Below are 256,615 nucleotides of genomic sequence, written 5' to 3'. Positions count from 1 at the left end.
ACCCCGTGTGTCACACACACATTCATAGACATACACCCGCAGTGTCACACTCACCCCGTGTGTCACACACACATTCATAGACATACACCCGCAGTGTCACACTCACCCCGTGTGTCACACACACAGTCATAGACATACACCCGCAGTGTCACACTCACCCCGTGTGTCACACACACATTCATAGACATACACCCGCAGTGTCACACTCACCCCGTGTGTCACACACACATTCATAGACATACACCCGCAGTGTCACACTCACCCCGTGTGCTACATACACATTCATAGACATACACCCGCAGTGTCACACTCACCCCGTGTGTCACACACACATTCATAGACATACACCCGCAGTGTCACACTCACCCCGTGTGTCACACACACATTCATAGACATACACCCGCAGTGTCACACTCACCCCGTGTGTCACACACACATTCATAGACATACACCCCGCAGTGTCACACTCACCCCGTGTGTCACACACACAGTCATAGACATACACCCGCAGTGTCACACTCACCCCGTGTGTCACACACACAGTCATAGACATACACCCGCAGTGTCACACTCACCCCGTGTGTCACACACACATTCATAGACATACACCCCGCAGTGTCACACTCACCCCGTGTGCTACATACACATTCATAGACATACACCCCGCAGTGTCACACTCACCCCGTGTGTCACACACACAGTCATAGACATACACCCGCAGTGTCACACTCACCCCGTGTGCTACATACACCCAGAGTGTGTGTCACATTCATAGACATACACCCACCGTGTTACACGCACCCACCCCGTGTGTTACACACACACACAATGTTACTCACACACACAGTGTCACATTCATAGACATAAACCCACAGTGTCACACACACACCACGTGTTACATACACACAGAGTGTGTGTCACATTCATAGACATACACCCACAGTGTTATACACACACATACATACACACACCATGTGTTACATACACACACAATGTTACACACACACACAGTGTCACATTCATAGACATAAACCCACAGTGTTACACACACACATACACACACCATGTGTTACATACACACACAATGTTACACACACACAGTGTCACATTCATAGACATAAACCCACAGTGTTACACACACACACACACAGCATATGTTACATACATACACAGAGTGCTTGTCACATTCATAGACATACACCCACAGTGTTACACATACACACACACAATGTTACACACAGTGTGTTACATTCATAGACATACACCTACAGTGTTACACAGTGTGTTACACAACAGACACAGTGTGTTACATTCATAGATATACACCCACATTACACATACACAGTGTGTGTTACATACCCAGACACATGTGATGTATGTCACATACATAGATATACACCCACAGAGCGTTTTGCACACAGATACACACAGAGTGTGATATATAGACATACACCCATATGGTGTGTTACACAATTTTACATGCACACAGTCCTACGCCGTGTTACATACAGTATTACAGACATGCTACAGACACAATATTATGTACATAGACATACACAGAGTATGTTGCATACACAGACAGTGTTACATTGACATACACACACATACACAGTGTTACGTACACAGACGTATACACAGTGTGTTACATATGCACATACGCATCTGGAGTGTGTTACATATGCACACAGAGTGTTAGATACATACACATATATACAGCGTGTTATGCACATGCACACACAATAATTACCCATGCATTCACACAGTGATATGCATGTGAACACCCAGCATTACATACACACAGGCACACATAGTGCATTATATACATACACACACAATACATTATTTATATACTATTACCCCCATTTTGACCTGAATGGCTAGTCAGGACTTTGTAGGTTATTCCAGTTGGGAGCAGAAATTGACAATGGAGTTTGGTATTTTCTTTGATGCAATCTTGTTTATTTACAAGGTATGTACAAGGTTCTACTTCTTACCAGGAGGAACCAAAACCAGGGGATAGCTTTTTTGCGTACAAGCCCAAACTTCATTCATCCATCATGCGTGACCCAAAGCCTCTTTCTGGACTTCTTCCAGGGCCACATCATGCTTGACGCTGCTCCGTGGCTTTCTTGCTCTGCCTTTAAGTCTCTCTCAGTTTCATGTCTGCACTCCATCTTCAGCTTGTTTTTTACACACACACACGCTGGCCCAGTGGCGCCCTCTGCCCAGGTGGTGTTAATTTCTGAGCAGACTCCATTATAGATTGTTTTAGGTAGGGCCCCTTAACTGTCTCTGACAGGTATTTTACATGAAGGGCATGTTCACACCCATCAGTTTCAACAAGGATTTAACCCAGCTCATTACAACAGCACACTCTCTCACACACAGAGCGTGTTACACACATACACATCCCCTCAGTATGTTACAGAAGGGGGCAGCAGCCTTCCTAAGCCCAGGCCTGCGAAGATCCCTATTGCACATGCAGAACCTTTCATCCCCAAAGGCCCCAGGATATCTGGCAAACTGCAGATGCTGCTTCTGCCATGAGGATGCTGCATCCGCCACGACGAGGGGATCTTTTGAATGAGGAAGCCAGGACCTTGTCTACACTAGGTCTAATCTTTTTTTCTTAAATTTCCCACTGTTGCTACTGCTCTTTTGGGCCGGCAACTGGGAGCGCGAGCACAAACAAAGCTCCAAGTGTCCACTAGAGTTTCACGCAGTGTGGGTTTCTCTACACTAGAAACTTGCATCGGCGCAGCTACACCTTATATACGTAGTTACACCGAAGTAATCCTGTAGTGTAGACCAGAGCTGTGTTGCATAGACCTGTGCTGAGTATGTTGGGTGGGGCATTATGAACAGATTTGTTTTTCAAGGGGGCTGTCTTGGAGGCCATTCATTGGTAGCACAGAGTTCAGGGAGTACTTGAGAGGCAGGGGTCTTTGGGCCCAAACCAATGGGGATATGGGAGAAAGTAATCTGTTAAGGAAGTGGAGTTGCAGCGGCATAGTTTCCTTTCTGGATCTGGCCCTCTGTTCATAAAGTACCTCTGAAGCACAGCTGAGGTTTCCCACTTCATCAATGTGGAGAAGGCGGGTAGTCCGGAGAGAGAAAAATGGTACATTGTAAAGTTAGGGCATTTACTTCCCGTTGTTGCCTCGGCACATCATGATGCAGCGTGATAATGGGATGTCTGTACGTCAGCATGTCCTTCGCATCGTCAGAACATCACTGCTACTTTGCTTTGCCTGGTTTCCATTCACCCAGTAAAGCTACCCAGGTTCGCTGGAATGAATCTCAGCACTACTTCATAAAAATGTCCTTGGCAGAACTTTCAACATATTCTGGAGTGAGTGACAGATTTATAGCAAGTATCAGAGGGGTAGCCGTGTTAGTCTGGATCTGTAAAAGCAGCAAAGAGCCCTGTGGCACCTTATAGACTAACAGACGTATTGGAATATAAGCTTTCATGGGTGAATACCCACTTCGTCGGATGCATGACGAAGCAAAACAGGCAGATTTGCTTTAAAGCTGCATTAGAAATATTACAGAGCTCTACAAAACTCCACTGCATTGACTCAGCTCTCAAGTGGCTACTCTTCCACTGTGAGAGACTTTTAAGAATTTGTTGAGGAGTAAAGACTTTTCTCTGTGAAATCTTGATGGTTCCTGATGGCCTTTGCTTTTTTGTTTACCACCAGATGGAGCACTTTACACATGAATTTGTCCATCAGAAATAATCATCTTACAGATGCATAGTTGAAGAGGAAAAGAAAGAAGCTAAAGGTTCTTTCTACATGTCCACACTTAACATTCAAACCCACCTTTCTGAATGAAAGCACATAAAATCTTCACACTGTACTTCTTTCCAGAATTCATTCAAAACTCAAGGGAAAAAAGGTCTTCATAGCTTTAGTAAATTTCTATCTACTCTTCATCCTAATGATTACAGCCTAGTTTTGTACATCAAGTGAACTGGTGTCTCATGTAACAGATCTTTATGAGAAAATTAATGCCATATCTTAGCTCTCCCTATGAAGTTAAGTTTAATCTGTGTGGGTGTATTTTGCTATATTGCTTATTTAAGGGATAATATGCATGGCACTGATATATGCAAAGCAAATAATTGAGCTTGTTGTTGATTAAATGCTGAAGTGGAGCAATGGCATTTAATCAACGGCAAGTGCCATTTATTGCAAACATCGTTCAGTACCATGACAATTACTGCCATTGTACTATTAGAGAGCACTTTTAGCAATCTATTCTTATCTCAAAAGGGTTTTCAACTGGTGTGTTGCTATCACCATCTTTGTAGGACTTTACAGTGATGTTTATATCTGGGATAGGTGGGTGGAATTAACTATTGCTGCTGGCTTTTAGGACCCTCAAAATAAGTTTAGCCCTCTGTCCCACTCCATTCCTAGTAAGCCTTAAATTGCAAAACAGTAGGATATTTTACATGGGGTGTGTTGCTGTGTCACTGCATTGATTACAGGGGGAGGGGGAAAGGAGATTGAGAGGGGTGCAAAGAAAGATGGATTGAGGGGATTTATGGGGCATGTGGAGGGAAGACATTATGAAGGCCCTGATCCTCCTAAAAAGTCATGCTGATGTCCCCCAGAATCATAAAACTGGTTCCATTAACTACTGATGAAGTGCAGGACAGAAAGTGCATAGCTGATCAAGGGTGGGTCTTTAATGTGAATAATTGATCCAGGGTGGAAGGCATGTGTGGAGAAAGGAGTGAAACCACTGGAGATAGGGTCTGAATGTCAGTAGTGGTTTCACTGTTGTGAATAATGATCGTGCTCTCTCTTTAGGACTCCATTTGGCTGAGAGTGTTCTTTTCTTCTAGACTGTGCTCAGTGTCATTGTTATGAGTTATTATTTGCTTGGCACTGGCAGCGTGCTCAGTCTTTTATCCCATGTGCATGCAGCAACCTGGGGCAGCAGGAAACAACAGCAGTGGAAAGAGAAATCGGATACATATATACTTTAGCCCAGAGCCACAAAATTACTTTGATGCCTAAACCCCTGACTTAGACACATGAGTCCCAGTTTTAGGCACCACTACAATTCACAAAACCACTGCTTCAGCGTTGCCTAACCCTGGAGGTGCCTAAACTTCCACAGGTGCCTATGTTCCTGCCTCTGCGCATGCTCACAGCTGCCTTCCTCGCCACATCTAGATACCTATATCCTACCGAATCCCTAGCCTGAGCCACAAACCAGGGGGAAGCTAGGTGGAGGAGCACCTCTCACCCATGGGGCACGATCTGATAGGTGTGCTCATAGCCTGCCCACTAGATTGGGTCCCATTCAAAATCTGACAGGTGGTGGTTTTATAATTTATAAACCCAGTGGTTAAGGCACTCACCTGGGATGTGGAGACCCAGGTTCAATTCCGATTTCAGGCAGAGGGGGGAGAAAGGATTTGAATAGGGGAGTCCAACACCTCTTGGGAGAGGGGGGTGCTAACCACTGAGCTATTCTGTTGTAGGTCTCCCTCACTCTTTCCTATGGAAGATGTTGCATTGTGGATTAATAATTAAAGAATCACTGGAGCAATGGGACAGGAACATGGGTCTTTCACCTCCTAGGTGGGTGCTCTAACTAGCAAGCTATAGAATCATTCTTCTGCTGGCTTGCCCAACAACTATGATTATTGCAACACATAACGCCCTTTGCATCTGATGAAGTGAGCTGTAGCTCACGAAAGCTTATGCTCAGGTAAATTGGTTAGTCTCTAAGGTGCCACAAGTACTCCTTTTCTTTTTGCGAATACAGACTAACACGGCTGTTACTCTGAAACCTGTCATAACGCCCTTTGTAACTCTGGACCCTTCTAAAATGTTTCCAAAGCTGTTTGACCAGACTCCATGGTACGTTTTGCTATTACTGGATGTTCTGTGAACTGGATGTCCTGTACTTAATGCATCCTTGCATATACTTACTTGATGTTTTGCTTCTTTGCCAAAATTAGGACAAGTACCCAGAGACAGGACAAGGCTTTATGGTTTTTCTATTTCTTCCCCTTGGCACAGAGCAACATTTTCAGTTTTGGCTCAGGGCAGAAGAAAGAGCTTATCCTCTGGCAATTGTAATTCATTTTGTACATGCCTCTTAAAATATTTTTATTGTGCAGTTATTTCATTTTTACAACGTGTGTGTATGATACTGTAAAAACGAAAAGTGAAGTATTGCACAGGACTAGCGTAGCTGAACTTAATCAAAAGCAACCCAAATAAGTCCTTTGACAAGGGCTTTAATATCTCTTCAGCACTATTGCTTTGCGGCACCGCAGTTCTGCTTAGAAGATAGAAGGAGATCATAATCCTGGTCACAGTGTTGCATGGACAATCCCTAATGGTATAAGTCCACCCTCCCCATCAATATTGGCCCAAGGTCAATCATGGATGGTACAAACTGCCCAACTACTTCACAAATTATTCCTGTTGAGGCAAGCCCTGCAATAGAGACTGAAGCAAGATCAGTGGCATAAGACACCCCGTGGAAACTGTCCCTGGACAATAGCTGGAGCATTTCCAGACGGTTCCAGAGAGTGCTTACGAAGGACAAATTTTAGCATCCCCAGCCATGCAATGAAGATGGCTTGATGGATCGACCTCTTTATATGTGGTAACTATGAGTTAGGCCATCCAGGTCTAAATAATAGCTCTTGTCCTCCATTTCATCCCCAAACATTCATCCCTTTGGTATATTCCAAATTTTAAGCTTTTTCAGGAGCTTTCGTAAATATAAAGAAGGAGAGTCTGCGTTGCCTAAATCTGATTTAAAAAAACCCCTCTCAGTGCCGCTCGCTTTGCTACATAAAAGGCACAATAACTGAAAATAAGTATATAAGACTAGATCCTTACCAGGTGTAAATCGGGATATTTTCAGTGAAAAAAAATGGAGCTGTACCAATTTACAACAGCTGAGGATCTGGCCCATAAGAAAGAGCAAAGCAATTTTCCTCCCAATTTGTGTCTAATAATGAGAAAATCCTAACAGATTCATGCCATACTGAACAAAAGACGTGCACATGCATTTAAATAACTTGGATCTTTTTGCTGATTAATTACAAATTGGGTTCTTCTTCTTTTGATTTCCAATTAAGAGTTGGAACAGATGGTGAAAGCTTAATTTAAACTTATATATCCCTTGAAATAATCAGAATCTCTGTGTGCTGGGGTTTCTGCTACATCAAGAGGCTTTGAAAAGAATCAGGACTATAGGAGAAGTCATCTTTTATTAGAAATTTATGATTGGGTAAACTAGATGAGCCAGAGGTATGCTAATGCTTTGTGTTGTCTTTTGCCTGTGTGTCACCAGTTCAGATCCACTCCAGGGTCGTAGACTGAAAGTTGTTGACATCAGATGGATGGTTGTGTGGTAATGACTTCATCTAGTTTCTAAGGGACAAAACCCATATGATAAAAATCATCATCAAGCTTATGCTCAAATAAATTGGTTAGTCTCTAAGGTGCCACAATTACTCCTTTTCTTTTTGCGAATACAGACTAACATGGCTGCTACTCTGAAACCTATCATCAAGATTGGCACCCTTGCAACTAGTTTTCATCTTAGCATATGCACAATGTGCCTCAGGTGGCATGTGACCAGGATTCATCACCGCATTTGGTCCACTGGTTGGATGCTTAGCTTCCCTGGTCCGGGCCAGGTACTGACAAGAAGCACAACAGGAACATTGATCCGTGCCCTGCCTTGCAATCAGTGTTGGGCCATAGTTACTGAGTTACCCTCTCACTGCCACTAGGGCCTGAGCAGGCAAGTTGCTGAGCTTCCTGACCTCAGAGATATCAAAAATAATGGAAGAAGAAACTGCTTTTAAAAGAGTAAGGTCCAGAATTTCAAAAATATTAGGCTTGCAAAATGGTTGTGCAACTGCATGTCATATTCATGCATGCAGATACCACAGATGAGTGTGCAAATGGGGTAATTGCAAATGTAAATATGCTTAATTACTGTTTGCATGTGCAATTTCCCCAATTTGCAGAAGCTGTTGTAATAACTACTGTATTTGCACAAAGTGGGGGTGCAATTGCACCTATTGTGCTTTAATAAATCTGCCTGTGAGAGTGCACTAGCTGTAGCTCGCTGGTCACAGGTAATTGTGTAACAGAAAAGATCACAAGTTTAACTGGAAGCAATTAAACTTTTATGGTGGAGATTGTTGACACTTGGGGGCAATGGTTGGGTAGTGAGATAATTAGCCCAATAAGGGGACGGCATACAATTGTCAGGAATAGGAAGTAAGGGGGGAGCCATGTTCTGCCGTGCTTGGAATCTAGTGATTAAAGGTACATACGGGGAAAAGAAATGGAGTGTATGTTGTGGGCTTTGCAATTAAAAACCAAAATCATACTTCTCCATTTCACTGAAGGGAGTAGAGCTACTGGCAAGAAGTCAGTAGTGAAGTGCAGTGGGAGGAACAGAAGGCTTCACCCTGAGGAAACTATTGGGATGTGTTACAGTCCTTCCACACAGGAAACTAAAAGAAGGCTGTGGAATTCTGAGCTAGAATAGTCTCTCTCGGGTCAACAACTTGGTAAATCTTATCAGAGACCAGTAGCCAGAGAAGAGCTTTAAATACATAAATAGATAGAAAATTGCAGGTTAATGCTAAGTCTGCATTTTTTTTTATTAAACTACAGTTTCCCAGTGTTTTAAATAAACGGTTTTAATGAGGTCTCTGAGAGAGGATTACTTTTTTTCTCAACTATTACCAAACTCCTCAGCATCCTTCTTCACTGTCCTTTAATCATCCCGTTATAGTCCAAAGTATATTAGATATATTATATAATATAGTATATTAGACACTTCCTTTATGCGACATTATAGCTGGCATAATGCCATTATTGCTGAATTCCTCTGTGCAAATGTGTTTATGTTTAGGGGATATTTGAAAGATTTAAAAACAATATTCTCCTGGGAGCCATATTAATCATAGTCGGCCCCTTGGGCTTGATCTCCTTTCTTAACCATGAACTTTAATACAGGAACATTTTCTAGCACAGCACTTTCTGAACAGACTAATTAAGCCCCAAAGTAATTTTCTGTCCAGCACGAGAAGCAGCAGCAGGTTGTCATCAGGTGCAAGTGGCTTTAATTTTCAGCTTTGTCTTCCCAGAGATGCAGAGGTGTCTGTAGAACGGATGGCCTGTTGAATGTGAACAGAAATGGAAAATCAGCTTGTTGCAGATAGAGCTCTGCTCCTGCTTTCCAGCCCCACAGAAACAGTTCAGCCTCCACCACTTAGATGTCCACATTGTGCAGTTTATTTCAGATCCCTCCACCAACACCTTTACAGATCCATGGGGCAATACTATTTAGAGCAGCGATTCTCAGACTGTGGGTCGGAACTCCAAAGTGGGTCACGACCCCATTTTAATGGGGTCACCAGGGCTGGCTCAGACCTGCTGGGGCCCAGGGCCAAAGCCTGCGGGTTTCAGACCTGCATGTTGGGACTCAGGTTACAAGTCCCCCGCCTGGGGCTGAAGCCCTTGGGCTTCAACTCCCCCCAGGTCAGTGGGGCTCGGGGCTTCATTCCCCTGTCCTGGGGTCGTGTAGTAATTTTTATTGTCAGAAGGGGTCGCGGTGCAATGAAGTTTTTAGAACCTCTGATTTAGAGCATCTCCAGGACCCAAGAGGTCTACCGCCCTTCCTTGAGAACTCTCTGAGGCTATGTCTTCACTAGCGCAACTTTTGTCAGTAACACTTTTATCAGTCAGGGATGTGACTGATTGGGAGCGGGCCCAGATTGGATAACCAAAAATTCAGATAATCAGGAGAATTGAAAAAGAGCTTTCTATCCCATACTTTAAGATGGGCAGAGGAGGGCTTGGGCACTCAGCCCTGCATGGCTGGTGATTTGGTTAAAACAGCTGGTGATTTGGTTAAAACAGAGAGCCGGAGAACGGAGGCTTGGATAAACAGGGTTCTACTGTATATCAGTAAAACATCGAGTTCAACGGATACCTATATATAGTGTGGCTAGGGAAACTAAAGTTCAGCATTTCATTTTAATTATGGAAAAACATGGATTTTTATGTTTTTTTATCAGAGAAGTTTGGGGTTTTTATCACAGAAAACGAGGATCCCTGCCCATTAGATAATTACACTCTATTCCTCAATGAAACCTCCCTGTGGGAGCCAGTGAACACAGTTCTGGATCCCTTGCTAGCTCCCAGCACTCTGTCACACTGTCTCTGAAAACAGACACAGTTCAAATGTATTATTCTCAGGGTGACCAAATAGCAAGTGTGAAAAATCAGGACACTTTGTTTTTTCAGAGGTGGGGGGGAGAGATAGTTGCCTATATAAGACAGGTTTCAGAGTGACAGCCGTGTTAGTCTGTATTCGCAAAAAGAAAAGGAGGACTTGTGGCACCTTAGAGACTAACCAATTTATTTGTTTATCATGCTCAAATAAATTGGTTAGTCTCTAAGGTGCCACAAGTACTCCTTTTCTATATAAGACAAAGCCCCTAATATCAGGACATCTGGTCACCCTATTCTCAGCTGAGTAGACAATATCAAATGTGGCTGCATTCTCTTTGATTTACTTAGACATTTCATGATACTTTTGCAGTGGCAAAACTTTTCTCAGGTTTGCTGCCCCTTCTTTTCACTGTTGCAAAAGGCCTTTTGCTTACAGTGACAATCTTGTGAAACTACACCAGCGAAAAGTGATTTGTGTTTTGCCATTTTGCAAAATTGACAAGAAGCCAAAATAAATCATTTTTTAAAATGACTTGAAGTGGGTCATTTCTCATCTGAAATAGGGGCTTGTGCCACCCAGAAGTGTGTGTTTTGTAATGTATATATTGGTTGAAGAAAAGGGCTCACCTTACCCACTTTGTGTTTCTGTTCTTTTGGGGACCTGTACAGCTCTTGCTATTTGTTGTAGCTATGATTGGCTGATTTCAAAAATTGCAGAGCACCAATGGTGAAACTCACCCAGTTCACAGGGTCCATGTTAGACCTGCTTCAATCCCATTTAAGATTAATAGGTTTTAAATGGCACATTAGCCTTATGCTGGCCTTCTGCATAGGGGTGAATTTCAACCCTAATGATCAAGACAGTTCGGAAGGCCAGTCTCTGATGTTGAGGACCAGTCTCTTGATCTGAAGGTCCGTATTTCCTGTTGAAAAACAGTCTCCAGTGCTGAAGACCTTTCCCTGATGATTGGTGGACCTGCACAGGGGTGGAAACAGCTTATACATTTTCCCAGTATTGCTGCACCTCTGCTGTCTCTTGGCCTGACTCAAAGCCCATTGAGATCAATGGAAGCCCTTTCCATTGGCTTCAGTGGACTTGGGATCAGGCCCTCTGGGAAAGGGAAAAGGAAACAAATTGACCAGACTAAAGTTCTTTGGAATTTAAATTTTATGGGGATTTGGCATTCTACCGAGATCACTGAAAGCTTTCGCACAAGCAATTATAGAGTTCATTTCTAATCATGCTGGAGAGAGAAAGATCTACTGTGCCCTTGTCTTTTTGATAGATGGGTTTCCTCTCCTGAGCTATCCGTCTTTTCTAAGAGGATTTTGTCCATAAATGTAAGCTCGTTGGGTAGAGAAAGCGAACTTTGCTTCTGCTGTGCAGATGGAGTGACTGTAGGGAGTAGCCTGATTCTTTCTTCCAAAGCATTGGACAATGCTTCAGAATAATATCTGGAAACATAATGAATTGGGAATGGGCTGCTGGGCTGCCAAAGCACATGGCAATAATCTGGGGAGCACTCAGTGATCTAAAGATCCAAGTTAAATATTTTGCATTCATCTTCCAACCAGCAGCCTTGAGATTTGTTCAGCTGGAGTTCACGTCTCCTGGATAAGCCGTTAAAATTGTCAATAAAGGACTGAAAATAGAGAAGGTTTTCAGTGCGCTGAAGGGCAGTACATAATCTTGCACAGTGAGGACGAAAAGGGACATTGATACAGGAGCGATTTACATTAACTAGCGAGAAAGGGCTCTGCAAGGCTCCTAGGTATATTAGAAGCTTCATCTCCTTTCATAGCCTCTTGCTGCAGCAGGAATGAGTGTGGTGTCACAAAACCTGAAACGATTACTTTGCTTTAGCATCAAAAACGTAGCTGAAGAAGAATTTGGGGAGAGGGAGGAGCTCTATTTACAAGCAAAGTGCAAAGTAAATAGTAACACCCTCTTCCCTGGGACAAGTGAAATGAGCTAGGCAGTCTCAATCCAGTGACCAGAAGATGGCTGTACACATCACAAAATTTAACCAGCCCTCTGCTGGCTGTCTCATTAGAGCTCCAGGACTGAATGGACATGAAGACTTTTACTCCAAGACTGAGGCAAATTGGTGGGTCCAGGTATGGACGTTTACCGTCATACATGGTTTACCTGCTTTCTAAGTGTCCAAAGCTGTCAGGCCAGCATCTTTCACCAGCACAAAATTCACACGAAAAAGGTCTTTAAGAATTTGTTTTAAATTACTGGATTTAAAGGAAGGGAAAGCTACTAGAAGAGAAGTGATTAATACACATGTGGTAGGTCAATGTAAGATTGCCTAAACCCCAGTGAGGTCAATTCTATTAACATGGAATTTAGACCACTTAGGGCCTGACCTAGCTTGCATGACTCATACCTAGGGTGACCAGATGTCCCGTTTTTAAAGGGACAGTCCCATATTTAAGCCCTCCTGCAGGTATCCTGAATTTTTCTTAAAAATGGGCAAATTGTCCCATATTTTCTGTCTCTGCACCATCAGTGCTGGCGGTCCTGCTGCTGCCAGATCCCTGCTCGCCAGCCACCCGCCCGCTAGCAGAGGGGAAGGGCTCCAGTGGCCAACAATGGGGGTGGGTGTGCAAGGCTGGTGCGGGGCGAAGATGCAGCGTGCGGGGCCGGCCTCTCCCCCTGCTGGTCCGTCAGCGCAGTCCCCACTGCCTGCCGGCTTTCGGCCGGCGGGGCCCCACCCCCCATCCCGTTTCCAGCCAGCGCTGGCTGTGAGCTGCGGTGGCTGGTGAGTGCAGGCAGGTGCCAGGCAGCAGCCGGTTACATGTCGCCTCTGCTGCCCACCCATCAGCCTTTTACGTGCTCCCCCTCTCGCTGTCCTCTCCCTGCTTTGCCCCCCCCATCCCCACTGCTCCTCCATATCCCCCCCAGTGGGGCGCGTCCTACTCCCAGCACTGGCCAGCAGGCTCCTTCCTTCTCCCACTGCCTCTGGCTGGGCCGGTGCCCTGGGAAAGCCCAAGACCCTCCGGCCAGGGGTGCTGGCCAGGGTGCTGAGCCCTGCATGTGCCAACCCTCTCCCCCCACCCCCCCACCCCACACACACACACAGCGCTGGCTTTGGTGGTGAAATCTTTCCACCCCTCTGCTAAGCTCTGGAGTTGTTGGGGGAGGGAGGAAGTGATTTCCAGCCTGTTCACACTCCGAACCTGCAGGCTCCACAGCAGCCCCCTGGGCAGGGGCTTAGCACCCTCTTCAGCCACACCCACTACCCCGCCCTGGATCCTGCCCCCAGGGAGCATGGGCTACTCTGTCCCCTAAGCACCCTCCCCTACTGAGCCACCTCTCTGGCCCAGTTCGCTGAAGCCCCTGCATCCTTAGGGCTTGACCCCTTCCAGCCCATGCTGAAGCCAGAGGTGGATGGGTTATGTCGCAAAAAGAAAAGGGGTACTTGTGGCACCTTAGAGACTAACCAATTTATCTGAGCATAAGCTTTCGTGAGCTACAGCTCACTTCATTGGATGCATAAAGTGGAAAATGCAGTGAGGATTTTTTATACACACAGACCATGAAAAAATGGGTGTTTATCACTTCAAAAGGTTTTCTCTCCCCCCACCCCACTCTCCTGCTGGTAATATCTAAGGTGATCACTCTCCTTACAATGTGTATGATAATCAAGGTGGGCCATTTCCAGCACAAATCCAGGGTCTAACAAGAACATTATGCCGGTGGCCAGCAGCAGCCTGGAGGTGTTATGCCTTTCGACACTGTGGGGGCAGGAAGGGACAAGCTGTTTCTAGCCACACAGGGGTGGGGGTGAAGAGATGAGCTCTGCAAAGACATGGGCCAGGTCACCCCCCCACAGCTGGAAGCAGCTCCCATCCCTTCCCTCCCGGGCCACATTCTGGTGCAAACCCTGGCAGAAATCTAGGGGTGGGGGCATGTGGCCCTGCGTGCTCCCCCCAACATGTTGCCTCAGGGATATGTGGTGCCAGGTACCAGCAGAGGCAGGTCCGTCCTGGGGGCCCAGCCAGGCATGGAGGGCGAGAGCATGGGCTGGGAGGGTCAGGTTGGTCAGTCATACACATCTGTGTGAGAGAGGTGTAGTGAGTATGTGTCACTTCTCCACAGGTGTGTATGTGGGAGGTAGGGGTGCGTGTCACCCCACCCCGTGTGAAACCTAAGGCCTTAAAGATAAGAAGGTAAATAAAAAGACTCCAACTAAGCAGTATTTCTTTTTAACAGGGGCTCAGTCACCTTGATGTTAATCTGAACGTTTGTCCTGCCTCGTTCTGATCGATTGCTATTGAACTCGCTTGAATACGAGTAATTTCACCAGGTGTCCCATATTCAGCACAGGGAAATGTCATTTTCCTACTCATGCCATTACTCCTATAGGACTCAGTGAGATTACACAAGCCACTAAAATAAGCAGGATTTAGATCTTAGTTTTCAGCATTCACTTTGAAACATCCAGAGGAAGTAAGTGAAATGACAGCTGATGCCAGATTGTATATTTGAAATAATGTTAGGTCTTGTTTCATATTTTATATAAAAATGCAGTAAATTATTCCAGACATAATGAATCTATAGCTACTCTGTGTCTCTGGGAATATGGCGTAGTGGTTAGCTCAGGGCACTGTGAGTTGGGTCTTCTGAGTTCTAGGCCTGTCTCTGCCAGTGGCCTGCTGTGTGACCTTTGCTGAGTCCCTTAACTGCTCTCCATTTCCCAATCTGTAAAAAGAGAGCAATAATACTTATCTACCTCATGGGCAGTTGTGAATCTTAATCAATGTCTCTGAAGTGCTTTGCGATCCCTACATGTATGGTGGCCAAGTTGATCAAAGTGACTGGTGGTTTTGGGTGCCACTTTGAGACACCTCAAGGGGCCCTGATTCTCAGAGAGCTCAGAGCAGGTGCTCAGTGCTTTCTGAAAATCAATCTCTTTTAAGTGTCTCAAGTTGGGCCCTCAAAAGCAGAGGCACCCAGAATCACTAGTCACTTTTGAAAATCTTGGCCATTAGTATTATTACTATTATTAATTACATATAAGAGGCAGCCTGGCACTAAAACCCTCGATCCGAACATTCCCGCTGTCAGCTAGGGTGTTGTTCAGAATCCAGAGGTAATTCTGGATTTTGCAAACATTCCCTATATTTCTAAGGTGATGAACCAAAACGCAACGAAAATCTGGAGTTTTTCAAATCTAGATCTAAAGCTTGCAGATCAGGCGGAATTTCTGTTTTTTATTTTTCTGCATATTGGCATCAGAAACTCCCTGGATTTTAGAGGATGGGGAAAAGAGCATATGGTGCATTCAGCTGTAGTCCAAGTCAGTTTGCAGACAGTCCATGGCTAGTGCTGGCTGGCCTGGATCCTACATCTGACAGTCTCGGAGGACAGAGAGAGACTTATGTGCTGATGTACAGCTCTGGGAAGTACCTGGGTCTCTCATCTTCCATGTGAGAGCACTCATTTATCTCTAGGGGAAAAGGAAATGACTCCACGGAGGCTCAGAGGCAAGATTTTATTACAGAATTCGACCACTACCATGTCCTGTGACCTTTACATCACATCACATCTGTTAAAACAGCTGTGTCATCAAAGGGTGGAAGAAGTGGCCAGGCCTCCAGGGGAGAAAAACAAAGGCCTATCGAAGACTAAAGGCAAACAGAAAAAAAAAAACTATTCTGACTCTTTTGTCTCTTTCAGTGGCTTTCTCCTGCTGTTCACCTTAGCCTGTCCCAGGGCAGCTCACCTCCTGGAGGCTTCCGCCCAGCTCCACTAATCTGCCCAGTCCTCTAATTACACATTTCATGGTTTAATGAGTTAACACATATAACTCAGGGCCTCTGAAGGAGACTGCAGCAGAGGGTGCCTAAAGCAGGATTAGTGTTTGTGTAAATCTCTTTAAACCACCGTCCTTCATTCGGCTCAATATTTGATTATAAAGTTATTCCCTCAATGCAATTGGAAAGATCCCAGGTCCTAAATAAATGAGGGCATTGGTGAATTCTCAATGGCACACAGCAATCTTGCACACGGAATAATTTCTATTGTTTCTTTTAAAAATTGTTTTTTTAAAAAAATGTATATTTAGGGCATCGCGTCCATTTCCCTCTAGATGTCGCAAAGGTAACACAAATGGAGCGCAGCTATGGCCCAGCTCCTCAAAGGTATTTAGGCACCTAACTCCCATAGAAATCAATGAGAGTTAGGTGGTTCAATCCCTTTGAGGATCTGGGCCAGTGTGACAGTGGCTAATAAAGACACAACACAGATTTAGGCCCCAATCCTGCCGGCAGCAAACTGCAATGACACAGAGCCCTGGAGAAGTCACTCATGTTCCATGGGCAGAATCGGGGCCCGAGTCCTTAGAATACACTGGCAATCCTTCTATAAAATAAAAGGCACGCCCGTCTGTGGGTGTATAAAGCGTGCGGTTTTGTGCATCCTAGAGGAGTTGGAAGCACTGAGCTTTGTTGCAGTTCTCACACCATAAATTCTCTCACTCATCTCTGGTGAGCCTGGAAATGCATGAGCTGGTGTCAGGCACATTCTTAACAATATTTTTCCCTTCTGCTGTGCTTTTCATCCCTACACCTTAACGTGCTTTGCAAATGCTAATGAATTTAACTTCTGACGCCCCCAGTAAGATAGCTCTGTATTATCCCACTTTGCAGAGGAAGAAACTGGCACACAGCGGTGAAGTGACATGCCCAAGTCTTAATAGCAAGTCAGTGGCAGTGCAGCGAATAGAACTCCCAAGCCCCGACTATCCATGCAAACTCCTGCATCACTAGATCACACTCCCTCCTTTCCGTATCCCTTTAGCTTTTGTTTTCTACTTGCTTTCCTTTCCAAAGCCCATCTCAGAAGCTGGAAATAGACAGTTTTTAACCCCCTACCAATTGGTTCTTTTTCATTTGGCAGGCATTGATTTCCTCCCCTCGCCCCACATTGTTTCTAACGGCGCTTGAAATGAACTTGCTTCTATTTTGCTTCCTGTTTGTGCCACAGTGAGGAGGACAAAAAGCAAGGCCTGCCGCCAGGTGGCTAATTGTTTTTAATTTTGGGGGGGTGGGAGGTTGTTCGGGAGAGGTTTTCCATTTGAGGATTGATTTTTTTTTGTTCGTGTGCTGGATATTCCTTTTTCCCTGTGGCAGGAATGTGCTAGCAAATGTGAGTGTGAATGGTGGCAAGTTCTAAATTGCTGTAGACTTTCCATCTCTAGTCTGTTTCATTCTGTTCTGTTCTAGTCTCTGTAGATTCCGTGTTCATCACCACAGTATCTGTGTCCTCCAGTAGCATATTAACATGACTAACACATCTGTCATGGATTGTTTGTTTTCTCGTCCGTTTCTCCAGGGGCACAAGCATGTGCAGTCGAGTCTTTGTTTTTGTTGGGATTTAAGGATTTGGTCTGGGTTTAAATATGCGTATTGCTCTATATTTATGTTAGAGAAGGCAAGGCCAAAGAAATGCACCTTGGAGTAGCAGGGTAGTGAGGTTTTAGTGCTGGTCCTTAAGTTTCTCTGTTTCAGATCCTCAAAGATAGTTAGGTTCCTAACTGCCACTGAAATCAACCCGAGTTAGGTGCCTAAATACCTTTGAGGATCTGAGCCTAGTTTCCAATCCTGCAACTGCATCCATGGATAGGCCTTTAGATGGGCTTGTGCCCACCAGTGCCGTGGGAACTCAATAGGTACATCCATGGATACAGGCCTGCATGCCCTTTGAAGTCAACAGGACTCTATGCAAGAGGTCCCTTGAGCTTATGGAGAGCCCATTGACTTCGGTGGGGCTCCACACGGGTCCAAGGGTCCACCCACATGGATGCCATTGCAGGATCAGGGCCCTGATGTATAAATCTTACCTTGCTGCATAAGGAACTGCCATGGGGATGACCTGGCTGTTGCTGTCTCATACAGTCAGATTAGCCTTGTTTAGGTCTCAGGTGCAGTGAATTGGAAAACTCTTGGAACCTGAGTTTCAGGAAGTGCAGGAATATAAAGAGAAAACTTAGCAGCAGGGTAGATAAGGAAGCTATGAAGAGAGAGTCTAATGCTGGAGCTGGCTAGAAAACCTCATTCTACTTTTGGTCTAAAGATTTTACTTATGGTAATTTTGTTGATATTCTTGTGCCTTTGGCTCCTTTCTCTCCACTAAAGGAGGTTAATAAATTTTATTTTACCTTGCTTGCTTGGTCTGGTGCACCCTTTCCTTCTGTGTCAAGCCCACCTTCCACTCCCCAAGCTATCATTATTGGTACAAGGGCTGCTTGTTCTCCTATTTATCAGGAACTGAGCTAACTTCTGTTTTCTGAAACCAATTTAGATATTTAGGAGCAGTCTTGGGTTACTTGAATTATCACCTTGGGTCAGGAACTCTGCTCTGTTTTTACAATGTCTAGCATGCTGGGGTCCTGTGTCCGTAACTGGTGTTTGTATTAACTCCATATAGTTCATCATTCTGGTTGACTACCTAGTTTTGCTAACACTAAGGATTCAAAAAATCATGCCACGCCTCCCAAAATTGAGAACTTATTTAAAACTGAGGGTTTTTTTTTAAACTTGCCTGCTTGTTTATTAATTTTTTAGGGTTCATATTTTCAAACTCTTCAGGGCTGGAACCTGGCTTTAAAATAACCAAAAGCAGAGCTTGAGGTGTACTAGGATTTAAGAAAAACACCAGATTGTGTAAGACTTAGGAGAGTTGGCAACACAGGATGGAAAAATGCCTGCAATTCTACCTAAGTGATGTGTAATTATCTAGTTGAATTTAAAAAATAATAAAGAAGCCTCTCTGAGGCTTTAGGCACCTTAATGTAATTAATTGCCCAATAAATGCAATTACATTAAAACTCAGCAGCAATGAAATCGATTCCACAGGAAGTTGGCTGGTTGGCCACCTAGCCTTCCATCATCCAGGAAGCATATCCTCAGCCTTCTCCAAAGACCCTATCAAACAGGTGACTTTCAGGGTATGCTGCCAGACACCAGATTTAGGGTATTTTGGACCCCAGGGCGGGGATGGGAGGATCAAACTCTAAAGTCTTGGAACCCTCACAGAGAACGTCCTGCCGGCCACCTCCTTGCTTTGACAACTACAGCTTACGTCGGCTTTATGTGCCAGTAGTCATGGCACGGAACTGGCCTGTGCATGCTGGATTATGTAGAGGATTCAATTCACCTTGGATTTTTTTTTCCTGGTATAAAATATACTAATCATTTCAAAGGCAAATTATCCTTGTGACTATGAAGAGGTTTTTGTGCTGATTGCTTTTGGTGTATTGAATAATTTCATCAGCCCCTTGTCCGTGGCTGCTGGTCTGCCTGGATTTCTTGCACTTTTAGGCTGTGGTGGATTCTAGATCCAATTCTACAGCAGGTTTAGGGGCTAAAATTCCATAGCGTGTAGAGTCCAGCTAAACAAAGTAAGGGGTGGAGTGAAATCTTTCCAAGGCTTGGATTATACAACCACCAAGTCAACCATTGAAAACACCGACTTCTCACCTCTCTTTAGAACAAACCTGAGTCCTTTACTTAACCGAGATGGAGTCAGAGTCTGCCTCCCTTACTCTGCAAATTGGAAAGACCCACTCAACATAAGTGAGTGTGGTGGAACTTTGCCCTTATGACCTGCCCATCGATGGGGTTTCTGCCCACACTGCTTACTATAAAAAAACTACTACTCCCACTACTATACAAAACAGGCAGCCATAACCATGCCTTCCTTTCCCCACCCATGTTCTAGTCAACTAGGCCAACCCACCAATTAGAAAAGTCTCCAGAGTCTAAGCCCAAGGACAAGCAAACACACGGTGTCTCATTTCTAGTACAGCTTATTGCTCATGCAACTGGTTTTTGAACTGTCTTCATGCTTCCTCACTGCTCAGCTCTCAGCAGCTGCCAGGGAGATAGCCCTGCCAATCAGCCTTTGCCAGTGAGTGAACCCACAAAGAAATGCAAGAGCTTATAAAAGGATTCCACACAGGGGGCTCTCTAAATAGATCAAAAGAGGCCACATGCAATGGTGTCACTTTATACGGTAGGGATAAACAGTGGGGGGGGTGGGGGGTTGCACTCTCTTTGTGACCTTGTCTGCACTGATGATTTTCCCCAATTTCACCCATCAGTTGCCCAGCCATTGGCACGACCCTTATTGTGGACACGTTACATTTGCACTAAAGCAATTTGTGGTCAATAGCATCTTCACCTTCCTACGTTAGGTTGAAGTAGGGGCAATTCATCAGCGTAGACCAGCTCTGTCAGTCTCTCTCTTTCTTTTGTGCAGAAAAGCAAAATTCCAGACTTTGTGAAAATGATTCATTTGGTGCAGCCTGCAAAAGCGATCCGGGAGTGATCAATGCATGTTACACCTAGATACAAGGGGAGAAGCCACAGTTTAGACCATTTATCTTCCTTCAAGCTGGAGCCTGCAGTGCTAGCATGGACACTTGGAACCATTTCTGGGTTATGGGGAGGTGGATGAGCGGACATTTGGCACAGCATCCCCCAGAGTCAAAATGATCCCCATGCTGACTCCATCTCTGCCACACTGGCAATCCATGTACTGGGGAGCTGTCTAATGGGGCTGGAGTTTGAAACAATCTCTACCACTTAGCAGCCCATTCAGAGTAGAGGAAGTTCACCCCCTCTTGCTTTGCTAAGTCCATCTGTCTGAAGACAGACTCAGAGAGGTCCTGTTACCCTGAAGATTTGCTGCAGCTGGGATGGGTAAATGGGGCCTAAAACAGCAAATTGTAGATTCACATGAAGGCTCTTCACAGTCACAAAGAGAAAAGGGTTCTTTATTTTAATGAAAGCTCAGACTCTAAAGAATTGTGTGTGTGTGTGTGTGTGTGTACACAAGGGAAGACGTTAGTTACACAACTCTAGCATAAGCAAAGGGCTGGGATTCGGGGACCTCTCCATTCTAATTCTGTTTCTGACACTAATTCCCTTTGTGGTCTTGAGTAAGTCACCTAACCTATCTGCCTCAGTTTCCCCAGCTGTAAACATGAGGCTATTATTAATTTGCCTTTCCCATACAGCTGGTATCAGGATTAATTCGTTAAGATGTGCAAACTGGTTTTGAAGATGACAAGCGCTAAGTATTAATATCTCTTTAGGATGTGGAGCTGAACGGCCGTCATCCTAGAACACACTGCGCTCAGCTGCTGTCTGCAGCTCTTCACGAAAGGTTAGGGCCTTGGCTGGGGCCACGTCAGCAGGGCTCATTAGGGCTCTGCAGAATTTGAGGCTGGCATCTGTTTGCAGTAGAGAGACAGTAGTAGCACGTACAATTGAATCTGAGCAGGGGAAGGGGGAGAAATAAAAGACTGTCTGAAAGAGAGAGCCCAGGGAGATTTTTCTTCCAACTGGCAAGCCAAGGACCTTGTACTGACTCCCTACTCGGTGAGGGCAGGGAAAAGAGAGAGCCCTGTGGCTCTGGAGGAAAAGATGTCTGCATGTGAACCCAGCAAGCACAGAAAACCTCACTGCTCCTCTGGCCAATGGCTCCGCCTCTCTTTTGAAGTCCCTGCCAGGTTGCTGAGCTCTGGATTTTGAAGTGTAAAGCAGCTGTAGCTAGGACACACAGCTAGGTTTCACATACGCGTTTCATATTGAGCTCTCTGGTTTTAGTTTTGAAATCGTTCACCTTAGGCGAAAGGTTGGGGTTGCATGAGGATCATGAATGCTGGGCATGGAACGGCAGGCTTCTGTCCGAGAGGCTGGATCTCAGAGTTCAGATGCAGCATAGGGAACAAATTGACCCAGTATCAGAGGGGTAGCCATGTTAGTCTGGATCTGTAAAAGCGGCATAGAGTCCTGTGGCACCTTATAGACTAACAGACGTATTGGAGCATAAGCTTTTGTGGGTGAATACCCACTTCGTCAGATGCATGTAGTGGAAATTTCCAAAGGCAGGTATAAATATGGAAGCAAGAATCAGACTGGGGATAACAAGGTTAGTTCAATCAGGGAGGATGAGGCCCTCTTCTAGCAGTTCTGGTGTGAACACCAAGGAAGGAGAAACTGCTTTTGTCACTGGCGAGCCAGTCACAGTCTGTATTTAATCCGAGCTGATGGTGTCAAATTTGCAAATGAACTGAAGCTCAGCAATTTCTGTTTGAAGTCTGGTCCTGAAGGTTTTTTGCTGCAGAATGGCTACTCTTAAATCTGCTAGTGTGTGTCCAGGGAGGCTGACGTGTTCTCCTACAGGTTTTTGTATATTGCCATTCCTAATATCTGATTTGTGTCCATTTATCCTTTTACGTAGGGACTGTCCAGTTTGGCTGATGTACATAGCAGAGGGGCATTGCTGGCACATGATGGTGTATATTACATTGGTGGACGTGCAGGTGAATGAGCCGCTGATGGTGTGGCTGATCTGGTTAGGTCCTGTGATGGTGTCGCTGGTGTAGATATTTGGGCAGAGCTGGCATCGAGGTTTGTTGCATGGATTGGTTCCTGAGTTAGAGTTACTATGGTGCGGTGTGTAGTTGCTGGTGAGAATATGCTTCAGGTTGGCAGTTTGTCTGTGGGTGAGGACTGGCCTGCCTCCCAAGGCCTGTGAAAGTGAGGGATCGTTGTCCAGGATGGGTTGTAGATCACTGATGATGTGTTGGAGAGGTTTGAGCTGAGGACTGTATGTGATGGCCAGTGGAGTTCTGTTGGTTTCTTTCTTGGGCTTGTCTTGCAGCAGGAGGCTTCTGGGTACATGTTCATTCACCTGTACGTCCACCAGTGTAATATACGCCATCATGTGCCAGCAATGCCCCTCTGCTATGTACATCAGCCAAACTGGACAGTCCCTACGTAAAAGGATAAATGGATACAAATCAGATATTAGGAACGGCAATATACAAAAACCTGTAGGAAAACACTTCAACCTCCCTGGACACACACTAGCAGACTTAAAGGTAGCCATCCTGCAGCAAAAAACCTTCAGGACCAGACTTCAAAGAGAAACTGCTGAGCTTCAGTTCATTTGCAAATTTGACACCATCAGCTCAGGATTAAACACAGACTGTGATTGGCTCGCCAACGACAAAAGCAATTTCTCCTCCCTTGGTGTTCCCAGGGTTCCAGGTTGAAGGTTCCTAAGCAAGAGCAACAGGGCTCCACACTGCTGTAGGGAGCCAAGTGCCATGCGTTAGCTGCTGCTCCAGGCTGGTGGGGAGGAGATCAAGTCATGAGTTGCCCGTGTTCTGATTCCATCAGCGAGCCCAGAGCTGGCATCAGTTGCCTCCCATCCATTCCTGCTGCTGGAAGGAGAGAGGGCACCAAGAATTGCTAAGTGGTTGCAGGATCTTCCAAAGTTCTAGCTCCCCGGGAGGTCACTTGCTTGTGCTCTCAAGACCAGCCCTGGAAATGCCCATAGAGATCTGAGGCTGTTCCTCAGAAGATGACTTATTTGGCAGCTTCTCCCGAGGAAATCCCCAAGACCGGAGCAGTCAGGAGAAAGTCGTGCATGGGGCAGTCTTCCCTGTGTGCACCAGGCCTGGCTCCAGCCAAGGCAATTAGCCAGTTGCTTTTAGGAATACAAACTTCACCTAGTTTAGGAAGAAACAAAGCAACTCTGGTTCCCAGAGGCAAATTGCCCCGGCTCTGTGGTTCTTCCTGCCATTAGCATAGTTGCAATAACTGTGCAGTGGATTGGATGCTGCTAATATTTCTTTATCCTATACCATCTTGTGCACTCGCCAATTTGCTAAAATTAGATCTTCAGAGAACAACACTGTCAATGCAAGCAGCAGAGAAGAAAGCAGCCCAGCTGCCCCACCCTAGCTTTGAAGTGTCAGTCTGCTTAGCTTAATGTTTTCTAGCTGCTCAGCTGCCATTTTCTAGGCAAATATGGCAGGCCAGGCTGTAACCCCTTCGCTGCTGCCGGAATTCACAGTGTTGTAATAAATGGGAGAGCATGGCAAACCAGAACTATGCACATAAAAGGCCGGGGCTTGCTTTCACCATGGTTCTAGAGGGAAATCTGGTGTTGGGCTAGGCAGACAGACATGTAAGTTCCGAAACAGCCATTTTCATGCTCCATTACTTGCTCTGTGCACACAAATGTAAGTGTGCAGTTGTAGGCTTGGGCCTGCAATTTTAATGTTTGACCCAAAGAAGGGAGGTTGGCCATGCGTGAGACGGAAAAGGATTGTCTTGAGGTTAACTCACAGCAGTGGGAGACATTTGTGGCTTTGCCACAGACTACCCTTCGTGACCTTGGACAAGTCACCTAACTTCTCCTTGCCTCTGTTTCTCCCTCCATAAAAGAGGGCTAATGACACCGAGCTGCCTCCCAGATGGAGCGTGAGACTTGGTTTGCTAATCGTTGAATTCTGAGAACCTGGGAGGGGAGGGGCCAGCCAAGGGCAAAGTGTCATTTCTACAGCTGGGCTTTTGTAAGGGTGCTCTGGCTGGATTGTTGGGGTGCGAGACGAACGATCTCTTCTCCATACGGCGTGAGCTGGGGGGCATTAGAAAGTTCACTCTGCGTGTTTTGCAATCATTGCCTCAACAGCTGGGAGCCAGCGTTTAGGTCTGGCTTGTCCCACTGGGAGCAGACGAGGGTAAGGGATGGGGGGAAGGGGGACGACTTTGTCAATTGTGCTCTCTGTGACCGTACTCATACTGTGTCAGGCGGGTAGACTTATCCTGTTGGGACCCCAAGCAAGGACTTGGGGCCAAGAGGAGGAGGGCTCAGTAGTGAAGTGCCGCCCCTCCAGCCTTGCTGCTGTTGCAGAAGATCAGGTGGTGGGTTGCCTCCCTCCTGGGAAATCTGGCTGGCCCTGGCCTGTGAGCTAGGATGGTGTCTCCAGAGGTACAGTGATCACTTGCAGTGCTTGTGCAAGGCTGAGGAGGCACCGCAGTGCTGCCACCTGTCTACCTTTTACCTACACGAGGGACAGGTCACTCTCTGATTGGTTTCTGGGTTTTAACCTGGGCAGGGAACGCCTGGCTTTCTTGGGAAGGTTGGTTGGTTCCTGGTTTTGCAGACCAAGGGCGTCATTCCTCACAGGCCTCCAGCTGAGCTGAATTACAGCGGGTGGGAGCTGTTACTTGCTGTTGGTCACAGAGCCAGGGCAACAGGATGATGGACCATTGGGTACCTGGACTGGTTAAAAATCAAGTCAGGAAAAGCAAATGGGTCAGCGAAGAGGGTGCAGAGAAAGAAGAGAGGAGAGGATGGATGGGCTCAGAGGAAGGGAAGAAACGGAGGGGGAAGTGGAGAGGCAAAAAGAAGGGGGAGAAGACAGCAGAGAAAGTGGGGAGGGGAGAGAACAGAGGTAAGAGATTCAGGGAGGAAAAAGAATGAAAGGAAGGGGGTGAGAAGAGAAGGTAAGGAACAAATTCATGTCTCCTCTGTCTTCCTTCCCCACAGCCAGCGTTCCTTCCCCACTCTCTGGCGCTGGAGGAGGAGAGCTTGCTGCAGCACAGCTGAAGGAGTAATGGCCTAAGGGGCCTTTCAGGCCAGGGCCTGGCACTCACTAGAGAGGAAAGGCCAGGCCAAGAGTTGCATTTGTCGAGGCAGCAGAGGCCTTGAAGGAGCTGGCTTTGCAGCTTCCCTGGTTAGTAACGTCACAGAGGAGGAAGGGAAGCTGAGAAAGATTGATGGGAGGAATAAGACAGTGTCCTACCCTTGTACCAGTTCCTTTCCGAAAAAGGGTTGAGCAGCAGGTTGAGGGCAGCGTAAATCTGTTTTCACAGGCAGCCTGGGTGCCAGGTTGATACTGTCAGCCAATGTCCCTTCAGAAAGTACATCAAACAGTGAGTCATCAGAGGAACCCTTTGCATAAGGCAGACAGGTACAGGCTGTGATGGGAATTGCAAAGGTGACCTTACCTGTCTTTCAGCTGGCTGTGAAGGTTGGAGGCACATTAAATCAACAGAAGGAAGAGGTACCACTGCACATAAGTCTCTGGGTGAAATCTTAAAAGCCTTATTAAATTTCACTGATAAAATTACCTAGCCAGACCCCTCTCTCTCTCTCTCTCTCTCTCTCTCTCTCTCAGCTTCTTCCCTCTGCCTCCTGGCTGGCTACAAACACAAAGTGTTGGACCATAGATTCAGCTGGGAGATGAGAAGATTGATCTGTTTCTCCAGACAAATGTAACAATATCTTCTTCATCACTGGGTGCAGCAAGTGAACTGTGGACCCTTCCCAGTCACTGCATCTGTCTGCAAGCAGATCGTGTGTGTGTGTGTGTGTGTGTGTGCGTGTGTGTGTGTGCATCTGTGGTGTTGCTTTTGTTTTTTTAATTTAGAGACATGGCTCTGAAAAGACCCTGTTGTTCTAAAATACAAAAGGTGGATTCATGTGCTAGGGGAACTAGGCTAGAATCACCCAGGGCTCGCCTCTGCACCCATGAGGAGAAGGGGGCAAATCGTTTCCTGATCGCTCGGTAGGCCCAGACATTCCACAGTAGACTGAGAAGAGTTTAAACACTTCACAAAACGACTTGATTTCCATGATGTCTAATACCTGGTGTGGCAACGTTGCATGTCCTTTTCAAAGGCAAGTAAAAGGGAAGAGCCTGCAAAAAATACACATCTCTTGCACTCATAAAATTCACATTGGTACACACAGCCATCCACTGGTGTTAGAGTCACAGGTGGAGGAAAAACAGGCTGACAGAAGTGTTTTGCGGCTAAGGCACACAGATGGGAGATTGGGAGTCTATCCCCTGCTGTGCCAGCAACCGCCTGTGTGACACTGAACAAGTCACATTACCTCTTTGTGGCTCAGTGTCCCCATCTGTAAAATGGGGATGATAGTACCTACCACACAGCGTGACTGAGGATACATTGCACCTTGAAGGGTTTAACCCTTTGTTACTTGCCAGCTGGCCTCTTAATATTATTTTCAGGCACCCTTTTACTGCCATTATGGAACCGCTCGCTTTTGATTCTGACTTACAATCAGAGTGACAAGGTGGCTGAGCTAATATCTTTCATTATACCTCACCCACCTTGTCTCTCTAATATCCTGGGACCAACACGGCTACAACAACACTGCCTGTTACCATCCCAGTGGCAGGCAGATGTATTCCATGCCCTTTAATATCTTTTTCCTTACAAATCTGCCCAAGCACTAATTCTGTCTTAGGCCTCAACGTTTTGGCCCCTTGTCGTGACAGTGTAATTCATCTGGCTTTGCTTTCACTGGGTTGATACTTAAGTTCTGGGGCTTTGGAACGTAGACAAAATGATTTCTTTATTTGTATTGTACTGGTGCTTTGGGGGCCCAGTCGCGGATCAGAACTTGCTGTGCTGGGCATTGTACAAATACGGAACAAAAAGATGGTCTCTGCCTCAAAGAGCTTACAGAGCATAAAGACTTCCTAAGAATAGAGTGGTCCGGATTCTGATCTCAGTCACCGTTATGTAAATCCAAAGTGACATGAGAATCTGACTCAAGCCACTGAGGGGTTTTTTCCCCCTTGTTTCACTTGATCCAGGAACCGCCCCCATAGATGATCAGCTTCCCACCCCCGTTTTAGGAGTGACTCCTCCCTCTCAGCATCAAAGCAGATGGATGGCGCAGGGAGGGGGAAGGCTGCACTACCCTGCCCAGGCTCCTGGGTCCTAGGCTTCGGAGCTGGGAGTATTTTGGCTGAAGCCTCTCTATTGTTGCTTCATGCAGTGGCTGGCAGAGCATTCATGAACACAGCTGGGTGTGGCCCCTGCCTGTGGATGTTCGTGTGAGTGCAAACTTGGAGGGCTTTGCAGCTCATCACAACATCACAGTGTGATAGGGAATCCAGATTGGTGAGACAGAGGGCTCAGCTGAATCCCAGTTCCTGGTGGCCCCCAGGAGGGAATTGTCACACATGTGTTTTTCAATTCCCAGCTTCCCAAGAGTTTCCTCCATTCCCCTATAGAGTCTGTTTGTATGTACCTTGAGTCTTCTCATTTTGCCAGTCCCTCACGTGTACAGCCCTGCAGTCCTAACGCCGAGGATGCCGTCCTGAAAAACTCGTAGGAGGACAAATCCGGAGAAATATCGTGTGAATTTCACCAGCAGAAGAGTGGGGTTTGTGTCTCTGTAGTGCAGGAGCCAAACCCTGCAGATCTACATGGCTCTCAAGGGGCCCGCCTGAGGCACAGAGCCTTCTGCACCCGAGGCTGTATGCCTCTCCTCTGGCTTTCAGGGCACGCTCCATCTCCCCCATCCCACTGCTGCCTCTGGAACATCGTTCTCTGTCCCCTACCGTGTCAGGTGCACATCAGAACCATGCTTCCAGGACTGTCACAGTAACTCCCTTACAGACGTACAACGGGTGTGTACAGCACAAATGCAGCCAACAGCTGAACCCACCAGTGGCATAGGGAACTCCCAGACAGTCAGGGTGTCCAAACTTGGCCTTACCAAGGATCCACGCTGGTTTCTTGCCAGGAGCACAAGGGACAGTTGAAAATGGGACAGACTGTAAACTCTTTGCTACAGAGGGCACCGTCCACGGAGATTGAAGGCCCTACTTTACAATACTCCCCTCTTGAAAAAAGCATCTGTCCTCTTTAACAAAGAGGCCATAGGGAGAGCAGATCCCACTATCCAAAGCAGCCGCCTGCTTGGCCGGAGATGGGGCACCGCTTGTGTGTTGGGATCCCCAGTCTCCATGGGCCGCTGTTAACACTGAAAGCAGCTGGGAGCCAAGCTGTCGAACTTCAGGCATGTGACCGTGAGTCACGCTCTGGCTGCTCCCACCAGACTGAAATTAACATGATGACATTTCCAATGCCCCCTTTATCACACAAGCCCTCCTCTGAGCCTCTGAAAAATCAAATGCCACAGAGGACAGGACCAGACTGGCACAGGCCTTTCCTTTTCCATTGAGCTGGGCTATTTTCAGCATTAACAACAGGGAAGGGACCACCAAGTTGCCCTCTTCTCCTGGGACAAAAGAAATACAAGACGAGGGAGCTGGGGTGGGCTTAGCGGGTTGCATTCATCTGGCCTCTGCCCACGCTATTCTGTTCCAGTGAGTTGGGAGCCAGGGCCGGTCGACTATTCCGTCACTCCTCTGGACAAGGCATGGTCTGTTTCCATCTCCGATTGAGTTCTTGTTTTTTACAAATCCTCCAGTGTTGCAGGCTTGTCAGCGGGGCGAGCAGCCTGATGAGTAGCCCAGTGTCTCCGTGGAGACGGCTAGTGAGGACACCTTTCCAGGCAAAGCCAGGCTGTCCCCTAGGACCTCTGTTGCCCTCGGAGCTGCATATGGTATTTTCTTAACATCTTTGGCAAGATCTGTTGTAAACAGTGGAGGGGTTATAACCAGGTTCTGGGAACCCCTGGTCCTTTCCTCCAGGATTCCAAAGCCGTCTAGCGCTTTATCTGACAGAGAAACTCAGAATTCTACATGTGTATAGAAAGTAATGTAACTAGAGTACCATGCCCTGCAAAGCAAATGGATAATGAGTGATTATCTCTCTCCCCCAAATCTGGGGTTGGTCCCAGGGTGGTTAGTTTAGGATCTCCTGAGTATAGTTCCAAGGGTATGTCTGCACATGAGCTAGCCTAGAGAGGGTAACTATAGCAGTGAGGACAGCGAAGGTAGAACAAGTCCCATGTGGACCCTGGGTATGAACTCAGAGCAGAGCGCACTGGCGAGCCATCTTCACTGCTGTTGTTACTCCTGCTAACTGAATCAAGCTAGCTCGGGTCAGCTAGCCCCTACCCAGCTTTTGGTGTGTAGACATACAGACTCCTGGAGCTTGGGGGTAATTACTAAGGACTAAATCCTGCTGTTTTCTTTACATGGGCAAACCTCCAATGGCCAAGCCTTGCAGATGCTGAGCACCTCCCCATTGATTTCAGTGGGAGTATAGAAGTCAGTGGCAAGTAGCCATGGGCTCCAAGGAGAAGGTTCTCAAAGAGTGTGGCAATTACATGCTTAATTTATATGTGTTGTTACCAAGGTTGTTCATGCAAATAACCAACCTTGGTCAATTGCGAGTGCAATTAACTAATGTGTCTACACAAAGTGATTTTATGGAGTAATTAGGCCCATAAATATATGGGGAAAGGTCTTAAACCCAGGCTGGGCTGGTCAACACTACAGCCCTATACAAGTATAACTATGTTGCTCAGGGGTGTGAAGAATCCACACCCTGAGGTCACGTCTACACTATGAAAGGACTCCGATTTTACAGAAGTCGATTTTTGGGAACAGACTGTATAAAGTCGAGTGCATGCGTCCACACTAAGCACATTAATTCGGCGATGTGCATCCACAGTACCATGGCAAGGGTCGACATTCCGAGCGGTGCACTGGGGGTAGCTATCCCACAGTTCCCGCACTCCCCGCTGCCCATTGGACTTCTGGGCTGAGCTCCCAATGCCTGATGGGGCCAAAAATTTGTCACGGGTGGTTATGGGTAAATGTCGTCAGGCAACCCTCCCTCCCTCCCTCCCTCCGTGAAAGCAACAGCAGACAATCATTTCATGCTCTTTTCCCTGGATTGCCCAAGCAGACGCCATAGCACAGCAATCGTGGAGCCCGTTCAGCTCACTGCAGCAGTTATGACCATTGTAAACACCTCGCGCATTATCGTGCAGTTTATGCAGAACCAGCACCTGAAAAACCAGGCGAGGAGGCAACAGCAGCGCGGTGATGAGGACATGAACACAGATTTCTCTAAAACCACAGTCCCCAGCAATTTGGAGATCATGGTATTACTGGGGCAGGCTCATGCCGTGGAACGCCGATTCTGGGCACAGGAAACAAGCACAGAGTGGTGGGACCGCATAGTGTTGCAGGTTTGGGATGATTCCCAGTGGCTCCGAAACTTTCACATGCGTAAGGGCACTTTCATGGAACTTTGTGACTTGCTTTCCCCTGCCCTGAAGCGCAAGAATACCAAGATGAGAGCAGCCCTCGCAGTTCACAAGCGATTGGCAATAGCCCTCTGGAAGCTTGCAATGCCAGACAGCTACCGGTCAGTTGGTAATCAATTTGAAGTGGGAAAATTTACTGTGGGGGTTGCTGTGATGCAAGTAGCCAATGCAATCACTGAGCTGCTGCTATCAAAGGTAGTGACTCTGGGAAATGTGCAGGTCATCCTAGATGGCTTTGCTGCAATGGGATTTACTAACTGTGGTGGGGCCATAGACGGAACCCATATCCCTATCTTGGCACCAGAGCACCAAGCCGCCGAGTACATAAACCACAAGGGGTACTTTTCAACGGTGCTGCAAGCTCTGGTGGATCACAAGGGACATTTCACCAACACCAACATGGGATGGCCGGAAATGGTTCATGACGCTCGCGTCTTCAGGAACTCTGGTCTGTTTAAATGGCTGCAGGAAGGGATTTCCTTCGCAGACCAGAAAATAACTGTTGGGGATGTTGAAATGCCTGTAGTTATCCTTGGGGACCCAGCCTACCCCTTAATGCCCTGGCTCATGAAGCCGTACACAGGCAGCCTGGACAGTGGTCAGGAGCTGTTCAACTATAGGCTGAGCAAGTGCAGAATGGTGGTAGACTGTGCATTTGGACGTTTAAAGGGTCACTGGCGCAGTTTACTGACTCACTCAGACCTCAGCGAATCCAATATTCCCATTGTTATTGCTGCTTGCTGTGTGCTCCATAATCTCTGTGAGAGTAAGGGGGAGATATTTATGGCGGGGTGGGAGGTTGAGGCAAATTGCCTGACCGCTGAATACGTGCAACCAGATACCAGGGAGGTTAGAAGAGCACAGCAGGAAGCGCTGCGCATCAGAGAAGCTTTGAAAACCAGTTTCATGACTGGCCAGGGTACTGTGTGACACTTCTGTTTGTTTCTCCTTGATGAAAACCCGCCCCCTTGGTTGCCTTTAAATTCCCTGTAAGCCACCTGCCCTCCCCCCTTCGATCACAGCTTGCTTGCAAAGGAAATAACATCACTATCCTTTAAAAAACATGTATTCTTTATTAATTAATTATAAAAATAGGGAGATAACTCACAATGTAGCCCAGATGGGGTGTGGGAGGAGGGTAGGAGGGAAGGAAAAGGCCACTTTAAAACTTCTTGTGGAGTGGTTGGGTGCCCGGAGCCTCCCCTCCACCCGCGTTCTTGGGCACCTGGGTGAGGAGGCTATGGAACTTGGGGAGGAGGGAGGGCGGTTAAACGGGCTGCAGAGGCAGTCTGTGATCCTGCTGCCATTCATGAACCTCCACCAGATGCTGGAGCATGTCCCTTTGATCCTGCAGTTGCCCCGGCATTGCCTCATGCCTCCCCTGATCTTCCTGCCACCACTTCTCCTCACGTTCATCAGCCACTTTCCTATACCCTGCTATTGTGTCCCTCCACACATTCTGCTAAGCTGCGTCAGTGCCAGGCGACTGCATGAGCTCAGAGAACATTTCATTGCTTGTGCGTTTTTTTCGCCGCCTTATCTGAGATAGCCTTTGGGACGGAGGAGGGAGGCTTGAAACATTTGAAGCTGCTGGAGGAAAAAAAAGGGAGTGAAAGTATTTAAAAAGATACATTTTACAGAACAATGGCTATACTCTTTCACGGGGAACAACACTATTCACATTACGTGGCACATGTGATTTTGGTACAAGGTTGCATTTTGCATCTTATATTGAGGGCCTGCGGCTTTGGTGTTAGAGATCACACACGCAGTGCTGGGCAACAGAATTCGGCTTGCAGGCGCCATGGTAAGCCATAGTCTTTTGGCTTCTGCAACCTTCATAACAGCAGCGCCCTCCTCTCCCATACCAAGCAAAGCATGTTAAGTTGGCCATTTAGTGCTGCGGTTTTCCTGTTAACGTGCAGCAGCAGAAACCAAACTAACCCCTCCCCCCCATCCAATTCTCTGGGATGATTGCTTTACCCCTCACCCCACCGCGTGGCTGGTATCAGGGAAGATCCCTGCTCGCCAAACGCGAACAGCTCAGCGCCAATATCCCCCACACACAACCGCGTGGCTAACTGCGGGGAGGATTTCTTTTCAGCCACAGGCAAACAGCCCAGTAGGAACAGCCATCTCTGAATGTCCCCTTAATTAAATTCCTGTATTTCAACCAGGTTACCATGAACGATATCACTCTCCTGAGGATAACAGAGAGATAAAGAACGGATGTTGCTTGAATGTCAGCAAACACTGGGACCATACACTGCCAGGCTTTGTCATGCAATGATATCAGATTACTTGCTACTAGCATGGCGTGGTAAAGTGTCCTACCATGGAGGACGGAATAAGGCTGCTCTCCCCATAAACCTTCTACAAAGGCTTTTAGAGTACTTCCAGGAGAGCTTCATGGAGATGTCCCTGGAGGATTTCCACTCCATCCCCAGACACGTTAACAGACTTTTCCAGTAGCTGTACTGGCCACAAATGCATCCCAAGTCCTCAGGGCTACTTAATCATTAAAAAATGCTTGCTTTTATAACACGTATTATATTTAAAAAGGTACACTCACCAGAGGTCCCTTCTCCGGCTTCATTGGGTTGGGAGGGTATTTCAGTCAGGGTGATAAAAAGATCCTGGCTGTCAGGGAGGACGGTGTGCTGTGTGCTCTCCTCAAGCTCATCCTCCTCCTCCTCATATTCCCCATCTGCAAAATCCTCAGGCATGGTGGAGAGTACCCCATCATCGGACAGGGATGGGGTAGTAGTGGCGGCCCCCCCCTAGAATTGCATGCAGCTCAGCATAGAAGCGGCATGTCTGGGGCTTTGTCCCGGAGGGTCCATTTGATTCTTTTTGTTTTCTGGTACACTTGTCTGAGCTCCTCAAATTTCACGTGGCACTGTGTTGTGTCCCTGATGTAGCCTCTGTCCCTTGTGGCCTCGGAGATTTTTTGAAATGTTTTGGCGTTTTCTCTTTTGGAACGGAGTTCTGATAGCACGGATTCCTCTCCCCATACAGCGATCAGATCCAGTACCTACCGTTCGGTCCATGCTGGAGCTCTTTTTCGATTCTGGGACTGCATGGTCACCTGTGCTGATGAGCTCACCTGACCAAACAGGAAATGAGATTCAAAAATTCCCAGGGCTTTTCCTTTACACCTGGCCAGTGCATCCAAGTTCAGAGTGTTGTCCAGAGCGGTCACAATGGTGCACTGTGGGATAGCTCCCAAAGGCCAATACCTTCGAATTGTGTCCACACTAACCCTAATTTGAAACAGCGATGTCGATTTCTGTGCTAATCCCCTCATTGGGGAGGAGTACAGAAATTGGTTTTAAGAGCCCTTTATGTCGAAAAAAATAGCTTCATTGTGTGGATGGGTGCAGGGTTAATTCAGTTTAATGCTGCTAAATCCGACATAAACTCGTAGTGTAGACAAAGTGACAGTTACACCAACCTAACCCCCTGTGTAGACAGTGCTGTCAGTGGGAGAGCTTCTCCTGCCAACATAGCTACCATCTCTCACCTGGCGGCATAGAGCGGTTTCACTAAAGCGCTCCAGCCGCACAGCTCCGAGGCAGTGTTTCAAGTGTAGACCAGCCCTCTGTTTCTCTTGCACACACACTATGACTTGTGCACAACATTAAAGCCGCATCTATGCTATTCGCTGCGGGGGAGTGACTCCCAGCTCGTGTACTAATTCTCCCGGCGAGAACTAGCGTATTTAGAAATAGCAGTCTAGCTACAAACCCACCCATTTGGCCCAGCTCAGCCAAGCCACCACTTCCCATGCTACCATGGCTTTGCTATGTATACTCATGCTAGCTCTCCTCGAGCTACCAGAGTCTGTGCACACAAGCAGGGAATCACACCCCTAGTTCAGAGCACAGATGTAGCCTGCAGGTGGCTCCTTGGAGGTGTAAGGTAGGGCTGCAACTCAGGAGGGGGAAAAATTACAGTGAGGTGTCTCATGCTAACAGAGATGTCAAGCCCAGAGCCCGGAATGTAATGCAAAGCCACATCCAGGGAAATTGGCCCCTGCACTTTGCAAATAACTAGCTCTGTTTAGGTGTTGCTGCGTTATAAGCCTCAGTGTGATGATGACTTAGATTTCAGCTATGAAAGTGAGAGAAAGGGCTATAAAAAAGGACTTGTTTTTAATCCTGTGTCTGCCTCGTCAACTATTAAATTAACACGTTTGGAAACTATTCTCACTTGATCAGTGCTGCCGAATCCTCAGAAGACAGGATGTCCTACTTAGCAAAATCAACTCTGCATTAGGTAAATATACTTCCTGAAATATTAAGTAGTCCCATGCAGCAATCCTGAGGGGCTCCCTCAGGGTACAACTACCACATCTGCTTGCTTCAGGATGGGAAACAGATGCTCAAAACTTGCCAATCATAGGGGAGACTTTCAAAGGCACAAATGGTAACTGGCTGCCTAATTCCTATCAATGTTCAGGGAGAATTTGGAGCCTTTGAAAATCTCCCCCTCCGCCCAGTGGCAGAGCTAATAAGAGAGCCATGGATGATGTCCGCCACCCGCAGTGGCCTTCACATGTACGTACTTGTATGTATGTACTTCACATGCATCCGATGAAATGAGCTGTAGCTCACGAAAGCTTATGCTCAAATAAATTGGTTAGTCTCTAAAGTGCCACAAGTCCTCCTTTTCTTTTTGCGAATACAGACTAACACGGCTGTTACTCTGAAACTTCACGTACGTGTGGCACCTTTTCAAGCCTATTTTGCAATTGACAAAAGGAATTGTCCGACGCAAAGACTGGAACGTGAACCTGCCCCATGCTCACCTGGCCTGAGCATTGCAAGATAGTGAAGAGGGTCATGTGGCGCTGGGACCCCATGTGCCAGGTCCCAAAGCCACTCACTCATAGTTGGCCCAGCCATCCCTCCCCTCCGTCATAGCCGGGCCAAACCTCAATGGCATTACAACCCCGTGCACCAGGTCACAATGCCTAGAGTGAGGCACTGACAGAAGCCACTGCTGCTGGGTGCACACGGGGAAACTCGCTCTCCAGCCCACCACCAGTGACCCATCACTACCCCTGGCTGCAAAACCTGATTCTGCCTAAGCCTGCCTATATCAGAGACAATTAGCAGGGTCTGTCTCATAAATCCTGTCTAAGCTGCGCGGCCACACAGCGGGCTATAAAGGCCTGCTCCGGTGGGGAGAGGTGCCTCTCCCCTGGCCCCAGCCCCGGAGCTGCCCCGGCTGGGAGAGGCGCTCTCCCCCGGCCCTGGACTGCTGCAGCAAGAGAGGGCTCTGGGGAATCCTTTCTCCCTGCTGCAGCCCCGGGGCAGCCTGCACCCCAAACCCCTCATCCCAGCCCCACCCCAGAGCCCGCACCCGCAGCTGGAACCCTCACCCGCCCTGCACCCCAACCCTCTGCCCCAGCCCTGAGCCCCCTTCCATACTCTGAACCCCTCATCCATGGCCCCACCCCAGACGCTGCACCGCCAGCCAGAGCCCTCACCCCCCCATACACACACCCCAACCCTCTGCCCTAGCCCTGAGCCCCTTCCCACACCCCAAACCCTTCAGCCCCACCCCTGCTACAAATCACCTCCATATTGGTGCACGTAACAAAATTCATTCCGCACATGGATGTAAAAAATTAGAGGGAACATTGCCTGTCTCTAAAGCTTCCTCTGTGAAGAATTTGCACCCTTTGAAATGGTGCAAACTGGGTGAATGTCAGCTAACAGCTTCCTGGGAATAATCCCCATTTTAGGGACAGCCCAGAGAAAGCTAAAGGGCAGTAGTTTCTTGCCAGCAGCCAGCTAATGATAATACTTAGCATGGCTACAGCACCATTCCTCCAGAGATCTCCAAGGACTTTACCAAATAAAGCCAAGATTTATCACAAAAGAGACCCATGATTTTGGAACTTGAGATACCTTAAAGATTTTCAGAAAGCACTGAGTTCCTTCCCTCTGGAAGACCCTTTAAGGTGTCTCTAGTTGGATACCCAATATCACTAATCACTTCTGAAATTCTTGGCTTACCCCTCATAGATTCCCTGTGAAAGAGGAGACTTCCTAAAGCCATTTTAGAGAAGGGATAACTGAGGCACAGAGCAGTTAGGTGATTTCTCAAATCTTCCCAGCCGGGGGTAATAATACTTAGCTCCTTCACATTAATTATTTGTAAAGCACATGGAGCTGACAGTTGGTGTGGAATATTATTAATAGACTCAAAACAATCACTGATTGGGAATATAGAATGTATAAGAGACTGCTGGTTGTTGCATATAGAATTATATGTGGGTCTGCAACAACTGAGCAAGCTCTCCAGACAATGCTCTCCTTTACTCTGCAGCCCTGATTCATCCCCAGAGCAAGTCCAACCTGTGCACTGAATGAAGCAGGGGTCCTGTGGTTAAAAATAGATGTGACCACATAATAAAAGACTGCATCATAATGCATATGCCCAAGGGGGCTGAATTAAGGTTGCACAGGCAACCTTAATTCTGGCATTTCTTAAATTTTGAGGGCTGGACTTTGCAGCCTCACTAATGTTCTTTCAGTGTGAGTTTTTTTGGGGTGTAATATAACTGTATCGCAGGCTGATGGTTTGCGGTTCACAAGTACGTACCTATCACTTATCAGATCACATAACACCATGCAGTTATAATCAGAGCACAGCAAATCAATTCAAGCTGTCCTCTACCTTTTATAATCAAGCAGTGTAAATAATAAATCAAATGCCATACGCAATTAAAGGTAGCAAGCACTCAAATCACAGTCCTGCAAGGGAGTGAAAACTTCAGGTCACACGTACGTATATAACTACTATACTTCTCATGCAGGTTAGCAGCTAGGGGCTTAGAAACCCTTCTTGGGTAACTTTGTAGGGCCTTATCTTAATAGGCACATAGCCACATTGATCTCAGTGGGGCAGCTTGCAGAGTAAAGAACTAGTCATTGAGAGTAAGGCTGTCGGCTTCTGGCCTCCTGTGTGTCATAGGGTTACATACTGCCATTTCAAGGGCAAACTGTGGCCATGTACTCACGTGAGTAGACCCACTGCCTCCAGTGGGACTCACTTGCGTAAGTGCTCACTAAAGTGAGCGAGTTCACCAGTACTTTCAATGGACCAGCTGGCCCTTAGCTCACCCTTCCACTGAGGTTTCCATTGTTGGACTCGTTACTGGGCTTATGGAGTTCGCGCGCGTCCTGGTGCCGATTCTCAGGGTCTCATCCATGATGTGCGGTGGTTTGCGGCAAGACTCTATAATACCCCTGGGGGAGTAGGAGGTAGTATAAGTGGCGAGGCAGGAGGTTCAAGGCCAGATTCTTCTGCCATCCAAGAGGGTTGGGTTTTCCGGTACTGCTTCCCTTCTTGGCTGACAAACCCCTGCAGAGTGCTGAGCATCCTCTACAAGCTGATAAGCTCTCTCCACTCACAATGAAGACAACAGGAGTTGAGGGCACTTAAACTGAGAGCTCTTTTGGGCAGGGACTGTCTTTGTGGTGTGTGTGTGTGTGTGTGTGTACAACGCCTAGCACAAGAGGGTCCTGACTAGGCCTCCTAGGTACTACAATAATAGAAATAATAACACAAGCCCTCCCGCGAATGGGATCAGAACCTCCAGGAGCAGGCAGGACACTCAGTAATGAATGAAGACATGGATAGATGCATTTGGAGCTCCCAAAGGAACAGGCAGCATGGATATATTATCAAGGGAGCGCACATTACAAAGTCCTTCCATTAAGCCACTAGGATTGTGTCACCTCTGTCTTTGCATTGCAGCTGACAATGGTGCTTGAGGATGATGAAAGCGAGGAGAACAAAGCCAACAGTATAATTTAACGGGACTGAGATAGGAGGCTGGGGAGGAGAAGGAAGAAGCACGAATATTGCAAGACTATAGCCCCAATAAAACTAGCCTCTCTGCACATTTGTATTTGACAAAAATACCTTTTCCCCCTTTGCTAAAGCCATGGCTGATGGGGGTCACCCTTCTGTAGCCTGCAGTGACAGCTGAAAACGGATAAAATCCCTATACTGAGACCAGTAGTCATTTATATTCAATTGGATTTTTATTAGTGTTTGTTTCTGCTGCCTTGACATAATCCTGATTAGCTTTTCCTAGCCCTGTAGACTGCTACCACTACAGTTATAAGCTGGAGTTAAAGGTGAACTTTCCTCCTCCTTTAAGCGTGCTGAGTATAGATTACTGTTTTTAAATACAATTTTCTGACTTTTTCCATGCAACATTCTCACTGTTGAGAATATTTGTAAAGCTAAGAGAATATTTTGGCAAGGACTAAAATCTCCAGTGAATTTAACTCCCTTTTATGCTCATAAAATATCCATACCTACCTACCCACCTCCCTGGTCATCCAGCCTTGGAATCATTCCCAATTCTATGTCCTCTACACCTCTGGCACCAGCAGCTGAAATCACCAGTTGCCCGCCTGGAAAATAGCTCTCCAACACCACCTTCTGACTTTCTGGCCCCTATAGGACAATCACCAGAGGCTGTGCAACCTTCCACAGAGGTGAGGGAGGGGATCACAGGTTAGGCAGGAGGGCACCCCAAGGGAGATATGGGACCTGATCATAAGCTGAGACGGAGGACGATTTGTTGCTTTTCAGGGGACCCTTCCCCAACCAAAATTCAGGGCCTACCCTGTTTAAGTACAACGGAATAAAAAGGAGAGACATCAAATGCGGCTGATTCGTTAGCACTGATGGGCCTTGACATAGTATTGAATTGAATGCTGATGGCAAAGGTTAATAATGTCCTCTAGATTCTAGATATACTTAATGGCCTCTTTGATTTATTCCCATCATGTGCTATGATTTTTCCGGCTGATGAGAGGTTTCCATTAATGAATGTGTGAGTGAAGTAACGGTGAAATTATCCACTTCTGTTCCTGCATTTTTCTCCTTATACAAATAACTTCCGGCAGAAATCTTTTTATCTCATCTTCCTCCTTTAAGATTGCATCCGAGGGTTTAGGCTGGAGGGAGAAAAGCTTGTGCTTAATTACTGTCACTTAGCACTGGTCTGGCAGGTTTCCCCAGAAAATGCAGGTTTGTTGAAACTGAAACATTTTGTGGGAACATGTCAATTTCAACAGAATGTTTGATGGAAAAGGTTTGAAATAAAAATGGAGTCTTTCCTTTCAATGCATATGCTGTTCTATTAACATACATGTCAATGGTCTCTGTTGTAATGGTTTGCCATTACTGAAACAAAATGTTTCCGAATCGAAATAGTCCAAGATTTCATCCCAGTTCTGGACAAAACAAATTGCAAAGGGGGATTGACAGCAGAATGGAAATTCCATTTTCTGACCAGCTCCACTCACCCCATTCACTTCCCACTCCTGTCCTGGGAGCCACTGCTATCATCTGATAGCTCAGCTGGGGTGGCACCTGTCTGGGACATCAGGGGAGACACCCGTGCTGTGCCTGGAGAGGGAATTAGCAGTACTAGGCTCAAGTATGAAGATGCATAGGTACCATACTGACCCCATCACTGCTAGTCTCTGGATGGCTCCTTCCCCCAGGGCTGTTCTTAATTACACTATAATGTCAACTCTGTGTAGCTGATTTTGGGGGGCTCTCAATAAAACACAGGAATTCTGCTTGTGCCACCTGCCATTTCTCCTGCTAGAAGCCACTGCGCTGCCTTGCAGTACCAAGGCAGAGCTTCAGAAATGGCCCCTCTCTCCAAGCTTGGTAGCACTCACTCTCCACTGCAGGCTGGGAAGGGACAGCTCACGGGAGTAAGGGTCCAGAGGAAGTCCCCTCCCTTGCAGACTGGAGACAGGGGCAGCTGCTGGAGCCCACCCGGGAAGTGGGGAGACTGGGATCATGGGGGGGCTCTTGGAACCTGCCAGGGGATTTGGGCTCTGGGTGACTGGGTGCAGGAATGGGGATCTCTGGGAGCCTGACAGAGGGAGTGGGGAACCTAGTGGGGTCAGACCCAAACCCAGGATTTATTCTTTGGCCTAAATATCAGGAGTGTTTTTTTTTTTTCTTCTTAATTTCATGATCTTGGAGGTTCTGACTCATGACTGTGGAAATGCTGGGATTGGCAGTGCTGATTACCTTGCCCCAATAGAAGTGGCTTGGAGCTGAGACTCCGGAGGAGGAAGAAGAAAATATGAAAGCAATCATCCAAAATATCTTGATCAGCTCACTGCTTCCTTTTTAAGATGGAGGAGGGGATTTACCTAGAGACTGAGCCCTGACTGCCTGCGACATTTCACTAGAGCAAACAGAGCCATTTGCTTTACTGGAGTGCGAGAATGGACTGAAAATAGCAAACTTCCATTGAAAAAAATCATCTAACTTTACAATGTCCAGAATTATTATTATTATTATTATTGTTGTTGTTGTTATTATTATTATTATTATTTTATTTATTTGTTATTATCTGATTCTGAATTGGCACCTGTGAGAAATGTATTTTTAGGGTCAGACTCCCTCTGATCGCTCTCCTCTCAGAGCAAATGCTTACAGTTGAGTTACTCGGTTTTATATAGGAAGTGTATAAGAGACACTTCACCGCTGGCAGGCACCTGGTTACCCCTGGGTTATAAACCCCAGGGTTAAAATGGGGTTAGGTTTATTATACAAGAGCCCAGAGCGTGTGCACGCAGAGCTCTTGTTCCAACAACTGTTTGCTTCTTTGCACTGCACACTGGCCCTTCATTTCAGCAGCTTCCTTGATAAGGAATGTTGCGGAGAAATAAAATGAAATTACAGGTTAGTGAAATGCTGCTCTACAGAGACACAGTCCTGGACTGCAGCTGAACCTCCCACTGACGTCAAGGAATTCAAGAAAGGACCCTAGATTTGCATTGCATAGACTGGAGTTCCAAGCCCTGTGCCCACAAACTTGTTAGAACTTCCCCCGAGACCCCTGATTGCTGCTAGAACAGTATGAATTCAGAACAGGGAAGCACTTATTTCGTAATAAACACGGTTGGGCTTGGTCTGCAAACATTTTTCCAATGGCGTTAGCTTCTTTCTCCCCAGATCCATTTTTTAAGCACAGTTTTCTTGGAAGACTGTGGACATGGTGTACAGACAGAGCCTTAAACTACTGGGATTTAAAAAGTAATAGATAACAGGGTCTCTAAACAGAGGGAGAGATGTTTACAGAAAGCTTTCTTTACCTATATTCCCCAACAGCATTACTCGCAGTGGGAAAGGAATGCTGGTAGCAACCGTGCTAGTGTAGATGGGATGTCAAGCAGCTATTAGGACCTCATCTAACCTGGCAGGTGGTTAGAATGGCCTTTGCTACTGCTCCCAACATTGCAATCTCCAGTTCAGCTCTGTGTGTAGGAATGATGTTTGGAAACTCGGGGCAACCCCTCCCCGCCCAAATCCTAGGCCCTGATCGTGCAAAGACTTACACTCATGTTTAACTTGACATTCGCAAATAGCCCCACTGACTTCAGTGACATCACACATGAAGCTAAGCACGTGCATCGGTGGTTGTAGGCTCAGAGCCCGCATGTAGATAACAGTTTCATGGTTTCTGAAAAACAAAAAAAGTTCCGTTTCTGAAAACCAGAACATTTCCGCTTGGCAAAACTGCCGCGGTGGCTCATGGAAATTGCCTTGTGCCTCCATTTTTCTCTGTAAGATGGGCTCCCTGGTTGGACAATGTCCGAGGTGAAGGGTGGGGCCAGTAGAGGTCCCCAAGCCAAAGTCAGGGTTGGTGCTGGTTGAGGTTCTTTGGGTAGGGTTGGGTCCCCCAGGGCTCACTGGACAAGGGTTAAAACTGGGGCCGGTACGGGTCCTTGGGATGGGGCCAGTAGGGGGCCCTAGGTTATGGACCGGACTGGAGGGTTAGGGACGGGTCTAGTAGGGCTCTCTGGGTTAGGGACAGTGGTTGGCTGGCAGGGGGCCTGTACTCAGACTAGGCTGAGTGTGGAGTATGGTTAGGGTTGGGCTCTGTTGTGGTCCCTGGCTATGTTTAGGGTAGGGGCCACTGGGGCTATTTGGCCAAGGTAGTGGTGGAGGTGCCAGTAGGGCTCCCCAGTTGAGAGTTACATTTGAGGTCAGTCGGTGGCTCCAAGCTAAGGTTATGGTATGGCTGAATACGTGGCTCCAGGCAAGGGTTTGAGATGGCTGGTGGTTCCAGGCTACTGACAGGGCTGAGGTCTGATTGTTGCCCTGGTCATGTGGCATCAGTCACTGGCCTCAGTCTGGGGTTGTAGTTTGGAACAGTTGGTCAACCTTTGTCAGGGTTTTGGTTGGGTCCCCTTGGTAGCCTCAGCCTAGTATCATGGTTGGGGTCAGCAGGTTTCCTCACACTACACTTAGCGTAGGGGCTGGTTGGTGGCCCCTTCGGGTGCGATTTGGAGCTGGTGGATGATCCTGGTCTAGCATTACTGTTGGGAGTGGTGCGGTTAGGGGTTGGGGTTGGGCAGGTTTGACATCTCTGGCTCATGTTAATAGGATGTCATATTTATTAATCTCCGTGTAAAAATTTGGAAAGTGCTGAGGGGGTCTAATCGCGTTTTAAAAAGTGCCTTAAACACTTATGGGCATAAGTCCCATTGATCTGGGTGGATCTTATGCCATCATGAGATTGGTTTATAACCAATATTAATAAAAGCAGTGGGATGCAGGTTTTCGCAGTATCCCGGTGCTTTCCCAGGGCCAGTATCACTGATTCACAGCTGAATTCAGAGTACCCAGGAAAAAACACAGTAAAAGCTAGAAACCTACATGCCAGAAATACTCAGTTCTTGTTTTTATTACAGAGGCATTTGTGAAATATTTCCCCCCTTCCAGCCGCTTGCAGGATTCCTTTGTTGCATAGATCAGAAGGAACTATTCACTCCTCATTTCACTTCATAGCACCTTGTCAAGGAACTGCGGAAACTTCCAAGTCTTTAAATCCTGTACATCTTTCTAGATCTGGAGGGAGAGAATAGAGGCTTTGTGCCGTGAAGAGAATGGGCTTTCTGATAGGGAAGGGGGTTTAGTTTCCAGCACATCTGAGGATTAACTGCCAGTGTTTTGCACGGCCATGCTATTTTGTACCAGGCGGCTGGATGATTGGTTTTCACACACACACACACACACCCCCAGGCTCGATGGGGAAGAAATATTTTGTTTCGATCTTCCTATCTGCCTCCCTCGCGGTGCACCGCCCCGCTTGCCGAGCACTCATCGATGGTGAACCGACCGGGCTTCCCTAATCATAGGCAAATTAGCTGATGACCTGTCCGAGCGTCCCCTCGCAGGACGCTACCACAAAGGTCCTGTCCTTCCAACCGGCGCCTCCCCGCCCAGGTGGAACCGTGGGCGGAAGGGGAGTGGGTGTATCTCTTCCCTGCTGCAGGGGACTAATGCCTGGGAGCCCGGAGAATACCTGGGGCTCGGTTTTGCAGCTGTTGCCCTGAGGGGGTCAGTCGGGGGCAGCGGCGCACGAGAGAGGCGAGAGGGGGCTGCTCAGCTGGAAACGGAGCAGCTTTCCCTTGTCCGCCCGGATCAAGCTCAGAGCCAGGATTAAACCAGCCGCGGCGGCGGCACGTGTGGCCGAGTGAAACCCACCAGCGCCCTGCAGAGCGCGCCAGGGAAGGGAGCGCACAGCCGCAAAGGAGACCCGCCAGACGCAGCGGGCCTGGGGGTGACCATTGCACCGCTCCCCCGATCCCCTCCAGCCCGGGGGGACCCCGGAGCAGAGAACCCAGGCGCCCGAGGGGAAGAGACCCGGCCGGGCGGCCCCCTGACCTCTCCGGATCCTGCGACCAGCTGTTGACGGACTTGCAAGCGCAGGGGGAGGGCGGCTGCCTGCGGACCCGGCGCCGCCGGCCGAAAGGGGCGAGCGGGCGCTGAAGGACGGACCGGCTCCCTTCGCCCAGGCTCCTCCCTGAGCCGGATCGGCCGAGGAGCCGGGGCCAGGAGGCGGCTGGGACATCGCCCCGGCGGGGCTGGGCTGGTGACCTTGCTGGGATGCCGGCGCCGGTGCCCCCTCCCTCCAGCCAGCCGCGTAGCGGGGCTCTCACGCCGGGGACACAAAGGCGAGGCGGCCAGGCAGCGACCGGGGCCGGGCAGGCGGATTCTTAGTGCCCGAAGTGGGATCCCCCTGGGGCGGGCGGGAGAGAGAGAAGCCGGCGCCCGGCTGGATGCCCACACGCCCAGCGGGAGGCGGCCGCGGCTGGACTCGGGGCAGCGGGCTAGGTCCTCCTCCTTCCCCAGCACGGTTCTCCTTCTCCCGCTGGGAGCCGGGCGCCTGATGTTCACCGACCTTCGAGCCAAGCTCAGCCCCCCGAGAGGCCGAGACGGGGCTCTGAAAAGGAGCTGCGGCGACCCGAACGAGATGGACGGTAAAGAGCGACGGGGCGGGCGCTGGCTGGCGGCACGCTGGGTCGAGCTGGGGATGCTCTTCCCAAGCCACAGGCGCCGCTTGCGAGGGGCAGGGGGTCGGCGGGGGGCAGAGCCCGGCCTGGCGCTGGCGTTGGCTCTGGCCCTCCGCGGGATGCACCAGGTGGGGGGCGGTTCGCAAGCTTTCGACCCGGGGGGTGTTTTTCCCCCTCCCCTCCTTTATCTGGGCCTCCAGACCTTGCAGGGGTCGGTCCCCTGTGCAGCAGGAGCCCCAGCAGAGCAGGCTTGTGGGGCGTGGGGGGGGGGCGAGGTGTCTTGAGCTTCTTCCGGGCGCTCCTGGGTTTGCAAGACTGAACGAGGAGGAGTAAAGGCAGGATGAGACGGGGCGGGAGCTGGAAGCGCGGGCTGCGGCGGGCAGGGGCGTGAGTGCCAGGGAGGGAGGGGCCGGCGCTTAGCTCAGGCGTTAGGGTGCTTTGGTTGTGGGTGGGACCCCTCGGGGCGAGGGGGGCGGGTCAGATAGAGAAGAGCGTGTCCGCTGGAGCGATACGGACCCGGGGGGAGAAAGACTTCAATCGCCTTGCGGTAGAAGGACAATGAGCGAAGCAATTGTCTAGGCTCGGTGCGCTGGGCTGGAAGGGCTCGCAGAGGACATCCCCGGGGACCGGTTTCCATGCACAGTGGTCTCTGGCTCCCCCCGGCTGTGCTTTCACCAGACTCAGGCATCCATCACATCCAGGCGGTGCAATTTCCAGGAGCTGCCCTACGCCCTAGGTGCTAAAAGTTCGCCTCCCCTTTACAGCCCCGAGGGGGATGTGGCAGCTTTATCTAACCATCCGCGCTCCTTTGTCTGGGCCCGTCTTGCTGCTCGGAGTCAGGCTTGTCCAGGGCATCTTCCACCTGCTGTCCCCATCTCTGCATCTCACCCTGGCTGACCATCTTTAAGACAAGTCACCCCTCTGTAACAATACTTCCCTCCCTCTCAGCGTGTTGAGAAGCTAAAGGAATGTTTGTAAAGTGCTTTGAAATCCTCAGATGAAAGGTCCCTGTAAGTGCCGATGAAGTGAGCTGTAGCTCAGGAAAGCTCATGCTCAAATAAATTGGTTAGTCTCTAAGGTGCCACAAGTCCTCCTGTTCTTTTTGAGCATTATTTAGGACTCCACACAAGCCCAGGGGGCAAACACTGTTCTTTCAAAAGACTTTGATCCAGAGTCTAGATCAGACCTCCCTAATGCAGCAGCCTAATCATTGACTTCAGGCAAGGAAGGAACAAGACCTCTGGGCTAAATCCTGACACATACTGAGCACTAGCAAATCCCATGGTCCTGAGCGCCTGCCCGCATGTGACCCTCCATGCCTAGATTTTCTGTGGTCTTGCTCTGGGTGGAATGAAACACCAATTTTCCTGTCTGATTGTCAGGGCCTTTGAAATATTATACATACAGATACATTAAACAAAGGGCCTGTCACTCAAACCTAGCACAGGCAACTCATCCTGGTAGTGCCTGTCTCCACTTGGTGTGCCCGCGTACTCGCTGGGTGCCTTCTAGTTCTGGCCTGGTGGGAAATCTTCCAAAATTTGCAGCTAAATCAACCTTTGGGCCGGATTGCGCTCATTTCAGCGAGCACTCACTTACAGGCACAGTCCTGTTCTCTTTTGTCGTCATTCCTTGCATTTCACCTGGCTTCTAGCTTTAATTTTCAAACCAAAACCGGGAATTCAGTGCAGGAAACAGAATAAAGCAGGTGCAGTTTGTTTTCTTTCCTCTCTTCTTTCTTCCCTCTCAGATGAAATAGCAGGAAAAGACATCGACCTGATGCCTCTTAATGTAAATTAATTTTAAAAGAACAAAATAATATTTACAATGTAAATATTCAATGAGAGAGCTTTAAAGGAATGGAAGCTTTAATGGAATATTGAGATTAGCATAAACCAAGGCTCTGATATACACTTAATGGGCCAAATGTGTCCATGGTGTAACTTCATTGACAATAGAAATGAATTGGTTCATTGGTGTCAAGCCTTCCCTTTAACGGCGTGTAATTTCACTGAAGCCAATGGGGATCTCTGGATACAGCGGAGGGTAGAATATGGCCCATATGTTGCACTGAAGCTTGGACTGGGGGTGGGAAGGCCATGTCATAATTTGGAGGCTTAGTGATCCAATGTGCTATGAACCACTCTTCTCAGGGGAACCACGTCACTCATGCCCTAGTGCCCAGGAATTTTTCCCAGAAAGTCGAGTAGAATTCTCCATCCTTTACAGCATTTTAAGATCAGCTGAAGGGGAAAAGTAAAATAACATGAAGGCCAATTTATTTTGTGGTTCACATGGTGAAGGTGTCGAAGGCCAGGCACGACCTCTGGGACCCATTCCATGAGTGAATAATGTGATTTATTCACCCAGTCCTCAGAAGCCCCAGAAGAACCTTGATTGTTTTTTCTTTCCCCGCTGCAAGCAATGAAGGAAATGCAATGGGCCTCTAGTTAATCAGAACCACAAATCCATCTTCTTGATTGCAGGCCAGTTTCTTGCACCATTAGGTGCTAAATGTCTCTTTCCCATGGGGAAGTTGGAAATGCAGCAAAATGACAAACCGTTTTTATTCGTCATAAAGCACACTTCTCTAAGGCATTGTATGAAGCTTAGCATTTCTGTTACTGGGCATAATCTATTGTAGGTACTTATGTGACCCCCATCTCCATAGTATCTGTGCACATCACAATCTTTACTCCTCACAGCACCCAATGAGATGAAAGTGCTATTATCGCCATCTTACAGATGGGGAACTGAGACCCCAAGAGACTAAGTGATTTGCTCAGAGTCCTAGAGGATGTTGTGGCTAAGTAGGAACTGATCCCAGGTTTCCCACAGCCTAGCCTAGCACGCTGACCACTGGACCATCCTTCTTCTCTGAGGAAGTTCAAGATTTTGGGGCCAAGATTTCCCAGAATGGTGTGTGAAAGAGACATTTGTGCACTCCTAACTTGCACACGCACGTATCACTTCACACAGCTGCAGTAACGGAGCACACAAAGTAGGATGCAAAAGCTGTGCCCTTGTGTTTTGTATGAGTTTGAATTATTTGCTTTGGGCTTTTTTTTTTTAAATAAGAGACTCTGAAATAAATTTATGGCCCCATATTTAGGCCTCCTATTGACATTTGTCCCAGGCTGTAAACCCCCGTGAAGTCTGGCATGGTTCAGAAGGACTGGCAATTGAGAGGGAGAAAAGGTGCATCAAAGGGCCTATCTCTGGAGGTGAAGGGAAGATTGGAATAGCAGGAGTGTCACAGGTCAAGACTGAGGTGCACTGGGTATGGAATAGCAGGGCTGCAGTACATGTAAGACTTATATGCCTTTCCCAAGGTATTAGCTCTTCCTTTTCACGAACAGCAAAATCACTCACAAATTTTAAATGGAGCTTATTTCCCTGAGGCAAAATTCACCTCTCTGACTTGTGTGCTGATGTTCTGCTTTTCTAGATCTGCATAGGGAGAGCTGATCCCTACAGAGATCTGCCATTTTTATTTTGCACTTAACAGGCCCCTATTCCCATAGTATCTGAGTGCCTCTAATCTTTCAAGTATTTATCCTCACAACAGACCTGTGAGGTCAGGCAGATAAGGCCACTTTATAGCTGGGGACCTGAGGCTAAATGATTTGACCGAGGTCACATAGGAAATCTGTGGCATAGCAGGGAACTGAACCTGGGACTCTCCGAATATGTCTACACTGCAATAAAACACCTGTAGCTGGCCTGTGTCAGCTGACTGGGCGTCAGCTGTGGGGCTATAAAATTGCTGTGCAGACATCGAGGCCCCGGCTGGATCTTGGGCTCTGGGACCCGATCCCTCCGCAGGGCTCCAGAGGCCGGGGGCTAGTCCACACCTGGATGTCTACATGCAACTTTATAGCCGAGCTCTGCAAGCCTGAGTCCCCTGACATGGGCCAGCCACAGGTGTTTTATTGCACTGTGGACATATCCTTAGGTCCTAGGCTAGTCGTCTTACCACTGGGCAATCTTCCTCTTTGCCAGGTGATGGGAATCTTGCTCCTAATTTGTATGCTTTTGATATGAATTTGGCTGCTTGAAATTTCTCTCGCAAGGGGTGGTTGGTAACATCTGCAAGTGGGTTGGCAAAACTGTCATATCAAGTCTGTTCCAAGCAAATTTACAGCAGCAGGTAGCGATCAAACTGCATCGACTCAAAACACGAGGCACTCCCTTCCCTGAGACACTGCCACTGTCTGTCTGTCTCATTCAGTGCTTTCAGGTCCTGGACTGAACAGTGGGATCTATTGTGGAGGACTCAGAAATCATACATTTCCCTCTCCTTTCCTACCCAGTAGTAACTGGTGTTGCATGAGCTCAGGTAACATCCATTTTTCATCAACACGTAGCTAGTGTTAAAAGTGACTTGGGGGGCGGCGAGGGAATTGAAGCTGCTGTATATTTTGAATGAGTCGAGTGAACTCCATCTTCCTGTACTGTTCCAAATGGCAGCTCCCAACCTTCTCCTAGCCAGACTCTCGCCCATTCTGAACCCAACCCAGATGCATGCACGGTGAAGAAGCTCCCTAGGCTGTGAATGTATATGCAATGCCTATGTTCCTATCACCCGTTACAGAAAGCAACAGTTGCTATAGGTTTCCATGCAGCAGGTTAGCCTTGTTCAGTCTCTCTGGCCTTTCCAGCATTAGGGAAGAGGCACTGAAATAAATCAAAGGGCAACGAGAGAAAACTAGGAAGCAGGCTAATGTAGTGCCAATCTTTAAAAAAAGGGAAGAAGGAGGATCCTGGGAACTACAGGCCAGTCAGCCTCACCTCAGTCCCTGGAAAAATCATGGAGCAGGTCCTCAAAGAATCAATCCTGAAGCACTTGCATGAGAGGAAAGTGATCAGGAACAGCCAGCATGGATTCACCAAGGGAAGGTCATGCCTGACTAATCTAATCGCCTTTTATGATGAGATTACTGGTTCTGTGGATGAAGGGAAAGCAGTGGATGTATTGTTTCTTGACTTTAGCAAAGCTTTTGACACGGTCTCCCACAGTATTCTTGTCAGCAAGTTAAGGAAGTATGGGCTGGATGAATGCACTATAAGGTGGGTAGAAAGCTGGCTAGATTGTCGGGCTCAACGGGTAGTGATCAATGGCTCCATGTCTAGTTGGCAGCCGGTATCAAGTGGAGTGCCCCAAGGGTCGGTCCTGGGGCCGGTTTTGTTCAATATCTTCATAAATGATCTGGAGGATGGTGTGGATTGCACTCTCAGCAAATTTGCGGATGATACTAAACTGGGAGGAGTGGTAGATACGCTGGAGGGGAGGGATAGGTTACAGAAGGACCTAGACAAATTGGAGGATTGGGCCAAAAGAAATCTGATGAGGTTCAATAAGGATAAGTGCAGAGTCCTGCACTTAGGACGGAAGAACCCAATGCACAGCTACAGACTAGGGACCGAATGGCTAGGCAGCAGTTCTGCGGAAAAGGACCTAGGGGTGACAGTGGACGAGAAGCTGGATATGAGTCAGCAGTGTGCCCTTGTTGCCAAGAAGGCCAATGGCATTTTGGGATGTATAAGTAGGGGCATAGCGAGCAGATCGAGGGACGTGATCGTTCCCCTCTATTCGACATTGGTGAGGCCTCATCTGGAGTACTGTGTCCAGTTTTGGGCCCCACACTACAAGAAGGATGTGGATAAATTGGAGAGAGTCCAGCGAAGGGCAACAAAAATGATTAGGGGTCTGGAACACATGACTTATGAGGAGAGGCTGAGGGAGCTGGGATTGTTTAGCCTGCAGAAGAGAAGAATGAGGGGGGATTTGATAGCTGCTTTCAACTACCTGAAAGGGGGTTCCAAAGAGGATGGCTCTAGACTGTTCTCAATGGTAGCAGATGACAGAACGAGGAGTAATGGTCTCAAGTTGTAGTGGGGGAGGTTTAGATTGGATATTAGGAAAAACTTTTTCACTAAGAGGGTGGTGAAACACTGGAATGCGTTACCTAGGGAGGTGGTGGAATCTCCTTCCTTAGAAGTTTTTAAGGTCAGGCTTGACAAAGCCCTGGCTGGGATGATTTAACTGGGAATTGGTCCTGCTTCGAGCAGGGGGTTGGACTAGATGACCTTCTGGGGTCCCTTCCAACCCTGATATTCTATGATTCTATGAGTGGGAGATCAGCCAGTGTTTTTCTGTTCAGAGCACACATGCTAACCTGTTAGTTCTTTGTCCCCAGACTTCACCTATCTTCTAGGAAGATTTAGAACAGGCTCATCTCCAGTCACTGCTGGTGGAGGCTGAAATGCTAGAGGGATGGAATGAACCAGGTTAATAAAAAAATAACCCTTTTTCTTCCTGGTTCAACGCTGCTATTAATCACATCAGCTTGGCCTGGTAAGGAAAACGCAGCAAGAGGGTACAAGAACCAGTGCTATCTAGAAATTCAGTGAAACCTACTCTAAAGGAGGGAGTGTTGTCTAGTGATTAGATTGGGGGGGCCAGGTCAGTACTGGAATTCAGGACTCCTGGATAGAGCTGGATGAATTTTTTTTGGAGAATAGTAAATTTGCTGAAAAAGGCATTTTTCAGGTCACCAAAACTATTCATGAATTTGGATCAAATTTGACAAATAGTTTCATGCAGGGAAAAAAATGTGAAGTGTTTTGGTTTTTTTTAATTTGTCAAAAGTTCATTTTGAAATGAAACCTTTTGACTTTTCTTTTCAAAACGTTTCATTTTGACGTTTTTGTTTCAAAACAGCATCTTGATTCAAAACATAGCGAAAGAAAGAAAGAAAGAAAGAAAGAAAGAAAGAAAGAAAGAAAGAAAGAAAGAAAGAAAGAAAGAAAGAAAGAAAGAAAGAAAGAAAGAAAGAAAGAAAGACTCAGAAATGATCTGAAACCAAAACTTCACTTTGGGTTAAACGAAACATTTTGTTCAATCTGAAACGAATTTTTTCAGATTTTTTGGTTCAGCCCCAAACCGAGACATCAGTTATTTGCTCACTGCTGCTGCTGCGTTTTGCTCCTAGCGGGTTAAGAGGGGTGAGTTCTATCCCCTAGAGCAGAAGACTGAAAGTCAGGAGTCCAGGGTTCTAGTCCCACCTCTGCTCCTGAAGTGCTGTGAGGCCTGAGGAAAATTACATAATCTTCCTGCTTCAGCTTCCCTCTTTGTATTTAGCTCCCAAAGGTGTTGCAATATTTAATTAATGTGAGTCAAGTGTTTTGCAGTCTTGGGCTGGAAGTCGCTCTAGAAGTGCTAAGTATTATTATGATTACAAAAAGACAATAAATCAAAGAGAATAATTTACAAGGTTTTTTACTGCCGCGTTTCATTGTAGGCAAATAATTGGTTGACGGACCCCAGCAGAGATGTTTTGAAATGGCAAGACCCCCATAAAGCGAGGAGAGATCCCCTGCTCCAAGGCGAGTGGCAGCAAAGGAACAGATCAGGAGTATGATTTTTTTAGGAAAGGAAGCATGGTGGGAAACAGGTAGGCTTGGAAGAAGCATCGACTTTCCATAGCTGAAGCCCAATAGCATTTTAAGATGAGGAAGGCAGGATAGTGAGATTGTATGGGAAGAATAGACCAGGTGAGGTAAGTGTAAACTACGTGTGGGTAAGTGGAGATGCATAGGAGGCAGGAACTCCTGAGCTGTCACTCCATCTCTGACATGACCTCCTTCTGTCTATGGCCTTGGACACCATTTTATCTGTGAAGTGAAGCTAATGATATTTGCCTGCCTTACCAGGGTGAGGGGTCTGGGGGAGGATCCTGAGTATGTAGGAGGCCCCCAAAGCAGGGAGTGTGGCCAGGCTGCAGGAGGTCATACAGGGCAGCCGCCCCCATATGTGAGTGAAGAACTTGGGCTCTCTGACTGCTGTGGAGTTGGCTGCGGGCAGAGGGATTTGGGGTAAGAATGGGAGCAGCACAGGTGTAGCAAGTGATCTGGCCTGGATGTGCAGGAGCACAGGGGACATGGGTGTCCCATGGCACTGGGTTGGTGGAGGAGAAAGGTTACATCCCTCTGAACCCAGCTGAAGTCCCCTGGCTGAGGCTCCCTGGCTGTGTCTACACTACCGACTTCTGCTGGCATAGCTGTGTCGCTCAGGGAAGTGAAGAGACATGACACGTTTCCCACCCCCCCCCCCCCCGCAGACCGGCAGAAACCCCTCATGTAGACGCAGTTATACTGGCAAAGCTCTGCTTCCAAGCTTGTTTCACTTGGGGATAGGAGGATGGAATTAGCTATACCAGTAAAAGCATAGCTTGGCCAGTACCACTGGGTCCACACTAGGAGCACTTTGCCGGTGCAGTATGCCAGTCACCCCATCCTGGCAAAGCGCACCGAGTGTAGACACAGCCACAGGCTCTGCCCACGGGTCCAAGAGTTGACCTGGTGCTTTGGGGATGAGAAAGAGATGTGCTGGGTCATCAGGGAGACGGGATAAGCTCTGTTAATACAGGCGAGGGAGGCAGAAAGCTGAGAAGATTAAAGTCTCCTACCTTTTTCTCTCTCTGTGTTTCATACATGCCTGCTAAGTAAAGAAGCCAAAGTCTTGCAAGCAGTGAGTAAAAATGATGACTAATACTTCCCATTTCTGTAGCACCTTCCATCCCAGCATCTCACACTGCCCAATTCGGACGAGCCCCTGCTCAGAGCTAGGAGGGGGAAATGCCCTTTTGCTCTTTGCACACCTGGACACTCCTAGTATTCCCCTGAGTGCAAGGACTGCTCCAGTTTAGTGGCGGGACCGAGGGTGCATTGCCACAGTGCTCGGCTCCTGGAGGCATTGTGTTGCACTGAGAAGGTCTCCCTCTGGGATGGTGAAGCTCTACGCTGATCCCCACCATAGATGCTGGAACTAAGGGTGCTGGGGGGGGGCTGCTGCACTCCCTGGTTTGAAGTGGTTTCTGTCATATACAGGGTTTACAGTTTGGTTCAGTGGCTCCAAGCACCCCCACTGTACAAACTGTTCCAACCTCCCTGCTTTCCACCCACCCCGGGCTCCATGGTGTCAGCACGCGGCAGCCCAAACCAGTGAGGCCGCACCACTAGAGCTGGGCAGAGCACAGAGATTCCGTCTCCAGGAGGATTTTGCAATTTCAGAATTCGATTTCATTCTGATTTGGAACGAAACCTACACATGTTTAAATTCTCCATGGAAGCCAAATTGCCCAAAGAGCTGTTTGTGTGTGGATCTCTTTAGAAACTGGAAATTAAGAGGCATTTTGAAAGGAAAAATTGAAATGTGGATTATGTCAAAATGGGACATAATCAAACTCACCTCCTCCCCTTTTGTTTTCCTCTGAATTAAATGTTGGTGAAATCCACATGATTTAGCAAAGCCTTCGATTCGGGGGGGCTGCGTTTTTCTCATGGAAAACTGTTCCAGCCCAGCGTTCCTGATTCAGCTCTACACAACACCCCAGGGGAGTCAAATGAAGAGCGGAACATGGGGAAACGGAGGCCCGGAGATGCTAAGTGACTTCCCCAGGAGCATTCAGCAAGTCTGGGATTGAGCCAGGAACAGAACTTGGGTCTCCTGTAGATTAGCTGAGGCTTTCCTAATTCTCAGATGAGTTCCGCTTTGCACGGGCAGTTGATGACCACTGAACTGTGACATGCAGGATTGCCACAGGCCCTTACCCTTAATTTTATTTGTTGATTTGGGTTTCCACTGGCAGCTTTGTCTCCAGTGGGGAGCTGCTGAATAGTGCACCGAACAAGGCTCCTTCCCCTCTTGGAGAACACTTTCACCTCCAGGTATTCAAGCCCGTTGAAATCTCCACTTGACACAGGATTAGAAGGGGCAAGCGGAGGAAATGACAGGCAGATACTTAGGTCTAGTGCTAGTGGGTTAAGCCCTTTTCAAAGTAGTTTACATTCTGCTCTTCTGTGTCACTCCTGGCCATGTAAATGAAGGAGCTTAGCGAGGGGGCTGGGGGTTGTGGGATAGAAGACGGGATAATCTAAGGACAATGACATGGGGGGAGGGGAGCTTTGGCTGGGCTGTCAGCAGGAGAGTGCTGGGTATAAAGAATGCCAGGGTCTTAATCCTCCTCTCTGCATTGCTGATTGGCTGGGTCGCTGCCCAGCACGCAGAACAAGCAGAGGGTACCGAGTGCTGCATATTGGCAGGAGGACTGAAGCGCTGATCAGCAGGAGTCGGTCAGGTATGGCAGAGGGCTGAGGGCAGAAGGGACGCAGCTGCGCTCAGGACAGCTCGTCCTGAGCACTTGCCCAGCGCTGGCTCGCTCCCATTCATCCAGCCTCTTCTGAGGCTGCAGCCAGGGTGACCATCCCTCTCCCACGGCGCCGACATACAGAGCCGTTGCGGTGCACCCCGGGAAGGCTGGGTCTGGTGAACCTGAGGTGCAAGGGCCCAGTTCCCTGTTGGTGTAAACGGCTGGTGCTCCATTGAAGTCAGCGGAGCACTGCTGACTTGCACCGGCAGGGATATGTGTCTGAGAACAGGAAGGGATGGGGTCATGCCTCTTTGTGTTTGCAAAGATGCCTCTGCCCACCTCCGTACAAACACTGGCTCTGGAGAGGGGGGCCCAGGGGCAGCCAAAGCAAAGGGAGTTATAGTCAGTGCAGAAGGAGACAAAGGCCTGGCTGATTTTTGAATTCCTTCCTTTAGGGTCATCGTAGGAGGAAACCAGCTGATGCTTTTGGTTTTGTGGCTCTGCTAGCGAGCATTCATCTGTGCGTAATTATTACTGTATTTACTGTAGTGTATGAGAGGCATGGATCAGGGCGACACTGGGCTTGGCCTCAGTACTTGACTATGCAAAGACAGGAAATCTCTTCCATCGCCACCACTGTGTCCCGGTACAGTCAGGGGCTCAAAGGAAAAGCTAGGGATGGCTTAGCTGCTGGACCCTTCTATGGCTTGCTGATCTGCTTGTACCTTGAACCCTCTTGCTCTAGAAAGAATGGACTCCGGCCCTTGCTAAGCGATACCTTGACTTCTGCTTCTGTGCTGCAGAACTAAGTGCTGTTGAGTAACCAGAGAGTTGAAACCTGAGGGCTGGTTGGGAGAAGGGAGCAGAAGGTTTCTAAAGAACTGCCTCCGAGCTCTGGGATAATATAACTGGAGCATAAACCCATCGGAGCGCTCGGTATGCTGCCTTTATTTGGAGCTCTTTCATTTTTTGCCTTTCTCGCATCTGTTCCCTGCTCTCTGACACCGTTGACTCGTCTCAGACCAAGTTTGAATACAGCTACCTGAGCTCCTGTGAGAGCCTCAGATACTGGGGGGACGGATGCAGAATAATGACCTTTGGAAACAGGCCCCTGTCTTTCAGCTTCTGGCCAGGACCAGGAGTTCTTTAACATAGCAGGACCCCTGCTCCCCTGTGTACCCCTTCTGTACTACATGCCGCATAAATGCAAGTATTTGGGAAGGGATGCTAGTCCTTCTGCGGTGAATCTGAAGCCAGCTTCTCCCTACACACCCAATTTTATATATGTAAATAACACACACATTGCGGGTATGTATGTGAATGGCATTACACGGTACATGAACTAAACTGGAGGGTTCCTGCAGTAGAGCTGTCTATCTTCAACAGCCGCAGGGTAACAGCAGGACCAGCTGCTAGCTAATAATGGGCTCTTCAATTTAGCAGGGAAAGGTCTAACACAATCCAATGCCTGGAAGTTGAAGCTAGACAAATTCAGACTGGAAATGAGGCGTACATTTTTAATGGTGAGAGTAATTAACTACGGGAGCAATATACCGAGGGTCCTGGTGGATTCTCCATCACTGACGGTTTTTAAATCGAGATTGGATGTTTATCTAGGAATTATTTGGGGGAAGTTCTCTGGCCTGTGTTATACAGGAGGTCAGACCTGATGGTCAGCATGATCCCTTCTGCCCTTGGAATCTATGAATTATGGGCCCATCAGCAAAGGAAGTAAACAGCCAAACATGGCATGGTGTGGAAATAGAATCTACTATCCCCCTAATGAGGGCGCGTAAAGACAAATGATACTAGACCGAGCATTCCATCTGTGGGTGCATCACGTCTATTATATAATTCTTTCGCTTTTAAAAGGGGAAAACCCCCAAACTCTTGTCAATTGGCTCTTGGGTTTCTGAGTGCAGCTGGTAACCTCTATCACCCTGGCTTGGAATGTTCAGCCACCAGCGGGGCTTTAACTTCTGTGACAGCCATCTTATAATGCTTAATAACCTGTGGATGAGGTCAGCAGTTACCTTTCAGCTCTTCTTTAAGAAAAAGTCCCCTCCTGTCTGTGATGTCAAAGTCACATTACATGGCACTGGCATCAGAATGGTGAAATAGCCCTTTACTTCTGAACCTCTGCAGTTCTTCAGAACAGCCCTGTGAGCTTCTCATTGTTCCCAGTTACTGATTCCTTTTGGTATTTACCTGTGACTGGCTTCTCCAGCAGACCCCTCTTTGCAGTGGAGTGGCCTCTGTTGCTAGGCCCTTGCACGGATCTGACTTAGCTCTCTCTAAGTACCGGCATGGCCTCCGAGCACCAGGTTTCGCTATGCAGTTGCATTTCCATGGAAGACTCAGCTCCATTTGTTATATTCAAAGAAGAAGTAATCACAAGAGAATTGCTGCAGTGGTTTACCAAGCAATAATCTCATATCAAGGGTTCTGGTGCCAGGTGCTCTCATGACCCTGGGCGTCATCAGAACCTTCATGGCATATAGAGAGCAGATATATTTAGCAAGCCCATTCTTAGATCAGGCCAGTTTCCCATTCCGTTTTCCCTTATTCCCTTAGCTGGTTTATGTCGTAATTAATTGACGAGGGCTTTTCTCTATTTCTGAAAATTAATGAAGGGAGGACATTCCCTTTCAGAGACCCATGGTCCTTTTGAGCTGTTGGGTCATTTAGTTCCTCCCTTGGGGACCAGTGTAAGATTGCTTTCCACAGTGTGTTCCCTAAAGGTTCCTTAAGTCAGATTAAAATGTCTCAGGCGATGGCATTTCCACCTCATCCCTTGGGAGACCGTTCCACAGCCTAATTGCTCTCACTCTTAGGAAATGTTTGATATTTCGCTCTCAAATTTCCATTGCTGAATGTGATCCCATTGCTCCCAGTACTACTCCTTGGATAGGTTTAGTTCTGTACAACGTATCATTTGAGTGAGGGGCATTTTCTTAGATTTCAGTTTCCTGTTGCACAAGGGTTGATTTTTCTTTTCAAGTGAGGGCTCTCCCCTAGAGATCCCAACTATAGACATTAGAATCATAGAATCATAGAATATCAGGGTTGGAAGGGACCCCAGAAGGTCATCTAGTCCAACCCCCTGCTCAAAGCAGGACCAATTCCCAGTTAAATCATCCCAGCCAGGGCTTTGTCAAGCCTGACCTTAAAAACCTCTAAGGAAGGAGATTCTACCACCTCCCTAGGTAACGCATTCCAGTGTTTCACCACCCTCTTAGTGAAAAAGTTTTTCCTAATATCCAATCTAAACCTCCCCCACTGCAACTTGAGACCATTACTCCTCGTTCTGTCATCTGCTACCATTGAGAACAGTCTAGAGCCATCCTCTTTGGAACCCCCTTTCAGATAGTTGAAAGCAGCTATCAAATCCCCTCTCATTCTTCTCTTCTGCAGGCTAAACAATCCCAGCTCCCTCAGCCTCTCCTCATAACTCATGTGTTCCAGTCCCCTAATCATTTTTGTTGCCCTTCGCTGGACTCTCTCCAATTTATCCACATCCTTCTTGAAGTGTGGGGCCCAAAACTGGACACAGTACTCCAGATGAGGCCTCACCAATGTCGAATAGAGGGGAACGATCACGTCCCTCGATCTGCTCGCTATGCCCCTACTTATACATCCCAAAATGCCATTGGCCTTCTTGGCAACAAGGGCACACTGCTGACTCATATCCAGCTTCTCGTCCACTGTCACCCCTAGGTCCTTTTCTGCAGAACTGCTGCCTAGCCATTCGGTCCCTAGTCTGTAGCTGTGCATTGGGTTCTTCCGTCCTAAGTGCAGGACCCTGCACTTATCCTTATTGAACCTCATCAGATTCCTTTTGGCCCAATCTTCCAATTGGTCTAGGTCCTTCTGTATCCTATCCCTCCCCTCCAGCGTATCTACCACTCCTCCCAGTTTAGTATCATCCGCAAATTTGCTGAGAGTGCAATCCACACATTAGCGCCCAATAGTGATGGTTTTTCTTTAAACCTTTAATTCCTACAGTGCATCAGGTATCCTTAGAAAGAGGCTTCTCTGTGTGTGGCTTCAGATTGTTCGTTGTAGTCTAAACAGCGAGATCTTAGTCCCTGCTTTGTGGGATCCACGTGGCTTATGCCAAGCCTCCCACCTTTCATCTAGAATAGATGAGCGTGTGTCTCTTGTACTGATACTTTATTCTTACAGAAGGATTCATTTTCTTTCCCCCCAAAGGAAAATATTACATTTTAATTGGAACAAACGGAATAGCCCAAGCTTCTGAGCAACCAAACGGTCAATATCGAATGAGCACAATTACTTTTCTTTCTCACCATGGTCGTGCATGTGCAGATGTGGGCAAGCTCGCGCACCTACATGTGGTTATTCACCCACACATGCAAATACACCCTTGTATGCATGTACTCGTGTTCCCAGTGCATGCACACACACGCACACACATATGCTGGATGTGAATTCACATTTGCGTGTATCTGTTCAAAGTTCACATGTGTGCAAAGTTCCGATGGCGCTAGAGAAGTGACAAACATTACTCTTCTTCTTGGCTCAGCCCCTAACCCGTGCTCTTGTTAACAACACCAGGAGACTTTGGGGATAGCAATGACCCATTCCCAGGCTGGGTCATACCCTGAATGCTGTTTAAATGTCTTCCTGCCCTCACCATTCTCCTGTTTTCTCAGAGCTGTGTAAGTGATCACACATTCACAGACACGCGGGCATTTCTGTAAACGCTCTGATTGGTGTCTCATAAGGATTTGGAAGAGGAAATGGGCAGGATCTGCTGGGCTTCATTATAATCTCAAGAAATCTCCTTTACCCCTGAATTGTCTGGGGATAGGAGGGCGTGGATGGAATTTTATCAAAGATCTCCAGGGGATGGATTGACCACTCCATAACACCAGTCTCACTCTATGGAGGCAATTGGCCAGATACTCAGCTCTCATAAACTGGCAAACTGTAGCATTGTTGAAGTCAGTGGAACGACCCCAATTTACAGCATTTGAGGACCCGGCCCAGTGGATTCACACTGGCATAAAACTGGTGTAGCAAATTGGTGAATCAGATCCTGTGTGTCTCGCTGGCTGGAATATTGGTGTCAAAGCGAGATTCGCGGGTGCTAGCACTGTGTGGGCAAATGTCTCGGGCAGCTCTGTTCATTTCATCAGAGCAAGCTGGCCTAAGAAATTGTCGTTGCGGGCTGTTCACGTCTCTTTGAAAAGAAAACAGGAGAATGGTGAGGGCAGGAAGACATTTAAACAGCATTCAGGGTATGACCCAGCCTGGGAATGGGTCATTGCTATCCCCAGAGTCTCCTGGTGTTGTTAACAAGAGCACGGGTTAGGGGCTGAGCCAAGAAGAAGAGTAATGTTTGTCACTTCTCTAGCGCCATCGGCCAAGAATTTCAAAGTGCCTCAGTTGAGGAATCACCTCACTGACTGCTGAAATGCAGCCACCTCAGAGGTCGCATGGACGCTGAAATGTTGCACAACAGCTTAGGGCAGGGAGCACAAAAGGATCCTGTAGTCACTTGAAATTGCAGTCGGGGGAGGTGTTTCAGGGAAGTAGAATATAAAAATCCGTGTTGGCATTTGGCCAAAGGATCGTGCTTTATGTCCCTACTCCTAACAACCAGTGCCAAGGGATCACGAGAGGCCATGCGGCGTCACTCAGGCCCATGGCTTTAACCTCATCCTGAAGGCTGTGCCTTTGCAGTTTGTATCGCGACCTTCGGCTATGATAATCTCTATGCTTCAGGCAAATCCACCATGCACCCAGAGTCGGGGTACGTACAGCCCCATGCATGAGCACCCTCAGACGATACATCCCTAAAGCCTGTGCCCAGGTACCCAGAGCCAGCGCACTCTCAGACCGCACCTGCCATTCCTTCAGGTCAAGGGGCTTCAGCCTGCTGCTCACAGCCTTTCGCTGGCTCACCAGTGATGAGAAGCTTGAGGCCTCCCATCATAGCCAAAATCTCTGCACAGGTTCCTCCATCAGGTGTTTTCCTTTGAAGGAAAACTGGGCTGGGTTGTGGGAAGGGAGGGGCTGTGGGGACTGGCATCAAGTGGTTGGGGTCCGGGGGGGGACGGGGGGTTCGCAGCAGGACTGGGGTAGTGCCGGGAATGCCCACAGCGCAGACCCATTGTTACTCAGGTCGCAGAATCTGTTGCCATGGTAACAGCAGCCATCTGAGCAGACAGGATGGTTTCACAGGCACGAGGTGGCAAGAGGCAGCTCCCCCGTCACTCGCGAGCCTCCATCGAGCCAGACAACACAGGCTCGTCCTGCTCTACCCACCAGGCCCCCAGCCCTCCTCAAGTCCGGCTCTGGGAACGGTCATAGCACTGAGCATTGGATCCTGGGTTACACAGACCCTGTCTGGCAGTTTCGGGAGCAGAGGTGTACGGCTGTTGGACACCTCCCCCGACACCTCCCTCTTTCCGTCCTCCTATTTTTACTTTCTGCCCCTCTGAACTGGAGCGTGGTTTCCACGGCTCACGAGCCCAGCACGCAGCCCCTGGGATGTTGCCTCCTCAGCATTTTTGGTGCTGAAATGCCCCTGGAAAAGGCGCCAGGATTGCCCAGCAACGGTCCGAGACACTGAGCCTGCCCCACTCCGAGCCCTGGCATGTGGGCTTCTCACTGCAGAGCTCTCGGGCATTTCTTCATGGTAGGGTACGTCTTTGCTGGCAGTGCCCAGACTGGAGAAGTGTTCGGGGAGCCATACGGCAAAAAGGCACTCGGTCCCCTCCCCCCACACAGGAGAGGGGCAGGCCTGGCCAGCCTAAAGCTCAAGCCACAGCCAGAGGGTCCTGTGCACACTCAGAGCTCCCCACTGCACCTCCCCCAGGACTGGCAAGGGAAGCAGCTCTTTGTTCAACCTCCTCTTTGCACCTCCCATCACAGTATGGAGCCCCACGGACCAGAAGGCCAGTGCCAGGAGTTTAAGGCCCTGTCGCCTCTAAAGGGTTAACGGGTCCTAGCGGGTCACATGGCTGCTTGAGGCAAACTCCCCTCCAATAAGCCTTCATTTGCTGGGACACTAAATGTAATTGTATTGCCTGTGTGTGGCAGTTTCAGGCCCAGGGGACCCAGTTAGCCAGCCCTAGGCTGCGGGGGGGGGGGAGGGGCTCTATGTCAAAGCCTCCAGAATCAGCGCCAATGCAGCACCTGTGTCCACACCAAGCGCAGCTGAGTGAGGGGCTTAGCATCCCACATGCCAGTGGGAGACGGGCTCCAGAGCCAGCCCATTTCCGAACAGAACTGGGATTTGCGGTCGGAGCTCCTGCAGCCCGGGTGCGTGGGTCCTCGTCAGCGGCTGTGGCCCCATAGGGTGTCACTGTGCATTTAAGTGCCTGCGACCAGCCAAAGCTGGTCACTGAGAACTGGGGCTGATTTTCTGCTCCTTCAGAAGACATGGGATTGCTGACATGCTGCAGCTGCTCCCTGGGCAGCCCACAGACAAGCTTCCTTCCTTTATAATGGCCTCACCTGCTTCTTATTGGAAAATACCCCCTGTCCTCCCAGCAAGCCCTTCTCCTGGCCGCAAGCGCTGCCATAGCAACAGCCCTCTCCTGCATGGTTGCTCAATGGAGTTTTGCCTCTGTGATGTGTAGAACAGACTTCTGCCACGTCAGCTAAGAGCAGGTAGCAGTAGTAGGCTGTTGTCCTCTAGTGGACCAGCCACCAGAGGGGAAAGCAACACAGGCTTTGCCAATGTGGTGCACTTCCCCATCCTTCCCAGATCCTTCGGCCTCAGGGGCAAAGAAGAAGACTGGAGGACGTGGACTCAGTCCTGTCTCTTGAGCAGCAGCGCATAGTGCAATCTGGGCAGCTGTGGGAGGACGCTGGCGCATGGGGTATGTTTGTTGTCTTTCTGATATAATCATTCTCCTCCCCAGCCGCAGCCGCGCACTTCAGTTTCTGCCGGAACCTCCTGGAGCACACGGTGTCAGCCGAAAACCTCAACTACCGTCTGCAGCGGAACACGGGCAGCAGCCTCACCTGGCACGACGGGCGGAGTCAGAGGTCAGCAGGAGGCAGGACCGTCAAGCTCCTACAGCAGCCGGGAACCGAAGGCTCACAGGTACCCACCTGTCAGGAGTGTACGTTCCTCGCCTCTTATGGGACGCTAGCCATGTCTATGTGCACTGCTGAATGGCCCTTTGTGTTAGAGGGAGCCATTCCAGCATATTTCCAGCATGCTGTCCCCCTAACCCCCACCCTCTGGCAGTGCATGAGGTGTCAGAGTCATAGGCTCTGACTTGCTCTGATCTCCAACCTCACGCTCCTTTTGCCTGCCTAGCAGGGAAAGAGAAGGCCTGTTCTCCCAGACTGGTCCTGTAATGTGGTGAGCACCCTCCAAACTGACTGATTTTAAGGGGAGTGTCTCTCCCGCAGAGCTCAGAACCTCGCAAGAGCAGGCTCTTGGTTTTGCTTTACGTTCTCATGATGACTTCATAACCTGCAGAATTTAAGAGATGATTATTGAAAGGAGATTTTAAAAAAACCCACCTTGTGGAAGGAGTAGGAGTGGGGAGTGGAACTTGTCTCCCCTTTCCCCCGCAAGCATTGTTAATTCTCTTTTTTTGCAGGGCTTTGAAGCTGAAAAGAGAAGAGGTACTTTGATTAGTCAGGCTGCACCTGCCACTGGAGTTCAGTGGCACGTGGGTGCATCAGCAGAGTGCATGCTGGTGTCCTGCACTGAGCAGACGTGGTGACCTGGAGTGAGCATGGGCTCTCTGTTGTACAGACCGTGCCGCAGCGTCCCCTTTGGGTATGTCGATAGTGCAATTGGAGGTGTGATTGCCGCTCAGGTAGACATACCCGCCCTAGCTTCAGTCTAAGTGGGATGGATACAATAGCTGTGAAGACACAGCCACCCAAGCTAGGAATGCAAGTATGTCCCCAGGGTTCCAGGCCGGCTTGGACGGCCTGAGCTGCCATGTCTTCGCTGCTATTAGTACCCGTGCTAACTAGATTAAAAGTAGTGCAGGAGAGAGCTGCAATCACACACCTCCAACTGCAGTCTAGACTGGCCCTAAAGCCTGCTTTGTGCACGGCATTCAGTACCTGCCACTGAAGCCGAGGGGGTGTAATGCTAGATCTCTGCAGCAGAGATGAGCCTGAGCTACAGAGTCTGGACCGAACTCCCACAAAGTCCGGGGGTTTGGTTCTGGCCCCATCTCTGCAGTGACTGCCCCGGCGTTCTTTCTCCACAAAGCTGCCATGGGACAGCTCACTGCATTTTGCTCCAGCCAGGACTGGGGCACCTGCTGTTCTTTCATCGTCAAAGGTCTCACTACAGTCCTGATTGGCCTGTTGTGGCAGGAAGTCGGCAGGTGAACCCACAGGGACATTGTATTTGTTATTACAAGCTATTAACGATAAGGCACTAGTCAGTGCTGCCTCGTCACTGGAGTATTTCCAGGGAGGGAGGCAAAAGGTGCTGACATCAGCAATTCTGCATCATCGGTTCTTTCATTTCCAGTGCAAACTCCTGTTCATCAGAGGCTGAGTTAAGGGTGCCAGAAGCATTTCGCTTTGTGTCTCCAGCTCAGCGTCTCTCTGTGCAGAGACGAGGACCGTGTCTCTCTCTGGGCTGAATGTCTCGGCCTCTGATTTAATTCTGCAGCATTAGAAACCAACCCCACCAACTACAACCGGGCTTCAGAGTAATAGCCGTGTTAGTCTGTATTCGCAAAAAGAAAAGGAGTACTTGTGGCACCTTAGAGACTAACATTTATTTGAGCATAAGCTTTCGTGAGCTACAGCTCACTTCATCGGATGCATACTGTGGAAAGTACAGAAGATCTTTTTATACACACAAACCATGAAAAAATGGGTGGTTACCACTACAAAAGGTTGGTGCTTGAGGACCATTGAAGAGCTGGGGAGCCTTGCCATTGACTTTGAATCAGACCCTAAGAGAATATGCAGTGCGCGCATCTGGCTTTAAACTTGCAATATCTCATTCCAGCTGCGTGTTCATCCTGCCTTCTCCTGGCCAGGGTGCCGCTGAAGTTTAATTTCCTTTCCCCGGTGTTCAGTACGCACTGTGAGTGCAGGGGGGACAGTTCAGTGGCTCCCTCCCCTTTGTGACATGAGTTTGATGGGTTTCAGTCAAGTGCCCACAATCCAGTTTGTACTAACAGGGCCCACTTCCACTTGGCAGTGTTGGCAGAGAAGTCAAGGGCTAAAGACTTGTCCATAAGGCGGCTTAGTGCCTGGGAAGCAGGGGTGTGGATCTCCAGCACGCTAACTGGCTGCGCGGACCCTACTGCCATGCACTGAAAGGTCCCTAGGGCACTTTGACCCGCTGCTGCTTGACGTGGGAGTTGGTGAATGTGTGCTAGGGGACTTTTAGTGCCCAAGAGCAGGGACCACCTGGCCGGTCAGTGCGCAGCAAATTCACACAGCCTCAGCTTGCCACGCACTAAGTCTCTGTGTCCATAAACCCTAGGTGACCCATGGAGCTTAAACTCCCGTTTCAGCCTCCCAGGCAGCAGGGCTGAGTCTCCACGGACGGGCAGGCCAGCCTGAGGAAGCTGCCCTGCTGCAGTCTATGCTGAGCCCATTCTGTGGACAAAGAGAATCCACGCAGGTAGCTGACCCATCCTGCCCAACAGTGACCACTCTGCTCAGGACCCACGGCTGCATCCATGGACTGGCAGGCTCCTTTCCCCTGATGGAAATGTAATTTGTTCATAGGGGACAGGCAAAGGTCTCAAGCATTGGGTGAGTTTAACAGGGTCTTGATGAGAAAATCTCCAGCCCATCCAGCTGGAGCTCTGCAGTGACCGAGCTAGAGACGGGTCTGATGGCTGCAGCATGGGTGGTTTTATTTTAGTCCCTGCAGTGAACCCAGGGTGGCCTCCGGAGATGCTCCCTGGAGGGCATTTTTCTCTGGGATTAGAAAAACAAAGTAGATCTCACTCTCTCCCTGTGGTGATCCACCTCTGGGTCCCTGAGTAGTGGTGACCCACAGACTGTCAGCTGGGGCAGTGGGTCAGTGGAGAAATGCAGCTGTGGTCAGCAAGGTCTCTTGCTAGGAGAGAGGAAAATTTAAGTGACTTACCATCAGAAAAGGACCAGGCAGCAGCTAGGGCTGCAGCCCTGCCCTATGAGCCCTGGGTGCATCCCCTGACTTTCCCAACTCTGTCCCAAGCAGCCATTCTTGTACCCCTTTCCTTGAGCACCTGTGCAAAGTGATGGGGAAGTGGAGCTGGGATTGAGTCCTGGTTCACTGGGGACTAGGAAGCAAAGCTGCTGCCCCTGTCACACAGTCCCATCAGAAATGGGTCAGGGCATCCACTTGGTTTTTAATACTAACTGCTTTGAAGCTTGTCTTCTCTCCCTGCTGGCTGACTCCAAGTCCCCAAAGCAGGGATTCAAGGTGAGAGAGGTTTCAACTTTTGCTGTCCCTGCAAGCAAGAGAAGCTAATGAAGAAAAGCCTGGTGAATTAATGCAAAGCGATTTCACTGTATTCAAAACCCTTGCCTCGTAGCCCTTTCACATGTGACCCATAGAAGGAGGACATTAAAAGGCATCATACCTTGCAGATGGTTCCTTGGTCTCTTCCCAGTAGAACAGCCTTTAAGGCAGCCTCTACCTCGGTCCCTGAAACACTAGTGTTTGATATTCATGGCTGTGAGTTTATCAGAGAGACAGTTTAGTTCAGCCAGCTGGAAGAGGAGCCATTGATTCATTCCACTTCCCCATTTACCACCTTCAGGAGCCCAGGGACTCATGCTGAGCTTCCAGCTGAGCAGGAATAACAAGAGAGAGAACCTGCAGATGAGTATGGTTCAGGGTGTGCTGTTCCCACCCTTAGAGCCTGGTTCTCTGGACCCCAACTATAGCTTGAGGAAGTCCCACTGTGACTTTACTGCTCAGAACTGCAGCTGCCCAGGCCAGCAGAGAGAGTCTGAAGATCACTGGGGTGGGGAAAGGAGATTTGAAAGATTCTGATCTGGAGCAAGCAAAGGAAATATTTTATTATATGCTCTGAAAGAGTTTCCAGGTGCAAGGCTGCATCTGTTTGGCTTAGCGGTCACGTTCAAGGCAACGAGGTGTAATCTCAGCCAATTAGGGGGAGAGGTGATTTCAGACAGCTTGCCAATTTGTGAAAACGTGCTCAACCACCAAGAGTTTTGCATGGCTCACTCCTGTCTGGGGAAATTACGGGTTCCTAAGTGCCTATTACCCCGTGGGTGGGTTATTTGGATAAGTGGTGCTGTGGTCTCAGCATTGTTTCTTTGTTTGGTTTTAAAGAGCCATTGTTATGCTCGGGCACTTTGTTTTCCTTTTACCATCATTGCTTGTTACTTTGATATCTGTGGGCAAATAGTGGTGTTCTGCATTAGAACCAGCCCCTGGTGTTCCATGGTGCATGAATGGGAATGAACTGTGGGGACTCAGGCTGATTTTGGCCATAATGAGGAAAGGCTCCATACAGGCACGTAACAATCTCCTTCCTGCCCATGGTGCCGTTGAGCTCACTGGAAGATTTGCCCATGTAAGATCATAATCTTGTGAGTCCTCCACGATGGGGAAGAGACATGCAAAGATGTGCGTGGCACTTAAATGAGCAACTTGCTTAACACATGGAACCGAATCCTGGGTGTTTTGCATCTTTGCTAATTCCTACCCCCAGTGAATTCATTCTCCCAACACCCCTTTGAGGGAGTAAGGGTTGTGACCATTGTTGTCACCAAGACACAGAGAAGTTAAGTGATTTGCTCAACAGCAGGAATCCAAATCAGAGTCAGGATTAGGACTCTGAATTCTCTGGCTCCCACTCCTGTGCTCAAACCACTAGGTCAGGCCTTCATCAGAAAACATATCGGGTGTTGGAGAGAAAATGTTAAAGCCCAAAGTCCTTCCCCTCCTTACTCACCTCCCCGGAATATGAACCTTTTGAATATGTCTTGTTGCATTAGTTTCCGTGAGTCATGGGATATCCAACAGAAACTCTTTGTGACTCCTGGACCAGATTTCTGAAGGGTCTCAAAGCGTACGTCTATGTTATGCGTGCCGTTAATGTAACCTCATGCAAAGTGGGTAACTGCATGTGCAAATGCCAGTTCTGGTAACTAGTGTGTGCAGTTCCCCAATTTGTGCTCACAAAAATCATGGTAACAGTGCACACAAATGGAGTGTGTATTTAGGCTATTCAGTTGCTATTCAGATTCTTGGAAAATCTTTCCCTCCTGTACACACAGCACCAACACTCATGCATGTGCCCACACACATCTGAGCTATTTTCCCAAAATTCCCCCAAAAGATCTCGGGAGGGATTCTCCCGCGCCTTATAGCCCCTGTATGATGTAGTGGTGTACTGAGGCCTTAAACACTTCTAAGATGGCCAGGGGGAAATTCTCCTGGTACAGGCACTGTTGGCAGCTGATGGCTGCTCTACACAGACCCCCCTGAAGTGCTGATGGGCACGGCTCAGGATAGAAAGGGTCATGTCGGACCCACGGCTGTAATGCTGGGGGGATTCTGGAGCAGCGCTGTGTTGCAGAGCTGTAATTTAGCCCAGCTCTCTCCGGGGTCATTTTTGCCTTTGACTAATCCAAAATCAGGAGGAAGGAAAGGTGGCTTCCCCCACCTGCCCCTGGGCTGTACCAGTGTGCGTTATGCCACCTGGAGGCACAACACATGATCCTGCCCCCCAGGGCAAAGCTGCCGTTCAGCCTCATCCATCCTTGGATGCAAAATTTGCTCGAGAAAAAGCTCCACCCATCTGAGCACTCCTTGTGCATCCAATTGCCAATGTGTGAAGGGGGTGGATTTGGGGCATTCCTACCCTTGTTATCTCCAAGACGAAAAGTTGGCCGCACTCCAACACCTGCGGCTGCATAGAGGGGAGTCACAAAGGAGAACATTTAAGGTCATGGCTGATAAAAGGTACCAGATTGTCAGCAGGGACGGGGCAGCAAGTTCGTGTCACAGCTGCCCGTGGCTGGCTGGTGTTTGCCATTGCAGGGACATGGGACTAGTTTTAGTAATCCTGGAATGCCCAACTTCCTGGGCACTAATTGTCTCTCTTTGCCTGCTTAATTAGTCAGTGTTCACACAAGGAAGTTGATACTGCACATTGCAGTACAAACGCAACTGACCTTCTGAATCCTGGCATATTGCTTCTAGCCACTTCCAAACACCACCCCCTACTTCTTGCTTGCCTCGAATATGCCCCAGCCATATTCAGCATGTTTTGGCCCTTTCCTGAGCCGCAGTGGGCATTGGGGAATTCAGCTTCCTTCTGTCTCAGAAAAGCTGAATCTCAACAAAGACTCGGAAAAGAAAGCTCTTCCTTTCAAGGAGATGAGGACACGCAAAGGAGGAGGTTCCCTGTACAGAATCCAAACCAACTGGAAGAAGGGTGTGGGGTGGATAAGATCCTGCTTATCTAGGAGCAGGAGAGCAGTTCTATGGTCCTTCTCCCAGCTGCCCCCCCGACCCGCATGTCATCCAATGTGCTGTGACACATGGAGGGGCCGAGAAGTTAAATAACTTGTCCAAGGGCAGGTGGTAAGTGTGTGGCAGAGTCGAAAGCACAATCCTGATTCCCAATTCCCTGCTCTAACTACTGGCCCACCCTACCTCCCTAACACAGTGGCTAATAAGAAACATGTAAAAAATTCAGCCCTGGGCCATATGGGCAGTGACTGGGACCTGTGATCATTGGTGGAAGCTGTTTCTGAGCACGGTTTGACTCAGTGCTTCTGTGCAGAAAGGGGTCTTCTTATGGCCCCCAGCCCAGGTAGTTCCTGCAATGAGCTCTCCCAGAGCCCCATTGCTGTACTTGTGGGCTGTGCCAGCCTCCAGCCAAGGCTATTATTACCTTCCTTTTCAGAAGCACTAAAAAGTAACTGTGGACTTTGGTCTCCCAGGCCTATTTCCCCACCTAATTCGGCTGACTCCTGACAGGACGAGAACTCCTGCTGGCCAGAAACATTCTCCGTGAAGGATTGGAATAGTCAGCTCCCTGATACTGCTGCTCATGACATGTTATTTGCTTTGTACTGAGCTTAATCCAGGTTGCAATGGCCTTGCAACGCTGAAGTTTCTGTAAAAATCAAATGGGAAGAAGAAAACTTTACCACAACTCCAGAGCCATCTGCAGGCTTCAGAACTTGGCCAGGGCAACGAAGACACATAATGTACACCCAGGGCCAATGCTCCAGTCCCTGATGGGACATTCTGGTCTGCATGACATAGCGCTGTTCAGAATCAGAGTGCATGGGCCAGCTGCAGGAGGCAGCTTCTTCGGTGGGAGAGGGGAGACCATTTCCCAGGTGGGTGAAGGCGAAGGCAGGAATTTGGTGCCACAGGAACCCCAGTGAGGAACATATTTCTGACACAGGCTGGGAGGCAGGTTTAACCTTATCACATTGCCAACAGGATGAGTTTGAATCTTGGACTTTGTTTGCTGTCGAGAGCCCGCTAGAGTCAATGAAAGCGGGGATGCGCCACATTCCTCTGGCTGCACTGAAGCCATTGACAAGCCAGGTTCTACTGAATGTTGGCTGGAACACCATGAGAGTAAGGCCCAAAACTACTTGGGATTCTGGGTAAGGGAAGGGATGTGCCTTTCTGTCCCCCCATGGGGCTCTACAATCTGACTGCTTTTCAACGAGGCCTCTTCCCATATTGACCACTAAGAGAAAAGCTTCGAGCAAGGTTGACAATGACTAAGGCTGACAGGTAGGCCTTTGCTCTGGCGTGGCACCGAGGGTCACTGAGTGCTGAGCCCCGTGTTTCTCCATAAGGAATCCCATTTAACAGCTGAGGAAAGCAAGGCACACAGCGGATGAGAGACAAACACCTGTCAGGGATTGTCTAGACAATACTTAGTCCTGCTATGAGTGCAGGGGACTGGACTAGATGACCTCTCGAGGTCCTTCCACTCCTATGATTCTGTGACTTGCCCAGGGTGGCATGGTCATGCCAAGATTCCAATCCAGGCTCCTGGCCTGATGCTCTTAACTACTAGACATGCAGCCTCTAAAGAGGGGGGAAAGAAAGTGGATGCTCTACGGTTCTCTGCCTCCTAAGGTAGGGAGTTTATTGATAAAGGGTTTCTGTGGGGATATTTAGGGGATCCACAACTGGGGTGGGGTAGAGGGTGAGTGGTCCCCTGGAGTCCCTGTTTTGGTGGGTTTCCAGTTGTTAGCAGCCTGACTACAGAAAAACTCTTCTTACCAGCAAGCCGGCAGGTCCACCAGGACCAGAAGAGCCTTTGCTGAATCTCAAGCTGTTCTTGTACTCTTTCCATCCTCTTTAGAACAACAGGGTCCAGGTGTAAGTGATGCCATTGCACCAGCCCAGGCCTAGCTCCTAGCGCCATCAACAGGATTTTTGCATTTTGCTGGCGGTAACTTGCTGGTGCCTGGTTGACTAGCGTGGACCCTAGACAGGTCTATTAGCCCACTCATTTGCAGGAGCTGTGAGCTGCAGATGCAGTTCCGGCCCCTTTCTTTCCGTCACATAATGTGCAATGCATCTGTCCCTTCACCTCCCATTATTGGCGGCTGCTTCTTTCCACACTGAGCAGTTTAAATCAGACCAGTCCCTGCAATCTGTGAGGGTGGCCCCCTTGCTCTGGAGAGACTAGCAAGGAGCTAGTCACATGTTCCCTCACTCTGACTCTTTGTGAGTGTCCGAAGCCTGGGATGACTTCACTCCCAGTGCAAGCGGGATAAAGAATTTGGGGATGAGATGGAGACCGAGAGATTCTTGAAGCCAAAGGGGGACAGCAAGGGCCGGATGGCAAAGGACGGTGGGCTGCAGCTTCCGTACCCATCTCATGAGCATTGCAAAGCACAAGGCGGTTTTATGTGGCGGGAGGGGGTTTCTAGGTAGCTTTAATGTCTCAAATGTTGGGCTTAAATTCTGGGAGGACCATCCATGGAGCGGGCTGTGAAATGTCGCTCAAACTCCCCATTTGAATGCCTTGGCAGTATTTGGACCTCCCAGTCCGGTGCTGGGTATGTGCACTAAAACCATGGGACTGAGCACCGGGGGGGGGGGCAAGTCCCAGCCTGTTGTTATTGTTTCCAGGTCACACGTGGTGCCGCACACTCAGCCCTGCTGCTTTAGGACAGCAACTGGGGAGTCTTGCGCCCTGGCTTCGGGAGCCAGACCCTCTCTCAGAGAAGGGGTGAGTGTGAGGGCTCCTGGAGGTCTTGCTACCTGCTGGGTGGAGCTGCACTCTGCTGAAAAGTTTATGGAAAATACATAAGAGAGACTCTTTCCTGCATCAGGGGATGAGCCAACCTCTAATTGCCAGGGCAGGGAAGTGACTTCCCCATGAGCAAGCGGCCCCCATGGATGGGGTTTGCACCTTCCTCTGATTCATCTGGCACTGGCAGCTCTCAGAGATGGGATGTGAAACTCGGTGCATGACTGCTCTGCTCCGGCAATTCCTACGGGGACAGCAAGGCACCAGGCACTGCTGGGAAATGCCCTGGCTTGCTCAGTGGGGCATGTAAGCATTCAGGTCCCCTTTGGTCAGGGCTAACATCTAGTGATTTGGAGATTAACCCTGTCCCCTAAATGATCCTGCCACTACAGTGACCCTGCACCACTGCTTTTCCTCCCCACTGGACCTAGGGAACACACTGGAGAGGGCGGCTGATTTGGGTGCAGAAGGTCCTGGATGAGCCCTGTAACAGCTAGACCTGGGAGCTCATTGCTACTTGCCTTTGGGTGCAACCCTCCCCGGGAAGGGAGCTGAGGAAGGAGCTATCATCTCCTAGTACTATGTGTGACTGAGGCTTTCAGGGCAGGTGGAGGCAGGGGGAAGGAATAAATAAGTGCTTTCTGGCCTGTGCATTAGTGTGTAACGGCCCTGAGCATTCGTTGTAATTGGATTCCTAACTAGCAAAGTCACGGCTGGCTGGGGCATCTTCACAGAACGGTTCCCGGGAACGTCACATACGCTCTTCTGTGAAAGGGAAGGAAATAGCCCGTGACAGACCCCCCCCTTCCATCCCCCGCACCCCCATCAAGCCCCCGTCACAGAGATGAAATGAGAATTCAAAAAGATGGAGCTCTCCTGTTTATCCAGGGGAAGATGCAGCAGCCATGCCGGCATTAAATCACACACAGCAGGGGAGTGGGTGGTGTGACATCCTGGCACCCCCTTATTCACCATTGTCAGGTAATTAGGATATGTTTTGTACGAAGTATGCCTTGTGAGGTATCATTCTCAAAGTCTTGTCTGCTGGACAGTGATATCTCATTGGATTGTATGTGTTATCATCATATGTGAAGTTATGGAGTTTGGCTATGTGTGTGTTACCAAAATAAGTTGGAGGTTGAAAACACCCACAAGCAGCCTTTCACGTACAACAATAAAAAGGCCAAACAATGTTAATGGCTTATTGAGGAAATGCACACAAGGAGTACCCCAGAAACTGGGCACAATAGAAACCTCTCAGAGATAGCACTACCCAATGGGAACTGTCTGACCCAGGTCACAGCAAAAAAGCTTTCCAGCAAGGGGAAGAAGATATAAAAAGGGGGAAATGACATTGTGATGGTATCTCACTCTCCCTACAACAACACACCTGGAAACACCTGAGGAACAAAGACTGAACTGGGGGAAGTGAGGTCCCAGGCTAAAGGGATTTCTAGCCTATGTATGAAAACCTGGGAAACCCAGCCAGCAAAGCCAAGGCAGCTTGTGCCTTAAGAATCTGCCAACCTGTTTATCACTCAGGGTGAAAATTTGCTAATTCATATCCTACCTATCTAGTATGTTAAACCCAGTTTGTGGTTTTGTTTATTTACTAGGTAATCTGCTTTGATCTGTTGGCTATCACTTAAAATCTATCCTTTTGTAGTTAATAAACTTATTTTGTGGTTTAATCCAAACCAGTTTGCATTTGACTAAGGTATCTGGGAAAAATCTCCGTTTGGTTACCAAAAGTGTGCACGGTCTTCTTCACGTTGAGGGCGAGGCGGACCGGGTATTAAACCAGATTTGGCCAGGTTTGACCAAGGCAGGACGGTACTGCTCTGAGTCCTAGGCGGGCAAGCTGGTAGTTAGAGAGCCTGCATGTGACTGCAGCTGGGCATGTCCCTACCTGTGTAAATACTGGTGAAAGTGCAAAGCTTGGAGGGCTTTGCAATTTGTCACAGCAGCACAGTGTGAGAGGAAGCCCAGGCTGGTGGGTCAGAGGGCTCAGTAGTACTCCAGTTCCAGATAGCATCCCAGGGGAAACCCGTCACAGGTGGCTCAAGGACCGGCAATTGGAGAGATCGCCTTTAGGCCCTGGGTTGCTGGTTCTCATCCACCAGAGGTCGATGCTGATAATAAACTGTCTGCACCCTGTGTCAGGAGTTGGGCGGGTCTCAGCCCCATCCTCTCTGGACAGGTGCCTCCCGCAAACAATCCTCACCACTGATAGTGATTGGCAGCCTGCAGGGGAAGGTGCTGGGACTGGTGGATATGGAGGGAAGAGAGATGACAGAGTTATTTGTTTGGGGGAGGTCAGAGTATTGGCTTGATAGGCTTTGTGGGGCTCAGGTTGCAGTTACTCTTGGGAGCCTGCCTGCGCTTTTCTCTCCTCTCGGAGGCTCTTGTTCAAGAAACGCTCTGGCGAAAGAGCCTCCGTGATTATGGGTGCAAATCGGACGAGTGCACCTCCGAGGGCTAACGAGGCTGGGTCACGCCTCACTCGCCACGTGCAGGTGCATTTACCCCGTTTGCCCATGCAGCTCCGAGCACGTTGCTGGAGTGCTCTTGCAAAGACTTTTTTTTAAATATAGGTGCAGCTGGGCCTTGACTGTTTGAAAAGCAGCAGTAAGTTGTGAAGGTGCTTACTGGCGAGCAGCTGAGCACAGGTGCTATCTGCCTGTGCACTGAACGAAGACAAGCGGTGTTTGCATTGCTCCTGGCAGTACCTCTCAGTCAGGGCAGTACCATGAGCGACAATGCTTCTGAGACAAATGTTGCCATATTGTTAGTATTAGTCTGTATGTAGGCAACCTAGGAGCCCTGTTCTGCACCCCGTTGTGCTAGCCACTGTGCATACAAAGAGGGAAAGATGGTCCCTGTCCCACACAGCTTACAGTCTAAACACAGGATGAGGTAATGGGTGGAGAGAGCAGATGTGGGGAGGACAGACTGACAGGGAAATTATCCTGATTAGTACAGTAAGCAGCAGTCATAGCATGCCCATGCAATGCAGCATCCTTCCTGAATGCCTGCTTTCTGGGAAAGACAGGACAATGCAGGAGTAGAATATGCAGCTGGGGTGTGGTCAACAGGCTTGCCATGGATCCGAGTTCTCCTCTCTCCCTTCTGCAGTTGGTTTGTTAGCTTCCGTCCATGCATGGTTTCCTACAACTCGCCTGTGGCTGCTTCTGGACACGCCAATAAGAAAAAGACCATTAGGAGGGTTAGGATGATCTTACAAAGTATCTTGGGCAATGTTATGCAGGCATTCCTGCTACCGACTGTGGGGTTCTCCCTTCCAGACTATCCAAGCACCTCTCTTCTCCAGAGATGTTTCAGCCTGGCCTCTGTTCATCCCATGGCTGAGTTTTTTCTTCCTGGTGGTACTGAAGTCCATTAACACCCTCCCCTTTCTCTGTTTCCTGCTTCCAAACCTCTGTAGAGTCGTCCCTGTGATCACTATGGCATTTACCATACCAGCCCCACGCTAGGCAGCCTTACCAAGCCGGTGGTGTTATGGACCCAACAGGATGTGTGCAGATGGCTAAAGAAACACTGTCCCCATAACTATCTCATCTATGTGGAGGCCTTTTCCCATCACGCTATCACAGGTACAGTAGATGCTCCCTCTCCAGCTGGTACTAATTGAAAAATGCTGATGATGAGTAAAGACTTTCGGTGGTTGTTGCGTACAGGTGGTTTGGTTTATTAACAGAACTAGCCGAATGTGATTCACGTTTCCCCAACACCTCTCCCTCAAGACAGCTCAGTCCTCACCTGTAGCTAACACCACACTCAGAGCTAGAGGGGAGCCTTCAGCCAAACCCCTTGATCCAAATACCATTTCAGGGCCCAGGGGTTTGGAATCAACCCCCAGATCCGAACTCTGCACGAGACCCCTACCTCTATGAATCAAGCCAGAGTCATGCCTCTGTAGGGTAGGGTGCTGGGCCCAGCTCTGATCTGTCTGCACCCAAAGCCCAGGCCATTTAAAACCCTAGCTTACACTGCAGGGGGACTGTCTTTTGACAGGCAAAGTTGGTCTTTGGGTCCCATGAGGGTTTTGACATCCCTGATTTAAAGGGAAATTTCAGCTACTTTTCTTTCTTTAAGTAAGTTTCTCTCCCATTTCCCTGCTCAGGCAGCCATGGGGAGCATGAGAAGAGGCAGCAGCAAAAACTGCTTCACACTCCCACCCCAGAATGCTAAAACCGGCTCTAATCAGCCGACTTTCTTCCTGGCCCTCTGCTAATCAACACCTGGGAGGAGCTCCTTAGCCACAATCTCTTTAAGCTGACGGGTTCTGAGAAGGGCTAGGGGCTTTGTCAGGATGTCACAGCAGTCTTTTAAAATAAACTGTAAGGCAAGATCTTATGTTCAAGTATCTGTCTAGGCACCTGAAGGTGACATCGTGGAAGACGGATCTTCCATTGTTGTTTGCAGTGTAGCTGTGGCCGTGTTGGTCCCAGGATATCAGAGAGACAAGGCGGGTGAGGGAATATCTTTTATTGGACCAACTTCTGTTGGAGAAAGAGACAAGCTTTCAAGCTCCACAGAGCTTTTCTTCAGGTCTGGGAAAGGTGCACACTCCATATCTGATCTCCTTCCTCATCCTCAAAGGAAACCTGCACAACACCTTCAAAAGACAAGCCTGGGAGCTTACATTCATAACTGTGCTAGACATTAAAAATCATGGACTCAGTAACAGACACTGGATTTATGGCTCATTATAACAATCTGTATAACACACTAACCCTCTTTGTCCTGCATCTGCAGAGGTGTTAGCTGCCCACTTCACCTTGAATGGTCTCTTGCAACATGTGTTAACTCCTTAAGTTTAACAATCTGTTCCACTGTGACCCTCTGAGTACCTTTCCCAGACCTGAGGAATTGCTCTGTGTAAGATCAAAAGCTTGCCTTTTCAATCAACAGAAGTCAGTCCAATCAAAGCTATCACCTCCCCCACCTTATTTCTTTAATAAACAAGAGTCAGGGCTTACTATTTTAACAGCACAATTTAACCATTTCCAGTTTCTTTCCCAGTTCAGAATTTAGGCGGCTGTGGGTTTTGTGTGAAAAGAGGAAACGAGTGAACAGAAGGCTGTCCTCTTTAGAATCCTGTCACTCCAGAGTCTGAGTAGCTAGGTTCTCCACTGTTGTATCTGAGCACCTGGTAATGAGTCAGAGACTTTTATCCCCCACACCACCCCTGAGAGGTAGGAAAATATTAATCCCAGTCTATAGAAGTGGGACTGAGGCTAGGTTCAATTAAATGACTGGCCCAAGAGTCAGGCATTGAACCCAGGTCCTCTGAGTCCTTATCTTGTTCCCTAGTTACTAAGCCATTCTTCCTATCTGCCTTGCTGTTTATTGCTCTGCTCAATGCAGCAAGTAGACTCATCATCTCATATAATATTAATAAGGAGCCTGATGTGACCAAAAAAAAATGGAAGTGACTGGAAAAGTCAGTAGAAATGCAGAGATGATTGAGGATTAAATATTAAACAAATTTCCTGTTCCTCATAATATCAATTTCCTACCTCATCATTTGTTGCTGATTGCATTGCATGCCAAAAGCTGCAGGGTTAGACATGGGAACTTGTTCACCTTTTCATTCTGCAGCAGCCAAGGAAGAGGCTGAAAATGCCATCAAAAGCCTTTAACCCAATGATACACCAGAAAGTGGGCCCTCTGCACCTCAAATATGAGCAAAACGTGGAACTAAAGCTAAGGAACATTTTGCAGAATGTACATAATGTGTGAATGGGACAGTTTGCTCTGTTCTATATATTCAAATTCAGTTTACTTAGGTTTAGGTTGAGTTCAGATGCATCTACAAGGCAAATCATGCCTAGGTGGTGTATTAGAAATCAACAGTTGCAAAATCTCATAAGCTGTTCTTGCAAGAACGTTGACCCAAACTATCGACTATGATAATATCAGCTGGATAAAAATCTTAACAAATTGTTTTTTGCAAACAATTTCAAAATGTCTAAGTTGTTTCTGTTTTGCAGCATTCAAAACAGACCTATTTTTTTCATTGTCTGGGATTTTTAAAATGTATTTTGTTTTGTTTTTGCAAAACATTTTAATCTATTTTCATCAAAACCAGTTTTCAATACATAAAAATATTTGGATAATGCTTTTGATAAAGTGTTGTGAAAAAATTTGCAAAAGAAGACAAGCTTAAAAAAGTCACCAGCTTTTTGTGAATTTCTTTGTTTTCTAAAAAGGGCCATTTTTTGTTTTAAGAAAAATAAATGAAGCCAGCTCTGCTGATATCCTGATATTTTGCCCATCTCGGAAGACGTAAATCTAGTGAGATCAGCAGTTGTAGTAACACTTCCACCATCTTCAGTAAAAATCTCATCAGCGACTGTTCTCGCAAGATTTTGCTACATCCAAACAGAAACCAGAAAATACCAGAGACCTCTCCCAGTTCTGGATCCAACCTAGAACCAAAGCCCTAGGCAGTGGGTTAATATGTGAGGATCCACCCACTTCTCCCTCAAACTCTCAAAGGCTTCAGATCTGAGATTCTGCTACTGTCCTATGTCCCACACACACATACTATAGACAAAGTTCTGCCCTGGAATGCGTACACATGAATCCCTTTCATTTCAATGGATGGCTAAATTAGCATTACCAAAGGAGGACTCTAATCAGCTGATGAAGGTTGTAGCCAAGCTGTCACTGGGAATAACCACAAAGGCCAGGGCTCATTAGTTTGTTACAGAAAGGTAGTCAACACCAGCTCTTTCCCTGCTCCAGAAATAACAACAAAGCAAAGCAATAACCTAGTTCAAGAAGTTTCATTATAGTAAATACCTGCCGTTCTCAAGCGGTTAAAGGGTCTTTGATCTTCAGCCTCATATTGCACAATCTACCCACATTATGCAGGTATTGGTAACACTGCACATCTGGCCAGGTGTTATTGCTTACATATGTATTTAATATCGAGGTACCTGATAAGGTCACATAAATTACACTTTTTTCAGGTGTTAGACTGCAGCAGGGTATCCTAAAATAGTAAATCAGGGGCTGTTTGATCTGAAGAACAAAGGGATGTTTGTAGAAGAACATCAAGAAAGACAGTAAGCGAAGCTGCAGAATTAATATTTTAAAGTTTTCAATTAGCCAGCTGGGTGTTGGTAGTCAAAGTAGTGTCCGCTCCACGGGTGTGTCTCTCTGAGAGGACACCCAGAAAATGAATCAAGTCCCCACAAAGCAAACATAATTGACTCAGTCCCGGCCTCTTTTTTCTCCCTCTCTACCTCACACAGAACCACTAGTCTGCAGCCTGCTTTGTGAGGCAGAGATGGATAATACCATGCTTTGCCAGGAGAAGGCAGCGGGGAAGGGAGCGAGTGAGATGGGAAGCTGTATGCCTTTGTCTCATGCCCTAGAGGAATGATACGGCTCTAATGTAACAGCTCACCCAAGTCCTTGCATCGGAAATAAAGGAAGAATTAGCAAATGTACTCTGGGAGGCAGGGACAAAAGCTGGCTGTAAAACCCCTCTTCTGATAGCCCCTGGACTGGAGGAGAATGGCTGTGACTAAAAGCGCTGATGAGAACGTTAATGTGTTCTGATGGGTACTTCTAATTTAACTCCTCACATTGCCAGTATACCAGAGAAGAGCGGAGCCGGGGCATTCCAAACAATATGTCCTAATGCAGGAGATGGAGCTGACAAATAGAAAGCTCCTGCCTTTAGGGATTACGTGATCTGAGGGGCAAGCCCTTGACCCAAACTTTAAGATTAGGGCTCCCACCATGCCACTGTCTGACAACTGAGAGTTGTCCTTTTTAGGAATGCCAGAGGATGGTGAAGGGTGCCCAGTGACTGTTAGGTTCTGTTTGATTTAGCCCAGCCCTTAACAAGCAGGGTGAGTGACTAGATCTTTTGCTGAGACAGAAGATGGTCCTAGCCTTGTGTGAGTACTCGCACAGCCCTTGCAGCTGTGTCGTGGGAGAGCCCCGCGGGTTACCCTCTAGGGCAGGCTCACTGAACCCACAAATGGAATGTTTACACTGAGTGGCAATACACACTGGCAGTTGTGCATTCAACAGTAAACCCCCTGCTGGGAACAAGCGTGCCAGCATGGCTTTATTTGCAGAAAAACACCTCCCCCCGTTCCTGATTTTACTTTCCATGACCACCTGGAATAGGCCCTAGGTACAGCCCAGGCTCCTGTACTCCTTGCACGAGGCTCTGAGCAATAGAGCACTTACTGCCGGCCACAGAAGTCATTTTGACAGAGACATAAATCTTGTCAGTGCCGGACTGAGACTCTCCCCATGAAGGGAGCTGGGGAGAGTCATCAATATACAATTCAATTTCCGAACAGTCTTACTGGAGGTGCATTACGATTCAGCCTAAGAACATGATAAGGCAGCAGCTAACACTACATGTGTGCATCTCTGGTATAATTCTTTTGTATTGTAGGGTTGCTGCTGAGGCTGTTGCGTAGCTGTGTTAGGTGATCACTGCTGGAGGGGGCTGCATTTGTCACCATTTCTTCCCCTCCGCCCTTCTTGCCTTTCTGATTAACGGAATTCAGGTTCTTATTTGTTCTGCATTTGGGGGATGAATTTTCAACATGCCCCTCCCCATTAGCAGATACAAATGCCAAGTTATATGTGTGGATGTTTGATGTTTTCAGCTTGATCATGTGGCCGTTACTCATGGGGCACTTTTGAAGCCTGTTTGGGTACCTGGCCTCACTGTGCTAGGACTCTTCCTGATGGCTGCCTGTTGGAAGCATGCACCTTTTGACCCAAGTGGTTAGCCAAAAATTCAAGGTCTTGTGGGCTGTTCCAGTTAGGAGGAGAAATTGGTGATGGAATCAGGTGATTCTCTGATGCAGTCCTGTTGATTTGCATAGAATGTACAAAGTCCTGTTTCCCTAAACCAGCAGGAATCAAATAACAAGAGATGGCGTCTTTGTTCTGAGCCCCTTTTCCAGCCACCGCTTAGCCCAAAAGCTCTCTCTTAGCTTTTCTCAGGGCCACGTTGCTAGTGCTTTTTCTGACAGCGTCCTTGGCTTTCTGCTGCTTCTCACCCTGCTTCTCTGGTCTACTTCCTGTGTCTCTGAGACACCCAGACACCCACAGCTCCACCAATCAATGCCCCAGCCCCTGTGTTTGCCATGACAGTTCCCAGGGAAACCCCTTGGGCCTCAGACTTCAATTTTTACTCAAGCCTTGCCAAATGCCTGTTTTTGGTGGTGGCTCCTATTGTTTCAGCTATCTGGTTATAGGAAGGAGTTTAGTGGCTTTTTTACATCCATCCTGGCAGCTGCTACACCCACCAACTCCAACAGTGGTTAACCCAGCGCCTGCCTATGGAATCTGGCCGGTGTTCCCAGCGCCTGGCTTTCCTAAGCACTCACCATTTCACCGCTGACGCGAGTCAGAGCTATCTTGCTCCGTCACTCTGAATGAGCGCTGTCTCTTCGCTTGCATTCGGCAGGTCGGGCACTGTTGCGGCTGAACGCAGAGAAGCTGCAGCGTATGGGCATTATTCACGAGTCTCAGCGGCAGGAGGTCCTCCAGCAAGTCCTGCAACTCCAGGTGCGGGAGGAGGTCCGGAACCTACAGCTGCTCAGCCAAGGTACTTGGGAGGGCGAGGAGGGGCTGTGAAGCAGCAGCCATGAATCCTTTGGTGACTGCAGTGGTACGTGCCTTGCTCTGCCGTCATTGGGTAAATGCCAACATTCTTGGGGCCTGAAAGGGGAAAAGGGTCAGATGGCTTGGGCTAGGTAATGGATTGTGGCATGTTTCGTCTGTAGGTCACCAGTTCGAATCCAGCCCGGGTCGGCTCTGACTGACAGTTGTTGTGGCCAATGGCTATGTGGTGGCCTGCATGCAATCGGTTTGATGATGTCAGTTCCCTGGGGATAGGTGACCTCCTCCCAAAAGCAACCCCCATTAAGTACTACCTAGGATCCCAGGCATGAGAACCATTCTTCTGCCCTTGGCATCGTCACTACAGAACAGGGCTCAGCTACACTGTGGAGCTTCTGCTTTCTTGGAGATTAGCAGAGAGCATCAGTCAGCTCCTTCCGCTGACACAGGCAATGCCATTGTTCCTTTTGCAACACTGTCTTAGACCCAAGCCACAGCCGGGGACCTTCCATGGTGCCTTAGCCTGCTCTCCCAGGATTTCTCAAGGCTCAAGCCCAAAATGAGGACTGCAAGGGAATAGAGGAGGAAACTTGGAACAATACAGGACTGAATTCTCTGACGCTGCTTCCTTTAGGGCCATATTCCCGACGTAAGTCATAGCAAAGCTGAGTCTAAGCCAAGGGCCCCTTCCATTAGCAGTGAGGGACAGCTGGCTCTCTGGGGTGCAGCACGGCATTTGTGATAGCTGTAAAGAGGCAGCGAAGTTCTCTGTGCTTTGCAGTGGGCACGGTCTCTAAGGCCTGGTCTGCACTCAAAAATTAGGTCAGCCCAGCAACATCGCTCAGGGGTGTGAAAAATCATAGTTAAGCCGACCTAGCCCATGGTGTAGATGGGGTAGAAGAAATGTTGATCTAGCTACTGCCTCTGAGGGGGTGGATTACCTACTCCGATGGGCTCTTGGCATAGGTGGTGTTTACACAGGAGCACGATAGTGGTGCTGCTGTAGCCATTCCGCAGTAGAGTTTCAGGTGTAGACAAGCCCTAAGCTATTGCACTGCAGGCTTGGCGTTCATCCTCTTCTCTCTTTCCTCCTTATTCCAGCTTCTTTTGGAAACGTCTCCTAGCCGAGCCGTCTGTTCGGCAGATTGTTCCAACACTGTGAACCGAGCACCTCTGGGATGGACTGTGGACCACAGATATGAAAACCTGAATCGCATGCTTGGAATATAAAGAGACAGTTTCCAAACCGCTCATGGGTCTTCTCTCCCTCCCTTCTCTCTCTCTCTCTCTCTCGGTCTCTCTTTTATTAATATTTTCCTGTGCAGAGTTCAGACATTTTCTCCAGCAGACATGGCTGACAATTAGAGGCAAACTAGGAAAATGGTCACCAGGACATGTGACATGCTCCCCTCTGGGATCCAGTCAATCACAGGGGGAAAGACCTCAAGATGAATGTGGTAGCTGGAGACAGTTCATTTTAAGGTCATTCTTAGGACTAATGACATGGTCATTCTTGGGACTAATCAAAACCATGCACCGTGAAACCACATGTGCCCCAATGACATGCTTTAACCAGGAGGGCCTCTGGGCCCAGCGGAGGCTGCAGATGTCCCCAGACTCTGCTAGTGTCAATGCCTCAGAGCTTACTGGGGAAGCTTTAGTTCTCTCTTCAGACTGGGCTGTCTTCCAGTGTCCTAGGAGATAACGTTAGCAGCAGCAAATAAGATGACTGGACAAGCCAGAAAAACTAACGGCAGAGCCAAACCCCCAGAGATTGGCTTCGCTTTGTGAATTAAAGAGCTGAGTCACTGAAGCCAGAACGCTTACCCATAAAAGAGAACATGCAGGATCCACACACTCGATAAGGTCACTGTGACCTCTGAGAAGCAGCACCAAGAAACATTCATTGGGCTGGCCTTGTCCTCATTTATGGGAATATGGAGGAACCCTGATTAGTTGGTCTGCTTTGGCTCCACCCACCTCTGTGACTGGTTTCTGCACTGCCGATGCAGTCAGAGCCGAGGGAGAACAGGCAGTCCTCTTTGTAAAGCTCAGAAATGTTGGCTGAGGGAAACTATGCCGTGGCCAAAGGCCTTGCCTGACTGTCAGCCTACAAAACGGCAAGCTCCTAACAGTTCATGAAGCTCACACTGGCTGTATTTATAATGCGGTGGAGCCTCCGGGGTAGTTTGGTGCAACAGGATGTGGTGGCAGGACTGGGCAGGAGACTGGCTTAAGGGCTGAGAATCAAGAGTTCTTTGATGCAATATTCCATTGCTTTTGTGTCCTCTCATACCCTTCATCTAGAGAACTCCTTATAAAACCTCCATGTTTGTTTATATTTTTTCCCCTGGTTCATTTGCATTTCGAGCTTTCACCCAGGGTTCTGTTCTGAATTCTGATTCTCCACCGCACACAATAATCCAGGTCTGAAGCCTGAACTGCTAACCAGGAGCATCCTGGCATTGCTGCTGCTTGCCCTGGCTCATGAAATGCAGGCGCCTTTCTGGCCTCCGTGACATGATTAGTACCAGCAGCACTCCTTTACCATCACATCTGGCCCCCTCCTTGCACACCCCACCCTGGTAAGGCAGGCATTGCTTCTGCAACAGTTGGCTGATATATCACATTTCACAAACTAGCAGGCAGGTAAGAAACTGTGAAACAAACCCTGGAATTTTCATCTGTGGGGTCTCTCTCTGGTATGTCTCAGACTTTCCATTCTTTTGTAACTTTCGGTGAATAGGGCAAACCTATGCACCCAGAAAGCAGTCAGAAGTGTCATCAGTCCTAAGTATCTGGGCCCAGGGCTTCTCCACCCACATTTGCTGTACACCCTCAAATTTCTCAGGCCAGAAACAAAAACCAAACAAGGCTCGTCTTATCTGCCCATTGTCTTATCTAGAGCTGGGCAAACTATTTGCAGTGAAAAATTTATCCTATGAATCTAGCTGTTTTTTCGGTTAACAAAGGAATAGGCTTTGCTTTTTTGTATGGATTTGCCCATTATTTGATATTACTCAGCAGGTGATTTTGTAAACATTTCAGGTTACGCAGAGCAAGAACCAATAGTTGGAAGCAGAAGGTAGATAAAATTAAAACTGGAAACAAAATGAAAAATGTTAATAGCAAGGGTAATTGACTTCTGAAATGGCTTACCAAGGGCTGTGGTAAGTTCTCTGTCTTTTGAAGTATTTAAATCAGAATTGGATGCCTTTCTAAACAAGATGCTCTAGTTTAACCACAAGTTATTAAACTAGATGGGTGAAATATTGTGGTCTGTGTTATGCAAGAGGGCAGACTGGATGACTGTAGTATAATAGCCTCTTCTGGTCTTCAAACATATGAATCAGTCAGAAACAATTACTTTGAGTATTCACATAGCAATATCTGTGTGATTGGTCACTTAAGTCACATGGTATTCTTGCTGCATCCTGATTGGATGACTCATGAGCAGGTATCCTAGTTTTTGGTGATTGAAAAACAAAACAAAATTCTCTGATGAAAAAAACCATAAAAATCCACATTTTTCTGCGATTAAAATGAAAAGTTGAACTTTAGTTTCCCTAGCCACAATATATAGAGCTATCAGTTAAACACAATATTTTATTGATATATTTACAATTTTTAAGCCGACAGGGCCGGGCCCTGCCCATTCTCCTGATTATCTGAATTTTTGATTATCCGGTCTGGCTCCTGTTCCAATTAGATGAGATAATCGGGGTTCCACTGTTTATGTTTTTATTTGTTCACAAAATATAAAAACTAAAGATTCTCTGTAAAAATGCAAATTCCACATTTTTCCATGGCAGATGGTTTTCTAGGATCCCTGCTCATGCGTAGCTTTCAAGCTGGTTGCGTGAACTCTCCTGATCCAAATGCTACGGAAAGTACTCCTTCATAGGCGTATCCACAATTACTCTTTCCATGAACATCCTTGGGAATGAAATAGGCTTGCACACATCATCCCACAAAGGGCTAAAATAAGGTGTGAGTACCTTCAAAGGAAATTTGTGGGATTTATACCTAGATAACGCTTATGCCTCATTCACCCAGCTCTGGCCCTGTCTCTGTGCAAAGCAAACGGACTTGCACTTGAGCCCTGTTGACTCAATGCAATCAGAGTTTGCTAAGAGGCTATTTTTTCTTTTAAACAGCCCAGCACAAAATACTCAGAACGTCTGCAGCTTAAAAATAGACTGGACCAGCCTGTTGACTCTGTAGTGATGCAGAGGGCACCTGTATAGATGACATCCAGAAAAGCAGTACACTTCAGAAGTGTCACGCGGGGGGAGATGCAGGCGGGAGGGACTTACAACTGTCTCAGAGTGCCCCATGTGATGGGCAGGGGTGGCTGTGGGCATCTCAAAAGAAAGACTTGTCCTTTTAATTTTTGACTGTTTAAAATCCAAAACAATTCCACAGAAATGCTACAGAAAGGAGAATCAAGGAGCCTGTAATCTTTGCCCCTGTGGGAGTGTGGGGTTTATGTTTGCTCATAGTTTAACAGTTCAGTACAGCTAACAACACATGGGAAATGAAAGGCCGCCAACTTGAGTGGAAGCTGCATTTCCAAAGTTAATGTGTTGTGGTAAGCAGAGTAGGAGAACCCAGTGCTGCACCCACTGATTAACACATCCAACAGTGCGGGCTGCTAGTTGGCAGGGAGCTGGCACGGACATGATCCCCTGAGTGTCACTAAAGAGGAGAATGTGATGCATTGAAAACTGTGTTAAAATTATAAACAATCACTCTAAATTCTGAGGGGGCTTCTTGGTCTTGCTTGCAGGCTAGGGGGCTCTGTAGGGAAGCGTGTGATCTGGATCTTCACTCTTCAGAGTCAGTCTGCAAAGAGCCAGGCTAAAGCAAGATGGGTTGAGTTGTGCCTTGCCATAGGGAGCAGCCTGCTTTGTCTCTTTCTGTTTTTGGTTCTTAGAATATCATAGAATATCAGGGTTGGAAGGGACCTCAGGAGGTCATCTAGTCCAATCCTCTGCTCAAAGCAGGACCAATCCCATAAGAACATAAGAATGGCCTTACTGGGTCAGACCAAAGGTCCATCCAGCCCAGTATCCTGTCTGCTGACAGTGGCCAATGCCAGGTGCCCCAGAGGGAGTGAACCTAACAGGTAATGATCAAGTGATCTCTCTCCTGCCATCCTTCTCCACTCTCTGACAAACAGAGGCTAGGGACACCATTCCTTACCCATCCTGACTAATAGCCATTAATGGACTTAACCTCCATGAATCCCCATCTAAATTATCCCAGCCAGGGCTTTGTCAAGCCTGATCTTAAAAACCTCTAAGGAAGGAGATTCCACCACCTCCCTAGGTAACCCATTCCAGTGCTTCACCACCCTCCTAGTGAAAAAGTTTTTCCTAATATCCACCCTAAACATCCCCCACTGCAACTTGAGACCATTACTCTTGTGTGTTAGGTTCTGAATAAAGTAGTGTTCCAGCAAGAGTATATTATGTTTTTTATCTAATTTCTCTCTGTGTATGTTATGAACATAACAGAGACCATTTAAGTGTCACTGGAAGGGAGCTGGAGATTCTCATGTGTAAGGAATTGGAAAAATTAAACTAGGTTTTGATGTTTTAGCCCAATATGGTGCCTACACCGCAGAGGTGCACCCTGCAAGCCATCACAGCACTGCAGCGGGCAATATCAAGGGTATCACAGAGGTGCAGCTAGCAGCTGAGAATGTGTGCAAATACCCAACACCCATCTGCCACTCCTGCACTCTCCCCAGAGCAGAAAGATCATTGCAGACTATAGCATTGCAACAGCTGGGCAAATACTGCAATTTTAATTTCCGCTTGTTAAAATGTTTAAATGAATTTGCTTTGGCTGCATGTGCCCCTTTTGTGTCTGCTCCCCGTGGATAGTCTAGCAAATGAGTTTACTGGCAGGAATGTTTGGGAATTTCAGCAAATGTTGTTGATTATTCAGAGATCATGAGTTTCAGACTCCTATTTACACCAGAAACTTGACCTTTCATTTATCCAGTCAGGGACCAGAAACATACCATGTGACCTGTGCCCAATCAAAACCACTCGATCACTAGTACTCTCTGTTAACTGCTCAGGGGGCACTAGAGACAAAAAATTATTAGTGGAAATTCAGTGACTAATTCTGATTAACAAATAAGCTTGGGAAAATCACAATCTGTTTGTGGACAATTTGCAATGAGAAAAAGATGTGGAATTAATGATTTGTTATGAATTATTTGCCCAGTCCTAGTAACGACTGTGATCACTTACAGAGCTAGTGTTTTGCACTCACTGAAGTCAATGATAAAGCTCCCATTGACTCACTCTGGTTTCTCTTCAGATCGTATAAATCTTTAGAGGTGCAGTATCAGGGCCTGTGAACATGGAGGTCTAGCAGTGTGGTGTTACCATATGAAGTTGGTATACCAACTTCATATACCATATGAAGTTGTCCCCAGTCAATGATGATGACACTCCGTGAAGCTATATGGCCCATCAAAGTTGGCCAAGAGAGCTGTCTTATTTGCTAAAGTAATAGCAACAGCTCACAGAAATCAAAAGAGTCGAACAGCCTTTGAAGTCCCCATTACTCCATACCTACTAGTCATCGGTCAGAAAGGGGACTAACCCAGTGATGGGTCCGGTAGGAGTGAGGCACATTAATGTCCCCAAAATCCCAGCCAATTTTCAGTTTTACATCTATGTGCCATAGAATCCACCTTTTCCCCCCTGCGTCTGGGGGAAAATCCATTCCTCACAATGCAATGAAGCCATGAAAAGTGGACTGCTTTGTATGCTCATAGTCATTCTATGAATGTTCACCAAACCTCTTGCAATGTGCAGCAAGGAGCAATCCTGTGTTGGCCAACAGATGGATTAGACGATCCGACAGCTCCTTTACAACCTCTAATTTCTGTGACGCTCTGCAGGGCTGTTAAAGAGGAACGCCAGTCAAAGGGCCTGATTCTCTTCTCACACTGGTGTAAATCAGGAATAGCTCCATTGCAGCCCAATGGAAAGTGCTCAGATACTATGGTGATGGGCAGCAATATAAAACCTTCAGATAAGTTCCATGAGAGGAAAATTGGGCCCTGTCCCTACCCTACTGAACAGGTGAGCTCCCTCCAAAAAGACATGTAAGATCTCCAAGCCCTGCATCTTCCCTGAGGCCTTCAGCATGTGAACAGTCAGATCTGTCTGTGCTTCTGCGTCTCTTTGCGTCAGTCACGGCACTGCTGCCCTGCGCAAGGCCAAGCGGAGGATGAAGGGTCTCGTGGAGGGAAAGGGCTTGGAAGCTGTAAGCTCTTTGGGGATATTGTCCATGCAATTTTAATCAAAACGTAGTATTTTTATGTTAATTTGTTAATTCTGTTCTACTCTTGGCTAACCCCAGCTCAAGTACATTGGCCGGCCTGCCTGGCAGGAAATGGACTGAGGCTTGGGACTTGGGATTTTGACAGGAACTCATGTGTGTGTGTGGGTGGGGAGAGGGCTGCAGGGGTTGATTAGGATCAAGAAGGGAAGCTGTGTGGGGCCGGGATGTGTGTCTCTAGTCAGAAGTATTGCAGGCCCCAGGCTCTTATTAATAATGCACAGAGCAGGATGGCTGGAGCTTCTTGCAGGTCCCAGGCTGATTTGCTTCAATTGCCTGGTTTACTTAGTCATATTAATATTAGCAGCTTCAACAGAATCTTTGTGGGGGGCTCGGCCCCCTCTCGGCCCCCCACAGCCACCTGCCGCTGTCTCAGGTCATCCTCGGGGGACGGCAGCCCCCCCCGGAGCAGCCGATGACTGCCATGGCTTAGAGATCCAGTACAGGGCATTTTGGTCTCCGCAGTGGACTCCGTACCCCTGCAGCTCAGGACGGAAAATCTGAGCATGGAAGCTGGGTGCCACTGCTGAGTCACAGCGCCCAAGCATTCAAAGCCCAGAACGGGGAACCGGGCTCCAGCAAGGACTCGGGGTGCTGGGGGTGCTCAGTGACCATAGTAAGGGCTCTCCTGGGTCAGCTGGCTGAGAGCCCACATTCGTGGTGTCAGCTGAGATCTAGCAATGCTCCTCAGCACAGTGCAGGTAAAATGGCCAATGAGCTGTTGGGCCAGAGGGGCTCCCCAGCTGCATGCATGGCCGGTCTCCTCTGCAGGCAGGTCTCTCTCTCCCTGCCTGTATGGAAGAGATGGAGTGACCCTTCTGGAGCACTATAACCCCTCCCTTGCATGCCCCTCTTGAACCCCCATCTGCCGGAGTTGGGAGATGGGAGCCAGGACTCCTGGGTTCTATTCCTGAGGCTGCCACCAGCTCGCTGTGTGGCTGTGAGCCAGTCCCATTAACTTCTCTGCACCCTTTTGTCCAGATGGGCACTGGAGGAGTGCGTGGTGCTACTTTGGGGTTTTAGGAGAGGTGTGCCCCATGCAGAGCATTGGTGGTGGGGTATGATCATGTTCGGTACTAAGCGAAAACCAGAAATTTCAACATACTGTACCAACAACTGCTCCAAATGTTGGGCCCAGTCCTGCCCTCCGTGTGCAGCTCCATTAACTGCACGAGGCGCGTGCATGGCTGGCTGAGAACCCATCTGGCTCAGGGGTCTTACAGTGCTGCCAACCATTGCAGTTTTATCACAAGTATCATGATAGGTTGTGGGCAGGGATGGTGTCCCTAGCCTCAGTTTGCCAGAAGCTGGGAATGGGCAACAGGGGATGGATCACTTGATGATGACCTGTTCTGTTCATTCCCTCTGGGGCACCTGGCATTGGCCACTGTCAGAAGACAAGATCCTGTGCTAAATGGACCTTTGGTCTGACCCACTATGGCCGTTCTTATGCATTTATTTAAGTCCCTGCTCCTAGAGGCAAGTGACGGTGTGAGAATTCCCCTGAGTTTCTAGCCTTCAGGGTTGCCTTGAAAATGTTGAAAAGATGACCGGAGTGTCCCCTAAAGGTTAAAAAAGCAGAAGGCAAATAGAAAGATCCCAAATTTATGATTTAAACAAAATCTCATGACTTTTAAGTTGATCTCATGATGTTAGAGGGGGACAGGTTCATGGGTGTTAATGTCTGAGTTTGGCAAGGCTGGTATTAGTCGTTCTGTTTCCATCCATCTGAAACCTCTCCTCTCCCCTCCAACTCCATGGGAGAATCCAAGAGCTCAGCTCCCAAGCCCTGCAGATCACTCCATCTGCATGGGGGCCTGGTGCCATCCCACCTGCTCTGGGGACCCCTACGGGTTTTCCCCCGGCTCCCGGGTGGCCCTTCGTCACTGGAGCTGAGCCCCTGTGTCAGGCAGCCCAGGGAACCCCTCGGGGTTGGGTGCACAGACCAAGCTGTGCCGCTCAGGCCCAACTATTCGACATTGGTGAGGCCTCATCTGGAGTACTGTGTCCAGTTTTGGGCCCCACACTTCAAGAAGGATGTGGATAAATTGGAGAGAGTCCAGCGAAGGGCAACAAAAATGATTAGGGGACTGGAACACATGAGTTATGAGGAGAGGCTGAGGGAGCTGGGATTGTTTAGCCTGCAGAAGAGAAGAATGAGGGGGGATTTGATAGCTGCTTTCAACTACCTGAAAGGGGGTTCCAAAGAGGATGGCTCTAGACTGTTCTCAATGGTAGCAGATGACAGAACGAGGAGTAATGGTCTCAAGTTGCAGTGGGGGAGGTTTAGATTGGATATTAGGAAAAACTTTTTCACTAAGAGGGTGGTGAAACACTGGAATGCGTTACCTAGGGAGGTGGTAGAATCTCCTTCCTTAGAGGTTTTTAAGGTCAGGCTTGACAAAGCCCTGGCTGGGATGATTTAACTGGGAATTGGTCCTGCTTTGAGCAGGGGGTTGGACTAGATGACCTTCTGGGGTCCCTTCCAACCCTGATGTTCTATGATTCTATGATTCTAACTCTAGCATTCTGCTTTAGGGTGGGAGGAGGCAAGACCCTGCCCAAGTCTAATCCCCTAATCGCTAATGGCTGGACCATGGGTGCACGCGGCGGAGAGACTAGGGTGTTCCAGGCTGCAGGGATCTTTTCTCCAGGTGGATCTGGCTCTCCCCAGCTACCACCCTTTTATGCTCTTACCCACATTGTCCTCAAGGCCTGGCACATAACCACACGCTGTCCAAATAAGACAGGGTCCTTCCAGGGTATGTCTGCACCGCAGACATCTCTGGAACCAGCGCTTGTGGACTCAGTGTTTCCAAGCCCGTGCTTGAGCATCCTCACTGCATGGTAAACTTGGGCTTACAATTGCTGGACCTGCGGGTCACAGCCATGCCTATGCATCCATACGGCGCTACGCAGACCTCGGACTCAGGTCTTGGGCTTGTGCTGCGTCCACACTGCAAAATGATTGGACCTGGACGTGAGTCACGATGGGATTCAAGCTCTGACCCACCCCCTGAGCAGGGTGGTAGGCTCCGGGTCCTGGGTTCTTGCTGACCCAAGTCGGACCCAGGGGGCCTGGGCCTGGCCCTGGGTCACAGCCCAGGTTTCGTGTGCAGTGTAGACATACGGTTCCTTCATGCTTCCCAGCCCCTCACTCTTCTGCAGAGGCCACTAAGCACATCCCTCTCAGAAAGGGGTTCGGCAGAGCTCCCAGCCCCAGCACCCAGTGACTGGATGGTACGCTGGGCTTGCTCACCTCCCGGTGACGTGCAGCGCCCTGGGAACACCAGCCTGGCTAGCCAGCCATGAAGAAATGCTTCTAATGAGCTCTCCGGCAATCCTTGTACAGCAGCTTCGTCTTCCACAATAACTATCCATTTCAAGCGTCCACAGTGGTTTCCCTTCTCCCCTAAATCTCCCTAGGATTCCATATCAGCAATAGGGCAGCTTAAGAGAGGACAGCAGAGCCCCCTGGGAGGCTAGCCACCTTCATTAATCGGCCTTGTCGCGCATGCCACCAAGAAGGGGGATTAGATCTGCACAGGGGGCTCTCCCAGGCACCCAGATCCTGTTACGCTCGCCAACAGCTTTGCTACATGCTTTTCTGGCGTGGGCCAGTTTGGTTCTTCCAACGTGGTGTTTTAATGAGGACACCGGTTTTGCAAGAGTCACTGAGTCCTGCAGGACTTTTGAAGGAAAGCTGTGTCCTTTGGTGTGATTGGCCAGCAAAAGGCTTTTACCCAAGTCTAACCGCATTTTCCTCTTCGTCATCAGTGTCTGGTCTATCAGGAGGAAGAGGCAGAAGTCAAGGAGTCAACGGCACTGGCAGCAAAGGGCCAAAATCCCAGTGCTTCTGCAGTAAGTTGTGCCTATTGTGGCACCTCCCAGCCTGCTATGGTATTTCAAACTCGACAAGGGAACTAACTGCCCATCCCTGCGCCCATGGAAGTCACTGGGGAGTTCTGCCATTGACTTCCAAGGGAGATGGGGCATATCCTAAAAGAATAAAAGTTACGGGGAGACCTCTTGGGCTTTCCTATTTGAATGCCATTTCCCACTCTGTAAGTGAATGGAGGAGGCCTCCTGCTGCAGTTTGAGTCCAACATCACAGGGACAAAAGAGGTTCACACTGAGAGAGCCAGATGTAGGGAGTGCATCTCTCATGTGACCTTTGTCCTGCCGCATGGCCCTACTCTTGCTGTCTCCTAAGCAATGCTGCACGTGATGTAATGGCAATCATGGTCTTGGCTGAATGTACTTAAGAGAATGTGATGAGAAGCAAGGTGTCTGCGAGTTTTCTCTCTTGCTTTGTGGTACCCAATCCTTTTCCTGGGCTTTGAATGTTGTGTGTAGGGTTTGTTAATTTGGTTTTGGTTTCAGCAGGGTGTTGGATTAAGAGATGGACAATAGCTGGAATGCTTCTTTTTATACCTGACACAGAGATCAGGAATAAAAACTGGTTCTTACATTGAACAGCTTTGGTTTGGTTAATTGCTTTGCCAGATGGTGCTTCGATCTCAGAGGCCAAATTCTGCTCTCAGTTCCTCCAGGGTGACTCCAGTGATTTCTGTGTTACTCTGCTGTCACCAAGAGGCGTTTATCATCCTTCAGCTTGGAGTCGAAGGTCTGATGCTGCTCTGGAGGCAACTCAAGGCTCAGATCAAACACTGCTCTGCCAATGCGGGGAAATTTGGATGCTGGTCCAAACCAAAACACCACATCCAGGCTCCCCTCTTTCTCAAACGTTGGTTGGGTCCTGATCCCACCCCAGGGGCTCAGTTAATTTCTATTTGTGTTTGATCACCTGCAGCGGGTTGATTGGAAGAAAACCGCCAGCCTCCATTTGTAGAGAGTGGCTTTTCTGCTTAGTTGCTGGCAAAAACAATCTGCAATCTGAATTTCCTTCTCTGCTTACTTTTGACCTTTTCAGAAATGCAGCTGATATTGGCTCCTGCCACCTCTCTAGCACTCCCCAAGGCAACAAGGCTGACTGGGTTGTATTTATTTATTTATTTATTGGTATTCAGCTTCACTCTGTGCAGCCTGAAGATCTCAGCAGGACTTCTCACAGCTGCGGAAACTGAGTTTATTAACAAGCTGCTGGGCAGACACCACCTGAACAGCCCACATATTGCTCTGAAGTGCGTCAGGACCTAGCAGTCAGCAGCCAGCAACATGCCCTTAGTCATCCCAAGAGACGTCAGTATTTCCTCACCGTGATCCTCGTTTTACAGAGATGAAATTGAGGTGCCTTGGTTCATGCAGGGAGTCAGTTCCCTGTTGCCTCTCTTTCTTCCCACACTGTAATTTATAAAAACCCAATGAAGCTTTTAAACTGAAGATCAAAGCTAAATAAAAACCAAAGCACTGAAATTCTGTGGACAAATGCCCCGGCTCCATTCCCTGTCCACTGGCTTTTTCTCATTCTAAATTTAGCCTTCAGCCCCCCAGAAAGCCTCTGGCGGAGGGGGCAGTTCTTTCCTCAAAGCACAGGCTCAGAGAGAGTGGGTTTCTAAGCTGCTCCAAAACAGACCGTGGCCAAGCCAGCATCTGAAAGAGAGAAGCATAAAATTGCAGCTTCAGTGTGTGGATAAAGAGCTAACAAAACAAGCTAGAGCTCTGTGAAGTTAGAAAAACACCTCTGTGCTGGGTGCAATAAGCTGCAATGGAAGGTGCGGAGAGGAAGAGTGTGAAAACTTTTCAGCTAAAGAAGTGCAGGGTGGGTGGTGGCAGCCCAGGGAGAGTTCAGAATGCAATTCCTTCTTGAGAACAGAATGGTTTTCCAGACAGAGAGCGTGAGTGATGGAGTTCATGGGGGAGATAAGTGAATAAAAGATTTCAAGTACGTAAAAGGGTGTTACAAGGAGGAGGGAGAAGAATTGTTCTTCTTAACCTCTGAGGACAGGACAAGAAGCAATGGGCTTAAATTGCAGCAAGGGAGGTTTAGGTTGGACATTAGGAAAAACTTCCTAACTGTCAGAGTGGTTAAGCACTGGAATAAATTGCCTAGAGAGATTGTGGAATCTCCATCATTGGAGATTTTTAAGAGCAGGGTAGACAAACACCTGTAAGGGATGGTCTAGATCAGGGGCAGGCAAACTTTTTGGCCTGAGGGCCACATCAGGTTTCAGAAATTGTATGGAGGGCCGGTTAGGGAGGCTGTGCCTCCCCAAACAGCCAGGCGTGGCCTGGCCCCTACCCCCTATCTCCTCCCCCCACTTCTCGCCCCCTGACGCCCCCCCCCAGACTATTGCCCCATCCAACCCCCCCTGTTCCCTGACGGCCCCACCGGGACCCCTACCCCATCCACACACCCTGTCCCCTGACTGCCCCCAATCAACCCCCCTGTTCCCCGCCCTCTGACTGCTGACCCCTATCCACACTCCCACCCCCTGACCACCACCCCAAACTCCCCTGTCCTCTATTCAACGCTCCCTGCCCCCTTACCGCGCTGCCTGGAGCACTGGCGGCTGGCGGCACAGACAGGCCAGGCTGTGCAGCTGCACTGCCCAGGAGCTCGCTGCCCACAGCATTGCGCACGCTGGCGGTGCGGTGAGCTGCGGCTGTGGGGGAGGGGGAACAGCAGGGGAGGGGCGGGGGGCTAGCCTCCTGGGCCAGGAGCTCAGGGCCGGGCAGGAGGGTCCCGCAAGCCATAGTTTGCCCACCTCTGGTCTAGATAATACTTGGTCCTGCCATGAGTGCAGGGGACTGGACGAGATGACCTCTCGAGGTCCCGTCCAGTCCTATGATTCTGTGATAACTGCCGTTCTTGGGCATGCAAGTAGATTTGCTGGACGACGGCCCGCATTCTGGAAGAGAGGCCGTCGAGGTCAATGTCGGGTGCTGTGTCTGTGCATCTGTGCATGTTTTCATGCACGCGCCTGGGCAGCAATCAGCAAAAGCAAAGCAAGCAGCTTCCTGGGCTCCTAATCTTTGGGAAAACCTGACTCCATGTGAAAGCTCCGCAACACACAGGTAGTCTTATTTCTGTGCCTGGTTGCCACGGTGATGGGCAACTTTATATCAATACCTAAAATAGATGGATTGATCAGATCTCCCTCTCCAGCAGCGGAAGCAGATAAAAGGAAGCAACTTGCCAGCAGAGCACAAACACATACATACACAGAGCAAAGGAGTGGAAGCAGGAAACAATTCATGGGCTGAGTTTTCAATCCTGCTGGTATTTAAGGAACTTTGAACATTGTAAGGCTGACTGTATACACATGGGCACACAGGTATGTATCCTCACAGTCCAGGCACCCTGAACTCCACGCAGATCCATGTTTTCCCCATGGTATTTAGCAGAAAAGTTCCCTGGGAAAACAATCACATTCCCCAACTGCAAAGTGAATTAAATATACACGTTGAATAAAGAAACAGGCCTGCTCTGTCAGGGGTCCGAGTGATTTCTGATCCCTTCCACAGCATCTCACTCATTCATTTTGAACTCTCTTGCACCCCATGTGTGCGCATGTACACCCATACCCAGCCAGCCTACTGTCATCTAGCCCCGCACCCCCCTCTGGGTATTGCAGACAGACACTGGGAGCCTGGATTTGTCTTAGACACAGTAAACTCAGACACTTCTACACAAGCACCATTTTCTAAGTCACATCACTTGAGCAATGTGACCATTATCCTTGTTTGTTTGATGGCTAACGCTACGCTTAGTGCTGTATGAGACAAAAATAAAAAGGATGTCTGCCCAAAGAGGCTACGCCAGGAAATCCAGAGCGTAAGTGACTTCAGGTTCTTTTCTTTTTGTGACCGTTACTGTTATTATGAACATGCAACTGGTGGGCGTGGCAGAAGAAATGAGTTATTAACAGGGACCTGAATAAGAAGAGGGTGGCGTTTTTGTGAACCAGGCCTGGGAGGTCATTCTCTACCTTGGGGACAACATGGAGAGGGGAATGGAAGAGGGAAGTCCAGGCTGGCATCGTTGGAAGAGCGTGGTGGGAAGGCAAATTGAAAAAAACCATACAACAGGAGGATAGCATGAGTGGATAGAATCATAAGACTATAAGGGACCTCGAGAGGTCATCTCATCCGGTCCCCTGCACTCATGGCAGGACTAAGTATCTTCACAGCTGGAGCTGTGAACATCAGACGTGGCTCAGTATTTCCAGCAGCCTGAGGGACGTAGATCTAGGGGTTTGGGCTCATTACAGAGGTCGCTGGCCTATCAGAACACCGCTCCATTCCTGAAATGGAGTAGGGCTGATCGGCGGGCTGGGGGCTGGGATCTTGCACTGAGAGAACAACCAAACATTCCGGCAGAGGAAATGGCCAGGGTAGCCTCATGGGGCCTTCCCACACCCACCTGGGGAGTCCCCCGGTTCTGCAGACAGAAACAGCAGTTGCGACCAGGTAGTTGTAGTGCTCGGGTCAGCCTGCACTGTTTCTGTGATCTCTTGTAACTCTGGCTCAGACTCTTACCTACCCTCCTCCCCAGGGTAACTCCGCTGTGTTTTAATGCCCTGGGTCTCCCCGTGACCGCTGCCCTGGGTTTTTGGACAGTGACATTACCGCTGTGTCTGGCCCGTCTCTCGCTGTCGGTGAGCATTGCATCATTAGCGGGAGATGCTGCGCCTTGATTTGAGAGCCCCGCCGACAGAAAGAGGAGTGACTGCATCGTTGCTGGGTTTGGCTTCAGGCCGCGCTACCAGCTAATCTCAGTCGGTTACCCTCCAAACACAACCTGGACAGGTGGCTGCTTGTTTCAAAATGATGCTTTCCCCGTGCGGCCTCTGTGCCTGTGTTGTTTCAGTTTGTGACCCTGGGACAAAGAGCCCGTGGTCAGCACCAGCCAGCCGGAAACTGGTAGGGAGCAGCAGGGAGACCAGCATGCCCTCCGCTTCACGGCACATTGAAAGCTAAGGGCCCAGCCCCACTAGGGGTCATTTGGAGACCAGCGTGTCTGTTCTATCCCGTAGGTGGCAGCAGTGCGCTTCTATTCCAGCCGTCAGCCTCCGCACCCGCTGCCCGGTGCCGCGTATTGCCCCGTGGCAAAGTAGGGTGACTAGATAGCAAGTGTGAAAACCAGGGATTGGGGGGTAATAGGGTCCTATGTAAGACAAAGCCCCTAATGTCGGGACTCACCCTATGGCAAAGGGCTAGGGGCTTTCACTTCCCCAATCAGTGAACACGGGGGGGTGTGAGGGAGTTCGTTTTATCTGCTCTTCTCTTGCCTGTAATTTCTTCCCATCCCACACCTGGCTGGGTGCTTGGTGAGCGCTGTCTGCGTGTGCAGGGGGTGGGCCAGGAGTGCGACACTGGAAGCCACGCTGGGGCGGGTAGACGCTCACCACGCCCTTAACATGTTCAGCCCTGCTGCACCTGGCGGAAAGGTCCCAGCACTGAGGATCCAGGAGGAGCGCGCGGGAGCTAGTGTCTGGGACAGGGCAACTCTTCCCTGGGGCCAGGGGAAGCCAGGCTGCCTCCAAACAAACATTGAATCCACTCTGCTGTCCAGGCAGATCGCAGCTGGATCAGCCTGGCTGGGGATGTGGGGACAGCTGGCTGGGTTGTTGTGGGTCCATGCTGGCGTATAGTGGCCTGGGTCACCCCGGGTCACTGATCCAGCCAAAAACCAGAGAGATGCAAGGTGGACCTAACATGACCCAGTCACTGCTGAGGGGCAGGCATGTGGCCTTGCAGGACACAGCACTTCCTGACAGGCAGAGAGCCTGACACCAGCCATTTCCCTGCCCTTTCTGGCCTTGATCTTCTAGCGCTGGTGCCCTCAGGGCTGGGGTCCCCCCAGTGGAAATAAATCCCAGGGGTTTATGCTGGGTCAGCTTCCAAGCTGGCAAACGGTGGCCCTGAGGGAGTGCGGGCGTAGCAGGCCCTGTAGGCTCTGCCTCCCGCCATGGCCAGCCTGCAAAGGGGCTGATACCCTTCCCCAGCTGGCCAGCTCAGGCCATTGCCCCGGGACCCGCTCTGCTGTCCGGAATTAAAACACGCTGCCCCCAGGCCCTTTGAAGGCCATGGCCAGGTTATAAAGCTGTGTCCCAACAAGCCAGCCGATTACCGGTCCCAAGCAATGAAATGCCATTGCAGGTAAAGCACGGGCCGAGCCTCTACCTGAGCCCTCATCGGGCTCTCTCTGCTCCTAAGGAAGAGTCTCAATACCGGCCCGCCCCAAAGGAGTAGCTGGCAGGTCCCCAGTGAGGAAATCCTGCCTCAGTGCTGGGGGCAGGCACCCCCATTAGCAGCCAGGCTCCTTCCTTTTCTGGAGAAGGTGATTGTGGTTGGAACAGCTCTGGCGCCATCTAGAGTCCCCTGGTTTCTATGGCCCCTTGCCGGCTGCTTTCAGGCGTGGATACGGTGAATGGCTCCTCTGGTCCCTCTGGCGGACCATTTTCTAGCAACTGCCGGAGGTCGGGGGCCCATCATGACCCTATAGCACTACCAGCCACCTTTGAAACTGCTGACCACGAGGTGTGGGTCAGTTGACAGCAGATGCTGGCAGGGTGCCACCCAGTGGCTTCATTCTTGGCTCTCTGGGGACCGCAATGGGTGATGCTGGGCGATTGCCTGGCCACTGCATGAGGTCGGCGCGTGGAGCCCTGCAGGGTTCTGATCTGTCCCACTCCCCATGCCCCCCAGGCACCGTGTGTGCGTGGCCATGCAGGGAGACTGCCAGGTATTCTGCCAGGCCCAACGGTATGTCTTCTCTTCGGGCACAGTCTGTGCCACCTTGCTTCTGCCCCAGTGCCTGACTGAGAAGTGGAGATGAGCCTCTGGAGGATTTGCTAGGGGCTGTGTCTGTCTGTCCTCTCTACTGAGGGTATTTGACCATCCTTGTTAAAGAAGGTCTCCAGTTAGGGCGCCTCTGTGTCCACACTTGTGGCTGGATTCCCAGGTGGAATCCGCACCCAGACATCTTTTTCTCTGTCTGTCTGGCCCAGAGCTTGTGACCTTCCCTCTCAGACGTGGATTGAAGCAGTTACTCATGGCTGTCACCTCAACATTGAAGCGCTGCTCTGCCCTGTGCCTGATGCTACTAGAGATCTTGCATCAGGACTGCTCAACCCACACCCTAGATCCTCCCAGAAAACCTCTCCCCCTCTCTTATCTCCTGAGGGGGTAACAAGTCAGCAGAGCCCTCCTAATCCTCTCCCAGTAGGGATCAATGCCTGATAACACAGTGGGCTGTTTCAGGCAAACACTGCCCACCTTGATGCCTGTTTCAAAGCTTCAGAGATACCACCATAGGGTCCTAAGGAGCAATTAGAAATATAACCCCTCACCAGCTATGGCAACTACTGTAACAGCATCATGAACTCACATTTGTAGAGACACATTCTGCCCTGTTGAATGGCAAGTATATCAGCACAGCCCCAGGCATAGACATGTATTCCCAAGGTCATGAATCCCCTTTGTGCAAATACTATGTGAATGGAGAGCATGTGCGCACTCACACACCCTCCTTCCTCCCACCCCCAACTCCTCAAACCCTTCTATATTCTTTTATTTTATATTTTTGGCATGATGCCTCTGCCATTGCTCAGCTTTCCCAGAGCAATAATAATGACTTATATTTATCTAGCGCTTATCTGCCAATAGCATTACAGGCCCTGCACCAAAACCAACACACAAGCCAATGAAAGGCAGATTAATAGGGCTCGAATTCATGCAAGATTAAAAACAGACAACAATTAAAATAAACATAAAGCACCAAAAATCAAATCAAATCAATGCCGTGCGAAGAAAGACTTTGGCAACAGAAAGGCTTTTTTGAAAACAGAACATTTAAAGCTTAGCCTAAAACAAACAGAACTGGAAATGGTAGATATTGGGGGCTGTTTGACTTTGCATTATATCTGATTGACTTTTTCTGCTTTCGGCTATTTTTTGTAATAAGCTGAAAAATGCACCATTGCATCAAATATAACGGCTATCATTTTCTTTTCCCTAAACAATAACAGTCTCGGTGACAATGCTCAGTTATAAATTGTAAAGCTATCATGCTGGGTTTTTGAGCAAGTAAAGCAATGCAATTACATGTGCAAAATAAATCCTAATTTGCACACATAGTTACCAAGATTGCCTGGGCAAATTGGGTATCTGCATGCCTTACTTGCCTGCAGATCTGGTTGATTATGTTTCAAATTCAGCAAACACTCACTCGCCAGCAAAACACTTAAGTACCTGCTTAACTTTAGGCACGTGCTTTGGTTCCAGTCACTTCAGTGGAGTTTAAGCATGCTGAACGATTTGCTGAATAGGGATGGACATAAGTGTGTACTTAAGGGCTTTGTTGGATCAAGGTCTGTTGGTACCTGGAAGACATTCCCCAGCAGATTAGACACCAGATCAAATTTAAGGTTTGAATACCTAGACTTAAATTAAACAGGTCTCCACAGGAAATGACAATCCCATACTTTACCTAAACAAAACCACTTTCTTTTCATCTGTATTATCCTTCTTGTAAAGGAATTTGTACACATGCAAAAGCAGTGGGGAATGCAAGGCAGCAGGAAATAATATAACAAACTGACAGGTAAGAAACAATAAAGTCAATATTACAGTATCACATGACAGAACAGGAGAGCCCTCCAATCCCCGCAATGCATAGCATGCATCTGTACCAGACAGGTAATTCTCTTTGGTGGTAAACATTTATATATAAGGAGAATCTCCTCTGGGGAAAAAGCCAATCCCTACTCACAATCATTTTAAGGTATTTCTTATCAGATGGTGCACACACTGGAAAACCCAAAAGGCAGAAGCACGCATGAAGCATGTGCAAATCCACCGTCACCAACAAAAATACTAAATGCAGATCCTAAATGCAGATATTGATTTTCTTTAGAGTTCTTGAATACAAGGACAGCTGCAGTTGTGTATCTAAATAACCAGAGCGTGGGGCAGGCTTTAATGCTTTTCACCCATAAGCAGATCTCAAAGCCCTTTACAAAGTGAGTGAGCAACATTCTCACCATCTCACAGATGGGGGAACTGACAGGCCAGAGCTAGAGTTTGTGTGGAAAAGCTCCAGCTGCACTTTAATGATCCGATCCAAGTTACACCGTGAAGCACTCATTCCCCTGAAAGACAAAATGTATTCACAGAAGGGCAGCGGAAGGGCTGGCTTCCCCCACATCACTTGCCAACCGATCTGAAACACAGGAGTATCCTCTACACTGATGACTGAAAATGAACATGTGCAGGGTCAACCAAATTCACCAGCCATCGTAGCAGAGCGTAGTCAAGTGGAGAGTCGAACACATTTTGCTACCATACAGCCAAACCTCAGTGGCGCCAGCCATAACAATGACAGAACCATATTAAAACATGAGCTTGGAGACAGTCCCCTGAGAACCCTGGGCTCAGGTCTTCAGAATTGCTCATGCCCCTTTCATGCACACCACATCTGAGACATGTGAGCAACTGTGGGGGTTGTGCTCCAATAACCACCCATGAGCTGTCAGCAAGGTCGGAATGTGGAATTTACTGCTTGAGCTAAAGGAATAATTCTGTTACCCAGTAGCAGTAGTAGGCTGTCATCCTCCAGTACTGTAGCCACTGGAGAGAGAAGTAGCACACATTTTGCTAATGCAATACACACTCACTCTTAAGCATGTGCATGCAGAAACTTTGGCTTTGATGTGCCTGGCATCCAGTGCTCCTGGGCACGTCGGGTGCACACAGAAGTGCCTATTCATGCTTTCATGCACATTATTTTTATTTTATTTATCTATTTGCATCATGGTAGCACTGAGTGGCCTCAGTCCGGGAGTGGGTCTCACTGTGTGAGGTCTCCACATACAGATACCTAGAGGGCTTGCAGTCACTTTCTGATGGCCAACACAGCCATTTCTGTAATGCAGCCACAGCCTGACAGTGAATCCACTGAATGATTCCGATGAAGTGAGCTGTAGTTCACGAAAGGTTATGCTCAAATAAATTTGTTAGTCTCTAAGGTGCCACAAGTCCTCCTGTTCTTTTTAGTGAGTCTCAGTCTCTCTTTTCTCTTCTTTCAGGGCTGTGACTCTGGTGGTTCCATCCTAGTCCTGAGTAGGCTTTTCTCCACATCACAGAACTGCCACCCGATTCTGCATACCCGGGGCCCTTCCCCTAGATCCAGACTGGAGCATTACAACACTGGAGTGAGGGCATTGCTGCTGGAACTGCGGCAGGGCACCTCGCATGGCTGCAGCTCACGCTGTGCTGGGATCCTGTCAGTTGCATCTGTTCATCAGCAACAACCTTCCAAAGGATCAAGCTGCACCATCCTCCACTTCAGCAATGGGAGCAGTCACGCCGGTTCAGTGCTGATAGGATGGCTCCATTCTCCTTTACTCACGGCACAATGGAAAGAGGCTTGATAGACATCCATAATGGAGACTAGCCTCCCCAGGGGATTTTACTGGTCTATCTGTCTTAGGGACATGAAACTCCTTGGAATGGATTTCACCGGAAGCCTTACAAGTTATAATGTCCTTGCTGGTATTTCCAGGCCTAATCAATCTCGATTCCTTGCTAATGAACTCAGAATGGTGCCGGGATGGATCAGATGCCATTCAGGACGAGATTGATAATATCATTAAGACTTCCTCAAAGGTTCTTTCTTTTTTACCTTGTTAATGAAGCTGGTGCAGGCGAGTCCACCACGCAGAATGCATAATGAGGCTTGGCCTGCTGAAGAGGGACCCTGCTGTTAATGGGACACAGAGTGGTTTCAGACTCATCAACCTGTCTGCGTGGCAGGGATAACGGGCAAGCCTTGCCCGGGTGGCTGAACGGAATAGTTTTTTCACAGGGGTGGAGTGGAGCAGGATCTGAAAGGGGAAGTGGCTGAATCTTTTGCTCTGTACACAATACAGCAACATGAAGCAGCCACACGACACAGAACTGCATTTACTAAACAGATACAAACCTGGAAGGCCAGGTTAGGTACGCACTGTTCTCTGGCTGCTTTCTGGAGGCCTCTAAAACCACAGAACCTGGTGAACTCCACTGGATGGCTCACAAACTATTTAAAACAATACTACCCTATTCCTAGTCGCTACAGAGGCACCCATAGGCATCTTACTGTTCTGCTTACAGACCTTAGGCCAGGAGGAATCTTGCTTATCAATGGGGATTTCTCTCAGCCAGGATTAAATTATGCCTCACCCTGTGTGGTGGTGTAAGGATGGAAGTGGGTAAAGGAAGTTTGGCTCTTTGCTTTGCAGCGTTCTGGTTGGACCCTACAGAATCTTGGCTCTTGCACTCCTGATGCACAAAACCACAGGGAATGAGGCCCTGATCCTGCGACGGGATGCAGGCAGCCAGAGCCCTGTGGCAAAGCAGGACCCCCTGAATCATGATGACAGCCAGCGAAGAATGCAGTGTTGACTGCCCCTCACATGGCAGAGAGAGGACTGGCTGTAATAAACAAAAAGAGGATTCTTTATTGAGGTCACTGACCATGGGCAGGGCCCTCTAGTTCCTTCTAGCTAGATTCCCCAAAGAGAAGGGTGGGAGCAGGGACAAAGTGTTCACCCCCCCTCCAACTCCCATGCACACCTTCACCAGCCAGTGTGGAAGGGTGGGCAATGGACTGCTAGCCCCTCAAGTCTTCCTTGGCTGCCATGCCTCTGGGAGCAGCAGCCAGCATACAGAGTAGCCTGATCCCCAACATGAACAAGTCCTAAACCCAGAGGTCTGAATCCTCTGTTGTACTGAGCCAATGCACAGTGCAATTTAGTGGGTGAGAAATGGTGGTTTTGCTTCCTGTGCAGGCTACAAAACAGCCCACGCAAATCAGAGCTGCCTCAGGGCTGCTCCAGCTAAAGCCAGCAGGAACAATCCCTAGGATTGTTTTGCTGGTCCAGGATCACTGGAGCTACACAATGGCTCCACCTCCTCCCATCCCGATGCACTTCCTTCCCACCCTCCCAACATGTGCCTACGGGAGTGCGGAGAGGACGTGACATGAAATATTCCAAATTAGGATTCTCCCCCCCACCAGTAGAATCTCAGCCACCTATTTAAGAATCTCTTTGCACTGCTCAAGTAGCCAAGGAACCAGCCCACAGTCTTGTTTTCGGAAGGGGTGTGGGCAAAATGGAGGAGCTCATAGAAATTAGGGACCAAGTGTTTGGGAGGTTTTAAGCTATCTTGATAGTTTTGGAATAAAAATTCCAGTAGATGTGGATGGTGAATTAATGGGCACTAAGTAAGGGGGAAAGTTTCCTTAATTGGAATGCATCGAAGCAGGGATAATTGTTTCATCGAGGTTGGGAGTTTTTTTTTAAAGGAGTTCCTTCAATTTTAGACTCTCATTTTCAGCTCCTAATTGACCATGCTGAGAGATTTCTCCTTTGAACCATTCTAATGAGACTCCCAGAAAGTTAGCAGGTTTGAAGAATGAAGTCGCATGAATAGGAATGAGAGGGGGTCAGGACCGGGAGAGCTCAGCATTCTAGCTAGAGATTTCCATCCAGGTAAACTATAATCAATACACACAGATCAAAACAGGCATCTTTGGGGAGATCTTGATTTTACTGGGACTGCTCTCAGGGCAACATAGGACTTACAGTGAGTCCGGGGGAAACTGAGGGGAATCTGGCATTTCATCTTTACCACCTGCCCTGAGAAATTTCACAGTCACTTAAAAAATGTAAAATAGGATCTGGAAGTCCAGTGGGAAGTATTTGAAATAAGTAATTCAACTGGGTGGCCATTTATGGGGAGCGTGGTCTCAGCCCCGCCTGTGACATGCCTAATTTGCCTTCCCAGATGGGGAAAATGGGTCATGTAGCTCTATCAGACATCTGGGATAACTGCTCGAGAAAGCTGTCAGAAGCAGAAGGCTCCTGCAGGACACCCCTGAGACCCTGGGGGAGCAAAGACTTCAGCAGGTAGGACTGGCAGTAGCTTGAAAGACTCCAGGCAGGAGGTCATGGGAGGGGCTTGGTGAAGAGTGGGATGGGATGAATATATAAACTTTGAGGACTTTATTATGAATGGTCTGTGATAATAAACCAGGGTATTATTGGCCAAGGGAAAAGCCTGTGTGGAGTTCTTAAGGAGGCCTGGGGAGAGGGAAACTGAGGCAGGGATGCCTCAGGCTACAAGGGAGTACTTTGGCAGCAGGGATCCTGTTACATCAGTCTAGGAAAGACTTTTGTTTGGGGCAAATTCACCCTGTGCAGAGGGCCAACAGAAGGCCTCTTCATCAGTTAAGTTCCAGTTAAGCCCTCATGATAGCATGTATTTTGCCTGTTAAAAGACTTAATCCTAGTTCTCCAGGAAAGAATCAAAGACATCCAGCCTCGTGAGGCTTTACTCATTTGGGGGGGAGGGGGGAGCAGAAATTTAATTCACATAATTCCTCTCATTCTGGAGACAGGAATACTCCTGAATCAGTAATCAGTGAGCCCTGGATCTGGCCCACAGGGCAGGAACAAACAGGGGCCTCTGATGATGAGAGAGAGAAAGCAACTCCATTTTACCTAGACTAATTCTAAACCTGGCTAAGAAGTCAGAGGTTCCATGTGCCCTTATGATGCCTGGCCGAGATAAGGGGACTGTGGTGAATGTGTCATCACAGTGCTGTGCTATTTCAAGAGCTATCTGTGATTTACAGTAAAACCTGAAATTTTCCTGGTGTAACTAGGTCAATGGCTCTCAAGTAAGGGTAAAGAAAAGGTAAAAGAGGGGAACCCTGTCTAGCACTTCCAACTAGCACAAGCCACTTGACTAGCACCCATTGATATTTATATTGCTTTTCGGTTTGTGATATATAATCCACTGAATAAATTGTGGGCCCAGGCTTGTATCCTTAACTGCCATAAAGAGGTATGGCCACTTCATCCTGCTTCCAGAAGAGGAGCTCTTTGTGGGAGGAGCTGGTTAATCTGGATACACTAGCCCCAAGAGAGGGTAAATATTGTTCTTTAAGATGCTGGATGTAAGTGGTCTATTCTTGGAGTTCAGAGGGAATCTGAGGCCAGGGGCCGGCAGGGCCATCTTAGGCCATAAGGGGCCACACTGGGACAATAGCTGCCTACACCCACATTCTCAGAATTGTGCCCAGCTGTATGTGCAAACATACACATGAATCTGCAGGCCAATGTTTATATTCAGTTACTGATTTGCATACAACTGTAGCAAAGTTTTGCCTGAATAAATAGACACTGAGTTTAAGTCCCACTGAAAATGTGGCCCCTTTACGATTAATCTAAATGTTTTTTTGTGGAGTTCTGTGAAAAAGCAAATCCGTTGGTTGAGATGCAGCACCGTTGCCAGTGGTCCGAGAGGCTGTCGTATGCCGGAGGCATGCACTGCGGTGGTGCGATGGGTGTGTATGTGAATGTGTGTATGTACCCTGATTCATGGTGTATATACCCAGTAAATAACACCCAGAGCTGTTTCAGAAATGCAGAGAGCGGCTTCTCCCATTCAGTCCCAGTCTCTGGGGCTTACAGCCTCCCGTGAGCTCCTGCTGGCATTTTACTCTGTGAAAAAATTAGCTTTGCCTACCGGCCTGGGTGCTCCTGCTCCCTGCCCCCGTGACTAACCAGAGCTCCAGAGGAGCAGCTGCTCCCAGTGTTCGGTTGCTGGCAGGAACTCTTGGTGCATGCCACAGGACCTCCCAACTGTCACCAAAGATAATGGAGCGCTCGCCATGCAATTCCAATACGGACCTGCACCCTGCTGTTACTGCGTGGATTCATGCCAGGGCAGGGCCAAGGCAGGCAGCAGACAGAGTGACGGAACTGCCTCCAACCTGTGAACCCTCCCTTCTCTAACCTGCCTGTAAGTTGTCATTCTAGCTACATAACAGCACACATCTTCTCAGCTGAACCACCATACCTGGAAGTGATCTTTTCAGCCAAGAGTGCCAGCAGCCAGACACCGGAGGGTGAAGTCTCAGTGGGAATCCCTGGGTGTTCTACACAGTTTCCGGGGAAGGGGGGTGGGGGTGCAGCATGGGGCCACTTGCTGAAGTCAAGGGGAGATTTATTATTGGGAGGCAATGTGACCTAGTGCCTAGAGCACTGAGACTTAGAAAACCTGGGTTCTTTCTATGCCTGGGTCTGCCACTGGTCTGCTGGATGATCTTGGGCAAGTCACTTCCCTGCCCTGTGCCTCAGTTTCCCATCTGTAAAATGTGGGGGGAGATAAATAATTTTGTTCAAATGTTTCTATGACGTATTTACCTATTGTACTTGAGACAACATTTCTCGAGGAAATATTTTCAAAATATTTCATTTTATTTCAGTAGAGAAAAATAAACTCTGCTCACTTTCACTTTTTTTTAAAAACTTTCTTCCCCTGGAAAAGGGGGAAGGGAAGTCTAGAAGTGAGGTAAAGGGGGATGTTTGTTTTGTTTCCCTCACCCAAGCCAAACAATTGTTCAGGGCCAGGGAGGGGAATCCAAATTTTTCTTTTTGAAAGATTGTCCAAAATTAAAAATAACTTCAAAGTGATTTTTTGGGTGTGTGAAAATGTTCATTTTGGTCAAAAAGACATTTTCCATTGGAAGACAAAAGTTTTTTGGAGCGCTTTTGACCAGCGGTGGTAAAAACTTTCCCACCACTAAGAGAGAGAACTGCTTCCCCAGGGTAAGGGTGGAACCCTCTTGCTTGGGACCTTCATAATTCAACTGGATGAAGCACCAGGAAACATACGGGACAAACCTGGAGTATCAGGCTGCTGGACAAGGTGTGGCAGAGCAGATCAGTGCATTTCCATCTCCAAGCTCTGTGGCATGCACAGACAGAAGAGAGTTTCTGGATGCCTTTGACACAGGGCTAAGTGTATTATGCGTTTAATGAGCACCGGGCAAAGATCACTGCATCATAAATCTTGATTAAACAACCGCACTTCCACCCACCCCCCTTGGAACAGTCAGCACTTGATTTACCGAGGCTGCCGGGAAGCTGTTGAAGGAAGCTCAACAGCACGAGCTTGGCAAACATAATTTATCCTAACAGCTTTGGCTTGATTCATTTGTAGGAGAGAGACGGGGCCGTTCGTTTCCAAACAATTATCCAAGCAAAGGGCAGGACCAGCTAACCTTCCCACCAGCCCTCCATAAGTCAGCCCTCCCCGACCTGCATATCCACGCATGCTGATGCTCGGGTAGGCCAAAGACTCCTGGCCTGCAAGGTGGGCAGAACGCACTAGGTCACGAGCCCGGAGACACAGACAGACATTATGTGGCTGACCGAGAGGCCGAGTTTTGTGAGCAGAATCACAATCCTGGCTCCCCATGGTCTATGAGGACGGAGCCCCTTGCAGACATGAATTTTCTCAGGGAAGAGGTGTTTGTTGTTTTTTGGGAGGGGCAGGGAGAAGCTGAGGAAAAACGAGTAGCATCTTCAGCATCCCCTGTTGGGATGATGTTTCGTACGTGAGTGTGTAAAAGTAAAGCTTAGAGCATCTGCCCCATTTGATAGAGGTGCCTGTGTGCTAACTATAGGGAATTCCAGATCTCTGCATTCTGGCTCTGCTTCCACTGCCCACTCTCTTTATGCCTTTTGCTGCCAACTGTAGACTTCAGGTGATATTTTAAACAAGTTGTGGCGTGCACTTACCTGGCTTGTGTGGGTAACTGAGTACGCAGTCCCAGCAATTGTGCATGTCAGGTGGGTAACTGTGAGCAGAAACTCAGGAACTGCATATGCAAATCAGATAGCTGTGCATACTATCCCAGCAATGATGTGAGTAAAACTGGTGGGCAATTGCATACTATCTTATTTGGAATTCTGTCCCTTTATCGTCTTTCATGCTCCCCATAAGCATAGAGCAGCCTCTCATTTCATATTCATCAAGCTCCATCACTTCCTAGCTTTGTAAAAATGCCTCTAACCACATCTGTCCCACAAAGCATTCCAACTGTAATGCCATGTCCCCCCTTGGGTTCTGCATTGCACCTTATCATACCAGCTTTTAGACTGTAGTTTCTTCAGGGCAAGGGTCTCTATGGATGGTCTATCTCACCTATCATACAGTGCACTGATAATGCCACATAAAGAATAAATAACACGGTGTTTTGATTTCTGGGGCCTCATTTCTCTCTTCAGGGAGGAACATTCTCCATTAACCTTCCCCTCTTTTCACTTCTCTGTTTGCATCACAGCCATTTTGCCTCCTCGCTCTATCTAAAATTAAATCTGCTCGGGTTTGGGGTTGGGTTTTTTGGTTGTTTTTTTTTTTTGCTTATATTTGCTGAGTGCATGCAAGCACAGGAAAACATCAGCATAATTCATACCACACACAATCGTCTTGGCCTCGGTTTGCAATCAAAGGCACATGCTGAGATATAAGTGCCTTTCATAAGGAGGTCTGAAGATAGCCCAGGTGCTGTTTCACAAACCATTAGTGATTCTCTCTTTGTTCTGATATCGCACTGCCTCAGCCTAAACCATGAGCAACCTCAAAGGTTTCTGAGCTGCAGCTACGACATTGCCAAGCTGCACTATGTTGATTTTTTTTTTCTTAAGGGTGATAGCAAAAAGTGACTGTGGTTGCTCCATTTGATCACTTGCTACCAGTCTCTCTAATCCCTGTGAACTGGGCCGTTGTGGTGAACAAAAACTATCGTGAGGTCTGTTGCGTGCAGGAAACACAAACTCCCTATAGCAAGAAAGTCTGATGTGAGGGACGTGGCTATATGCTTTATGATTGTGACTGCGCTGCATGGGAGTCAATGCGTGGCCAATGAAATACCCCAACGTCCTGGCCTGGGGCAGGCAGCTACCATTAGCACTGGCCTTCTGGCCTGGATGACGGAGAGAGACTTGGAAGCAGCCTGACCCTGCAGCATCACACAAAATCCGTTACGCTGTTAGCGGCGCCATTCCTTGAATGACCCATTTGTGGCTGTACAGCCAGACGTTCACTGCTCTGTTACTATTCCCACAGCAGCCACCAAGTACTGACATTCCAGTGACGTGCTTTAACCTGCAGGCAGGACCTGCCCCGGTTCCCATGAGCCCAACGGGAGTTTTGTCATTGACTAAAACTGGAAGTAGGATCAGGGCCATCCTGGTACATGTGCAGCACTGGAGGAGTTGTTGCCTTGTTACGTAGCACTGAAGCAGCTAAAGGTCCCTTTGCACGGAGGAGAACAGATGGCCACCTGCCCTTATCAATGGTGTGTACGTCTGTGTGCGCTCTTCACGGCCACTTCATTGCCTGTCCAGTCCCTGCGCTCCTAGGAGTTATTGTTACTTTGTAAAGTGCCTTGAGAGTGCTGGGGTATGAAAGATGCTCTATAAATCTAAATTCTATTCGATTCCAACAGATTTAATGGGTCTGAAAGAAGCTGTTACAGCCTATTGGGTATTAACGTGTGTTTTAAAATTATTCACTGTGTAACAACCTACTTACAGGATAGTTTGGGGGAGGTGGGGAGGGAAGGGGGAGAGGAACCGTTCCAGTTTAATGAAGAAATAATACACGTTCCAAAACTGGCTTAACACCTACTTGTGCGTGTGAGTAGATTCTGAATTTTCAAAGATTCATCTATGTATGTTATGAAATAATTGTTCTGGGCTATTGGGGCATGTTTCAGACTCCAATATGGAAGATATTTCATTTGTTTTTAACTCTCACCCAAGTGTCTTGCCAAGTCAGTCTTGAACTAACTAGAGAAATCTGGAGTTACGGTAAAGACTTGGGGTGTTACTTTGTCCTTAATTCACCCTGTTGTGGAGGGTTGTGTCTTTCAACTGATATTGAGGGCCCAATGTTGTGAGTCATTAGAAGTGGAGGGTGCTTAGCAGCTGGCAGGAGGGGGCCCTAAGAATGGAATTTAATTTAGGGTGATATAGCTCTTACTCTTTGCACAACAAAACGATATGAATAAACCACAGTGGCACAGCTGAGTCCCAGATAACCATGTTTAGTAAGTGCACACAAACATCGGAGGCCTCGCTACATCTGTGCTGCTGCTCTGACTGATTTCTAGTGGCTTCTTGAACACAGTGAGTATCGCAAGAGGGCTCATAAACTTTTTAAAGAGCTACTACCCTAATCCAGTTGGGGAGAGGGTGGAGTGAGAGAGCTGGACAGGAGAAAACAAAGAACGGTGAAGTTCGGAGGAAGTTAGGAAGTTAGGCCATTAAATATGGAATTCATCCGATCCATGTATTGTCTACAATCTGCTATTGGGCTTGTTTTGTTGTGCGCACTTTGAGTTTAAGTAATACTAAATATTTTTTGCTATGAAAAAATAAAAATATAAATTATTTTCAAGATGCGTAAAGCACCAGCACAGAGTTCGCGACACATTTTCCAAAAGCTCCAGCAGGAATTGAGCGCACCTGTGCAAAACCACCACATTCGTGATGCTGATCTAAAACTGTGCATGCAAATTGGGTGCTTCTGGCTTTCTGCAAATTCAGCTACTTCCCTGTTGGCATGTCCAGTTCTCCAGTTTGCTTGGGCAGACACGGGCACTTATGAATTCTGCTTTCAGAGTTTGTGACCCTTTGTCCAGACCCTCACCTGCTGCACACCGGTTTCGCTCCATTTATGTCAACACAGCTGCACCAGCTTTCTCCAACTGAGGAGCTAGAGTCTGAACCCCGAAGTTATTTGTTACTTAAACAAGCGAAATCAATCGCTCTTTACAAAATAAATAACATAGGGCCAGATCCTCAGCTGGTGTAAATCAGCATAGCTTCTTTATTGACTCACTGGAGCTGCAAAAACAGGGTTTCAATGGTGAGTACGCCCTCTAGTGGTGCGCACTATGTTCTGTGTTTTTTTCAGACGCTGCTAGAAATCCGTTGAGGATTTGGCCCGTATTTTTATAAATAGCTTGAATCAACTGCTGGCCAAAGATGCCAGCTTGACAACCCTGGAGACTGGAGTCCTCTCTGTATCCAGAGAATAGCCGGGCAGTAGCGGGGCAAGCTTCCAGAGACTGCCCTGCCAGTGCATCTCACTCCAGACCCAGCTTGGAGAGGGGAGTTCAGTCTCAGTGCTCCATTCAGTCCTTGGCCTCTCTGCAACTGCCAACAAGGGAGCAAATTAGTGCCAATGGCAGCGGTGTTCTTGTGAAGTGGATCTGAGACCCCCTGAGCCATCCGCACAGGCCACCAGATGGTCAATGGACAGGCCACCAGATGGGGACAGTTTGTGGTCAATGCCATGGCAGGCTGCACTGTGCCAAATCTTGCGGGTGGTTTTGTGATATGAAGCAGAAAAGGCTGGTCTGAGATCACCAAACTTCTTGACACTTGAGAGCTAGAAAGGAATCTCAACTCGTCTCCAGCGCTGGCAGAAGAGTAGGACTTGAATCAGGGAGGTACTGAGCATTTTATGGGGGGTAATGAGCACTCTCCACTCCCACTGAGTGCTCAACACCTTGCAAGACTGAGTCTGTAGGGCACTGTCCTTCTGAGCCATGGAGATCCCTCCACTGGGACAGGAGTGAGAAAAGCATTCAGAGACATGGGTGTGAAGAGGCATTTGTCCCATATGATGCCTTTTCAGGTCACATAGTTTTAGCTCTCAGCAAAATCCTCCCTTGCCAATAGTTAATAAATGATGAGCCGAATGCCCGTGGAACAGCAGGGTTACTAGCTGTCAGCAAAGGCTATCTTTAATATCACTTTAATTTTCCTTTGCCTCTTGAGATGATAGTGGCTGTTTGTTTTGCCCCTCTCTGACTAATGCCCTTTTCCCTCTTCAAGATCCTCAGCATCACTTCTCCCTCCCGCCTGGAAATGCAGGAGAGCCACTGCAAGAGGAAGGGAAGGAGCCACAGATGTATTTTAGGATAGAAGAGGATGTGTAAAAATGAAAAGACTTAAACAGAGCATGGTAAGACGGTCTCTGTGCAAATATTTATCTGATCCTGGCCACGTAATTGCTTTCCTCTTTCCTCATTGCAGGGTCTGCAAATCAATTTAATTTACATCCTTTGACTGCTTCATCCTCCACTGCCTTGCACCTTCTGTAGTCATCTCCTTCTGCCCGAAAAAATGGGTGCAAATTGCCACCATTCTAAATTGGCTGCGTTTCACACCCAATTTTCATGCAGTGTAAATGGTGATAAAGGTGCAAAGCACTGGAGAATCAGACCCTCTATGTTATGGGCCAGATTTCCCCACTCCAGTTTTATGCAAAAGTAAATCAGGCATGAACCTAGAGTAAGAGGGACTGACTTTTTCTTCTTCTTTTTCTGTAGAATAATATAAATAATAAGAAGAGGCCGAACTCTGATCTTAATCACACAGTGTAAATCCAGAGTAGCTGTTGATTTCAGTGGCGTCACCTCAAACTTACACTCATGGAATGGATCAGAATCTGGGTTGCAGCTCTCACAGCTGATCTCTAACAATGAAGCTGCAAAGCGCCTTCTCCTCCCCCTGGCTGTGCAGGGTGATTTGCCTCGATGAAATCCCCCACGCTGTGTGGCTCTGTTTTTATGTGCATAGGTTATATGCCAATACTCTTTTTTACAAATCCAAGGAGAGGGGGAAGCTAAGCAGTTCCTCGTGGCTCATTCCCCCTTGCAGACCTCTCGCGCTCCTCCAGCACCACCTAATTGCTCTATACAGGACCTCCGAGGTTTCCTTCCTTATGGCTCCTGCCGCCCCTCCTAGAAGGCTATTGCACCTGGTTACAATTCTCTGCCTGCACACAGCTTCCCGACATCTGTTCTAAATTTGCTGGGGGGATTTCCAAGTTAATTTCTTGCCCTGCTTCCCCTTGTCCCAGCATGGTCTGAAAATAGTATAATATAAAGTCCATCAGGGTTACTATTTAAGAGTTAGGTGCCTCAGTCAAACCTGCTGTTCGCTGCTATCATGCTGTTCTAGGTGGTTGGGCTACCTTGTGCTTATCGCTCAGACGTAGAAAATGCGGAGAGCAAACTTCACAGCACTGAGCAAGGGCTCCCCTACATCATGTCTGTAAGGCAATGACAAGGAAGGAGAGCCCATTCCAGGTGGGAGGGTACATTCTGTTTCCCTTAGACCTCCAGGCTCCTGCTCTGCAGGCCAGTCGGCGGGTGCGTATTTCTCAGGACGGGTGCGCGTGGTAGGCCTAGCCAGCAGTGGAGGAACGGGTGGCATAGGAGCGTTTAAGGAGGCAATCTGCACTCGGTTTGCGACCTTGTCCTGAGGAGGAGTCTTTGAACGTGCTCAAGATGATCCACAGTCCCACTGGGAGCATGAAACTGTCTGACAGTAACAGCTTTCCCGGCTTCCCTGACTGAGGCAGCTTCATGCCTCTCTTCACATCCGGCTGCTTGGCTGGGAAGTAAGCTGCCCAGGATATGCCTCATATTATAGCAAGAAGGTGAGCTGGTCCTTCACTTATCGCCCTCTGCTCTAATTATTAGGTATTATTATTATTATACACTTATATGCTCTGCACAGATGTTAATTAAGCTCTTTCATTGGGATGGAGACAAGAAGGGAACCCACTAGCAAATTCCTGACATGGGATTCCTTAGGTGGGACTCTCCTCTGCACTTTCTCCCTGAAAATGGTGGAAGCCCGCCTACTGTGGCCTTGCCCAAAATGAGAAAGAAAAATTAACAAATTAAAAGTTGTTTTGGTGCCCTTTAAGGGACTATTCACTATGCTGACATCTGTGTTTTACTGTGTTCTTGATGGCCGGCTCCAAGCCAGTTTCAATGCATTATGAGTGGGGCCCTACCAAATTCACGGCCACGAAAAACGCGTCATGGACTGTGAAATCTGGTCTTCCCCTGTGAAATTTGGTCTTTTGTGTGGTTTAACCCTATGCTATACAGATTTCAAAGGGGAGACCAGTGTTTCTCAAACTGGGGGTCCTGACCCAAAAGGGAGTTGCAGGGAAGTCCCAAGGTTATTTTAGGGGGCGATCGCGGTATTACCACCTTTACTTCTGCGCTGCCTTCAGAGCTGGAGTGCGGCAGCTGCTGGCCAGGCACAGAGCTCGGAAGGCAGAGCCCTGCCAGCAGCAGCACAGAAGTAAGGGTGGCAATGCCACAACCCCCCCCAAACACCTTGCAACCCCCCCACAGCTCCTTTTTGGGTCAGGACCCCTACCCCACAACACCGTGACAGTTCAGATTTAAATAGCTGAAATCATTACATTTAATGATGTTTAAACTCCTATGACCGTGAAATTGAACAAAATGGACTGTGAATTTGGTAGGGCCCTAATTATGCGAGGTTCTGTTACCTTGCTCAGAAAGTTGCAAGGGCTCGGCTCGTACATCTAATTTCCCCACTAACTGGGTTAGTAAAGCAGCTCTTGTTTTAGCTTTCATGTCATTAACACCCCACTGGCCCATTTCATCTCTGCCATAACTCCACTGGCATCCGTGAAGTAGATGCTGGGGATGACTCTGGCTCTAAGTTTTAACACACAGCTGCAGAGTATCTTCTGAGATCTCAGAAGGCTCTTCCTACTCGCGGTTGTTAATTTCCACTGCCACCATCAAAAGGCAGTGTTGGGGGGGGAGTTAGATATTCATCTGCACGCCACATTGTGCCAACTTCCCCCAGCAAACGAAAATCCCTCCCTGTTCTCCCCCCCCCCCGCCCCCGCTGTAAGCTGAGCCTGAGCGATCTTGTCAGGGCCATGAACCATGCAGGAACTTTTCTGAGGCTTTTTTACTTCCAAGGCTTTTTGCAGCAGAAATTGCAAAATTTGGATCCCCTTCCCCATGTGTGCTGTTTGCAGCAAGAGGTGGTGGAAGAGTCTTTATAGAGCCCATGGCTGGGGTAGGTTAGTGTTAGGACATAGGACTCAGACACCTGGGTTCTGTTACTGGCTTTGCTAACCTGGGGTTGGGGCAGTCCTTATGAGCATGCGCACACATATGACTTTACTCACGTGAGTAGTTCCTGTAAGTATTTTCAGGATTGGGCCCTATTTTAATCACACGGCGCTGTGCCTCAGTTTCCCCATCTGTAAAACGGGGGTAATAATACTTCTCTCCCTCAGATGGGTGGCATGTGGCTTAATCCACAAATGTACCTAAATCATGTTGAGAGCCAGGCATGAAGGTTCAGGTATAAATGCAAGGTGTGTGTGGTACTACATGGACTGTGACAAAAGGTACTTAAAGGATGGGGTCTGGGACACTGAATGCCTGGGGAAAATCCACCAACCCTTCTGCCAGTCTGTGAGAGTGCTCTTGTCTTAAATGCCAGCCACGAAAGCCAATGGCATTTGTCCTAAGGAGGAACGAGACTGGAGATTCCCAACATGACAGCTCTCAGTTTCTGGGTACCGCTGTAATTTCTATTATCTTTACAGTAACAATCTTCGGCACTTATACAGCACCTGGTATTATCCTCAGTGTACAGATGGGGAAATCAAGGCACACTATACTGATGGGGAAATCAAGGTAACACATGCTCAAGGTCTGAGGTTTCTTAACTCCCCCTTCCCTGCACCCTAATCACTTGACATCCCGATATGCACAGAGGGTCATGGGCCTCACCTTCCGACCTACCTTCTGACTCCCTTCTAATTAACCCCATCTGAGGGTGACTCTCTCTTTTCAGTACTTGACACTTGGTGAGAAGGAGGACTTTTTTTTCGTCCCCGGAAAATAATCTCAGTTTTGGATGCCAACAGCTGAGCTTGATTTAGCCCTTGCGTGCATTTGCACTAGCAATAATAATCATTGATACCAGCACAGTGCTGGCTTGGTTCCACCTTCTTCTGTTCAGAGTTTCACTGCACTCTTTTCCCACCCCCGCCTCGGGTCAGCTCATGAAGATCTGCTTGCAAGTAATCTGCTCCTGGAGGGCATGATCCTGCAAAACCCTCCCTGCTGTCCTACTCCAACTGAAGTCAATGAGGCCCTTGGACTTTGAACTCTGGAAGAGTGGGCTTGATTCTCCACTGCTGAGCACCTGGCCTATTGACAGCTGGGCAAGGCGGCTGTGAAGCGTTACCCTTCTGATGTGGTGGTATCAGTGGGCACTCCCTTTCCATAGGGTTGTATGAGGCCACAAGCTACCTGATAGAGAACAATCCAGACCATTGTCTTATACGCTTGCAAAGCACTCTGCACACACAGGCCCTCCTCCTGCAAATTCTTATCCATGTGCTTAACTTCCCTCCTTGGGTGCCAGAGAAATACTTGGGACATTATGGCCAGGGGTTGTTTCTCTTTTATTCCTGATATAGAAATTGCCCTTTCATATCTTGCTTATTTAATCCAGATTCCTGGGAGCATATCCCCTGATTGCTAGGCCTACGTAACGGGTGTGTATGTACCAGGGAGTCGACTTCTGCTGAGGTGGGACCATAGGTGCTGGAACTGGGGGTGCTGTTGCACCCCCTGGCTTGAAGTGGTTTCCATTAAATACAGGGTTTACAGTTTGGTTCAGTGGCTCTCAGCACCCCTGCTATAAAAATTATTTCCGCCCCCCTGGGAGGGACATCCTTAGAATTAACCAGGGTCGGGCACAGCCCCTCTGGGTCTAGCCTCACTGAGGGAAAAACTATGGGGAGCCAGGGTCTGTTTGCAGGTTTCAGAGTAACAGCCCTGTTAGTCTGTATTCGCAAAAAGAAAAGAAGGACTTGTGGCACCTTAGAGACTAACCAATTTATTTGAGCATGAGCTTTCCTGAGCTACAGCTCACTTCATCCGATGCATCGAAAGCTTATGCTCAAATAAATTGGTCTGTTTGCACACACACAAGACACACCCCCATTGTAAATTAAACCCCGAGTCTGGGAGGACCAGCGTCCCCTTTGCTCCGGGTGAGGGCTGGACTATCCCCTTGATCCAAGGGGGCCTGGGCAGAGCCACCCTCTGCCAGCCAGCACCAGTCCCCTGCGCCCTCGGGCGCCCAGGCAGCGGGTGCCTTGCACCTCTGCCCCCACGTTTGCAAGAAGAGGGCCCCGAGCGCTGGCCACTTCCCACCTTTGGCCGTTTCCAAGCGCGCTGCTCCGGGGCGCACCTGCCTCCTGCGCCCTGGGCGCGTCGCAGGGTGCCCGCGCTCGCCTCTCCAAGCCCCCCGGTCTCCACCCAGGCGCCCGGGGTGGAGCGGCGGGGGGGGGGGGGACGAGCCCACTGTCTCCGAGCGGAGGCTCCTTGCAGTATTAAAATAATAACGCGAGAGTTGCAAGTTGCTTCCCTCTTCCCCGACCGTAAAACTGTCAAAGGTAGCCGGGAAGGGGGGCGCGGGGGATCGCGCATGAGCCAGCGCCGCCTCGCCCGCTCCAAGCACGCGTGTGTGTGTGCGTGCGGGGCCCTGGAGAGCTCGCCACAAACACCGAGGTAAGGAGGCCCCCCCCGGCCCCCCTCCTCCCCTCCCCCGCCCTCCCCCGGCCCTTTTCCACCCTTGGCCCTGCTTTTACTCCGCCCGGTCGCCCCCTCCCCGGGCCCGATCGCCCCCTCCCGAGGATTTTGCTGCTTCCTTTCGCGGCGCGCCTGGGATGCCTCCCCCCCCCTTCTCTCTCCCTCTCCCTCTCTCCTCCTTCTACATAAAAAGTCGCCATTTTGCTTCACTGCCTTTTCCTCCTCCCCTTAATTATTTTTCCCATGCACAAGAAATAAAAATAGTTTTTCGCCCCCTCCCTTTTGCCAAAAACAAACAAAAAAAACAACAACCCCACCCCACCCCACCTCCCTTTTTTAATGGAGGGTAGACAATACGCCCAGGGGGCGGAGGAGGCGATCTGGAGGGGCTGGGGGGGGACTGGGAGTTGCAAGGGGGTATTTATTTCTTTATTTATTTGCAGCGTTGGCACTTTAAGGAAGGGGGCTTGGAAGTTGCTCCTCTGCGTCTGTCTGCAGCCTCCCCCAACGGGGCTGCGCTCTCCTTGCCCCAGGCGGTGACAGGTGACATTCACATGGGGCTGCCCACACCTTTGCCTGGGGGAGGGGCCTGCGGCCAGCTAAGCTTCGAAGAATGGGGGGAGTACAGGCAGGTGAGCTCAGCTCACACCTGGGCAGGTCACGTGGCAGCCAGGTGGGCAATGGGAGGGACAGGGCAAGGACACTAAGGGCAGGTGGGCACAGCCGGGGAAAGGCAGGCAAAGGTCATGTGAGCCATGTGGCCGCTAGATGGCAGAGCTCAGGGGGATGACAGCCAGGTGGGCACTGGGAGGAGTAGGTCATGCAAAGGGCAAAGCATGCAGGCAGGTAATGACATGAACAGACAGGGACATGACAGCTAGCTGGGCTCCCATAAGGATGGAGCAGATCAGAGACCGTACATCCAGGTGGGCACTCCCATGGGCCAGACCAGGGATGTTATATTCACGTGGACATTGACATGGGCTGGGCAAGGCAGGGGCGGAGCACTCCCAGCAGGGACATGGCAGCTGGTTGGATGTTTTCATAGGACGGGCTAGGTCAGAGACATTACAGCTAAATTGTCTCTTCTATAAAGCCAGCCCAAAGACGTTCTCTCCAGGTTGTCGTGGGCAGGCTAGGTCAGATCTGGGATGTTACAGCTGCGTGAGCACTCACAGAGGCTGGGGCATAGACTTCTATGCCAGGTGGGCAGTTGGCTAGGGAGGCCAGACAGGGCTGTGAATCCCATAAATCAGTTTAGGTTAATTCTGTTTAATGTCTTTTAGGTTTCATGCTTTGCCATCAGCTTTGGTGCCAGGGGGCAGGAAGCAAATATGTTTGAAACAGAAACTTTAAACCCTCAGAAGCTTTTTGCGTGCGTGCTTGTGCACACATACTCATTGTGATGAACGATGGGCACATTTATACCCATTTTAACCTGGTTTTAGGTCTGTCCTTTCAAACTGCAGTACCGAATGGTACAAATGTAAAAACTACCAGCCCTTAATTCCAGTGCAGCTTTTGTGTGGCTGTGTTTTTCCTCCACTGCTCGAGAAAGAAGGGAATTAGTCTGTTAAGTGCCGTGTGCCTATAGAAAGCGTAGGGATGTCTGTGTAATACACAGAACGTTTCTGTAAGAAAGTTACCAAATAGCGGATCAGCACGTGATTTGGAGAGAGACTAACAGAAATTGCTGTGGAACTAGGGAACTGCTCAGTTCATTCATCAGAGTGTTGCCCTGGTTCCCGTCTAAAGTCAGAAGAAACGATAATCAATACTGAGTGAAAGTGAATTGTCAGAAACTCACAAGAACAACAAACATCAGTTTCGCCCATTGGTTTCTGCTAGCTATTGTTTCTGACTCTCTCCTCCTGCCTTTAGCTTCTATGTTCTCCAGGGCAGGGATCTGTGACCTTTTCAGCACTGTCCTACCCCTGAGCAACGCCATGAACATTTGCAGCAGTTTATAAATTATTAATAATAAGTAAAGCAAGTGGATATCAGCCTGCTGCACATCAGGCATCTTCTTTGTACCATGGTTAGCACTTTACCTGAGAAGGTTACGCTGGTATGTCAGGGGAGAGGATTTATTAAAGACCTACAGGCCATTAGCATGTGGACTTACTGGGGACTGTTAGATCGTGGCAGTTAGTAGTTAGTGGGGATCAAGCCAGGAAATGCTGGGTTAGATAGTAAGGGCCAAATTCAGGTAGCAGTGGACGTAGCTTGACCCAGCGTATTTAGTGATGAGCAGAAACTGATGGGTTTTTAGGCACGACGCTCTTTTCCCTCTTATAGTTAGTGTCAAATAAATTCAAATAGCCATAGATTTCCAGGGAGCAACATGCCAACTTCCTAATTGCTACCTTAAAATGCCAATATCTATGTGTCAACACTGGTCCCCCTGGACGCAGTGACCTCTACGTCCCCCTACACCAGATCATTTCACAAAACAGAGAAAAAATTGCCTGAAAAAGTTAAGTAACTGTGGGAACAGATTTACCTGTGTAAAACACGACAGACTTTAATAGGGCTTGTGCCAGCTTATGCCAGGGCTGAATATGCCCTGCATTAGAGTGAGAGATGCTCTCCAAGCCCCACTTCATGCTGTTGAGAGGGGCTATGGAAGCAATTCATGCTAGCCAGATACTTTTGCATGAAAGCAAGTTTGAAAAATATATGTAGATTTTGTCACCTTGTACGATTAGATTTTTCAGAGCCCTCTTGTCAATAGTATCTCCCTCATTTGCTTTCTCCTCACTCCCATCCTTGGTCTCTGCATTATCTGAACTCCCCATCCTGCTGAGCTTTTTGAATCTTTGCTCCCCTCTTGTTCCACCTCATCTGGCCATTTGTGTTGGTGAGCGATGGTTCGGTTTTGGAGTAAAGTGCGTTGCTTTCTCCAGGGTAGAATATGCTGCTTTAAAAGCCTTGCTGGCAACTCCTGGCCCAAGCTGCTCAGGAGAGAGCTGGAAACTTGAACTCGGATTCCCTGTGTAGCAGTCCCCTGTGATATCTCTAAATCACAAAGCTGGTCCATCTCTTCTACGCTGCAGGGAGTCCGCGGGATCCATTTCTTTGCTCCAACGTCATAAACATAACTCCTAGCGCTGCTATATTTAAGATGTCGATTTTCTCCCCTTCCCCCCTCCCCCATTGTGAATCACAACAGGGTTTCAGCCAAAAGTTAAGGAAAGGATGGAAAGAGGTTGGAAGTAATTGATCACCTGGTTCCAGCATGTGTCATAAAAGAGCGAGAAGTTTGGTTAAAATATGATGGGTTGATTTCTGCTCTGTTACCCTGGTGCGACTCCACTAAATCCATCAAGTTGTACCAGATTTGGCCCCCACGAATATACAATAAATTGATTGTTATTATTGTAGGCTAAATTAAAAGGAGGAGGAAAGGTTTCAGAAAGCCATTAGGTGAAACATAAAATATGCTGGAGAGTTTCTAAGATCCCCCCCAACCCCTAAGCAAGAAAAGTTTGTTTTAAGAGAGCGTGTACATTAAATGGAGGGAACAAAGTTTCCCTGGTTTGGTGTACGGGTTAATTTTTTGTTTAAAACCTGTGATTTAATTATTGGAAGTGAAGTTTTTCGTGGCATCAATACCCAAACTTCCCCAGGCTCTCATAGTTTCCTTGATATTATTATAATTTTCAAAGGTGCCAAGGACCCACAATTCCTATTGAAGTCAATGGGAGTTTTCAGGTGCTCTTCATCTAAGACCCCCCCCAGTTGCCTGGGGGTTGCCCTTGTGTGTTCGTAGCTGCTTCATGTGTCTGGGGGTGAAGCGCCCACTCTGGCATTCACACCTCACATCTGCAGCCTGACAGGAGACTAGGTGGTTGCAACCTTGGTCCATCGGAGGCTGATGCCTAGAGAATCTTTCATGGGTCCTCCATTCCTTGGGTGAGTTTCACTATATGTGCATGATGGGGCAAAGGGTAGAACCAAGGGAGTTCCTGAGTCCTGGACATAGGCTCAGCCCAAATTTTCTTTACCCCTCTCTTGCGTCTGTGTCCTTACATAGCATGTGTCATTCGAGGCAACAAAGTTCACACAGTGAGAGAACAGAGAAAAGAACCCAGGAGTCCTGACTCCCAGTCTCCCAATCTAACCACCAGATCACGCTGTCTGCTTTGTAATGGTTTCAAAGGAAATGTTGCTGTCTATCAAGTAAATAATAGACTCTTCATTAAAAATTGTCTAAGTATGTACTCGATTTATGCGACAAACACAGGTATTGCATGTCTCATTAAAATACTATAAATATGCAATACTGTGGTATACCTGAGCTATCCTAGTCTGGTAAGGAATGTGCAGTTTTATGGTTTATTGTGTTAGCAGGTTGAGCATAGCCATGTCAGGTTGTCTTCTGCTGGATCTTTGTCGGTACAGTTATTAATAGTAGTATTTAGTCTTGCACCTCTGCCCCCACGTTCGCAAGAAGAGGACTCTGAGCGCTGGCCACTTAGTCGTGATCCGGGACCCCATTGTGTTAGGGGTTGTTCAAATAGAACATACTATTCTGTGTATGTGTAGCCAAATCAATTCAATCACAAAGCAGTTATATATAGACGATGTTCCGGGTTTGATCTGAACCTGCGCTGGGTGAATATCTCCACATTCTCTCTTCGTATTTCAAATTTTCTTCCTTTTGGTGTTTGCGTTTCTGCGCATGAATTTACTGGAAGGAATTTTCAAGGGAATAGCAGATATTAGAAAATATTTGTGGAATGGGAACTTTTAAATTATTAACATGAGCATTTGCTCTAGAAATGGGATTCTAGCTGTTATGTTCATCGGGTCAAGGAACGGGAACAATACCATGTAACCTATGGGCCCAATCAAAGCTAATCAACATGGCCTGAAAGTAGAATATTGAAGGCATTGCGTGCAGGAAGTCACAGGCATACTTTGTGGATCAAATATTTAGTAAATCTCTGTGAATAATTATCTCTAATAACCAATACATTTCAGAATAGCAAGCTGCTCACAGACAAGGATGCTCTTTGGTTAAGGCACTGGACTTGGGATCTCTGGTAAATTCCCAGCTCTGCCACAGTCATTCCCCGTTCCTCAGTTTCTCCTCTGTAACATGAAGATAACAAGGCTTCCTTTCTCCCACCGTTTCAGTCCCGTCTGCTTGGACTGTAAGATCTTTGCTCCAAGGACTGCCTCAGGCTGTGTGTGCAGTGCCTAGCACCATAAGGCCCTGATGTGGGTTGGGGCCTCCGGACACTGCTGGGCTACAAATAATAACAATTAAGAAATACATCTCAAACAGACAAAGAGGCTAAGTGAGCTGAACAAATGATTCCTTCTGTTCAGCTCCAAATGCCAGAGACTTCAGAGTCAAGGCTGTAATTCCTCCTTTTATCTGGAGACTGATTAACCGTGGTGTCTGTGCTCCCGATCAAGCTTTCATCACCAAACACCACACGCTGGAGAGTCTCGGCATGTTACCACATCTCCCAGAACAAACCACATGTGCTGCCCTGACCCACACCGGGAATCCCATGAAAGTCACATCGCAGCCTCTTAAAATTCTGTGTGACCCTGCATGACGTCTCTGTGCCTGGGAGTTCTTGCCTCGACTTCAACGGCAATTCCATACGTGGAGAGCTTGCAGGAGCAGGTTGCTTTGCAGTATCTTTTTGCTCCCAGCATCTTTGGAGGCAGAACTCCTGAAATGTCTCCTGCTTTCCAAAATGACACTGCAGTAGAATGTCATGCTGTATCTGGTACATTGGGCAGCGCTGCGGGAATGTTTTCTGGTATAATGCGCATGGCACAATATGATGATAATAATCCCTAGTTCTTCCATAGTGCTTTTTACTGGTAGATCTCAAAGTCCTGGATAAAGAAGGCCATTATCATTGTCATCTTTGGAGAAACAGACACACAATGAGGAAAAGTGACTTGCCCAGAGTCACCCAGCAGGCCAATAGCAGAGTTGGGAATAGACCTCGTGAATCCCAGTCTCATGCTCTTGCCATGGGGCCATGCAGCAGCAAGGTCAGGTGCCTATGCGCCAGCTGAATTCCAAATGATTCTGTTCCCTAGACTTTTGCCGTTACTTGGGATGGGACTTGGGTTGAGTCCCTACCACATGATGAGCAGTCCAATGAAAATTCTTTTCGCGTAACTGTGGGGGAGTTGTGGCACCTCAGATGGGCCAGTTGCTGAGCTGGGTGTCTATTGGTGTCTGTTTAGGGACAGTGCTGTGTAGATTCTTGTTAATTGAGTTAAGGCAAACAGATACAAAAAAAGGAATTTTGTAGGAAGTTCTAAGTGAAACATCTGATCTGTGGTTTTTAAAGTTAAATGGTTTGGGGTTTAACTGGAGAACAAACCAGAACTGATTTTGCAGTTCCTTAGCTGTGCCACTGGCCAGAATGGATGAGCATAATTAGTTGCACCTTCAACACATGCATGGTCATAGATTCATGGATCTTAAGGCCACGGGAGACCATTATGGTCATCTAGTCTGACCTCCTGCAGGCTTCAGGCCAGGCTGTTGCATCCGGGGCTCCAGGAACGACACGCTGGGGTGAAAGAGCTGTCCACGGCTTTTCAGCTCAGCGAAGCTGCAGGGTTGTCTGGGCCGAGGAGGGGAAGCGGTATCTTTTGGGGAGTCTAGTGCTGATAAAGACGTGGGATTCGGTCCTAACTCAAGGCCACGTCCTGCTCGGAGAGGAATCCTGCAGAGGATGGGAAACTGAGCATCGCTGCTACATGGGAACGCTTTGTCAGAGGGAATTATGGGGCACTTGAGTCTACCCAGCAGCCTCCCTCCCTCCCTCCCCCTCCTGCAGGTGTGTGGAGCTCCGAGGCTGTGTGGGGACATGGCTAGGTGAGCTCAGGGAGATGGCTGCTGTCCTCGGCATCTGGCCCCCTTCATAGCCAGGGGGTTTCCCCACATCAGGTAACGCTGAGCCCGTGACCTTCTCCTCCCTGCTCTGAACCTCTCCCTCCCACCGGAAGGGGGCCACTCAGAAAGGGACCCTGGGAGCCAGGCTCTGATGGGAGCCCTGCTGCTACAGAATAAGGGGGAATGTGGCACCTCCCCACAAATGCCCCGCTCCTCACAGGTGCCCCAGCTTCTACAGGCTGGTTGGGGGCCAGAGCAGGCAGAAGCTAGGCATGGAGGGGTGTTGAGTATTTAGAGATGGAGGTGGAAGACTGATGTCAGGGGGCAAGACACATGGGTGCTGCGGTGTTTGGGGATCACTGAGCATTCCTTCCTCTCCTGAACATGCGCCCCATCTTTGGCTTGGCCTGTTTGGACTGTAAGCTCTGGGGGGCAGGGAGCATGTGTTCTGTAAAGGACCATGTGCATTTACAGGGCTATACAGATGTTTAATTTAACAGCAACTCAGACTTTCAGAGTATGAATAATAACTGCAAAGAGCATGTCTGAATTTTTAGGTGCTTGTAGTTAAAGGTCTCTCGGCAAGAGTGTGGCCTAGTGGATAGAACACTGGACTGAGACTCAGGAGCGATGTGCGTTCTAGTCCTGCATCTGGCCTGCTGGGTGACCTTAGGCAAATCACGTCACCCCTCTGTGCCTCAGTTTCCCCATCTGTAAAATGGGGCTAATGATGCCTCCTTTGTAAAGATCTTTGAAATCTACTGAAGATAAGAGCTAGGTGTTGTTTACAAAACTGCAGCATGCACAGTGGGTCTGATTCTGGTATCACTCCAGTGACTTCAGTGGACTCCTGATGTAGATGTGTGTAACCAAGGGCAGAGTTGGGCCCAGTAAGTACAAAGGGGCCGCTTGCCCAAATAAACCCAAGAGCAAAACAAACACCTAAGCATAAGTAAATACAAACAAGCAACCCTACAATAAACACCACAAACCAGGAAACATTTGAAGCGTGATGTCCATCCAGAGAACAAAATATTTGCCCACTAGCTGACGGCCCAGAATCACAGTGTCCATTCATTGTGCCTTGCCTCAGTGTCTGTTAATTGTTTGGCAGCATGGCTCTTATGGGCTAGCTGAGAGTGTCTGTATCTAGGTGTGTGTGTGGTGGGATAACGTTATATCTGCCTTAAAAATGGCAAAGCCGTTGTGATCCATGCGTGTCAGCTCTGTGGGACATCAAAAGAACCCAACACGCACCCCCCGAGGGAGAAAAGTATAAAGCTGCTGATGTTTATATTCCATTAACTTTTATGTGCACTGAAGGATCTGTGCTCATGTGAAGACCCCTGTTAGAGGCGCAGTAGCTTTTGGTAGAGGTTCCTGGACCTGGGCTATTTCTTCTCCTACTTTCAAACACACACACCCCTTCATCAGAGCACTCAACAAACATTCGCTAATCAATCCTCCCCCTGCCCCTGGATAGTGGGTAAATATTATCATCCTTGTCTTGTGACTTGGGAAATTGAAAGGTTAAATTACTTTCCCGTGGCCACACAGTAAGGGTGAGTCGGCCACAGGGCCAGGCAGGTTGGTCTGTGTCCATAGGAATGTTTTGCCCCTATGTATAAATGTTCATCCTTCAGCCAAGAAAAATAACTAGCGGGGACTCTTCAGAGCCCCTCCTGCCGTTTCTGTGCTGTTCCCATTGAAGTCAATGGTGAAAACTTCCCTGTAGGGCTTAAACTGGGACACGAGGCATCCCTCGCACACTGAGTGTGCTCCCTCTGCAGTATTGTGAGCCAGGGAGCGACTGGCCCAGGACAGGGAATTGAACCAGGATCTGAGGACAATATTGGAAGATACTGCTCAAATCAGATATTTTAAACCTGGGGTTTCTGGAGTCTATCTGTATTACCCATAGCCAGCCTTTTAAAAACTCTTTGTAGCTATGAATTGTCCTGCACTGTGTATTCAAAAAGGTGACATGGGGAGGTTTATTGTACTCGGCAAATTTGGCCTTATTTTGGAGTGGAGGCCTGCAAATCTGCATCAGGGCTTCTTGAGGTGCTGGACTGCGTCTGCTTCTGCTGTTCCCTCTTGTTCATTCGCTGCACGTATTGTTAATCTTTTACCCGCAATAAAAAGTGAAAATCTGCAAGACGTTCATGCAGACTACAGAGTTGTCCTAGTAGTCAGAGAAGTGGATTGGGAACTGGATGCTAATCCCAGATCTGACTCTGATTCACTGTGGGATCAGGGCCAAGTCAATCACTTTGTGCCTCAGTTTCTCCCATTTGCAAAATGGATATAGTGACCTCCCTGGTTAATGAGTGTAGGCTCACAACTGTGCAATGTCGGTCGAGTGTGTAGCGATCCTCAAGTGACAGGACTAGGGAAATGCAAAGTGCACAATGTATATAGGTGATTTGGGTAATAGGAAGGGAGAAGGAGACAACCATACACACTGAAGTGCTCTATTGACCCTGCAAGGCATTGTGTCTGGATGCCTGTTCCTCCAGGGGTGTGAGTTACAGCAGTGGTTCTCAGCCAGGGGTACATGTACCCCAGGGGGACGCAGAGGTCTCCTAGGGGGTATATCAATTAATCTAGATATTTGCCTAGTTTTAAAACAGGCTACATAAAAAACACTAGTGAAGTCAGTACAAACTAAAATTTCATACAGACAGTGACTTGTTTATACTGCTTTATATATGATACACTGAAATGTAAGTACAATGTTTGTATTCCAGTCGATTTATTTATAATTATATGGTAAAAAAGAAAAAGTCAGCAATTGTTCAGTACTAGTGTGGCTGTGACACTTTTGTATTTTTATGTCTGGTTTTGTAAGCAAGTAGTTTTAAAATGAGGTGAAACTTGGGGGTACGCAAGACAGATCAGACTCCTGGAAGGGGGACCGGAATCTGGAAAGGTTGAGAGCCCCTGAGTTACTGCACTTGGCCATCTCCGGGTGTTATGGAATTGCCGTTTCAACCCTGCACAGCCCATTTATTTGAACTGAGGACCAACCATGCAACCTTTATTCACCTGAGTAAAAGAGGTAGGGTCAAGCCCTCGGGTCCGAGAGATTAATCAGGCCTTCTCTCTTAGATCCCAATTGGAAATTGACTTGTGCGTCAGAGGAACAAACTGCCAATGTAAACAGATGAACCAAATTCATCCCTCATTCAGCCCCATTGATTTCAGCTGAATGACATCAGGGATGCGTTTGGCATAGTCTGTTTAATCATCCTTTACAAGAGAGGCCGGGCTAATGGGAAAGAGCTATGCTTCAATTGACTCCCATCTACTTTGTCTCCACAATGCAGCTAATTATAGAGACGTTGCTTGCCTCTCCAGTCCAGCCTTTAGAGACACCTGCCCCATGCTGCCCTAAAATCACCAGTTACTCAACACTAGCAGATTCATTACATACCTTAAGAGGCTTCCAAGCTATAAAAGCAATAAGGACCTCTGCAGCTAATGACTTCTGGAGGACCCCGTCATCTCTGCTGCGTGGGTGGCCTAGTACACCATGCGTTCCTGCCACTTGTTTTAACCCCTCCCTCCCTCCATTTCATTTTATTGTGATGATTTTACAGTGTGTTTGAAAATGCTCCCACTCGGGCTGGAATTGTAAGAGCCAGCAATTCCAAGGACTCATCCTGCTGCCATTGAAGTTGATAGAGTTTCGCTGTCGGCTTCTATGGAAGCGAGATCGGGCTTCTCGTGATCATTTTTGATGTTCATTATTTACAGAGAAGCCAACCTGAATTATTAATCCGGGGGATCTAAATAACATTCACAATTCTCAGTTTAGACGGGTTTGCCATTCATAACAAAAATTGGAAATTTATCGTGGGATCTGTTCATTAAAATTCACCTTTTTTTCCTTTTGTTATCTTCTAATGAAAGCAGAGAAATAAACAAAGAAGAAAAGCCGTTTGTTCGTTGTTTCTTTGTATGAATCCAGCCCGTCACTTCTAATAAAGTCTTTGCTCTTGTATGCTTAGAGGAAACAGGTTTATAATGAAAGCAGCTCCTCAACCATGTCTATAGTATCCCTCAACCATAAAACAAATATTTGCAAATGCACCCCGCTTCTTTTTTTAAATGAGAACATTTAGTCCTGTTTAATATTTTTTCCACTGTAGATGCCATTCTTGCTTGCAGTGTATGCTTTCTCTGTGGCAGAAGATTTTTGTATTTTTAACATGTGTCTTCTGCTCGTTCTAGAGATGGCGGATTCGTATTCCTTCAGAGGTGGAAGGAGAGCTGCAGGGTCCAGCAAAACCAGTGCAAGCAAAGAAGGCAGCAGGACAGAGATGAGGGTAAATCCGACCCCTGAGCCCCCCAAGCTGGGTAAGGAATTGGGTTTTCTTTTCTCAAAACTAAGGGGGTGGCGGAGACGGGGCATGCAGTAGGTCTTGGAACTGCCACTTTCCAAACCAACGGGAAGGGGACTTGCCTCTCAGCATTGCAAAACCTGCATGTGAGGCAAAGATCCAGACTGAGGGACACACATTTTATATGCAGACCTGGGAAAATGCTGGAGGATTCGGTTAGGTAGCGTGATGCTTTCTGCTGCCTCAGTTTCATTTCTATTGCTGATGTAAATGTTTTTCCACAGTAAAAGCGAGGGGTCCCTAGATCTGTATAGAACGTAGGGAAATTGGGGACGGAAGTGAATGACGTTGCTTGAAATGAGGGACAGCTGAGAGGTAGAAAAGGAGACCTCCTGCTTGTTGTCTAACTAGTCTATTGTGCCTGAGGTCTCATTTGTCACACGCACACAGCCCAGAATGCTGGGTTTGGGAATATGTGAGGCCAGTGGGATTTGTTTGCTAAAGGTTGTCATTCCAGTGAAAGCTGGTTTTTTTCTATCCAGGGATCTATAAACCTGCCATAAGTTTGAGTTACTGTCCTGCAGCTTGCCGTCTTGGGGCAAATGCCCTGGCTGTGCAAGACCCAGTCAGGAAGCTCAGCCTCCCCATTAAGTGACCTTTCATCAGCACTGCGTGACTCACATGGCCTCTGCCATCCATCACCATAAGGGAAGTCTCTGTCATCCTCACAGTGCAGCTCATTCAGACAGCCAGGACGGTGCCCCTAGGCTGTCTGGATACAGCACTCTCGTTTATGTGAATTCTTGGTCCTGATGGCGTGTAATTCTTTTTATGATTATTTATTTATTTGTAATGAGATTTGTCACATGGATAGTTTGTGCCAGTCCACGGAAGAGCCTGAAACTCTCCTCCCGCAGCTGGCAGAATGGAGTGGTGCATTCACTGATGTCCCCGTCTCTTTCCAGGAAAGGCTATTAAAAAGTTCAGCCAACTAGGTGATCTACTGGGCTGAAGTTTGTTGGTGCTTTCACTCCTTGTTTAGAATGCAGGCACTCGAAGATAGCTTTTTTCCAAGCGGAAGTCGTTGTTGGCTAATCCAACTTTGGCCCGTGGGCCACAATTGCAATGCACAGAACGGGGACTTTGCCTATGCTGATGGCTGGTGGAGGCGACATGAATCATGTGGCTGTGATGAACAGTTACTCACTGAGGAAGTTCCCTCTGGGGCACCTGGCATTGGCCACTGTCGGAAGACAGGATGCTAGATAGACCTTTGGTCTGACCCAGGATGGCCATTTTTATATTGTAAAACTAGCTGCTTACATGGAGCTGGGTCTTTCCAGTGATTTTAGGTGCCCAATTTGAGACACTTTAAAGGGCCCTAGGATGGGTACTCAGCACATTATGAAAATCAGGCCCCTTTAAGATGTCTCAAGTTGGGCGCCCAAAATCAATGGTCACTTGGTAAAATCTCGGCCTAAGTGTTACTTTTCCTTGTAGGCAATTGCCATAGTTGCTACAGGGACGTTATTCAATCGCCGGTGGGACGGGAGGTGACTCCCCTGACTGTACACATGCAGGGGAGTGTTCGCGAGACACGCTCTGGATTAAACAGTGGTCCAGGCGCTGAAAAAGTTTGAGAACTCTTCTCAAACTGAGATGAAAGTCACCCTTGGGGTAAAGAATGAGACATTCCATTCCACAGGTCAGCATCCATCCCACCCCAAAACTAGGTGTCAGAGACGCTCCGACGGGCAGCCCAGTTGTCTGAGCACTCACAAGTGCAAGTAGCTGCAGTGAGGGAGAAAATAATTAATTGTGGACATATAATTGCTATCTGAGTGGTGTTACTCAGAGCTAAGTAGAGTGAACTAAATCTGTCTGAAGGCCTTTTTTTGGTTTTTGCTGTATCAGCTCTTGTCAATGTCTTTAAAATAAAATAAAAACACCCTCCATTTTTGATTCCTCCACTTCCTGGTTTAAATGAATGTGATGGAGTGAAAACTTGTAATTATTCCTGCTGTGGGAGAGTTCTGTGGGGTGTTAGCTCCTAACAAGGTTAACTTCACAGGTGTGAAATTAAGCTTTGTGCAGATCCAGGGAGAAGCTGCCTCCGCAGTAGCAGCTTTGCCGGCCCTCTCTGGCTTGCTGTCTTTCCAAAGCCCTGTGCCCAGCTTGTCTGTTCTGTGATCCATTTCAAGGAGAGCATGGTTTTCATGCTGTGGATTTGATCTTGACCATGAGGGGCTTTGGATACCTAGAGAATCTGCACAGAATGCCATGTGCCTTAAAGGTACAGGGTTTGACCCTGCCTTTCAACTTCTTTTAGAAGATATACACGGCATTTCTCTTCACAGCTGCGGGAATGGAAGAGCAAGGCACTTGCCACAACCCAGATCAGGCAGGCTTGTTATAGCAGCCTCCCTTGTACAGGACTATAAACAACCTGGGTTTAACACCCGCAGCGTTGTGCTGCACACTGTGTGCCAATAGAGTACCTCATCCCAGCACACTAACCACAGCTGGCTTCCCTGCAGCTGTGCTGTGGAGCTGGCAGGTGGTGCAGATGGGTAGCTGTGAGCCCAGATGTTGGCGAAATAAGCGATATATTTTCTATTCCTCTGGAATAGGCCTCCAGTTGCTCCCTCTTCTTGACGAAGAAGCAGTTTGCATCTCTGCCCGTGCTGGAAATGGATGAACAAGGATTTAAATAAATAAAATCGTTTTTAATGTCTTTAAAAGTTTTTTAAAAAATAGAGAAGATGAAGTGTCACCAGCCATTCCAAACATGCCAGGCCCCCAACTGGCGTGCTTCTTTTCTTGGGAAACTTCATAGAAAAATGGGGGGGCATGCTGTTCTAACTGCTTTGGAATATTTTGAACTGGCAGAGTGTTTTGGAAAAGTAACAGATATTTTTCAAAAAGGACTATCCCTCCTGACAGGGGAGAACAGTGAAGTTGCAGGGTTGCCAGCTCTTGCTGTTTTACAGTGAGTCTTGCAATATTGGGTGTTAGTCTTAAAGTCCCAGCTCCTGGAGTCATGTGATTATGTGAGAATCTCAGCTTTCACTTACAATAAAGTTTCTAGCCCTCATGGTTGCATAGAAAAGCTTGAAAATATTACCTGTGTGCACCTTACAGTCTCAGAATCCAGGAGGCAAAGAAAAACATGTAACCAACAAACAGAATTTCTAGTAAGTGGAAAACTCTTAACAGAACTTTGGTAAGGGTTTTGAAAGGGGACCTGCAAACCTTACTCCAGAACTAAGAGGATTTCAAAGCAACCATGCAAAATTCTATTAACCCACTTAATCAGGGCTAGTAATTGTTTTTGATGGGCAAGTGCATAACATTCATTTTTTTTTCATCATTCTCAATCATCCTGGCAGGGGAAGGGCAGGCAGAGTTTCCATCTGCATGGGTGTGTTTTCATGACAGTTTTGCGAGGCTGTTTGTAAAGTTTGGGCCTGAATGGGATGAACAGCAGCAAATACATGGTTGTGAAGTAACCTGGTTTAATGGACTCCGGTCCCTACTGTCACAGCAGCTGGCTCCTGATTGCTCTGACCACTAGACTGCATCATTCTGTTATATTGTAGCTATGGGAGCTGTGCTGGAGCAATGAGGTTACCTTATGGGAGGGGCGGGGGGTCAGATCTGTGGCTTTATAAGGCAGAGAGCTCAGCTTTCAGCAGTTATTTTATATTCTGTTATAACTGTGCCAGAGACTAAAAGCCACATATTATACACACACATCGTTAGGGATCAGCGGAACGATGGGTACATGGCTATCAATGCCAAGCAGAACAGCTGGTATGACTTTAAGGAACTAGAACTAAAATACTAAACAGTCTTATTTTCTAGATGCCTCTTTGCCCCGGGGTATTTGGGGCATACAGCATAAAACTTGAGAGTTAGCTTATTCTGGGGAAAAGTTTTGTAAACTTTTGTAAACAGGTAGCTTTTCATTTAACTTGTAACAGTTGTTCAAAAAAAGGGGAAAAAAACCCACAACCCACTGATCTAGCTTCTAAATTAGAGCCAGATTTTGAGTCGGAATCTTTGAATTCTCTGGCAGCGTAGCATGTGAGTTTGCAGAGTTTATTCTTGGGTTGTTTTCTGTAGATTTAAATTGTTCTCCACAAGCTGTTTTTGTTTACCCTTCAGATGGAGCATTTACTAGCAGGGTTTTTTTCCCCCTCCTTTAATTAAACCCTCTGCATCTAAGCCTGAATCCTCATTTTACTGCTTCTGCTGGCCTATTCTGGATATTGCAGAGGGACATCTTTTAGAATAGAAGCCCATAGAATCTCAGGGTTGGAAGGGACCTCAGGAGGTCATCTAGTCCGACCCCCTGCTCAAAGCAGGACCAATCCCCAATTTTTGGCCCAGATCCCTAAATGGCTCCCTCAAGGATTGAACTCACTACCCTGGGTTTAGCAGGCCAGTGCTCAAACCACTGAGCTATCCCTCCCCCTTTTCAACCTGCCTTTGGGTTAAATTCACTCTGTGCACCACTTAAGTTGCAATTAAGCCCTCAAGGAAGTGCTTAAATGGGACAGGCTTTGTCCTGGCCCTCTGGAGCGGGGATGGTTTCACTTCTGGGGCACGTACACTTTTTTGCACACTCCCACTAGCTGATGCAAATGATAAGATTGACATGCTCAAAACCCATTTGCGTTTGGCTTGGAGTTGGTATGCGTCAGTGTTCTTAGGTTAGCAGCAGCGTGCCAAAAATTGTGCATGCAAGTGGTTGTTCCGGCAGAGTTGCACACGCACACAAAAAAGCCCGGTTTTGACAATTTGGTCCCAAAGTCTTTCGAAGTTTTTATATCATGATTGCAGATATTTGTACCTTTACAGTACAGCTGCAAATAAGGTCTAATTTAGTTATGGAAAGCGTTAAGAATTTGTTTCCACTCTTCATGTTTTTTCTGCTATACACTGGGGCCTGCATTTTCAAAAGTGGCTTCTAATTTTGGATGTTTCCATTGTGGTTGCCAAATTTTTAACAACCTGGTGGCTGGCTTTTCAGAAGTGCTGAGCACCCTCATCTCAGAATGAAATCCGTATATAAGCATGTGCCAAGCAATATGGATCATATCTAGTATCATATTTTTAGCACAACTCTCACAGTATTTTTCTTAGAGCCCCAGCTCCTGGAGTCATGTTATTAAATGAGAATTGCATTTAAAAATCAAAAGTAGGATTTAGACTTCATGGTTATGGACAAACGTGACTCTTTAAGGCTCAGACACCAGAAAGCAAATAACCCCCACTCCCAGCCCCCAAATGTATTATTTTTAAAGTCAGTCTCATGACTTTGGGGGCCCTGACTTATGATTTTTGAATGCTTGCCTTAAACTATACCCTGAGTAGATGGAGGAAGCAGCAACAGAGGGAGAATGCTAGCAGTCAAAGAAATGGGCACATGGAAAATGTAATAAAAATCACTAAAATGTCCTTTAATATAACAGAAAAACAGGCATTTGCTATTTTTTGTCACTCTTAGTTGCTTCTGCCATCTTGCACTAGACCAGTGGTTCCCAAACTGGGGTTCGCGAACCCCTGGGGGTTTGCAGAATGTTACAGGGGGGTCGCCAGAAAAATTTCACTCATGGCAACCCGAGGACCCCGGGCATTGGAGGCAGCAGGTAGGACCCGGATGCATGGCTGGCAGCCCGAGCCCCAGGGAGAGCGGGGCCGGGCAGTCGGGGCTGGCAGCCCGAGCCCCAGGGAGAGCGGGGCCGGGCAGTCGGGGCTGGCAGCCCGAGCCCCAGGGAGAGCGGGGCCGGGCAGTCGGGGCTGGCAGCCCGAGCCCCAGGGAGAGCGGGGCCGGGCAGTCGGGGCTGGCAGCCCGAGCCCCAGGGAGAGCGGGGCCGGGCAGTCGGGGCTGGCAGCCCGAGCCCCAGGGAGAGCGGGGCCGGGCAGTCGGGGCTGGCAGCCCGAGCCCCAGGGAGAGCGGGGCCGGGCAGTCGGGGCTGGCAGCCCGAGCCCCAGGGAGAGCGGGGCCGGGCAGTCGGGGCTGGCAGCCCGAGCCCCAGGGAGAGCGGGGCCGGGCAGTTGGGGCTGGCAGCCCGAGCCCCGGCAGTCAGCGGGACCTGCAGCCCAAGCTCAGTTGACTGGAGCGGTCAACGGGGTCCAGCAGCAGGAGCCCCACGGAGTGCGGAGAAAATTTAAACTTAAATCCCTGGAAATATTCATTTTTAGGAGGGGGTTCACGAGATTTCACAATTTAGTGAAAGGGGTTCACGGACTGTTAAAGTTTGGGAACCACTGCACTGGACCATTGCTGTACCTGACGCTATATTAAATGAAAGAAAACAATGTTTTTACCTGGAGGTTCCTGAACTGGAAGTTAGAGAGATATATTGCGATACCAGACAGGCACAATCAGGACGTGTTTTGTGGTCCATTTGTACCCACTATCTCTGACACAAGGCCAAAGCCTCTAAGGTACGTATTTAAGGCCCCCTAAAACTCACTCTGCTGTGTCAGCAACTGTATTGATAACAAAACCAGCAGCCAGTGGTTTTGTGGGTGCAGTAGCTCACGGTGATTCACACAGCCTGTTCTGTGATGAAGCGAGGGAAACTCGACTGTGGCTTTCGAGTGTGACTGGAGGCTCTTCTGATTCCTTGCCAGTAAATAAATACTTCAGTCGACTCCAAAAGCTCCTGTTTGCAAAATAAGCAGCACCGTCCACAGATTGGAAGGATGTCAGCAAAACTGTCTCCCTTGCCGTCTTTCGCAGGGCCAGGCCTCTTCATCCTAGAGGAGGTTCCTGGCGTGTCCTGTGTTAGGAACCCAAAATCCTCAGAGGCAGGCAAGGAGGAGAAGGAAACTGCCCCCCTCCTCTTGCAAGGAACTCACATCTGTGCCGTTAACTGATGTGATAGGCCGGGAGAACAGCACGTGGGTAGTCTTGTCTGAGTGTTCATGAGGAATTTAAGTAATTGCCCCATCCGTGGGGTATGGAGTAGACCCCTGAAAAATCTTTGCTGCACAAAAAGAGCCCAACCGGGACACTGACAATCGGCAGTGGAGGAGGAAGGGCAGAGCTTCACCCTGCTGTGGTGATGCTGATTCTCTGCGGCACTATTCCTGTCTTATCCTAGAGTAACTCCATTGATTTCAGTGTAAAACTGGAGTAGTGCTGGGCAGGCCCCCAGGCTGCTAGCTGGAGACCATACGTTATGACCTAAGCAGTTAGATAGTGCTCAGCCCTGTGATACGTAAATACGCATTGCCATTCTCTGACCGTTCAGAAGGGTTCTGAGCTGGTTCTGGCAGGCCCATGACAATAATGAAAACTCTGCTGCTCATTAGGGTTAGGCCAAACCGGAGCTTTGTTTTTGTTTTCAAGGGGGGTTGTATGAAATTAGAAAGGAGACTGCCAGTCCTGCTTGAAATGATAGGAAGTTACATTGGGACACTCGTGCAGCAGTTGGCAGAAGAACCCAGGTCATTGAATACCAAAGGAGCTCGACCTAATGGAATTTTCAGAGGATTAGCTCTGTTGATGAAGGTTATATTTTAAGGGTCCGTTATGCTGGCTGTAATGCAGGATGCTAGTGGATCTTATGAAAATACAGCCCTGTGGGACATCAGCTTGGCAGACGGACTCTGCAAACCAGGGTCATTTGGGTAGGTACCTTGCTGCTGTTGATGCATTCAGCAAGTCTGCTAGCAGAAAAACGGTGATAATCCAATCCTAGTTCACATGGGATGAGTTCTAGAACTGGGTGAAATTTTTCGGACAAATACTTTATTTGGTAAAAAAAAAGGCAGTTTTGGGCTGACCAAAACTATTCATGAATTTGGGTCGAATGCAATGAATAGTTTTGGCTGCAAAAAATGACTTTTTCTTAATGTTGAAACATTTCATGTCGATGTTTTCAAAATGAAAATGTCAACTTTTCCGTTCAGAACGACGTTTCGTTTAGAAATGTAGCTCAACTTGTTTTTAAAAAACGAAAAAGGGGAAAATAACATAGAAAACTATCCTAAAAAAATGCAGGGGGGTGGGATTGTTTTTGGTCAACAGAACCAAACCATCAATTCTTCATTCAGCTCCAGCGCAGTTCATCCCTGGACAATGGAGCCAGAACAAGGGCTAAACATCATGATAGTCCCACTTAGGCCTGTGCTGGAACTTGCCCTGTCTGTCTGCGCGTTACTGCATTCGGGCAGTGCCCATTTGGCACACTCACAGAACATGCTCCCAGCTCCCCATGGAGAAGTGGAGCTTACACTGGCCACAGAAAGGGCGGTGTTCCCCAGGGATTGCTAGTGAGCTCCAGTAACAAGGGGAGCTCAGCCTGGGGCAGTTGCTAACCTTTTCCTTCACCCCCCTGTTTGAGGCAGACTGATCCTACAAGCTAGATGTGAGCGAAAGCCCTGGAGGGCTGCTTCCAGCAGTGACCTGGGGTGGGTCTTGGGAAGCACCGCCAGGAGCTAGAGACGAGGTCACTGTAAATAGGGCTCTGAAAAGACCCCAAGAGTGAGCTGAACTCCCGCTGGGACCAGTAGGGATTGCCCGGGAGTGAGGGCTCCTGTAGGGAACCCAGGGGCAAGAGGCTCAAAGCTGCTACGGCTTGAGACCAGGCTGAGTTTGGGCCAAGTACAAAGCCCTCAAGAAAGGATGTAAGCCGTTTACAGGCTACATGCTGGCCCCCCTGCAGAGGGGTGAACTTCGCCCCTAAACAGCCTCACGGAGGTGATATGCAGCGTGTAGTCTCTCCTAGGCCCCATCCTTTTTCTCCATCGTCTGTTCTTTCTTCCTAGCCTTACTGCCTCACCTCCCGTCTCTGCAGCTCCCCATGATCAGCTCCATAGCCACAACTCATCACTCTCCTCTACCTGTCCCATCTCCTCCTACCGCTCACCTCCTCTGCCATAACGCTTCCGTTCTAAGCACCCCTGTAATTGCCACGTTGCTGGGAGCGATTGTTGTGCAGGCAGAGTGGGAGCACACTGGAACTCAAATGCATGAAGATGGGGCTGGGCGATTCCTGTGTTTTCCAGCCTGGCTCGGGCTACTCGGTCCTCTTGTTGGATCTTTGCCCACAGTTCCCTTCACTGGGCATCAGGGTTTGGCCCCTTTTTCCAGCCCAAGTCTGTTTATTGTTGAAGACAAAAAGAAAAGGACCAGTAGGGCAGGGATTTCAGGAGCACTCCGCTTCGGCCCGGCTCTGCTCCCGCTGAAGTCAGTGGGTTAAATGGGAGCAGAGCTTGCCCAGAGCTGAGCGTTTTGAAATTCCCGCCCTGGGAGTTTGGCTGCCGGTGTGCACTGGATTAGATACAGGCTGAATCGTGGCGGTGCGAAGCTTGGACAGTCACGGCACAATCAGGAGGGAGGGTTAGGAAATGGTGGGCTATCTCTGCTGGATAATTGGCCGGAGAAGTCTAGTGCAGCAACAGAAATCAAGGTCTCGATTTGCTGGTTGGGTAGCTGTGGGCCACATGTTCTGTGTTTGTTTGCAGGAAATGCAACCAGCGACAAAACAGAAGGCAAGAAGAAAGGGAGACCTAAGGCAGAAAACCAGGTGCTGAAAGACATTCCTGTAAGAATCCAAATCCATTGGTACCCTGATTTCCCCCCTGCCCTCGTCTCTCTCTCTCGCTGTGATTCTCTCCTTCCCTTTCTCTCTTCCTCATCCTGTCCAGCCCCCTGCAAAGGAGCTAGTAAAAAGCCCAACCCCAACCCCCTACGTGTCTGAGGTGGGGCAGGGCCAGCACCAGGTACCCAGGTGGTGGTCCTGATCAGCCGGTTTTAATTCCACTGACTGTGAAAGAATCTGGGGAGATGCTGTTACAGAGCCTGTGTGTGCATCTGCCAGAAAGAAGGAGAGCGACAACCACCAGCCTAATTGAAAGCAACTCCCCCTTCCAGCATGAGGCTGCTTTGCAGTCTGGGTTAGCAGTGCAGGCAGCAGTCCGAGTCCTTACAGCAGCCCGTCGAGATAGGTGAGACGTCACTAAGTGAGATGTCCCTCTTTGATCATGGACGGTGCAATGTGGGACTGACCTGCTGAGTGCCCAGTGGACTCAGGACCTCTCAGGAGCAGGACCTAGGGATGCTGCTTTTAAAAAGCGGACAGCGCAAGTCTTTGTTCATGCAGTTACCACGGTTGCACATGCAAATGGGATATCGGCAGACACAGATGTCAGCCATCTCGCTGCCCCTTGGGAAGCGTTTTTGCTCAGGCTGGCCCTGCTGTTGCATGTGCTAATGAAGCTCTGTTTGCACACACGTCTGTCTGCACGGCCGGGTGTGTCCCCTTTGAACAATTTGACGCCAAGGGTGATGTGCTTATGGGAGCGACGTGGGTGACAGGATGATGTGAGCTATGGTTTATTTATGGGGATTATATATAAAGTACGGCTTAACAACTGGCATGATCCACACTGTGGTTTCTTCAGTAGGGTTGCCAAAGAGAGGGGTGTTTGATGCATGGGTTTGGAATTACTCATTGGCATAACGTGAAAAATAGACGCAGTCCAGATTCCAAGAAGTGACTGGCAGGTTGGATGCCACGCTTGAGACACCCGTGCAGTTACTCGGCACTTTCTGGGCCTCTTCCCGGTGTCTCCAGTTGGACACTCAGCATCGCGAGTCACTTGTATAGGCTTTTGCATGTCAAGACAGTGCTTTCCATTAGGCAGGTTAGAGATCTGGCATATTCATCGTGGGGGTGTCAGAGCTGATTTAATTATTGGGTGGCACTTAGTAAAGTGTGAGTTATTCCCTGGGGAATTGTACAATTTAATTTCAGTCCTGAAGCATGGACAACATATGGAGCAGGTTGTCATTAGACTAGGGTGCGGCGTGATTTGCTGACCAGATGAAATGTGGGGTGGTTAAATCACTGAGGTGACTTTTGATGAGATTTATGGGGCTGGGCTAGAGTGCATTTTAGTCATCTGGGAAACACAGTGAGAGATGGGCTGCTTCCCTTTTGCAGGTGCAATGTGTGAGTGCACGATTGCATCCCCCGTTGAAGCAAAACTGAGTGCGTGCACCTGACTGAGGGTAGAAAGCAGGCGGTGACAGGTACAAGTAGTTCATTTTGCAGGTGCACATTTTGAGGACGCGCTGGGCCTGCACGCTCTGCCCCAGCCCTTCTGAAATGTTCGCCCCAGCCTGTGTTGTGTTCATGGGATGCTGGAAGGTGTTTATTCAGCTGCGGGCCGCCATGTCTCCCTTTCTCAGCTGCCCCTGATGAACCAGTGGAAAGATGCGTTCAAGGCCCATTCCAGGGTGAAGTGCCCCAATTCAGGCTGCTGGCTGGAGTTCCCCAGTATTTACGGCCTGAAGTACCATTATCAGCGCTGCCAAGGGGTAAGGAGGATGGAGGTTTGTGTTTCATTTTGATGATCCATGCTTGTGTGTGTAATTCTCAGCGTTCCCCTTTGCTTCCAGCACAACACTCAAGCCTGGACGATTTCTCAGCAGTAGGGCTAAATTGCCTGGGGGGTCTCAAGTTTTCGCAGGCACCTTCATATTGAGTCAATATTTTATCCCCACCCCTCCTCTAACCGTCTGCCCAGGTGCAGTGCCACCCTGACGTCTGGCCTTTGACTGGAAGGGAAGGCTGAGCAGTACCTGTCTGGGCCCAGTGCCCCTCTTCCCCTCCTTCATCACATGCTCTGTCAGCTATGGGAATGGGTTTCTCCAGGTTGCTTTCCATGTGGTGGCATGATGTTAGTGAGCGGCAGCCTTCTGCGTGCCAGTGGTTTCATGGCCACCAAAGCTGTGTAACTGGCTGGCTTGGATTATTGGGCAGCTCTCAAGAAGAACACAGAGTTGTCTCCATTAGGCACTTGAAGTTGTGGCTTGGGCTGGAGCGCGGGCTCTGAACGTAGGGACGAGGATGGGCTTCACAGCCTGGACTCTAGCCTGAGCTGCCACTTCAGAGCGCTGTCTGCACAGCTATTGCGAGAGCGCAAATGCAAGCCCCACTAAGCCATGTCTGTCGACCCCTGGCTCGCTGTGCAGACATAGCCTAGTGACACATCTGCCAGCAGGGCTCTAGCTAGCTTGCTCAAAGTATCGGTGAGGTGCAGCGAGGCGGGCTACACCATGAGGTAGCAATGCGAGTACGCACCCGGGGAACCTGGGGGACTTATGCAGTTAAGTTTGATCTGAACGTAACCTTTTTCCTAGTGTATGTGCAAGGTAACACCTTCAGACTGATTTACTGGCTTGAGCTATAGCCTAATCAGGGCTACCACTTGATCTGTTAAATCACACACATAGGTGCTGGGACTAGGGGTGCTGTTGCACCCCCTGGTTTGAAGTGCTTTCCATCATACGCAGGGTTTACAGTTTGGTTCAATGGCACTCAGCACCCCCACTGTACACATTGTTCCAGAGCCCCGACCTTGCATATACACTAGGAAAAAGCTCACAATTCAGGTGAGGCATAGTTAACCTGTGTTAGCTAAGCCTGACCTACACTCCACCACGTTTCCTCGTTAAGACAAAGCTCTCTTGTTCCTCAGAATATTGACGTCTTGAATATTCCTTGAAAATCTATGGAAAGGTCGCAAAATGCCCTGGGTTGGTTCATTTCAATCATAGACGTGCAGGACGATCTCAACAGGTCGTCTAGGCCAGTCCCCTGCCCTCGAGGTTGGCAATGAATGGCAGGGGCATGACAATCGAAATGAGCTGGACCTTTTAAACCATTAAAAAATCCAAAACCTCCCCAGTGGAGCCACCCTTTGAGCTGTTGGGGGGGAAAATATGGTTGTGGTTAGTTCGAATGACCCCGCTGTTTAAAAAGGAAACGAAAAGTTCATTTAATTAGGCTCTTCCTTATCCAGGAAGATGCAAATTTTGTTTGCGGTTGTCTTTTGTGCAAGTATCTGTGCGTGTGTGTGCAGGCCCACGCCTGTCTGCGGAGCATGGTGCAGAAATCCAAGCTGAATTACCATCCTGCAAAAGGAAATTGCTCGCCTGGATTACGTGACCTCCCCTCTAAAAAGAAAACCACGTTGCCCACAGATGCCCTTTTCAAAGAGAGGGTGGCACAATCCCTGCCCTGTGCAGCTCAAAACAGGAAACAGGCTAGAGGAGGAAATATGTTGTCCTTTTCCTCCCCCCCATTTCTATTCCCTCCCCCCATTTCTATCTGAGCAGTTGGGATTGTGCGGAATTTCTGGGCAGGCTCCAAACAGGTGAATTAGTTGAGATTCGAAGGCAACAGAAACTGAGCCGTGATGTGTTTGCAGAAACCTTTCAGTAATCTGCAATCTCCCCTCACTTTTCTGCCCCGCATTTATGGCACTGAGGGTTGCTGTTTATTTCAGTCTCTAATAGTTCTGTAGTTTATTAAGAGGCGGTGTGAGCTGATCACATGGGGGTAGGTTTGCTTTACCTGGCATGGCATGGGTAGCTCAAAGGACGGGCAGAGAACATTTTGAAATATGGACTACACACTCCCCGAAATGGGATTATCAAATATATTAGCCTCTCCAGCTGTCGTGTTCCCTTCAGGTCAGATTGTGCAAGTGGAGGAATTTTGCGTGATCCTGTGCAAAGCTACATTAGTACCGGCTAAGTGCAAATCAACAGGAAACTCCGCTCACTGCGGGCCCAGGCCAGTATCCAGCCCTTAGCCCAGCTGACTCGACTGTGTGCTGGGGACGTGCGAGGGAAGAAAGCCACTCTGCGGCTGGTACTCCAGCCTGAGGGCTACAGAAACCCCTTTGGCTGCTGCACTGCCTGCCTGTGGTGAGGGACGGTGGGTGGATCTGCAGTGATGTGCATTCGCTCCCTCGCCCCAATGCATTGCTGTGCTGGGGCACAGGGAGCCCTGGCATGCATTCCCCACAGGCTGCGCAGCCTTCTCCCACCCCATGCCAAAGAGCTGCGTTGGTTCTGCTGAACCTAAGGCCCCCATGGAGGTGGGCAATAGATTTTCCCCAAATGTAGGGGCCAGGCCAGAGCCTGCTATTGCCCTGTTTGAATGTACAGTGGAGGAGTCAGGGGAGGCAGTGCACAGGGTTCTGATTTCCCAGGAGGGACCTTTGCATATAAAGAGGCAGATCTAACACTGCATTTCTTGACACGTCCCAGTATAGATGTGAGGTGAAATCCTGGCCCTATTGGGGTCAGTGAGAGTTTTGCCCTTACTTTCACCAGGGCCAGGGGTTCACCCATAATCTCTTGAATGGAGACGGTGAGTTCTCGTGCTCAGTTGCTGTTTGCGTCCATTAAACTCCAACTCCTTCTACCCAGGCGGGCTGGACTAATGCTGCATCCCCTGACACTTCCCTTGTCTGCACCCGCCTCTCCGTGCCAAGGGTCAGCTCTTTCCTTTAACCCAACAGAGTCCTTCCGTAGGCAACCCCACCCCTGCTCCCATCCCCCTGGATTCCCATTGCCTGGGGAAAGGCTGATAGAGAACTTCAGGTTTTTCCCTAGCAAAATGATCCAAGTCCCACATGGCCTAGTCCCCGTCAGAATTGTAAAGCAAGGGCTTTGCCTAAGAATTAAATTGACGGGGAGCCCAGATTGCATGGATTGAGGGAGTGAAAAGAGAATGGGAAAGGAAATCACACTGCAGGATTCACCCTCCAGTTCAAAGCTGCAACTTGAAATAAACTGGCCCCTGTTCTCAAACAGCAGCCATCTGAATTGTGCACAAAACTCCAACTTTTTTTAGCAACCTTGCAATTGCACGTCTCTGTGCCTGTTTGCATGTGCAAATGCAGGATTTGTGCTTGCAGTTTAGGCGGCTGTTTGCATTAGGATCTCTGTTATGCTTTTATTTTAAAAACGGTATTCTCTTTTCATCCCCACGAAGGATCAGATTCCCCTTTTGATGCACCAGGGTATGTGTATCTCACCAAAGCACTCCCTGGCTCCCATTTAAAATGCTGGCTGGCATTTCCAGTGGAGCCAAAGAGAAATAACCCTCTAGTTCCCATTGAAAGTCAATGGGGGTCAGGTACCTACGGCCCTGGCACCTTTGAAAAGCTCACCGGCTGTGGCATGTTGCCGATGGCGCTCGTGGGAAGGGATTCTTCTACCTCCCAGTCTTGGCAGTGAGTGTGCGGGGAGGTTCTTGCACTTGCAGGGGAAGGGCTGGTCCTTTCCCTTTCCCACCTTTCTGCTCTCTTGCAGGGGGCGATCTCGGAGAAGCTGACTTACCCTTGCTCTTACTGCGAAGCTGCCTTCACATCCAAAACCCAGCTGGAAAAGCACAGGCTCTGGAACCACTTGGATAGGCCAGGACCAGCTAGCAAAGCAGAAAACAAAGTGCCGAAAGCCGTGGGCAAGGCCAGTGGCAAGAAAAGGTACTGGCGCACGGCTTAGCTGCTTGCCAGTGGTTTGCGGAAGGCCGGGAAGAGAGAAAGGGGAAACTCCCAATTCTCTTCCCACTGGGCACTGTGGTGCAAGCCCGGTTGGCCGTTGGGTTGGAAGAGGTGTCAACAGCGTTGGTTTCTTGACTCCGTTTTAAATGAGCCCTCTATGCTTTGCCCTAGAGCTGCTGAGAGTTCAGATTCCCCCACCATCCATCCCAAACAGGCAAAGGTGGAGAAGACTGTGGTCCAGGAGCTCCCCGAGAATGGAGAGTGCCTCGTGGAGAGCAGGAAGAACAAAGCATTTCAGATCACGGCAGTGGAGGCAGGAGCAGCAGCTACCCCGACGGCCAAGTCTTCGAGCTGCAAGGATCCCAAACAGCAAGGGGGCACGCAGGCTTCCCTCCAGGAGGAGGACCCAGAGAGGATGAAGCACAGTAAGATTAGAGCCCGGGGCTACACTGGTTCAGGAGGCTGGAGAGGGTGGTGTCCCAGGGCGAAGGCCAGTCTCCTGTACAGCAACGTGATGGAGGGGGACTCCGTTGAAAGCAATTGCATCGCTCTCCATTTACACTCGTGCATCTGGCCCCCAGGCAGCAGGAGGCAGTGAAGCTGCACAGCACCCCTCCCACCCCCCGTGTGGGCCCCAGCCACAGTCAGAAATCAAAGCCACGTGCACAGAGCGGTCGGTTGGAGGGGAGAGTGCATGAGACTGACATGGGTCACGGCTGCATTGGGGATGGAAAATGGTTCTGTGGAGTTCCGCTCCCAAAGCACTTAATGAGCCATGAGCTAAGGAGACCATACATGCAGAAACCGCGTAGGCGGTAGGGGAGCCATTAGTCACGCAACGCCAGGTTGTTCAACAGCCGTCAGCAGTCAGATCTGCCTTATGAAGATAGGGAATAACGTCTCGGATACTAGGGTTAGGTAGTTTTAGTTTAGGGTTAGGTAACAGACCTTTTAGCTGCCACGGGATCTGGATCTAATGCTGTACGAGGGTGTTAGACTGAGGGTCCCATCCATAGCTGCTTCATTTCAGGGCAGTAAAGCCCCTTGAGGGAGGGAGGGTAAAGTGAGGTTGGATCCCTTACTGCTCACCTCCTGATCCAGAGTTAATCCAGGTTCCTTTGCACCATGTGTATTTAAAGCCACGCTTGCAGTGCAGTTATTTGACCAAATTTTTATCTCTGTTTTCTCTCTCTCGAGTCAGGAAGGAAACAGAAAACTCCTAAGAAATTTACCGGGGAGCAACCGTCCATCTCAGGGACGTTTGGATTGAAAGGTAACAGGCAGCCCTGTTTCAATTCCACAGCCTATAGCTTCCCCCTCTGTGTTCCCAGAATACTGCCTCACCGACCTGCTCCTGTGAAGGCAGGTATCTGTGATCTGTTCATTACCCAGGGCACCCCTAGCAGAGCCTCCAACAGAGGCATTGGTTAGACTCTGTTTCCAAGATGGGCCTAAAACTTCACCTGTGAATGGCTTATGACTGAGGGCTAGGCTACACTTACATTTTATAGCGCTCTCACTGGCTGGCTCAGGGGGGTGAAAAATCACCCCCCTGAGCGCAGCAAGTCAGAGCGCTTCAAAGCGCCCGTGTAGACAGGCTCCGAGCACCGGGATCCGCGCACCCGGCACTCGGAGCTCATCCCCTCGTGGAGGCGGATTACCAGGAGCGCTGGGAGAGCTCTCTCCCGGCGCTCGCACGCGACCGCACTCGCACTTCAAAGGGCTGCCGCAGGAGCACTCCCGCGACAGCGCTTTGAAGTTTCCAGCGTAGCCATGCCTTGAGGTTATCCCCTCTGACCTGCCACCCGAAAAAGGAGGGATGGGGCAGCCCCAGAAGTATGGCTGCATCATACTGCCTCTGATTTAATTTTCTACCCGCAGCTCCACCCCAAGTATGCTCCAGCAGCCTCATCTCCTTCCCCATCTCAGATGTCAGCAACTGGTTACAGGATCCCTAGTGCCCTTAACAGCCAGTTGGGGCCTGGAGTTCGCCGAACATTTTTGCATCATTTCTGCATGCGCGGTTCCTGCCATTGCCTGAGCAAATCAGACGTCTGTGCTCACAAATACGCATCTGCACTTGCAAATGCTCAGTTTTCCCATGTAACTCCTCCCGTGCGGGCATGTGCAGGAAGAGCATGAAACCGATGCCTAAAAATGCACGTGGCTCTCGGGACTCGCATTCTAAAATCCCAGTCTGCAGGGGGTTGCACCAAGAAGTGATGCTGGGCAAACAGGTCTTGCTGCGACCCACATCTGCCCCTGTTGGCCAGATTTTCAAAAGTGGCCTTTAAAACTGTATCTTCCATTTCTTGCACACACCCAGGTGGGTAACCTTCCTGTTAACTGCCCATACAAGGTGGGGTTGTGCGTGTGCAGAGCGGAGGGGCATCAGACGGAGCTGTTATTATTACTATTTATTTGTTGGTCCGTCGGCTGCTTGTCTGGCACTATACAGTACATAGGGGAAGACACGATCCTGGCCCCTTTCCTCGGTGGATTGTCGCCTAAAAGAATCACCTAAGAAGTGTGTCTTGAGGGACCAGAATGAAAAGCGAGTAATCGCTTGTTCCAAGCGTGGAACAAGCTGCAAAGATGAGGTGGGAGAAAGGACACAAAGGCATGATTAAGCAGGGAAGCTGGACTGAGTGCCGTTCACTCTGCCTGCTAATCCCTTTTCCACCAAGAGCAAATTTGTTGGCCTTTGCAGTCAGACTTGGCAATGCAGCAGCTCACTCAGCAGCGCAGATGGCAGCAGCCTGGTGTCCCAAAGGGATTTCTGTTCCCACGTGTGCCTGGCACTCACTCTTACACTAGCCCTCCTCTCTGCTCTCCTCTTCCCCTGCAGTTTCACACAGTCTGACAACACGGCATGTTTAAGGAAGTCCCAGGATTCACGATGGCAAATTTTTAAGGCTGTGGGGAGTAAAGGTCCCATTTGAGATCCCAGAACTGTGTTATTTCATAGTAGGGACCCTGGATTCCTTTTGTGAGCAGTTCCCCAAAGCTGTACCCTGCACGCGTCTCTTAGCGGAAACAGCCCTTTAATATTGCAGTGTCTCAGAAGCGGATCCTCTTTCAAATTCCTCCATCAGGCGTCAGACAGAAATCCCTCCCAGCTTGTTCCCCTCGCCCTCCATCCCTTAGCTGAAGTGATGACCTGTGCTCTGTCTTGGCTTGGAATTTCCCACGCTGTAAACTCTTTGGGAACAGGAAAAGTGTCTCACTTTCTGTTTGCAAAATTCTACGTGCATGCGTGACTTGGCATATCATAGTCATGGGTCAAATCCTGCCATTGCTGCTTAGGCAAAACTGCCATGGACTTCAGTAGTCATTGTGCCTAAAGGACTGCAGGATTTTTGCCTAATGAATCAGTTAGATAACGTTCACCGGAAGAGCATCCATCAAATCTCTTTGTCTTAAGGCCCTGGTTTCATGGTGTATGTCTTTAATAAAGGTTGCTCTCTTTCTACAGGCCTGGCAAAAGCAGAGGACAAGGCAAAGGCCCACCGAGCCAAGAAACTGGAGGGGACCAGCAGCACGGATGAGCTGAAAAAGAAGCCACCAGGAGCCAGTGTGAAAAGGGAGGCCGTCGCGCATTTATCGTCAGGTGAGGCGTGAGGATTCCCCCGGCCTGCTGAGAACTGGGTCACTTGGTGGTAACCGCCCAAGAGTGAGGGAGGAGAAACAAAGCAACAGTTTGGTTAATGGAGCTAGGATAATAAGAAACCAAAGTCATTTTGCCGGCGTGAGGAATGACTAGTGGTTAAGAAAACGTTTCGACACTTGTCTCAGTGCTTGGAGCACTCAGCCATAGCTTATTTTTGAACCTTCCCATTCACTATAGACTCGGTTCTCAATGTGGACTTTGGGGTCTGAGTGACATTGAGGCCCAGATCTCAAGCCGAGGCTGAGGAGTGCTGGGCAGAGCTCAGGAGAGGGTGGCTGAGAAGATTATGTCGCTGTTTCACCCCCGTGATCCTGGGCTGGTCTCCATTGTTCCAGTTCCCCACGACAATTTAGAGCAGCCAATAGGCTGCTCTGCGTTACCCCAGCTGTGCCTGGCTCTAAGGGGCCATTTTAGCAGCAGGCCATTCAGCAGCGGGGTGAGGTGTCCTTGCCACCACCCCTCCCAGTGATCCTGCTGCACAGGAGAGATTGCCCAGTGGCCAGGGAAGATGGCATTAGGGCAGCTCTGTGCCAGGAAAGCATCACAAAACTTCCCCAAGGCAGCCTAGAATCTGCCCTGCGGCTTCAAGTAATGACACGATAAGCAATGGGAAATGACATAGACGCAAATCTTGCCCCTCGTGCATGAAGTCGCTAGCCAAACTCCCACTGACGTCAGTGGGACCAGCGTCTGGGCTATCGGCTGGGCTTTGTGCACAGTTCTTCCGCTACTAACTGAATGAACATACCGACCATTTGATGTCTGGAGCCTGCGTTTCGGAGTTCTTCCTCAGGCGCTTGCTTTCGCTGGCAGTCTTGACAGGGAGAGGCATGCAGGAGGCGCAGAATAAACACAGCTGCAGCGCTTTTCACCGATTGCACATGCAAATAAGTGGCTCTCTGAGCTCATCACAATGCGGAGATGTTCAAAAAAACAAGCTCAATGGGTCACATGCTGACCGTACTTCCCCGGTGTAAAAGCAGAGTCACCCTATCTGAGTCAACGGAGAGAACTCCAGATTTACATCAGTCTGAGATCAGAATCTGGTCTCCTGTGGGGGGTTTTTAAAATCTCATTTCACACATTTAAATAAACACACGTTGGAAACTTGGCATGCAGACAGTAGCTGCCTATGTTTGTGCAGGTGGCAGAGATACCAGTTACAGAGCTTACATGCACACAGTCGGTTCGGAAGCCTGACGCTTATGTTTCATTCCTTCTCTGAGTTTCTCTTATGGGAGATGAGTTGCTGTGGGGGAGGAAGGATCACTCTCAGCCGCTCTAGGGGCCGTCTGTCTAGTGGCCCCAGCTTTCCCCTAATGGCCCACTAAACTCTATTATACCATTCAGCCACTAGGTGGCATTGTGTGCAAAATACCTTCTTTAAATGAACCTCAGCCATACCTGGCAGAGCATTAAAGGATCTCATACACAGCAGGTGTGATCATCATAAGCAAGCTCTGAAGCCAGGCCGTATCTGGTACAGGGACATGACATGGTACCAGGAGTAAACTAAGATCAGAAACAGAGGAACAAAGCAAAAAGATTGCACAGGTTGCAGAAATAGCTTATTTTTGAACCTTCCCATTCACTATAGACTCAGTTCTCAACATGGACTTTAGGGTCTTTGTGAGCAAGAAAGGTTGCAAGATCTCATCAACATGCCACTCTTCAGTGCTCCCAGAGAACTCCAGCTTTGATAGGCCTTCCCAGTGGACAGACTGGAAGCAGTGTTTTGCAAGATTTCAAACTGCAAACAAACTCCGCAAAGAAACTGGAGATATACAGGTATCTTCTTTAATTTGTTTGCTATGGGGAAGCAGGCAGAGCATATTTTTAAACCCTTTGACTTTACTGAAGACAGTCACAAAGATGTTTATGGAAAGGTTTCTGCCTATATTTGACACAGATGTGTTCACCAGAAAATTCAAGAACCAAGGGGAAATGTTGAATGTTTTATAAGAGCTCTGCATACATTGGCTGAAAACTGTAATTTTGAGCATGCAAAACATGAGAATATCAGAGAGAGACTCGTTATTGAGTTAACAGATAAAAACCTTTCACAGCAGCTACAGTTGAAGAGAGATTTAAACAGAGCTAGAGCTATTCAGATAGTAAAGCAGTCAGAATTAGGGAAACAACAAAACAAAAGGCATGAGCAGTCCAAAAAACCTGAAACTAGCTTAGAAGCTATGAACAGACACTTGAGAGTTAAAAGTCATTATCATACAACTCCTGAAGGAAGATGAGAGAGCTCCCAGGCTAAGAGGGACAAATTCCAGCCTACATGTACAAGGTGTGGGAAAAGTCATATCCCAGGAGATGATGCATGGCCAACCGGAGACACACGGTGTAATACATGCACAAAATATGGACATTTTGCGGCTGTTTGCTGCACCGAAGCAGTCAGGGAGTTGACTCAAATTACAGACACTCAAGAGGCATTGTTTCTGGGATCTATCACTTGTGATGACACAGAGCCTGCCTGGAAAGTGAAATTGAATATTCATGGCAGAACTATGGACTTTAAAATTGACTCAGGAGCTGATGTCACAGTCATCTCAGAAAGGACTTAGAATCACCTTCAGCTCATCCCAGGCCAGAGCTGAAGTCACCTGACTTGGCTCTGAGTAGCCCTACAGGGATTCTGAACTGCATGAGCCAGTTCATCACAGAAATAATTTACAAAGACAAAAGCTTTGCATTCAGAGCGTGTGTGATCAAAGGATCAAGGACCAACAACTTTCTCAGCTGAAAGGTGGCAGCTAAGATGGGCCTAGTAAGAAAGGTGGAAGTCAGAAGAACTCTATAGGGGATTTGTTGATACTGAACTTTTGAAAGGAGATCCAGTTCAAATCAATGTAAGAGACAATGTACAGACTCCGCTTCCTGAGAGACCTAGGAGGAGATTTGCTGCAGATGTTTGCAGATTCAGAGGACATAATTACCTGGTGCTTGTGGACTCTTTCCAGTTATACCGAAATAATGTACTTGAAAGACATAACAGGTTGCAGTGTTATTGAGAAACTGAAGTGCCCTTTAGTTCACTTCAATATTTGAGAACAACTAATAACGGACAGTGGACCACAGTTCACTGCGGCAGAATTTAAGTAAGTCCAAACAACACATGATTTTGATGCTATTACTAGGAGCCCACCTTACCCACAAGCAAATGGAGAGGTGAGAGAGCTGGACAGATAGCCAGGAAAATCCTACAGCAGGGAGATCCATTCTTGCTCTTCTGAGTTACAGATCGACATCAGTAGTGGCTACTGGTTATAGTCCAGCACAACTCCTGACAGAAAGACATCACAGAAGCACTCTTCCAACTTTGGAAAAAACCCTATCTCCAAAGTGGCCAGACATGAAGAGAGGAGCCAAATCTGGTAAAAAAGTTAAGAGCTTATGAACACTTCTACAGCAGATATCACTCAGAGAATGGCCACATCGAGAACCTGGTGACCATCTTCATGTCAAATTGGATGTAGCAAAAGGATGGGCAACTCCAGCTGTCTCAAAGGAAAGCTCGATCATACATGATCAAGACCAACAGTGAAGAGTGCAACAGCAACGGCTGATATCTCCAGTTTGCTCCTCAAAGAACAGCACAGAGCAACACTACAGATGACAGATGCAGAACAAGAAGAAGAATCCAGGATTCCAAACCAACCACAGCCAGTCATTGCAACTAATGGACAGCCAGATGAACAAGTTGTTACACTTTTGGGTCATGTAATTAGAAAACCAGTATGATCCTGCAACACGTAACAGATTGATCTGTACTGAACTACAAAGGTAGCATGATAATGTAACAATGGGAAATGGTAGGCGTGTAGAACTTTAAGGGGGAGAAGGCATGGAATGCTAAACTGTATTGTACTGGTTTCAGAGTAGCAGCCATGTTCGTCTGTATCCACAAAAAGAACAGGAGGACTTGTGGCACCTTAGAGACTAACAAATTGTACCGTTCAGCCACTGGGTAGCGCTGTATGTAAACTACCTTATTTAACCAAGTCTGAGCCATACCTGGCAGAGCATTAAAAGGATCTGATGATGATCACACCTGGTGTGTATAAGCAAGCTCTGTTGCCAGTCCATATCTATGGAACATGATACTGGTCTCCCCCTGTTCATCTCAACTTAACCTGAAATGAGTCAGTCAGCTCTGAAACTCCAGGGCTTGTAGTCTTCCTTTGTCTCCCTCTCAGTTTCTTAGAGGCAGCCTGGCACAGGGCTGTTACCCTCAGCTATCCCAGTCCTTTCGGCCTCCCCATCTTCCTCTGTTCTGCTTCCTTTATAGCTGGGCTTGTTTTCTTTATTGGTCCCAGGTGAGGGTGCATGCCTCCATGATCGGCAAGTCTGCAGCTGTGCTGAGCTGTGTTCAGTCTGGTCTCCTCTCCTTTCTGCCGGTGCTCTGTATGGGGTTTGTAAACCACATTGCAAACTAATGGCCTAGCAGCCTGACTCTGTGCATGAAACAGGAACATCCTGGTGCATGAATTACCCAAGTGCAGAAACTTCTCCGCAAGACCAGATACTGGAAATATGTATTTTTCCCCATTGCGCACAAAAATGGGCATGCAAATGAAATGACTCTGTGCACATGGCTCCGTTTGCCCAAGCTGTTACAATAATTTGAGGTGCAAATTAGGCACCCAACTGCCTTTTTGCACCCAGAATTTTGGGAATGTGGTCTGCAATGTGGGGTTTTTTTCTACGAATGATTTGTTGCATTTGACCATTTCAATGGCTTCCAACCTTTTGAACCTTGATGTTTCTCTTATTCATGAATCCTGGAAAGGGCTTTATTTTAGCACCAACGGTTTACCTGTTTTGCCGTTCTTCCCCCCTCTAGCAAACCCAGAGGATCAATGGCAGCGGGAGATCAATGAGAAAGGAGAAGTTGCCTGTCCTACGTGTGGCGTTATAACCAGGAAAACCATTGCTGGGCTCAAAAAGCACATGGAAGTCTGTCAGAAAGTAGGTGCTTGCAATCAGTGTTCAAATTTAGCTCATTTATTCTGGTGGGGAAGAAATTTGCACACCCTAGAATGAAATAATTGATAATAATAAATACCTACCTCTTATGCAGCACCCTTCCTTGGGAGACCTCAGAGTGTTTCACAGTTGTTAATGGATTTATCCTCATGACACCCCTGAGAGATAAAATAAGGGGGGAGGGATAGCTCAGTGGTTTGAGCATTGGCCTGCTAAACCCAGGGTTGTGGGTTCAATTCTTGAGGGGGCCATTTAGGGATCTGAGCCAAAAATTGGGTATTGGTCCCTGCTTTGAGCAAGGGGTTGGACTAGATGACCTCCTGAGCTTCCTTCCAACCCTGGTAGTCTATGATTCTATTGTCCCCATTGTACAGATGGGGAACTGAAGCACGGAAAAGCTCAGGGACTTGCCCAGGGTCACACACACAATCTGTGGAAGGGCAGGGAATTGAACCTGGGGCTCTCAGGTCTTCGGTAGGGGCCCTAACCACTGGGCCATCCTTGCTCTTGTTTATTAATTAATAATTAATTAATCGTCTCTAACTGATATTGGTGCTCACTAAACCTCAAGCTGTGGGACACCTACTGGTTGTCTCCAGAGAGCTGACTCTGCGCTTCAGGCTGGCTTCTCCGCCTTCATTTCCAGCTGCTAAATTAATAGATTTTTAAGACCAGACATGCCCACCGTGATCATCTAATCTGACCTCCTGCATAACACAAGGAGTTTCACCACGGGACATTCGCGCACTGAGCCCAATAACTTGTGGTTGTGGTCGTGCACATCTCTCAGAAGAACACCCTGCCTGGATTTAAATTGTATATAAAATAAGGCAAACACACACTCAGTACCTCTATCCTAGTACTTTTCCACGTGGGCTATTGTGGCCTCCGGAGACCTTTGGCATTGTCAATGGGCGGAGGTGGTCCCTGGATAACGAATGCAAGTGGCGGCATGGATGAGATCATCTCTGTATTAAAATGTGGCCCGTTAAACTTCAGACTCTGAAAAACCAACTTACTCAAAATCCGTTTCAAACAGAAGATGGGTGCCCGATTTTCAAACAACTGTTTAGGTGTGCGACTGCACACGCAGAGTTTGTGTCTAATTTATCTGTGCAGTCACTGCCCTTGAGTGCACATGTTGGATAATGGCGGCAGTTTTTCCAGGCAGATCCCCAGTTTGGACACACAGTTGCAGTAATTGCACACATAAAGGTGCCCCAAAAGCTTTTAGGAAACTGGTCCAGTACATTTTTGCATAAGCTGCTTTTTTTTGATTGGCTGGACACAGCCGTCAGTTACAGCTGTGCGACACCCCCGGTGCATGCGTATGCATTGATACCCATTGTATGCGTGCTGCTGAGGCCAGACTTTGGGGCAACGAGGTGTGTTTAGTAAGCCTGTCAAAGTGCTGTCGGTCAGTCATGGTACCGTGAAAAACTGACTCTCCTCTGCATCGGCATCCATCAGACAAACCGATTCCATCTTCATCAGGCTCATGGTGGGTTAGAAATAAATCCATCCTAATAGAAAGACGACATAGGATCAATTCCTCCCACTTGGAACGCATGCATCGCGGCTTGGCACCTCAGCCTGGCCTCTGCATATATGCAGCAGTGGGATACTATTGTCCTATGAACTCCTGGTTCTGTTGAAGTCAATTGCAAAACTCTCAGTGGCGTCACGATTTCATCCATTCTCTCTTACTTTTACAGTGTGCTTTGTGACGGTCTCCCTAGACTAGTGGGTAACATAAAGGGCCATGAGACCGGCCAGTCTGCTTGATGCGTGAATCCACGTGAGGGCAGTAAAACTTGCCTTTCCACATGTAAACGGGCGTGTGGGTGTGCAGATGAGGTAGCTGGGCCTCTTGCTGCCTGCTGGGTCACTCAGAGGGGCACCATGCTGTGGTGCTCGCTGCTAGCCCAAAGCTGACGCTCCCATCACTCCTGGCAGAATTTCATCTGGCCAATTTGGCCATGATTTAGCCATGGTTTATGATTTGCAGTGATGTTAGAGCCGTGTTGGTCCCGCGATATTTTAGAGACAAGGTGGAGGGGGTGGGCAATATCTTTTATTGGGCTAACTTCTGTTGCTGGAAGAGACATGCTTTGAGCTTCTTCATGGTTTCCGATGTAGGAAAATCTCCTGTGATGGAATTGTAGACCCAGAGCTCAGCTCAGGATAGGGGTGCAAAAGCAGCTTTCTACTCTCCCGATCCTAGCCAGCTATGGGCCCAGCTGGTCCCCAATGTAGATTGGGCCTGCTCCTGACTTGAACCAAGTTCCAGTCCACAAGGGCCTGCTATGGTAGTCAGAGATCTCCTGGGCACAGGAAACTCATGACCACACTCCTGGCATCCATGGAAGGGAGGTGGTTTAAGGAGCTGGTGTTTTGCTACTGGGTAATCCCCCTACACTTTATACAGTTAGATGGACCATCAGGCTAGCTGTTTGAACGACTGGAACAATGACATGCGTTGACTTCTCGTTTTGGTGGCTATTTAGACTTATTGTCTGTTGGTTCACTGCCGTGCGTATTTGCCTCTGGGGTCAATAAATCTTGATATTCCCCTCAGTGGAAGTCCATATGTGCTTAATCACTTTGTAAACTCTGCTTGTCCATCAGCAGGTTAGAAGTTGCAATGCAGAGTAGTTCATTTTCATTGCATTTTTTAACAGGCCACATGGAATGTAGAGTCAGGGGTCATATGGCAGAGTAATAGAATAGCAGGAAACTATTCTGCTGATGAAATCTCGGTGACGTTTTCAAATAGTTCTTCAGTTTTGGATAGTCCAGTAGCAGAGGGGAGTATATCACCTTCCAGGACTCATCATGATTACAGATGTCTGCAGAGTGCAGTCTCTATGAGACCAGTAGATCTACATTCTGTATCCCTCTAATGAGCTGAACTGAGACCCCAGGTCCAAGTGCACCCAAGCCTGGGGGGGTTGAAAATCCAGGCCTGAAATCAAACTTCTCCAAAGTTTGGGGCATGAGGGTTAGAAATCCATATTTGGTGGTGCATTGGAGAGAGAGGATCAAGCTGCCAGCTCAGACTGGGTCTCAGGGCTGGAGGTTCTGATCTAAAGTTCTGGTTCAGGTCCAGCGCCATTCAGTAGCCTTCAGTATCATCTTATGGGGCCTACATCAAGTGTTCCCTGTTGGGTTGAGGCAGAATGCACGCTTTGGGAAATCAAAAATGAAATGGCCGGTGTGGTGACTCTCCTTTAATCTGTTCAGCTGCAGGATGCCTTGAAATGTCAACACTGCAAAAAGCAGTTTAAGTCCAAAGCTGGGCTCAACTATCACACCATGGCTGAGCATGTCAACAAGGTAAGGGCTCCTGGAGCAGGCACTGATCTCCAGCTTTCATTCTCTCTCTCTCTCCGGGAGATGCAGGCGAAGAAGAATAAACAAACAATTCTTTTTTTTTTTAAATGGTGAATTTGTTGCTTATGCAAACAAAGGACTGGAAGCACCAGCTTTCCACCATCCCACACACAGCTCCCAACATGTACCTCAGTCCAGATCTGCAACATGCCCTGCTTTCCCTGTCCTGAGCACTGTCCGTCCTTAACACACAGCGTATATCCACATATACAGCATGGATACCCACTGGACTCCGCACATCATAGCATGACCAGAAAAGACTAACATCGAGAAGCCAAATTTTCAAAGTGCCTAAACTCTGCCTCCAAAATTGGGCTTGCAAAACCATGGGAAATGGGTAGTTACTTACAGGAATCACATAATTGGGCATTTAACCTCCCAATGGGCATGAAACAAAGTCTACCTAGGATGTGCAAATGTGTGGTTTGCACAAGAACGTATTTGAGCTCACAAAAGCTGGCAGGCACAAACTTTTTGAGGCCGCTCTTAAAAATCTGGTCCTGTATATTTCTGGGAGACCAGGGCAAGGCATACCCGTATTTTCTGTATGTCCTGAATTTACCAATTCCATCTTGCCTTTTTGTTATGAATCAGGCTCCGGTGGTCTATTGTAAAAGCAGATTTTTTCACTTATGAATTGCATATGGATTTTCAAATTAGCCGTTTGCATGTGAACACATGCTAACTGTATGGGCAAATTAAGCAAGCGGTTTCAAGGGCAGTGAAGCTCTGGAAAATCCAGCCCATGATTTTTAACCCGAGACTCTCCTCTAAGAGTTGAGAGAGAGTAATTCCTTGCGAGGGTGAAGTTTGCGACAACACTCAGGGTACAGAGGACACGAGTGAATGGCTGACTCTGTTGCTTCTGTTACTTCCTTGTTTCCAGCCTGGTCCCTTGGAAACCGCTGGAGTTGGTGAACAGGAAGAGCGGGAAAGGCTGAGGAAAGTGCTAAAGCAGATGGGGAAACTGAAATGCCCCAACGAGGTACAAGAACAATTCCTATTTATCGTTCTGCAAAAGGATGAAAGGAATTAAGAGCCCAGATACGGAGGCGGACAGAGACGTAGCACAACGACACTTTGTTTGTGGGCGTTTTAAAATGAATTCCCCGCAGCTCAGTTCTCCCTGGGGTGTGTACGCTCTGTGTCAGTTCCTGGCAGGAATGGTCAAGGAAACAGGGAGGTTGAGGAATATTCACGGAAGGGGAATTCCCAAGTGGTAAACCCAAGTATCTGCCCCAGAAAGCTGAGTCTCCTCCAGCCAGGGAACAGAAACATAACACATGTGGGCCAGCATGTCCAATCGGATCTAACCCATCCAGTGGGAATTTTGAATACTTGCAACCAAGGAACTGTTCACAAGCAAGCTCCAGGGCAAGAATTATTCACTGAAGTTCTTCAGTGAATAGCTGCAAGTAACATGTACCGTGAGCTATTTGCAGGCACGTTGGGAACAGATAAAGGGGCAAAATAATTGGCTGTGAATGGTTTGCCAGGTTGATCCCACGAGCAGCAGTTCTTTCCACCCCAAGATGTACATTTACACCCTGTCTGTCATACGCGTTTCTGAGAATCCTCGCACTTGGGTCTGAAGTGCTGCAGGTGGCCAGCCCAAACTGGTCTCCTCTCTCTATTTCTCCTTGTCGGAGGTTAAATGTAATTTTTTGAGGATGTTTTGGAATGAAGGTGGCCACTGGGCAGGCCAGGGGCAGGTGCTATTGGCTGCTTTCCATTTAATTGTGCGTGCTCTAAACAAGTGGAGAGCTCGGGTTGCTCTGAACCCAAGTCTCAGAATTGTTCCTTGGGCAGGTTTGGTGGATGGTACGAAATTGTATGGGAGGTGGAGCACGCCAGCTGGCAGAGTGGCGATCTTAGGGACGTAAACTAGGACAGATTCCCCAGAAAGTGAGGAACGTCTGCTCCATTCCCAGGGCAACAAGCAGAATGGGTTTGGGGCACAACATCCTTGCACAAAATGAAGGACGTGATAAGAAACCTCCCAGACTAATTAGAGAGAGGTTGCGGGGATGGTGCAGCTGCCCTGTAGTTCGCAGCTCCCACAGGAGTTACATGGGGAAGTCCAGGGTCCATGCCGTGGAGGTGCAGAACAGCGTGGTAGATGGTATTGATGTGTTCCTCCTTGAAATGTTGGAGTGATGGTGCTATGATCCTTTCAACCTGTTCGCATGCATGTGCAGTGAATGCACCATCTAACCCTCTCTTGTTCCCATCTCCATAGGGCTGCACAGCCAACTTCTCCAGTCTGATGGGATACCAGTACCACCAGAAATGGTGTGGGAAGCATCCCTCTGAAGTGGAGAAGCCCATATTCACCTGCCCACATTGCAGGAAGAAGTATAAATCCAAGGCGGGACATGACTACCACGTGCGGTCGGAGCACACTTCTTTGGTGAGTCTCAAGAGCAAGGCTGAATGTTAAAGCTTGTGTCTCTGTTCACTTAAGCAGATAGTGCGGTAGGTGCAGCAAACCCCCACAGCCCCCATTATGTTCATAGGGCAGCAGGAAACTCTCATTACAATGGGACCAAACTGTCCCTGACTTCTTTAAACACTATCTTGGAGTTTTGAGACAGATGAGAAAAGTTCCTGAGTGGAACAACCAGGGTCAAATGAAGCCTCAGTTCTCTGTTGTTTACACATGTCTCACTGCCCATTTAAATGTTCAGCCGGGCATGTAATTTGAACGTGAAACTATCCTCTGATAGGGCATGAACCCATCCCATCACAAACCCAAAGAGAGTCCCCACTGGAGGCTATTCTTGTGAGTGACTGCTGCTCAGTGTGAGTAAGGCTGGTAGAACTGACTTCTGAGGGATACATCTCTCCTGGAAGTGTAACTTCCATTTTAGCTTACCATACACGTGCTATCGGTGAGCAAGCTAGTGTGCGAAAAGTAGACATGTGACTGCAGCGGCATGGGTTAGCTAGGGTCCTGGGCGGGATTGTGCTCACGGTGGCCAGCCCAACCCATAGTCAGCGTTTCATACGTTTTGTTGAAATCTACTGATGGAACAGTCACTCACTGCTGTAACTTGCTCAGACTGAGACATTAATATACGTGGGAACATGGCTAGGGTTAAAAGACCATCTCACAAAAGAAGTTAGCCTTCTAGCTCTGTTAAGAAGGGAGCTTCACTCCAGTTGGAGGGCCAGATTTGCAGCCTCCAGCCTCTAACTTTGCATGTTTGCGGAGAAGGCCTGGGAAAGGGCTCTTAGCGTTTTGCAAGCCCAAAACTTACCTGTGTGTGACAGTTTATTTGCAGCCTGCCGTGCAAGTAATGGTGTGTGCAAAAGCTGGTGTGCAAATACGCAGGCCCTGAAAGCTTCCAAAAGCAAGATCTGAAGTTCCCTCACCAGTGATAAGAAGACTTTCCTTTTCTCATAGGTCTTTCCTCTCACAGCTGTTAGCCTTTCTCTTTCCTAACCCTTTCCATATTTCAGCCTCCCGAAGAGCCAGAGGTGAAGCCAGAGGCCACCCCAGTAGAAGATTTTGAAAGGACTCCTAGTGGTAGAATCCGGCGCACATCAGCCCAAGTAGCGGTCTTTCACCTGCAGGAGATAGCTGAGGATGAACTGGCCAAGGACTGGACCAAACGAAGGATGAAGGACGACCTGGTACCTGAAACTAAGCGAGTAAGAACTCCTGTTTTTTCCTGCCATTACGCTAGGTGTGAATGGAGACACTGGGGTGCCGCACACCTCTACATGCCAGGGAACCAGTTGGCAGCTGGGGTGGATCATTTCTCCCTTCTTAAATGAAATAATAGTGCTCGTGTGTGGGCATCTGGGGAGCCATTGCTCTACGCAGATGCACACTTGCCGAGCCTCGTCTCACCCTCACCAGCTCCAATCCAAGGCAGGATGCATCTCCATGCTTGGCTGAGAGGGAGTGGGCCTGGAGGAAGCTGGCGATTCAGGGTGGGTCTACACAGCATGTTAAGACCGGGCTCTGACTCAGATTTGAGCTCAAGGCCCTTTTCCATCCCCACACACTTCAGTCTGACTTGGATCAGCAAGTACTCAGGACCCAGACCCTAGGACTCTGCCAGGGGGGGTGGGTCAGAGCCCAAGTCCTGCTGTGACTCGGGTCCAAGCCCTGTCATTTTGCAGTGTGGAAGCAGCTCAAGCCGCAGTCAGATGGTCTACGCAGTGCAATACGGACGTGTTGGCACGGCAGCGAGGTCCAGGTCCAGCCATTGTGAGCCCAGGTTTACGATGCAGGGCGGACGCTCAAGCATGGGCTTGGAAGCACCGAGTCCACAAGCCCGGTTCTTACAGGGTGTGTAAACGTACTCTAAGAAGGACATGGTGATTGGGGATCAGGTCTTGCAGTTCCATCCTCCTCCTCGTTGTGCTGCCAAAGGGCATGAAAGTCTCAGATACGATCCACTTCCTTCCAGTTCTCTTCCCTTGGCCACTGGGAGAAGCTTCTTTCCCAGAGTCCTTGAAGACCGAAAGGATTATATATACCCAGCTCTGAGCCAGTGCAACGCCTCTTGCAGTTTGCATGAAAAACCTGGCCACTTTCATCTCTCAGGGCCGAAGCACAGAACCCTCTCGCCGATGACAAGAATTTATCCCAGTGCTGCAGGATCTTGACAGTGCACTGGAGTTCCCAGGCTGCTTTGCAGTACTCCACAAAATTAAAAGTCACATGCAATTAAATCGAACATCCTGTCCCAGATCCCTGGGGATGCAATACCTGCGAAAGCTCCCAGATGACCCTCCCCGGGAGAGACATTTTCCTCATCCTGAGCCGCAGCAGGCAGTTACTCGAATCAAATTGTAAAGCTCATTTAAGAACAAAGAGAAGAAAAGGAGCTCTTCGGTCTTTCGGTTTGATGGCTCAGCAGTCTGAGGGGTAGTCAGCACAGCCAGTCTGCATGCCCTTCTGCCAGCGGTGAACCTGCTTCCTGAGTAAAGAACTAAGCAAGGCAGGTGTCCTTGCAGTTCGACTCTGGCCTTCCTAGCTTGCTTGATGTGCTTGCACGTTTTATCAAACGCTCTTAAATCATCCCTGTGCAGAGGCATATGTGCCATTCCAGCCCTGTTTTGAGGGCTTAGGTGGGAGTTGTTTAGGCCTGTGCTAGCCCTCTGCATCTGTGAATTCCCCGAAAGTGGGCTTCTGCTCTGAAAAGTGACTCTGAAAATGGTTCCCTCTTGTCATCCCGCTAACAATAGTGACTCGTAAGGTTTTCTTCCTGCTCAGCATTGCAGAGCTGATACAGTCACGGCAGAGTGAGTGGGATTCTGGTCATTATGATTTTGATTACAGTAGCCTCGAGGCCCCACCGTGCTCTTCACTGTACATACATATAGTGAGACACTCCCTGTCCCAAAGTCCTTATCATCTAAACAGAAAAGACGGACAAAAGACGGGGAGAAACAGACACAGAGAGCGGTGAAGTGACCGACTGAGGAATATGAGTGACACGGCTCGCAATAACAGCCAAGCTTCCTGAATCCAGTGTCATTTCAGTAGACTCTGCCTGTCTGTTCTAATCCATTCTGGCTCTCATGTTTTCAACAGAATTGTTCAGTAAGTTCTGACTGCAGAATGTATCCTCATTTGCGATGCATAAGCCCCAAAGAACCCAGCCTGACTCTCAGATCCCAGCCTGCATGGGCAGAGTGGGCAGTTAGAAAAAACATCTTCCTTCTCGCTCCCTGAGCAGGTGACATCCGGGCATCACTGAGAGGCAATGAACAATGCACCATGATGCCTTTTGTTTTCACAGTCTGTTTTAGAGCTGAGCTGTGCCGGAAGCCTGATTGCTAGAGCGGGTTGAAATCTTTTGTTATTGAAAAATTCCGTTTTGCCAACATCAAAGTGCTTTGGGAAAGCATTTTTCAACCAAAGAAAAAAATTTTGAAACAAACGTTCTGTTTTGTTTCAAATATTTTCACTGAAAAACTGATTTTTTTTTTTTTTTTGCTGAAATTAAAAATGGATTTTTTTTTGCCAGCTCCATTTCTGACCATTGCTTGAATTAGCTGGCGAAAGAGCCATTCAGCTCACTGTGAATCACTTGCTCACATATGGGCTTTCACGTTCTGTAAGGAGCGTGTTAGCAATCACTTGTCTCTGCTGCCCAGCTGAGTTTCCCTGCTCTCCTTGTATTGCTTTGCTTTGACTCGTGATGATGATGATGATTTGTGTTGCCATAGAACCTCGGAGTCCCAGTCATGGACCAAGACTTCAGTGTGCTAGGTTCTGTACAAATAAATATTAAGAATGGGAGGAACTTCCCCTAGAAATAATGTTCCTTTTTTTTTTTAAGACATTTTCATTTGTTTAGATTTTATTAATATTTTCCCTTGTCTGATTGTAACCAGGGACACGAGCCACAGCCCTTTGTTAAGAAACCAAACTAATTTTTCAACAAGCCTCAAAGGGGAAAGGGCATTTATTGGTACATTTAAAGCGATAGTTAGAACCTCCTCCTGTAAAACGCTGAGTATCCTCAGCTCCCTTAGACGTCAGTGGAAAGTGATGGCTCTTAGTGCCACATAGACGGTGCTCAGCCGCTAGCATGATCAGACCCCTGTTCCACAAGAAATGGGTTTGAATCTGGATTGAGGCTTTCCCAGACTTTGGGGATCAGGAGCCTTGAGGGGGTTCATCATTGCGTCCGGGGACCAGCTGTCAAATTCAGATCTGGGTTTGAATTCTGAAGGTGTTCCATTGGGCCCCGCTCCACCGTATTCCTGCCAGAGTCCCACTCCCTCTTTGGTGTTTTTTTGTTTTGTATTTTGGGGTGGGGGAGTGTGTTTTATTTTATATACAGGGCCCTGGGCCTTTTACCAGGCTGCAGCTCTGTGAAATCCTTTTCTGATTGTTCTGAATTTCAGTCTCTGAGTGCTATGATTTCTAAAAGAGAGGTCATTCCCAGGAATGCGTGAACGCTGAGTATTCCCCATAAAGAGGAGTTACATCTTCCCCCATGTTCTTAGCCCAAAACACTGATGTCAGCCTCTTGTGGGAAAGTCACTTCTAGTTAATACTTTGTCTAAAAAATATGGTTAAAGGGCCTTAATGCAGATTCTGGGCTCCAGAGAAGGGTCCTTGATCTCAAGAAGTCTGACTGCAAGCTGATGTATCCAGGGGATTGTTATGGACTTGACTTTTAGGTAGGGTCGATATCACAAAGATGAATTTTTTCTCAGAAAGCCTTGAGTGTGTTGCAAACAGGGCCTCGTTGCCTTGACAACTCATCTTTTCAAAAAGTAATTCATCATACGCCCTATTCACTGGCAAAATAAACAGCCACGAAAGAGGCAGGAGGGTCTTCGCTGAGCTGCTGATAGGAGTTTTGCTGACTTTAAAATACACTGCTAAGCTCTGCATTGCTTTGCTTGCTTTTCTTTTCTTTTCTTTTTTCTTCTTTCTTTCAGAATTGCCTTTTCCCCCACCAAACTGGCTCACTTCTCTCAGCCCTGGTCTAAACTTAAAAGTTTTGCTGGCATTGCTAAGTCAGTCAGGAGGGTGAAGAAATCCCTCCCCTAACTGACATAGCTGTGCTGGAAAAAGCCCTAGGGTAGGCACATTCATACCAGCAAAAAAAAGTCCTTTTGCTCATGTAGCTTATTTTGTTTGGGAAAGTGGTCTGAGCTGTCCTGGGGGATAAACTGCATCTCCACTGGGGAAGGGTTGCTGTAGCTACAACAGTAAATCCTCTGTAGTGTAGACAAGGCTGCCATTTTCAAGGGTTATAAGGGAATTAGGTGCCCCCCAATTTTCGATGCCTAAGGCCTTATGCTCTTTCCTAAAGGCCAGCACCAGATACTTGCCATCTACTTTAGAAAGTGACCCCTCAGTCCTCGGCCTCTCAGAATTCCCAGTCTATTAGCCACCACTTTCACAGCATTTGGAGGAAAAATGCCCATGAAAAAGGGAACACCTCCCATCTCTACCCCTTTCAGGGCAGCGTTGATAGTCCTGGGAACAAAGTTTAAATCCTGGGAGTAGTTTGGTACGTCACAATTGCAAAATAACTCACTGCAGCCTCTTTATCCCTTAGAGGAACAATTCAGTTCTGTCAATTCCCCCAGCTGACAATTTGTTAGCTGCAAGCCCCAGTGGAAAGTTTCTTAAATGGATGTACCTCTCTTTACATTCATAACCCAGGTCTACTGCTTGCTCAGTGTGTGCCACATTCCCTTCTAGTGACTGGACTCCCCCACAGAAGATAACAAACTTCTACAACTACCAGCTGATTGAAGTTCTCCTGTAGCTCAAGTAGTGGTGGGCTGCTATAGAGCTGAGACCCTAAATTCAGATCCTGTAGATGGGGGTTGTTATAATGGCTCTGAGACAATTTAACAAGCTCCTCATAACCCAGGCTCTACGGCATTAGAGAAAAACGATTCCTCCAAAATTAATGCACTTTAACAACATGTTCCTCTCTGTGCTAAGCAAACCCATGTTTCTAAATATCGACTGGAGCCTTGTTTTCTTGACCACAATCTTTATATGACTCTGGTTAAACTGAAACGGATGACGTGTTCCATGCTAAGTGGCTGCTGGATATGTCACGCTTTGAGGGCATGTTCTGGGAAAAGCCAAGGAAGACACTGTACAGATTTCTCCTTGAACCTCCTCTGACATTACTGGGACTTAATGAATCTAACATTTCCAGGATGGGGCATCACTCAGATCTCAGACTTCATTCACTCCAGCTCCAGGCTCTGGAGTGATGTGTGCACGTACCTCAACGCTTTGGAGGAAAGAAATCGCACAGTGCTACCCCTCTGGAGCACAAGGACACACTTCTAAAGAGGCAAGGTGACAGAAGATCTGTTTCATGGTTTGGTGCCCTCCCTCTGTGGACCGATTTTATTTGGAGAAGCAATTCTCTGTGCAGGAAGCCCAGAGCGACTCCCCTGTCCTAGATTTAATGTGCCTTATCTCAGGCAGGGACTCTGCCATCCTAGCCCTGTTTTTCTCAGGTCTCTGTTGTGGCCTTTTGGGAGCTAAACTGTGATTTGCTTTTGTGGTTTTGCTAGTTCTTTGCGCCTGCAAAGAAATGGCTGAGTGCTATGGCCTGTTCTGGTGAGCGCTCTCTGGCTGCATCAATGTCTTGATTGATTAGTTATTATAAAGATTGTGGCTTTCAGGCAGGGGTGGGTGGCCTACCAAGGGGTGCTAATTTTGGTTGGACGTATTCCTGGAGGTTTCATCCCATGACATAATCGTTAATTAACGATTCATCTTTAATTCCTGGAGACTCCCAGGCAATGCTGGAGGGTTGGCAACCCTAGGCCTAGCGTTCGGTGAACAAGCCCTGTTCACTCCTGGAACTGGAGGCTCAAATCCTAGCTGAGATCACATGTGTAATGAGTTGGTTGGTCTTGCCCTAACCTCTTGTGAGCATGTATCCGCACCATTGTCCCACTGGCATCTCTTTGGAGGACGGTGAGTGACGTTCTCACACCGATTGAGGCTGAAATTCGCTAGCAAAGCTGCTGGTGTAAAGGAGGAAACACGCCTCAAGACCCCTCCACGCATCCACTAATAGGCAGCAGCCAAGTTCCAGTTCTGGCTTTTGGCTGAACGAAGAACTATGATGAGTTTAGACCTGGGCTCAAGCTGTGAAATCCAGACCGGGATCTAGATTTCCAACACCTCCAAAATCAGGCCGGATTAGATATGGACATTTGTCTTGGCCTATTATAAAGCAAGAGAGCAAAATTAAATCTGGGTTTGGATTTTCCAACAAACCGAAGGTGGAGGCAGGAATGAGTTTAGGACACAGGATGCTGGTTCCAGCCCATCTCAAAAAACAGGGTTCTGTGCTCTGCACAAAAGCCTATTAATTGAAGATCTAGGCTGAGACTCACAAACTCATTACGCTTGTAACCCAAACTAGCTTTGAACCTACATCTCCAAAGGTGAATTGCCAAGTAACTGTCTCCTCTTCCTCCCAGAGTTTTTGCTCTAGAGAGACAGCATGTGATCAGAGAACAGTGTCTTATGCTAAGAACCTCTCTGACTCATAAAGCCAGCTTGATTTGCAATTTGCTGGCTCTAGCTTGGGCAGTAAGTGTGGTTTTGATTTGCTATGGGGTATTTTAGGGAAGGAGAGCTGTCTAGAGGGAGAGGATTGAAATATGAAAGCTAATTAAATACAACTGTCAGTCAAAACGCCTTCTCACCCCACTCCATCCTCCCACCCCCTGTTATTCTCCTGAAATGATGATGGGCCTTAGCCAAATACAGTTGTAGCTGTTTAATGATTTGGCGATGAAGATTTTTATTTACAGGCCGTTTGAGAAAATAAATGGAAAAAATAAAAATATTCCATGCCTGAGGCTCCTTCTTAATACAGACATGAAGATGATGCTGACGTCTCTAGAACCACAGTGCTCTGGGGAGACATGGGCTTAGCTAGTTATTGTGACACTGATTTCTCTCTGGAGCTGGGAAGCTGGAGTGACGAGAGATGCTGGAATCTCGGCGCCCCTTGTGAGGCTGTGGGGATGGGCAGTTGCTGGCTCCATATCCAGTTGCTATTAGCGTTCGTTTGTGTTATTTATTGATTTTTTTTTTAAGTTTTAATTAAGGGGGTGGGACCCTTTGCTGCCCAGCTGTAGGCACCAATGACTGAAAGGATTTCAAGGGCAGTGGGCATTGCTTTGTGTGCTCCTCCCCACTCAGGTCTGGCATCCCCACACAGCTCCAAGCAAAGATTCCTGTCAGGAATCTTTGTTGGCTCCATCTGGCTGCCAGTTATGGCCTTTTCAAAAGCACCATGTTTCTCCTGGACAGAGCTGAGCACGTGGAGGTTGCTCAGTGGTCTGTTCTGAGATGTGGCTCTTTCATTTTTCAGTTACATTTGATTGGCAATGAAAGCCCCGTGTTTGAGGACAGACCTCTTGGGTCATTAAAGTCATCTGACCTTGGTGGGACACTGGCATCCCCTTTCTCAGCGAGTGCCATGTTTCAGAGCAGATTGCCGGAAGGGGAGCATGTCGCCCCATCCCAGGTAGAAGAAGGCAAGAAGGCAAATTCAGCATGTTCAGAAAAGTCACAGATGGGAAAGAAATGTAGACTGTCAACTCCCAATTCTATTGGAAAATGTGATCTTGAATTCCTTTGGGGAACACTTTCAAAACAAGTCCTGTTCTTTTGCAAGCACAGTTAATTTATGCATTATCACTTGTGAGCACAGATGGTAGAATTTACACATACAAAATCCATCAGTCTAAATTTTCAGAAAACTGTCTGCAGTTCCACACACAAAAATGCATGCATAAATGCAACAGCAGTAGCTCCATATGCAGCTAGCCAGTTAGACTGTCAGTCCCCATTTATGCGTGCAGTTACCACAACACAGCATGCAAAGTAAGCATGCAGTTGTGTGTACATTTTCCTGAAAACGTAAGCCACCAGATGCACGTGCAAGAGTACAGCACAGAAATTGCCCATGGACGTGATTGTGTGTGCAGTGCTGTGCATACAGAAATGGAGTCCACAGTGAGGTCCATTTGAAGGTTTGGTCCCTTACACGAAGCCCCAAAGTTACTAACAAAGCTGTAATTAAAAGCACTTGGAATGAGAGCCCAAGCCAAAAAAGAGAGCGGACAGAGACAGAGTCTTTCATTGTTTAATGGAATAGTCCTGTTAATCCGTGGATGGAAGCCATATAGGCTGTTGAAAGTTAGACATCACACCCTCTGCCAACAATAGAGTGTTGTTTGTTAATTGGTTAGGAAGTGCAGCAATTGCTATAGGGGCATCTTTAGCACAAAGCAGTGGAAATGTTGGGCCCAGTACTACCCCCACTGAAGTCAATGGGAGATCCGACTCCAGGTCAGCTAAGTTTCTGTCTTCAGAAAACAGCTGCTTCAGATAGCACTGGCTGGCACCAGTTGTAGTGGTGACCATTTCTCCCACGCGACTCTGTCATGTACCTTAACCAGCCTCACTTTCATTCCCAATCCCTGGCCACTCCAGACCGGAGACCGACTCTCACGCTGGATTGCGTTCTGTATGTTCCGTGCTGAGGGTGACGTAGCTATGAAGGCCTTAGCTGAAACCTCCAAACTCATTGTTCAGCCCTGATTCACCTCTTCACGGCGGGGGGGAACCCATTCAACGGCCCACAGGGCTGGTACAGCTCTGCTAATAATGTTCCATTGTTTGGCAGCTAAATTACACCCGGCCGGGGCTTCCGAAGTTAAATCCGAGGCTGTTGGAAACCTGGAAAAATGAAGTGAAGGAGAAAGGACACATCAACTGCCCCAATAACGTAAGGAGGTTCTCTGTACGTATCACGGGTGTGATTTTCAAAAGAAAACACACAGCTGGAATCTTCAGTAGAAGGAGAGAATTCTCAGTGGGAAAACCCCTGAACTGAACACGGAGATGCTTGCTCAGGTTTTTATTCAGCCCATACTTAGGTAACACTCCCAGGGAAGTTAATGGAGCTTGGCCTGAATAAAGACTTCAGGATTTGGCCCACTGATATTTCTTTGTTCTCGTTTTCCTGTTAGTTGCCTTGATGACTATTTGAAGCATGTCCAATCACTGTGCACTCCTGGGGTACTCATTATAATACTGATGGACATAATTACCAGCAAGAGGCTAGAAAGCAGAACTGGGAATCTGGGGCTCATTGTTCTAAGGGGAGAGCTCTGCTTGTTGAGCTAAACCAGCGGCTCGGAGGGACCTTCCTAAGGATTGCAGGATCTGGGTTATGGGAGCTGCTTTTTGAAGTCATGGGGAGTTTTGCCTAAATAAAGACTGCAGGTTTTGATCCAGGGAGTTTCTTTTTGTACAGGACCCACATTTCCCTAGACTGTCCCTTATTAAAGCAAGTCAAGGTCTGATTTTTACTCTGTTAGATGTGACTATAGTAACTGATTGTGCAACTCAAGTAACTGAGTGTGCAAAGAGCGAAGATTAGCTGTTTGCACGCAAAAATACCCTATTGTGCATGCATGGCCACCATAATTTCCCCTGTAGATTAGGGGCGTGCATTTTGTGGGTGCACTTCTGCATCTAACCTCTTTTGAAACTCAGGCCTTGCCTGACCTTCCTCTGGATGTGAACTGCCCCCATTTCACTGGGCCATTGATTTATAATCTGGAACAAAGCCCTGCTAATGGGAATTTTAAAACCAGGATGTTAGCAGGGTGAGACGCGTTAGCTAATTAATGTCATATACACGCACTTTGAAAAGACGTTGCTCAGAACGTCAGCTGATTATGCTACTGCCTGGGTAATTAGCCTTTCTGCCTGGATCTTCTGCTGCTGCTGTAAGAACTCCGGGAGCTCTGCAGGGCCTTCTAACGGCTAGAAAAGGTACATTTTTCACAGAGACATTTAGGGATAAATTTTTCAGCCTTGGTGCAGAGGAACATAGCCACATGACTCCCATTAGCACTAATAGGAAATGTGTGGCTTGATCCCTGTGCATCCCACAGAAAATTAACCTCATGCTGATTATCCAGGGCTGGCAATCGAAGACAGCCTCCTGGGTACGGTGGGCGGCCGTCCATGAAATATAGAAAGACAGGAAGCAAGTTGCTAGCCCTCTCTGCCTCTTCGTTTCTTTCTGCAGAGCTGTGAAGCCATCTACTCCAGCGTTTCTGGCCTGAAAGCCCACCTGACTAACTGCAACAAGGTAAGTCCATCTGAAAATGGGTCTAGGCTTTCTGCCGCTATTTCTGTTTAGGGCAGGCGGTCTTCTCTCTCCTTCTCCTCCCGCTCGTTAGGGGGAAATGGGCCAGATGCCCCCGATAGAAAGTAATTCAGAGCGTGTTTTAAAAACTATTTATCGCATTGGGTCCTTGGGAAAGGTTGATGCCACTGGGAGGCCAAACCCTCTGCTCAGCTCCCACGCAGGCTGTGCTAATGCAAATATTTCAACGCTGCCCCACGCACTCGCTTTAACACAGCCCTCAAGGAGCCACCTCTAGGGGTGAGGAGAGGCGTGCCCGTCTCATGCTGACTGAAATCAGGGGCCTTGGTTGCCAGGTAGAGCCGGCTGGGTGAAGGTCATCCTCTGCAGTGGTCCAGCAGGAGGCCAGGCACTCCCTGTACCCTGGACGGGCCCACAGTCCTTGTACAGGGCCAGTGCAGGGGGAATTGCACCCATTCTTGGGTGCAAGGTCCTGTATTGTCACCTGCCATCTGTGAGCTGGATGGAGAGCACCAGCGCCTTTCACACAGTCCGCCTTGTGATGCTGGCCGCTTTCAGTGGCTCCCAGCCTCTGCCGGATTGGAACAGGAAGTAAAAAGCTCCACGTCTCACCAAGTCCCCTGGACCGTACCCACTGCCCAGAGATGGCACCAGTCGATTCGTTAACCCTTTCATCCAAGTGTGCTGGGGATGGGGAGCCAAAATTCACCAGCTGAGTTGGGACAGAGTGTGGGACCGGCATAGCCTACTCCCGCCTCGGGGATGTACTCACAGCCGCAGCGCAGGGTCTGGTCTGCCGCTTTCCCCCGGCATTCCTGCCTGGCCACTGAATTCATGCCGTCATGATCCCTCCCCTAGCCTGCTACTACGTCATCGTCATCATGGCAAGTCCCAAAGGGGCGTGGCCTCCTTGGAGATTGAGCCCCACCCCGCTTGATCTCTGGCAAGGGGCTTAAGGCGGTCGGGTTGTATATTCAGTTTGTGTGCATCACTAGCCATCTTGTCACGCCACCAAAGCCTTGGACGCCCATATGATCACCGGCCACATAGCAGCATCCCTTGGTGTGCACGCCTTGGAATTGGTTGGTCTTCCATTTTAATAATACGTCCATACCAGGCGAGCTGCCGAAACCAAGCCAGTGCTGATGGAGGCAGTTGCTGGGTTCACCTTTCTGATCTTGTCCTGCCACTTAATATGAAGCAGCTGACAAAGCGGACGAAAATTGAAAACATCAGTCTGGTGTTCATCAGCTTCCCTCCGCACCCACGTTTCACTTCACTGCAACGGAGTTGGTGTCACTGTGTTCTGTAGAGCAGCGGCTGTGTAGCAAACATGATGTCACGACGCCCCCACAGAGGCTGCCGAAGGACCTGAAAGCCGGCAGCAGCGGCTGCTGGAAACATATCCGTATCTTTTGAGCATCTTCCAGCACGGCCTACAAGGCTGCCCAAGTATTTGACAGCTGCCACCAGTTCAATACACCAGCCGCACAGGTTAATACTGAGCTGGTTGCAATCTGGAGTTGGACGCTGCTTGATGGTAGTGGCCTGGAACTTATCTGGCTTAATAACCAGACCAGCACGTGTTGCTTCTTGCCCAGTTAGACCAGCCCTCAGCTGCAGCGACTCACCAACCTGAGCCAATAAGACAATGTCCTTGGCCTACTGAAGATCTCAAAGCAGAACAGGGTTCAGCTCCACAACAGCTGCCTTCACAAGCTTATCCATCAACCAGTCAGTGCAGTGCTGATGCCGAACAGCCGTGGTGACAGCCCTGCCACACACCCATGGAGATGGGGAACCCTGCTGTGTATCTGCCATGTATCGAGCCTGATACAGCGCATCCTCAATGCCATCCGCCATGCCACCTTATTCAGACAGGTACAGACCCCACCCTCATGGTCAGCAGGGCGTAGAGAGAAACGCCTTAACATGCCAGCTAGTTTGTCAAGCACTGGGCTTAAATGCCTCTGGTGTCCTCACTTCGGCACCTCCTTAGACAGCATGATTCTCATCCTAACCATCTAGCAGGGTTCTGACACTTAACACACAGTACAGTAAATACAAAATAACCCGTCGTTCAGTGCTAAAGAGGAAGGTGCTAAAGGAATTAGACACCTAACTCCTATTGACTTGGGCGCCTAACTCCACTCATCCACTTTGGAAATCCCAGCCTATAGAAATACGGTGTGTCATATAAAGAACAGAACCAAGGGCAGGAAAATGGCCACATAGTCACATTATCTATCTAGGTAAGTATCTGACCTCCACTGGAGTGAAACATGAGAGCTAACACCCGATAGATATAGCAATAGTGCTTCCAGTTTAAATTAACTCCAGGAACATTGGCCCACAGCAAGAAAGGGCGACTCAGTGCAGAACCATGGAATTGGAACCGAGAAAGAACTTGTAAAACTTTTTATCTCCTGAAATCCTTCCAGCTCTAAATCACAGTGAATGTAGTAGATTCCAGAAGGCAACTCTTCAGTTCCTGTGGGCCAAATTCATACCTGCTGATTATTGAAAACATACACAGCCCTCTCCCCTCTAGCCTTAACTAGAACACTAATGAGAGAATTTAGAAAATCATATGCAGAAATCCTGCACAAAAAGCAGAGTTTTCACAAAATAAAATAGCATATGCATGAGATTTTAACTGTTGTTTGGATCAATTACAAAATCACCCTGCTTGCCAGAAAAAGAGGCCCCTTCACAGCAAAGCCAACAGACTGCTCCAAACCATGCAGGCGTGCATTTGCAAAAAATATGTCTGCAGTTGCACCCTTAATTGTAGGTTGAATTACCATGGCAGTGCACAGGCAACAAATGCACAAATGATCTCTCACATCCTTAGCTGGTCATTTCAGTGCACAGCTGTGGTAACCACCCTCACAAATCAACCGAGCAACTGCCCATGTATTTTTCTAAATGCACAAATTCTTGTGCCTTATTCTGCAATCTACAGGCTTGCCTCTAGCATCCTGGGTACACATCAAATCATGTAGTCCTGAGTCAGGAGCCAGCCCTGGTCTCCAACTTGTGCAAGGAAGGACACAGACTCAGTGCAGTTCCCTGGCATGGGGAAAGCATGGGGAATTCCTGTGCAATCAGCCTGCAGGTGTCCTCTACCACTGTGTGGAGATGTAGTTTGGTAGCTGAATGTGGGACAGGCAGGGCAGGGGACGTGTGGCTCACACACACAGACTGGAGGCCATAGGACAGCTCTGGAGGATAGTTGGAGGATACTATGCCCCATGGCTGCTATAGAACTCAAAACACACAAGGCAGCACTAGTGTGAGGAACTGGGTCTCAGCTCTTACTGTATCATTGACTTCAGAGGGAGTTTTGCTGGAAAAAAGACTGCAGGATTTAAACCTCCAATAATCCTCTCTACTAATCAGTGGGGCGGGTGAGGGGGGGTGTCTGGCAGACACCAACAGTAATTCTTATGAAACCCAAGGAGCTGGACTGAATTACATCTTTCATGCAATCCCAGTGGAGTGTTTAGAATATATTTATGGCTCATTCAGAAGGGTCAAATTGACGCAGAATCATTGCACTAGGGTCAATATGGATCAATGATCTGTGATTTTTGCATGCTCACTTCTGGGTTAAGTGCTAAGTGGGAGTCTGGGCTGACCAGGCCTGCCTGTCTGCAGACACAGCTAGGAAATGAAAGACCTGTCTGCCATAACATTTACAACATGAACCCAATTATGAAGAAATTCCCACAGAGCCCATACATCGCCCAGAGGGCCTAATATATAATTCCCTGGCCAATGGAGAACGTATTATCTCCTCTGTGCCAGTAGACTGAGGCAGAGTCAAAAAATCATTCATTTTCACAAGGACTCTTAATAATGAAAATCCAGCAAATTAATGGCCTGTTCAAGAGTATGAAGGCAAAATTAGGAAAGACCCGATGATCATAAATTAGAAGTTTCTCTCCCAGTAGGTGTTCTTAATGATCCCTGAATTTGCTGACAGTAAAGAAATGGTGTAGCTAGCGATATTAAATGAAAAAATAAAAGTCTGTTAATATAATATTACAGTCGAGATTTTAAATGCGCGAACACCCGGAAATTCACATTTTCGCTTCCACAGAAACCATCATTTATTCCCCGTGGGGTGCATATGTGGTATTTTGTATTATTGTAGAAGGAGTTACTTTTATGCCTTGATACACAGGTACAATTACAGTTGCCGTGGGAACCATAGCTTTGAATTTCCTGGCTTTCAGGCAATTAAAATCCACACCGTTATGGAGGAAAATGTGCCTCTGTTTCTGTGTGAAAGCTCCCCTCTCTCCTTTGCTTCCCCAGGGAACGAGTCTTATGCATCATGTTCCCTGATGTTTTTCATGGGTGTTCCAGGGCGTAGGCCCAGGTTTTCAGGTACATGTGCAAAGCAGGTGCACAGATGCACACGTGTGGTGTGGGTAATTGCATGCACAAATGTCTCATTGAGCAGGATAATGTTTGCAGCTTTACCATGGTTGCATGCACTCTTGCAGTAATTGCCCACAAAAGTGAGATACGCGAATATGCATGCATCTGCACCCATGCCCAAAATTTGTCCTCCATTTGTATCAAAGGAAACTTCTCTTCCTTTTGGATCCTTCTGAGGAGAAGGAGCCCCCTCACTGTAACAGATAAAGGGCCGGATTACATGGTAAGCTCCTGGCCTACAGCTCCAGGAGCAATGGCGTGTCCACATAACCGTGGATGCAGTATTTTAGGAATACATCTACTCCTTTACCTTGAAGACAAAGTCTTTGAGCTCTGGATGCTGAGGGGGCATTTGTGGCCTTCGAGTGGCCCTGGACCCATCATCATGGGCCCAAACATCAGGACATTTTCTGCAGACAATGCCTAGAGATTTCCAAGGGGCTTCTGGGTTGTGAGGAGAGAGGGAGGCTGTATTCTCACCTGAAGTTTGAACGTGCTTTGGCATACAGGAGGCTGCTCTTTGCCTTTCAGGGAGACCACTCTGTTGGGAAGTACCGGTGCCTTCTCTGCCAGAAGGAGTTTAGCTCAGAAAGTGGAGTCAAGTACCATATCATCAAGACTCACTCAGAGGTAAGGAAGTGGGCGGGGTGCAGTGGGGCTCTGGGGCATGGTTGAGGCTGTTTCCTGCTAAGGTTCACCTGTATCCACTAGAAGCTCCCGTTGGAGCTCGCAGAGTTTAGGCAGAGATGGGGGATGAGCTTATGTCTCTTTGCTTTTCTGGCCGTCCCTCCCTGTCCCACCTGTTTCACCTTCATCTGAGGCCCCAGGGCACCCAGTCTAGTATCTGGCACGTCCAGAAACACGGCACTCCTATGGCCTTGTTTTGCACACTTGGTATTCAGGGTGGGCGTTGGCAACCTCATTTAGCCTCACTTCCAACCCCACCCTCAGACTGAAAAGCTTGACTCTGATTTGAAGGTTGTTGGATTCCCGTTCTGCTTAGGGGAGACTGAGAGAAAGGGAAGAGAGAGAACTGAAAACAGAGGCGGGGGGAAAGTGGAGTGGAGCCTGGGAGGTGAGGAAAAGTAGAGAGAAACTGGGGGGATGCTGGGGGAGAAGAGGAGAGAAATGTTAAAGTGAAGAGAGATCCAATCCACACCTGTATAGCACACACAGAGGGCACCATTCCTTCTGTCCTTAATACCCTGGACAGATATTTTTTCCCCTTTCGACGGAAAAATGGTTTGAGCTATAGGAGGAAAAGCTTTGCCTCTCAGGGCCCTGTTATGAGAGGCAGTGTGGTCTAGTGGGTAGGCACCGGGCTGAGTCAGGACACACAAAACTAATTTGTGGCAGTTGCAAAACTTAAGCTTCCACAAAGATTTCCCCCCTTCCCTGTTTCCCCTTCCCGCGCGTCCATCATTACATGTCAATGCCTCTGTGGACAGAAGCTAAGAGAAGCATTCAGGCTATGGCAGGAGATGTACTTTGCACAGCACCCCATTGGCAAGTTGAAACTGGAGGAACAGGGGCAGGAGGGTGGAATAAGGGGGATTTCCCAGTGAGAGGTAAGAGAGGGAAATCTGGGGGGGGTTTCCCGGTTGTGTAGGGAATACAGGCGTTTTCCCCGGTGAGAGTGAGGCCAGGAGGGAAAACAGGAGTTCTCTATAACAAGGAAAGGGGGAAGGTGTAAATGCGGTGGCTGGGACAGTGCTCGCCGGCCTGGGAGGGTCGCTAACCACCAGTCCTGTTCTTTTCCCTTTGGACACAGAACTGGTTCCGAACCTCTTCAGAGGCTGCCCGGAAAAAAAAGAACAGGGACCAGATTTCCTCCAGCCAGGAGGAGAAAACGAAAAGCACAAGTGGGAAGAAAAGGGGGAGAAAACCCAAGGAAAGGCCCCCGGAAACGTCTCTGAAAGGCAAAGAGAGCACGGCAGCAAAGACTAATCTTAAGAAAGCCACAGAGAACTGGGAAAGGTCCAACTGCAGCCCCGAAGGGAGAGAGAGAGGCACCAAGCTGCCCGCCAACAGGAAAGGGGGAGCCAGTAAGATGCCCGAGAAATAAGAGGTTCAGAGACTCTCTGAGGATTAGTTTACAGCCCAGGGTAATGGGGTGAGGCCCCCCCAGTTTTCTCTCCCCCACCCCCTGCTCATCCGTTTTGTTTTAAAAACAAAAACCACTTTAAGCAAAATCACGGACCGTGTTTCACACTGGAAAAAAGGAAAAGACTGCAGTTGTCCATCCATCACCCACGTGCACACGCCCATACCCCTGGACTCCCCTACACACACACACACACACGTGCACACTTGTGCGTTCACTCGGGCTGCACAGCTCTTCCGCTGACATGTCACATAATGCAGCCAAACCTCTGCGAAGCAGGAACCCCTCCCCGCCCCCGCTGACCGTTTCCTTCAGATTCTGTGCGCTGAACCGGTGATGCTTGAGCAAGAGGAAAGTGCAATAGAGGCAGGGTGTAAAGGCTTTTTATTTGGGATTGCTTGTCGGATTGCAATGCCAGCATAGGAACCGGATTGGTTTCTTTTTGGGTGGGGCCGGGGAGGGAAGAAAATGATCTTTTAGACGCTGTCCGTACCACGCCCACAAACGGTGCTTCAGCCTGTGGCTTGTTAGTTGTGATGAACTAGGGGTGGGGTTGAAGAGGTGTCTCCAGTGAATAGGCTTTGGCTACCTGTTGCAGTAGCTGGTGAGGCTTAGAAAATGGCAATCCCGAAGCCAGATGCAGAACATGGTTATAGCCAGGATCCAAAGCATCGCGCCCTTAGGAAAGATTTGGGGTTTGTAAGGCAAGCTGGTGCCCCGTGGCACCCACCCGGAAGAGCTGCAGTTAAGTCCACTTTGATTCTATGAATGATGCTACTGCTGGATTCCCAAAGGGAGAGCTGTAGCTCGGAAGCCCACCTGTTGCTTTCAAAAGATGTCATGGATCCGAGCATTTAACTCATGTTCTGTTGGTTTCATGGCCTGGCCAGTGTATTGGGCGTGGTTTCTTCTCCACCATTAGGATAGGCAGGTGTGGTGACCGTAGGTAGTGGGGCGTTTGCCGTAGCACAAGGCGTTTGTCTGGTTTGGCCGTTGTCGTTCACAAGTAGCAAAGAATGCGCAGCGAGGCAAGAAACATGCCTGTGGGGCATGAGGAAAAGATCATGACTGTCAGAGGTGCAGCGCACTTGTGATTCCAGCAAGCGTCCGCTGGAGCGCAGGTGCCCAGCACCTCTGGAAATCAGGCTCAGTGAAACCAGTCCCAGGGAAGAGTTTTTATATGGGGGGAGGAGGGGCATTTGTTTTATTTTTTTTAATTGAAGGCCGGGCAGTTGCAAAATTATCTGAGCTCCATTGCCAGATTGAAGGGGAGAAAAACCCTCTGGATTTTGAGAACTTTTCCAGACTTTTTTTTTAAAATGTACATCAATATAAAATACTGTATCAAATTGATACTGAGCTATTGGTTCAAATAGCCCGTTAGCAACAGAGCTGGGTGACTGCTGCAGAAAATATGCATGGACATTTCTTTGAATTCCCCCTTTCTGTGCTCGCTTTCTGCTGGCAGGAATATTCACTACAAGAGCAAACGCTGTGGGGGATTGGTGGAAAGAGACTTTCAAATTCGCCATCATGAGCCTTCACCCCGGACAGCTGATTCTAAGAGTGAGGCTGATTCAGTCATGGGTCAGAAACAAACCGCATGACCTATCTGTCCGATCAAACCAGCTCCACTTTTGAATATTGAAGACTCGCAAAGACACAAGTGGGTGAAGAACTTCCAATAACTAATCCATTTGAGAACATTGCAAGATGTTCACGAACAGAGAAAGAGGCAAAATTCATCCAAGTGCTCTATGAATTAGTCACCCAGTTCTGTTCACTAGGCCAATGAGATCTCTCCAGCCTGAATTTGGTGCACTGGATTGGCACCAAGTGACAATCACAGGTCATGCTTTATAGTCACACCTCCGTGGCTTGATGGATGCACTCCTCTCTTGGCTTGTTCTCAGCTCCCTCCCTTTGGGAGGAACATGCCGCAGCCCAGGGGAGCAGCCTCTGGTCCCCTGAAACTCATACTGACCTCAGTTCATCTTCCCAATTTGTCATTACTGGGAGTCCCTTTTAAACAAACGCACTTGTTTTGCGTTCATATTTCCCTGAGCTGAAATTCTCATAACACCTCGCTCTGGGCTGGAGGAGAAACTTCCCCAGACCAAAGTCCATCGGCTTCGAGACAAAAACCAGGCTACCTCGCTCCTTGATAAATACATGGGGCTCGCTGCAGTTCATATCACAAGGAGGCTTACCAGAGCATTTTTGTAACACGTTTTTCACTTACCAGTGGAACAAAGCCCAAGTAGCTTTTCCCTCATTTGTTCCCAATTGCGGATTTTGGAAGGTTACGTTCAGGGGGAAAAAATTCTGCTTATTTAGTCAATTAAAACCTTGACCTTCACTTTGCTTCACTGCATTTCACAGCCTGTCCTCCATCCCCTCGATTCTTAGTATTTTTTCATGCTCTGAGGAGCCATTCAGTAATAATTAACGTCCTTCTCCGGTGACACATTATTACTGCCGCAGAGATAGAGCCGTCTACTCCTGATGTCTTGTCAACTCCGCTGCGGAATCCTTGCTTAAGTGCCCACCATATATCTTGGCAGCTGAATTAAAATGTGTGCATTTCCCCTGGTAGCACTACTAAGGAAGTGTGGCTAAAGCCTCCGCTACTTGCCCCTGAAAACTGTGGCCTAAAGATAAAATCCCTCCCTTGCATTTGGCCATTGTTTACGGAACATTGTTAGGCCACATTTTAAAGCAATTAGTGAACAAATTTAATTAACCGGCACATCTGGTCCTGTTTGCCTTTTGGGTGTCATCTGTTCTGTTGTTTATCTTGTTGTCAGTAGCGCAAAGTACAGACCTTATCCCCCAGAGGAAGAGAATGCTTCTTAGTAGCCAGAAGGCCTGCGACTCCCTAGCCTTTGCTACAGGACAAACTGGAGTAACTTTCCTCACAACTTTTCAGTGCATTACAAAGAAAGTAGGAAAAAGATGAGCAGTTGAAATTTTGCAGTCATTTTGGTGATATTCTAGCCAGACAGAGCTCAACGGTAGGGCTGCCTGTTTCAAACGGAGTCATCAAAGCAGTAATTACCAGAAAGCCATTTGCACTGACGGTTATTATTCCCAGGGTGGCGAAACGCTGTTAAACTGTATCCCACAGGGAGGCGCTGTCCTGTCATTGTTCCGTGCTCCTATTGCCACTTGCTAAAAGGTCCTGGAGCAACAGTCGCATTCTGCCGTGCCCTTGCAGGAATGGAACGCAGCGCGAGAAGGGCTGTGAGAAATAACAGGGCCTCGGATTTTCAAAAAGAGCACATCCAGTTATGCTTCTAAATCAGTACATAGGCTCCTAAATAAAGTGACCTGATTTCTCAACCGTGCTGAGCACCCAGCTCCCATTGACATCAGTGGACGCTGCTGGATACTCAGCACGTTTGAGAAATCGGGTCACTTTATTTCGGAGCCTAAATCTGGACTTTAGCAACTTGATTTCAGGCACCTGCTTTTCATAATCTCAGTGAGAATTGTTTGAATAGTTACAGATTAAACACCAGCTGGAAGATGTTCAGATAAGGATGCTGACACAGCAGAAAGCATGGCTGAAAGGAACAGAGGAAAGGCTGGGGAAAGAGACGAGGAGAACGCCTACCGCATCATGGCACATACAGTACAAATAGCAAGATTACACTTAAATGCAGTTGGTATTGTGTAGGCCCAGGCCTTGAAAAACATGGATCCCAATGCACACTTGCTGCACCCTCAAACCCCGCAGGTCTGATTGTGCACATTGGCTGTCACACAGCATGATTGCGTGTCTTGTGCATGCTTCTGTACACATGCTTTTGCAGGGGCACCCACAGCCACCTCCTTTAAAGAACTGAGCCCGTAGGCCCAAAATCTTCCCCTCAGCCCAAGTAAACGGGCCAGGCTCCGAGGACTCTCCAAGGAGGAGTCCTCTTCTCATGGCACCTGAGCAGCTACTCAAGGCTAATGGCTCCTGGCTCCAAATCTACAGTGTCCTGCTCTCCTAGGAGACCTCACCGATCTGGGCTGTGCAGCATGTCTGGGGTTCCAGCGGTTGGGCTTCCGTTTGCACGGGGTTCTGTGCACCCCGCAGAAGAGGAGGCAGGACTGGCTCCTTAGTACTGGAAACACCTTGACCTTAATTTTCAATGACAGCCACACGTTTTTCATTAATAGAATTGCAGGAGGACACTTCGGTTTTGTGACGTCCCAGATGTACAGACTAAAGCAGCTTTTGTCAGATACTCTCAGCACTTTGGGGGTCTCGCCCAGCTCTGTGCAATTCAAAATGGGATCTTCTGTATAGCCACTAACTAGGGAGCTCCTCTCATATGGTCCGGTACAGTCTCACCTGAGGCCTTTCTCGAGTGTGGAATGGGTTGTGATTAGACAGGGGGCATTGCAGTTGTTTATATCTATTACATGGGCATGTCTGAAATAGGCCTGAGCCACAGAATCTGGATCTGAAGCCAGGTCTCCAAGGCTCCTGTATCTGGGGGTTCCATTTGCATCTGGGGGGTTCCATTTGGTCTGTTAGAGAGAGGGAGTGGAAATTTAGAGCCGGGTTCCAACTGGGAACTTTCCTAAAGTTTGGGGGCTGTTTGGATCTAAGTTTTGGCTTGTGGCCCGTTTCTGATTGCACGGTATATGTAAGTGACATACATCCGCCGCAGCTGTGTGAGCCTCACCCAGCTAAGGCCTGAAAACGTAGGTCAGCGCTGTTCTCCGTGACAGCTGATGGGGGAGGGGAGGTTTCTCCTTAAGCTCAAATGGTAGAGCAGCTGCTACTGCTGCTTTTAGATCTCCTGTTCCTCGGTTCAAGTCCCAGAAGGGATGGATTCCACTCAGTGGCAACCCGTTCGTGGTTCAGTCCTGCTGGTGGCGCATTGTCTGATGCTGGTTCGTGTGTGAACAGCAGTGGGCCAGGTTCATGCTGCTGAGGGAAGAGCTGGGTGCTAGATCTCGGGCATTTGAGGGTCTTGTCCTCTGTGGCTGGGGGCTTGAAAAGTGACACGAGTCTGTGTTGATAGTGGGGCTTCTCCCTTAACGGAAGTGGTTGAGCTGCTTCCCTGGGCTCTCTGCTTCTCCGGTTCAGCTCCCCGTGGAGCACCGGTGGCCTCCCCCAGTGGTTAGCACATGGGCTGGGATTTGAGCATTCAAACGTGCACAGCAGTGGCTTGAATCAGACAGGAGTTGATAGCACCTCAGTACGGGCAGAGGAGGGGAACATCTGGAGGCAGAATGGGCCTGTAGGAGGTGATGTTTATCAGTACTACACAGCTCTCTCTCCCCCATGCAGCTGGCCGGTTCGGGGTGGAGTCCTGGGCCGGCCCTGTGGGGCACCCTGAGGCGTAAAAGGTGAGAACAGGCCTCCTGCTTTGAGTGCTTGCTCATGTCAATTCCATTCTAGGCGTGTGCGCACCCAGGTGCACAGTTATCAGAATTTTTTGCCTTAGCGGTATCCATAGGGCCAGCCTCCAGAGTGCCGCGCTCATGCGCTGGTATCCAGGGCCACCGGGGGGGGGGGGCAAGTGGGGCAATTTGCCCCTGGCCCCGCAGGGGCCCCCACAAGAGTTTTCAGGGGCGGGTCCTTCAGTGCCGCCGAACACACCTGGAGGGAAGGACCAGCCGCCAAAGACCTGTCTCCACTTCTTCAGCTCCGGGTCTTCGGCGGCAATTTGGCGGCGGGGGGTCCTTCCACTCCATATCTTCGGCGAAGCGCCCAGAAGAACCGGAGCGGAAGGACCCCCGCCACCAAAGACCCCAGGCCCCCTGAATCCTCTGGGCGGCCCTGCCTGCCCTACACTCTCTCCGTTCCTTCTTGCTGCCATGACAGTTTGTCAGAGCGCCTTCCTCTTGCCTCGCAAGTGGACAATCATTTTTCCTACTATCTACTTGGTCTATAGTTGCTTACAGTAGCTTCATACCAGCCAGGACATGTACTTACCGGTCTTCTTCCCGAAACCTCCTAAATCAGATGAGGAGCGAGATTACACTCTCTGGACATCAGGAGGGTGCCGGCTTTCTCCATAGAACGGCTCTTCATTGCGGTGGCAGACAGGATGAAAGGCCTTCCTGTGCCCACTCAGAGAATCTCCTCTTGGATCACCGCCTGCATCAGGTTTTGCTATGAACAGGGGAAAATGCCACCGTCAGCGATTGTACCCGCCCATTCAACCAGGGTGCAAGCCTCATCGGCAGCCTTCCCGGCCCAGGTGCCGATTCAAGATGCCTGCAGGGCTGCGACCTGGTCGTCCGTCCACCCATTCACGTCCCATTGCGCACTGACCCAGCAAGCCTGGGATGATGCTGGCTTCGGCAGAGCCGTATTGCAAGCCGCACGACCGTGAACGCCGAGCCTCCATGAATGCCGCCTGTGAGTCACCTGGAATGGAATCGACATGAGCAAGCACGCGCAGAAGAAAAAATGGCCACCTGCCTTTCGTAACTGTTGTTCTCAGAGACGTGTTGCTCACGTCCTTTCCATTACCCGCTTCCCTGCCCCTCCTTGCCAGTGAGAAGGAACTGAGAGGTCGTGAGGCCAGCAGCGCCTCATCTACCAGCATGCGAGCGCGGCACTCCAGGGGGCACCACGGCCGGCCCTACGGATCCCGCGTAGGCAAAAAATTCCGACAACAGTACGCACCTTGAATGGAATGGACACGAGCAACACATCTCAAAGAACAACAGTCACGAAAGGCAGGTAACTGTGTCTATGCCCCTCCCCTGAGCTCAAGGCCTGCAGTTCTGTCTGCAGCTCCTGCAGAAAATCTCCCCACCCCCATCCTCCTGCCACGCACCTGTGTGCGGGCTAGGCAGTAACAGCCCCCTCGTAAGGGAATACAGTGCACTCAGGATCCCGGGTGGGGGGGCGTCTTTACTATTCACCTTTTCCACAAATCTGCCCCACCAGTGGCCTGCTTTTCAGGGGCTCTGATCGCATGGCAGTTACTGGGACCTGCAGCTGCCCACCCTTCTGAAAAGCAATCGGTTATGCAGCACAGCGGAGTGCATGGGTCAGTTTGTACCCACACACTGGGGCTGGGACTTAGTCCCACAGACATAGTTTCCATGCTGCTGTTAAATAGTATTTGTTTTACAGTAGCCGCCAGATGCCTCCATCTGGATCAGGAGCCCAATCAGGATCAGGGCCCCTCTGCACCAGGCACCGTAGGAGACGTATAAGAAGGCACAGCCCTTGCCCTGATCAGAGGCCCATTGCACTTGTCATGTACAAAGCACATAGGACCCTGCCCTGAAGAGCTTACATTAGAGCTGCTCAAAGAGGGTTTCATCTGAAGCACAAATCCATAGTGCACGTCTGAGCATTGCCTTCCTCTTGAGCCTTACAGGCTAGATGCATGCAAGTGGGGCGGGTGCAAAAGTGCGCTCCCAAAGATTGGGGTCTGAAGGACTTGGTGCTCCTACTCTGTGGGGTTCTGTGGTATGAACCCAGTTCCGAGCACTCAGCAATGTTAAACTTCCTGCCAATGTTGATGATGCTGGTGGGTGTGTATGTGTGTGTTCATATCTAGGACCAACTAGAGGGGAATTCTGGGGTTACCCTGTGCATGGAGGATTAGCAAAACAGCCTCATTTCATTTTGGCTACTTCATTTCATTCCTGGTCACAGCTGCGTAGATTACAGTTGGTGGCCTTTGACCTCCATCATCTCTATCCAAAATCTCATGTGTTACATTTGGGCTGCCTGATCAGACCACTTGAAGCATCATCTGCCCACCCTTAAAAAAAAAAATCTTATTAATCTCCCTTCCCAAACCAGGACACTTCCATTTGCCCTTCTCTTTATTATGCCGCAGTTTCACCTCCAGTCCTGAGAAAGGAAAGGAAAGTCCCAAATATTTCCTGTCCCAGGTGTGGGAAGGCTGTGGCTGTAGAGAATGGAAAGGCTACAAATCAGTGGAGTGTCCTTAGCCCACCAGTGGGGAAGGTGTGTGGTAAACAGCGATTGCTGAAGTACTTGATTCCCTTCCTTTATAAATCCCGCTTCCCAAGAGGAATGCGGTTTAGGAATAATTTCCCAGGCCTCGCTCCAACTTGCAGAATGCCTAAGCAGCTGCAGCTCTATTCTTCTCAGCAGTGCAAACAGTGTTGAGACTTGCCTTAAGAATAGCTTTTCATTGCCCTTCACCCTTTCTGGTTTCACAGCACAAACAGCTGCAGAGCAAAGGAAGCAGCCCAAGACAAAGCCTAGGAAAATGCACATCAGCAAAATGAATGTGAGCACAAGATTCAGTGCAGAGTTTCAAATGTGTTAGGTGTGTGCACCTGCATGTCTAATTTGCATGCACTGGTCCCGCAGTTGTGTGCGCACACTGAGTAACTGCACGTGCAAATTCACCTGATTGGCGACTTGTGCACACAGGTTCCACGATTGCACATGCAGCAGCAGTCACTGTGCATGCAAGTTAGGCCCTCATTTGCACACTGGGCCATGTAACCTCCAGAGTCATCAATACATTGGGGAGAAGAACATCAGAAATTTCTGGAGCAGAAAAAGACCCTCTGGCCCAATGTGGCAGCCATGTTAACAGTTCTCGTTCTGCCCCAGTCTCAAGTTTCCATTCCTTTTCTCTCTCCGGAAGCAAAGCTTGGCGTCTCTTGAGCTCATTTCTGCTGTCATTGCTGTTCCCTACAGTTTGCTCTATGTGTTCGTCACACCCACGTCTGATAGTCCTGCCAGGGTTGCACATACACTCCTAGTTTCCCACTTTCTAGATTCTTGGTAACGAACTGAAGCCCGATGGCCAAGAATTCCCGGGACTGCCCTTCCCCCGGACACAATGCTAGCCAAGCGCTAGGCCTCTGGTCTGATTGATAGTTTAATGGTCAGTGACGTATTTTTCATAGTAGTTCGTTCCCTTCTTTCACTTTCCATTTCTGTTCCGTGCTGACTCTTTCTCTCTCTCTCTCTTCTGATTTTCAGCTCTCGATCTCTGGCCGACGAGGGCTGGAGAGAATTTCCTCCAGAGCCCGTCAGTGTCATTCAGTCCATGGGAGCTTTCTGTATAGCAACGTGAGGCTTATGTTCCCTGCCCCTTCTGCCCTACTCAGTTCTCAGGGATCTAAGTGCGGTCCAAGTGCCTGGCCACCGTGCTCGTTACTGAAATATCCATCTGTCCATCTGAGACGTTTTGAATGCCTTAGTATCCAGGTACCAATGTCTCTGGTAGCTGGAGACCGAGGGCCATGTGCTGGCCACCGCTACAGCCCTTTTGCATTGCTCTGACTTGGCAAAGGGGCCATAAAACTGCCCTGACTGGGCAGCTTCAGATTGCCCGGATATGGGGGAATCTTTGGGTGGTAGAGATCCAACATAGTCCCCCTAACAGATCTCCTGCCTCGGTTCCTACACTGAGAGCTTGGCTGGACCCAATTGATTGGGACCCAAACACTGCAAATGCAATTAGCTCCTTGCTGGTAGCCAAAAGCCATGAAATATATTCCTAAGTCATTTTATATTTGCAATTGGTAGCTTCAGTGACTGTTAGAAAACATTTGGCCCTTCTGCATGCATGTGGGGCTGTGTGAGTATTACACACCAGACTCTTATCAGGGCCTGATCTGTTCCTGCTAGGCAAGCACTATGCCAGTCGACTGCAATGGGAGTTTTTCCTAACTAAAAACGTGCCAGACTGGAATCTCCAGTGGGAGCGCAGGTCAGTGTGGGGGTGGTGGTTAAGAAACAAACAGAAGAAAGACATTTTCCGTAGCACTGCATCAAATCCATTAAATACAAAGGTAGAGATCCTCAGCTGGTGGAAATCGGTGTAGTTCCATAGTTGTGAACAGCTGCACTGATCTACATCAGGAAGATCACAGTAGCACTTATTCTCTGTACGGTTAGATACCAGGGTTACTGCAAGATCCCTCATATGGGGAATGTGTGTGTAATGGCGTCCACTGTGTGCAGAGTGGGTTTGATTGGGTGTTGCTCGTTTTAGATTGTTTTGTATGTGTTTTTCTGTTTTATGGCACTTTGATACACATATTCTATTCGACATTGGTGAGGCCTCATCTGGAGTACTGTGTCCAGTTTTGGGCCCCACACTACAAGAAGGATGTGGATAAATTGGAGAGAGTCCAGCAAAGGGCAACAAAAATGATTAGGGGTCTGGAACACATGAGTTATGAGGAGAGGCTGAGGGAACTGGGATTGTTTAGTCTGCAGAAGAGAAGAATGAGGGGGGATTTGATAGCTGCTTTCAACTACCTGAGAGGTGGTTCCAGAGAGGATGGTTCTAGACTATTCTCAGTGGTGGAAGAGGACAGGACAAGGAGTAATGGTCTCAAGTTGCAGTGGGGGAGGTTTAGGTTGGATATTAGGAAAAACTTTTTCACTAGGAGGGTGGTGAAACACTGGAATGCGTTACCTAGGGAGGTGTTAGAATCTCCTTCCTTAGAAGTTTTTAAGGTCAGGCTTGACAAAGCCCTGGCTGGGATGATTTAATTGGGGATTGGCCCTGCTTTGAGCAGGGGGTTGGACTAGATGACCTTCTGGGGTCCCTTCCAACCCTGAGATTCTATGATATGGAGCAGGTAATCTGTGCATTTGCCTATCCAAACTGGGTAACTGTGCCCACAAATGACTGCTGGTGCATGCAATTACCTGTGCATGTGTATGAACTCGTGTGTTCCCAGTGGTTGATTTTGTGTGCACGCACCAGAGTATACATGACCTAAGCCACGTGGAAAGTTTGCCTCCAAGTCCACTGTCTCCCTGTGGGAGTAAAACATTTTGGCCCTGATGCTCATTATCACAAAGGCCCCTTTACCCCACTCTGGCAGTGTAAAAAGGGGCCTTTAGTGCAAATGACATCAGGCCCTTTGAGATCAGCAACCCCCTATGATCCGAAGTGCTGTCTGCAGCTCCAGGTTGGTAGCAATGCCAGCAGGGTGTTGGCCACTTCTCCAGGTACAGCAGCTTTGCAGCACATCTATTTAATTCCAGGAAGCTTTTGAAATTGACATTTTGGCCCAGATTCAGTGAGTAGGAGATGCAGACAACTCCTACTCACTGAATCTTGCCTTTGTGACACGCCTTTTGATTGGATATCTGGTTTTGCTCCTTGGCTGCTTCCGTTAAAACCCGAAGTGTTAACTGCAAAAGCCGTTTTAAAAATATTACCTTTACCTCACGACTCGGTAATAATCAAAGGCTGAAACACTTACCGCAGAGCTCTGGGGCGGGGGGACAAGGGATGTGTCCTTTCTATTTATCAGTCATTTCTATATTTCATGTGCAGTTTCCATGCAGAAGACAAGGCAGCAGGGTGTCGTTGTGACCTTTATCTTCATGAGCAAGGGGAGTGACAGCTTGTATCTGTTCGGTAGCTATGATTAGTTCATGGAAAGAGTTATAGAAAGAGAGGTCAGGAGCAGAAACTGGAAATAACCCAAACAAAGGTCCAGATCCTCAGCTGATGTCAATCCCTGGAGCTCCATTGAAGTCAATGCCAGTATACGCTGACTGAAGATCTGAATGAGTTGTGTTCGGAGTTCTTTAGGGGTCATCTCTCCTCTCCCCTCCTTCCCATGCCCAGGGCCTTCATTAAAGAGTTCCCATCTCTCCTCTGAGTGGGAGTCAGCTGATACCTGCAAACTGTATTGGGGATACATATTCCCAGTTAGATGTTGCCGCCCTTTGTGTCTTGCACATCTGATGGGAGAAGGCCTCAGAAACTTGCATGAGCTGCCACAGAATAGTCAGCCCAGGAGCAGCCAGAAAACAGGAAAAATCGGTTATAAAATTGTGGGCCAGAACCTCAGCTGGTGTACATGAACCTACCTCCATTAGCTTCAAAGGAGCTGCACTGATTTACCCCTGCTGAGGATCTAGTCCTGTATCACTGGCAGCTGTTTCAACACCTGCGTTGCAGGGATGAGAGTGGAGATGCTGTAAGGCTAGTTATAAAACTTGGCCAGGAGAGGAGGATATTCTAATTCAGAGAGTTAATGTGGCCAAATGGGTAATGCACTGAACTGGGACTTGGGAGACCTGGAGTTCTAGGCCTGGCTTTACTGCTGGGTGGCACTTGGGCCAGTCGTGTCCCTGCTCTGTGCCTCAGTTTTCCCATCTGTAAAAGGGGGGTGATGGTACTAACTCCTTTTGTAAAGTGCTTTGAGATCTACAGATGAAAAGAGCTAGTTATAATAGGAGTTCTCACTGTAGCTTTTATCACTGCTGTTTTTTTTCAGAGCTTCACCGACTGCAATAGATGATATGAATTTTGATATTTACCATCCTGGTGTATGTGTCTTTGCTATCTGTGAAATTTCCAGTTGCTAGTTGTGACTAGTGGTGGCATATTTTATACCCTGATTATCCTCTTTATTGTCATAAATACTGACGCTCTGGTGGTAAGATTTTCCATCAGGGTTAGAGTTTTGGATTTAAATCTCTTTGAGCCTTTAATTGAGCAGAAAGGTTTTCAAGTTGGTTGCAAGAGGGTTGGTTTATTGTTCTTGCTGGGGGGTTTTTCCCTGGGGCTGAAGTCTGCGTTGGTCCCTCCACCATCTTGGTTTCATTCTCAGCAAGGAAGTGTTTTATTGTTGGAAGAAGTTCAGAAAGTAGATGGAAGAACATACTGTAAACATTGAGCGAGTATATAAATCTGGATCCCATCCTGCTTCTGTTGAAGCCGATGGCAGCACTGCCATTGGCTTTACTGGGATGAGGAAAATCATATCCAGGTTCCACTTGTTAAAAGTCAATTCTCATGAAAAAGGAAACAAAAGGGAGCTTGTTCTGCAGCTAGGGGGGCCCCATTGATTTCAAAGGGAGGGTCATTCATGGAGTGACTTTGGGTTAGCAATGACACTGGGTTATATTATTCCTCTTGCAGCCAGCCGTGGTTATCCATGTATCAACAGAAACAGTGTCATCACTTGGGTTTTAACTGCTTTTCTGCTTAGTTCTTGCTAGATCGTCGGCTGGACCTAGCTTCCAGGATTGCTGTATCTGTACTGGATGCACAGGGCAATGTGGGGCAATGCACAGGGCAACGCACAGGGCATATGTACTGCTTTCACGACCCGGATATATTAGAGTCCGATCCAGTTCCATTAAAGTTAATAGATGTTAGATCATGTCCTCAGCCAGCATGGAAGCTGGGGAAAAAAACCCACTTCTTAGGAGATGGTTACACTGGAAACTTCAAAGCACTGTCGTGGGAACACTCCCACGGCAGCGCTTTGAAGTGTGAGTGTGGGGTTGCGCGCAAGCGCCGGGAGAGAGCTCTCCCAGCACTCCTGGTACTCCACCTCCACGAGGGGATGAGCTCCGAGCGCTCGGAGCCTGTCTACACGAGCGCTTTAAAGCACTCAGACTTGCTGCGCTCAGGGGGGTGATTTTTTACACCCCTGAGCCAGCAAGTTAGAGCGCTATAAAATGTAAGCATAGCCAAGCACTTAGAAACTTTGGTTTCAATGGGAGCTAGGTGCCTAAATATCTTTGAGGATCTGAGCCATCAGGCCGCCCCCCATAATCTGTCCTCTGTAATCATGCCTATTTATAACGGCACAGGTGTTATAACAGCACAGTGAGGGTGGCATGGTACTTCAGAGTGGGAACAGCTAGGGCCTTTTGAGACGTCCCATCAGATTCACGTACTAAAATCCTAATACCTGAATCCCTACTCTGTGGAGACGTTCATGAGTAGGGCCCCACCAAATTCACGGCCATGAAAAACGTGTCACGGACCGTGAAAGCTGGTCTCCCACATTGAAATCTGGCGATTGTAGGGGAGGGCAGATTTCACAGAGCGGAGTGGCCTGCGGGCGGCGGCGGCTGGCCGGGAGCCCAGCTCTGAAGGCAGCGCCGCCATCAGCAGCGGCGCAGAAGTGAGGGCGGCCTGGTCTGGTATTGACACCCTGACTTCTTCTGCGCTGCTGCTGGCGGCGGCGCTGCCTTCAGAGCTGGGTGCCCAGCCAGCCGCCGCCGCCACCCTCAGGCCACCCAGCTCTGAAGGCAGCAGCGCAGAAGGAATGGTGGGGAGACTGCGACCCGGTCACGACACTGTGAAATGTGTGATTTAAATACCTGGCACCATGAAATTTACAACTTTTAAAATAAGAGGATCGTGAAATTGACCAAAATGGACCGTGAATTTGGTCGGGTCCTATACATGAGCCTGCAGCTATGTACAATGTGAGCATGTAGGTATAGGCATAGAACAACAGATGGCTGCAGAGGATAGCAGGGAAATAATTTAATTAGGAGGGCCCTGGGGAGGTTGTAACCGGGTCAGAACTCTAATACTTCGGGCCCCAGAATCCCCCAGATTTGGGGGCCCCATTTGAAGTTCTTCGTCTAGCCTGGAGCTGATTCCAAATTTGTAATCAAAACTTTTTTTAAAAGGGAAAATTTTAATGAAAGGAAAAATGTTGTGAGAAAATGTCTGGTTTCATCAGCATTTTTTGTATCTTCACAAAAAAACAAACAGGGGAGGGGAAGTTGATCTTCAGCTGTCATAAATCGGCGTGGGGGGTGCTTTGGGGAGGTTGCTTTGTTTTTTTTTTTAACAAAAACTCAAAATTCCATGAAAAACAATGGAAGAAAAAAAATTAACTTTTTTCAAAACACTTTAGTGGAAAATCGATGGCATTTTCCAGCCCGGTCTGCTCTGTGGGTACAGATCACATTCTCATTGAAGCCAAAGGGGACTTGGCGTCACTCAGGACAGGACCCCTGTTAGCTGCACATCTCCCAGAGCCAGAGAGACAGGAGAGGAGAAGCCCCCGTCTGGCTACGGCTGGAGGTGCTGAACCTGACGTGACTTTCGAGGGACTGGCTTGTCCCATCCTGCCCCTGTAAGACAGAAGGAGGCAGAATGACTATGGGAAGCTGGTTGAAGTGGGCTCCGAGCAGCAAGTACTGTGCCCATCACCCCCTTCAGCACTGGCCTCCCCTCAGGTACATGGAAGCAAGCCCTCCTCCCCTCCTCGCATGCGCCCGTAGGATGTTCCTTGCCGGCAGTGCCTCTAGACCTGTGCTCAGCTGCAGCATTGTAGCTGCCTCATTCTTCGGTGGCATGCTGTGGAGGGGCTCCCCTGCTACTTCCCCTGCTGACGACGCTGGGCCTAGCAGCTTCTCTCAAGGGCGAGTCCTCCATCCCCTGCATCCTCCCAAGTCTCTTTGAAGGCCCTCCTTTCCCCAAGGCTGTGTCAGGGACCTGCCCTAAAGGCGGCTCTCTTTCAGGCTCTGAAATCCACAGGCCGTCACAGCTCAGGGGCCATGCCTTCAGCCGGGTTTGCAACTGCGTGGGTCAGGCTAAGCATTGTGGCTCTTGCTCAGAATGAGACTGAGCTGAAGTGGGGGATGGGGACGGGGTGATAGTGGGGAACCTCTAGCCAGAATGCAAGGAAGGGGTAGGGGTGGGTCATTCTCTGTTGTTTATTTCCCAGAGCCGTCCCTCCCATGCCCCACCAATCTTCACCAGGGAGCTGACCAAATAACCCAGCCTGGCATCAGACAGGTGTTGCTGATGTGCAGGACACGTGCTTCCTTCCATATTCTCTCTAGGCTTGATGATAAGATGCTGAAAGGCTGTTTGAGGCATTTGCTTTCAGTCACTCATGGATGTGAGGATGTGCAATGGCTCCCCTTCCTGGAAAGGCCAGTCCTATAGCCAGCCTCGAGAACAATCAGGAATTCTTGTTAAACAGCAGCTGGACCACCTGACAATTCCTCCCCCCAACACAGGCTAAGCCAATACAAGCCCCTACCCCACAAAGAAGTGTTTCTGATCATAGTGGAGAATAGTGCCTTTAGGGGCAGCCTGCAAACCTGTTCTTTCTTGCTAGGTCATTTCTACTTTGGGCTTCTCAGATGAGAAACCCCAACCCTGGATACTCAAAAATGGGCTTAAGTGAGTCTCTGCCTTTTTGAGAAATGCTGATGGAGGTAAAAAGCTAGATACAAGTCCCAAATGGAAAGTTCAAAGCCAGACTTCCCCAAAGCTGGGGCGTGTTTGGATCCAGGGGTTTGGTTTGGGGAGTTCTCTTTGTTGTGCTTCTTGCTATCTTAAGCAGCAGAAAAATAGTAGCAAGGCAGAGTAAATGCCATCTTTACTCAATATGAGAAACCAGCAGAACTCGGTTAAGGATTAAAACCAGTATGCAGACCTCTCTGAACCTAGCAGTCAGTTACACCTTGCAGCCTGGAGCAATTACAGCAGCAGAATGGGAAGCAGAGAGAGAGAGGGAGTTATTTTCTTAGCACATCATGGAAAAGAATAAAGGTCAGTACCTGAGACCCAAGAGGCGTCGAGTCAAGTTCACTTCTTCCCTGGACATGGCAGGGAGTAGGGCAGTCATCATCTGCATAGCTTGTTATCATAGCACCTTGATTGCAGTAACTTGCATTGTCTTCAGCTGTGACGCTTCTTTGAAAGTAATGAAATTCACCGTTTTTCTGGGATAGTCAGAATAGCCACCAAGACCCGGCTCCTTTCGAGCCCTTTTAATTCTTTGCTGGAATTGCATAACCAGCTCAGGGGTTTAAAGGAAAATGGCTAATTTATTTGCAGTGCAAAGGAGTCAGATACTGGTCAGTTTCACTTGTGTAAGTCCTGAGTGGCTGTGAGCAGGAATTCAGCCCAAGGGTTTGCTGAGCTGCCAGATTTTAAGTGGGGAGAAAGTTCAGAAGACTCTTTTTTAATCACCTGAAAAATAATAACTGCATAATAAATCTTTATTTAAGAAAGTATTATCTACCATGGCTCACGTTTTCAACAGGCACCTGAGCAGACCTCTTACTACCCGATTTGTGCATGCAAATCTCCATTTGCGTGCACAATTGCAGCTAGTTAAATAGACAACTAGAGTTTGTGGAGGCCAGCTGAAAATTTGAGCCAATTTCTTTCCATCCAGCACAGCCCTCCCCATATGTAGGTAGCCCTAGAAAACAATTGACAGGGTATGAAATAAGTAAGGACCACATTTTCAGAATTTGGCCCCCACAACATAGGTGGATTGGTGGGAGCATCCATTTGTGCATTCAAATGAGATAAATGCACTGCACGGATGACTAATTAGATGCACAGGTACTCAGCCTGCATACATCTATAAGTGCATCGTTTTGTAGGCCGCTTTTGAAATCGTGCCCCTCAATGTCAGTGCTGGATACACCGGTCCTAGTGTCTGGTGTTGTCGTTAGCTTCCTGTGGTTGTTACTTTAGCACTTTACTCTGCTTCAGGAAGGGGATCTGCTTGGATCAAATAGCACCTCCAGGCTGGGGGATTAAGTTTAACATGGGGGGGGATTAAAATAACCTAAAATGCATCCCAAATGAAGATCAGGGCTTAGATGTAGAATGAGAGTTTCAATATAAAACAACCTGAAATTATTTCAGAGGCATGGTCTTTTGGCCAAAGTAAAATACAGTATCAGTTTACTCTCTAATACCTCTTCTATCGGGAAACTGTGGGCCAAATGCTGATCTCATTTACATTGGCACAAATCTGAAGTAACTCCAGTTCCTTTTCAGTGTATGAGATTTACTCCAGATTTAGGCTGGTGCAGATCTGGTTTACCTCTCACCATGGCAATGGGACAAATTCACTAGGACAGGTCCTAACCCCTACTCTGGCTTCTTTGTGCTGTACTAGTGTTGCAAAGAGTCTGTAACGCTTCCATAACATGGCAGCTGAGGATTCCCCCAGCATGGGGGGAATTCCTGGCTGGCAGAGAGTCGGTTTTACCCATCTCTGTGCCAGCCCTAACTTGCCCCCTCTCATCTTCAGCTAAGGGAGGGAGCAAGACTGCATTCCAACAATGTCTGCCAGTATAGCAGTCTTTGGACAGCTCTTACAAGCTGGTGCAAGTTAGAACAACCTTGTGGCAGCTCTAAATTGTGCTGGGAAGTAAATCAGCCCCAAGGATCAGGGGAGCACAAAGGTGGTATACAGCCCCTATACCTCCCCGCCTCCTTTGGGTTCTGCTCCAAGCACTGGACCCAAGAATGAGTTAATGGGTCTTTTCCAACTCCGATACCTGTGATCTGTTAGATCCTGTGATCTGTTTGAACTCCTGGCTACCCAGGTACGCAAGAGGTGCAAAAAAGAACATCAAAAAATTGCCAATTGCAGTGGTTTTATGTTGGAATTCCAGTTTTGCCAAAGAAAGCCTGCTTCCTCCACCCGGGCACTGGACAAAAGGTTCTGCTCATTCACCTTGCCCTCCCATAGGGACCTTTATATCATCAACTTCAGAGTAGATCAAAAGGAAAAGTCAGCACATAACTAGAGAGCTGGAATGATTGTCATGGGACTCTGAGCTCTTAAACAAACATAACGCCCCCAAAAGTTAAAGGGAGTATTACGCATATAGAGGTTGTGGGAGTGGGACCTTAGATGCCAAAATGTGTGAGTTGAGTCCCAGACAAGATGCTGAATGGCTGGCAGGCTGAGTTCTGGTGAGACATACACAGGAAACCACGACCGACCTCGCAAAGGGCACCACAGTCAATGGCCTCTCTGGAGTTGATCCCAAATACATTGAGGGAGAGACGTGCCAAAGCATTCTGTGGGTTTTTTGCATTCTTTTTTTTTTTTAACCATTAACTTCACCAGGAGCAAGGTTCGATGATTGCTGGCTGCTTTTCAAAATCCAGCCCTGACGTTTCACAGGCTGTAGGCGAGATCCGTCCATGTCCTATCACCTTAGGGAAATTCCTTCCAGAAACTCAACTGAGCACGTTTTAATCTGATCTGTGTTTAATCCCCAATAAAACTGACACTCATCAGGTTTTGTAGGTATTAATAGGTTTTCCTTCACAATAAGGCATGACACACACAACACACTTGCAAGGCTCCCTCTTGCATTTTGATTTCCTTTTCAGGCCTCTGTGCTCAGCAATTTTGACACATTTTGTTATATTTTCTAACACAGAAGAGCTCTGTACATGGAGAGGCAAGAAATCCAGGATCTGGGTTAGAGCAGTGGATGGCAAGCAAGGGCCCAATTCAGTAGGATTTGTGGAGACCTTACAAAAAATCCAATAGATGGGAACGTTGAAGATGAACAGGGCTCTTTCACCCAAACTGAGGGAATTAAGATGATCTGGGGTGCAAGTCAAGCTCTTGACATCTTTATTTGGCTTATTTTCCAAAGGAAGCTGAGGCAGGGAAGCTGTGGCCATCCGAGGTCCATCTCAAAAGCCATGCTAGAAATATCTGTCTATCACCTCTGGTCCAGTCCACAGAATAGCATGTTGTAATAGCTACATTGTTCTGAAAACAGAGTTGGGAGCAGGGTTTCGGAGGGAGACTGCCCCCATGCCTTTAGACATTGCTGGAAATATCCTGGCTTGCTCATGTTGTGGTTCGTCCATCGTAAAGGGATGCTTGGCGGAGATTTTTGGATGGGCTGGGGTGGCTGGACTTTATAGGAAACCTGCCGTTCAAAGGAAAATATTTGCCATCATTCAGGCTGGCAAGGGAATCCATGCATTGATCCCTGTGGATAGGGTGGGATCCCACCCACGAAGCGCCAGCCCCCTGTATTAATACTAGGTGATGGCTAATCAGATGTCCTTTTCCTCCTCCTCTTCCATTTCATTCCACCCATGTACCTGTGTATATGAGGCATGAGCATAAAACAATTTCAGTTTGGTTTAAAAGGAGGATGAGATCCGGGAACTCGTTTCTCTGACTTTATCAGCTTCAGATCTAGTTGAGCTGGGTTAAGGGTCGATCAGTGGTTCTGAAGGTGGTTTTAAGGTCAGGCTTGACAAAGCCCTGGCTGGGATGATTTAGTTGGGGTTGGTCCTGCTTTGAGCAGGGGGTTGGACTAGATGACCTCCTGAGGTCCCTTCCAACCCTGATATTCTATGATTCTAAGGTCCTGGAGCATGCTGTGTTCGGGGTCCATACATACCTCGGACTTTGGTTTTATTGTATATCCCATAGGCAGAGGAATTTAATTGTAGCCCAATTCTTCACTCCCGACATGTGTAAATCCCACTGAAGCCAATGGGAGTTCTACAGGGAGAAGAAATTCATGACTGGGGCCACTGTTTCGTCAGGCTGTAGCTCTGGTGGTATTTGGTCTCATTTCTCATGCAGTCACAGAAGCTGATGACATGTCTATCACTTACTCACATGCTGATCCTGTCGAGCTCTCTGTGAGCCCTTTGCCCATAGTACCTCTCTCCTAAGGATTTGGCCTAGCTTGGGCTGCCTAAGGAAATTAATCCAGGTGCAGACCACGGCTACTTCCTGCAGCTACCACCTGCCTCTTCTGTATTTTTGAATTAAGGAATTTCTCCCCTCTCCCCACCATGGATTGATTGCTGGGAGCTCCCTTGTCCCTGTGGGAAATGCTGATTCCTAATCAGCGCAGGGAATGCAGCGTGTGACTTTTGCGTCCGTGCTGTTCATTTGCAAATGGGGTATCCTCCATGGCTGTAGTGCCTCTTAGTCTAGCCTGTGCAATAACTACACCCTAAACACCTAAGCCATAGGGTCACCCCAAAGGAGACGCCGCAAAGCCTTTGGGTCCATTATCGAAGCCAACCCTCCTTGAATGAAACTGACGAATCTGGAGTTCAGACTCTCGTCAGGGACCCGTCTTCTAAAATGGCTTGACATAAGCAGAGCGATTCAAACGACGTTTGTTCAGCCGTGCGGGTTGGCCCGTTTGTGCTGCACGGTTCAATAGACCCACTCCATTCAGCTGAAGTTGACAAAGGCCTGTTGCAAGCAAAGAAAGGGATAATAAGAAGGGTCTGAAAAACCAAACTGATTGTGAATATCTAGCTAGTTTATAAATGCAGGAAGGTATTGCAACTGGGCAGTCATGCTGAGCACCCATGTTTCAGGAGGGGCTGAAGGCATCTGTACATGCTCTTTGCGTTATTGTTTTCTGTGCATAACACCATAATGGTTTAAATGAAGGCTTCCAAATACCCATTTAACTTAGATTTAATAAGGCAGCTATTGCATGGTAAGTAAATCCCAGAAACTTCTCGGAGTTTAATAACTGTGTTGTAGGGGAGAGTCTGTTCCAGACTTTATTGTCTTCTTTAATCTAAATGAAGGGCCAGGGTTTCAGAACTGCAATGACCCTGACTGCGCACACAAATCAGGTAATGTCACCGATTCTTTTGCACACCATCACGGTTACTGCACACACAAATTTCACACACATTTTTGCACATGCAATAGTGCATCTCCAGTGGGTGAAAATCTGGCCCTAAATGTGCGTCTGCAAATCATAAATTGAAGGGCTAACATTTCAAAAACGACACAATTCAATCATACATACGAAGTGTGGCTTTGCACTCGAGTTCCATAACCACACACTTCACAGCATGCGGTGAAAATCTAGCCCAAACTGTTACCTGAAACACCAACTCCAGCCTTGATCTCAAATTTTCTCTTCCTTTTGGGAAACTTTGAAGTGAAAATGAGAGTGCAATATATCAGGAAAACCTTTGTACCCAATGACAGCAAATATCATGGTTCAATACGGGGAGAAAATCAATCTCTGGTCAGATTCTTGTTACTGTAGTTCTACATGGTGACTGATTCCTGACTGGAGTCACCTCTGAGGATGATCCAGCCAAAATGGGCACAGGAATTGCTTTCATCCCAGTAGACTCGCGCACATCAGCGCAAATCGTTTGGGATTTTTTTTTCTTTCCGTTCTCTTTGCGGCACCCATTCCATGACATGTCCGAATGTTTCTTGTCAATGCCAGTTATAAGTGCATAAGTGCATTTTGGAAAAAAAGATTTTCAATTTATCACTTGTAACCATATATATAAATATAAATATATATATATATATAAAAGTGTTTATTTGCAAAAAATAAAAAAAAATGTTTTAACAGTAAACTATCTTATAATAAACTCCCAATTTGTGACGATCTGTTCTTTTGTTAATCATAGACAAAGCCTCTGCTTGAGAGTACTGTAATAAATAAATATTAACAACAGCGCCACTGAACACCTAGAAGGGATACATCTATGTACTGTATATATTTAAAAAAAAAAAAAACTGTATCAAATAAATGTTTATTGATTTTTTTTGTAGTTTGGTGTAAGTGAGTTTGTTCACTGAAAGACAAGGGTTATCCTCCAATCAGCATCTTGTGTCCTCTCTCATTTGGCTTGAGTCTCTTGCAGGAACATTGACTGGGTGCTGAAAAGGAACTCTTCCCCCCAGCAGAGAAAATTCTTGTTATTGGGATGAGGTGGTCTGGTTGGGCGTGAGACTGAGCCCATTTGGCTTAAGAGGTGATGTGGCCGAAGGCAAAGTACCCTGGACGGGGACTCACAAGACCCACTTCTGTTCCCACTCTGCCACTGGCTGGTAAGGTGACCTCAGGCAAGTCACTTCACCGTGCAGTGCCTCAGTTTCCCCATCCATAAAATGTGGACAATGCTACTGACTGCCTTTGTAACATGCCTGGAGCTCTGCTGAGGCCAAGTGCTGGTATTATTAAGCAGTTGATTCTGCAAAGTGTTGAGCAGCCTCGGCTCCCCCTATCATCCCCGGGTAGGCACTCAGGTTAAATCTTAATGCTTAAACAGTGGCTAGCTTTTCCTTTGGAATCTTCACCTGCTGGCCTCATGGCTTCTCCTCCCAGCCTGGTGCATGAGTCACGAGTGACTCCCCCCCACGCTAGGAGCTAGATTCCAAACAAGCCGAGAAGGTAGGGCCTGGAGATGATGCATTCACTCTTCTACAGGACAGGCGCTATCTCCAACCGCACCCTGCCTCTGCAAGCCCACCAGAGGTAGGACAGCTTCCCCTTAGCAGATCAGCTGGAGATGCCACCAGACCAGGCCACCTCCTCAGCTTGTTGGGGAATGCAGAAGGTCCTGCGTTTCCCCCATCAGAAGCTTCATACGGGTTCTGTGTCTCTACTAGCTGGAGGGTTATTCATCTGTCGTGCAACATAGGCTCAGCGTGCCTACAATACCACGGGGGCAAAACAAGTTTTCACATGGAGCCTCTCAATATTCCTTGAACTCAAGTCTCCACATGGATGGAACCCACATGCTAAAGCGCCAGTCCAGCTCCCCATAGGGCCCACGCCTTCCTAGCATGAATGGAGCTCTATTAATAGAATATGAAAGTCCAAGTACGGGGGCTATAGACTTTGGAGGTGCTACTATGCTCCTCCATGCATCAAGATCTCGTAGAGAAATTCACAAGGCAGCCTGAGAAGATTTCCTATCTGAGTACTTGAGGGGAGTCCTTTAGAGTTCACAGGTTGCATTACAAAGAGGTAAGCAGATGCGTCCTTCTCTGCACTTATACAAATGGGCCAGGACCCGGTAAGCCTAGATAACTAAACCAGCTTGGGGCAAGCTGCATGCTGGGTAGTTTCCCAGCCAGGGATGCAGGCAGTAAGAGGCATTGCGGCTGGCAGCGGGCACCACACGCTGTCTACATCCTCGGTTTTGTTCTTTTTTAAACACCCTCTCTGTGTTCACAGTACGGGTAGAATAATGAATGGCTCTAGAGAGACCAAGTGACAAGCATTTTCCAGCTGTTCCAAGCCTGCCTGCAAAGCCCACAGCTTGACAGCTGCCCCAGCCTCTCGAGTGTTCAAACAAAAAGCTGTTCTTGGTGAATGAACCTCATTCATCAGCAACTGGGTCATCTGGGCTGAGCCGACGGTTCAAGTTGGTGGCCCTGCATCAGGTGAACAGAACCTGAATGCTGCCCCTCAGGAGGCAGATCAGAGGGATGTGCTCTTGGCAGGCGGGGGGTCGTTTCTTTGCTTGGCCAGGGTGGGGATGTGGATAATGAACACATCTCTCTCTAGCCCAGCGCTGGCTGCCAGCTCCTCAGCTGGGACAAGTGCCAATGAGGCAAGAACTCCTGTCGTTCTTTCAGGAATAATAGAGTCGTGCTGATCACTGCACAGCAAAAAACAAAAGGCCACACTACTCTGTGAGGCCCATTGGTTTAACCCGCTCGGCACTGAAGCGAGAGGTTTCTAGGAACTCGGGCCAGTTCAGCCAGACCATCAGGCACAGCCAGCTGGTCCCTGTATTAGACCTGGATGTTCTCCAGCTGCAGGTCCCATCCCCAGCAACCCCCACCGGACTAAATTTCCCCCCCTGGCCTTGAGAACAAGCCTCTGCACCAGTCCTGGTGCATCACTGCTGTCCATGCCCCAGGCCAGGGGTGGCCAACCTGGGGCTCCAGAGCCACATGCGGCTCTTCAGAAGTTAACGTGCGGCTCCTTGTCTAGGCACCGACTCCAGGGCTGGGGCTACAGGCGCCTACTTTCCAATGGGCCGGGGGGGTGCTCACTGCTCAACCCCTGGCTCTGCCATGGGCCCTGCCCCCACTCCACCCCTTCCTGCCCCCTCCCCTGAGCCTGCCGTGCCCTCACTCCCCCGCCTCCGAGCCATGAAACAGCTGATCAGGAGGTGCGGAGAGGGAGGGGGAGGCGCTGATTGGCGGGGCTGCCGGTGGGCGGGAGGCGCTGGGAACAGGGTGGGGGAGCTGATGGGGGGCTGCTGACGTATTACTGTGGCTCTTTGGCCATGTACATTGGTAAATTCTGGCTCCTTCTCAGGCTCCGGTTGGCCACCCCTGCCCCAGGTAACCAGGCCCCCTGAACAGTGCAAGGCCTAGGCTGTGGGTTAATGCACCCGTAACGGACAGGTTTAGGGGAGGTCTTAGGCCTAGTCTTGCTTCCATTGAAATCAATGGGAGCTTGGCCATTGATGTCAATGAGAGCCGGATTAGGGCCGCAATGCGGCACACGGGTACGCTGACAACATGAGGAACTGCTGCCCTGTGGAAGGCTGCTCCCAAGACGTGGGCCGAAAGGATCAGCGAATCCCTCTGGTAACTGGGAGATTTATGATCTCTGGCTACTAGGGGAAGAGGAAAGAGCTCAGGTCTCCTGAATTTTGACCCCCCTGACTCAGCTCCTTCTCTGAGGGAACTATTCTCTCTGGGGAGATGAGGGGAGGGGGCATGGAGTAGGAATCACCATAGAAACCCATCCTCTTTCCACTAGAAGGAAGGTCAGTGTTAAACCGGGGTCAGTTTAGTGATCAGCAGACTCACCTCCCTCAGTGCAGACATACATTTCCACCCATCACCTTGATTTAGCTGGTTGAGGTTAAGTCTGGGGGAGACGCATCTGATCTTGACACGCCAGTCCCTATGTCAGGCTTCCGCATGCTGTATTTCAGTCAGAGCCCCCAAAGGTTTTCATTCATGAAAATCTCCTGGGAATATGCACGTGCAATTCCTTTCCAGCCACTGGATGGAGCTGTTGTTATTCGAAACCTCTCCTGGTTCCGTTAGCCCCCCGCCCCCTGGCTCTGGGTGATGCTCCCAGGCGGCTCTGATCCAGCACAAAAATAGAAAGTTGAGACCTCGGGCAATGTTCTTCCCCACCTGAGAGGGAAAATGGGGATCACTAAAATAAGACATGGGAATGTGGCCATGTGTTTCCATGGACAACGCCTCCCACTCTGCCAGAGAGCAGCGGATAGTTTCCATAACCAGGCAGCTTTCCTTCAGTCCCTTGTGACTGGGCCAGAGCTGTGAATATAAACAGCAGAGGAACTTTCAACCAGCTGCAGGAGGAAAGGCAGGCTCATGACTGTTAAATCCCCAGTTCATCTGGGAGACTCAAACGTGCTCAGATGGCAAAACTCCCCGTTTGGCCCTCTCATGAGTAAAACTGAAAAGCCCTCAGTCTCCTTTCAGGGAGCATTTGCCTGGCTAGATGATTGCTAATCCCAGATTCACTTTGGTTTCTCGCCATACTAGAGCTACTTAATGTTAGGCCCCGATCACTCCCCTGCACCTGCCCAAAGCCTCATTAAAGTCAACTATGGGGTGCAAGGGTCCCCTGTCCACAGACCAATTGCAGGAGATGCACCCATGTTTGCATGAGCTTGTTTAGCAATAGGCATAGCAAGGGCAGGCTCTGGATAAACTTCCTCCATATAGTTCTGCTCACGCACCTTAACTCTGGCTTGCAGCATCATTTGCTTTACACTAGCAGGTCATGGCCTCTCTAACGCAGACATTGCCAGCTGGGTTTAACGGTGTGGTGTTTTGGTGATGTGCACAACTGGGAGCCAGGATGAGACTCAAATGCATTAGTACTTGTCTTCTGTGGGAAGAGCTGAACTCAGATCGCTAGAGATGACAGGATATTGCACCAGACGACTGCACCAGCTACTCCACCAAGGTCAAGACAATTGGTCAGAGGGGCAAATCGTGACCCCTGCTGCTTCTGAATTTTGTGAGCTGGACCCATCTCTGGCATGAACTGTAAATATATATATGTGGTAGTCAGTCTAAAGCAATGCTCCACCACCCCCATTTCACTTCCAGGTGTATGGTGTTACCTGGCCCTTGCAAAGTCCTTGCTTAAGTGTTCACAGCAGCTGGGGACACCAAAGATGTAAGAATGAGACCTGCCTGTAGGATCAGGTTTAGATTGCCAATAAAGTCCTCGTCACTTTCTAATGCCTTTTTTGGCAGATCACCAAACAGGCAGCAGAGTTAGTCAAATCTCCCTTAACGCAGCAGTTTGCCAACAAATCTGTGAGTTGGACCAATGAAATGAGGCTAAGGCCTTCTTTGACAGGGAGATTAGGAACGTGTAAAGCAAGCTGGAGGATTTTCTGCATCGGCCCTTTCCCTTACCCCCTCCAAAACACAAGCCATCCTGAATTACACCCCGTGCAGCCCACAAATTCAATGGGGATGTAACTCAGTGCAGATCTGGATCTAATAATATCTATATTGTGCCAGGTTCCATTGCACCATGTGGCATTCACCTTGGTGAGTATGAGGCCAGGCAACCCTCCAGTGAAGAAGGGAGATGGCACTTTTGCCTTCTCAAGTGTCTACAAAGGGTCAATAATTCACTTAAGTCTCAGGCAGTTCAAGAATGCAAAAGGCCAAGAATGTGCACAATGCCATGGGTAAGCAAGTGCAGCAGATCTGCAGCTCCCCTCCCTGTGAAATTTGCATTGTTGAGCCAGTTCCTTTCTGAACTTAGCATTGTTTGCACACATCTCTCCTTTAGCCTTCTCTGCCACTAATGCTATTAATGACTCAGCCAACAGCTGCACCTCGTGCTGGAGAGAAGGAGAGAAAGCAAGTGCTCTTGTCTGTTCTCTCAGCCTTGGCTAATAGTGTTTGTGTTTCAGGGGCTGCTGGAAGATGTTATAATCACTATTTTCTATTTAAGTGCATTGGGGCAGGGAACCCAAGGGTTTTCTTGCTCCTGCATTGGGCCAGGAGGGGAATGTCTTTTTTTAGTTACTGCCTAGTCACAGAAGAAAAGCAGTCTTTGCTGTGTGGATGGCACAGCCATGTTGCTGTCAAAGGGACATTTTACCCTTTCACGTTCTTTTCTGTTCCAGTATTTTCTTCTGTCCCTTTTGAGTCTCGAGTCGCATTCATTCAGATTTGCAACTGTTTGTGGGAGAAGGCATTCCAGTAACCTTTGTGATCATGGAAAGAGAAATCTAATGCCCTGATCCTGCAAAGCCATGTGCTTAGTTCTACACACTGTGTCTTCAATGGGACCACTCCTGGGATGTAAATTCCACAGAATTCTTTGCAGGATCAAAGCTTCCTAACAATCAACCACATTATCTACCATCTGCTAATTCAGTTATGACAGCTAATGTATGCATCATTTCTGCATGAGCTAATAAATAAAATACACCTGAAGAGTGCCGAGATCAGTGATAGGCTTGAAGGAGGAATTACTGAGTGGAATTCTATGACTTGAGACCAGACAAGATGATCGCCATGGCCCCTTATGGCTTTAAAAATCTATGAAGGCTCAGAATGGAACCCAAGTTCTGACGCTTAATTTAATAATACAGTAGCTATTTGTGTTAACCCACCGCTGGTCACACACAATAGTCTAAGAATATACCCAGCTCACGTGACTTAACTTCCTTATAGGACTTGCTGCGAGAGCTGCCAAGTCTCACCCATCTGGGGAGGGAAGCTCATTGCTGATTACTGTTGAGGCAGTTTTTAAAAGCGCTCTCAGCACTGAAGGAATGTGCAGCGTGCCACCGAAGCATGTTAACTCTCACATGCAATTTTGGGAGATCTCCCTTTTCCCCAGTTTTTCCCGTTTACCACAGGGCCTGGTTGTTGACTTAGCACATGGTATAAAGTTATATAGCTCCAGCATTTAGCAGGGCTACGATTTTGGAGGCTCACTGGTAAGTAGCTCTAGTATTTTGCAGGCCCGGTGTCCTCTCCCTCTAATATTTTGCAGGCGGACGGCTCTGGCATTTTGCAGGCTCGCTAGTGCACGCTCTGGTCCTTTGCAAGCTCTTTTTACATTTAAACCCACCACAGGGCTTTGTGTGTCCAGCAGCATCCATCTCCTTCCTCTGCACCCCATGACCTCCAACCCGCCCTTTCAGTTTCCTTTCCTTGCACGGTCGTTAAGTTTCCTCCCCTGCAAAAAAAAAAAAAAAAAAAAAAAAAAAAACTACGACTCCCATGATGCAAAGGGCTCCCACCCTTCCGGCGAGTTGTAGTCCACCCATGGGTTCCTCGCCTCCGGGAGTAGCGCGTTCGCGCCCGCCTGTGAACTACAACTCCCATGAAGCCCTGGGGCGCAGGGAGCGTCCCGCCCCAGCCCCTCTCCCAACAGCTGATCGCGAGGCGCGATGGCTGCAGCCGCCGGTGATGGTGGGGGAGAGGGAGTGAATGAGGAGAGAGGAGCGCCAGGAGACGGCAGGTAACAGGGCCCACTGGGGAGCCAGGGGCGGCCCCTGGGGGCTCTTTGGGGTGCAGGAGGGGGGTGTTTCTGTGGCTTGTTTGCGCCGGAGTCGGTTGCCAGGGCAAGGCTGGTAGGGCTGGAGTCCAGGCAAGGCAGGACAAGCTCCCCTGAGCTCTCCAAGGGGAAGGCTTCAAGATGCATCCACTTTGCCCCTGCAGTTTGCTGTGGTGGGGGCTTTCTGAGGAGCCCCGGGGCGCGGTGGATCTGTCTCTTCTGCATGGGCATTAACCGTCTCCCCGGCACTCCCAGGGGGCAGGATTTGCCCTAGGGAGCTTGTCCAAGCTTTCCCTTGCGTCTCTGGCTTGCAAGGTGCTGTGCACCTGAGCTGGCTGCATTTCAGTGGGGCAGCATGGAGAGCATTTGGAAAGCGCCCTGGGGATACTTCAGGGTGAAAAGTGTTTGTGTTTCCACTGCCCTGTACTGGGCTGAATCAGGCCTGCTCAGCTGCCTGGGTGTCAGAGGCCCTACCTTGCTAGTAGAGATTCTTCTTCAACTCAAGAATCTGGGGCTAGTACAGGAGATCTGAGTTCAAACTCAGCTCTCCGCATGAAGCTCCAAATGCCTGTGATGAGCTCTGTGATAACGGTGGTGTGCTCAGTGGGCTTCATGCTTTTTGCAGGGGTCACTATTCAGAACCATACAGTTTTACATTATGACAGGTTTCAGAGTAGCAGCCGTGTTAGTCTGTATTCGCAAAAAGAAAAGGAGGACTTGTGGCACCTTAGAGACTAACCAATTTATTTGAGCATGAGCTTTCGTGAGCGACAGCTCACTTCATCGGATGCATTCAGTGGAAAAAATGAAATCCACTGAATGCATCTGATGAAGTGAGCTGTAGCTCACGAAAACTTATGTTCAAATAAATTGGTTAGTCTCTAAGGTGCCACAAGTCCTCCTTTTCTTTTTACAGTGTAAATGATAGCATGATATGCCCTGCACTCATTAGGGAATAGTGTGGTACCCTTAATTACTTGCAAATCTCAACTGTAAATATTTAGAGGTGACCAGTGTACGCATCACAGACTGCTCTTGCAAGGGTTATAAAATCTGCAGTTTGTTCTTCTGGGGTGAAATTCTAAACCCTCTCCTGCCCTGTCCTCCCCCCACCAAAGTCAATGTCAAAACGCCCACTGACTTCAGAGAGGTCAGGATTTCACCTGATGTTTATAAACACAACTGGAACCTTTCTGCACTTGTGAAATCTTTATCTGTTGCTATCTTGAAAACTGTGAAAACGATCTCTGTGTTAAACTCTTTCAGTGAGGAAAGATTCTAAGTGGGTGTTAGTTTCACACACCTCAACATTAGCAAAGGGTTCTAGTCTGCATACACAAAACCAAGGAATTAGTCACTTTCCTTCTTGTTGCTTTGTAAAATGGTCAACAGATTAAACTGCCCTGAGGATTAGCTTTCTGGAAAATATTAAAGTTTAGCTGTTTGCAAATCATGTGTGCTTTTGCACGTATGCACACACCCCTTCCAAATATCCTGCACTGCAAAAAGTGTCTTAACATTTGCCATCTTGGAAAAGACGTGTGTATATTTTTTCCCTACTCACATAACAGAAAAATGGGTGGATGGATTTTCCTCAAAATTTCTTAAAAAAAAAAAAAAATTCTTTGGTCTGAGACCATGCATGGAATATACCCGCTCTAGCGGTGAAATGTTCAGAACTCTATGATGAGTGTCTACAAACGATATTTATAATAAATGCTGCAAAGTAACGCTTACTACAGTGCAGTGTACCCTAGTCTAGTGTTTCGAGCAAACCCCTGGGGATGTCCCGAGTTCCCATGTGTTTTGCTCCAAATTAGTCAGCCACGTGATGTGTGACTGTGGGCAAGTCACTAAGGCCAAATCTTTTGAACTTGGGGGCTTAGGTTTTTCAGAGACGGTGAACGCACTGATTTCCAGTTGAGGCTGTGACAAACAGACCACTTACTTGGGGGGAAAGAGAGATTCAGGCCCTGACGTTGGAAAACATTGCCCTTAACCTTTTGGTGCCTCAGTTTCATCAACTGTCAAATGGGGCCTATGAACACAATGAGTTTACCAGAGGAAGGAAGTGCATTACTGAGTAATAGCTAGAGAAGCTGATGAGTAGTTGGGTTGTACAACAATGGCTGTTTTAACCAGGTAGTCGGGTATCAGTTACACTGACCTCATGGTTTCCTGTGTCCAAGCTGTCAGAAATGCAAAAATGAACAGATCATAAACTGTGGTGAGAAGGGTGCATTATTTTTGAACTTCATGGAGCTTTGATAATCAAAGTTATTAACAGAGGATAAACAAATGTGCGTGTGTTATTCCACGGTGCCTGGTTCTCCTCTGTTATACCGGGGTAGGGGAATAATGATTCCATCACACTCAAGGGAGTCACTCCAGTGGAAATGCGGTGTATGTTTGTGGCGGGTCGGGCCCCTGATTTTTCAGTGAATGGAGCTCCTTTCGATGATTTGCCTTATATAAACACTCCTTGCTGGCCAGGCGTGGGCTCTCTTCTCTGCTAGCAGCAGTGATTCTGCATTTTTTCCCCGTGGGCATGAATTTTGCATTCAAGTTGCTTCATGATTGTGGCATGGTGTTGCCATAGAAGGAAGTGGTGGTACCGTTGACCTCTGTTGTGGTATTTAAATATTTGGACATTTACCATTAGGGGGTGCTAGTACCATCCCCATAAACGTGTCCGGAGCCGCAGATTAAGGTGCTGCTGCTGGTTATACTCTAGAGTGGAAACTTTTTAACTCTTTGGACTCTGGAGCATTTTCATCCTGTGCAACTGGTGATCCGGACTGGCTGTACCAGCGGCTCTGCCAGTGTCGGGAGTTGGGTCCTGCCTCTCACCAGGAGAACGGGACTCTGTCCCTATCTCCCTTTCCCCGTTCTTGGGGCAGGTTAGCACTGCACGCACCAAGCCACAGTTACGTGTCTCGCTCTGGTGGTCGTGGCGGTGGGAGGATGCAGAACGCTACTTCCGAGCTCCTCCCTTCTGCTCCTGGGCTGAAGCTGCTGCTCTGATGAGCTGGCGGGGGCCAGGGAGGGCTGGGGGAAGGACTCCGCTCCCTTTTTGTTGTTAGGGAGGCTCAGTGAGGGAAGAGGCGCGTCTACCCTGTCAGTTCTGCACACACAGCTCAGGGCTCAGCTTTTTGCTAGGCGAGGCAGAGCGCTTCAGTTCTTGGTCCCAATCACGAAAACGATTATTTACTTTTGCCAGTTATGCTTGCGGGTTACAGCCCTGCTTTCTATTAGCCTCATGCATCCTTGTGAGGAGTTTGCCCCACCAGCGTAACTACGACAACGTGGTTACACCGGTGCACGTTTCTCTAATGTAGGTGAGGCCCCAGTCTGATGGGCACCCAGCAGCTGCGTGAGAGGAGTTCAGGGGACTTGCATGTGTCCTTTAGACTCTTTGGTTGTTTGCTGATGTGTCTCTTACGCACCCACCCTGGAGCAGAGGCTCCTGTGTGCAGAGACAAAGGTGGGTGTCCCTCTCTAAGGACGAGAGGCCCTTCATGCTTTGTGCTGATGGGGCTGACATGGAGAGAGATGGGTGTGACGAGAAGGATCAGAGGTGGCTTCTTCCTCAGTGTTAACGCAGCCCAGGAGTCTGAGCAGGCGGCAGGGCTATAGTCCGGCCGGTGGTTAGTCTCAGAGGCCTTCTCTCGCTGTCATTTCACCGGCAAATCAGCCTCGCTCCACCAGGCTCAATGGAGCTGTGTCAGTTTGCACCAGCTGAGGATCTGGCCCTGACAAACGCATAAGGTCCCAAATGGCTTGGAGTCGTGGTGTACAATTGTTTCAGTCTGGTGGGGGGCTGTCCTTCAGATCCCGAATCTCTCTCTCTTCTCCCCCTCCCCCCCCACTCTTTTGGATTGTGACATCCACCACTCTGTCATGGAGGGTCAGTAGAAGAAATAAGTGAGACAGGGTTTATACAGGACGTAGTGTGTTCTGCCAAGCCAGCGGTGTGAGCCAATGCTACATTCATAGCAGGGCCCACTATAACTGGTTCACGCACACAGGCCCTTATCCTGGAGTTGGATCTACGTGGGTGGTCGCCTGCTAGGGTCATGTATGGACACGAAGGCCCACATGGATCCAGTTGTAAGACTGGGGTCATGGTGACCAAAAGAGAAAGAATCCTGGTTCATTTCAGCTTTATCCTAAAAATTAAAGGAAAAATAAATGATTAGCATTTTCCCAAAATCTGCATGAACGTGCTGGAATGAAGGCAAATTGGGAAGACATGACTCTAGCATTTATATTGAGTGCATGTCCTATTATGATAATGTCTGGGCCATTTTAATAGTCAGTGTGCAACGCCAGACACAGACCATCCCTCACTTCTATGAACACCCCTCCCTCAGCATCTGTATTTCACTTACACCCACCCAAGGGCCGTTGGGCTCTCAGTCATAGAACTAATATAATATAGACATGATGACCAGTATCTTACACTCGGACACCGCTTGTGAGGCCAGCTAAGAGCAGAGTTGCTGTGCTCCCATCAGCCTAACCAGCTGTAAAGGGAAGTTCACAAGCATCTGAAAGATACGCATGCTGAGGAGACCCAGGGATTGTTTAAAGAGGGTCAAGGAACAGTGGGGCGAAATTAACAAGAGAACCTGTTTCAAATCTCTTTTAAATCTGCCTTCTTTGATTTTCACAACTAACCCGTTGCCACTGCTGGATGAATCGACTGGAGGAAACGTGGGTGCTTCTGACGCAGGTTGCCAGCTCTGATTATTGTATTGTATCGCTATATTTAGGGGAGGGAGGGCTTCCAAGTCCCAGGTCTTCGACCTCATTCTCACTTGCTTGCGTTAGAGTCTCGGCTTGCATTTCTTTTTAAAAGTAAGTTTCTAGCCCTTCTGGGCCACATCTACACCGGAAGCACATTGGCAGTAAAGGAATATCGGTATAGGATGGAAGCAAAGCTCTTCCTAGTGTGAATGCAGCTATATTGCTTGGGGTGGACAGTGCTGTTGATCATTCCTTTCAGACTCTTCCTGAAGGTCCGCGAGCTCTTTGGAAGGCAGTCTATGTTGCCAGAAAGTGCAGTCCTTAGAACTGCCTTCAGACTAGATTTGATTTGATGCACTCCTCTTGTGGACTGCCACTGAGTCTTTCTTCAGAGTCCGAGACGATTTGCAAAGATGGAAAATGTTGTTCTTGGCATACTTTTAAAACAACCACAGCATAGAATGAAGAAAGGCGATTTTGTCTGACTCTTACTAAATTAGGAGCTAGATTAGACTGCGGAGTAGACTTTGTCAGGAGAATAGGTGAAAGCCCCGTCATTTGGCCATTGAGACAAAGACCGGAAAAAGGCTCTGATGTTCGCTGTAAAGAACAATGAAGCATTGGTGGGGAGCTTTGTATGTCTTTTTCTTTAATGGGAAAGAATAGAAATCACTGGGGAAAGATTTTATTTTTAAACTTCTGAAAGGGCTTTACAGACACGGGGGAGTTTAAAATAAAATTACAGCGCGGGAAAAGTTCTCCACATGTTCCTTTGAAGTTCACCAACTCTGCCGTGCGATTGGCATCATTATTTAGGGGGGATGGCTCAGTATAATGGCTTGAGTTAGGGCCGCATTGTCAGTTTTACCTTTGAATTCCCTTCCCTGTGGCCGTGTGTCGCAGTTTTACTGTTATTTCAAGCAGGGGTTTGGGGCAGTTTCTTTTTGTCTGTTTCTTTACATGTCCTCATTGGTCCAAGTGTTAGTGATTTGATACATATTTCAGGGTAACATTCTCTTCTGTTAATCTAGCTGTTGGGCATCGGTGCTATAGTTTTGTGTGCTCCATACTAGACTAGGATCCCAGTGCCCCGAAATCCTATTCACCCACTCTCGTGCACACTCCTGTTTGTTTCGGAGTTGGGCCTTTGTCTCCAGAGACCAGTGCAGCAGGCCGTTGAGTGTTGAAATATCTGAGACCGTTGCAGTTGGGCTTTCAGCCCCCGCAGCTTGCATTGACCAGTCGGGGTGGTGGCTCCTGAAAATCAGCACCTGAAGTGGCGTACCTGCCTCAGCAAAGGAAACCAGCTCAGAGAGGTGCGTTACGGCCGTTAAAGGTCACTCACAAAAGTTATCTGTATTGCACTGGTGCCTGAAGGGCCCCAAACAGGATCGAGGGCCCCTTGTGCTGGACAGGGCTACAGTGTTCTTAAAACCCACATTCCTGGCACACTTGGAGCAAATGCTCAATGCCTATCCCCTCAGGTGTACGGAATAGCCCCTCTGATCTGGGCCTTCTTTTGGTCTGCCCTTCCCGCTCTCCAAACGCACCTCTTGGCCCCCTTCTTCTCCACAGCCTGGCGGCTCCATTTTTCAAAGCACTTAGGTTGTCAAAAGTCAAACCCAGAATTCCTAGGGAGGGTTGGCTGGAGGCAGCTGTTATGGGTGCAAAACAAAGGAAAAACTTGATCAGAAATTCTGTCCCGGGGAGCTGGGCCCCTCAGTCCAGGGGAGCAAATCAGGACCCCAGTTCTGATCAGTCTGCGTTGTGGGGCGGCAGGGGAAGCTTATTTAATATTCATAATCTGGATCATAATCACTGCCTGTGTGAGGGGTGAAAGTCCCTAATTATTATGGGTGTTTACCCCAAACTTGTTGTCTTTTCTCTTTGTTCGAGTAACGTCCCTTTTGCTTTGGTGATACATCAGTCTTACGTACACCGGTGACCTCGGAGCAAGGCCCGGATGTGTGGCACACAGCCTGGCAGGCTCTCATGTGCCCTGGGAAGGTGTATACAGCCCGTATGCTGCACCAGACACCTGCTGCTAAGTGGCTGAACGCTCTGTATCCTGATGCTCCTAGTCCCCCAACCCTTACCAGCTCTGCTGTGCCAGCCCGTCTGTGGTCCTTTGCCTAGAATCCTCCCCCCTTCACACTTCCCCTCACTCCCTGTGTTCAGTTTGGTAATTCCCCTCTTCCTGTACTCCGATGCTCATTCATGCCTCAGCTGCCCCTTGGCATCTGCTGGCAGTCAGGTATTTCCCCAGGCCCAGCCACATGGCCCCATGCCTTTCCCCATGTACAGCTCCTTCCCGTGTTGTTGTCTCTGCCGGGAGGATGTGTTAAGCTGGGAGAGGAGCAGCAGGTGGAAAATTGCTGTCGAAGTGGCAGGGCTGGCATAAAGCACCTGGCAGCAGGATGGCTGAGAGTGCAGAATGCAGCGGCCTCGTGCATGGGGGGCGAGGGGCGTGTGAGGGGGTGTCTTGTTTGCGTGGTTACCCATGGCAGGGGGTGTTGAGTTTCACAGACTTGTTTATGCTGGGGCTGGAGGCAGGTCAGGGGATATCAGGAGACCTCCGCAGCTGCAGATCCACCTCCAGCAACAGGCTCGGCCACAAGCTGGGAGCTCCTCATAGCTTCCCTGCTCAGAGTGAATTTGAATTTGTAGCCAAAAGCCAGGAGGCTAGGGGCTCCTGGCTCCCTCCCCTGCAGAGCTGGGGTCTGTCCCAGGAATGCCAAGGCAATATTAATACCCCGGCTCAGCTTCTGGTGATCGGCTGCTTAGGACAGAGAGTCTCTTCTGTCCCCACTGGCTCTTGTTTGGGTATTAGTCTACTCATTCCCTAGGGGGAGACTATCTGCCCTAGCAATGGGATGGGCCAGCTAATCCACTCGCTCTGATCCGTTCCGAAGGACCCCGGCTCCCCCCCACAGCCCCAGCTGCAGCTCTCTTTATCCAGACACTGCTACAATTGCTGGGCTGGGGGAGTCGGCCCGTCACTTACCCCAGCAGTGGGGCATCCTCGCTGCTTCCCCCAGTGAGTCCAGACTCTGAATGTCAGTAGCAGGTGAGTGAGCCCTGTCCCAAGCCGCGGGTCTGTTGGTCGGGGTGAGGGGTGGGGGGAAGAGGAGGTGCTGCTGTCTTTTTTTTTTAAACAACGTCCGTGCTATTAATATCAGGTAATGAACATAATCTCCAGGATAAGTGATCCTCTTCCCAGGCGTGTTGGCCGCTCCGGGACTCTGCTGCTGGTGCTTTCTCTCCTCCCGCTGTCTTCCTTGCCCAGCCCTTCACTGACACCCCAGCCCCCTAAGATTTCAAAGGAAACCATGCTGGGTGTCTGAAACCCTTCCTCCAGCCCCACAGGCTCTCTGGGGGTAGGGAATAGCCCCACGCAGGACTACGTTGGTGTCATTTCTCCAGAGTGCTTCATTCACATGGCAGCCCTGTTACAACGTTAGTGCCGTTCAGGCGGCCATGTGACAGGCAAGCCAAAAAATACACACACACGCTCTAAACTCCTGAAACCCATCCCTCCCTTGCCCCCCACTAGAGACTGATTCTGCAGCAGCTGGGTGGAATGAGCAGCCCCCCGATGTATGCGGGTGTCGGGATATCTGGCTGCTGGGCCCTTGGGGCTGAAGGCAGGTGAGTGTCGTAGTTTGCTTGCTTTGTTTTTTTTGTTTTTGTTTTTTAAATCCCTGTTTGCCTGCGAATGAATTCGTAGCACCTCCGGACCCGAAAGCATCGTGCCTGTTTGTCAGAGGGCTGGGAAATTGGAGACAGCAGCTGGGAGAGAGAGAGCAGCTTTGCCTAGGACACAGGGTGAAACCTGTGCAAAACAGCTCCTCTTGCTGCAGGATTTAGGGGTGGCTATTGTTATGGTGGGGGAGGAAGATAGCTGGGAAGAGAGTCTGGCTCAATGGTTAGGCTTAGCATGTTGCAAACAGGGGTGGGATTCCCCTTTAACTCACTGGCTTTGGATCCAAGGTCAGGAGCTTTACTGGCTGTTAGGGGGAAGGAGAAACTGTGATTTTTTTTTCCCCCCGGGTTGGGAGTGTTTGGGAAGTGTGTGAACTCTTTTTCCTACTGAAAATTAAACCTGCTGCCTTTTTAGATGGCCCAACCTTTGGGTAGGGGGGTGTGTGTCTTCTCTTTGGCCTCTCAACCCGTCTGATCCTGTCCATGATGCCAGCTGGTCCTAAAGCTAATCAATGGCAGTTTGAAGCACAAAATGCATTGGGATAGAAGGAACTAAATTTTAAAAGGGGGAAACCCTAGGACTACCTGAGACAAGGGGCAAAGTCTGAACTAAAATTGGAAGCATCCTTCTCCTCTCCCCCCTGTATGATGAGTAAATTGAGTGACAAAAGAAAAGCTACCTTAGTTTGTGCCAATATTAATTTGCACAACTAATTCCCATCTTGCAGCAGAGTGGGGCTAACAAATCAATCACCAACAGGAGTGCAGTTGATTTACTCTCCAAGATTAACAGACAGCTTTGTGGGACACCGGTGAACGAATTGCACTGTGGTGTTTCACACTGGTAAAGGAACTGGAATTATCCCTGGGGCTTGCTCTCCCCTCCCCCGGTCAGGGCAGGTGGGATTAGGTGGGCGGGATTTAATCTGGAGTCCTGTTTGGAGGAAGGATTGTGGTTGAGAATCAGGAGGAATCTGCAGAGACAGGAGAGAATTTTGTGAGGTTGGGAGTGTTGTGATGAGCATCCAGGGCTGTGTAGCCAGAGCATGTCTCTATCCTTCATCTGGTCAGGTTTAGTGTTAAAAGCTGAAATAATACTTCCCTGGTTTATTCAGAATCCCCGTGTCTCTGAGTAGGAGGGGATGGGGCAAAGGGCAGCAAGGAAGGAGAGGAAACTTCTCTGTCTATCCAGCAGCGAATAATAATTTCACACTCTTCATACCTGGCTCTTCTCATCACAGATCTCAAAGCGTTTGTTGGGGCGGGGGGGTTAGGATCATTCTCCCCATTTTACAGATAGGGAGCATGAGGCATCGAGAGAGAAAGTGACTTGTCCAAGGTCTCCCGGCAGGAACAGAACACAGGTCTCCTGAGTCCCAGTCCAGTGCACGAGTTACTAGGCCACACTATGCGTTACCCAAATACATTTGGGAGGGCCAAGCCTTCCTCCTATTAAACTCTTGTAGTGTTTTTGGGCTGATGTGACGCTTTGTTTTTAACTGGAAATTCCATCTCCCTGTCCCACCCAAGACAACATACCATGGTGGGATGTGTCGTTCCCCTGTGGCTTCCTGGATTGACTTCATTGGAAACAAGCTCCCACAGAGGGGACGTGTCCCACCAGGCTGTACGTTAGGGAGCAGCCGAGAAGGAGGAGGGGTTACTTGTCCCTGGTGTGTCTCCACTCCCCTCCTTTGGGAATAGCAATGAGAAGGCCCAAGTTGGGGAGCCACTGAAGGGGGTGGGGTATCTCCGATGTATCAGAGCCCTTCTTTGAGGTCTAAGCTGAAGACCAAGAGGGGAAACAGTAAAAGGATCGTTCCTGGTCTCTTCCGTTCTCCAGACCATTATGCTTCAGATATAGACTGAAGTTCTGGCTTTGTTGAAGCCACCGGCAAAAGTCCCATTGACCATGGGTGGAACCAGGATTCCACCCCCAGGTTCTTTTGAAATGTTATGTCGAAGCCTGAGTCCTGCTGGTTTTCGACAAGACTTCGGCTGCGAGGTCACTTAGTTACTTTTAGAAACGTTACCCGTAGAACCGTGGGCACGTCACCGTGGGGAGAAAACTACAACCAAGACCAATCCCCTTCGTGTTGTGTAGGTGGCATTAACGCTGGGCTTTCCTAGTCATTGCTGAGCCAATGGGCTTTGCTTTGTGCCTGTTTCAGGATCTACAATTCGGTGAGCAGTTCTGGGGAGGATTACCTTGCATTAGTCATTATTTACTGGTGGCGTTGTGATGGTTCCTTGGGGCCCCAGTTGCGGAGCAGGACCCTGTTGGGCCAGGTGTGGTACCCAGACAACGGTAGATGTCTTTAGAACTGAGCGATGCTATAGTGCCCCATAGGCTTTGAAATGCTTTCTGAGGACCCGCCACACCCCACAAAGCACGTGGAGCAATGCTAAAGTGCTCCCCTGCAGCTCCCGGACCGGGCAGTCCTTTAGTATGGCCTCCTGTTGTAATTCCAACTTCCAGCAACGTAAGCCAAGCAGTGTAGATGTCATAAGTGATCGTTCTGAATCAAATTATTTCAAATCTCTCCAGAAACCTCAAGGCCCAATTTCTTCTTCCTAATACAAAATACAAATTTTCTTTTTACAAATACCTTTCCATATGGCCTTGGGCCATTAACCCAGAAATGACTCCAGCCCCCTTGCCTAAGGGGCAGGATTGTGTGTGCTAAATGCCCAGGCTTGTTGCTGTTTCATGTTACAGCCAGCCAATATCAGGGCCCCACTTAGATTATTTGCTCTCTGAGGCAGGGAACCATTGTTTGTTCTGTGTTTGTACAGCACCTAGCACAATGGGCCCCTGTTCTATTACTAGTGTTGCTAGGCGCCACTGCAAGACAACGAATTATTATTCTGTTTGAATGCCGTACACGCGTGGCAAGACTGTCCCTTCTGCAAACCCCTTACAATCTAAGTAGGCGAGATTGAGGTATAAGTAAGGCTACGTTTTAGTCACGGGTATTTTTAGTAAAAGTCATGGACAGGTCACAGGCAGTAAAAAAATATTCACAGCCCCATGACCTGTCCATGACTTTTATTGTATACCGCTAACTAAAACTTGGGCCAGGGGGCTGCGGGTGCTCTGGGGGGAGCACCCCAGCCCCCTGCTTCAGCCCTGAGCCTCCTCTCACACCCAGACTGATGCTGCTGGCCCAGGGGGGACAGGGGATTCACTGTGCTGGGCTCCTAATGGTTTGAAAGAGTAGGAGCAGTTGTAGCATTAGGCATCTGCGCCAACTGCGGGGTCCCAAGGCAGCGAAGGGCCCCCTGAAAGCCAGATCCGACCCGCCAGGTGTCAGCTGCTCTGTTCTCTGTGCCGACCGGGGCTCAAAATGGTGCCCTCCGGACGGCGTGATCTTGCCCACGCTGTGCGTGTGAGGTCACGGGTAGGGCCCAGAACTGAGCTATGCAGGAGGCCCCCACGGGACAAACACTGCCACTGAGGATGAGACAATCCCTGCCCTGCCAAGCTTACTACCTAGAACCCCACCCTGCCCAGAGAGCTCTGCACCTGCCCAGAGCCCAGCTGAAGTTGCCCGCTCGTCTCACAATGGTATCGCTGATACTGAGAGTGAGAAGGGCTCTGGCAGACAGGATCCCTGTGTTCTCCATCGGTAAAACTCCCTTCGCCGCTTCAGCAGCATATCCATCCCCACCCAGAGAGCTGCATTTGGAATGTAGATGAAACGATCATTTTCCCCTCCCTGGTAAATAACAATCGCGCCTTCGTCATCTTTGCTTTTATCGAGCTGGAACGTCTCTGTTTACGCACCAGCATCCTTCTCCGGTGTCAGCACCGCTTGGGGAATCGTGGGCACTGTTTAATTGCTGTCTCGGGGCTCCCCAAAGAAGAGCAGAACAGAATACCCGGGCGGGCTGTCTGTGCTTTTCGCGCTTTCTCTAGGCGGGGAGGAGTCCTTCGAGTTGATACAGTCTAGTGGACTTTCCCTGTCGGCCTCACCTGTTTGTGATCATGGTTTTTAATTCTCTGTTCTGGACGTTTCTGTGTGGGCAGATTCCTGCACCTGGATGCAACTCCATTGAAGTAAAGGAGAAGCAGGGGCTGCCCACATCATTCTCTGGTCAGATGTGACCTAAATAGAGGAAACAGAGAAAAGGGAGGACAGCTGTTATCTGAAGCCCAGAAAGGCTACGTGAGTCACTCAAGGTCATGCAAGGAATCCGTGATGGAGCTGGGAACTGAACCTGGATTGCTTGATTCCTGGCCCTTTGCCTTACCCACCAGCCCTTTCTCCTGCTAGCTAAGACAGCAAGATTTACACCTCTTCACTGTTCGTTCTGCGTAGCTGCAGCAGGTGCTTTTAACATTTAAACTTTCATTTGTGCTTTTGCTGAGGGTTTTCAGACCAACCTTTGACCAGATTTAAAATTGTTATAAGCAGGTTGGGAGAAAAAGCTTAAAAAAAACCAAACAAACCCATAAAAGCTTACCACTGGGTAACCAAGAAATATAAAAAACCCCAAGGCAGTCCCTTGGTGTTGGACTCAGAGGATCATGCTCTTCGTGTTGGATCTGCAGCAGCTACCATGCCATGTCCACCAGAACCTAACTGCCACAGTCAGTGCTGCCAGGGGTCCATCCTGCTGTTACCGTCTGGATGACGTAAAAGTTGTTAAAGGCGAGATGGTTCTGTTTCTGCTCCATTCAGACCCCAGGGAGTTGGGGAAAGGGAGAGGTGGGGGCAAATTGGTGTTTGCGAGGTGGGAGAAAACCCCAAAGGTAGTTGGGGGGGAAAAGGGCCGTCAAGCCAATAGGAAAGAAAAAACTTGTCACCACCATCAGAAACAGCTCCATGTGGGCGGCAGGTGCCTTCATGCTGTGGGATTGGTGAATGCTGAATGCTCATCTCCTCTGAGGCCGGGCGAGAGTTTCACTGGGAGATGGATGCTGGCATGTTGTTAAATGCCGAGCCAGGTAGATGATCTCTCTAATCCCTTGGCTGGTTGCCTGCTGCTGAGGCTCTCAAGCAGGGTTTGAAAGGTTACAGCCAGAACTGATCAGAGACCAAAAGGGTTTGGAGTGAGTCCGCAGAGGGCCGGGAGCTGCTCCACCTTCCAGGAGCCCGTTCAGCCTGCATGACTCCGCTGCCTTTCTGAACTCACTTAAAGATCATCTTGTCTGCAAACACACACCTTTTCCACCGCCCCCAGCCCCTGGTCCCCATCTCGCTTCTTAAAGAGAGTACAGCATAGAAATAGGATGGTATTGAAATCATGCTGCAGGGGGAGCCCCTGGAAATAAGTGGGGGGTCACCCCAGCACAGTGAACATAGCAAGAGGGGATCCCCAGATTTCCTGTCCTGCGCAGGGTGATTTCCTCTGCCTGCCTTTTGTGGCCTGGCTGTTTTCTCCCACACTTTGACCCCTTCAGCAAATCAGCTGGGGTCAGGAAGTGGGGTGGGGGTGAGACGCTTGATGTCCAAAGCACCTCTTTGTCTCCAGTTCCTTCTGTGTCCCGCTAATAGACCTGGGCAGCTCCACAGCAGGCTTGTCCTGCAAAGAACGGTGTTCCAAGAGACAAAGGAAGTGGTGGCCACACCAGTTCTAGCGTCCATCCTTCGGTGCCCCTCTTATCTGCTGGTTCCCCACCTGCCTAGGCCAGAAGGGACAGTTGTGACAATCCAGTCTGGCCGCCTGGATAACTCTGGCCGTAGAACGTCCCCCGGATAATTCCTCTTTGAGTTAGAGCAGAGCAGATCTTTTAGAAAAACACCCAATCTTGATCTACAAATGGTTGGTGACGCTTGCCAATTCGCTTTGCAAGGGTGATGGCGCTGCGGCTGGCCTCTAGGATGGGGTCCCCCAAGGGTGGGGGAGCAGTGTCAGGTGTCGTGGCCTCCTTGATCTCCCCAGGTTGCTATGCGGAAGGGGGTCTGTACGGGGAAGGCTGAGAGGACCCTTGTCCCCTTTGTATGGTCAGGGGTCTCAGGAATAGCTTGGATCCTAGGTAGGAGAAGAAAGAGTAAGAGCTCTCTCCAGGAATGAGCCGGTGGCCCTCACTTTCTACTGTTCCCATGCCAGCTCTGGTCTTTCTCCACTAGGACCCAGGAGATGGGGGCAGGCGGTGCTAAGCCTGCTTCCCTGCCCAGGCAGCGCCTGCTGGTGCTGTTGTTATCCCCTTACGTGTACTTAAGAGGGAGGAAAGGTCCCCCCGAGCCTTGGAAATGGAAAGCGCGAGGAGCAGGGAGGCCAGAGTCGGCAGGATCTGATAGAAATAATCTGTTCCATCCCTGGCACGTCGACCTGGCAGCGCCGGCTGCAGCTTATCTCCTGGCCGGCTGCAGTTTATCTCGGCACCTCTGCCACGGGGCTACCAAGTGCAAAAGGACTTGGTTCCCCCCCTCCTGCTGCAGCAGCTGGTGAGAGGAGGAGGCGGCACTTAGCAGCGCAGCACAGGGCATGCTCACACACCCACCCCTCGCGCTCCCCTCCCCAGGGGCTTGTGTGATTGTACCACAGCAGCCTGCGTCCCCCTCCCGCTGTGAGGCCAGAAGGGCTGGAAATGCACCGGCTGCAGCCAGACCGCCACTTATCGGCAGATGGAGGAGTTAAAAATACAACCCACCACGCACCACCCTGCTATCAGGGAAGGAGGGGGGTCTCCTGTCTGTGTCTGGCTATTTTTGATCTCTTTATATGGGTGATCTTTTCTTTGTCCCCATGAACCCCTCTGCCTTCTCACTTGGGGGAGTGGGTCTGGTGTCTGCTAACCCGGGGGGTTGCCATGTGTTGGTATTACGTGGATTGTAAGCTCTTCGGGGCAGGGACCGTTTTTTGTTCAATGTGTGTACAGCGCCTGGCACTGGGGGGTCCTGAACCATGTTTGTGGGACCTCTAGGTTCTACTGCAAGGCAAAGAATAATCATTATTAAATACATAAACACTGAATATCCGCAGCACTTTATAACCCTGGGCACACATTCCCTGCCCTGAAGAGAGAAAATCTGAATGAGATGAGATTCAAGAGGGCAGTTCAGGGCATGCCGGTGGGGGGCAGTTTGGGAGTGGCTAACGGGGGAAGGGGAAGGAGGAGATATTGCTTGAAGAGGTGTGTATACTAGGCCACGTACTCCCACTCCTTAACAGACACTTGTGTGTTCTCCACAGTAGTGTAAACACGTCTGGGCTACTTCAGGCCAGGCCAGGCTAAAGAACAGAGGTGTTTTTACCCTGGCACATGGATAACACAGAATTCACTGCTTGCTGAGAGAGCTTTCGAGAGGAGAATGTCTCCATCATGGCACTTACCAATGCTATGTGCTTGTGTAGCCCCTTCACTGGGGAGGATCTCAGAAGCTTTCACCACCAAACTTCCCTCTGCACCCTGGGTGAGGTACAAGCAGGCAAGTTTTTTCACATGGGCAAACTGAGGCATGTAATGGTTGAGCGACTGGCCTGAGGTCACACAAGAAGCCTGGCACAGCCAGGAAGAGAGTCCAGGGGTCTTGAGCTCCAGGCCCCTCTATCCACTAGAGACACTTACCCCGAACAGCAGCTTGCTGCTGATGGCACTAGTCAGGGCCAGAACTTGGGGCAATTTCCTGTTACCAGATAGCCTGTTTCCCAAGCCTGTCAGACCCAGGAGCGCCCTGTAGGCAGTGGGTTAATGCAGTGCTTTGGGCAGGGCCCTCCTCTGGTCTGTTCCATCCCACTGGCAATGCGAAGAACTGCCGCAGAATCCACTGTGGAGATCACACGGTGGCTGAGAGAGGAGGGTTCATCATTAACCCAGCTGTGTTCCTTCCCCTGGGTGAGTTCAGGAGAACACGGTTTATCGTTAATCCCTCTGGCCTCTTTTCAAGTCAATGCGTCAGTTTCAGCCTCTCGAGGGGATGCCCTCACAGATCAGGGGGCCCCCGCTGCGAATGTTGCCCCAGATGACCAGGTTTCTTCTTCTTCTTCTTCTTCCCGTCTCCTAGCACCAGTGGAGCGGAATCCTTAGACAGACTGTACCCTGCGGTGGGTGCTGCAAGGCCGCCCCGGAAAAGGACCACCAGCCAGTGCAAATCCGAGCCGCCCCTGCTGCGGACGAGCAAAAGGACGATCTACACAGCCGGGCGGCCGCCATGGTACAACGAGCACGGGACGCAGTCCAAAGAGGCCTTTGTCATCGGTAAGGCATGTGCTGGGAGCTTTCCGAGCGCAGGCCTCTCAGGCATTAACGGCCAGAGGGTGGCTTCAGAGGCTCTTTGCTGAGGGCTGGTGTGGCGTGTGTCCCTTCAGGTCTTGCCGTCCCTCGCAGCCGCCATAGCAAGGATCTTGGTTTGAGCTTGGCATAGGGTCCTTTGCAACAGTGCATCTCTCTGAGATGGCTCCCGCCTCACTAGCACACCTCGCTACCATGCCAGAGACTCCAGCTTGGTTCCCAAGCTTGGGCCCCCACACTTCTCAAACTGAGGGGGGGCTCTGATTAGTCTGTCTTAGTGACTTCTCCCTTAGGGTCCTTGTCTTTCTCCGTGGGCAGCTGAAAGCTACAATGCTCTAGGAATTATGCTCTGGCCCGTGTTCTACGGGAGGTCAGACTAGACCAGAGGTGAGCAAACTACGGGCCACATCCAGTCCGCGGGACCATCCTGCCCGGCTCCTGAGCTCCTGGCCCGGGAGGCTGTCCCCCCTCCCGTGCCACCACGTGGCGCAATGCTCTGGGCGGCGGGGTTGCAGAGCCCAGCCTGCCCTGGCTGCCTGTCCTGGTGCAGCCACGCTGCCAGCCATCAGTGCTCCAGGCAGCGCGGTAAGGGGGTGGGGGGCTTGGATAGAGGGCAGAGGAGTTTGGGGGGTTGTCAGGGGCGTGGATAGGGGTCGGGGAGGTCAGAGGGCAGGGAATGGGGGTTAAATGGGGGCAAGGGTCCCGGAGGGCAGTCAGGAAGGAGAGGAGGGGTTGGATGGGGTGGCAGGGGGGTGGTCAGGGGACAGGGAGAAGGGGTGGTTGGATGGGGGCAGGGGTTCCGGGGGGGCAGACAGGTAGGAGAGAGGGGGTTGAATGGGGTGGTGGGGGGCAGTTAGGGGCAGGGAGCAGTTAGGGGCGAGGGGTCTGGGGGCGGTCAGGGAGAAGGGATGGTTGGATGGGGCAGGGGTCCCGGGGGAGGGGTAAGTCAAGGGAGGGGGGGTTGGATGGGGGGCGGTTGGATGGAGCAGTTAGGGGCGGGGGGTTGCAGGGTGGTCAGGGGACCGAGAGCAGGGGGTGGTGGTGGATGGGGCAGGGGTCCTCGGGGGGCTGTCGGGGGGATCAGATGGGGGTGGGGGCTGGGCCATGCCTGGCTGTTTGCAGAGGCTCAGCCTCCCCTAACTGGCCCTCCATACAATTTCAGAAACCCGTCACGGCCCTCAGGCCAAAAAGTTTGCCCGCCCCTGGACTAGATGATCCCCATGGTCCCTTCTGGCTTTGGAATCTATAAATACAGGATTGCAGGGGAGTGGGGCGGATCTGCAGTCCTACCAGTCACCATGGTTACAGAGTGACCCCCTGCGTACGCACCCTAGAACTTGGGGGACACCCCCCCCCAGTCTGTTGCGGAGAGACAGACATTGGTGCATTGGACGTATCTGTTTGTATTACGGTGGTGCCCAAAGATCCCACTGAGATAAGGGTCTCCTGCCTTTGGCTGCTGTGTGTACACATAACGAGCGATGCCCTCATGAGCTGATGCTCCAAATAGCCAGGGCAGAGGAGGGGTGGGGCTCGCTCTCTCTCTCAGCAATGTCCCCCTGTTTGCACCTCGTGCTTGTGGGAGGAGTTTATTTTTTACTGCCGTGTGTGACCGATACCAGGACTCTCTCCGGGCTGGTTCGAATGCTGGCTCTCCTCCTAACCCAGTGATTCTAGGCTGAAGGGCCTTCGCCATCCCCAGTTACTTGTAATGATGGAATCATTCGTTTGTCAAGTGCAGCCCAGCGAGATCTGCCAGCGTTAACTGAGCTTGGAAGGTCGGGCTGCTGGTACGTTTGCTTCATTCGTCTCTCTCTGTCTCTCCCCCCCATCAGGCTTGGGAGGGGGCAGTGCTTCTGGAAAGACCACCGTGGCCAGAATGATCATCGAAGCTCTAGATGTCCCCTGGGTGGTCCTGCTCTCCATGGACTCTTTCTACAAGGTGAGCCGCTGCCAGCTCCTTAGCCCACAGCCGGCTCAGGTGTTTGTCCCCTCCGGAGTCCTCCCCATCCTGCTGAATGGGGCGTGCCGGCACACTCGGTAGAACAGGTCAGGGGGAGGCAGGCGGCTCTTTCGAGTGTGTGTCTGTGGCCTGGCTGCATCAGGAGCGATGCGCCAGTGACATGGTTCTGTCTTGCACAAATCCCGCCTGCATTAGGCCTCTGTCTCGGTTACCAGGGGACCAGGCTGGACTAACGTGGTCGGGACTGAGCTGTGTTAGCTGAATGACACAAGCTCTCTAACGTTAATGAAAAGCGTTGTTTCGATTGAACCCCCACTGCTGTAGGACCCAAGCGTCTCTCTGTTTTTAATGCATTAAAGATTCATAAAGCCCTGTGAGGTAAGGAATTGTTGTCATCCCTGTTTTACACGTGGGAAACTGAGGCACAGAGAAACTTGACCTTGGCTGATGGGTGAGGAAGGCACTCAGTCTATCTGCGCCTCTGTCCTCCGTTAGGGAGGGCTGTGGCAGAGCAAGGATTTGAACCCACATCTCTTGAGAGCCACAGGGCCAGCCTTATAGGTGGGTGCCGTGGTCAGGGGGGCGCTGTGGTCACACACACAGCCTGCCCCAAGGCCCTTTCAACCCCCGAGTGCTGGGCCTGGAGCTGGGGGCCCCTGCTATACACCGGCCTCCAGCTGCTAGTCCTGGCTGGGCTGGAGAGGGAAAAGGACTTCCTCTTCCCCTGCATGGGCCACTCCCAGGGCCAGGTCAGACCCACCTCCGGGAACCTCCCCCGAGTTGCAGGAAGCTCTGCACTCCCTCATTCCTGCCCCCATTGCTCCCAGCCTCAGGGGGAGGGGTCAATGTCTGGGGAGCTGCCCTCTCCCCCATTTGCCCAAGCCCCGTGCAGCCAGACTCTCAGAAAGGGCCAGCCCTGGGATGAAACCCTAACCACGGGGCCATCGTCCCCCTTCCCTAGAAATAAAAGGGCTAGGGTCTCGTCAGCTGCAGCCCACACCCCGCGGTACGGGCCACCAAGCCACTCTGCTTCTGCCTGTCAGGGTAGGAGACCCAGGGAATCCCTGGCTCTAGGGCAATTCTTCACAGTTTGGCCTTCGTCCTGCTCTCTCATGCACTGTCCATAGCGCAGCCCACGTGGCTCCTGGCTGAGGCTTCCCAGGCTGCGGCGCTCTCTGTTTTGACGGCGTACAATGAACCCTGCAGCTCCCTCTCCTGTCTCGGGTAGGTGCTCACCAAACAGCAGCAGGAGCAGGCGGCCAGCAACGACTTCAACTTTGACCACCCCGACGCCTTCGACTTTGACTTGATCATCTCCACCCTGAAGAAACTCAAGCAAGGCAAGAGCGTAACGATCCCCATCTACGACTTCACCACCCATAGCCGGAAGAAGGAATGGGTACGAGGACACAAAGGGACTGATGGGGCCTGGGGGTGAGGGGTGATTCGTGTGCTGGGGGTGGGGGGGCTATTCTGAGATGGGAAGAGGGATAATGCACCTGCATCTTCAGACTAAAAGTCCCATCCCTTTCAAACACCATAGATTGAAAACCCAAGATCCCAGCCTAGTGGTCACGTTGCCGTGTGGGACGTATGGTGTCTGTTTCTGGTGCCTGGCTTGGTAGGAACCCAGGAGTGGCAGTGTGCTCTCCGCGAATGGGCTGGCTTGGTGTGTATAAGGGAGGGAGCAATGCTGTCATCTAGTGGCTGACAAACAAAAGATAAAGGATCTACTGCTACTGGCAGCAAAGGGAGTTCCCCATTAACTCAAGTGGTAGAAGCCCATGGTTTTGAAGCCGACAGAGCAGGTCTCTGGTCCCAGCTGCCCAGGGACAGGAGCAGGTGTGTGTGAGCACTTGTCTCTCCGTTGGTTACAGTAGGGAGAGCTGTAGATTATGCAACACTGACCCTGGCCGTCGATGTGAGGAATAGCACAGAGAAGGTCTGAAGGGAATTCGATTCAGACCTCCTTGCAGAGGGGATGGTATCTGCAGCATACAGTCTTGAGGGAGTGGGGGAGAGATTTTACATGGAAAGGCTCTGAGTGGGTGAGATTTCCCAGCACGGGGAAGGAGAAATGAAAAGACAGTCTCTCTAGGGGAAGCACCCATCTTGAGACTGGTATTCATAAGCAGTATAGAAGAGGCCTCTTCCGTAATGGGCTTGTTCAATCCCCAGTCAGGCTGAGCACTTTCCTTCCTTCTTTGGCTTGAAGATCAATTTAAAAGAAACACAGCAGCCTCGTCTCTTGCCTGGAAACATGTGGGAGACCAGGTGGTGCTCCCTTTATCTGACGCATCCTCTCTCTGGGGATGGTGTCTCTTAAGGGGCTGGACCCTCTGGTATCGTTCATAGGTTGGTCTTTTCCATCGCCGTTTCTACTGTAAGGGGGGTGCCCTTGTCATGTCCAGTGTCCCAGCAGCACTTTTCCAGCACCCACTCGTTGGGGCCCAGCAATGGGGCCTTAATTGACCCCGGATTCCCAGGGCATTCAAACCCTTCCTGTTGTGCTGAACTTCATGCTCCTTTATCATCTCTCCCTCCGGTGGAGTATTTTTCTCCTCTCGTTCTCTTACTAACTGCATTGGGTTTGACCAATGTCCTTCCGTTTCCTCCCAGAAAACACTGTACGGCGCCAATGTGATTATCTTTGAAGGCATCATGGCTTTTGCGGACAAGGAGCTCCTGGAGGTGAGAAAGGGTCCTTTAGAAGGATGATGGGCTGCAGAGGCAAAGCCAAGAGGGTCTCACGGCTTCGTCTTGCGTCCTGGCTGGGAAAGTAGGAGCTGTCGGGGAGCATTCCTTGCTGTACGCCTCCCCACCTCCTGCTCTCCATCCACGTGCATGCGGGGAGAGGAAGGAAAGATGGAATCTTCCCCCTAATGGTCTCTGATGTCTAGGGCCAGGGAGATGGATGCTTTCAGCAGATGTATTCCTGATTGCTGTAGGAGTTTACTGTAGGATCTCAATGGGCTTCAGCTGCTAACAATTACAAAGCCAAGTGGAAGGACGTTGGGAGAAACACAGGCTAATGCTCTAACCCATCTGTAGAGATGTGGAGGCTGGTGATTTGGTACCAGGTGTAATGAGTTTAGTGGTTACAATCTAATTCCTGGTGGCAATTGTCCACTGCACAAAAACACCACTAAATCTGGCACAATTCTATTCTCCTAGTCTCTGTAATCTCTACACATTGCAGTCCGTTTGCTAGGATGAGCTGGTCCAGCAACTGCAAGCTTATCTGATCCTTGCCAGGGCTGCAAGTTCCTTTTTTTTTATGAGCCCTAACGCAATACTTGAAAAATGTAACATGAGAGGCCAAGCTGTGTACAAACCCGAATGTGTCTGCCTGCTTTCATCTAGAAGCTTTGCTTTATTGTTCAATGCACTTTCGTGATCTGCTCGTCTGGAGCAATAATGACATCCAGTGGTCAGCTGCGTGAATCTCACTTGGAGCGAGGGATGTGATTCCCAGCTCACAAAGCCGCCCTAGCTCTCATCAAGCTAGCATGTTACAGACAGCATAGCTGGGTTAGAACAGGCATCAGAGAATGGCCTGTGGGGTAGTTAGCCTACCCAAGAACATACCCATGGGGGTCAGGCAGGTTTATGGCTAGTCCATGCCACTACTCACTGCCATGGTTACGCTTCTATTTTTAGCATGCTAGCTCATGGGAGCTAGCAGGAACATGTCTGCATGAGCTGGAAATCGCACCCCTATCTCCAAGTGTAGATGTAGCCCCAGAGGAGTATTTCCTGGGGGGGGGAGAGAGATTGTTCTTGCTTTTCCTACTTAAAGGCAGCGCTGTGACTTGGAGCCGCCATGGGCGACCTGCTGTGTTTGGCCCACTTCCAGCATTAGCCAGCCAGTGCCCACGAGTTACATTCTGGCACATCCTAATAGGTCTCTGCCATTGTCACTAGCCACTCGAATCTCCTCCGCATCCTTTTAAAGTTGAGCTTAGGAAATAGCGCCCTGGCAAAAGAGTGGGATCTACTAGTACAAGTGAGTTTTAGAACAGAATGGATCTCGCGGGCATGAGAATAGATGTGTGAATTGCACTTGCTGAGATACAGGAAGTGGCTGATTAAGGCTGCGTTGGCTCAGATGCAATAGATCAGACCTAAGGCCCATAAAGCCTAATGTCCTGTCTCTGGAAATGGCCGTTCCCTGACTCTTTGCAGGACATGAAGGAGCCCTAGCGAGTCATGCAATGCTGTGTACAGAGGAGACGGGGAGGGCACTCAGAGGCTATGCTGATAGGATCCAATAAGAACCTGGATAGATAGAATTCCCTCCTGACCCATGATGAGCAGTGCGTCCCTGAAGTTTAGCTTGGATTATCCCTTCCCCCACCTTACTGATCCTGATGTTGGGCACAAGTTTATCCAGCCCTTTAAAAACAGAATCAGCTGCTATATTGGACTCTCTGACCTCTTGTGGCAATGAGTTCCACAGGCAGACTATGGACTGGACCTTTGCCTGGAGAATGAAAAGTTGGCCCATCCTGACTGGGCTCCCAGCTCGGGAACTACAGTGTCTCAGTTGACCTGGATTTCTAGTGGCTTCATGGGTGTCTCTGAAGGTGCATTGGAGGGAGGGCTATATTCAGATTTTGCAATGTAGAGGCTGTCACCCGTTCATTCCATTAGGTTAGGGATAGATTTAGGCTTGGAAGAATAAGATTTTTTTCAGTAAACATCGATTTCACCACACACACACAAAATAAATATTCCCAGCAATGATCATTGAAATTTACAGCTAGATAAAGTAAGAAAAATGCTTCCTGAGAACTTATAAGAGTTTGATTTAAGGATTTTTACCTTGGATGTTTGACATGTGATGTTGACAGTTCATGTTTAATAGTTATAAAACTTTAACTTTTTGAATCTCAACATCTGCTGTCATTAAATAATTAGTCTGACCCCTCCATACATTCCTGCAACTGTGAAAATTTAAATGGATAAAAATAAAGCTTAAAAATAAACATCAATAGTACCCGGGGAAATTATACCAAAAAAATCAAATTCTGCCAAGCCTAAATATATTTAATGTTAGTAGGGCAAGTGTCACTAGGTGACACTGTTACACATAGTCTTCCACGATATTTTTCTTAGTGTGCACTCAAATGCTTAGTCTTGGGAAGACGTACACGGTGGTGGTGTTCTTTTTGTTCTGCCCAGTTCTGCATCGAGGAAGTGGTCCTTGGAGAGGGAGTTGTATAAGCAGCAGTTTGAGATCAGCTTTTGAGGCAGAGTTGCTCCCTGCATGCTGGCTGACCGCCTCTGTTCCAGGACTGGTCTATATGTATAAGTTACACATATACTCAGACACCACGTCTTTGATACCAGTGGGAAGCTGAGCTGCAAGGCCCTGATATCTGCTGTTGCTCAGCAGAGTGCTGACCCTGGTGTCAAAAGAAGGGTGACAATAGGCATAAAATTTCCCTCCCCCATTGATGGATCTTTGAACCAAACTTCTCGTGCCTGTACCCATTACTGGCTCTGGCTGTATGGGCCCCTTTTCAGTGGCAGACCCTCGCTACCAGGTAAATTACAATCTCCCGCCGATGGTCCCGTTGAGCTGTAGGGGAAACGCACACTAGAAGAGGAGATTGTGATGAATTCCCTTCTGCCGGGTGAGGCTGGAGTTGGGGGGCTGTTTCTCTGTCACGATGATGCAGGCTTGTGCAGCAGAACTCCAAGCGCTGCCCTGACATATCTTAGTTCCCCTGCTGTGATTTCCAAGGCTGCTTGGACCCTGGTGACTTCCCAATGGGTGATTTTCCAGCTCCCTTCAAGGGGCTTGAACCGGGCCCTCAGCTCTGCGACAGCAACAGGGGGATCGGGGAACGGCTAACCGCAGAGGGAGAGCTCCCCTTCCTCTCCCTGGCTTGACCGGGCAGGGCTCCACCCGCCGTTTCCCCTCCCTGCTAGCTGGCGCAGCGAGAGCGCGCCCTCAAGGCAGCGCAGCGGGAGGGGTCCGGCACGAGTGACGCTCCACCTGGGCTGTGTGCGTGTTCTGCCTCCTTTCAGCTGCTCGACATGAAGATATTTGTCGACACGGACTCGGACATCCGGCTGGTGCGTCGCCTGCGCAGGGACATCGGCGAGCGCGGTCGGGACATTGAGGGGGTCATCAAACAGTACAACAAGTTTGTCAAGCCTGCCTTCGACCAGTACATCCAGCCCACCATGCGGCTGGCCGACATCGTGGTGCCCCGAGGTACCCGGCACAGCTCGCTTCCGGCCGGCCTCTTTCCTCGTTCGTTACGTTGGCTCACTGAGAAATCCCATGCCTCGTTGTCTCTTAGCAGAGGAGTCCGAACGCCAGCTCCCGCACCTCCTCCCTCTGCTCTGGCCTCTGGCTGTTCCCTTCTGCCCTCCTGCTGGCATCAATGCCAACTGCGGCAGACAACTAGGGCATTGAATGACCCTACAGCCCCTGCTCTTGATGGCTCCCAATCAAAATTAATTGGCCTGGCAACTCTCTGTGGGCACGTGTTGGCACCAGGGTGAGCTGGCTGGCTGTGCCAAACCCTTGCCAAGGAGCTAACGGTGCTGCCGTGAGGGGAGTGGTTTTTGGTTACGTCGGTGGGTCTGCCTCAGTTCACCCCGGGTGACTGCCTGGGCCTGCCACTAGATTAACCAGCAGGGAGCAGAGTGACCGTTTTGTGGGTTATGGTTTGGGTCTGGGAAGGCAGGGACCCAGCGTTCCCGTGTTTCAGAATCGCAGGCAGCAGAGAGGATGGTGCTGACTTGACGCCGAGTCCCTGGAACTCACCCTGTCTCTCTCTTGTTCTTGGCGCACTGAAGGTAGCGGGAACACCGTGGCCATTGACCTGATCGTCCAGCATGTCCACAGCCAGCTGGAAGAGGTAAGGGCTGCGCTGTGAAGCTCCAGTTCAGAGCCTTGCCTCAGGGAGGTGGCAATACGGGTGCTAACCGCCTGGGGAGAGCCGGGGGCAGTGGCGTGGCTAGTGACAGCATCCAGCACCTAGCGGGGTATCATTTGGCTTGGGATTTGCATGTGAGAGCAGCGGGGCGATGATACAAGATTCCTGACCTCCTAAGTAAACTCCTCTCCAGCCTCCCTCTTCTCAACCAGGCAAGTCTTCCCTCTTCCCTCCGCCACCGCACTGGCTGGGAGCTGGGCAAGGCAAGCTGTGCATCCATGTGCCCACTGCTGCTGGGCCTGCCTCTGTACAGTGGCATGCGACAAGCTGAAGGCAGAGGGCTGCAGCCTGGATGCTGGCGCTTTGCACAAGGGAGCTGGGGGCCTGCAGAGCTGCATGGCACCTCTCCCTGCGTTCTCTGGGCTGCACCCTGCCCTGGCCCTGGGCCCAGGCTTGGCACATCCCAGTGCTTCCTTCCGTGCCTGCAGACCCAGGAACCTGCCTGTACCTTACTGGGAGCTCTTCGATAATAGCAACTTCTTGCTGGGAACTGAGAGTTTGCTGGTAAGCATAATCCACTGTACTTGCCTCATCCCCGGTACAGTATTCCTAACTGCAGGCCTAGGAAACTCAGCAGCCCCAGGGAGTTAAGCACAAACCGGGCCCTGACTTCTCCCTCCAGTGCATTGCTCTGGCCCCTTCTCTTCAACCAGTTCCTGCACTCCAAGCACGCACAGCCGTTGGGTTTCTGGCTCTGAACAACTCTCAGAACAGGCCAGTTTTTCAAATCCGGTTCAGACACGCTCCCCCACATTGGTTGAAGCCTTGCGAAAACGGCTGAGGTCTGCCCCCTGGGAGCGGAGACCTTTCAGCAGCAGCCAACCCAAATACCACAATTCAGCCTCACACCTGAATACTAGTCTGAACCAGCTCGAAGGTGGATCCAGATTGCTACTTCCTCAGCCATCTCTAGTTTTCACAAATCTTGAATCCCGTAACTGGACTGTAACTGCTCTGGAGGGTGGGTTATGTCTGAGCACTCACGGGGGGTGTCAGATCAGCGGATGAGGTTGTGTACCATACGCTGTGGGCTGCAGTTCCTGGTTTCCCTGGGAAGATTAAGGGCAGACTGGTGATCTCAGGGCCACAACATTCAGGTCTATATAGCTTTTGTATGTTAACTCGGGGATATGCTGGGGGCAGGGGGAGGGGTCTCTTTGCACTTTGATTTTGCCATTGGAATCTGTTTGCTTTTCAAGATAGCTACGCTCCCCTTCTGCTCAGGGCAGAGTTCCAGAAGGGCGAATGCGCACACAAGTCAGATGCACTTGGAAGTAAAATTCTCCACTCCAGTTGGTCTTTCTAAGCTCCCACTCGGCTACAGCCATCTGGCTGCCTGGTATTGCATGCATGAGACTGCATGCAATACCACACAGGCCAGCAAGTCCATATAGGAGACATTGCTCCTATACGTTAGCACTTGCCTAGAGTGTGCCCCTCCAAAAATGTCTCCTCTCCTAGTTAAAAAGGGGTCCCTGTATTTTCCTGCAAACAGCCCTATTTGTAGTGTTGAAATAAGGGCAGGTCTAGAGATTGTGAAAGCCAAGTTTCATCTTGCTACCCAGCCATAGGAGCTGTTTTCTTGTATAAGTATGAAACGCTGATGTCATATCAGAAGAATAACTGGTATCTAACGCAAGATGGAAACTGGTTTTGCAGTCTCTGAACTGACTCATAACTGGGGTCCGAGACCTGGCCGGTTTCCATGGAGATGAGATAGCTACTGCTTCCAGGAACAGGCCTCAGGAAAAGCAAATTAGAGCAAAACTTTCTTTCAGCTAAATCTCACAGCAGGTGAGAAATGTGGGTCCTTCCCAGGCTGCTGGTTTGGGAGAACCTGTGGATGCTAAGTTTTGAGGCGTGGGAGGGGTTTATTGGGGGGCAGAGGGAGAAAGACTAACTGTGAACGCAGGAAAATATTCCTATTTTTCCCTTTTTTTTTTTTTTTTTTGTCTCTAAACGCCCGTGGGCTTGACAATGCTTAATGCCGGTTGCGTTGTGTCTTTGTGTTACTGCTGCAGCGTGAACTCAGTGTCAGGTAAGACCCTCATGACTCTGTCCTGTCTGCGTGACCTGAGGCATTTCCAATGCCAGGCACTGCTTGGGCTGCACTGTCTCTATCAGAATCCAGTAACTTCCTCCTAGAGCTCAGACCCGTAGAGCTCATCTCACCCTTTGTGCTCAGGTACAGCCAGGAGGGCAATATTTTAAGCACTGGGCATATATAGAAAGTGAAGGTACCTGCAGTTTATATGGCCAACATCTGACCTGACTGCGTACCCAATCCAACTCCCATTGACGTTGGATCCAGGCCTAACTTGTTCTTCGGTGAATCAGAGACATTCACAAGGCTGATGACTTGCAGAATGGGAAAGAGTTTGGTATTTTTTACCAGAATTTTTTTTTCTTCAACTAATGTGAAAAGTGGTTTGGAGAATTCTTCTTCTGAGCAGCGGCCGCTGGAAAAGCATAGGAAAACCGAGGCCTTGTGTTCGTAACCCAAAGGAAATTTAAGCTGAACCCTCCTCACGTTTAAATGAAGTTCCTTGAGAATTCAGGCAGCCTCGGGGAGCAGGAGACTAAAGCACAGGGGTCATAGCGCCCAAAGGGAACTCGACTGATTCTGAGTGGTAACACACACGCTTTGGTCCAGGAGGACAAGTTCTATGGAAATAATTTCAGGATTTGCCAAAAATATAGTGGGAGATACGATTGCCTAGTAGCTCCAGGTGTATATACAGAGTAGACACCTATTTAGCTACCCTTACAATATCAGCGTATAGATGGTGCTTCTGCTTTTTCACTTCCATTAGGCATTCAGCTAAGATTTCAGCTATTTTTGTGGGAGGCGAAAAGATGCATTTCTAAAAATGCATTTCCACTTAGATGTATATCTTTGTTTAAAGAGACACGTAACTCAGGTAGGCCTGAAGTTTACATTTGGCATAAAAAAGCTTTTACAAACCCTCAGATGAATAGAAAAGCTTCTGTTTTTTCCCAAAGCTAGTTATTTTCAAGCAAGTAAATTGGATGGTTAAAATTTCACTTTTAACAATCTCGGGGCCTAATGTGGCAAACATCTATACGTGTGAGTAACTCTACTCCTACGGGTACCTGTGCTCATGTACGTAAGTGTTTGGAGGGTCGGGAGGCGGGATATAGTGACACAACCATGAAAATGTTTCAGTTACAAATGTCTAATTTGTAACAGGCTGATTTTTGCCCCCAAGCTGATATTATTCTGAAATCCAAAAAGTACTATTCGTCGTCTTGATTTTGCCTTTTCTTCATGCATCTTGAAAATCAACAAATCTAATAAAATGGTGCTGATTGTGTAATGGAGAGTTTAGTGCTGTACCACTTTAATTGCACAAATAAGTACAACTACAACACTTGGGTAACCTCAGAATCCTTATCGTGTATTTCAATCAAGGCTTCCTTTCTGGTAAAAGTTTGAAAAAAATGAAGGTCCGGAGTTGGAACATGCCTGCAAACATTGGTTTAAACTCATGAAACCCAAAGGTTTTTATTAAGTCAGCTGTCTCCAGCGCCCCGTCCACCCAGGGGCAGCTGTGTGTTAGGTAGCAGATCAGGGCTGATAGATGGGGACATGCAACAAAAGTGAAACATGCCTGAAAAAAATTGGGCCTTCCAACTAACCGAACTCCACAGCCTCAGTTCTTAATGGCTTATAATGAATACCAAAATCCCCCATTCTAATGTCAGTGCCTTTCAAATGCTGTGTTGATGAAGCTATGCATAATCTGTAACTGGTAGAGAAAAACCCAGATGTCGGATCTGGGCCCGGGCTAACCTACCTTCCACACAAACTGTAGGTAAATTTCGGTAGGAATCCAGATCCAAACTCCATTGCTTTGGCCCCTCTCTAGCACTTCGTCAATGGAACTTTTTAAGTATTATGGAGGTGAGCTGATTCTAAGCCCAGTTGTAATGACAGGGTAAATTACCAGGATGAACTGTTGATACCTCTAACTGGATGGTAACAGAGTTAGTTGCTGATGCATCCAAATTCTCACTCATTTAAAGAAAATTGTAATAATCGCTGGACATTCGACTTTTCAGTTTCACACCCAGACGCACGTTTCCTGTCTGAAACTGCAACACACTGAGCCATCCAGGCGCTGTACACCCACGCGTGCAGTTCCCCTTAACACCAGTAGGAACAGACACACACCCTTCCTTGGCAGAGCAGACCCCGGAGTCTGCTTGCTTGTATCGAAGTATGATGCTCTCAGTGATGTCTTGATCCATTTTTTTTTTCCTTCCGCCACGCTGTTTGAGAACTGGACTTGCTTCTAGAAACGGGTGTTCTCGAAGATGAATTCACCGTTGCCAATCGATACTTCCCGTCCCCAGGTCTAGATCACCTCCATGTGCCCTTTGCCAATTGTCTTTAAATATCAAGCCGTGGCACGGTGTAGTAGTCCTTGTTTGAAATGTCAGCCGTTAAAAGCCAGCTGCCGTACGTGTTTGAAATGCCTTACCTACATTAGCTTCTTTGTAGCTGGCTGTCTCTTGTCTGCTTCCTGTCTGATTGCATGTACAGCAAAGAGCTGGTGGTATTCACCGTGCCTTTCTGAGAGACGGTCACCCCCATATTTCTTTTGCTTTCATTTCTCCCTCCCCCCCCGCCCCCCTTTGAAGCTTTCGTTCTGGGGAGGGAAATAAGTTTCCAACCTGAGACATTTTCTCGACCTGCTCATGGTGGCTTGGCTGAATGTTCCATTGCTGGTCAGCCACAGCGAAGCGGGGAGAGGAAATTCTGCTCACCTGCCTCACCCACAGGATGGCTGAGAGCCAAGACAGCAAAGAGGGACAAACTCCTGCAGGCCCCCTAAGCCTGATCTGTCCGCCATTCTCCAGCGCAGGGTCCAGAGAGAGCATGAGCTCTTGTCCCTGTCAGGTTGGCTGTGCAAGCTGCCGAGCTGTTCTCGCTGCCCCGTTTGCGATCCCCTGGTAGGGTCCACGCCGAGTTCTGTTCAGCGGGCCGGATTGCCAGTGTCTCTCTGCAGAACATAAAGTGCTCTTGCCGTGTGTGTGCAAACATGGATTGTACTCAACTACACTCCCATTCCACTGGGAGAGGAGCCTGGGCTGTGGATCCCAGGCCAAATCTTTAACTGGGCCTCTATCAAGAGGCACCTGCCACCCAAGTGTGAGTGTTTGTGTCCCCACGTGGGCCTGGCAAGCAGGTCGGTGGGCACATCTTGTGCCTGTTTGCATGTGCCAACCGTGCACTTTTTGAGGCCCAGCTGCATGCTTGGCCATCAGTGTGTGTCCTTCCCCAGCTTTCCCAGTTGCTGGGATCTTGGAGTAAATGAAGGCTCCTCTCTCTGATCGTGGGAATGCACGGAGTCCTGGATGAGGGGTCTGGTCTCTCCTCCATGCAGCAGAGTCAGGGATGGAGCCATAGACACCAACTCCTGTTAGTGTCAGCAGGAGCAAGGTGTGCAAGTCGTGGAAGGCACAACAGACTCCTGCCCGTCCGGCATTTGTGACATCACGCTTCTCTGCCAAGGCCATGGCTGGGACTGGGGCCTTGCTCCATTGAATGCACAGGGGACATAACACTGTCATTTTTCCCCTGCGCTAGGTTGGTGTGAGTGCTGGGTGGGGCCCCTGGGAGACTGTCCAGCAGAGGGTGGCACCTCTAAGACAATCTGTTAAGCAAACACAGGTTCAGTGGAAAAGACGGTTGCCGAGGGATCTCTCCCTGATGGCTCAGCCGTTGATCGAATCCAACTGGTACTGCTTGAAGTTAATACGGATCATGGCTCCCCTCATCCCCCTGGTTCTTTGACTAATTGAAATGCTTTTTCCTCCCCCCCCCTTAAACCCTTGTTGTATTTCCTGCTTTGTCACTCCCTGAACATCCCTCCCATCTGGTGAACAGAGGAAGCTACGCTGGGATATGTGAGGAACGCTTGCAGTGTTTTGATTTTGATACTAATCATGGGAGCTGTGGGGTGACGGCGGGTGAGCCAGGGCTGCATGCTGAACGTGGGGGTCCACCAAGAGGGAGCATGTGCAGGTTCCTACAAGGGTGATGTTCTTTAAGCTGAACCAAAAGGAACCCTCTCTCCCCTCAGTACCTCTTCTCCAGATCAGATCGTCCTGAGAATTAGACTACGAAGGTATCTGTTTTGGGTACCTATATGGCCACATTGCTATAGTATCTGGGCACCTCCTAGTCATTAATGTATTTATCTTTAGAACACCCCTGGGAGACCGGGCAGTGCTATTATCTCCGTTTTACAGATGGGGACCTGAGGCACAGAGAGGCTAAGTGACTTGCCCATGGTCTTGCAGGACGTCTGTGGCGGAGCGGGGACTTGACTTTCTCTCCAGCCCTAGGTTATTGCTCCAACCACTGGACCATCCTTCCCCTCTGCTGAATCTGGAGAGTTCCCCAGAGCATGAGGTGTCTAGTCCCACCATTGCTTTGGGGGATTGTTTGCCCTGAGATCCACAGCAACTAATCCCTGGTCTGCCTCTCACCCCACAGAGTGGTATAGGGCTGCAGGCACCCCAAGGGGCTCCTCTGCTGTCACAGCCTGGAAAGCAAAGTGCAAGCATTTCAGGAACAAATGGAAACATAGGTGACAAAATGACAGGTTCCCCCGGGCCTGTTCACAGCTCAGTGGTGTAGGAGGGGTGTTCCTGGTTGCGTTATGCCTGGTTGTGGCATCCAGGGACCGTGTCTTGGTGTTTTGTGTAGGTGCTGGAGAAGACAACATGGGCTGATCCTCTCTGGTGTGGCACACAGTGACGTACCACGGTGTGCGTGGGGGCGGGGAGCTGGAGGGCGGCGGTGACCAGCACTTGGATCGGATACAAGGGCTTGGGCAGCAGAGAGCCGTGACCTCGGAGGGCCTTTGCAACCCACAGGGCCGTTCGGTTTGTGGCTTGTGATGGTGCTGACCACACTCCTCGCTTTAAGGCCTGGGTCCCAATGAGTCTGCAAAGGCCGAGTTGAGGCCAGCGCACCATCCTCGGGGGCGGGGGGCGTAGCCTTAAGGTGCAATTCCCTGGCTTGTGGCACGTAGGTGTAAAAGGACCCGCAGATGGCAGGGGTATTGGTGAATCCTCTGCCAGGCCTAACAAGAAAAAGTGGACTGCTCTGCCCTGGAGCCGTTACTGCTGGCTCTTGTCCAGTAGGTTTGCCAGCCTTGAGCACTGCACTGCTGCCAGCCCTGTCTTTCCGCAGAGAGGCGAAGCTCAGGGTCTGCCCCCGGGGGAGTTCTCTGAGGAGCCCCTGGGACGCGTCATGGGGAGTGAGGTCGCTTGTCCTAGTGGCCTGTTCAAATGCCACCTCTGGGAGTTTTCCGTCTCCTGTAGGTGCCCTGCAGTTGGATCTGCTGCCCTTATCTGCTGTTGCTGGGCCCTGCCACAGAACTGCCTCGTTCCCGCCCCGGGCGGCGGGTGCGTAGAGCCCCGTGTTTCGGGTCTGGCTGTGACGTGCTTTGAGATCCAGGTGCTGTGTAAAAGCAGGGCACCATTACCCCTGCCCCAGCAGCGCTGTGGGGGCGGCAGCCCGTTCTCCCAGTAGGGGGGCATGCTGGAGATGCCCCAAGCCCATTGCTCTTGTTTTGTGACAAGGAATGTTGGCTCCAGCTGGTTTCTTTGATGATTTCTCCTTTTTTTTGTTTTTATCCCCCTCGACCCTCCTGCCCCCTCCCCCCCACACACACACAATTCTCCCCCTCTCGGGCCAGTGTGGACCAAGTCAAAACCTGTTGGTGGGCCCGATCCTGCAGCCATTCCCCAGGTAAAGTGGCTGCAGGATTGGGTCCTTATGAAGAGTGAGGGCCTCTAGTGAGGCTGGGGTTAGACTGCCCTGCAGAAGCCTGGAGCAGCGGCACAAGGAGGGGACCTGCAGGAGCATAGCAGCCTCTTGCTGCTGGCGAAGCCTCGCTGTGGGCATGGGGAGGGATGGGACACAAGTGGGGTGCCAGGGAGACTAACCAGGGGGTCTTCCTCGCTAACCGAGTGCAGCTTGTTTTGCTGACCATCTGCCCCCGAGGCTTTGAGGGGTTCGTCTTACTTCAGAGCACAAGTGGTGCCGGGGCGGCACTTTGGATAACGCTCTTGCAAAGCCTCCCCCTAGAACTGAGTGCACCCCATGTACCCCATTTGTCTCTCCGCCCTTGGTGGGGGTGTATTCAGCTTTCCCCTCAAAGTATTTCACAAATGCCCTTTCCCAGCTTGGTTCCTGCCATTGAAATTTCTACCCTCTATCTGGGGAGTGGAACCCCCCCCCCCCCACACACACACACATGTGCACACATCCCCAAACCTATTGCAGCCTTTCTGTGTAATCAGCTGATGCATCAGGGTGGGATCCCTGCATGCCCACACATGCAGAATGGTCACAGGCCATCCACAGCCCTGGTGACATGGGCACAGAAAGCATCTGCTTCCGTAAAGAAACATCTCTTTGTTTTTTAACAGTCAAAACTGGAGCTAGTGGAATAAGCACGAAACCCTCAAACGCTCAACGGGCTTCGCTCATGTCTTGATTTGCATTTGTTTTAGCCAAGGCCAAAGGATGACTGGGTAGATGGAGGAATCTGATCACCATGCCCCTCTTCCTAAATCCCTACCTAGTCATCTTCGTCCTCCTGGCTTGCTTGTGTGTGTTGCATTAATTAACCAGGGTGGTTCTCTACTAAATCTGTACTTGGCTGGTGCTTTTATCTTTTCCTTCCCCCAATATGTTCCCGAACCAGTGGCAGTCATTTTTGTGTGTGATCCAATGTACAGCTGTCCGAGTCCTGCGTTCCTCACGTGCAAGGCTGATTGGTTCATCCTTTCCAGCCAGACCTTACTACATCTTTCAAACAAAGAGAGGCAAGCTAATGGGAACCCATTATCAATGGCATTTCCTTGATCCAGGAATAGGCATTGCACTCAGCCATGTTAATTGATTTGTCATCCAGAGATGAGTCATTCCAGTCGCCAGGCCTGTCCAGCTATAAAGCATCTTGAGGCTATTCCTAATTTTGTAACGATGTGACTGTCTATGAATGGACCAGAGCTCCCACACCAAACCCTTCCTAGAACAGTCGTGCATCCCAAGGGGTGCAGTTAATCTCAAGGGATCAAAGCTGTCAGCCGGTGCATGAGTGTGGGACATGCTGACCAAGTACCCTGTTTCTGATGATGTACCAGAAAATATTTGCTCTGAGAGAGGCACCTTTTATGGGGTTAAATTTGAGATACTTTACTCCTAGCTGTCCCTTCCTCATTCATTGACTGAAGGATCCATCCACTGAATTAGAGCAAAGAAAGCAAATGAGACCCGTGAGCCGCGGGAGTGTGATCTATTTTTCTGAGAAGCTTTCTCTCTCCTAACATGACTGGTCAGTTACAGTAGATGGCACGTCCTGGATGGTAAATATGTTTGTGCAGCCAGTTGGAGCCTTAACATCCCAGCTGTCGTGGGGGCTGGTGGGATGCAAAGGCTCCGGGATTCTAGACGTGGCTTCTCATTAGTGTCAACAACCCCCTTGTCACCTTTGGGTGTCTTCCTCCCCCTGGACTGCAGGCCTTGGGTGCTGCCCTTGGAGTTTGGCTGGATGAGTGTTTATGCATGTAAACAAGCGCTCACCTAGCTGTGGTGTTGTGTTGGTCTCCAGGGCAGCGCTGGCCTCTGCCCACCAGTGCCATCCCCTTCCTCGGACTCTCAGCGTGCTGAAGAGTACCCCACAAGTACGCGGCATGCACACCATCATCCGGTAAGCATGCCACCTTGCGTTTGGAGTGGGTGAGGCTAAGGGCTTGGGGGCCTTTGGCATCATCCAACCTTGGTCTGGGTGTTTGACATCTCCCACCCCCCCAAGAGATGACATCCTGCCCTGGGCCAGAGACCCTAGTCGGGGCTGGGCAGTTCTCACCCATTTCCTAGAATCATCCATTTAAAATAGGATAATGTCAACCCCTAACTCTGAGCGTCTGCATGCTGGCTACCCTGCTCAGCTGTGAACAGCTAATCTTGCATTCACCCCAAAAGCTGGGTACCGTCCCTGCTGTACAGACAGAGAAACGGAGGCATAGAGAGGTAAGAGACCTGCACAAAGCTCCACAGCAAGATCGCGGCAGAGTTAGGATTAGAACCCTGGAGCCCTGGGACAGCGATTGCTCCACCTTGGCGCTCCCTTTGCAAAAGTGCCTATGTCCCAGCAACAAACCTGCAACCTGGGGTGGGACAGGACGACGCAATTCCCGGTAAAGGGGCCTGGTGACGTTCAGGGTCCTCGGCTGGATCCCCCTGGTGGAAGGCCTGTGATGATATCAGCTGCCTCGACCTGGGAGGAGACTGAGGAACCTGCCATGTGTATCTGGTCCACCTTTTTCTTCCTGCACTACCTTGCCTCACCCTTAAGGCAGCCCCTGACTCACAGTCAGCAACTCATGGAGAGTTCTCATTGACGGACGTGCCTTTCTCCCCTCCCCCTTAGAAACAAGGAGACCAGCCGAGACGAGTTCATTTTCTACTCCAAGAGGCTGATGCGGCTGCTGATTGAGCACGCGTTGTCATTTCTGCCTTTCCAGGTATGTACAGGAAACAAGGGGATGGAGGGGAAAGCCCATTGTTCTCTCCTTTCTGATCCAAGTCTGGGGGGACAAGGAGAGGTCTGCGTTTGCCCCGTGGAGCCTTCCCTACTTCTCTGTGACTTGCCCTCATGGAAAAGGCTAAAAAGAAATGATTCTCCTAGGTCAGACAGCAGTGATCATGAGAGATGGGACCCTGTTCTGTTGTATATGCGTTCTTATTACCACACTCATCCCCGTAGTGTCTACATGCTTTCCAGCGGTGCAGTGAGCAGTGTGACTGACAGCTGTCACGTCTTGTTCTCATCTCCTCCCTGGGGGAAAAGGTTTCAGAGTAGCAGCCGTGTTAGTCTGTATCCGCAAAAAGAAAAGGAGGACTTGTGGCACCTTAGAGACTAACCAATTTATTTGAGCATAAGCTTTCGGGAGCTACAGCTCACTTCATCGGATGCATGCAGTGGAAAATACAGTGGGAAGATTTTATATACACAGAGAACATGAAACGATGGGTGTTACCATACAGACTGTAACGAGAGTGATCACGTAAGACGAGCTATTACCAGCAGGAGACAGAGAGAAAACAAAAAACCTTTTGTAGTGATAATCAAGATGGGCCATTTCCAGCAGTTGACAAGACCATGTGAGGAACAGTAGAGGGGGGGGAAATAAACAAGGGGAAATAGTTTTACTTTGTGTAATGACACATCCACTCCTAGTCTTTATTCAAGCCTAAATTAATGGTGTCCAGTTTGCAAATTAATTCCAATTCAGCAGTCTCTCTTTGGAGTCTGTTTTTGAAGTTTTTTTGTTGAAGAATTGCCACTTTTAGGTTTACGTTAATTAATTTACAAACTGGACACCATTAACTTAGGCTTGAATAAAGACTGGGAGTGGATGTGTCGGTGATTCTGTGATTACACAAAGTAAAGCTATTTCCCCATGTTTATTTTTCCCCCTCTCCTGTTCCTCACATGGTCTTGTCAACTGCTGGAAATGGCCCACCTTGATTATCACTACAAAAGGTTTTTTGTTTTCTCTCTGTCTCCTGCTGGTAATAGCTCGTCTTACGTGATCACTCTCGTTACAGTCTGTATGGTAACACCCATCGTTTCATGTTCTCTGTGTATATAAAATCTCCCAACTGTATTTTCCACTGCATGCATCCGATGAAGTGAGCTGTAGCTCCCGAAAGCTTATGCTCAAATAAATCGGTTAGTCTCTAAGGTGCCACAAGTCCTCCTGTTCTTCCTGGGGGAAAAGGTGTCTGCAGGGCATGTCTCCACCATCACTGCTGCTGTGGGGTGGGTAATTGTATAGCACAAGGGCATGTCCATCGCTCGGCTTTGGGAGCAGAGATCACAGTGCTGGTGCAGCCGTGTTTCTAAGGCAGCTAAACCCCTGCCCCTGAGTAAGGGACCATCTCTGGCTTGCGCGGCTAGTGTCCAGGGCTCAAGCACCATCCCTGGCTCCATGACTGTCCACGGTGCACCAGCCTGTGGCTTTTGTGCCATGGCTCCGGTGCGCCGGCGGTCTGAGCCCGTGTTAAAGTCTGTGCTGTGATCTTTCTAGAGCTGCACCGTCCAGACCCCTCAGGGAGAGGACTACGAGGGGAGATCCTACAGTGGGAAGCAGGTAAGGGGAAGGGAAAGGCTGGATTCAATTGCACACACTGGGGCCAGATCCTATGCCCATTGAAGTCAACGGGAAGAGTCCCCCGGACTTAATGGGCCCCTCCTCAGCATCTGGAATAGCTGGGTCTGCTCCAGGGGGCAGCTGGCTTTCTGCTGGGCTGTAGAGACCAGGGGATCCTCACAGCAGTGACTAGTCAGGTCAGGCCCTTCAGTAGCACTAATTAGGTGTGTGCGCCAAATCGCTCCTCTTCTCATCCTCCCATGTATCCTGTTGGGGAGGCAGCTGTGTCTTGTTGGAGTCTGGATGGGAGCTGGGAGGAGCTAGCTGCCTAACCCCCTGTCACTTCTGGAGGAGATGTGGTTCCCACGCGGCTGTGCATGGTTCAGTCCCATTGCTGGCCTGGGCAAACAGGAGCAGGGGACCAGGCCTGGGGCTTGCGTTCTGCGCACAGCCCATAGATCAAGAGCAGCTAATGAACTTACCTGTGGCTGTGAAGTGCTTTGAGCCTCTGGATCCAAAATTGCTGTAGATCCGTGCTAGGTCTAGGTCCTTTGGAGACCAGAGAACACTGGCGTAGGAGCATTTGAGGGACCCCGCGTGGCCACTTCATCCCCACTCTGTTGCAGATCACAGGTGTGTCTATCCTGAGAGCAGGAGAGACTATGGAGCCGGCGCTCCGAGCCGTGTGCAAGGATGTCCGAATCGGCACCATCCTCATCCAGACTAACAGCAACACTGGAGAGCCAGAGGTAAAGGGCTTGGTCCTCAGAGTCGAAGGCGCCTTGCGCCCCGTGACCATTCGCAGCAGCCGAGTCTCTGTTGCAGGGATCCCTAACGCTGCCACATGCCTAGTAATTGCAATCAGTTCATTCGTTCCTGCTGGACACAGCAGATCTCGTCAGCAGGTGGCCAGTTGGTAACTGGCTTTCATATTTAATAATCATCGGTCATTGAGGTCCAAAATGTCTGGCTTCAGGCGAACCCATAGGGTATGTCCCGTGGTCTGGAAGCGTTCACAATCGGCTGTGCAAAAATACACACACAGTTGCACGTGCAGTGACTGGGTAGACGTCTAGTCAGATGCACATACACCGGCCACAGCTGAGTGTGGCCTGGGCGTGCCAGTGAGGCACAGAACTGCGCACAGTTCGGTGCACTCGCCATTAAAAAAATCAGACCAAGGTCATTGGGGCTTTTTAAATGTATCCTCTTCACTAAGTGTTCATCCCCGTCTGGTAAGCACCAGCCCTTTGCCTCGGGGCTTGCCCGGCTAGCCTTTTAGCAGCAACTGCCTCATAAACAAAGGGTCTGGTACCGGGCCGGCAGCCTGTACCTGATTCAGCCCAGCCCATTAATCCTGCCAGCAACAGGGTAAGTGGGCTCCGCTGTCTCCCTGCGGCAGGTGGCTCATCCCCCGCCCAGGTAAGGGAGATGTGAGCAGAGCTGTTCTGAGGGCACTTTCCCGCCCGCATTTCCCAAATCCCGCTCTGGCCTGTCCCTTGCCCAGCTCCACTACCTGAGGTTGCCGAAGGACATTCGTGAAGATCACGTGATCTTGATGGACTGCACCGTCTCCACGGGGGCGGCGGCCATGATGGCGGTGAGAGTGTTGCTGGTAAGGAAGGACGGCGGGGGCCCATCTCCGTTCAGAGGGGGAAACCCCAGAGCAGCCCTGGGGGTGCTGGGAACTTGGGGAGGGGGGCGGGTCCAGCCCAGCTCTCTGTTGCCAAATCCCGGAGTCCAAGTAAACAAAAAGAAAAGGAGGACTTGTGGCACCTTAGAGACTAACCAATTTATTAGAGCATGAGCTTTCGTGAGCTACAGCTCACTTCATCAGATGCATATCGTGGAAACTGCAGCATCCGATGAAGTGAGCTGTAGCTCACGAAAGCTTATGCTCTAATAAATTGGTTAGTCTCTAAGGTGCCACAAGTCCTCCTTTTCTTTTTGCGAATACAGACTAACACGGCTGTTACTCTGAAACAAGTAAACAAAGTGAATGCCGGTACCTTTAAACCTGGGCCCCGCGGTGAAAAGAGGAAGGAGGCCGGCTGGCGTGGTGCAAGCCGCAGTGACCTTCGGGGCCAGACACTCCTAGTCGCCCTTCCCTGGAGCAGCCCCAGGGGACAAGCCCTGCAGGAACTGAATTCACGTCCTCCCCAGCTCCTTCCCGAGACTTGGTTCCCGGTGTCCCCAGCCCAGCAGGGAGATCAGCTCCGAGAAGGAGATGAGGCAGGGGGCTGCTCTCGGTCCCCGGGGGCATAGGCCCAATCACAGTGCTGGCCCTTTAGGGTGGGAGGCCAAGGGTTTGAACTGGCCTGAAAGCGGAGTTCTCTCCAAGTCGGGGCTGACGGGGAGGAGGGGCGTACAGATCCTTGCACCGCTGCGGTCTGTGCATAGGGAGGAGGGGAGTCTCCAGAGCAGTGACATGGCCCCTCCTCCACCCTCACGCCACGACTCTCTCTTAGGATCACGATGTCCCCGAGGACAAAATCTTCCTTCTCTCCCTGCTGATGGCGGAGATGGGCGTCCACTCGGTGGCCTACGCCTTCCCCCAGGTGAAGATCATCACAACGGCAGTGGACAAGAAGGTGAACAATCTTTTCCGGATCATCCCCGGCATCGGTGAGTACCCGCCTGGTGGGATCAGAAGGGAAGGGCTGACGGCAGCGATCGCCCAACAGGGTGTGACGCTAAGAAGGGGAAATAAAGGAGGTTGCTCTGATCCCGCTGCTGTCTCCTCATTCAGCATTTCTTCTCCACCTTCCTTTTGCAAGTGACAGAAACTGACGCCCTCTGCCCTGGCCTTCTCATGCCCATGTGGGAGAGCAGAGTGCGTGGGCGGCCCAGCAGCCCCTCTGTTCTTGCAGGCTGTCCCGGGGGGCTCTCCCATGGGATGGCAGAGCAGTCGTCCTTCATGTTCTTTGGGGAGCGGGTATAGTTCCCACCCAGCTGGGTTAAGGGTGTGCGGCATTCCTGCGGCACCGATCTCCATGTGTAACTTCACATTGATGCCTTGTGCGTGCATGTCTCTCTCTCCCCACCCCTGTGCCCTAGGGAATTTTGGAGATCGCTACTTCGGGACCGACGCCCCCCCTTACTGGAGCGACGACACCCTGGACACTTAGCAAACACCCCCTCCTGCCCTGGGTCAGAAGAAGAGACCCCACCCTGGAGACAAGGCAGCTTTGGCACGGCACCTTACTCTTCTATTGTACATTTCCAAAGGGATTTCCCCTGGGGCATAGATATTTTTTCAGCTGTTGCGTTTGAAGTCTAGGGCATATTTTTTAAAAAGGAAGAAATGCAAATCCTAGCTGACTGTCCTACTTTAGAGCGGAGTTAATTTATTTTAATTTAAATATTTGCCTATGTAACTTATGTGAGTTTTTATAACAAACAAAATAAAGTTTTTCTCCAGTTTTCTTGCAGCATAGCTGTTGGCAGTTAGACCCAACCCCCTGGCCTGGCTGCAGTGCAGGTAACTGGGTCTAATCCCTGTGCAGCTCACAGATAAACCCAGGAGGAGCTGTAAATATGAGTTTTATCACCCTGAATCTGGCGCCCGTGTTGAAAATGCTCCGATCCCTTCGCCGCCGCCACTCTGTCCTGGGGGACACGGTACAGCAACTAGGAGGGCAACTGCTAGATGCTCTGAAAGGCAAGGGTGGGCCATGGCTGAGGTCGCAGGCGCTGTCCTGCTGTCCCAGCGAGTTGAAGGAGGCGCTCTGGGGGAGTCGTGAGTTGCGCTGTATCCTTGTCTTCCTGTCACTCCACAGCAAACAGCCGCGTCTGTGGGGACTGATGTTTGTAGCACCAGCCCTTGCTGCAGCTTCACTCGGTACTCGCCGCTCTGGCCAGCGGTCAGGAGCAATGCCTGCCTGCCTGGCTGGCTCCAACTCCAGGGGCTGCCTGTTCCTATCAGTACAGACGCTAGCAGGAGGGCTAAAGGCACAACCTCGCTGTGGGAGCAGGGAGCCCAACACCGGAAGGAGAACGCGGTACGTACTGCAGCCCGGCTGAGAGCAGCCAAGTGCAGACACGCTGGCTTCCATGGTTCTTGATCTCCCTGGACCGGGCCTGCTCTCTGTGTCCCCTCCTCGGGCTTGTCCTCACTGAATCAGAGTGGTGACACAGCAGGGGGCTCGGGGACTGTCTGCAGGAAGCTGCTCGAGTTTTGTAACCCTCCCGGGAAGGGCTCCCTGCCAAAATAAATGGATTATGCCAGAAAACCTGCCCAGCTGAACAGCCGGTGCCAGTTTCCTGCAGGATTTCAGAGCAGCCTCCAGTATTTTCCCCTCCTGACGGCCAGGTTCCGAGTAACGCCAGCAGGAGAGATTCGATCAGCCCAGCCCTGCTGCTCTGCAGGGAAAGGGCCCAGCTCCCCTGGTACAGGGGCACACCCCTTGAGCTGACAGCTGAGGCTGGAATGTACTTATTGGAAGGGCTTAGCAAAGGTTGTGTGGGCAGGAAGCCGCGAGGGTGGCGTGGGGGCAGCAGGGTGGAAATCAGTGAGGGGTTTGAGCTCAAAATAGCTGCACTAGTGAGTGCAAATTCTTGCGCAAATCCTCAACTAATTAAAACAGACTCAGCCCCCCACATGGCGAGCGCAGGATCTCAACACTTGAAAGCTGTTCTGGGAGGCAGGGCTGCTACCTGATGAGCTAGCACTAAAAATACCTCCAAGCGTAGGTGGCCCGAAAGCTCGTGAGCACAAATGCAATGAGAGAGAGAGAGGGTGAGTTTCCGTGGCTGAGAAAGTGACCCACAGCACGAGCTGCAGTGCCAAAGGGGGAGCAGCAAAGCGAGCCGCCCTGGGTGTGACCCGAACCCAGACCTAGCGGACGGATGCGAGGGCTAGTCCTGTTGGACCAGGCCTTCCCCTCCAAGGCCTGCTCTATACCTAAAATGTAGGTCAACCTAGTAGAGGCACTGAGTTCAGGCAGTGGAGGGGGTGGCTTGACCTCCGCTCTGCCTCAAGACATGCCCCGTGCAACCCCTTCCCCTAAACCCCCGCTCCGTCTCTTCCTGTCCCGCCCCACTCCTCCCCACCCCCAGCACCTCCTGCATGCCACTGAACAGCTGACTGCCGCTGGTGGGAGATGCTGGGGGGGAGAGGGGAGGAGCTAATCTGCGGGGCTCTGGTGGGTACTGAGCACCCACTACCTTTTTTCTGTGGGTGCTCCAGCTGCAGCACCTATGCTAGCTACGTCACTGGGAGGGAGTTAACCCCCTAGAGAGAGGTTGTTAAGCTGCCGTAAGCCCCAGTGTAGACACTGCTAGGTCGCCGGAAGAACGCTTCCATCAACCTAGCCCCTGCCTTGTGGAGCGGTGGCTGAACTCCAGTGATGAACAGTTGACTCAAGTTGCAGTGGGGGAGGTTTAGATTGGATATTAGGAAAAACTTTTTCACTAAGAGGGTAGTGAAACACTGGAATGTGTTACCTAGGGAGGTGGTAGAATCTCCTTCCTTAGAGGTTTTTAAGGTCAGGCTTGACAAAGCCCTGGCTGGGATTATTTAACTGGGAATTGGTCCTGCTTTGAGCAGGGGGTTGGACTAGATGACCTTCTGGGGTCCCTTCCAACCCTGATATTCTATGATTCTATGACTCAGGCTTGAGGGGCTAAAGATAGCAACATAGATGTTTCCAGCTGGGCTGGAGCCTGGGCTCTGAAGGCCAGTGAGGATGTGAGAGCCCAGGCTCCCACCCAAGCTATTTTTAGCCCAGCAGTGCAAGCCTGAGTCAATTGCCTTGGGTGCTGAGACTCGGTGCCGTGGGTTTTTCTTTGCAGTGGCGTGTTTGGAAATGGGATTTAGGCTGCTAAGTCACTGAGGCACGTTGGACAACCTTGCCCCTCCTTAATAATAGATGTAGCCCTCATCTAGCCCTCAGCCCAAGGGCTCTCCCAGTTTGGCGCTGGTTCGCTTACAGACACCCCCAGCACTCCGGCTGCAGGGGAGCCATTATTCCATTTGGTGACCAGCAGCTCTGCCCAGCTGGCAGCTGCGTGACCCCAACTGCTCCCTGGCAAATTGTTCATTTGAAATAAAAGGGGCTGGAGGCCCAGCCTTCAGCTGCAAGAGCTTTGCTGGCCTGCAGCAGCTGCACCATTGTGCAATTCGGAGTCACAGTGACCCCCAAGCTGCAATGCGCCCTGCTGCTGAATGGGGGCTAAGCACAGCAAATGGTGGGCGTCACAGCTGGTGGAAGAGCAAGGCAGCACTTAGCACTGCCATAGCGGGCTCTCAGGTCTAGATCGCAACATGCGGTCAGTTATGCGAGTGCGCTGTAAGAAGCGCGGCCCGTAGCGCGTTAGTTAATACAAAGAGCACCATCTGCTGGCATGCAAGAATACATAGCGTTGCCCATGAGTTAGTATGATCAGTAAAGTTGTTGCTGTACATGGCAAATGCAGCTCTCTGCACTTCTCATGTGTGGGCAGGCATTGTCCCTGCTTTACATGGGTAAACTGAGGCACGATGTGTTTAGACGGCTTGCACAAGGTCACACAAACTAAACTCAGCTGGTTTGGGGAGATATGATTGGTCAAACACATCACGTGGTGGTTGGTCTGGGCACAGATTGGGTGACGAATCTGGTGCAAGCTTTTATGGCCTATGAATTTAGCATGTGTTTTCCAGAGCTACTTGTATAAGTGTCTTGAAATGCGCTTTGAAACAGGGTGGAGATCCGGGAAAGACCAAGCACTGCGGGCTCCTGAGGGCCTGGCCAGTGGGAATGCATCCCAGAATTCACGGGCCGGGCCTGTCATTTTTCATCACAATATTCCTGTCCCCAGCTTGTTGCTGATTGTACGGTACATAGGGACCTGCCCTAGCAGAACCGTCAACGTCACCATTGACCAGGCCTCTCTAACTCATCCTGACAGAGCAGGGCTTGCTTTTAAATAGACGGTCCTGCGGGAACAGCCACCAAGCCAGGTGAGTTCAGACAGGGGCATGGCAGTTGAAAGGCTGCTACATAGCACGAGGTTAGCCAAGTGAGCAGCGCTGCCCCTGCCAAGGTGGAAAGAGGCCAGAAACTTTCTCCTGATAGGCAGCCTTTTGGAGTCCTGGAATTGTCTCCTTCGCCTGCGTTTGGCCCAGGAGCAGTGAAGATTTCCCCGGGCAAGCTGGGAAAGTCGTCTCCAAAACTTCAGCACCCAGAGCCTCAAAGGTATTTAGGTTCCCAGCATGCATCGAAAGCCGTGAGAACCAGGCACCTAACTACCATTAACGAGCTGGTCCCATGGGTCTGGGTGTAGGTTTTGTGACTGCCTTTGCCCCTTTGATCATTCTACCCCTTCCCTCTCCTACTTCCAAAGTGTATAGGGTGTCCTATGTTTGGTTACTGAGGGGACCAGTGGTTTGGCCTATATTCGGAGCGCTGCCTTCTATTAGAGGGCTGACACTAGTCTATAAACCAACTCTTAGGCCTGCTCTGCACTTAAAAAGTTTTACAGTCCTAACTCATGCACGGGTACCGCTCCTCGTGTGCCCACAGCGGGAGCTAGCTGCATGTGGTTTATGCTGCTGTTTGGCTGTAGAGGAAAAGCTCTGCTAATGTAAAGCACCTTCACGCCGCTGTAACTGCAAGCCCACTAGGCAGGTCCTACCACTTTAGGTTAAAGCTGTATCACGTTCCAGTGTAGACAAGCCCTTAGTGAGGCGTGCAAGAGTGTACACACACCTTTCTCCAAGGGACAAAGAGGGAGCTACCAGCATCACTGGACACCCTCTAGGCGTTAGACAGGGACGCCATTTAACTTGGCTTCCTTTATAGGGTAAATGACGAGGCCTCAGCGATGGAACCAGTTTCCTTCTCATTTCTGCAACTGAGTGCGACTTGCTCTCTCTGGGTATATCTACACTGCAATGTAACCCTGTGCTTGAGGCCTAAGCTCAAGCCTAACCCCTCTTTGTGTCTACGCTGCAACTGTGCTAACCCATGGGTTGGAGCTAGGGTCTCAGGACCCCACAGGGCTGGAGGGTCCGAACTCCAGTTCAACTGGGACCCAGGGTCCCAGCCCCATTGCTTTGCAGTGTGTAGACAGCCCCACTTGACTTGGGTCCTGGGAGTTAGCCAGAACTATCCCACAATTCCACGGGACAATTCCTTAGTCCTCTCTGTCCCAACGATATGCAAAATCCATTCTGTTGAAAAAGGATGCCAGCCACCCCCTTTTCAAATGGCAGCAGCTCAGTTTAGCATAAACCCATTCTCTTTTGATGGCTGATCTGCATGCACGCTATCAGAGAGCCTCCTGGGTTTGCAACAGAGAGCGAATCTATCAAGCCTTTTGCAAAGCGAGCTGCTTCCTGGTACCATACAGGGATGGCAGTAAAGTTTTCCCACAGTGCACCACAGTCCTAGGTCTACAGTGGCCGCATTTCGGGCTGGGTGGCACTAGGGACTCTGGGACATGGTTAATTTTCCTCGGGTCTGAGCACTGCAGGTTCAAGCCCAGGTTAGAAAAGTCTGACCACAGGGTTAAACTACAATGTAGATGCTCAAGCCCAGGGTTCCCTAACATGGGTCAGCTGACGCGAGTCCCAGTAACCCTGGCTTTACTGTGCAGTGTAGACGTACCCTCCCTTCCTCCTGGCCTCACCCAGGTGAACAGCTGCCTGAACAGGTGGGAGCTGGGGCAGTAGCGGTGACAGGAGAGGCAGGTACAGCTTAGCAGGGCTGGGGTGTTTCATAAGAAGCAAAGGAGATGGCTTGCTGAGGCTTCTGCTGCAGTTTTCAAAAGCGATGCAGGGAGGCAGGTGCCCAGCTCCTGCTTGATATAGGCACCTAACTACGCTCCTTGGAAATTCCTGGCCTTTGCCTTTTCTTAAAAAACGTAGCTAGGAAACTCACCTACCCGGCCTTGCTCCCATGGGGGGGGCCCTGCTCAATCATGAAAGCAGCCAAGGGAGCGTTCCCCAAGTTGCTTTGGTGTCAGCTAGGAGAGGTGCGAGGAGACGCCCACGCTTTGTATCAGGACCAGGGGGACGTTGGACTTGCCCCCAGCTCCCCACCGAACTCTCACACCTCTCGGTCCTCTTCCACTATCAGGCCCATGAGTCAAACTAGGCGTATGCTGAGCCAGTGCACCCCAGCTAGGAATGCCATGCTGGGCTCTGAAGGGGGCCCCCGAGGAGCATGCTGCCAAGTCACAACACAGAGTGGCCTGTAACCCTCAGGAAACCGAGAGCAAGTGGACAGTCTGCAAAGAATCCCCTTTTCCCCCAGGGCTAGCCCCAGCCCCAGGCCGGGCTCATGTGTGCCACTTATGTGAGGCCCGCCGCAATCAGCCAGAGAGCGCTGGCCCCTTCCTTCCAGCGGGCCAGCACATAGCTTGTCCCAGGCAGAGACCTCCAGGGAACCTGGGCTCACCATGTTCTCCTCTTGCTGCCCAGAGCAGCACGCCCACTGCTCAGACACCGGCAGCTCCATGCACAATGCCTGCTGTCAGCATGCCACGCGGCTCAGTTCCTTTGCTGGCACAGCGAGGGCAGGGCGGAGCTACCGCCCTGAAACCATTGCTGCCAGGAGCCCTCTCATTGTGCACGTCCCCGCCCTTCCTTTTTCAGCCTTTCAAGAGCAACTTTCTATTGTTTACAGCAAACTTCTGGCGGCAAAGCCACCACATCGGAAAAAGTGCGTGGGAGGCCGTGTTAACCCTCTGTCTCTGCTCGCTGGCCAGACACCAGCGTGCACACGCCCACCCGGCAGTGACCAGAAAGGCTGAGACACTGACAGGCTACGGCAGCGAAAACAACAACTCGGCTGTGCTGAGATACCAATCTTACAGAGCCCCACAGACCCCCTGCTTCCTTAACTAGCCTTGCAGAAAGAGCTGTGTCAAATGAACGGGCTTTAACAGCAGGGGGGCGCATGGCAAGGCAGGTGGGGCTGGTCCCAGGCCATTCGTTTGTCTTTAAAGAGTTGAATGGGCTCCCCGGAGGAGAAATCACCTGTGCCTGCCAGCCCCAGATTGCCCTGCATAGTAAGATTGTTCCAACAACCCTAAGAGACTGGGGGGAAATGCCCTTTTCTGACCAGAAGCCTGGTCTCCTAGGTCAGGTTTGCCCACTTCCCAGTGCGCTCCTAGAGAGCCTTGGTCACTCAGAGCCACACTCTGGGTACGTATCTGTTTAGAGACAACAGTCGCAAGAGAGTAAATGTCACCCTCCCCCCATCTCATGGAAGCAGCAGCCAGTTGAGACTGGGGATCCCCTGTTTAATGCATGATGCACGCTGCCAAGGAACAAGCTTTATATCACCTTCCCCCTACCCCTTGATCTTCAGTATTGCATATGGCACGACTGTGCATTAACAGTATTATAACTACAGTGCTGCAAAGCGTGCTGGGTACGCTGCAGCCAAGCTGAAAGACGAAGCCCCTGCACCAAAGACTTTACAGTGAAATCTGTCCTTATTTCTGAGAGGGGAGGGCTGCCCTGTCCCCGGGCTGCAGAGTGAAAGTTGTCATTGTGAGATGGAGGGAGGAATATTTGAAAAGTTAGCACTGGCATCTTTTGGAGCAGTGGGCAGTGCCTGGAATGGTGATGAGATGTGTCAGGATATATTGAATCAGTGGTCCTCCTAAACCTGAGGTGTGAATTAAAGAAAACAGTTGTAGTGACACACAGGCTTCCACACAGCTCCTGTTCCAGCTTTGTCTCCGTTGTTTACCAGGGACTGCACCCTACTTATTTGGGACTGAAAAAGCACACAGAGACATCCAGTGGCTGAACAACACACTGCAAGAAAATACAGTATTACAAGGTAAAAGGCTGTCAGACAGTAGTCTCCAGCGGGCCAGCAAATGCCTGCCCTGTGATTACTGTAGGCCAAGATATCCCCCCCCCACTTACTATATTAAATAAAGGGGTTGCAAAAAATAATCCCCTGAAAAAACTGGGATGCTCCTGGTAATGAGAAAAGCATTTACCAAACTGAAGCTACTGCCCTACTTACACACTGAGGAAATGTTACACTATTGCTTCCATGTCTCCCATCCCCCTTGCCACCTTCTACCCATTGATTAAATTAGTCCAAAGCAGCTTCAAAGCACTTGATTTATTCCCATCACCTTCTATCAAAAACCCCATCAGGCACGGTTCAGGCTGACTGCTCCTGCTCTCTGTCCCTGAGCAGGAGACCTCCTCCCACCCCAGTAGCTTCTGCAAACTCAACCGAAGCCCAGGAACTTCTTGTCTGACTTCCTGCCCAACACCAGGAGCTAACCAAACCACAAGTA

General features: G+C 49.2%; 3 protein-coding genes across 5 annotated transcripts; all 3 read left to right on the top strand.

Annotated features, from left to right (window-relative positions):
• The first annotated feature begins 43,858 nt into the window (after nucleotides 1–43,858).
• Nucleotides 43,859–104,309, top strand: SAMD10 (sterile alpha motif domain containing 10). Of its 3 annotated transcripts, XR_014713821.1 has the most exons (7): nucleotides 43,859–45,404; nucleotides 63,490–63,674; nucleotides 76,223–76,391; nucleotides 82,256–82,396; nucleotides 82,895–83,059; nucleotides 83,512–85,059; nucleotides 103,773–104,309. XR_014713821.1 is itself a non-coding variant. In XM_084645322.1 (5 exons), exons 1-5 carry the CDS (start codon nucleotides 45,314–45,316, stop codon nucleotides 83,532–83,534), a joined length of 609 nt encoding a protein of 202 aa, XP_084501448.1. In that variant the 5' UTR covers nucleotides 43,859–45,313; the 3' UTR covers nucleotides 83,535–85,894. The 3 variants fall into 3 exon arrangements, 1 of the variants encoding a protein (XP_084501448.1); XR_014713822.1 differs by lacking the exon at nucleotides 103,773–104,309 and having other exon boundaries at nucleotides 83,512–85,895; XM_084645322.1 differs by lacking the exons at nucleotides 82,895–83,059; nucleotides 103,773–104,309 and having other exon boundaries at nucleotides 83,512–85,894.
• Nucleotides 104,310–119,884: 15,575 nt separating this feature from the next.
• ZNF512B (zinc finger protein 512B) lies at nucleotides 119,885–178,922 on the top strand. The gene is made up of 17 exons (XM_084645143.1): nucleotides 119,885–119,980; nucleotides 131,118–131,243; nucleotides 140,714–140,793; nucleotides 142,443–142,571; nucleotides 146,364–146,536; nucleotides 146,726–146,979; nucleotides 147,756–147,827; nucleotides 150,030–150,164; nucleotides 155,080–155,204; nucleotides 158,466–158,558; nucleotides 159,502–159,600; nucleotides 160,855–161,025; nucleotides 162,078–162,269; nucleotides 170,786–170,887; nucleotides 172,202–172,264; nucleotides 177,263–177,361; nucleotides 178,503–178,922. The coding sequence occupies exons 2-17, from the start codon at nucleotides 131,120–131,122 to the stop codon at nucleotides 178,794–178,796; spliced, it is 2,205 nt and encodes a 734-aa protein (XP_084501269.1). The 5' UTR covers nucleotides 119,885–119,980; nucleotides 131,118–131,119; the 3' UTR covers nucleotides 178,797–178,922.
• Nucleotides 178,923–207,454: 28,532 nt separating this feature from the next.
• UCKL1 (uridine-cytidine kinase 1 like 1) lies at nucleotides 207,455–248,659 on the top strand. The gene is made up of 15 exons (XM_084646034.1): nucleotides 207,455–207,567; nucleotides 224,010–224,203; nucleotides 226,072–226,178; nucleotides 227,428–227,598; nucleotides 228,819–228,890; nucleotides 232,236–232,425; nucleotides 233,016–233,077; nucleotides 235,177–235,193; nucleotides 242,815–242,913; nucleotides 243,637–243,730; nucleotides 245,300–245,362; nucleotides 245,989–246,111; nucleotides 246,870–246,977; nucleotides 247,831–247,987; nucleotides 248,420–248,659. Exons 1-15 carry the CDS (start codon nucleotides 207,497–207,499, stop codon nucleotides 248,488–248,490), a joined length of 1,599 nt encoding a protein of 532 aa, XP_084502160.1. The 5' UTR covers nucleotides 207,455–207,496; the 3' UTR covers nucleotides 248,491–248,659.
• Nucleotides 248,660–256,615: the final 7,956 nt, after the last annotated feature.

This window comes from Lepidochelys olivacea (assembly GCF_965140295.1).
Source record: "Lepidochelys olivacea isolate rLepOli2 genome assembly, chromosome: 13".
In the NCBI taxonomy this organism is placed as follows: domain Eukaryota; kingdom Metazoa; phylum Chordata; order Testudines; family Cheloniidae; genus Lepidochelys; species Lepidochelys olivacea.
The sequence above is the reverse complement of the archived record's forward strand: the minus strand, read 5'-3'. Positions and strand labels throughout refer to the sequence as shown.

Coding starts and splice junctions, on each gene's coding strand:
- SAMD10 (XM_084645322.1), top strand. CDS start 45,314: ATGTTCACCGACCTTCGAGCCAAGCTCAGCCCCCCGAGAGGCCGAGAC. Junction 45,405..63,489: donor CGACCCGAACGAGATGGACG/GTAAAGAGCGAC, acceptor TCTCCTCCCCAG/CCGCAGCCGCGCACTTCAGT. Junction 76,392..82,255: donor TTCCCATCACGCTATCACAG/GTACAGTAGATG, acceptor TGCATTCGGCAG/GTCGGGCACTGTTGCGGCTG.
- ZNF512B (XM_084645143.1), top strand. CDS start 131,120: ATGGCGGATTCGTATTCCTTCAGAGGTGGAAGGAGAGCTGCAGGGTCC. Junction 146,980..147,755: donor CCCAGAGAGGATGAAGCACA/GTAAGATTAGAG, acceptor CTCTCGAGTCAG/GAAGGAAACAGAAAACTCCT. Junction 155,205..158,465: donor ACATGGAAGTCTGTCAGAAA/GTAGGTGCTTGC, acceptor TAATCTGTTCAG/CTGCAGGATGCCTTGAAATG.
- UCKL1 (XM_084646034.1), top strand. CDS start 207,497: ATGGCTGCAGCCGCCGGTGATGGTGGGGGAGAGGGAGTGAATGAGGAG. Junction 207,568..224,009: donor GGAGCGCCAGGAGACGGCAG/GTAACAGGGCCC, acceptor CCCGTCTCCTAG/CACCAGTGGAGCGGAATCCT. Junction 246,978..247,830: donor TGGCGGTGAGAGTGTTGCTG/GTAAGGAAGGAC, acceptor ACTCTCTCTTAG/GATCACGATGTCCCCGAGGA.